Raw genomic sequence first — 206461 nt, 5'->3', positions numbered from 1 at the left:
ACTTATACTCTTACTCCTCAATTTACATTATTGCAAAACACTCTAGAATCATCTACAACAGGCCTGGGCAAACTTTTTGGCTGAAGGGCCACATTAGGAATTCAAAAAGAAGGCGGGCCGCACGTAAAATACTATTTTTAGATGTATATTATTTGTTATCATGAAGAAGAAATATCACATAAAATAAATTATTCTCTAACAACCAAGAATTTAATGAGATGAATGGAACTGTTTTACATCTTTTAACATTTTTTTTAATTTCGGGTGTTAATTTTGTAGTTGAGATTCTTAAAACTGCTTGTAAATATGCTTGATCGTAAAGAATTTTTATTTAGATTCATGATGGAAAATGTTTGTTCACATATGTAAGTTGATCCAAAAATAATCAACATTTTTCGGGCAAAATCTTTTAAGTTCGTCGAATTTGTCAGAATTAAGAGTATTGTAAAATTTACAGATTTCCTCACGACGGTGCAATTCCCTTAAATCGGTATTACACTGCAGATCTATAATCTGAAGTTGTAGTTCACTCGCTGAACTATCAATTTCTATTAAAAATTGGTCGCGCACTATTGCCAAACTTGTCTCAATTTTTTGGAAGTCGCCAAATCTTCGTGAAAAGTCGTCATTCAAAGCGTTGATAATTTCGCAATATTTTGCAAATTTATTTTCTGGAATCTTCAGCAACTTCAAGGTTGAAAAGTGGTCTACCTTGTTAATCAATAAATGTCGAAGGAACAACTGGAGTTTTAATTGAAATCCATTCAAACTTTTTACCATATCATGGGCGTATAAATTTTTCCCTTGTAATACGGTGTTGAAAGTATTTAAGTGTGTCACGATGTCCAGGGTAAACGCAAAATCACAAATCCAGTTATTATCAGTTAATTCGTTAAAGTCCATAATATTTTTCAGTTTTAAAAATAGAACGATGTCATCTTTAAGATCCCATACCCGCCGAAGAACTTTTCCTAAGCTAAGCTATCGAATTTGGCTATGATAAGGAATATCTGTGTACTTGGATTCAATATCTTGAAGAAAATTAACGAATTGTCTGTGTTTCAGGCCCCCTCGATCATATTAAATTTACTAGTTTAATAATACAAGATGTAACATGTTCAACTTTTAACACATTTTTACATAATACTTGTCGATGTAGAATACAATGAATTGTAATTAAATTATAATCGGGATAATTTTCACAAATTTTATCCCGAATTTTCTTTAACGCTCCAACATTTTTACCTGTCAAACTTGGTGCTCCATCAGTTGTTACGCTTACCATTTTGTTCCATTGTAAATTATACCTTGTTAAGCATTTTCCAAATATATCAACTCCCGTTGTTTGATCTTTAAGAGATTCCATTGAAAGAAGCTTTTCATTAATTTCAAAATTAGAGGTACATCCACGTATGAAAATTAATAACTGTGCAGTATTCTTTTGGTCGAGAGCTATCGAGTACCATGTTATGGATTCTAATACTGATAATAATTGCTCATTCAAATTTGTATCGATACATTCGGTTCGCCGATATAAACTTATATTTCAAATTTGTGTTTAATGTCAGGACATATAATTCCACAAGCTTCAGTCATACATTCTTTAATATAGTCTCCATCAGAAAAAGGCTCGTTGCTTTTTGCAATTATATGAGAAATAACAAAACTTGCCTATACAGTAGCTTCTTGTTCCTTAGTTAGCCGCGATGCATTTCATGATGTTACAACAGATGCTCAAAGGTTCCACCATGAGACACGATGCATGCATGAGACACGATGCAGCATGGATTGGCGGACACGGTTGAACACACCTGGAGTTTCTTTGATAGTAGCAGCAGCACAGACGAGTCTTGCCACGAGATCCATTTCCATCTCCACACATTTTGTTGTCTAGATAAATTTTGAATTAATCCATCAGTTTCCTTTCTCGCTTCCGGAGTTAAATTGGCACCATTTCCGGAATATTTAGTAGTGAAATGTCTTAATATTGTACTCTTTCAGCACTGAGACACTCTCCCGGCAGATGAGACAAATAGTCTCGTTATTTATGTTAGCAAAAAAATATTTTGTGTTCCACTCTTCATTGAAAACACGATGCTCTTGTTGAATTTTTCGTTTTTTATTCATTTTTAAAAGGGCGTAACTATTATTTTTATCGCTACTGGCACCAAGATGATAACCGAAGATAACGCAAAAAAACTAACTGCGAGATGACCGTCAGAGAAAACAGATTGGAACTGCGGCCGGTCAGCAGTTCTATCCTATTACTGCGCCACCGCAGCAAAGCCGTTGTCGTCATCACTGGTTGTCTGTACCGTAGTTTCGCGCGGTTAGTTTTATAATCGCAAATTATACCGTTATAAAAGCGCCCATTGGCTCGCTCCGGTTCGCGCACAATTTCAAATTCTATCTCAATTTCAACAATACAGAGATGATAAAACAATTTACAAGTCGACAAATTCTATAATGTATTACATATACAAATTTATTTTTCAAAAAGGCGTCGCAAAAGGCATAAAATAAGTAAATTTTTTTCGAAAATACAATTAAAGCTCGCGGGCCGCAAAAAAATGTGCGGCGGACCGCATGCGGCCCGCGGGCCATAGTTTGCCCGGGCCTGATCTACAATGTTCTACCACACACAGGAGTCTTCTACACCTTTCTGGAAAGTGTGAATAAACTGGGAAAAAACATTATTTTATTAAAACCATTTTATTTATTTATTATCTAATTGTTTTTTTTTCCCCCTCTCCAGTGCAGCAAATGGTTGTGGCTTTTTTGCACTATATGGCAAATACTATCACTGTTATATTATTTATCATAAATATTATCATTATAAACATTATTATTATTTATATACTATTATTTTATTAAAGTTAACTACCATCATATAAAAATGACAAAAAAGTAGATAAGATGGTAATACTTAGCAAACTCAAACAGCTCATGAGAAAATCAATTTAAATCTATATTTTAAAAATTCATATATCTAAAGGCAATACCATAATTTTAAATTATTCTATATTTTGATTTTTTTAATGGCAGATTTTATTCATTGGGTTCAAGATTATCATTGAAATCACTTCTGCTTTTTCCTAAAATGCCAACACTGAAAAAGAAAAATTATTTTATGAAAACCATTATATTTTTTTTTTAATAAGTCTAAATATTCATAAATATATTTAAGAGATTAAGTTACATTGCTGTACAAACTATATAAATATACAGTAAAAAAAAATTTTTTCAAACAACTGTACATACTGTAAACCATTGATTTTAGAGACTAGGGAGAGGAAGGAGTGTCTGTTATTGCTGAATGTTGATTAAATCGAAAGTTTTTTCCATAACTATTTTTATCTCACATAACTAACAATTTAAGCAGTTACTGTGTGTGTGTGTGTGTGTGTGGGTGTGTGGGTGGTGCAACATATACAGGGTGTCTCAAAAATATTGGTACAAACGTTTAGGGGAGGTGGGTAACATTTAAAGGAAAGTGAATCACATAGGAACCCATAATCAGAAACGTCACGGGAAAGTAGTAGCAGAGGCACAAGAAGCAGAAATGATACAAGACAGTAATTAGTGGCAAACATTTATTTCACATAATATTAACAATGGAGTACGAGATGGATGCATTTCATGATGTTACAACAGATGCTCAAAGGTTCCACCATGAGACACGATGCATGCATGAGACACGATGCAGCATGGATTGGCGGACACGGTTGAACACACCTGGAGTTTCTTTGATAGTAGCAGCAGCACAGACGAGTCTTGCCACGAGATCCATTTCCATCTCCACAGGCGATTCATAAATGATAGATTTGAGGGGCCCCCCACAGAAAGAAATCAAGGCTCGATAAATCAGGTGAGCGTGGGGGGCCAGGCAACGGGTCCACAACGGCCAATCCATTTATGCCCAAAACGCCTGTTCAAATGGTCACGAACACACTTTCCATAATGGGCAGGTGCCCCGTCATGTTGAAACCAAACGTTGCGTCTCACATTTGCTGGAATATCATCAAGTAACCTTGGTAGAACTTTTTCAAGAAAGATCCGATATTTAGCGGAGTTTGTGCGGGATGGTAACAGGTATGGGCCGACTAAGTAGTCACCGACAATACCTGCCCACACATTTATTGCGAAGCAATGTTGTGCCACATGGGGGCCCACACAAGCATTGCGCTGATTGAATAAGCCTTCCCGAGTGAAATAAGCCTCATCTGTAACCAAAACATAGGCTGGAAAATTCAAGTAGTCTTGAACACTTTCTTGGAGAAACCACTGCGCAAAAGCCACATGTGCAGGATGATCTTGGGGGAGCGGTAACTGAACCCTTTGGAGATGAAAGGGGTGTAAGGAATCATCGTGCCAGACATGCTGTACACTGCAACGAGACACTCCTAAGGCAGAGGCAACGGCACGTGTGCTGGTAGTAGGATTATTCTGGACGGCATTCAACACACTTTCTACCATAGTCGAACGTGGTCTGCCCGCACTACTCCTGTTACCTCTAAATGACCCATAATCGCACAAATTTTGATGCAAACAAACGGTGGTCCGGTACATGTCTGTCTGGGAAGCGTTCTCCATAAATTCGTTGAGCGGCTCGTCCATTGCCCTCTGCTAATCCATACATTAGGTGCATGTCTGACAGCTCACAGTTCGTATATTGATGCATGCTCTTCATGCGGCGACTACTGCTGGAATGAGTAAACCAGAAATTTTCCCTCTCGTGAACTGATGAACAGCGCCGTGTACGGTGATGTTTCCAATTATGGGTTCCTATGCGAATCACATTCCTTTAGATGTTACCTACCTCCCCTAAATGTTTGTACCAATATTTTTGAAACACCCTGTATTGTTTGAATAAAATGAGCAAAAGTGACATGAGTGACATACATGGAGATATAGACAGAAAACGATACAAAAGTATATATTTAAGGTTGAAGTAATATACAGAGAGAAAAAGTTGAAAGTGTAAAGAACACAAGGTGCCAAAACTAGTAGGGGGAAAAAAAATTTAGAAATAAAGTTTTAAAGGTGGACGATAGGGAAAGAATGTGAAAAACCTAAATGATATGAAATTAAAAGATGAATTAATAAGCCAATTTATTAATTCATCTTTTAATTTCTTTCCTTTCCTTCTAATAAACCAATTAGAAGGAAAGAAGCTATAAGGGAAAAAATGATTAATTAATTGTGAAAGAATAGCAAGCATCAAATAGAAGGTGGGAAAATAATTTGAAGTTATAAAAGCTTAATTTAAGGGAAAGATATTTGAAATATTTGATGCATGCCATTAAAGACTGATACACATAATGCAGGTATTTCATCAGGGGACTACACCTAATCATGTATCAATAAACTGCATTTCTATGCTTACGCATAGTTAAGGAAGAAAAATATTAAAGGGAAATTCTAAATAGAGTGAATGCAAAAAAAAAAAAAAATTTTTACTAAAAAGGAGTGTGAAAGTGGTAGACTGCCCTACCTACTTTTATGGAAGATTTTACTAATTTCACCCACCTTTTTAGTAAAACAATTTTTTTTGTTTTTGCATGCACTCTAGAGTTTCCGTTTAATATTTTTGTTCCATAACCACACGGAAGCATAGAAATACAGTTTATTGATACATGATCAGCTTTAGTCCCCCAATGAAATACCTGCATTATGTATCAATCTTTTATAGCATGCATCAAATTTTTTAACCTTTATTTTTCTTTCCCTTATATTTAAGTTTTTAAAAAATCAAATTATAGCTTCTTTCCTTCTAATTGGCTTATTAATTCAGATTTTAAATTTGTATAATTGGTTGTATCATTTAGGTTTTTCACATTCTTTCCCTATCGTCCACCTTTAATACTTCTCTTTCCTACTAGTTTTGGCACTTTGTGTTCTTTATACTTCCATCTGTTAGCTCTTTTTCTCTCTCTTTATTAATTTCAACCTTAAATATATATACAGGGTGCAGAGAAACTCTACCGACAAATATGAGCAGGCGATAGATGGTACCAAAAGAAACATTTTTTGTCAAGTAAACATAGTTCATAAATGAGTCATTATGGCAGCAGAAGCTATTAAAGGGTTGTAAAAATCAGAACACATTCAGTAATTTAATATCGTTTAATGTATAAAAACATATACATTTTATACATGTATACAAACGTTTAATGTATACAAAGTCAAGTGGACCCAATTTCGGCGAAGTCTGGACAGTCTGTGACAGCCAAATCCTCTGCTTGCACCTTCATGATGGTGGGACTGTTAGTAATCCTGGGTATAAACCTCCATGCACAAGTACATGGTGGGTGACCACCCAGTTGTGAACCAATGTAAGCAGGGGTCGAGGTGCGGCGGCCACACCACATGGAGGAATGGTGCCGCTCTATGTTACCAGGCAGTACTAGGTGGTAGTGACTCTCATCAACCGGTGCAATACCACCACTACTTTGCTTACAGGAGGCTTGAAGTTGTGGTACCCATGTTTAGTCTCTAGAGCTAAGTTCCAGTCAACATTTCCCCATCTCTTCCATCATGCAGTATGATTGATGACTTTTGAGGTTATGATGAACATCGTGGCGAGATCCAATATTCCTTACATTTCGAGGGTACAGCTTTAAAACGGTGTTTGCAGGCCGGCCGCTAGTTAGTACACCGGACCAAACCTACTGGTAACTCCCTAGGAGGCTCCCGAATCAGCTAGTGTATAATCTTGCTACCTCTACTCTGCCAGATAGTGACTGGAGGGAGTCCGAGTAGTGTGTATGCGGGGAGGCCACGTTATGTCAAGGATCTGGGTATATTCTTACCATGTGTACGCCATATCAAAAAATTTCTTTACTTCATACAGCATGTCTCACACACTTTTTCTTACTATTGAATACACCATGAATTGTCAAACTAATAGAGCAAGCTTATCTGTGAAAAGATCTAAACCTCCCAAGCACTTCCTAATTCATTTCACAAATATACGTGGTCTCAATTCTTATCTCAACGATGTCCATTTCCACTTGCAGTCTGCCAAACCCCATGTACTTTTTCCTGACAGAATCTCAGTTATCGGTTGATTCAACTACTGCTCATCTCAGATGCCTCAAAGGTGGTACTCGTGCATATGTCCGTTCTGATATAAGAGACTTGGTAATTTGGAATCTCCTCTCTTTGATCTTCTCTGGCTTAAAATCTCTCTACCCCATTCTATCAAATTCAGCTGTTGTCTCTACCATTCTCCCAACTCCACTAATCACTTGGAGCTCTTTGAGTTCCTCTCTTTGCAACTTGACTTTCTCCTGTCAAACTTTCCTAACAGTGAGGTAATTTTCCTTGGTGATTTTAATGTTCACAACTCCAGCTGGCTTCCGTTTTCTAGTCACACCGACCCAGCTGGTCAAGATGCTGAGGCTTTTGCAATTACTAATGATCTTGCACAGATTCTTCATTTACCTAAAAGACTACCAGACAATCCTAATCATACAGCCAACACGCTTGATCTTTTTCTCACAAACAACCCTTCTAAGTATACGGTCGAAGTGAGAAGTCCTTTAGGCACTTCAGATCACAACTTGGTGATTGTCTCTTCTCCAATGGAACCTTTTTCATATGGCTATTCCCAACCTCGTGTTGTTAGGCATTACAAGAATGCAAAATGGGATGACCTGCGAGACTTCTTTCTTCTTTTTCTTGGTCAGATTACTGTTCCAAAACTTCTGATGTCAACATTTGCTCAGATCGTGTCAGTGAAATTATTCTTGCAGGAATGGAATCCTTTATCCCACATTCCACTTTAAAATCTCATCCTTTATCTAAACCTTGGTTTTCCAATAAATGTGCTAAGGCTGTTCAAGAGAAGAATGTTGCATATTGTAATTGGCTTGTTTCTAATTCTTCAGTTTCATTTTCTGCCTACACCAAAGCTCGCAACAATCATTAATCAGTCCAAACTAGAGTTTGAACAGGCTAAGAGTAGAAAACTTGCTTCTTGCCCTAATGGTAGCCGAGCATTCTGGTCTCTTGCCAAAGCAATTGGCCGTAACTTTTGCTCATCTCTGCTCCAAACCAGATGGTTCTGTTGTCACTTCAGCCAAGGATAAAGCTGACCTTATGTGACATCAAAAACAAAAACCTAATCTAAATGATGAATTGCAGAATAGATTAAAATTTGGAATGGTAATTACATATTTACAGTTCCTCAGATACTGATCATATTTAATGATTGGTATCTGAGGAACATGAATAATAACACAAGCAAAATAAGACAGAGAAATGGCCACAAAATATGAGAAGTAGGATTATAACAAGAAACACCAGCAACTAAATATGAAAATTGATTTTTATGTATTAAAAATCCTGAATACAATATAGTAGATCTAATATATTTATTTCTGATAAATATAAAATTCATTGCTATTCAACTTACCATTTTAATTTTTTTTCTAAAGCTGCTCCTAGTTCAAACATATTCCATTGTAAGACATTAGATGCTATTGTTACTTCTTCAAATTTACCTTCACTTTCCTCTATCAACTGTTTTGGCATTCTGAAATAACCTTTTTTTATAGTAGTTCTTTAAGAAGGATGTTATATTTGGAGTAAGAACTCATTTAGAAGATATTTTCAGTATTAAAGTGACTAACAAAATAACATTTATGCAAACTTGAAACTTTACATAATTGATCAAATTGTATAAATTTTAAATGATTGAAGAAAGCTCTGTCTACACACTAATATGTTTTATTACTGTGAATAGAAACTTTGAATAAAAAAATAAATATCCAACTTATAAAATTAATTGTCAGTACTGTTTAGCAAGCGACAAAATTCAAACTGGACTGGAATGTTTTTGGTATGTACAATAAAGAAAATAAATCCCTTTAGACTCTGTTGAATGATGAAAATGCAACTTAATAATAAAACTACCAATTAAATAGAAATAAACTAACAGTGTTATTTTGTTCAATTTTTCAATTTGTTATATTGGCTATTGAAAATTGGCACATGATTAAAATATTGAATTAAAAAAAAAAAAAAAAAAAAAAAAGCAGTCCTGAAAAAAAAAAAATAAATAAAATAATAATAATAACAGTGGCAAATTATGCAAATAAGCAAGATTAGACAGTAGAGAGCACAGCAAAAAAAAAAAAAAACCTACCCACCACATCTGTCCATCCCCACTGGTAATTTATCTAATGCTTGTTTAAATTTATTCAAGCTACCCACTTCTACAACACCAGATGGAAGTTTATTCTGACAATCAATTACTCTCTGGTTGAAAGCAAATTTTTGAACATCTCTCCTGCTGCTGTTGTTGTTGTTTGGTTTTTAGGAGCATTTGCAACTAAGGCCATATTGCTCCGATCTCTCCTGCACCCATCCATATTTGAACCAAAATTTAAATCCCCATATGTGTGTTGTCTGAGAAGAGTGAGGATGCCATCAGCATTTTGTTTATTCAATCCATTTAAAGCCTTACACACTTGAACCAGGTCTTCTTGAAGATGTCTGTTTCCAAGTGCTGCAACTTGCAGACCGAAGCCTTCCAACGTCAGGAATATGCTTTTGTGTCCTTGACTAATCTGTTGCTCTTCTTTGCACTCAATGATATTGTATGCAGTATTCATGATGTGACCTAACCATTGCTATATACAATAGGATAATCATCTCATTGTCTCTGGTGGAAAAATTCTGTATATCATTGACAGAACCCGATGAGCTGTCCTAGTAGGTTGTCTGCATTGTTCAGACAACTTAATGTTGAACTATACAATTACCTCTAAGTCTCTTTTGTTCTTGACCACCTTGAATGTGGTACCACTCAAATGGTATCTTGTTCTGGAATTACAATTGCCCATATACAGTACTTTGCATTTATCAATGTTAAACTTTAATTACCACTTCTCAACCCATCTGCCTAATTTTCTAGGTCTAATCACAACAGTATGCCTTGATTCCTGTCATTAACCACGATGCCACTATATCATCTGCAAACTTAGAAAATAAGCTTTGATATGCCATTTGCAATATCCTTAATAAATACTGAAAGCAGTAAGGGACTCAGTACTGAACATGAAGGACACCACTAATAATATTAATATAAAAACAGTTGGGGGTCCATTAATAACTACTCTTTCTTCTGCACTCAATCATCCCTTTATTCACAGCAGTAACTTGCTTCTAAGCCAACACTACTACAATTTGTACAGCAGTTGTTTATGTGGAACATGTCAAAAGCTTTACTGAAGTCTAAATATATGTCAAAATTATTTTTTGAAATATTATAATATAGCAAAAAATAATATTCATAATTATGACTAAAGGTATGCTTACCTCTTTTGCTGCTTCTTTTAAGAAGCAGCAAAAGAGGTAAGATCCATCTTTTAGATGGATCTTACCTTCTTTTAGATCCATCAGCCCCACGTACCTTATTTCCTTCAGCTCCAACAATCTCTTCCACTTTTTTTTCAGTTATCATAAAATCATTCAGATCAACATGTCATTCATATCCCATCCAGTCATGTTATTCATATAGTAGGCAATTGTTGTTTTGTTACTTTCATTTCAGTGTTAACACAAGCAAGACATTCTTTGTTACTCATGTAAAAGGACTGATATAATAATCAATTAATGATAATTACAAATATGACTGTCGCCACAACTATTTTAGAAAATAAGTACACAATTTTTATCACCAAACTAATACAGTAATTAAGGTCATGCTAGGTAAGATGCAATTTTGCTACCTGAGTACCAATATATCTTAACAATTAAAATAAACTAAAATCATAAAATTAAAATCAAACTAACTGGCAACCACCTACAGTAGTGCAAACTCAACTCTTCCACTAAAGGAGATACACCTACCAAATGGGTACTATCCACAATAAATAAAAGACTGAGACCCCACAAGGGTTACTTTCAGGGCACACAAGTTGTTATGAATTTCAAAAGGATTGTATTTCAGTTTGACTACTATTGCAAAAAAAAAAAAAAAAAAAATCAATGGAAGTATCTATATGATCCAGGCACAAGACAGAGAGTAATAAACAAAGTAAACTTAAAAATACAAATGTAACACATGTGCCATGTCCACTGCCATAACAAAATGGAAATTTTTACATCAACAGGTTTAAACTTAAATGCAAATATGCAAATTAACCTCAAAAACCAAATCACAATAGACAGGGCTAAGATAAATAATTCATTGTAATAAAATTCATTAAGGCAAATCAAAGGACAAATAAAATAATGAAGGAAAAGATGGCAATGGCTGTCGCACACATTCAAAATGAAAAAATAGAGTGAGACAAGAAGATACACAGAAATAAACTGGGGAAGGAGGGGAGGAACACAAAAAATTCAACAGACAACATTACACTCATATCAAAAGTAACCTAATTACAATAATTATCAAGACTTACAATGCATATCAAAAGAACAGACAGGATGGGGGAGAAATAATGTTCTTAGTTAAGAAGCATATAAAAACTTAGGCAGTGCATCCAGTGGACATGGCTGGTCAGTGCTATGCTCAGTTACTATGGTACATAAGTTAGTAATGACATAAGCACTGGGAAAACAAAAATGACAACTGGATTGAATTATAGGCATAATGACCTGTGATGAATATAATGAACAACTGTACAGATAGAGTAGGCCAATAAATCAGAACGTCTTTTAACGGGAAAATTTAACTCTCCTGACAATGACTGTAACCTGTGAGCTTCTCGCTCAGTACAAAGGCTTCTGTGGATTTATTGGACGACTGTTTTCTATGACAGCAAGTTAGAGAGGTAATGAGAGAAAGCAATACTATTGATTTGATTATCAGCAGCAAAACAGGTATTAAGAATCTGCAGACAAAAACCCACTAGGTGGCAGAACATAGTGTATTGATTTGAAATTTACTTAAAGATATAACTTGTAAAGGATAAGATCCATCTTTTAGATGGATCTTACCCTTTACAAGTTATATCTTTAAGGGCTTTTGTAAAGGTGACTACAGTGGTCTCAGATTTTAAATTCTGAGCAGTGGGACCAACTGATGATGATATTAACAGCAAATTCTAAATGGGAAGAGATAATCATAGAAGCTATCAGGCTTTTTATACCAAATAAGTGATACTGTTCAAGTTTTAGACTTAATGGATATCAGATGAACTGATTAGACTTGTTGCAGTGAAGAATAATCTGCATAGGATGCATATAAATTATCAAGTGGCACAGAAGCTTAAAGTAGATATAAACTAGTCTGCAATCAATTCACAAAGGAGATTAGACAAGCTAAGGGGTGGATAAAGCGATGGCTGAGTGGAAGAAGACAAAAGACTTTTTTTTTCAATCAGCACTGCTCTTCTTGTACTAATGTTATTAATGGACTACCCCACAGTTCAGTGCTGGGCCCATCCTTGTTTTCTACATTCATTAATGAAGCCATATCAGGCTTAATGTCTAAGTTTACAGCTAATATGAAGTTTGGTAAGAAGTTTGTGCCAGTAATAATGGTATGCTACTGCAATGAGACCTAGAAAAATAGACAGATGGGCTCAGAAGTGACAACTGAAGTTTAATATTGACAAATGTAAAGTACTGCACATGGGTAGCAGTAAACACAGATTAATGAACCAACTGTGTGGTACTACACCCAGGGTAATGGAGAAAGAAAAAGACCCGGAGTGAAATCAGATATGAATTCCTCTGAGCAATGCGAACAGGTTGCTGCAAAAGCTGATGGTTTTTTTTCAATGATATACAGGAATTTTTTCCAGCAGGGATAAGGAAGTGATTATCTCATTTCATAAGGCAATGGTTATCTTCAGTACTGTATAAAAGTCTGGAGGCCTCTCTTTAGGAAGAATGTGGATCTAATGGAACAAATGCAGAGAAGAGCAAGGAGATTACTGATTTAAATAAAAGCATGCTCTTACCAGGAAAGGCTTCAGTTCTGCAAACTGCATCATCTGGAGAGCAGGAACATACAATGAAATCTGATTGAGGTATTGTTGAAGGCTTTGAAGGGATTGAGTAAGCCAATGTGGATAGAATATTTCCTCTTGCTCAGACTACATACATGAAGGGCCATAAATTCAAATTAAGGAAGGAAGGAAGGAAGAATGTTGTTGTTTGGTTTTTAGGAGCATTAGCAACTAAGGCCATATTGCTCCAGGATATGCGGTGGTCATTTCCTGACCTTTCCGCATCCTCCGTATTTGGTGGTGACGGGCTTGAACCCCGGTCTAATCAAGAAGCGTGTGCTACGCACTGCTGCTCCTTCCCACCTGGCTACGAAGGCGCCAAGGAAGGAAGGATAGTTGCAGGATAGATTGTGTGGAAATTTGCCTTCAGCCAGTGGGTAGTTGATTATTGGAACAAACTTTCAGCTGGTGTTGTAGAAGTGGGTAGTTTGAATAAATTCAAGGAAAAACTTGATAAACTATTAGCCATGACATGGGAAATTTTTTTTTTTTTTTTGTTGATGGTATATTAGTTTGCTTTCTTGCATCATTGCCACTGGTAACACTAAAATTCGGAGTTGCAGCAAAAGTACAAATTGGGCCAATACTGATATATTTTTTTTTATAGGATTGTATTTGGAAAACCTAACACATACAGGTATTTTAAAAATATCAAAACTTGATTGAATCCAGCAGTAGATTATATTTTCCAAAAAACTGAAAGATAATGCTCTGAGTAATGTGGAAGAGTTGACTGTATCTGTATCATTTAACTGATACAGATAAAGCAACTAATAAATTTTCTAAATGCATATAGCATTGAGAGTTACTTGAAAGCATATTATAATTGATATTTGTCATGCCTTTTTAGGAATACATAAGAATAACAAATACATGAGTATTTTTTTTTCTTCTGTGAATAGTTTCCACATGAATATCCAACTTAATTTTATTATAATTTATCTCTGTTATGCTAAGAAACAAATAATTCCTAAACAAATTCTTACCTGTCAATAAAGGACTGATCATCAGGTGGATTCATAGAAAATGATAAAAGTGGCGAATTTTTTCTGAAAGGTAATGAAAAAAAATAGTCAACATGTATTCCCAAATATGACACAGCAAAAAGATATATATTTCATAATTTAACAAGAATATTTTTGAGATATGTACTCTATTTGTAGTAACACAATTTTTGCGTAGCATTACATATTGCTACAAAAATGTAGCAATTTGAAAGCTCGTGTACCATTACAAATTTTTAATGCTACACAAGTGTTACAAAAAAAATGTACAAACATTCTGTATGAATATCGCATGAAACCAGACTAGGGTGTCTGAAATTCAGTGTGTAATGCAACATCTAAAGTACAAGGATATTTCTGTCAGTCTCAAAATGGATTTCATTCAGAACATTTGAGCTGGTTTAAAAATAAAATCACTAAAAAGAAATTATCATTTTTAAGCCCATCTAATGCTTAGTAGAATTCTAAGTACCCTTCACTCATTATAAAATTCAATGAACAAAGGTAAAAAAAAAAAAAAAAAAAAAATGAACAAAATAGTATCCCAAAAATTATTTACTTATTACCACATGTAAATATATCCATACATAGCTTTGAGTTCTTGATATTTCTGAGTGAGAAAATTGTGAAAACATGCCATTATTTGTTTACTGTTTCTGTAAACATAATTCATTTTCTCTGTGCTAGCAGGATTTAAACCACCTACTTTTATACACTGCTCAAAGCAGAAGAAACTTTGCCTTTGCAACAAGTACGCTACTTTAAAACAAATGGCAGCATCAAATGGTTTTTTGTCTGCTTTTCCTATCATTTATTTAAAAAAAAGATTGTTGAGTTCTGTAAGAGGTTATCATAGCAGCATCCCATCTTTTAAATAAATGACAGATTAACCAGCTGTTCAAAAGAAGTGCAAAGCTTGTGTTGTTGTTGTTTTGGTTTTTAGGTTTGTTTGTTATTTGGTTTTTAGGAACATTAGCAACTAAGGCCATATTGCTCCAGGGATATGCGGTGGTCATTCCCTGACCCTTCTGCATCCTCCGTATTCAGTGGTCATGGGCTCTAACCCCAGTCTAATCAAGAAGCGTGTGCTACGCACTGCTGCTCCTGCCCACCTGGCTACAGAGGCGCCTGGTTTTTAGGTGTATCAGCAACTTAAGGTATATTTTGCCTTATGTACTATGTCTGTATAAGCAAGTGTGTGTGTTCACTGGCTAATCTAAATGTTGGTGCTGTATGGAGAACCTGAAACAACTCATGAAAAAAAAAAAAAAAAAAAAAAAACCACTCCACCTGGCTGAAATCGGTGAAAAACAGCCTCAACTGAAGAGGCCTATAGAATATATGATGTGATTTGAGCCGAGACCTCTCCAAATAAGTGACAGTAATTTTATAATAAAACCATACTGCACGTTTAACAAATATATATATAAGTATATGTAAGAATAGATAAGTATGATAAAAAGTTTGCATAGATGGAGGTGAAAAGTACACAAAGTAAGGAAAGTAGAAAAAATAAGTATTGTAGGTTTGTAAACGGCAAAAGAATGTTAATATCCTAAAAGTTATGATGAACTAAGACAATTATGGGCTGAATTGCAAAGCCAATTAGAGGTGGGGGAATTGTAAAGTAAAATGATTAATTCCAAATGATTAAACAAAATAAAGTAAAATCAAATAAAATAAAAAGTGGTGGAGCTGTCATCAGACGTGGGTGGGCAAATTTAGCTATAGGTTGAAAAAAGGATAGCAAAAATGCAAAATCTGATGTTAGCTGAAGTAAACCCCAGGGGCTCACATCTGGTGAGTATGAGCTTGGCACACCCAGGGTTCTGAGTTGGATATCATCATTCTTCTTCTCTCTCTCTCTCTCTCTCTCTCTCTCATGGTACTCAAATTTTTTTTTGGCTGGTGCAGCATAAGCCTCAGGCTTCCTTGCACCATATGGCTGATAATAATAAAAACTATTTATGTTTATATAAATAAATTCTTTATTATTGCTGATAAGTACAGAACATGTACCAGAGACAATACTCATCACGGCGACATGGCCAGGAGTTTACTTTGTGTTCTTTTCACCTCCACCTATGCAAACTTTATCAGACACCTATTTTTACATACTTATGTATACTTTTGCATCCTTTACTGCTGCTTTGCATGTTTTGGCACATCTGTCAAATTTTATATATATATATATATATATACAGTAAACCCCCGCTATTTGCGGGGGTTACGTTCCTGAGAAATGTTGCGAATACTGAAAATGCGAATACTGAGTTATGGCTTCCATAGTAATAAAGGGGTTCCGTTCCAAAGTATGAAATATATAAGAAAAACTAGTCTAAAATTTTGTCTATGTCTGTATTAGATGTACCTTCATAATATGACTATGTACATAGACAGTACATAGTGAAATGCAAGCATATGGCATCGAAATGAAAATAAGAAACAATTTAATATTAAATGTAATATTTATTAGAAATTTCAAACCAGCGCCTTTGCTAGCAAAAAAACTTATCCTGCCCGTGCTATCACCAGTTTCGCTAAAGTGTTGATAAAGGAGTTTTGTCTTTTCATGAATGATGAGTGAACTTAACAGAATTTTATTTTGAGTTCGGTCTTCTATCCACAGATTTAAAGCCCTTTCCATTTTTTTCTAATTTAACATCACGAGTTACAGAACAAAATTTTTAAGGAATTAGCGCGTTTTCACGGACACTACGGCGAATTTTTTTCTTCTGATTTTTTGATTGATCGTACCATTGACTCATTGATTTTATAATGTTTTGCCAGTGAGGAGACATTTTCACCATTAGAAATTTTATCTAATAACTCAATTTTATTCACTAATGTCATCACCTTCTTTGATCTTTTCACATTTCCCTTGTTATTCGTAGCCATATTTTTTGTACAGGTTAGAAAGAACTTGTCCACAATAAAGTCAATTTCTCCCATTAACACTCGAAAAAGTCTGTTTTACACTGCAAAACGGTAGATTTATCACTTTTGTACGCATATCAATTTATAAATTTATTCAATTTATAAGCATATAAATTAAAAGCAAACGAAGAAACCTTCCATGACAAGCGCATAACACATACTGAACAAGGATTAGCGAGAAACATCCACGCTCGCGATTTTGTCACCCCCCCCCACCCACTGAGCGTTGTTTTGACTGGGAAAGATAATTTTAGCCACGTCCATGTTTTTTTATGGCGGAAAATGTTCACAGCGCTTTAAAATTCACATTTTTTTAGGTTTCATTTTATATTAAATCAGCGATCGCGAATACGCGAAACCGCGAATAGTGGGGGTTTACTGTATATATAATCAGCACTTTCAGTTTGGGATCTGGCTACTGTGATAAAATATTTCATTAAATTAGATATTTTAAATCCTGTTGGCTGCAAAAACTCATGAAGGAGCAAAGCAGTCCTCCCAATCATACATAATTTCAATAAGATCAAATAACATTAGCTATTTTATAATTTTGAAGCTCTAACTACATAGTCAATTTAGAAAATAGTGAATCTATACAGTTTCACATATTTTTATTTTATTGCATAAAATATTTAGATGAAATATAAAATAGGGTACAGAAAAGCAAATATCAAAAATTTTAGGTTACTAAATACATTTTTCAATATCAAATGTTATAACTAGTTGATACAGCAATATTCTATTAATCAATTGAGAAATGTGTTGCCCACTCGTCTAGTCTCAAAAATGTATCAGCATGTGTGGACAGAATGTCATATGCAAAATTCTACCTGTCCATGCTGAAATTAATGTAAAGATGAGCTTCAATGCTCATCTAGACTGTTGTATAGAGACATGCTGGTTACACCCCAGCATATAAAACACCATGTGTTATAAGTGGCATTTTGAATACTTGTGTAGCATGGGCCACAAAGTTCACTTATAAAGGTTGAAATAACATATTATAACATATTGTCATTACAGTCAAATTAAAAGTTAAAAAGTGCCCAAGTGTTTAATAAAGCATAAAGAATTAAGAAAATTTAATGTTTATTGACTTTTCACCCCATCCAATATTAATTACTTCAATATTATATCATGCATTAAATTTAATCCTCATATGCAAGACACCACTGTCTTGGCATGAATATTACACAAAACCAGTTTCAATTAATAATTTAAGACAACTGTTTTCTAGAGTATTCTTAAATGAACTACCCTTTATTTTGAACCACCCTTTATTTAAGAACACCCAAGAAAAATCATTGTTCTTTAAAGAAATAATATAAATTGTAAACACAGTTGAATAATCATGATTCCATGATATAGCCAAGTTATTTTGCAAAGCAATTTAAAAAAACTTAAGGTGACTATTCCTGTGGCCTTTAGCTTGGCTAAAAAAACCCCAGCACTTGATAACATTGTCTATGTTACTGTACCTTATCTTTTATAGCTGGAAGAACTCCATTCTAACAGCTATGAAAGATAAGCCATTACTTGGAAGTATAAAATGCTCATGGAACTGAAACCGATATTCAGGTTCCATTTGTGAGTCAAATGGACTGAATTTCGGAAAATTCTGACCATTCTGTGAAAACCAAATTATCTGCTTTCACCTTCATGATGGTAGGCCTGTTTGAAACTCCTGGTATACCCCCCATGTGCAAGGTTAGAAACATTCCCATAATATACTGGAGATGACCACTCAGGCATGAACCAATGTAAACAGAGACTGAGGTGTGGCATCCACATCACACAAAGGAATGGCTAACCCTCTATGTCACCAGGCAAAACCACTAATTTGCTTATTGGAGACCTGAAGTGGTGAAATATATGTTTAGTCTCCAGAGCAAAGTTCAGCAATCTTTCATCTCTTCCCTTCATGCACTATGAGTGATATTCTTTTGAGGTTATGACAAGCATCAGAGCAAGATACAATAATCCTTAGATCTGGAGGGTACAGCTCTAAAACAGTTTTTGCAAATCAGCTGCTAGGTAGTCCACTGGACTGAGCCTATTGGTAACTCTCTAGGAGGCATCCAGGTCAAGTAGAAGCTAGTGTAGTACTAAGTACTACACTGTATAGTGTAGTAAACTGAGTGGACAGAAATCATGGGATACCTACCTAGTAAAGCGTAGGCCCACCTTTTGTTTGGATAAGGGCCGTCACAAGGCGAGGCATTGAGTCCACTAGTTCATGAAAGCATTTCACAGGTATTTCCATCCATGCTTGCTGCACTGCTGTCGATAATTCCATTGCATTCCTGGGTGGAGGATCAAAAGCTCAAACGGACCTTTCCACAGAATCCCAAAGATGCTCCACAGGGTTCATGTCTGGTGAATGGGAAGGCCATTCCATGGTGGTAAAATCTGCGGAATGCTCTTCGAACCATGTTCTAGTTACCACGGCTCTGTGGGGAGGTGCATTGTCCTGCTGGAAGAGTCCATTACCCTGTGGGTGCATGATGACCATGAAGGGATGCAGATGGTCTGCAAGGAAGGACACGTAACCTGGACCATTCAGAGATGCATCTAGACCAGGGGTGGCAAAGATATGGCACGGATGCCCAAAGAGGCACGCAGAATTTGGAGCATCGAAAAAAAGTTCAAACCTCGAAATGGTTTGAAATTTTTTTTCTCTTTCAATCCAGAAACCTTGAGTCGTGACCTGTGCACCTTCTCTCTTCCAGGCATGTAATGACGTTACATCATTTAGTAAATAGCTGTATTCATGCAGTGATTTGTTTCTGAACCAGCCTATACTCTGATGTTCTTTACAGATTTTGGCTCGCATTTAAATGACTTGAATGCCAAATTACAGGGCTCTGGTAAGACCCTTGATGTTATGTTTGATAACATAAAGGCATTTTTTAAACAAGTTTTTAAACACAATGTGCAATGGCAATTTTAAATATTTCCCAAACCTAAAAAGATACATCACTGATCTTGAAACAGACCATCAGCCCCTTCAAATGCTGTCTGAACATTGAGTCAACTATTGAACAGTTTTCTTCAAGATTTGCCAGGTTCAGAGAATTGGAAGAAACTGCAAAATTCATTAAGTTTGCAGACAGTGTAAAACTAGCTGAACTGAACCTGAAAATGTTTTAGTGGATCAACCTGGATGATTCTGAGATATGCAATTTATTGATTTTCAGAGCAGCTCAATTAGGAGGCAAAAATTTATCGATCTCAGAGCTGTTTTAGAAAATATTGAAAGGGAACAATTAGTAACAGGATTAGCAAAAAAAACTGCAGAAAATGAGGTATTAAAAAGTTTGGAATTCCATTCCTGAAACATTTGTCTGTTTAAAAAATCTAGCAACAGCATTACTAACAATTTTCTCACAACATATTCTTGTGAGTTGTTGTTCTCAGCAGTAAACTTTAAGTCTAGTCATAGGAGTAGACTCATGGATGAAACTAGTGCTGCATGCATAGCTCTAAAAGTTACAAAGTATAAGCCTGATGTAAAGTATCTGTCATCAATGGTGCAGCAACAAGAGAAGGCTCATTGATGTTTTATAGTTATAATTAGGTGCCTCCATAGCCAGGTGGGAAGGAGCAACAGTGCGTAGCACATGCTTCTTGATTAGACCGGGGTTCGAGCCCGTCACCACCAAATACGGAGGATGCGGAAAGGTTAGGGAATGACCACCACATATTCCTGGAGCAATATGGCCTTAGTTGCTAATGCTCCTAAAAAAAACCAAAACAAAAAAACAAACAAACAAACAAACATAGTTATAATTTAAGAGAGGTTTATCATTTTATATTAAATTATTTGTTCTGTAAGCTAAAAGTTACAGTTTTGTTATGAAGGATTTTATTTTAATACCTTTATTAAAGCATCTTTGAAATAATGTCTTTCATTTCTTTAATTAAGTTAACTTATTACTTTTTCTTTAATTAAGTTAACGCAAAGAGAAACATGCAGATAGTAAGATGATGTAAGAGAAACTACTACTTATGGGCCGAATTTGCAAAGCCAATTTGGAGGTGAAGGAACTGTAAAGTAGAATTATTAATACAAATGATTAAACAAAATAAAATAAAATCAAATAAAATAAAAAGTGGTGGAGCTGTCATCAGATATGGGTGGGTAAATTTAGTTATAGGTCAAATAGAGGGAAGACAAAAATGCAAAGTCTGATGTCAGCAGAAGTAAATATTGATACATGGTTAGGTAATTCATCAGGGGACTACACCCAACCATGTATCAGGAACTGCATTTCTATACTTGTCCATAACAGTAGAAGAAATGTGAAATAAAGCCAAAAAGCAAAAAGAAAAAGGTTAGCACATTCTTTTACAATATGGACAAGGCAGTGTCAATGATATGAAAATTAAGGTAAAAATAGGGATAAGGCTAAAAAATATATACATATAATTAAGTGTTTTCAGAGTGGGAAAGAGGTATTTTGAAATATGTAGAATTTTGAGTAAATTCGAGAAAAAAATAATTTATTGTCGGAATTTTGTGAAGATAAGAATTAAAATAATTTATGGTTGGAATTTAAAATAAATAGTAACAAGCACATGGTATAGAGAGATGTATTAAATTGAGGATGTGATAGGGATAAAGGCATAATTAAATAAAGACAAAAACAGCAATAGAATGAGGATATTTGGAACGTTTGTATCACCTTCATATTGCACTAATAGCTCTATGAACAGGAAGAAAGCTAGAATAAGAAAGTGGAAAGGTAAAAAGTATAGAAAAGATAATTAAAACTTACTGAGCTTGCTGGGGTTGTAAAGCCCAACCTTTTAGTTAGTGCTCTGGCTTTGCAAGAGTTAGTATAAATAGGAGATGAATACCAAATGCTTGTACTGCAAGGGAAAAAAACAGGCAAAAAATATGTATGTCAAATCAGGCCTAGAAACGAAACCAAAAGTATAATGAGAAAGGGAACGATACTTGGAGTTTTCAAGTAGTACGTAGCAAAAGGAAGATGGCAGGAAAATAAAGCACACATATTTCATAGAGAGGCTGGATGTATCTAAAGCAAAGCTACATAAGTGACTTAGCTACTAGATAAAGCAATTTATAGCAGCATGATGGACTTATTATTATTATTAGCCCTATGGTGCAAGGAAGCCCGAGGCTTATGCTGCACCATCCAAAAAAAAAAAAAAAAATTCCCCGAGTTACCCTGAGAGAGAGAGAGAAGTAGAAAGGAATCACCAAGAAAGAGAAGAATGATGATACCCAGCTGAGGACCCTGGGTTTGCCAAGCCCCTGGGGTCAAACTTGATAGAGAGCTGTGAATAAGTGGAAATAGATATGAAAATAGTGACCTCTATAGTCTAATTTTGAAAAAAGTAAGAGCGTAGAGATACATAAGAGTAGCGTTAGAAAGGAGAGATTATATCTATAATGCAGAAATGTGTTTTGAATAAAAGGCCAAGTAAAAAGTATTGAATATAGCCATAATAAAATGAATAGAAAGTAGATCAAGTGACGTGGCTACTATATACTTAGCAAAAAAGGATGTTGTATATAAATCGAAATTATACCAATTAGGGAGGTATAGCTTACATATAAAAAATTATAATATCCAGGAAATGAGTAATTATATATGTAAGCATAAAAAGCTGAGATGGAGAGGTCAGATTAAGACTTGAGTTATATCCTGTAGTGAAACAAAACTGAAGTAATATCAGTAATCACTCTGTAAAAATAAATAAGTCTATTGTTGATAGAGTAGCATAAATCGAAAGATAGTTTCAGATGTGCTTCCAAAGGTGAAAGGGTGTAATAAGAATCCATGGGAGGTTTTTGATAAGTAAATATAGTTTAAATCCAGTAATGAAAGAATAGGAAATAACTCCGTATACTACATATAATTAGATTACTGTAGAACCAATGGTGGGGTAATTAAGCATCAAATCCTAAAGAGACTGTAGAAAATAAAATATTCTGTAACATAAATAAAGAGTTAGAGAGATTCATGGAATTGAAGAATCCAAAAATTAACAAGTACTGCATAAAATTTCAGTAGTAATGAATATGCACAATAGTAAATGAAAATAGTATAAATCTAAAGCAGATAAATCAAAAGGTGGGTATTTAAAAGCAGAACTGAATGGTATCAAAACATTTTTGATACCTTAAAGCAGCTTTAATACTTGAAAGATCCAAGATACAAATAAATCAAATTTACTTATATATATTATCTGTGTCTGAAAACAAAAGGAATATCAACAAAGTCTCAACAAGGGAAGTGAATTATCAGTAATTTCATAAAGGATTGTTAAAATATACATCAAATGAATACATGAAAGAAGTAGATACTTAAAAAGTAGAAACTTAATGAGTAAAGAAACAAAGGCTTCTGTCAACTAGGGAAAATGGCCATGGAGGACAAATACATTAGAATTATGGAATACCTTTTCAGTAATGGGCATATTAAGAAAATATAGCAAGAGCAGGATGCCAAAATGAATGATCAGTTTACCCGTTAACAGAGCAGATTTATTTACATTTACATGCTTATATACTCAGATGCAGCTATGTGTCTATATGCATTATACACTAGCCAGTGCAGCTAGTATATATAGTGTATATGTATAATTATTACCAGTGAGTGGAAGGAGTGCAAGTAGTGGGTATGAGAGAAGCAGTCTAGGCCATGTTATGTCAAGGAGATTATCATATTCTTATTGCAAGCAATTTCCAAAATTTTCATTAAATCATACATTCCTTCCCCACCCCTCTATTTTATCCAGTCAATGAATCATGACTATTTCAAACTAATATAACAAACATCAACAAAAATATCTAATCCTCCCAAAATTCAAAGTGAATTTGAACTCCTGGTTAGGACAACTAATGCTGACATGATAGAGCTAATGGAAATGTGGTGTCATCCAAAAGCATACTGGGCCACATTACACTAAAAGATAAATTAACTATATAGTATCGGTGTAAATACACCATAGTTAACCCATAAACTTGAGCTACGTATGTAGCGTAGTGGGCATCATTTTAATTGTATCTCATATTGCGGTTGCCTTCACAACAAGATAGCTGCTATTGCATTACTTCAAATAAATAACGCTTCTCTAGTGGAGAAGACTACTGTTATTTATTTTCAGCGGTACCACCACCCAGACGATCGTCTCAAAGCTACTGGGCTTCATCGTCAGGGGGCGGGCAGGTACCCTGGTAATACAACAAGCCATCACAGTTGCGAAGTTATATCCACAATATGAGAGATGCCAAAAGGGTGTGGTAGTAATGTATTTTGAAAACGAAATGCACATGGCATAATCCTTATGGGTTTTGATAATTAACTATATAGTATCAGTGTAAATACACCATAGTTAACCCATAAACATTTATTTGAAATAATGAAATAGCAGCTATCTCATTGTGAAGGCAACCACAATATGAGATACAATTAAAACGATGCCCACTATGCTACATACGTAGCTCAAGTTTATGGGTTAACTATGGTGTATTTGCACCGATACTATATAGTTAATTATCAAAACCCACAAGGATTATGCCTTATGCATTTCATTTTCAAAATTAAAAGATAAAAGATATCAAAACTCTTGCAGAAACCGTTATGGTTCCAATGTGTTAAAGACTCCCAAATCTGATTAATCATTTCATTAATCAGGTTTGAAGTCTTTTCATCCAGTTTCTTTGGACCTCATGTCTTTTGTCAATTTGTTTTCTCAGTTCCTTTTTTTTGGAGAAGCATGGTTTCTATCATGTCAAACTTCTTCCACAAAGATTTCAAGTATGAACTCTGACTGATTCCATTCTTCCATGTCCATGTGGTCTGTTCTATGGTGATTTCTGCCAAACACTTATTACTAATTGTATTTTTCTCATTGAATTCAAGAGTAGATTAATTGCTGCTATTGAATTTCTTAATTTCTGGTCTGTATTCATTAAATTGTTGTAGCCACCAACTGCCTTTCACCAAGATGTTGTAGCCAACAACTGCCCTTCACCAAGTTGTCATAACCAACAACTGTCCTTCACCAAGTTGTCATAGCCAACAACTGTCCTTCACCAAGTTGTCATAGCCAACAACTGTCCTTCACCAAGTTGTCATAGACAACAACTGCCCTTCAAGTTGTCATATACCAAATTATCACACACACAGTGACAATTTGGTGCATGGCATTCCATGCCTCAAAAATTTAAAACATTCCATTCCATACACCACAAGACAGTTTCGTGCGTGAAATGCCATGCACGAAATTGTCTCAGAATGAACAGCTGTCATGTCATAGCCCAAACTGTCTTGTACACTAAATTGTAGTACACACTGAAATGTTGCACACTAATTGTAGCATATACTGAACTGTTGTACAATAAATTGTCTTACATCCGATTGATGTGATCTCCATAGCTATGGGCATGGAAGAATCCACTTCCATTCATGGTCATTTCCCACTTAACCCATAACTAATCCTAATATGGGCTACATGGTTTTTGTCTATTCAATATACAGGCTGATTTGCATGTTGTACAAGTGGAAAACCTACAATAACTTAAGGGGGGGGGGGAAGAGAACTCTATACCCACTACTTGAGATCAGCTAACTACAGCCTCAACTGGCCTAAAGAACTCCTCCAGTCACAGATGGGAATAAAACATATACCTCTAAATGAATAGCAGGAGGTGATGCAGTAGCAGAAGTAGAGTAGGGCAATATCTTGGTGTCATATTTTACAGGTGGAGGAGGAGAACAAAGAGGAGCAAAAGTGTGGAAGTGATGAAATTATTATTTTTATTACCACATTATTTTACTCTGAAATTAGCAACTATAATAGGTAGCAATTATAATTTGTGGAAGTGTATTTCATCACACTTCTCAAGTGATTATGTTTGTTATTTGGTTTTTAGGAGCATTAGCAACTAAGGCCATATTGCTCCCGGAATATGCGGTAGTCATTCCCTGACCTTTCCGCATCCTCTGTTTTTGGTGGTCACGGGATCGAACCCCGGTCTAATCAAGAAGCTAGTTAGTTAGTTAGTTACTTGGTTTTTAGGAGCATTAGCAACTAAGGCCATATTGCTCGTGGGATATGCGGTGGTCATTCCTTGACCTTTCCGCATCCTCCATATTTGGTGGTCATGGGCTCGAACCCCGGTCTAATCAAGAAGCGTGTGCTACACACTGCTGCTCCTGCCCACCTGGCTACGGAGGCGCCTAATCAAGAAGCGTGTGCTACGCACTACTGCTCCTGCCCACCTGGCTATGGAGGCACCAAGTGATTATGTCATTATTAGGAGTCATACAATGCCAAATCATCTTTTTTTCTGTTGTTCCTGTGCTTACTTCAGTTTCCTCTTCCTTTCAAAGAAATTTACATGAAATCTACTAAGAAATTTCATTTTCTAGAGCAGGGGTTGGCAACCAGCAGCTAGCAAGCCACATGTAGCTCTTTGAGCATGTAACCGTGGCTCTCTAACTTTTAGCCCACCCACATGAAGCACAATTCATGTGGGTGGGCCTTAAAACTGAAATTAAGGATTTTGAGAGGTAAAAAGCTGCCCTTGCAATTCTACACAAATGGACAGCGATAGATAAATTGAAAAGCAAGACCAAATTGTGTTCGATGCATGGAGTAGCTTCCCAGACACATATATAAATTTGACAATACTTGCATTTGGACTTCTCTCAGTTTTTGGTTCAACGAATTTCTGCGGGCAAATATTTTCAAACATGAACTATATTAAAAATAAATCAAGAAACTGTCTGAACAATGCGAGTCTCTCAGCATGTTTACAGATGAAAATTACGGCACTCGCCTGATGTTGAGAGACTTGCTAAAGAAGTTGAGCAGCAAAAGTCACATTAATTCGTACCTAATTGGATGTTTTTTACATTTTTTCAGTATTAATAAATAATATTTCAAAATAAATATTTTTTTAATAAAACACATTCCCACTCTTTTCCATTTCTTAAAAAACTCCCCCACCACTCCCCCTCCTCTCAGCTTGAGCTGAGGCTCTATGGATTCTCTCTTTTTTTAAAATTAGATCAAAAATGGTTAAGAAAGAAAGGTTACCGACTCCTGTTCTAGAGTATCCAGTGAACTACCATAAAATTACAGGGTTCTAGAGGGAAGGGATACAGCATGAGCAAAGCATCTAGGCCTCCTGGCCTGAAAAAGGTCAGAAATTCCACCGGGGGTGGGGAATGCTCCCTCAATCAAAGAGACTTCCTCTCTACTGCTTTTCCACAACATTAATTCTCACACCTGGATCACTGAAGTTTAGGACCTGTTTTGCTTTTTTCTGAATTTTTCAGAAATTTTATTCTAGCTTGAATATCACATTTTATTACATTTGACATAGTATAAATTATGAATGGGGGTCTGTCTCAACAACTCATTCATTAAGTTGACTGTTCTGAATGAATTTTCTCATATAATCAACATTTATAAATAGTGATTAGTATCTCAGTAACTCTTAAAAGCCTATTTAATCTATACTGTAGCTAAAATGAAAAATAATAGAAATCAACACCACTGCAATTAACATAACAAAACGCCATTAAGACAAATAAAAAAATATGTAAATGTATGTAAAATATAGTCATATAAACAATTTTTTAATTTTCTTGCTATGTGGCCACCTTTCTTATTCCAGAGCTCATTTATTATTGTATTGTTTCTGCAGTGATGTATATCAGGCCAACTTAGCTGTAGTAGATGTTCTAACCATAATATGATATAAAGTGTACTATGATTTAATGCATATCAAATAAGAATATTATTTTAACTCTAAAAAGAAAGAAAAGCTCCTATTATTGCTACTTACTGGAATTTTGTGCCTGTCATAAATTTCTCATTTGGATTAGCAACTGAAAAAAACATATATATAAAATAAAAGTATTATCATGCAATTTAACATTATCAATAACATTATCAGCCAACTTTCGATTTTTTTTTTTAAAAGCTGGAAATCAGCTTTTGGAAATCAGCTAATTGTAGAGAGGAGGAAGAATGGGAGATTTTTTTCAAAAAAGCAGGAGCTTTTTTTTGAAGTCCACCTGCAAGTAAAATTTCACTGAAAACATACATTTTATATTAAAATACAGCCCTAGGACTGTTTACCAGTACAGTACAGTACACTTCCAAACATTACTTTACTTAGGATTTTTCTGTCTGTGGATTTCTGTTTGCATTGTTTGTTAGACATCGAATGATATGGATTGTTTCAAGGAAAAATGTTGACTTGATGTGAAGAGAATTTCTAGAGCTTCACCACAAAGATCCGAATTCAGGTTTTTTTTGTTTTTTTTTTTAACCTGGACTGAATGTTCTCTGACACTCAGTATTACTATGAGAAATTATTAAAATGCCCAGAATGACTTGGAATAATTTGTTACTCCATGCTTTTGTGTTCAATTTTTTTTAGTTCCTCAACTAAGAACCACTTAATCAATCAATTAAATCAATTTTATCAAGTATCAAAATAATCAAGTAAATCAAATTTTCTTCTTTCATAATAGTGACTGGTATATTCTTACATTGAAATTACAGAGATTATACTGCAAAATGTCCTTTTTCTTTATCTTCAATGATATTGAGAAGTACTGGAAACTTTTCTTGTTTTTTTTTCCAAAATTGAGTTATTTCAATTTGGTTCTCCAGATATGATTATATTTAAGTTAAAGTCAAATAATATTTAATGCTTCTGAAAACCGAGTTGAGCAACTTGATGTCTATGAATTCTGTCTGGAGCTGGTTAGCAGGCTTTTTACTGCCAAAATAAAACACACTTTATTAATCTTAGGAATTCATGATAATAAGTCAGTTGGCCACCAAACTCAGTCTGAAATTTACCAAATTTATTCAAAGTCATACAGCTTCTGCTATGAGTGTATTAAATATTTGAAACAGTAACTCCATTGGATCATATTAGCATACAAATAGCTCAATGGAATAACACTGATAGAACTGCACTAATGCTTTTTCTTACCTCAGGTATAAACATTAGCCTAAGTAAAATTTGCCACGTGTTTACCAAATGTTTCATAATGTATTGTCTCTGTACTAATCGCTCATTGGTCTTTTATAATTGTGATTGATTAGCAAGGATTGACTAGTACTGATTTACGTGTACTAATTTATTGATGGGGAGAGTAGTGTTTTGGCTAGTATATCTAGACATTACTGGCAACAAGAGAACAAGAATTAGAGTCAAAAACCTGTAATTTTTAAAGTATTTGAAGATAAATATTTACTGATATTAGTTTTTAATAAACTAAGCTCCTTTATTAATCCTTATTGTTTTACAAATTGGGATAAAGTATCATCCCTGGACATAATGTATGCATTGTGTTGGAAATGAAAATCCTGCAGAATGAAGTTTGCTCTTTCCTTTCTTTTTTTTTTTTTTTTTATGGCTAATTAAACAGTTATGCCACAGGGGAGAGCTATTTTCAGGTGTTTATCACAACTAAACTCATTAACAAATATAAGAAATTCACATAATTTTTAAAAATTCCAATTTTAAAATAGTTTTACTATTTTTTGCAAAATGAAAAAGATAGGGAAAAAGCAATGTTTTTTTCAAAAAGACAGAAACACTATAGTATCAGCTATATTGCAATGGTGTAATGGAGAAAGGGGCAAATTAAGTAAAAAAGATGGAGACATTGCCACACAACTAGAGTTGTGTGGCAATGTCTCATATTTCTTTCCCAAGTGATTTGAAATACTGAAAGTTGCATTTTTTATTATTTTTTAATGCCAATTATAAGTACGTGTTCTACAAGATCATGCGAGAAGAAAGCTTTATACACAAGTGAAATATGCATATAAACTATGGTAAAGAGAAGTAAATTTTATTATTCAGTTAGTACTTGAGTGAGAGGTTCATTTTGACCATCCATTCTCTCTTTTTTGCTTGAGTACTCAAACTACTCTGTTACTCATCTAACTATAGCTAGTGCCTTATTTTTAATGGTATCTGTCCTTTCAATCCTCAAATGCCCACTCTGGTACCAGAAACAATAATGAATGGTGGAATTTTTTTTTCTCCTTACCAGAGGTTATCCATAATTGTGTGCAATACAACTTACCTTTTACATATGTGGCAACCAGTGTTGTAAAGCGGGCAGCTTTGTGCTCAATTGCGCCATTGCTACAGCTACATCAATCAGTTTTGATGAAGCCAACTATTTTTTTTTTTTTTTTGTGTGGGTCCTCCTTGGGAAGCTCAGGTGACCCCAGGGACGGCCTAGCCAGATTAATGATTCCAGACTTCTCTGGCCTGACTCCACGTGCCATGGATAGAAACTAGAGGTCTGTGCAGAAACGGCACAAGCCATTTCTGCACGGCACCTATTTTAGATGGCACCTGTGGCAAGTGTCTCACTTGCACAACTAGTGCCAGGCCTGGGTCTGTGGTGCTCTGCAGGCCTCTAGACAAAGAGGCAGGAAGAACAACAGACCTCTACATTACATTACATGACATTAACAACACATCACTCACACTTTACAGCATTTACAGAAAATCAACATAAGAGAACTGAAAGCAGAGTTGTGGGCAATCACTGGTGCCAATTGACCCTCAACACCATGTCCACTATATCCAGGGGCACCGGCAGGATATTTTGCAAAGTGGTGCATGTGGGAATAAATTTTTTGTTCATCAAATTTTCAAATACATGCAATATTTTAATTAAGTCAAGTATGACTGATTTATGTGTACAGCTGAGCCAAAGTCTCGTGATCGGTGGGAGAAAGTACTTGTATTTTGAAAGTAAGAATTTGTATTGTTTTAATGCTTTAATAAATTAGGGATTTTGCCCATTACTAATAATGTAAACCTCCAAATAAAAAATAGTAATTAAATTTAAATATGATGTGAAGGGATATCTATCCCTTCACATCATGACTTCACTTCACTTCATGACTATATCCCTTACAGTGTCCATGACTATATCCCTTCACATCATATTTAAATTTAATTACTATTTTTTATTTGGAGGTTTACATTATTAGTAATGGGCAAAATGAGTTATTTGGCAGGTCAACTCAGTTGAGTCATTACAGAAGGTGACTCAAGTCATCACTGAGTCAATTTGAAATAAATCATCATCAGCATAGTAGCAGTGGCCAGCTACCGTGCTGATGAAAGTGAGGAATTTAAAGATTTTAAGGGCAAAGACCTCAACTTAAAGAAAATTCTTGAACATAACAGATCAGTGCATTAGCTTCATTTTTTATTATTTTTTTATTGTGGACACCACCACATGTCTGGTGGTGGTATCCACAATGAGATATGATAAAACAATGCCTTTTTTTACCATTTCAGTGATTCACTTACATACAAAAATTATGCTAAAGCACTAACATGTTATGTTGAGTGACTTTTCCATAAATTGAGGCCTTTGCCCTTAAAATCTTTCAATCTATACTGTAGCACATCTCTTATATTGTGAGGTTATACTTCATAACTGGGTTGTCACTTATTGCAACACCTGAGTACCTACTCACCCACCAATGAGATGCCAAAAATAATTATTGTAAGTGGTGACCAACAGCTGTTTTTCTTACAAAGCATTGAGCAAACTAAATCCGCTACTGATCTCATATTGGGGAGGCCTCTGCCACAAGTTGCCATGATATTGTACTAAGATATTTTATTTTTTAGCATTAGTAGAGGCATATGATGCGTGAAAGCAATCTTTTAAAGCATTTTATTTAGGCTATCAACTTCCACAAACTTCCACTTATTGTGGAAGTTTGTTTCAGCAATCAACAACCCCCCCTAGCTAAAGGCAAATTTCCACACATCTATTCTACAATTGTCTTTCCTCAATTTGAATTTATGCCTCCTCAAGTGCATAATCTCAGCAAGAGGAAGAATTCCATCAGGATTGAGCAACCATTCAAAGCTTTGTACACCTCAATCAGTTCATCTTGCAGGTGCCTAGTCTCCAGATGCTGCAATTTGCAGAACGTAAGCTGAATTTTTCAGAACCTGGTAAAAGCACCCCTTTGTTCCCCTCACCACTCTCACTGCCCTTCTCTGTACTCATTCCAGCAGCTCTACATCCTTCCTAAAATGAGGCCTCCAGACCTGTAAGCAGTACTCAAGGTTTAGCTTGACCATTGCCTTATACAAAGAGATAATGACCTCCTTATCCCTGCTAGCAAAGTTCCTGTATATCATTGACAAGACCCCATGAGATGCTCTGGAAGCCTGTCTGCACTGCTCAGAAAACTTAATATCTGTCTGCACAATTTCCCCAGGTCTTTTTCATTCTCCACTACCCTGAGTGTATCTGCAGAGTTGGTATGTTATGCTGGGGTTACTGCTACCCATATGTACTTTGCATTTGTCAATGTTAAACTTCAGTTGCCACCTCTCAGCCCACTTGACCAATATTTCTAGATCCTGTTGGGGTTGCATACTATCATTAACAATCCTACCAACCTTCGTATCATCTGCAAACTTAGACAGTAATCTTGATATGCCTTCATCAATATCATTGATAAATATACAAACCAACTTGAAGAGTAGTGTCCATTGATTATCACTCTGTCTTCAACCACTCAACCACCTTTTTATCCATTGTAGCAACTTACCCTTAATACCATACTGCTCCAATTTGTATAGTAGTCTTCCATTTAAAAATTACAAAAGAGTTACCCCAATCTTTTCATAGAGTGACTTCTATATACAACTCTCCTAAAGTGATTTATTTAAACATGATTTGAAAATGATTTAAAATACATAAAACTTTGTTAAAATTCAATTAAATATGTTCAATTCTCTTAGTCCATGAATGATCAGACACCCCAGGTAACATAGTTGAAAGCCCCAACCTGACCTCAGACCTATATAATTCACCATGAAACCTTGAGTGACTGAAAACATTGTCAGAAATTAAAAATAAATGCCGCTAAAAATATCATGGAATATACTAAAACTTTTATGATGATAATATATAAATTACGATAAAAACAATTTTCAAAAAACTTCTGCATGTCCTAGATTTATAATAATCTCATTCGATTGGATATTATGATGCCTATTCATTCGCCTTTCCCTCTCTTAGTTGTTTAAACTTACAATATTTTGCATTAAACTAGATTCAAAATGGGAGATTTTTTAAAGAATTTAGTTCATGCTTACAATACGGAAATTTTACAGTATGAGGCACAGAAAAATCATATAATTTTTTTGAAACATTGTCTTAAGGGAATAATTCCAAAATTTGCTAAAGTTAACTTGAAGCAGATAATTCCCGGTATAAACAGGCTAGCATCGGCCACTTCATATAAAATTATAAAATTAGCATTACAATCTCAGATATATAGTAAGAAGAAATATTTTAGACAAGTACAATGACTTTACAAGAAAGTTAAAAGAAATTTCACATTAATGACTGGATAGTACTGAAATCTATTAGCATTAGTTGAGGCATATGATGCAAGAAAGCAAGCTTATAGAGCATCAGGCAAAATCAAATTCCACAACAACAGATGGAAGTCTGTTCCAGCAATCAACTACCCGCTGGCTAAAGTCAAACTTCCGCACATCTATTCTACAACTGTCTTTCCTCAATTTGAATCTATGCCCCCTCAGGATCTTAATCTGAGCAGGCAGAAGTATCCTGTCAGCATTGAGCCTGCTCAAACCATTAAAAGCTTTATACACCTCGATCAGGTCACCTCACAGGTGCCTAGTCTCCAGATGCTGCAACTTTCAGAACACGTTTCTTCGTAAGTGCACCCATTTATTCCTCTCACCAATCTTGTTGACCTTCTCTGTACTTGTTCTAGAAACTCTACATCCTTCCTAAAATGAGGCCTCCAGACCTGTATACAGTACTCAAGGTGTGGCCTGACCATTGCCTTATACAAAGGGATAATTGCTTTGTCTCTGCTAGCAAAATTCCTATATATCATTGACAAAACTCCATGACCTACTCTGGCAGAACTTCATACCTGACTGCACAATTAACCCCAGGTCTTTTTCATTCTCCACCTCCCTGAGTGTAGTACCACAAAGTTGGTACGTTTCTCTTGGGTTACTGCTACCCATACGGAGTACTTTGCATTTGTCAATGTTAAACTTCAGTTGCTACTTCTCAGCCCATCTGCCTAACCTTTATAGATCCTGTTGCAGAATCATACTGTCATTACTGTCATTAACAACCCTGCCAACCTCTGTATCATCTGCAAACTTGAACATTAAGCCAGATATACCATCATCAATATCATTGATAAATACACAAAAAAAAACAATGGGCCCAGCACCAAACCCTTGGGGACTCCGCTAATAATGTTAGTCCACGTAGAGCAGTGCCCATTTATTACCACTCTCTGCTGTCTCCCACTCAACCATCCCTTTATCCATTGCAGTAACTTGTCCTTAATGCCATACTGCTCCAATTTGTACAGCAGTCTTCCATGTGCAACAGTATCGAAATCTTTCCTGAAATCCAAGTATATTATATCAAAATTAGTATTTTGCATCCAGTTCCTTTGTGACCACATCATAGTATCCAATAAAACTGGCCAGACAAGACTTCCCCTTAACAAACCCATGCTGTCTGAACTACACCTGCAGTCTTGTTTAGATGATCCTGCAATGCTTCTTTAACCAGTGACTCCATTGTTTTCCACAGAGTAGAAGTTAAACTAACAGATCTCTAATTAGTTGTGTCACCATTTTATTCCCCTTTTGTGAATTGGGGATACATTTGCAAATGTCAGTCAGTGGGGACCTCCCATGGACTAATCTAAATAAAACAAATCTACTACTCTAATCTACTTCTCTAAATAAAACACACTGTTCCAGTGGAGATGTACTTTGCTGTTTTACTTACAGTGTTTACCACTGCCCAGACTTGAGTTTTGACTCTGATGTAGTCAGTAATCCAAACACTTAACTTGCTAATTTCAGTCAGTGAAGTTCCAGTAGATTCACTATCCAACCTGCTTGAGGGAGAAAAAAGTAACTTTATGTACTGTTTTGGCAACTTGTATAGGAAGCATACATATTGGTTGTTTCACCCTTGGGAATCCAGTTTGGTATTCCCAAAGGTAGGGCCTTCCTTTCATGTTTTTTTTTAGGGATGGGGATAAAGAATACGAAAAAAATAAACATCCAAAAAAACCTTCAGAAGTACTTTAAATATTATTAAAACTTAATATTTTATTATTACAAATGGGAATAATGCATAATTTTCCATTTATCTCCAGTCCCAAAGATTAGTCCTTATGTATTCTATGTATTAATTCTACACTGGTATGTGTGTGTGTGTGTGTTTTTTTTTTTTTTTTTAAGCTTCAAATCAAAAAACATAACTTGTCAGCCTAAACATTTGGTTGCAAATTTATTTTATTATACATACAATACAGGAAAACCCCAAAAATTTCAATGTTTTTTATTTTTTTATGTGCTATAATTAATATATGGAGAAATGAAAAACAAAACATTGTAATAAAATTGCACATTAAATTAGGAAGATATCAAAAATACAATGTACAGCCATAAATACAACACAATATAAGACCAAAGAATGCATGCAAAAAAAAGTACTATAAAAAGTTTTAAAGATTTTTTTCAGTGATCATCTGTATCTCTTTCAAGAAAATTCTCTTACTTGGAACTAAGTTACAATTATTGTTGCTACAAACTATTTGAAAATATTGGGATAAATTTTTTTTTTCTTTTCCACCAATTTTAGTAGATTTTTGGGACATGCCAAAAGGGGCTAACAATTAAATACGGTTCCATTTCAGCAATGCTGGATGCTCTTCAATTTTCTATTTGAACAAGAGATGCCACAATATAACACAGAATAAGTTGGATTTGTCCACAGATTTTTAAAGCCTGAGAAAATGTATGTAGTTTTAACTGAAACACTAGAATATCAGCTGTCAACATCAGCCAAAAGACAGTTATGTTGTTTAATGACTCACTTTACTGAATTGAGTCACTCACTCACTAACACAGTGTGTGTGTGTGAGTGAGCGTGCGCATATGTGTGTGAGCATGTGTGTGTGTGCACACACATGAGTACAGGGTGCAAACAACGCTTTACAAAACTAAAATGCTATTGTGTGAACAGGGCATGATACAAACCTGAAACCACTTCCAGGTGATAGAGGATATCTTTAAAATTTCCTTCACCAAATGGAAAATGTGCATGCTGTGATAGATGGAAGAATGATTGCATGCAAAACTGTAATAATGACTGAAATTTCCAACCCTGAGGAGTAATGGGTACTCTGGTTCAGTAAGCTGAAATCTGCTGTCGTCATTGTTATGGATAATTTTTAACATGGTTTAAAAGAAGCCACTGAATAGACCTATAGTTCTGTAATGGTATATGGAAAATTCACAAAGGCCATCCGTTTGTGCAATCAAGGTTTAGAGTATATAAACAAACTTGTTTTTTACTGTAGTATATTTTGGAATTATTTTCACACACACAATAGCAGATCCAGGAAAAAAAAGACAGGAGGGCACCATTTTGTGCCCTGTTTGTGTGCAAACAAAGCACATAATGGTGCCTTTTTTGTGCACAAAAACAAGAACAAAACAAATATGACACCCAAACATAATGTGATTGGCAGACACAGGCACACAGCTAGTCTGAATTACTTTTAAGTAAACATTACGCATGACCAAACTGTATGATGCCTCGAACTATAATGGCAATAACATCAGCATTAGCGTTGCTAACTATAGTCAATTGAAAATAGCTGAGCCAAAATGCAAAAATGGATAAAATCCTATGTTAACAATGAAAGAAAAAATTTTTTTTGTAGCTAAAGAGAATTTAAATGATTGGTATATATGCTCCGAAAAACGATGGGGGGGCACATGACTATACCCTGAATCTGCCTATATGCACCCACCCACATACACACACAAAGATCATTCAAATGAAAACCACAAAAGTTAAGCATTAGTTGTATTTTGCAAAGAAGGAATCTATGCACGAGTTGTTACGTTGTTATTTTGGTTTTTAGGAGCATTAGCAACTAAGGCCATATTGCTCCGGGAATATGCGGTGGTCATTCCCTGACCTTTCCGCATCCTCTGTATTTGGCGGTCACGGGTTCAAACCCCGGTCTAATCAAGAAGCGTGTGCTATGCACTGCTGCACGTGAACTTCAATGTAGTCCCCATCGTGTCCAACACGTTTCTTATAATGCTGTGCTAATGCCTGGATTTCTTGAGAAAAGAAGCTTTGTGGCTGGTTTTGAAGCCATTAAGGCACCACCATCCTGACCCCTTCATCTGATGAGAAGTAACATCCTTTTAGTGAATCGATATGCCCGTAGTATGGCAAAACTGTAGAGCAAAAATTTAACATAAACCTAACAATTAATCGTAATAGGTTTATGTTTAATTAGATTAATTGTTAGGTTTATGTTAAATTTTCGCTCTACAGTTCTGCCATACTACAGGCATTTGTATTCATTTTTCAATACGTAATTTCAGTAATATATTGGGTATCATGTGGAGGATTTGTATTTTACTGCCTCTAATGACTACTTCATGTTTATTTATTCATCTATTTTTTAATGTCATTATTTTGGTTTTTAGGAGCATATGTAAATCAGATGATAGTAGTGGGTTTGACGTGCTTAAGCTGCACCTATACCGTCATCTATAAATATATTTTCTATATCTATACAAGCTGGTTATAGCTGGTTAAGCTTTCAGTATGTTGGTGATGTGGCTTTGCTCTGGAGTGCTAGTCTGTTCTATTGTTTATTTTTTGCTGCATAAGGACCACTGCTATGCAAATTCTCAGCATTTGTGGCTCGATCGGAGGGAGGAGGGGTGGGCAGGTCCTTCGGTCGGTTCACCTATGCGAAGATGTCTAGCAATTGAAATGCAGTGATTCCATGACCATTATTGGCCTCATGGTCTCTGTTGATATGGGGCATAATGGTCAGTCTATTTTTATTTTATTTTGTTTTAGTAGTTTGATTAGTCTCTTTTGGTGATATTTCATGTTTCTCAGGATTGGTAAATTGTTATACAATAAAAAAATGCTGCTAAATTGTTATACAATTGGTTCTATATTTTAAATTTTAAAATGGATTTATTTGAATTGGATTTAAATTATTTGAAGGCTTTTGGCTACAGTTTCTGTCATGTTACCCCTTCTATGCCCTCCCTATTACGATTAATTGTTAAGTTTATGCTAAATTTTCGCTCTACAGTTTTGCCATACTATGGGCATTTGTATTAATTTTTAAATACGTAATTTCAGTAATATATATACACGTGTGTATGTTTTATGTGTGAACTTGCTTTTTTTTTTATTAATTTTTTCTTCTTCACATCTCATCTATTAAAATAAAACCCACATCCATACTTACCCAGTGGAGAAGTTATGTATCCTCTGAATGGATTAAACACATCAGATCTCAGCAGTCTGAAATTAAAAAAAATAATAAATATATAATAATAATAATCTTCAACATCAAGCTAATTTCAATTGTTTCATAATAAAAAAAGAAATCTTTCATTTATAAATCATATACAGATTTATACTTAAATTCTATCGTGTTCCCTTCCATCATGCAGTATGGCTGATGTCTTTTGAGGTTATGAACACCATGGCGAGATCCAAACTTCCTTAAATTTCGAAGATACAGCTCTAAAACGGTGTTCGCAGGCTGGCCGCTAGTTAGTACACCGGACCAAACCTATTGGTAACTCTCTAGGAGGCTTCTGGATCACTTAGTGTATAATCTTGCTACCTCTACTCTGCCAGATAATGACTGAAGATAGTTCTAGTAGTGTGGTGGTGGTAGTAGTAGTGGCATGTGATGCAAGAAAGCAAGTAAATGAGCTTATGCAGCATCAGTCAAAAAAAAAAAAAAAAAAAATCACACCATTCCCTCCAAATGCCTGTCCAGTTCCTCCTTAAATTTATTTAATCTATCAACTTCCACAACGACAGATGGAAGTTTGTTCCAGCAATTAACCACCCACCGGCTAAAGGCAAATTTCCGCACATCTATTCTACACATCTGTCTTTTCTTAATTTGAATTTATGCCCCCTTAGGTTCGTAATCTGAACAAGTGTAAGAATCCCATCAGAAATCAGCGTGCTCAAACCATTCAAGGGTTGAGCACGCTTGTATGTGTGGAGCATTGTCGAGGCCACGTTATGTCAAGGATCTGGGTATATTCTTACCACGTGTAAGCCACATACAAAAATTTCATTACTTCATACAGCATGACCCACCCACTTTTTCTTACTATTGAATACATCATGAATTGTCAAACTAATAGAGCATACATCTGCGAAAAGATCTAAATCTCCCAAACACTTCCTAGTTCATTTCACAAATATACGTGGTCTCAGTTCTAATCTCAACGATGTCCATTTCCACTTACAGTCTGCCAAACCCCATGTACTTTTTCTGACAGAATATCAGTTATCGGTTGATTCAACCACTGCTCATCTCAGTTGCCCAAATTATTTGCTGTATGATTCCATTCGCCTCACAGGTGGTGCTTGTGCAAATGTCTGTTCTGATATTCCATGTCAGAAACTTGTTAATTTGGAATCTCCCCTTTTCGATCTTCTCTGGCTTAAAATGTCTCTAGCTCATTCTGTCAGATTCATCTGTTGTCTCTACCATTCTCCCAACTCCACTAATCACTTGGAACTCTGACTTTCTCTCTTTGCAACTTAACTTTCTCCAGTCCAACTTTTCTAATAGTGATGAAATTTTCCTTGATTTTAATGTTCACAACTCCAGCTGGCTTCTGTTTTCTAGTCACACCAACCCAGCTGGTCGATGTGACTAGAAAAGACCAAGTCAGACCAATTCCTGGATGTATACTGCATGGGAAACCTGAGTTTTCTCTGTCAAATGAGAAATATGTTAAGTTTTTATTAATGCTGAACTCAGGCTGTTCATCCACTAGGATGACAATCCGGATTCTGAAAAGTGTCACACAAGCAACTGACATCCTTTGAAAGGAGAATGCTGTTTTAACTTCAAGGTGCATGGAAATCAGATGGCATCTACTCCCTCCCTTAACTTTTTTTTGGACATTTTTGTGTTTTATAGGTTTTGTCATACACTTGTGTAATATGTACTTTTATTTGTAAACCCCTTTGTTTAGATCAGGGGTGGCCAACTTAATTTGTGATGTGATCTACTTTTTTTCCTTCAAAATGTGCTGTGATCTACCATCTCAAAAATTTCAATGCACAAGGTTAAAAAAGTTAATTAACACATATTGAAAAATGTTGTTTATAAATTTTAAAATTCAATACAATTCGGAATTCTTATTTTAAATTGGTGCGTATTTAAATTTTAATTTATGCAAAGTTTGTATCTTCATGTCATCTGCCAAGCTTTCAAAATCAGGGATATACTGTGATAAGGCCAACAGTAAAGAATCTTCTGTATGTAAGTCTGTAAGAGAAGAGCAATTCTTCGTCTTTGTTTGTTTCAAATACGAAAAGGCCGATTCACACAGATAAGTGGAACCAAAACAAGAATTTAAGAGTTCACTGCATTTTTTTAACATCTGGGTACTTTCCTCGGCAAACATATTTGCAAAAGTCTTCTTCTGATGATCTGGCTTTTAGGAAGATATCGTTTTGCAATGTAATAATTTCCTTTTCAAGTAATATTTTCTCCATGTGAAAAATCACAGCGATTTTTTCTGCAATTTTTTTCGTATATATCATCATCATCATCATCATCAGCCATTTTCAATCCACTGCAGGATGAAGGCCTCTCCAGCAACTTTCCAGTTCCTTCTGTTTTGAGCACTGGCCATCCATTTACTACTCAAAAACTCATGAATTTCATCTATCCATCTCCGCCTTTGTCTTCCAGGTTTTCTTCTAGCTCCTCTTGGGTACCATTCTGTTATTTTCTTAGTCCATCTGTCATCATGTCTTCGAGCTATGTGTCCTGCCCAAGACCATTTTAGTTCTTTAGTTTTGATAAGAATGTCCTTTACTTGAGTTTGCTGCCTAATCCATGTGTTTCTCTTCTTATCTAACAGTCTGAATCCCAATATAATTCGTTCCATTCTTCGCTGTGTAGTTCTTAGCTTCTCTTCCATTCTTTTGGTGAGTGCTCAAGTTTCACTTCCATAAGTCATGGTGGGGAGTATACATTGGTTCATTATTTTACGTTTCAGACAAACTGGGATATTGCTCTTCAGTATGTGACTATATTTCCTGAATGCTATCCATCCAAAATTTATTCTTCTCTTGACTTCCAGCCATTTATCATTATTACAGCTAATAACTTGTCCCAGATAAGTATATGACTCCACCTTTTCAATTACTGCTCCTTCAATCATTATTTCCCTTTCCGTGGCATACTTGTTCATCATTATTTTTGTTTTAGCCATATTCATCTTTAGTCCAAAATCCTTACTAACTGTGCATAACTGATTAAGATTTTCCTCTAATTCTTTGGGATCGTGGCTTATGACCACAATGTCATCTGCAAATCGTAAATGGTTTAGGTACTCTCCGTTCACATTGACTCCTTTCTGCGACCAGTCTAATCTTCTGAAAGCTTCCTCAAGGGCAGCAGTAAACAGCTTCGGAGATATTGTGCCTCCTTGTCGAACTCCTTTCTCGATTTTAAATTTGCTACTGTCTTCGTCTAGTCTAATAAAGGATGTAGCACTCTCATATATTTTCTTCAAAATCATAATATATGGAGTATCTATGCCTTGTCTTTCCAGTGCCCGAAACATTGCCTTATGCTGTATGGAGTCAAATGCCTTTTCATAATCCACAAATGCCAGGCATAATGGTGTTTTATATTCATTTGCTTTCTCCATTAGCTGTGATATTACGTGAAGGTGATCCATAGTTGAGAATCCTGTCCTAAAGCCAGCTTGCTCTTTCGGTTGATTCTCATCAAGTATTCTTTCTAATCTGTTAGTAATGACCCTTGTGAACAACTTGTAGATATGGGATAACAAGCTAATTGGTCTATAATTTCCAATTTCTGATTTATCTCCTTTCTTATGCAGCAAAACTATGATTGCATTATTCCACTGCTTAGGCATCACACCTTTTCTAATGCACTTTGTGAAGAGCCTTGCCAGTTTTTGTGTTATGTCTCTTCCTCCCAATTTTAACAACTCTACAGTAACTTCATCTTCCCCCGGGGCTTTCCGATTCTTCATTTTCTTCAATGCATGTTCTACCTCATCAGGAAGAATATCGGGTATGTCGTATGTGTTGCTACTTTGCAATCCATCTTCCCCACTGCTGGTATCATTCCCTCGCTCCTTGTATAATTCTCTATAGTAGTCTTCTGCTATTTGAATTATGCCTTCTCTGCTGTTTATAAGTACACCATCGCTATTCTTCAGTTTCAGTATCATTTGTCTTTCTGTATTACTGCTCATGGCTGCTGATTTAAATCCTTTGTTTTCCCTTAATGCTTGTTCTACTTTTCTTGTGTTAAATCTTCTTATGTCCTCTCTGAGTCTCTTTCTAATGGCTTTGCATAACTCAGTATACTCAATTTTCTCCCTGTCAGTGTTTTTCTTGCTCTTCATTTGTCGTCTTTGGTTCATCATGACAAGTGTTTCTTGACTAATTTTTTCTTCTTTGGATTTCTGTTTCCCTATAGGTTTCTTGGGCTTTATCACTTTCAGAAAGTTGTAATATTCCTTGTCGATATCTTGGTCCTGAGCAGTCTGCAGAAGCTCAAACTTGTTCTTAAGTTCCAGTACATACTGCTTTTTCTCCTCCTCTGTTATCTCAAAGACCTTTGTATTATTTACTCGAGTCAGTTTTTTCCTTTCCTTTCCTACATCTATATCAAGTGTACATCTTACCATTCTGTGATCACTTCCAACATTTACCTTATTCAGGACGGTATTCGTATATAAGTGGACATTAAATGGACAAGAAATATACTGAATGTCTTCAATTGTTTTAAAATCACTGATTCTGGTTTCAAAATCGTCCACAACATTCTCAATTTCAGAAACATATTTCTCACTATTAAATTCAAAAACAGGATATTTTTGCAAATGATCGAATTTTTTTTATTTGAGATCCTTAGCCATTGCCAAAAATTTATATTTATATGCAAAAATACTACTAATAATGTCACCCACATTTCTATTTTTCACTTGTAATTCCAAATTCAGATCACTTAATTTACTGGTAAAATCTGCCAAAAAAGCCAGATCACACAACCACTCCATATCTTGTAGATAAAATATTTGTTGATCAAAGGGGAAATAATCATCTCCCCTTGAATCAACAAATTTTTTTAATTTCATTCAGCAAATTTTGAAATCTCTGTAAAATCTTACTCTGACTCAGCCACCTCACATCTGTGTGTAATATCAGATCTGGTTCTTTTTCATCGAGTTGCATTTTGAAAAGTCTCCTTTGAAGAGATTGTCCTCTGATGGAATTCATGATTTCAAAAGCAATGTCCATAACACTTTTAGTATTTAATCTTTTGCTGGCTAACACTTGTTGGTGGATGATACAGTGGTAACACAAAAAAAATCTGGGAATTCATCATCCTTTTGGCACAATGAAATGAATCCGTTAAGATGCCCCGTCATGGCTTTAGCTCTGTCTGTTGTTACTAATACAAGCTTAAATAGTGGTAATTTAATTTAATTTTTTCATAAAATGTTTGAATGAGTTAAAGATAAAGACCTCTAGTTCTTTCTTTTAATAAAACCATACCAACAAAAACGAGCAATTAAGCTGTATCACTGACATCTGTAGAGTCATCCAGTTTTAAAGAAAAGGACACACAATTAGCAATATCAGCACACAATTGTTCGCTCACAATTTTACTCATTTTTTCGATGCATCGCATCGCAGTATTTCGAGATAATTGCAAATCTTGAAGGGCACTTTTAATTTCATTTTTATTCTTAAAATTTTCAAAAAGAGAATCTGTTATTTCTAAAAATGCGTCTTTGATGAATTGACCATCAGAAAATGATTTGCATTTTTTTGCAAGATGATGACACTTTAAATGATGCTACAGTTACTGCTTTAGATTTTAAAATAAGTGTCATGAAGAAAATTTGTTGCACGAATAATCTAGATTTAAGTTCTAATTTATTTTTTCTAAGTTCACTATTCGGCAGAAAATCCGATTGGTATTTACAATAGAGTGTGTTGAAGTGCCTTTCTAAATTTCCTTTTTTGGATATAGCCACGGAAGCACTGCAAATCAAATAGCAACATTTTTCTTTCACCATTACAAAAAAAGTATTCTACCCACTCTTGATGAAAATGATACGTTTTACTCTTCTTCGTAGTATTCATTTTAAATCAAGAAGCATTAAATTAACATATAAGTACTGTCCAGTTATTAAATCAGCAAAAGCAATGCTTACTGATTAAAACACTAAGTTGCACGAACCGGAAAAATATTCTGTCTGAACAGCTAACGTAGGATAATTGATGAAGAGGATTCCCGAATGAGGAAGTTGTTTCCAAAATAACCGGACAACAAACACACCACTGTTTATTGCTCTGTTTGGTTATATCCTTATAAGAATCAGTTTTGAGAAATGTGATATTTCTCTAAAGCTATTTCTGGAGGTCACGACCATAAAACAATAAAAACAATTTGCACTTTTATGTTAGTGCAATATAATTATAAACGGGTAGTAAACTCAATGTTATTGTATTTGCAATAATACCGACAGCTGGAATTCTGTGCCATTTTACGTTATTATGGTGAAATGTGTTTCTCCTTCAATGAAATCTTAAATCATGCAAAAAAAAAAAAAAATTTCAAAATCTGCTCTTCATTCCTATTTTTGAAGCTTCGTTAAAAATAAAAAAAATTTTAAAATAACGCGCAGGTAGCGAAACCCTCTGCGCAATATAAAATTTTGGTAGTGTACCTGATCACGCAAATCAAGGGATTACTGTATATTTAAAATTCGTTGTGATCAACCAAAATTAAAGCCGCGATCGACTCGTTGGCCACCCCTGGCCTATACGATTCAATTGCATTCTTAGAACATGGAAAGATGCCCTGATATATTCACAGTGTCTTCCCGAAATGTTAAAATCCACCTATCTAGCATCTCACATTTCCAATGTAGATCTTCCTGAGGTACTGGCATAGTGGTTAATGACAGCAATGACTGTATGCTACTGAAACAAGAGCTAGAGATTTCTAAATCTGTCTTGTGGTATCTGATACCAACAGATGACCAGCAGATCCTTTAACTCCTGCAAAGTTTTGTAAGGTACTACGGTGTCTCAACCTCATGGCTGAGATGCCACAGATCGGAGTTGCTGTTCCAACACAAACCACAGATGCTTGATGGGATTGATGTCTGGGGAATTTGGAGCCAGGGCAATACCTTGAAGTCTTCGGTATGTCCCATCTGTGTATCTCACAGTTAGTAAGATGCTGAGAGAGTCAGAATATAAAATGAACCACTGGTATTGGCATTTACTAATGTGATCCAAGCCTAATTCTATATCTCTGCTGTAAATATACTGCATTCAGGGAGAAGCTGCTCTGATGTCGTGGTGTCTGTAAAGACAGTAGCAGATCCTACATGCTTCCTTCCTACATAGACTTCGACCTGTCTGTGTAAACGGGCATGAAGTCAGAATGCTTAGATCGGTGTGCTGAATAAAGCTGCAGGTAGACGATGGAGTAGCTGACTTTCCACAGGTTTTTAAGGGAGAGGTTGCATGCTGGAACGTGAGCATGCCAGGGTTGAAGGGGCCTCTTGGTGTGTAGGCAACCTTGTCTAACTTGATCTTAAGTTCTCTGAGTAGCTATTAGACATGAATACCAAAAGGATGATTGGCACTCTTATGGGCTTTGTACAAACTTGTGGCTGAAAAACGGATGGCCATGTGTGAAATCCCTGCCAGACCATGTAGGATGGTCTGGCAGGATTTTAGTTTTAAAGCATATTTTAGAGACAACTGCTTGCATCAAAGCTAATAAATCTCCTGTCTCGAGATGTTCAATTCAAACCACGCGCAGACACCATAGTTTATGTTGCAGATGAGATGTGTGGTACATATAGATCATCCTGCAACCACTACAGTTTATGAAGGCGGCAGCTGCTGCCGAAAGCTCCTGTATTAGTGATTCTAGTGATTTTAAACAACTTTTATTGCTTTTAATTTTATATATTTTATTGAATTTTATTCTTGTTACATTCGTAAATCAGCAAGCATGTCTTTTATTTTATTTTATATTATCATAATAAAGACGTTTTACAGATTCGAGTCAGCATTATTTAATAGCATTACAGATGAATTGCAGAGTTACTGATTCCAGAGGCCTTTTCAATGTATTACTGGGACCCGTAATCCAATCTGGATCATAAAAGTGCATGCAATCACGAATGGTCCACATCCCTGAATATTCTCCGCTCTCTCTACTGTGATATGAGAGCGCGAATAATATTCAGGCCTCTCGTGAACTTTGTATGGAGTTGACGGATGTGATCCAGAAAGGTCAGCAAGAATTTTGTGCCTGGAATAGCATTTTTTCCAAGCCGTTCAACAAAAGTGTTGCAGTTGTAAGCGTAATCTTCATCCATTTTGCAGTTGTCTTTCAACATTGTAAAGATGATGACAATTTAATGTGCAGGTGGAAGTGTCAGATATTAGATGACGCTGTACTGCACAGATGACACATATTAGATGATGATTAACACACAGATGGAGGCGTCACTTATTAGATGACGATTTACCGTGCAGGTGACACACATTAGATGATGATTAACATGCAGATGGAGGTGTCACTTGTTAGATGATGATGTACTGTGCAGATGACACAGTACATCATATGACGATTACATATAGGTTACATATAGATGGAGGCATCACTTATTAGATGACGATATACTGTGCAGGTAACACATATTAGGTGATGATTAATATGCAAGAGGTGTCACCCATTAAATGATGATGTACTATACAGATGACACATATTAGATGATGATTTACTTGCACTTGATGATGCAGATGATGTCTTAGATGACAATCTAACATGCAGACTAGGAACGAACTGAAATCTCGGTTTCAATGAAACAACCCTAGCTGAAATCAGATCAGTGAATTCTACAATGAAACAATCCTAACAAATCAGTTCAGTGAATTCCACTCCTACTCTGTGTCCAGAGGAGAAATACAAAAAGATTTCTTGCCATCATGTTAGAGAGCAGTTTTGAATCATTGGTTTATATGGAAATGGGAAAGATTGTTTCCGGAGGCTGTTGATTTTGCATTTTTTTTTTTTTTTTTTTTTTTTTTTATGAGAACCCCAAACACGAGAGGTATTATAACCTATAGTACTTAGTACCGTGCTTGGGTTGGAGATTGAGAAGACGAAAGAAGATATTTGTTGACATTGGACTTGAACTTCTGTAGATTGTAATTTTCAGGAAATACGTATGAAGGAAGGTTGTTCCAGAAAACGGCAGTTGAATGAATAAATGAAGAAGATGAAAAGTTGGTTCTGTGGGTTTGAAGTTGGACAGTAAATGGATGTTGGCTGGTGGCGGCACGTGTTCGGACTGTTTTGAAAGAGAGAGCGGGAATTATAGAAGCCAATTCAGAAGAACAGTGCCCATGGAAGTATCTCCCACCTCTGTCCAAACCATCTGGTTTGGACAGAGGTGGGAGCAGAGATGGGCAAAAGTTGCGGCCAATAGCTTTGGCAAGAGACCAGAATGCTCGGCTACCATTAGGGCAAGAAGCAAGTTTTCTACTCTTAGCCTGTTCAAACTCTAGTTTGGACTGATTAATAACTGCTTTACAATTGTTGCGAGCTTTGGTGTAGGCAGAAAATGAAACTGAAGAATTAGGAACAAGTCAATTACGATATGCAACGTTCTTCTCTTGGACAGCCTTAGCACATTTATTGGAAAACCAAGGTTTAGATAAAGGACGAGATTTTAAAGTGGAGTGTGGGATAAAGGATTCCATTCCTGCAAGAATAATTTCACTGACACGATCTGAGCAAACGTTGACATCAGAAGTTTTGAAACAGTAATCAGACCAAGGAAAAGAAGTAAAGAAGTCTCGCAGGTCATCCCATTTTGCATTCTTGTAATGCCAAACAATACGAGGTTGGGAATAGCCATGAGATAAAGGTTCCATTGGAGAAGAGGCAATCACCAAGTTGTGATCTGAAGTGCCTAAAGGACCTCTCACTTCAACCTTGTACTTAGAAGGGTTGTTTGTGAGAAAAAGATCAAGCGTATTGGCTGTATGATTAGGATTGTCCGGTATTCTTGTAGGTAAATGAACAATCTGTGCTAGGTCATTAGTAATTGCAAAAGCCTCAGCATCTCGACCTGCTGGGTCGGTGTGACTAGAAAACGGAAGCCAGCTGGAGTTGTGAACGTTAAAATCACCAAGGAAAATTACCTCACTGTTAGGAAAGTTGGACTGGAGAAAGTCAAGTTGCAAAGAGAGGAAGTCAAAGAGCTCCAAGTGATTAGTGGAGTTGGGAGAACGGTAGAGACAACAGATGAATTTTACACAATGAGGTAGAGAGATTTTAAGCCAGAGAAGATCAAAGAGAGGAGATTCCAAATTGCCAAGTCTCTGACAGGGAATATCAGAACGGACATATGCACAAGTACCACCTTTGAGGCAAAAGGAATCATACAGCAAATAATTTGGACATCTGAGATGAGCAGTAGTTGAATCAACTGATAACTGAGATTCAGTCAGAAAAAGTACATGGGGTTTGGAAGACTGCAAGTGGAAATGGACATCATTGAGATTAGAATTGAGACCACGTATATTTGTGAAATGAATTAGGAAGTCCTTGGGAGGTTTAGATCTTTTCGCAGATAAGCTTGCTCTATTATTTTGACAATTCATGGTGTATTCAATAGTAAGAAAAAGTGGGTGGGACATGCTGTATGAAATAATGAAATTTTTGGATATGGCGTACATGTGGTAAGAATATACCCAGATCCTTGACATAACGTGGCCTCGACAATGCTCCCCGCATACACACTACTCTGACTCCCTCCAGTCACTATCTGGCAGAGTAGAGGTAGCAAGATTATACACTAGCTGATCCGGAAGCTTCCTAGAGAGTTACCAATAGGTTCGGTCCGGTGTACTAACTAGCGGCCGGCCTGCGAACACCGTTTTAGAGCTGTACCCTTGAAATGTAAGGAATATTGGATCTCGCCACGACATTCATCATAATCTCAAAAATCATCAATCATACTGCATGATGGAAGAGATAGGGAAGGGTTGGCCGGAACTTAGCTCTAGAGACTAAGCATGGGTTCCACCACTTCAAGCCTCCAATAAGCAAAGTGGTGGTATTTCACCGGTTGATGAGAGTCATCTACCACCTAATAGAGGGGCGGCGTTCCTCCATGTGGTGTGGGCGCCACACCTCGACCCCTGCTTACGTTGGTTCACACCTGGGTGGTCACCCACCATGTACTTGTGCATGAAGGTTATACCCAGGATTACTAACAGTCCCACCATCGTGAAGGTGCAAGCAGAGGATTTGGCTGTCATAGACCGTCCGGACTTCACCGAAATTGGGTCCACTTTGACTTGAGTGTCACCTGAATATCAGTTCCATCAGCGTTTTAGACTCCCAGGTTGCAAGAACAGCTTGTCTGGCATATCTGAGAGAATGTCTGTGACAACCTCATGGACCATATATTGTTTATATATTGTTTATGTTGTTATATTGTTTATACAAGTTATATATTGTTTATGGTTTGTATGGCTTGTATTACACTTAATGAATCACAGTATATTATTGTTCTCAAATGATATGTGTTTTTTAAGTGCTCCAGTACTATTTGAACTTTACTAATAATTCAGTATAGACTCTGCATTCTTTTGGAAGTTGGGTTGACAGTGTAATGTTTGGGAAAACTGCTGATGCTCCTACATGGTTCTCTGATTTTGATCAGACTGTGGAATATTGAGTTCTATTAAAGCTGATGTCTGACAAAGTATTTTTATTCCAGATTTGTGTGGAAAGTTCAAAAGCTGTTTCCCTATGATGGTATTACGTGCTCTTCTATAGTTGAAACATTATAAAAAGAAATCTTTATTGTACAGTAAATTCCAGGTAGTGCAATGCCATGGCATCTCGTTGTGAAGGAAGAGCACAATATGAGACAGAGCAAATGATGCCTGCTACAACAACTACTATCGTAGTTTCTTAAGAGTTATCTATGGTGTATTCCGATTAAGTGTTTAATATCTATATTATATAGATATTAAACACTTAACTCTTAACGTATTATGTCTTGTGCATTTAGTTATTTTCAAATATTACCATATAAACCTTTTGGCATCTCATATTGTGTGAATATCTTCGCAACTGGGTTGTCATAGGCCAGTAGCTTTGAAACGCCTCCTGTTCACGGAGTTTCCTCAACAATCTTCTCTAATGAGAAGCGTTGCCTATTCGAGGAATTTATGAGCTTTTGAGTAGTGTGAGTTGAAGGAGTAACTGCCCCTTTCTTCCTTCTACGGCATTCCTTCCTCTACCTCTCCTACTATCACCTTCCTACATTTTTTTTGCTTTCCTAAGTCCAATAGGGATAGTATGAGGATAACCGAGATCTTTATCCCATAGCATATTTCAAACAAAAAGATTAAATTAGGTGTCATGAAGAAATTTTGTTGCGCGAATAATCTGAATTTATTTTTTCTAAGGTCACTATTCGGCGGAAAATCCAATTACCATGGAGTGCATTTTTTTTTTTTTTTTTTTTTTGGTTAGTTGGTGCATCGGCTTCTGTGGCCATAATGCACCTGCCAAATCAAAGCCCGAGGCGGGATTCAAACCCGCAATCTTTGGGTTGCCAGACAGGCACTTTACCCGCCCAGCTAGCCCAGTTGCCATGGAGTACGTTGAAGCACCTTTCTAAATTTCGTTTTTTGGATATAGCTACAGAAGCATTGCAAATCAAACAGCAACATTTTTCTTTCACCGTTACAAAAAAAAGTATTCTAGTTCCCACTATTGATGAAAATGATACATTTTCATCAATAGTGGGAACTATTGATGACTCTTTTTCATAGTATTCATTTTAAATCAAAAGGTATTAAATTAGCATATAAGTACTGTCCAGTTATTAAATCAGCAAAAGCAATGCTTACCAATTAAAACACTTTAAGTTGCGCGAACCGGAAAAATATTCTGTCTGAACAGCTAATATGTAGGATAATTGATGAAGAGGATTCTCGAATGAGGAAGTTGTTTCCAAAATAACTGGACAAACCCACCACCATTTATTGCTCTGTTTGGTTATATCCTTATAAGAATTATTTTTCAATCATGCAAAAAAAAAATAAATAATAAATTTTCAAAATCTGCTCTTAATTCCTATTTTTGAAGCTTCGTTAAAAAAAAAAATAACGTGCAGGTAGAGAAACCCTCTGCATAATATAAAATTTTGGTAGTATACCTGACCACACAAATCGACGGATGACTGTATATTTAAAATTTGTTGTGATCGACCAAAATTAAAGCCGCGATCGACTCATTGGCCACCCCTGGTCTATAGATGTACTGGGGTTGTCTGTAGTTTAATTCTATTTTTGGACAATAAACTTTTATATAAATTTATACAAATATACATACAGTGAAACCTCCCTTAATAGATATCTCTCTAAAAGGGACATCTTTTAACATGGACATTCAGATTTAGGGTGCCAAAAGTATTAGAAATTACATTAGATGACCTCACCAAAACGGAGAGGTCATCTAACTCTCTAATACAGATGCAGACACTTTAATAAGAGTCCTTTTGGTATTTTCAACCTCTCTATATGGGACAATTTCAAGAGTAACTGGCATATATATGCATTTCAATTGCTCAAAGGGCATTCGCAAGGTTATTACAGTAATACTTGGTTTGGTTTGGTTTTGTTTTTATTGGCGCATTAGCTACTGAGGCTATAATGCGCCAAGACACAGTAATACTGATTAGACTTATATGACCATAGATTACTCATGAAGAAGATGGCACAATATGTTATTAATATGCTCATCACCGCTGAGAAACGTTTAAACACTTGTTTGGACTGTCCAATGTTAAACTACTGTTAAACATTACTTAGCAAAGCAATAAAATTGCCAAACTGAAAATCGGAATTACAGGAAAAATAAATAAAATAATAAATAAATACTGTAACAAGTCTGTACAGAGGATTCAGTTTGTGATATGTACAAAAAAAAACAAAAAAACCCAACAAACCTCTACAAATAGACTGCATAGATAATTTTTCACATCCACAGATAGTGTCCATAAAACTTCTTTACAAAACTAAAATATTGTGTGAATAGGGTGCATGATACAAATCTGAAGCCCCCTTCCAGAATAGGGCACATTATATAAATTTGAAGCCACTTCCACTAGAGAGGATATCTGCAAGTTTTTATTCACCAACAGGAAAACTACATTCTGCAGTGGATGGTAGCACAATGACCACTCTAATGGTGAGAAAATTTATCAACCCTGAGAAGGTGCAGTGCACACTTTGGTTCAATAAGCTGTAGTCAGCCACCATTCTTATGTGTAAATTACAAACATGGTTTAAAAATAAGCCACTGAGTAGATCTTCAGTTATGCACTGGTACAGAAAATTCATAAAGGATGCCTTTTTGTGCAATCATCCTCTTGGCTGACTTGGTGGCTAAACAAAAGTCAGTGGGGGTACAGTGAAAGACAGTACAGGAACATGTTCGAGGGACTTTTACACAAAGCCATGGGAAGTCCATACAACATGCCAGTTGTGAGCTTAACATGTCAAAGTCAATCTGTAATGTATTGCTGTCTAAGTGTGAACTATACAAATTACAGCTAATACAGAAGTCGTTGAATAATAACAAAACAAAATTTCTCCATGATTACAGTTTTGCGATTATATTGCCATCTACTGCAGTAGCATATTTTCTGAAGGTGAATAAAAGCTTGAAGATATCCTCTACCACTTGCAAGTGGTTTCAGATTTGTATCATCTACATTATTCAAGAAATAACATTTTAGTTTTGTAAAGGTTTGTGGACACCCTGTACATTCAATAAAAACATTATATAATGCTTGACATTACTTTCATAACTACTTTAGTGACAGTGGTGTCCAGCTTTATAACAGAGGGACAATGACAATTTTCCCATGCCATCACTTACTACTGTCACTCAGCTGTGAGAAATGGTGGTTATTATAGCTACATACAAAGTTTGTTCGTGTATGCAGATTTTACCTTGGAATACTCGTCAAGCTTTTCCTAGGCCTTACATTAATTACATGCTAATTTTTTCAAAAATTAAATTTCTTGCTGTTTGTGGCAGGGTTGTATGCAGAAGCTTAAAAAGTAAAAGGTTTTGATCCATTAAAGTGGGGAGGGGGATTGTAGTCTATTACATTAAAAAATTCTATATGAGCAAAAACAAAGAATTTGGACAAAAACTAGTAAGTGACGTAATTATCCATAATGAAAATGAAACTGAATATCTGCAATGAAATGAAATCTTTATTTATGTGTTTATTAAAAGTTGTATTATTAATTAAGTGATAACTGATGTGTAAGTTAGTGCAAGTGCACTATTTCTACACGCAGCAAGCTACTAAGTAACTAGGAATTGGCATCATTAAGTACATCTTATATTGTGAATACCTTCACAAGTTACCATGATATTGCACTACCTTGAATAAGTATTCATTTGGATTGAATTGAAATTCTCAAGGATACTCAGCATGGTTTTGTAAAGGGAAAATCATGTTTAACAAATCTGGTTCGCTATTTTGAAAGGGTCACTCATAAGCTGGATTTAGGGAATAATTTTGACATTGTTTATTTAGATTTCAGCAAAGCTTTTGACTCAGTCCCACATGAGCAGTTGCTTTATAGGCTGGAACAGGTTGGAATCACTGGGAAAATCCTTAGATGGATAGCAGGATGGCTTCAGGGCAGGAGGCAGAGAGTTGTGATAAATGGCTATTCCTCAGATTGGGTTGATGTAAGAAGTGGGGTTCCCCAAGGATCAGTATTAGGACCACTGTTGTTTTTAATTTTCATAAACGACATCGATGAAGGGATAGAGGGCGTGATGTCTAAATTTGCAGGTGATGTTAAAATTGGTGGAGTAGTTAATGATCACGGTCAAGCTGAGCTTCTTCAGAGAGACCTAGATAGACTTCAGGAATGGTCAGAAAATGGCAGCTATGCTTTAATCCAACAAAGTGTAAGGTATTACACCTGGGAAACAGTAATCCCAAAATAACTTATTCACTTGGTGGAGTTCAACTAAACCCAATACTGGAGGAAAGGGACTTGGGTGTTACGATACGGTCAGACATGAAATCCTCTGAGCATTGTAAACAGGTTGCAAGGAAGGCCCATGGTGTCCTATCGATGATCTATTGAACTTTTGCAAGTAGAGATAGGGACGTTATAATCCCATTATATAAGGCTTTTGTTAGACCACACTTAGAATACTGTGTTCAAGTATGGAGACCACACCTAAAGAAAGACATCGAGCTTCTTGAAAGGGTGCAAAGACGGGTAACTTGCCTGGTGAGATCGGCAAAAGGGCGTCCTTATGAAGAAAGACTTCGAATATGTGGGTTGCAGAGTTTGGAAACTAGACACCTTAGAGGAGATTTTACTGAGGTGTTTAGGGCTTGAGAGGCATCAGTAAAATGAATGAGGACGAAATTTTTAAGATTATAAATGATGCTAGAACTAGGGGACATAAATTCAAGTTACAGGGGGAAATGTTTAGACTGGACTACAGGAAGTTTTATTTTAGCCAGTGAGTTATAAATTATTGGAATAAGTTGCCTACATGGGTGGTAGAGGCTGACTGTTTGGAGAAATTCAATCTGAATAGTACCTTCGGGTCAGGGAAGCGCATAAGAAGATAGGTTTAATTTCCTTTTCTTTTATTAATTATTATTATTTATTTATTATTTTTAATTTTTTATCATTGTTTTATTCGGGGTTTTTTTTTTTTTTTGGCTGGTACAGCATAAGCCATAGGCTTCCTTGCCCCATGCGACCATTACTAATACTAATAAGTAATGCTTCATCAATAGAGAAGACTACTGTTGCTTATTCTCAGCAGATACCATACCACCACCCACATGACACCGTTTCAGAGCTTGTTGGCTCCTCATCAGTGGGTGGGCAGGTACCCTGGTGATGCAATGATGACAGCCCAGTTGCGAAGTATAACTCCACAATATGAGAGATGCCTAGTGGCGTGCAAGTAAATAAGATCATAGATGACTTTATGACAATATGCCTCAGGTTGCAAAATAGTTAATTGACGTGTAAGTCAGTGCAAGTGCATCATTTCTACTCGCAGCCAGCTACTATGTAACTAGGAATTGGCATTATTAAGTACATCTCATCACTGCATCACCAGGGTACTTGCCCACCCACCCACCGATGAGGAGCCAACAAGTTCCAAAATGGTGCTGTCTGGGTGGTTGCATCCACCAAGAATAAGTAACAGTAGTATTCTCCATTGGTGAAGCATTACTTATTCGAGATAGTGCAATATCGTGGTAACTTGTTGTGGTATTCACAATATGAGATGTACTTAATTATGCAAATTCCTAGTTACTTAGTAGCTGGCTGCATGTAGAAATGATGCATTTGCACTAACTTACACATCAATTAACTATTTTTCGACCTGAAGCGTATAGCCCTAAAGTGCTCTATGATCTTAATTAAGAGATAATTAATAAAAAAAAAAATAACCACTGAGTATTCAGCCAGTTAATGTGAATTTCATTTTTCCAAATTATTGAACTCACTACTGACCTCTGCAAAGCAGACACCTCCCTATAGTGGGCACTTTCTTCTGACCCAATGGTGGCTACCATTTGGTGTTGGGACTACTCTTTACACTAATGAAGATACAAAATTATATCTCTCATTTTACTAGCCATGTTATGGAGCTATGTTGGTATATATATTTTTGGCCATTCTAAACATTAGTCTCGAGATATTAAATACTATGTCAGGAAAGGTAATCTTGACTGCAGTCCTGAGGAAGCTTAGTCATGATAATCTATCAAACCAATTATTTTGGTATTATATCAACATTTCTAATTTACGTTCTGCGCATCGATTTTGCTTCTAACTTTTTATTATATACAGTTCATTGTTATCTTGCTTTTATTTTATGTATTTTTTTTTAATCTAAAATAAAAATTTTAAATTTTTACTTTCTCTAAACCTCTCTCTGCTTCTTTATTTTTCTTTTCTTCATATTCCTAGGTGCTAAGTCGGGAATCATATACACTCACCTACAAACTGCTCTTATTTGTGTGTGTGTGTGTGTGTGTGTGTGTGTGTGTGTGTGTGTGTGTGTGTGTGTGTGTGTGTGAGAGAGAGAGAGAGAGAGAGAGAGAGAGAGAGAGAGAGAGAGAGAAACTAATGTAATAGAAGAAAAAGAATGTTATCTGGGTACAGTTGGCAGTACGGGTAGAAGAAAGGTAAATGATAGCACAGGTCATGAAATTACATCTTTAGCACAAAGGAGTTATAAAAATAAGGCATTATAAGGATATGTATCTAAATGACTGAAATATGAATAGAAAATGAGGTGTAATAGCCAATATACATATTGCCAGTATTGTGAAAAATAAAAGATAGAAAGAAATAAGAGAAGAGTAATAAAAGTTAACAGAAGATGAAAACCTAAATATGATATACCCATCAAAAAAAAAAATTAAAATAACAAGTGAGTAACAGCAGATTGGAAAAATTCAATTCATGGACAGATGAAGGATTTGATGTTTACCGCATGAACTTTCCATAACTGCCACTAGAAGCACTCTCCCTGATCGCTACTGAGCAGACTGTGCATGCCTGTACTTGTCAAGCTAGTGTTGCATGGCGAGAGTTTTTTTAGTCACTGATGATCGTTTTGAAGCAAGTATCATGTCAGACATACAGACTGGACAGTGATATGTGATTCATTATTGTGTAGGATGGGGCTTAAATGTATAGGAAACAGTTAAAGAGATGAATGAAGCATATGATAATCAGTGTCTTGATAGGGCGGCCATATTCCAGTGTGAAGTGGTTTCTCCATTAAGACAATGCCAGGCAACACAAGCCATCCAGTGATCACTATCATAGGTGCCAAGGTTCCGTCACATTCCACTTATTCACTGGACTTAGCCCTGTGTGATTTCTTCCTGTTTCCATGTCTGAAAAAAGCTCTGAAAAGCAAGCATTTCACGTCCAACACAACAATGCTCGCAGAGCCACAATGGAAGCACTTCGCAGTCTTTCAAAAAATGGCTTGCAAGAAGCATTTAATGCATGGGTATGACAGTGGCGAAAGTGTGTAAAGTTCAGGGGAGAGTATTTCGAGAAGGAGAAATCCGCAGAAGATTCAGATGATGAAAATTAAAATAAGATCTTGCACCAGTATGCGAATTAAATGACCATCCCTCATATATATATATAAAAATAATGACATTATCATAAGTAGAGAAAGGATATAAGGATTTTAAAATGTTTCAATGCCAAGACAATGGTTAAGAAAGAACAAAAAACAGTATAAAACAAGCATCAAGTTTATCATTAGTAGTGGAAAATGACACAAGAAAACAAGCTTATAAGTATCAGCTAAAAAAAAAAAAAAACCAACACTACCTATACCATCTATTCTGTCCACTACCTCTAACAGTTTGTTTAGTTCTTAACTGAATTTGTTCCAACTACCCACCTCTAACAATACCAGATGGGAGTTTTTTTTTTCAACAGTCAACCACCTATTGGCTAAAGATAAATTTCCAGACATCTATCCTTGGCAGCCTTCCTCAATTTGAATTTATGTCCTCTCTTGTGCGTAATCTGAGCAAGATGAAGGATTCCATCAGTATTTATTGAGCTTTACTCAATCCACTCAAAGCATTAAACATCTCATTCTTGCAGGTGTGTAGTCTAGTATACAGAGATGGAAATTTGCTGAAGCCTTCCCTGGTAAGAGAACCCATTTGCTTCTATCACTAATCTCACTACTTTTCTCTACATCCATTTCAACAGATCCAAATCCTTCCTAAAATGAGTCTTCCAGTCTTGTATGCAGTACTCAACATTTGGCTTAACCATTGGCTTATGGTTAAGCCAATGGGATAATGGTAAACAATGGGATAATTACCTTCTCCTTCCTGCTGACAAAATTCTTGTACATCATTGAGAAAACCCCATGAACTGTCCTGGTTATCCATCTGCTGCTCAGAGAATTTCATATCTGACTACAATTACTGCCAGATCTTTTTCATTCTCCAATAAACTGAGTGTGGATACCATATGTGTATATTAATCTGAAATTACTGATAGCATTATGAAGTACCTCACATTTGTCAATATGAAACTTCATTGTAATTTCTCAGCCCATTTGCCTAATTTGTATAGATCTTTTTTGTTGCAGTAGCATAATCTGATTATTGTGTTTAACCACCCTTCCAATCTTTTTGTGTCATTGTAAACTTAGACATTAAGCCTGATATGCCTTTATCAATATCATTAATAAATATAAAAAAAAAAAAAAAAACAGTAAGCACAGTACAAAACTCTGGGGGACTCTACTAATAACATTAGTTAGAGAAGAGCACTGTTCATTGATAACCGCTCTGTCTTATATCACCTGACCATCCCTTTAACCACAGCAGCAACTTTCCCTTAATGCCACACTGCTCTAATTTGTATAGCAGGCTTTTATTCAACAATATCAAAAGCTTTCCTGAAAAGTAAGTATATATGTGTGTGTACGTGATGCCAAATTACTTTTTTGCATCCAGTTCCTGCATTACTGTGTCACAGTATCCTATTAGATTGGTCAGACAAGATTGCCCCTTAACAAATCCATGCTGTGGCTGCAGTAATAACTGCATTCCAATACCAGATGGTCTTGCATTACTTCTTTAACCAGTAATTTCTTTATATTCCTTGGAACAGAAGTCAGGCCAATGGGACTGTAATTAATCATGTCACCCTTTGATCGTCCTTTGTGAATTGTGAATACATTTGCACATCTCCATCCCACAGAGACCTTCCCTGAATCCAAGAATGTGATCAAAATGATGGCTTCTTTTGTATAATTGGATAGATCCCATCCACCCCAGTTGCTTTTTTACATTTCACTTCAACAATTTCTCTTCCACTTTTTTTCCAGTTATCACAAAATAATCTAGTTCTCTGTTAGAATTTGATACACATCTGGCATCCCCTTCCCTAAAAAATTCCTTACATGTGCACATTGATGCAAAATACCTATTCAGTTTGTCAGCAACCTGATCAGGTCAATAGCAGTTAAACCAATCATATCTAGTGGACCAATGTGATTCAGCCCCTTCCTTCTGTTTGTTTACATAAGTAAAGAAATCTTTGCTGTTTGTCTTAGCATTCTTTGCCAGAGACTTCTTATAATCTACCTTATCTTGCCTAACTTTCTTTGTGACTTGATTACAAACTACTTTATATCTACTGTAGGATTTGTATCACCTAATATTTTATATTATGCACCTCATGCACCCTTCTTTTCTGCTATGAGTCTCATCAGTATATCTGACATCTATTTAGCCATAAAAAGACAAAGCCGTGAATAGTATCTCTTAGTGGCCTATGATTACATATCCAAATGCTTTCCATTTAGAATTTGCCGTTGGTAACATCATCAGTTGGTTCCTTCATTCTTGATACCACTGTAAACTAATAAAAATATTGGTTTCCAATTAATGTGCTAAAGCTGTTTGGTATAAAAATGAAGCATACTATAACTTCCTTGTATCAAAATCTCTAACTTTGTGCCAAGGAAATGTGCTTTGTCTAAATGGCATCAAATCAGAGCCGAAATGGAAAATTTTGTAAAACAGAATGCTCATCAGGATAATATATGCGGAGAGTAGATAACACTTTACCAATATGTCTGATGAAACAGAATGCTGTTCATACATTTCAGCATCCATTACAGATCTTCCAGTCTCTTGCTAAAAATCTTTTGCTGTAATGAATTTCACACGCACGCGCACACGCACGCGCGCACACGCACGCGCGCACACGCACACACGCACACGCACACACGCGCACGCGTGCGTGCATGCTCACTCACAAAACCGGTGTAAATTCTACATAACAGAGAGAATAAGACATGTTGCATAAAATATGAACAGTTTACCTAATTTATTCAACTTGTCAGCTTAAACTACCTGTGAGGGCAACTTGTTCCAGATATCAACGACTCGCTGGCTAAAAGAAAACTTCCTACAATCTAAACCTCAAGCCCTGTAATTGGAATTTATGACACTTAGTTCTGGAATTCTTTAAAACAGTGAAAATTCCACCTTCATTCATTTTACTAATCCCTCTCAGAGCCTTATAAACCTCAAATAAGGTTATCTCTGAAGTGCCTAGTTGTCAAGCTCTGTAGCCTACATAATTGGAGTCTTTCATATGGTTGCCCTTCTGCCAATCTCACCATTCAAGTTGCAGTTTTTTGGACCCTCTCAAGAAGCTCAGTGTCTTTTTTCAGATGTGATCTCCATACTTGAACACAGTATTCCAAAATGTGGTCTTACAATTGCTTTAAACAGTGGGATTACGACTTCCCTATTTCTACTGGATAGCATTTGATAAATCATCGATAGGACACTATGGGCATTCCTGGCTGTCATTTTACGCTGTTCAGAAAACTTCATATTTGTCTGTATTGTAACTCTCAGATCCCTTTCCTCCTCCACTGTTTTTAATTCAACCCCACCAAATGTATAATTTATTTGTGGGTTGCTATTCTCCAAGTGTAAGACCCTCATTTAGCAGCATTAAAACATAGCTGCCACTTCTCTGACCATCTTTGAAGTCTGTTCAAGTCATCCTGAAGGAGCACTGCTTGGCACTGGTCATTAACATCTCTGTCAATCTTTATGTCATCCGCAAAATTTGACATCACGCCTTCTATCCCTTTGTTGACGTCATTTATGAAAATGAGAAACAACAGTGATCCTTGAGGGGCCCCACTCCTGTTGTTACACCAATCTGAAGAGTATCCATTAATTACAACTTTTTGCCTTCTGCCACCCAGCAATCCAGGTTAGAATCTTACCAGTGATCCCAACCTGTTCAAGCTTATACAGTAACCTCTCATTACCCCAGGGGCTGGTATGGGCTTGGAACACCCAGGGTCCTGAGCTGGATATCATCATTCTTCTCTTTCTTGGTGATTCCCTTTTGACTCTCTCTCTTTCTCTCTCTGACAGGGTAACTTGGGATTTTTTTTTTTTTTTTTTTTTTTTGGCTGGTGCAGCATCAGCCTCAGGCTTCCTTGCACCATATAGCTAATAATAATAACTCGACATGGCATTTCAAAACCTTAGACTCAACTCATACCTAACCCTATCCCAATAATGATGAAACACATGAAAATAAATCGCTCTTAACTATCACTCATGTAATGGATTTTTACCAACAAAACTGTAATTATAAAGAAATTTTTCTTGTTTTTTGTTCAGCAACATACAAAATTTTATCAAAATTTAAATTTTTTACTTCATTGTATTCTATTGATAATATCGCAAGACTATTCAGTCTATCCTGGAACATGTTTGACCTCAGATATGATTTTAATTTGGAAAAACTGCTTTCCCCTGAAGCTACTGATTGGAATTGTCAAAAATATGTGCAGAGCAATAAAACAATATGAAAATCCAGTAGCTCTCTCATTCAAGCAAGGAATTTCAGGATTTTTAAAGTTCTTACGAAGTATGAAGGAAGAATTGGCATCAGTATTCATTTTTTCAACAAGAATATGACCATTTTAATATGCTGTTTGTCTGCAGTGCAGTTGAATGCTCAATGGGACAATTCAATTCCACTAAACCTGCATTACACTAGAGCTTTACAATTCTTTAAAATTCCCTTTTTCCTCTTTTTGTAGATATACTATAAAAAGAAAAACTAATTGCATCATGCCACCTAAATCCCCCCCCCCGCATTGGGTGGAAAAGACCTGAGTTTGAGTCCCATCGATGACAGAAAGAATTTTTATGGGTCATTTTCACAACATAGCTGAGTTATTCTGTTTCAGGGAAGAGTAGCATAGTTTTTTCGCCCAGAAACTTGGGTTTTTTTGTCCAGCAAACAGAAAATTGACCAAAGAACACACAAAATATATGGACAGTACATATACGGAGTAATATGGCCTTAGTTGCTGATGCTCCTAAAACCCTATTGCAACAACCTATGTGAGCCCAATGTTCTCCTGTAGGGTGTTCCTTATTTTTGAAAGCCAGAGATGGAAACCCTAGTGTGGGACCAGATTGTGTCAAATAGGTCCAATTGGCCTAAGGCAATCCTTGGATACAAAGATTGGAAGGGTGGTTAACGACAGTCAAGGCAAACTACTGCAACAAGATCTAGGAAAATTGGGTCGATGGGCTGAAAAAAGTGGCAGCTGAAGTTTAACATTGATTGCACATGGGTTTGAATGCATATGGGCAGCAGTAACCTCAGAGTAACTTATCAACAGTGTGGTACTACACTCAGGGTAGTGGAGAATGAAAAAGATCTGGAGGCAATTGTTAAGTTAGACATGAAATTCTCTGAGCAGTGTAGACAAGACAACTAATGGGGTTTTGTGAATAATATATATAGAAGCTTTGTTAGCAGGGATAAGGAGATGATTATCCCTTTGTATAAGGCCATGGTTAGGCCACATCTTGAGTACTGTATACAAGCCTGGAGGAATCTACATCTTTCTTCACTTCAGGAAAGATGTAGGTCTGCTGTAAAGGGTGCAGAGAAGGGCAACCAGACTGGTGAAGGGAACAAAAGGGTGCTCTTATCTAGAAAGGCTTCAGTTCTGCAAACTTCAGCATCTGAAGACCTGGCACCTGCAGGGAGATCTGAGCAAGGTGTTTAAGGCCTTGAATGGATTGATTAAGCTGAATGTTAATGGCATTCTTCCACTTGATGAGACTACACACGTGAGGGAGCATAATTTCAAGTTGAGGAAGGATGGTTGCAGGAGAAATGTGCAGTAGTTTGCCTTCAGCCAGTGGGTGGTTCACTGTTGAAACAGGCATCCATCTGTTGTTGTGCAAGTGGGTTGAATAAATTCAAGGGAGAATTAGACAAATTCTTGGAGGGGTAGAGATGGGTGAACTGTTTTTTATTTATTTTTTGGCTGATGCTATATAAGCTTGCTTTCTTGCATCATTTGTCGTTGCTGCTGCTACACTTTCTACTTTAAGGCTATCATGTACACATCTTATTAATCATGTACTCTTCAACATCAGAACCAGAAAAATATTGATTAACTGTAACATTTTCTTTTCTGTTAAATTCTATTTCATAATAAATAAATAAAAAAATAGTACATGAATATTTATTATCATTTAATATAGATGAATAGCAACTTGCCTTCCAATTTCTCCATTTATTAAGTCTTGGTCTTTCTTGCCAAATGTGATATATACAACCTCAGTAATTACTAAATACAAAGACTAAAAAATAAAAAATAAAACTGCACTTTAGAAATCTAAATATAAACAGCACAACCAAATTTGATAAATTAAATTTCTTTTTGTAAAACTAATAAATGATTTTAAAATAAAAAATGTGTTACCTTTAAAAAATTAAAAATATAGTAACAGAGTAGCTAACAGCACCAATATGCTGCAACCCAAACCAAAATGGATTTAAAATGCCACAGTAAAAAAACACTGCCATTAAGATGCTGTGGAGCAGAGTTCCACAGCATCTCGTGAGATGCATGATGATTCTTCCTATGATTAAAGCTGGCCCCTTTCAAAATCGGCCATGTGGTAGGCAATAGCATACCACCACATTATCTGATGCCACAGAAACCACAACAAAAACAACTCCAAAAACTGCTGTTAACCAGATCCCGGATGCCACTGTGTGTCCTACAAAATTAAATTTAAGAAAGAAGAGGGTAAACGTGGCTACATGGAATGTAAAAAGTTTAAAAGAAGGCAATGGATATGGTCATCAATGAAATGGATAGGTATAAAATTGACATTTTAGGAGCAACCGAAGTCATGTGGACAGGACAAGGTCATTTCAAAACTGGAAATGGGCTTTTGGTTGTTTTTTCTGGAAGTGGCCAAGTAAAAGAACATGGTGTCGCTGTCATTTTGAATAAGGAATGTTAAAGGTCTCTTCTTGGATACAATCCTATTAATAGAAGAATGATGACAGTTAGACTTCAGAGCCAGCCAGCCAGCCAGTAAATCTCTCAGTCTTAGTTGCATATGCACCATCTCAACATCCACAGATGAATATATGGACGTTTATTATGAAAATCTCCAGTCAGTTCTTGATCTGGTCCCAGAAAAGGATGTTTTGATACTCATGGGTGATTTCAATACAAAAGTAAGCAAGACCGTTTCTTCTAGTCCGGAATGTGGTAGGTTTGGTCTCGGCTCTAGAAATGAGCGGGGTGAAAGTTTAATGGAATTTTGTCATCTGAACAGTCTTGTCATATGCAACACCTGCTTTCAGCAGCATTCAAGAAGGCTCTACACATGGAAATCTCCTCATCATAAAACAAGGAATCAGACTGATTATATCCTTATGCAGCAAACATGGTGTTCCGGTGTAATCGCAGCAAAAACACTTGCTATGATGTAAGGATTCATTCAAGCCAGTCAAGAACACTGGATCTTGCTGAGTTGTAGATTGTAACTGCAATATAATTGGTACAGGATGATACAATCTACTCCAAACATGGTTGTAGAAAGAACTCTTATGTTTAGTATTTGCTGACAGCTGGTTCTCAATTGTTTTGGATGCTCCGGGAAATGCTCTAAGCATGATTCCCAAAAATTAGATTCCAGCTTGTACTGGTATTGGTAAATGTTGGTAGAGATGGATACATTTTGCTTTTCTGGGAAATAACCAAAACCAAGGCTTTGTGGCCACAAGCTAACTTTGGATATTGCTCCCTACAGATGTCTCTCAATGGTTCTTATATTATTGGGGTAGAAAGAGATGGTAAGGTCATCTGCAAATAGTGCAGCATTCGCATTTGGGAGACATTCTATAATTTTGTTGATTGTAATTACGAACAGAGTGGCACTAAGGATAGAATGTTGGGAAAAATCCTCTTCTTGAAAAAAGGCTTTGGACATACTGGCTCTTAAACAAATTTTAAAAGTGTGTTGTTGTGGGACATTTTGTATAATGATGGAAACTCCCCAGCATTCATTCAGTGCAACAGGAACTGATGATACAATTAATGTATATTAATTGTTCATGTCAAATTTCAGTTCGTGTCAAATTTCTTATTTCCAGGTATAGTCATAGACTTTCTTAAAATCATAACATACTATTATATGATACTCAGATAGGAGGAAAACATTTGTTATGGAATTTTTCCACTGCAACTAAAATGTCTGGCTTTGTTTAATTTCAATAACCACCACAATGAATAGCATGCAAGAGATGTTTTTAAAGATGCCATATCAGTCTTTGGTTCATTTTTAACATCTTGCAGAAGCAGCTAGTTAAAGCAATAGATCTATAATGAGTTGAGCTAGTTGGGTCTCTACCTGGTTTTAGGAAGGAAAATACAAAGGCATGGTGCAACTGTTTTGGGAAATGCATTTTTATATTAAAATTTGGCAATGACTGTAAGGAGTCTGCTTAGTTGTTTAATCACAAAAATACATTATCTGCTCCTAGGGATCATGTCACGTCATTGCAAGACAATTTGCCCTGTGCGACAATTTGCAGCAAGTGTAATGTTCAGTGTACAAGATAATTTGGTGCACGACAGTTTGCTGTATGAGACAATTTGGGGAATAATATTTTGCCACATGTAACAATTTGGTGTAAGACAATTAATGGCTACAACAATTCAGCGAGTATGACAATTTTTTGAATTCTTTGTGAAAATTCAGTGTACTGCAAAAGCAAGACATAAAATGCAAACGTTTATCATACCATGCTGTAAATGGTGAATTTAAAGATCACAATACTGTTCTTGATATTTTATATTTTTGATGGAGCATATTATAAACTTTGGTTTTTTTTTAATGCATATTCTACTTTTTTTTAGGAGGTCACATAAAAAAGTGCCACAAACAGGTTAAGAGAACCTTGTTTGAACTTTGCTTTCACTTCTGTAAGCTGCATTTTTTTTAGGAAATACACCAAAGTTGTCAGGAGAGAAGAGACTTTCTGCTGAAAAGAAGAACTCACTACTATGACAAGTACCTTTTAAAGTCCTCAGGTGATCATTTGAAAAAGGAAAAAAAAAAATAAGTATCATCTATGGGGCTCACATCTGGTGAGTATGGGCTTGGCACACCCAGGGTCCTGAGCTGGATATCATCATTCTTCTCTTTCTTGGTGATTCCTTTCTACTTCTCTCTCTCTCTCTCTCTCTCAGGGTAATAGGGAAATTTTTTTTTGGCCGGTGCAGCATAAGCCTCAGACTTCCTTGCACCGTGTGGCTATTAATAATAATAATATTAAACACTTTGTTAGGCTGTGATGAAACTAGCATACCTCCAGGTATGGTAGTTTCATCTGAGTTCAACCACTGAGAGGTTGAATTCTGAGGGCCTGACAGCTGATTGTTAAAGAACACAAATGACCTTTGTCTTTATTCTCTTGCTCTCTCTCTCTCTCTCTCTCTCTCTCTCTTGCTCACTCACTGAAAAATTTTATGGGTAGGTTCCAGAAGTCATAATTTCATCACTGTCATTGGGGATGTAATCTTGTAGAATTTCAGGTAAATTTCTGCATCATTCATTATGGAGCCATCAATAACATTTGAACGTTGTCCACAAATGTTTCTACTAATGATATCATGTCTGCCTTGGAAACTTACTAGTCATCTTTTACTCTTAAATCCTTCATGATTTCACTTTCCCACTTAAAGGAAGGTTCATATCTTGGTACTAACACTTTATGAGAACTATCAATTTAACACACATTGATCTGCATCTAAATAACCTGCACTTCTCATTCACTTTTTACTGATAAGGGATTGGATATATTTTGTCTACTTCCAAATCACATCCTTATTTCATAGATAAGTTAAAAATATTTACAAGAAATCGCAAATTCATCGGTAATTACAGAATTCTTCTCAGTCTTTTCCACAGCTTGAACAACTAATTTTATCTGAAAATGACAGTCTTTAGTTTTCTCTTTGGTGCCATTCTGAACAGTACTTAAAACTTTACTATTTATAAAATGAAATTGAAACCAAAATAGGCTAAGCAGAAAATGCACTGCCAGTACTCACTGCAATTCATGACTTTTGTCACGTATTCTTCTCATATACATATGTATTTATGTACAGTACTTTAATATCTTTGATAGCATATAACACCTGGATATCACAAAAACAGTTCATTCTAAACAAGCAGAATTACCACAGCTGTATATACATTTCATGCCAAAGTTCTTGGTTGACAGCTAAAGTAACTTTTTGTCAAAGTGAGTCAAAGAGAGATAAAAATCATGCGAATATCTAATGTAATGGTGTGCTCTCAAGCCCACTTCTGCTTGAATTCATCCCAGAAGCATTTTGTGATAACTTGATTTTACAGGGTCCAGGCAAAAAATGTCAAGTTATTGAGAGTACATAAAATGCAATTGGAGTTAAATTTTAAAGCATTACTTCTATGGATGTTTTCACACGGAGGTATTCAAGATAAATGAATATGACTTATCAATGTTTGAATTACCAAGAATCTACTGTATATCAAATTTACAGAGTTCATCATCCAAAAAAAATGGAGTTGCCTATGGGGATGAGAATTTAAAACTTAACATTCCATGATACCCTGGTCCTCCAGGTTGGGGGTTGATGCAATGGGACAACTCCCCATTCATCATAAAACATTCTTTCAATGCTAAAAGACCTAACAGAGAAAAAAATCGGATGAACAAATAGGAATCGAACTGGCAAATGGAAAAGGATTATGAATTTTGGCTGCTGGAATGTACACGGAGTTAGCACAAAACAACATGAAGTTTTATTGGAATTGGGAAAATATAAATTGGATGTGGCAGTCTTAACTGAAACAAAGAAAGGGAGAGGTGAATAAATGACTGTAGAATATATTTTCCTTTGGTCTAGTGTCGACCGACACGTAAGAGCTAAGGTAGGGATGGCTGTACTTATTCACAAGAATCTTAGAAAGTTTATTGAAAAATGGAGTTTTGTTGATGAACAAATCATGACCCTTGAAATTAAAATATATGGAAGAGAAATTTTTTTTTTTTTTTTTTTTAATGTAAACCCCAAACACGAGAGGTTTTAGAACCTATAGTACTTAGTACCGTGCTTGGGTTGGAGGTTGAGAAGACGAAAGAAGATATTTGTTGACATTGGCCTTGAACTTCTGTACAGTGTAATTTTCAGGAAATACATATGAAGGAAGGTTGTTCCAGAAAACGGCAGTTGAATGAATAAATGAGGAAGATGAAAAGTTGGTTCTGTGAGTTTGAAGTTGGACAGTAAATGGATGTTGACTGGTGGCGGTACATGTTCGGACTGTTTTGAAAGAGAGAGCGGGAATTATAGAAGCCAATGCAGAAGAACAGTGCCCATGGAAGTATCTGTAGAAGAGGCATGCAGCAGAAACAATACGTCTATGAGACAGAGTGGAGAGAGACTCTGTTAGAGATGAATCATTAATTAACCTAACTGCCACTTCTCAATGGAATCAAGAAGCCTGAGAGAGGTTTTGGGGGCACCACCCGAGATGTGGGAACAATATTCCATGGCAGGGCGGATTTGCGATTTATACAGAGTGAGCAGCTGTTTGGAAGAAAAGTAACGCCGAGAGTGAAAAAGAGAAAACCAAGTTTTTTAGATGCAGAGGAAGCAATATTTGTAATGTTTTTGTGCCAAAAGAGATTAGAAGTCAGGGTCAGAGTGGCACTAAGGATAGAATGTTGGTAAAAATCCTCTTCTTGAAAAAAGGCTTTGGACATACTGGCTCTTAAACAAATTTTAAAAGGACAGAGGAAACAATATTTGTAATGTGCTTGTGCCAAGAGAGATTAGAAATCAGGGTAAAGAAGAGAAATTAGAAGAGATATATACCCCAAAAGAGATATATCATTTTGCCTAGAAATCGGAGTGTCCCTAAAGATAAGCATAGGAGCAGAAGAATCCTTTTTGCGAGATATAAGACAAGACTGAGTTTAGAAGGATTGAAATCAACTAAGTTGTCTTTGCCTCACTGGAAAATTACCTGAAGATTGGCATTTAAGGAATTGGTAGCAGATTTTCAAGAAGTTGAAGCTGATTGAACAGGGCAAGGTTTCTTAAAATGGAAAGTGGAATGCAATGTGCTATCATCGGCAAAACTATGGATAGGATTTCCAGTCAATGGAAGAAGGTCATTAATATACAAGAGGAAAAGAGTGGGGGAAAGAACTGAACCTTGGGGGACACCAGCATTAGTGGAGAAGTTAGAAGACAGAGAGCCATCTACCATCACTCTCAGTGAGCGATCAGAGAGAAAACTGGATAACCAATTACTAAAAACAGTTGACAAACCATAAGATGGAAGCTTGTTTAGAAGACCTTTATGCCAAACACGATCGATGTTGTTTGTTTGTTTGTTATTTGAAAGCTATTGGCGCAAGAGCAGCTTAGGCTATAATGCGCCTAGCCTAGGTAGGAGAGTTTTGTATATCAGCATTTTTTCACTTTACTTGTGGTTTATGTCAGAACCAAGACTTTGCTATATATATTGTGTAGTTTCTCTATAAAAGGTGTACTATTAATTTTATATGTTTTGAAAGTATCCAGTTAACTTAAGGAAGGAGAAAACTTCGGTTATATTTGGCCGGTCATCTAAAATTGTTTTAAGCATGAGATTGTTTTGGTTATTCATTATTGATTGAAAGGCTCTTTGACGTTCTCTATGAAATTTTGAACAGTTCACCATGAAGTGATTTATAGTCAGTGGAACTTGACAGTTTTGGCATTGAGGGGGGTCTTCACCTCTGAGTAGGTAACAGTGAGTCATATGTGTATGCCGATTCGCAGTCGAGCGAGGATCACTTCTTCCTGTCTATTCGATCGGAAGCTAGTAGACCATGGTCGAAGTGTTTCTTTTATTAGGCGAAGTTTGTTGTTAGTCTGATCTAGCCAGTGTTTTTGCCATTGTTTTATACTGCTTTGGTGGATCAAGGATTTGTAATCTGTATATGGCATTGTATGAAAGGCATAATCAGATGTGGAAGCTTCTTTTGCTGCTTTGTCTGCTCTTTCGTTTCCAGTTATTCCTGTGTGGCCTGGGATCCAGCAGAATCTGATATTGTGATTTCTTTGTAATACCTTTGATACTGAAAATTGGATATGTTGTAGGATTGGATGTCCTTTGGTATTTGCGTTCTGCAAGGCAGTAACAGAGCTAAGCGAGTCCGTGAAAATAATGCTGTTTGCTATCTGTTTATGTTTGATGTGGTTTATAGCCATTGAAATGGCTTGTAATTCAGCAGTAAAAATACTGCATTCTTTTGGGAGTTGTTGGATGAAGGTACGATCCTCAAAATGAATTGCAGCTCCTACACAAGTCTCTGATTTAGACCCATCTGTATATATGAAAGTGTGATGTGGATATTGTTCTTTGTATGCTGCATATAACTGCTGGTAGTTTTTTCTGGGTAGAGTGTTTTTCCCCCAGGTTTGAAAATACATATCATATATGGGTTGAACTATGCACCATGGTGGAATGGTCTGTGCAATTGCAGTAGCCACGTTGTCATAATCAAGCTCTCGGCTTAGCAGTAAATCTTTCAGACGGATGTTGGCAGGTCGATTCATCCGTGGATGGGCTTGGTATATGTTTTCCCAGTTATATGAAAACAGAAAGTCTCTATTTGGATGATCACTGATAGATTTTATCTTGACGGCATAGTGCAATAACAAGTTCTGTCGTCTAAGCTGTAATGAAGGTTCATGGGCTTCTGCATAAAGGCTTTGTATAGGTGAAGTTCGAAAAGCGCCGAGTGTTATACGGAGTGCACTGTGGTGTATGGGGTCTAACCATCTCAAAGCACTTGGTTTAGCTGAGTCGTAAACAGCTGCTCCATAATCTAGTTTGGCACGAACTATACATCGATAAAGTTTGAGAAGTGTATATCGATCTGCTCCCCAAGTTGTTGCGGAAAGAACTTTGAGAATGTTTAATTTCTTTAAGCAAGAAAGCCTGAGTTGTTTAATGTGATCAAGGAATGTTAGTTTCTTATCCAAAAGAAGTCCTAAGAATCTTATGCTTGGTACTACTGGGATAATATGTCCGTCAAGTTTCAATTCGGGATCAGGGTGTAGGTTTCGTTTTCTACAGAAGTGTATACACGCAGTTTTTTGTGTGGAAATCCGGAAGCCGTTTGTTTGAGCCCATTTGCTTATTTTGTTTATTGTTCCTTGTAGCTGCTGTTCTATACTTCGCATATTCTGAGAGTGACAGGAAATGCTGAAATCGGCAACGTATAAAGCTGCGTCAACGATTCTTGGAATGTGCTCGGTTATTGTATTTATTTTAATAGCGAACAGGGTAGTGCTAAGCACAGACCCCTGAGGCACTCCTTCTTCTTGGATGAAAACCTTTGAAAGGATTGTCTGCAGCCTAACTTGGAATGTCCTGTGTTGCAAGAAATTTTGGATATATTTAGGAAGATGTCCACGTAAACCAAGGAGGTATAGGTTTTGAAGGATTCCATAACGCCATGCCGTATCGTAAGCTTTTTCTATATCAAAGCAGATCATGACGTGATGTTCCTTTCGGATGAAGGCATTCCGTATACTGTTTTCTAATTTTATAAGTAGGTCTAGTGTTGAGCAATTTTTCCTGAAACCATGCTGTGCCGGGTCGAGAAGATTATTACTGTTCAAATACCACATTAAACGAGCGTTGATGATTTTTTCCATAACTTTGCCTACGCAACTTGTTAAAGCAATTGGACGGTAGTTGCGTGGATTGGAAAGATCCTTTCCCGGTTTTGGGAAGGCCAGAATTATTGCATGATGCCAACTATGTGGAAACTGGTTTTCTAGAAAGATTTTGTTGAACAGTTCAAGTAATGCCATTTGGGATTGGTGGTCAAGTTCCTTTATCATCATGTAGTGGATTTGGTCTGGTCCTACAGCGCTTTGCTTTGTCTGCAACAGAGCTGTTTTTAATTCATGGAAAGTTAACGGAAGGTTGTACTGTTCGTCATTTCTTGTGGAAAAATTCAGTTTGTGTTTTTCTATTCTTGCCTTGTATATTTGAAAATTAGGAGTATATGATGTGGTTGCTGATGTTTTGGCAAAGGTTTCACCCAGTGCATTGGCTATTTCTGAAGGCTGTGCGGTGATTTGTCCATTCCAGTTTAGGATTGGAGGTGGATTAATCTGGTATCTGCCATTCATTTTTCTGATTTTATTCCAGACAGTTTGAGATGGTGTGGAACTTGTTAAAGTGGATGCAAATTTTATCCAGGATGCTTTGCTACTGGCTCTTCTAACATACCTGGCTCGCGCTCATGCCTTTTTGAATAATACTAGGTTCTCTGTAGTGGGACATCTTCGGAAATTATTCCAGGTTTTATTTCTCTCTCTTTTAGCGTGTGAACATTCTTCATTCCACCATGGTTCTGGATGTCTTGGAAGGTGTGGTGATGTTTTTGGAATAGTCTGCTCAGCAGCTTGGATTAGTTTATTTGTTACATATTGTACTGCTGCATCTAACAGCTTTTGTTTGATAATATCTGCATCTAATTTTACAATGGATTTATATTTTTCCCAATCCGCTTCATTTACTTTCCATTTGGGATTTCTACATGACTGACATGTGGTTCCTGATATCATGGAAATGATTATTGGATAGTGATCGCTGCTGAGAGGATCTCTGTGTACAGACCAATCAAGTATTGGAAATAATGTTGGAGAGCATAATGATAGGTCAATAGCTGTGCTGTTTCCCGATGGAAGATGCATGTATGTATGTGTGCCATCATTCAAAAGGGTTAAGTCATTCTGTTCTATCCATTTTTCGATCTGTTTTCCTCTCCGGTCTACGGCTGTGTTTCCCCACATAGGACTGTGTCCATTGAGGTCTCCCAGTATACAGAAGGGTGGAGGTAACTGAGTTAATATATCTTCCAAGTCTTGTTGTTGTAATTCTTGGTTTGGGGGAACGTAAATTGTTATAATGGTTATGAGAGATTTAATGGCTATGCGTACTGCAACCGCCTCAAGGGTTGTGTTTAGTGGAAGAACTTGGGAAGGAATGTGTGAATTTACCAATATTGCCACACCACCATGGGTCGTGCCGCCTGTTACTCTGTCTTTACGGTATGTGATATAGTTCTTTACTGTGGGAGAGTCTTGAGGTCTGAGATATGTTTCTTGCAGGCAAAGACACAGCGGGGTATGCTGTGCAATCAGATCATATATATCATGTATATTAGTGCGGAAACCTCTGCAGTTCCATTGGATTATAATCCCCATTATTTGGTTTTCGAGAAAGTGTCAGACTGTTTCTTAGCTGTTGCTTTAAGCTTCTCAAGTTTGTTTTTCCTTTGGAAAATATGGTTTGCCGGTATCCATCTCTTCTTCCGCAAAAATTTCTTGTACTGATTCCTCTGCTTGATTGGTCAGTTCTGTATCCATTTGTTCTGTTGGCTTCTGGCTTATGACATTACGTTTTTCTGTGGCTTTTGTTTCTGAGTGTTTTGCATTTGGAGGTACAGATAGTGGTGTGTTTGTGACCCTCTCTTTTTGTTTTGGCTGGGATGTGATAAGTAGACCTCGTGCCCAGTCCGAAATAGACTTTTTTGGGGGAATCGTGAAATCTGTTTGCGTCTCTATTGTACGCCGATTCTTTATGACTTGTGCATAGGAAGGTCTGTTTAAAATAGTCGGGAGTACAGTTCTCTTAGCTTCTTGGTATGTGATGGAGTGTTCTACTTTATATCGTTGAATCTGCTTTTCTCTTTTCCAGAATTCGCAGTTCTTAGAATAGGCGGAATGATCCCCCTTACAATTTGGACACTTTGGTTGCTCGGCTGGACAGTTCTGATTGGTATGATCTTGAGATCCACAGTTGGAACAGATAGGAACTCCACTGCATGCCATTTGTGAATGACCATACTTTTGGCATTTAAAGCAGCGGAGAGGATTCGGAATGTATGGTCTGATGTTACAATTTAGATATCCAGCCTTTACCGATGTAGGTGGTTTGGGAGTGTTAAAGGTCAGTATCAAATTTCTAGTTGGAGTAAGTATACCATCTCTAGTAACATTAATCCTTCTCACAGCAATGACACCTTGATCTTTTAGCTCATTTTTAATTTCTTCTTCTGAGACACTAATAAGGTCCCATTCAGAAATTACTCCTTTTGATGTATTTAGGCTGTTATGGGGAGAGACTGCTACCGGGATCCCTCCAAAAGTTCTCATCTGAAGCAGTCTTTCTGCATGTTTGGCATTGGCTGTCTCGACTAAAATGTCGCCTGATTTCAGTCTCTTGACATTTTTTGGTGTTCCAGCTACACTTTCTGGACATTTTTGGATTACAAATGGCGACAGCTTTCCTAATGGCTGTTCTGATGTTGAATGAAGGACTAGAAAGGTAGGTGCATGAAGCGATGTTATGTCCTTTTTTTGTCTTTTGGTAACATTTGTCTCATTATCCTCATTTTTCCGACTCAAAGGAGTCGGATCTTTGGGATCTGTGGTTGTAGTATTTGGATCATTCATGTTTGCTCCTTTTAGCCCTGGGAGTGAGAGCTTTTCCTCCCAGGTTTCCGGCCCCGCCACGGGGAGGCAGGAGCGGTGCCACCTAGTGACCAAGCGGAAGTTGATTAGTAGTTAGTAGAACTAGTAAATAAATAAAAGAAAGGTGTCTTTCCTTTCTTAGGATTCTTTGTGCTGATACTTTTCAGCAACTATATATATATATATATATATGTACAATAGAGAATTTTCTTTAAACTCTATAAATGTGTATCACTATCACTTTAGAAATTGCTTTATAATCGCAGAGATATCGCCTGATCACTAGAAACGCTTGGCACTCGGGGCCAAACACGATCGAAAGCCTTTGAGATGTCAAGAGCAACTACTTGTGTTTCACCGAACCTTTCCATTGAATTAGTCCATAAATGGGTAACATAAGCCAGAACATCACCAGTAGATCGACATTGATGGAATCCATACTGGTGATCGTTGATCAGACGGAAGGTTTCTAGGTAGTTTAAGAGTTGGCGGTTAATTGATTTCTCCATTACTTTAGAAAGAGTAGAAGTAATTGCAATGGGACGATAATTGGATAGGAGGAATTTGACACCCTTTTTGGGAACTGGCTGGATGTGGGCAAATTTCCAAGCAGAAGGAAAAACACCTTTGGAATAAGAAAGTGAAAAAAGGCGGCAAAGAATAGGAGTAAGTTCAGGAGCACAGGTCTTGAGAACAAGTGGAGAAATACCATCGGGACCTGGAGCTTTCTTACCATCAAGATTCGTTAAAATCCTTTTGACGGAAGACCACAGGAGGCATTGAATGGAGCGTGTTGGGAATGGTGGAAGGTGTTTTACCAAGATCATTAATATATGAGTAGGAAGAAAAATGGGATGCTAGCAGGTCAGCTTTATCCTTGGCTGAAGTGACAACAGAACCATCTGGTTTGGACAGAGGTGGGAGCAGAGATGGGCCAAAGTTGTGGCCAATAATTTTGGCAAGGGACCGGAATGCTCGGCTACCATTAAGGCAAGAAGCTAGTTTTATAATCTTAGCCTGTTCAAAATTAGAGTGGACTGATTAATAACTGCTTTAAAATTGTTGTGAGCTTCGGTGTAGGCAGAAAATGAAACTGAAGAATTAGAAACAAGCCAATTACGATATGCAACATTCTTCTCTTGAACAGCCTTAGCACATTTATTGGAAAACCAAGGTTTAGATAAAGGACAAGATTTGAAAGTGGAGTGTGGAATAAGGGATTCCATTCCTGCAAGAATAATTTCACTGACACGATCTGCGCAAACGTTGACATCAGAAGTATTGAAACAGTAATCCGACCAAGGAAAAGAAGAAAAGAAATCTCGCAGGTCAATCCATTTTGCATTCTTGTAATGCCAAACAACATGAGGTTGGGAATAACCATGAGATAAGGGCTCCATTGGAGAAGAGACAATCACCAAGTTGTGATCTGAAGTGCCTAAAGGACCTATCACTTCGACCGTATACTTAGAAGGGTTGTTTGTGAGAAAAAGATCAAGCATGTTGGCTGTATGATTAGGATTGTCCGGTATTCTTGTAGGTAAATGAACAATCTGTGCAAGGTCATTAGTAATTACAAAAGCCTCAGCATCTCGACCAGCTGGGTCGGTGTGACTAGAAAATGGAAGCCAGCTGGAGTTGTGAACATTAAAATCACCAAGGAAAATTACTTCTCTGTTAAGAAAGTTGGACTGGAGAAAGTCAAGTTGCAAAGAGAGGAAGTCAAAAAGCTCCAAGTGATTAGTGGAGATGATTGAACAGTAGAGACAACAGATGAATTTTACACAATGAGGTAGAGAGATTTTAAGCCAGAGAAGATCAAAGAGTTTTTTTTTTTTTTTTTGGTAGTTGTTGGCGCGTAGGCTTCTGTGGCCATAATGCACCTCCCAAGGTTTTTGTAGTACTTTGATCCAAGCCCAAGGCGGGAATCGAACCCACGACCTTTGGGTTGCCAGGCAGGCACTTTAACAACCCGGCTAGCTCGGTCGGCCTGATCAAAAAGAGTAGATTCCAAATTGCCAAGTCTCTGACAGGGAATATCAGAACGGACATATGCACAAGTACCACCTTTGAGGTGAAAGGAATCATACAGCGAATGATTTGGGCATCTGAGATGATCAGTAGTTGAATCAACAGATAACTGAGATATTGTCAGAAAAAGTACATGGGGTTTGGCAGACTGCAAGTGGAAATGGACATTGTTGAGATTAGAATTGAGACCACGTATATTTGTGAAATGAGTTAGGAAGTGCTTGGGAGGTTTAGATCTTTTCGCAGATAAGCTTGCTCTATTAGTTTGACAATTCATGGTGTATTCAATAGTAAGAAAAAGTGGGTGGAACATGCTGTATGAGGTAATGAAATTTTTGGATATGGCTTACACATGGTAAGAATATACCCAGATCCTTGACATAACGTGGCCTCGACAATGCTCCCCACATACACACTATTCGGACTCCCTCCAGTCACTACCTGGCAGAGTAGAGGTAGCAAGATTATACACTAGCTGATCCGGAAGCCTCCTAGGGGGTTACCAATAGGTTTGGTCCGGTGTACTAACTAGCGGCTGGCCTGCGAACACCGTCTTAGAGCTGTACCCTCGAAATGTAAGGAATATTGGATTTCACCACGATGTTCATCCTAACCTCAAAAGTCATCAATCATACTGCATGATGGAAGAGATAGCGAAGGGTTGACCGGATATTACTATTATTGGGGCATAAGCTCCTAATAATGAGTCTCCAACAGATATTAAAGAAGATTTCTGGGAAAACCTGAGAGAAGTAATAGAAGCAATTGCACATTGCAGAGATAGTCATAATGGGGAATTTGAACCAGAGTGGGACAAGCGGTGGACAATTAAGTGGTGGGAAGACACGGAGAAAATATAAAGAATGATAACGGAGACAGACTGATAGAACTTTGCTCCCAATATAAGCTGAGGATTAGTAACACATTCTTCCAACATAGAGACATTCATAAGTTCACATTGTTCCAAGAAACAAAAGGACTAAAATCAATAATCATGTGATTACTAAACAGCAAAGCACAATTTTTGTCTGTGATGTTAGGGCCCAGAGAGGAGCATATTGTGGCTCTGATCACTTTTTGGTGAGGGCTATGTTGTCATTCCCATGGATGTGCCAAAAAAAGAAGGAGAAAAGACCTTGAGAGGAGCGAACAACTTGACACTGAAAGATTCAACATGGACTCACTAAAAGACGAGAGCATTAGGGACTTGTATCAACGAAGATTAGACCAAGAATTAGATGAAACCTATGAGGAGAGTGCAAAAGATATATATGAATACCTAAAGGAAACAGCAAAGAAAATTGCTGGAGACGCAATAGGAAAATCTCAAAAGATGAAACAATGATTGGCTGAACATGGAAATTAAGCAATTAACAAAGAAGAAAAAGGAAGCATACCAAAGATGGCTAAGCTCAAAAAGTGAAGTTCACAGAAAAATATATAAAGAAAAAAATAAGGAAGTGAAAGCAGAAGTCATCAAGGCAAAGAACAAGTCCTGGGATAGAGTATGTGCCGAGGTGAACAGCAAACTAGGATGTACAAGATCTGCAGAGGCATGGAGGGTATTGAAGAGTTTAAGGAAACCTCATAAGAAAAATGCTAGAATGGAAATGATAGATCTGGAGGAATGGGCCAATTATTATGAACAGCTATTGAATGAAGGAAGAGAGGAATTTAGAGAAACTGAAACAGTTCTCATGGAAAAAGGATTGAACATCCAAATTAAGGAAGTGGAAGTGAAAATAAAAATGGCAAAAAATGAAAAAGCACCAGGCCCAGGGGGAATTAACATGGAGCTGCGTATGGAGGTCGAAAAGTTATAAATCTACTAACTCGATTGTTCAATAAATTGTGCAATGGAAAAGAAATACCAGATGAGATGACAATCGGATACATTACATTAATTTTCAAGAAAGGTGACAGAAGAAGATGCTCCAACTATAGAGGAATCTGTGTTATGAGCTCTATTGCTAAACTATTTGGAAAAGTGATAAAATCAAAACTGGAACAAGAGATTGATATTTCTGAGGAACAGTGTGGCTTTTCGACTGGATGCTCATGTATAGACCATTTATTCACTGTTAAGCAAATTCAGGAAAAATGTCAGGCTACAAACTAAGATGTAGATATGCTGTTCATAGACTTAGAGAAAGCGTATGATAATGTGCCAAGAAATCTTCTGTGGAAGGCTATAAAAAAAGTGTCAAAAAAGCCAGCCATTAATTGAAATCATTAGAAGAATCTGCAAGAACAATACATGCTGTTCTGTGGAAGGCTATAAAAAAAGTGTCAAAAAAGCCAGCCATTAATTGAAATCATTAGAAGAATCTGCAAGAACAATACATGCTGTTCTGTGGAAGGCTATAAAAAAAGTGTCAAAAAAGCCAGCCATTAATTGAAATCATTAGAATAATCTGCAAGAACAATACATGCTGTAAAAAAATTGGTCCAAAAATATTAAGACTTCCAAAGAACTACTTCAAGGATGCTGTTTGTCACCTACTTTGTTTAAGCTGTACCTGGAAGTTGTTCTAAGACCATGGTCACAGAAGTGCAGTTCAATGGGCGTTTCCCTTGGTCAAAATAAGTACCTTTACAATCTACTGTTTGCAGACGACCAAATTGTGGTAGCATAGAATGATGATGATCTAAACTACATGGGCAGAAAGTTACTAGAGGAATATAAAACATGGGGACTGACAGTTAATTTTAATAAGACAGAGTACATGAATCGAAGTGGGGAGATTCTGGATTTAGATGGAAAACGGGTGAAACTGTACAGCAATTTAAATACCTGGGCGCAATTATCCAGGCTGATGGATTATTGCAAGTCTGATGGATAATGGCTGAAGCATCTGCACAGGAAATTGACAGCAGACTTGGTGAAGGTAGAAAGGTCATAGGAATGCTTAATTCTGTGCTATGGAATAAAAATATTATTAACAAAACTAAACATCAAATATATAATGCAATATTATATATATATATATTTTTTTATATGGATGTGAGATTTGGATCTTAACTGAAAGACAAAAAAAAACAAACTACTGGCCATTGAGATGGATTTTTGGTGAAGATAGGCAAGGAAGTCTAGGACTGAAAAAGTTAGAAATGACGTGATAAGGAATATAATGAATGTCCAAAAAAAGATCATTAATAAAATAGAGGAGAAAAGATTGGAGTGGTTTGGCCATGTGAAGAGAATGGAGGACGACAGATTGCCCAGAGAAGCCATGGAGAAGGAAAAAGAGAGGAAGGCCAAGAAGGATATGGATAAAAGGTGTGAGAGCAGCCATGAATAGATGAGGACTGGTGGATGGAGATTGGGAAGATAGAAGAAAATGGGGGGGAAAAATAATAAATAAAGGAATGACTTTTAGGTTGAGGAGAACCATTGTAATAATGGAATAAATCCTAAGAAGAAGAGACATTTCATGAGCAACAATCCACAAAATACTAAGGATAAAGTTACACGAACAAGCCTGGAAGATCCAACTCCATCATCCCTTGTTAAAAAATGATCATATGTAGTTGAAATTTTGCCAAAATTATGGAATCAAATATTGAAGAATGTGAACAATTCCTTGCCAACTAATGTTTCTGATGAGGCCATTTTACACATCAGTGAGAAAGTTAATGAGCACAACTGATGCATTTTAGGAACACAAGATTTTTGTTTAAGATGAAACATGAATGTTATTATCCCAATGACTATGGCTAGCATGCTTCATAGGATTATTTTAAGAGGTCAGGGATCACCACGCCTTTCTGATTTTTTTGTTTTTTTTTTCAATTTCACAGTTAATGGAGAATAGTACCTGAAAATTCTAAAACCACTATTTAGGCCCCATGTTCGCCTGATTTGTACCCACTGGAAAACTTTCTGTAGAGTCATAAGAAGAGCTTAGTGTATGGCTTTATATCTATATCTATATCATCAGATGACCTGAAAGAAATCAAATTCAGTTAATGGCATCACCAGAGATGTTGCAGAGGGTTTTTGTTTTGTATGAAAATGCCAAGATGGTAGCCAAGTTGAACAGTTTTCACCTGCAACCATATGGAAACTAAAAATTGAATGTGTAAGCTTTACTTAATAAAGCTTACATACACGTAAGTTAGTGCAAGTGCATCAATTCTATATGCAGCCAGCTACTAAGTAACTATGAATTGGCATCATTAAGTACATCTCATATTGTGAATACCTTCATGAACTACCATGATATTGCACTACTTTGAATAAATAAAGCTTCACACCAATGAAGAAGATTACTGTTATTTATTCTCGGTGGATACCCCCCCCCCCACCCAGATGGCACCATTTTGGAGCTTGTTGGCTCCTCCTTGGTGGGTGGGCAGGTACCCTTGTGATGCAATGATGACAACCCAGTTGCAAAGTATGAGAGAAAAATGGAAAATTTTATTGTTAATTCTAAAATATTGTGTGTAATAAGATCAAAATCATCATTAGAAATAATAGTCATGTTATAAAAAAATAAAATAAATTTCTAAACTACTTTACAGATAAATCTCAGGATAGTGAAGCAAGCAAAAAATAAAGAAAAACAAAATTCTATGAAGAGCTACTATAGTAATAAGCATTTTTTGATAAACATGGTACTGTAATGAATGTTTTTTATTACCATACTTTTCAATTAAAAATAATTAAATATGAAAACTGAAAGTAAATACAAAGTTTGTACTATATAGAGAAATACCAAATTCAGACTGATTCTAATAAATAATAGAATTCTAACAGATATTTAGATTTATAAGTTTTAAAAAAATTACCCATTAGATGATAAAAAGTGCAAGGACTTACAGACTCCCTGTATATCAAATGAATTTTCTATCTTCATAAGAATTAAATCCAATATTATGTTATAGCTAATGATATATATCAATTTATCCTAATTCAATTTGTATATATTTTTAACTTCAAGCTCTGAGATATTAATGTTCTTGTTCGTAGACTGGCATGACCACAAGGGCAAAAGAGTTTGTAATTAATTATTTTGTTAATGAGTACAACTGTTAACCGTAATTTTCAGTCAGTTGGTTTTAACTACATTCCATACAACTGTTAACCATATTTAGCAGTCAGCTGGTTTGAACTACAGTCCATTGAAATATGTACATTACTGCACTTTTTCAATTTGACCACTCTGCTACATCAGGCCTTAAAAAGGTCTTGTTTATACTTTGGCACAAATACTAAGCCAGAGGAATTTGCAATTATTTTGACAATGAATACAATTATTAACCATATTTAACAGTCATGAAGGACTGAACCACAGCCTAACATTAGTAGTGGCATATGATGCAAGAAAGCAAGCTTATATAGCATTAGCCAAAAAAAAAAAAAAAATTCCCATTCACCTGAATAGGAACAGTAAGTTGAGGGGCCCGGAGATGCAGTGTAAGGAGAATGAAATTGAATAAGTGAAAAGTATGCTTGAAAGAATGAATGGAAGCATGGGTGTGAGTGAGACAAGACACAAATTTTAATTCTTATTAAGTTGTATTACTACTAACCCTTATTTTAGCTGTTGTTAAATTTAAATTATTTTATTTTATTTAAGTTAATCCAAAAGTATTTTATCTTAAATTTGCTACACACCATTATATCCCCCCCATGTGAGGAGGAGGATGGATGCATGGAAAAAAAAAGTAATATAGCATAAAATGTTAGAAAAAAAAGCATAAAATAGAAATAAATGTAGTGTGTGAATGAGTAGTTGTGAATGTCACAAATTGTCTCTCTCTCTCTCTCTCCTTCCTTCCCCCCCTTAATTGACAGGTGGGCAGGAGGACCATTTAAGGCCCCATGCCCAACCAAGCAGACACCATGTCGTGGTATGGGATACAGATACTGGTCAGTAGTGCTTGAGCTCTGGTCAGTGTGGGATAGCCTCCAAAAAGGAACTCCAACATACGGACCCTCTCCTTATGATCCTTGATTCCTACTACCTGGGGAGGTTGTTCTCTCACTCCCCCCCCACCTGGGTGGAACCCTGCCCTTTTTGCTTGTTGGGTTACCCCACTGCCAACTATCAACTCCCACCCCCAGGGCAGGATCCTGACCTGGGGCATCCCTTCTGTCTCCCTTTCAACCAGGTGAGCACCTTCACTACTGACCTCCCCTCTTTCTCTCTACAGTTTTAATCCCCTCTCACTTGCTATACCCCCACTATTCCTTTCTAAGTTTCACTTTCTTTTTTTTACTGGGCTCTCCTTGTCTGTAGTCTTGGCTAAGATTACAGACAAGGAGAGCCCAGCTTTCAACTTTCTTACATTAACTTCAACTATTTCCCCTCCACAGGGTAGTACGGAGTATAAAGCAATGGCTATACTGCCAGTGCTTTATATTCCCTACTGCCCGGCCCGCCTACTCATGGCACTGGATGGCAAACTAGAAATTTTTGTGTGAAAACACAAGCCCCTAGGCTAAGAGGCTGGATGAACAACACAACCAACATAACCCACACTAATACTACAGAACACTCACTATCCTACATAAATTGGGCCTTTACAGAGGTCTTCATCACATTGTCTGACTTGGAGATGGGGGGACACCCCCCAGAGCATCATTAGAATAAGCAATTTCCACTATACATTATTCCCATTCGCCTCTCCATCCACTCCAAAAGTTTGTCCTGTTCTTCCTTGAATTTATTTAAGCTATCAACTTCCACAACAGATGGAAGTTTCTTCCAGCAATCAACCATTCACTGGATAAAGGCAAATTTCTGCACGTCTGTTCTACAATTGACTTTCCTCAATTTGAATTTATGCCCTCTCAAGTGTGTAATCTGAGCAAGAGGAAGAATCCCATCAGCATTGAGCTTGCTCGAACCATTTAAACCCTTAAACACCTCAATCACATCACCACGCAAATGCCTAGTCTCCAGACGCTGCAATTTACAGAACTTAAGCCTTTCTTGGTAAGAGCACCCCTTTCTTCCCCCTCACCAATCTCAATGCCCTTCTCTGTACCTGTTCCAGCAGTTCTACATGCTTCCTAAAATGAAGCCTCCTGATCTGAATGCAGTATTCGAGGTGTGGCCTGACCATTGCCTTATACAAAGAGATAACTACCTCCTTATCCTGCTAGCAAAGTTCCTGTATATCATTCACAAGACCTCATGAGCTGCTCTCACAGCCTATCTGCACTGCTCTGTAAACTTCATATCTGATGGCACAATTATCCCCAGGTCTTTTTTCATTGTCCACTATCCTGAGTGTAGTTCGACATAGTTGGAATGTATGTTACTCTGGGGGTTACTGCTACCCATATGCAGTACTTTGCATTTGTCAATGTTAAACTTCAGTTGCCACCTCCCAGCCCAACTTTTCTAGATCCTGTTGAAGCCACATACTGTCGTCACTGTCATTAACAACCCTGCCAACCTTTGTATCATCTGTAAACTTGGACATTAAGCCTGTTATACCTTCACCAATATCACTGAAAAATATAGAAAACAACAAAGGTCCCAACACCGAACCCTGGTGGCCTCCACTAATAACTTTAGTCCATGACGAGCAGTTTCCACTGATTATCGCTCCTATCTTCTCCTGCTCAACCATCCTTTTATCCTTAGCAGGAATTTTCCCTTAATGCTATACTGCTCCAATTTGTACAGTAGCCTTCTATGTGCAACAGTATCAAAAACTTTCCTGAAATCAAGTATATGATATTAGATTTTTTTTTTCATCCAGTTCCTTTGTGATCACATTATATTATCCAATCAAACTGGACAGACAAGCTTTACCCTTAACAAACCTCTGCTGTTCTGAACTATAGCTACAGTCTTGTCTATACATGATCCTATATTGCTTCTTTAACCATGGACTCCATTATTTTCCCCGGAACAGAAGTTAAAGTAACAGGTCTGTAATTGCTTCTGTCACGCTTTGATCGTCCTTTGTGATTTGAGGATACATTTGTACCTCTCCAGTCCGTGGGAACCTACCTTAAATCCAAGGATGTACTCATAATTATGGGTAAGAGTTTGTTTATTTCCTTTGCTGCCTCCCCTAATATAACTGGATAGATCTCCATACAGCCTAGGTGCCTTTCTTATATTTAACTTCAACTATTTCCCTTTCACTTTCCTCTCAAAGTTATTACAAAGTCATTTAGCTCCCTATTAGAGTTGGATAAACTTCTGGCCTCCACTTTTCTACAGAATTCCCCATGTGTGAATGTAGACGTAAAATACTCATTCAATCAGCTACCTGAGCAGGATCATCAACAGTCAAACAATTGATATCAAGTAGGCCAATCCAATTGATTCCCTTTCTTCTAGAGCTTACATAAGTAAAGAGGTCTTTGCTGTTTTTCTTTGCATCCTTTGCCAAGGATTTCTCATAATCTGCCTTTGCTTGCCTAACCTCCTTTGTGACTTGATTACAGACTAGTTTATACCTACCATAGGCTTCTGTGCCGCCTGATAATTTACATACATCCCATGCTTTTTTCTTCTCTGCCACGAGTTTCATTAGTTCATCTGACATCCATTTAGGCCTAAATCTTGAACAGTATTTCTTAGTTGGTATGAAAAGCCTAGTAGCTTCCAAGATTACTTGCTTAAATGCCTCCCATTTAGAATTTGCTGTTTGTAACATCATCAGTTGTTTCCACAGTATAGAATTAAAAACTGTCTGAAACCACCATAGTCACCTTTACAAAAGCAAAAACTTTCTTTTACCCCTGATGATAGTTACATCTTTAAGTAAATCCCAAATCAGTACACTGTGATCACTGCCACCTAGTGGTTCTTTTATCTGCAGATTCTTAATGCATGATTAATCACTGCTAATAATTAGATCAAGACTGTTACTCCCTCTAGCTGCCTCTCGAACATGCTGCTGCAGTAGGAAATAGTCATCCAGTAAATCCACAAAAGTTTCGCTAGTGTGTAAGTGACCAATCAATATCTGGAAAGTTAAAATCCCCCATTATAAGACATTCTGATTTACTGGCCCACATTATTTCTCTGTACGGTTGTTTGTTGTACTCATTACAGTCATTAGGCCTATAAACACACTCCTACTCTCATTTTTGCTTTTCCAGTGCTTATGTCACACCAAACTGACTCAACATTTCAGTGACAAAGTTGTCACTGAAATGTTGAGTCAGTTTGGTGACTCAACATTTCAGTTGAGTCACCAAACTGACTCAACACCCATGTCAATGGGATGCACTACATCAGATTTTATGTGTTTTCTAATTAACAACATAACTCCTCCTCCTCCCCCCTTTCTATCCTGTCTGTCCTTTCTATACGCAATGTACTCCCCAAATTCAAATTCTGTATTCCTTATACCTGTGTGACACCACGTGTCTAATATACCAACAATATCCACCTTTGATATCTTGACCAACACTTCAAATTCATCAAATTTATTTACTATATTCCTAGCATTGGTGTCTGTATGCAAATGTTCTTACTCTTATTTATCCAAACACAGCCCATGTATTTACTTGTTCCATGATGACTCCCAGAAGTCTCTGAAATCCCCTGCACCTTGTTTTCCAGGCTGCTGCTCATTCCGATAGAAGCAGGGCAAGGATCACTTTCACCTCTGCTAGCGGCTACTGTTAATCTATTAGTCTGTGTGTCCCCTCAAGCTAGCAGTTTTCCAACCCATCTAACACTGCCTCGATAGCATCAGTAAATATCCTTGCACCCTTTCTATTTAAGCGTATCTCATCCCTGTAGAAGTGGTCTCTCCTGTTAGCAAGCACAGACCGTGCTGAGAAAAATTCTACCCCATGAGCCTTGCACAATCTTTCCAGGGCCGAATTGATTGACAAGGCTCTCATCATATACTCCCGCCTATCATGTCTGGGAAGAAATGCAGCCCACTCAAAGGCATGTACATTATTGCATTCTTGTGGTTCATCAATTAGCTATGTCGGACCTAAACTAATCCTATTACAGCTAATACTTCATATACTTTCTAAAATTTGTAATTCATAGAAAATTAAGAGAAATTTACCTCACTATTTTGTGTAGAACACTTCCCGTCCACTTCAGGAAGGAAAATTGTTTCTAAATTGCTTTAAATTATTTTAAATTTAATTCATAAAAAATTAAGAGAAATTTACCTCAATATTTTGCGTAGAACACTTCAGGGTAACACTCTCCAAAATTTAACGGAATATAAAACTACTTGTAATGACTTCTCACACCCAAAGACATATCAGTGATACGACAAGTTCGGAATTGATGTCTAAGGTTCCCTAACCCAACCCCAAAACACATCACACCAACAATACCCAACCACGAGTGAAAGAAGACATGGAATATGTTGTAATCATTCTTCACTTAATTTTATTATTGGACATAATGTCTTATTTCACTCATGGTTGCATATTGATGGTGTGATGTGCTTTGGGGTTGGGTTAGGGAACCTTAGACATCAATTCCGGACTGTCGTATCACTGATATGTCTTTGGGTGTGAGAAGTCATTACAAGTAGTTTTATATTTGGTTAAATTTTGGAGAGCATTGCCCTGAAGTGTTCTACACAAAATATTGAGGTAAATTTCTCTTAATTTTCTAAGAATTAAAATACAACATAGAACACATTATGCATCACAGCTCTGTTTTATTAATCAAAACTTGGAATTAGAAATGGGTATTAGAAATATAGTATATGAAGCATTGACTGCAATGCAGTTCTAATTCTTGTTAAACTGTATTTAAATGTAGTCCTGCTTTGGCTTGAAAGTAGGTTTGCACAATGAATCTGAAACAAAGACTAAAAAAAAATAAATAACTGAGTATGCTGGTAGGGACCTTTAACTTTTTTTAAGAAATTCAATACACTAAATTTACCTATTACAAGATAGTAGTAGTAGTAGTAGTAGTAGTGGCACTTGATGCAAGAAAGCAGTGTAGGAGCTTATGCAGCATCAGCCAAAAAAAAAAAAAAAAAAAAATCACACCATACCCTCCAATTGCCTGTCCAGTTCCTCCTTAAATTTATTTAACCTATCAACTTCCACAACGACAGATGGAAGTTTGTTCCAGCAATTAACAACCCGCTGGCTAAAGGCAAATTTCCGCACATCTATTCTACATCTATCCTTTCTTAATTTGAACTTATGTCCCCGTAGGTTCGTATTCTGAACAAGTGGGAGGATCCCATCAGAATTCAGCGTGCTCAACCCATTCAAGGCCTTATAGACCTCAATCAGATCACCGTGCAGGTGCCTAGTCTCCAGCCACTGCAATTTGCAGAACTTAAGCCTCTCTTGGTAAGAGGATCCCTTCATTCCCCTCACCAATCGTGTTGCTCTTCTCTGTACACGCTCAAGCAAATCTACATCCTTCCTAAAATGAGGCCTCCAGACCTGTACGCAGTACTCAAGACGTGGCCTGACCATTGCCTTATACAGAGGGACAATCACCTCCTTTTCCCTGCTAGCAAAATTCCTATATATCATTGACAAAACCCCATGACCTGCCCTAGCAGCCTGTCTACATTGCTCAGAAAACTTCATATCTGACTGCACAATTACTCCCAGGTCTTTTTCATTTTCTACCACCTTAAGTGTAGTACCACACAGTTGGTACGTTTCTCTGGGGTTACTTCTACCCATATGCAGTACTTTGCATTTGTCAAGGTTAAACTTCAGTTGCCACTTCTTAGCCCATCTGCCCAAATTATCTAGATCCTGTTGCAGTAGCACACTGCCATTACTGTCATTAACAACCCTGCCAACCTTCGTGTCATCTGCAAACTTCGACATTAAGCCTGATATACCTTCATCAATATCAGCATTTGTCCTTAACTTCATAAATGGCTTTAATTGGCTTTTAACTTATCCTTACTTTTGGTTTATACTGTATAAAAAAAATTAACGGGAACTAATAAAGTGAATGAAATGCTTTTATCCAAAAATTACAAGGAATTTAAAAAATTTAGACAGTACCTCATATAATATTCTATCTTGATGGGTTGATGACAACTTAGCTCTGCAAGAGAGGGAGAAAGACAGAGAGCAAAGAGCATAAATAAGGGTGAGATAAATATAAAAGATTAGAAATCTAAAATTTTAAGCAATTGCTATTCTATTATTAGGGTGAGATAAATTTAAAAAAAAAAATACAAATGAAATTATAACATTTCATATTTAAAATTAGTAGCAGCAAGCTTCTTTCTTGTATTAGTTAATTATTTAACCCAAAGGCAGTAAGAGAGGAGGTCAAACCAACAACTAGAGGCACAAATCTTACTTGACCTTCAATGACATTTCCCACCAGCTAAAACACACAGTAACCCATCACACAAACTGAGTTTTCACTAACAAAATTGACAATTTTCTGATCAATTTTATTTGCAACTATAAAGGAAATTAGAGTTTCAAAGCTTTGATTCATACCATCATTACAATTTCAGAAGGGATAATGAAGCACGCTGTAATCAAGGGCTAAAAACTAATTTTTAAACGTTTACTTTCAGTTAACTCAGTGAATTCAATCATGATTATACTCAAGAGCCATGCCTGAACATACAGGTTTTTCCATGGATATTTTTTGTCACGAAAATAGTACCTCTTCCAGGATTTCAAAAATTTTAATGCACATGCAGTATCTGAAACTGAAAATAAAATGATGAATGCATTCAATCAGTATCCCAAATAATGATCTACCATAGACCACTTAATTTCCATATTCCTTCAAGGACTTTCAATCTTTATAAATACATCAAGTATTAAGAATTGAAGAAGTGAAAGGTTTTGGTAGGGCAACAGATGGGCTGTGACAAAGGAAAAATTAAAACACATTCCATGCAACAAAAAGGAAAAGAAAATTTCTAATATATCGAACATTTCTACACCTGTGCATAGTATTGTCACCAGCATTAAAAATGAGAGATTAATAATAAAAAAATAATAATAATAACTTTCATTGTATTGAAGACTAATTTTTTTAAATGAAAATTCCAAACAAAAAAAGTATTGCAACTTACAGTATTTAGTGTCATGCATGAGTTGCAGATTGGGAAAGCAGAAGACACTTGCTGACATTACACCAGAATTTCTGCAGACAGCAATTTTTGGGAAATACATGTAAAGTAAGATCATTCTAGAGATAAAAGTAGAAGAGATGAAAAAAGGAAGAGGAAAAGTTGGTTCTGTGAGTTCAGAGTTGGAGAGTGAGTAGATGCTGATGTGTGGTGGCACATGTTCAAAGTAGTTTGAAGGGGGGAGGAGAGGGATGGAATTATAGATGCCAATTAAAAAGAACAGTGCCCATATAAATATCTATAGAAAAGGCACACAGCAGAAACTGAAAACATCTATGAGACACAGAGAGTGAACAGAATTTGTAAAGAGATAGATTATTAATTAACCTGATTATCCTCTTCTGAACAAAGTCTAAGTGCTTCAGAGAAGTTTTGGGGGGGACACCACCTCTGATGCAGAAAGAATATTAGAAGGTAGGTGGATTTGAGATTTGTACAAAGCTGTTTAGAAAAAAAGTAATAGTAGGAGTGAAAAATAAAACTCCAATTTTTTTTTTTTTTTTTTTTTTTTTTTGATGCAGAAGAACAACAAGAAATATTTCTGATATGTTCATGCCGAGAATGTATCACAATAACTGAGTTTTAGAAAGATTGGGAAGTTAAAGAAGTTTTCTTCGTGCCACTGGAAATCAGAATTAAAGGAAAGAAAGAAGGCAGATAGAGGATAGAAGCTGTATTTATGATGTATGTGCATAATAGTAAAATTATGGACAGGATTTCCAATTAGTGAAAGGAGGTCACTAACATACAAGATGAAAAGACTAGGGAAAAGAACTGAACCTCAAGGAACACAGGCATTAGTGGAGAAATTAGAAACAGAGAGCTATCTACTATCACCTGCAGTGAGTGGTCTGAGAGAAAACTGGATACCCAATTGCAAAAGATTGTCAGAAATCCACAAGATGGGAATTTGATTAACTGAGGTTCAGTTCTTTCCCCTAGTCTTTTCATCTTGTATGTTAGTGACCTCCTTTCACTAATTGGACATCCTCCATAATTTTGCTGATGATAGTATGTTTGAGTTTCACCTATTTTATCACTAAATTTTTCCAAAGATGAGTAACATAAGTCAATACATCAGCAGTGGATCAACACTGACACTTCCATCCTGGCAATCCAACCCAAGCACAGTACTAAGTACTATAGGTTCTAATACCTCTCGTGTTTGGGGTTCACATAAAAAAAAAAAAAAAAATATTGGCAATCACTGAGCAGATGGAAAATTAAGATACTTTAAAAGTTGATGGAAGCGTAAAGCTAAGTGCAATGGGTTGATAATTTTAAGCACAGATTCGTCACCCTTTTTTGGGAACTAGTTGGATATGACCACATTTCCATGCTGAAAGAAAAACACCAGTACAATAAGAAAGTGTAAAAAATTGACAAAACATGAGCAAGCTCAGGAGCAGAGGCATCAAAACTGTTCAGAATTCTCCTGACGTCCTTCTGTCACAGACCACTGGAGACAATGAGTGGAATGTATTTGGTATGGTAGAAAATGGCTTACAATGATTGTCAATACAAGTTAGCAGAAAACTAGGATGCTAAATGGTCAGCTTTACATTTAGCTGAGGATGCAACAGAACTATCTAGATGTAAGAGAAATAGGAGTACAGAGAGATAGAAGTTGCAGGCAAATAACTTTGGCAAGAGATCACAATGCTGGATAGAGGGCAACAGACAAGTTCTCTTAGCCTGTTCAAAATCAAGTTTTGATTGATCAATAACTATTTTACAATTGTTATGAGCTTTAGTGTAATCAGAAAATGAAGCTAGAATCTAGATAGAAGTTGACTGCAATATCAATATGCTACATTCTTATTTCAAACAGCTTTAACACAATTATTGTAAAACCAAGGACTAGATAAATGACAACAATTTTGGCTGAAACAAAGAATAAAGAATTTCATTTTCATTCATGCAACTTAAGTAAACATTAGAATAATAAGATTTGAAATGACAATACAACCAAGGAAAAGAGGAATATAAAGCATGCAGATCATCCTATTTAGCATTATTCTAATGCCAGAGGACATAAGACTGACAACAGTCACAAAAGATAAGAGACTATTGGAGAAGAGACTATCAGCAAGTTGTGATCTGAGTTTTTCCTATAGGATCACAAACACTGACTGTATACTTTGAAGGGCTGTTGGTGAGAAAAAGATCAAGAGTGTTGAAGTGTTTCATTAGAATTGTCTGTTCTATTATGTAAATGAATAAGTTGTGAAAGGTCAATAGTAATCACAAAAGGCTCAGCATATCTACCAGATGACTCCATTCAACTATAAATTTGAAATCGGCTGGAGTTGTGAACATTTCATACCTGCCAACTTTTGGCTTTCAAAAATTTAATGATCAAAGCATTTGTAAGCAGGGGAAAAACAGGAGATTTTTGGGCCAAAACAGGAGGCTTTTCAAAAAGCAACAGTGCTTCTTTAAAAAAAAAGAGAGGAAAGGTGAAGATTTTTATAAAAACAAAGAAGGAAATTTTTTTTTGTAGTCTACATGGCACTAGAAATTAAATTTCACTGGCAAAATACATATTTTAATTCAAAATTTAGCCATAGGATTGTTTACCAGTACAACATAAACACTGACTTTTAAACATTAGCTTACCTAGTTTTTCTGTTAATGAAATTCTGTTTGGATTGTCCATTAGACATCAACTGATTTTGAGTATTTCAAGAAAGATGCTATTGCAGACTTTGCCCTCTTCAGAAATGTTGAGTCAAAGTTTTCTTAATAATAATGGCCCTGCTTGGCTGGCAGGACCATTTCTAAATCTTCACCAAAAGAAGATCTGAATTTAGTTTTGGTTTTCCAACATAGCACCAAACATCAAGATAGAGAAGTCCTTTGTTTCTCTCCCACTCAGCACTGCTATGAGGAATTGTTAAAATGCCAAACATGGTCTGGGATAATCTGTTATATTTCAAGCATCTTGTGCACTTGTCAATTCTCCAACTAAGGACCACTGCAAATGGGGTTTTTATTTTTTCATAATAGTATCTAGTAGATTTTCACACTGAAACTGACAGAACTGATGCTGGAAAATATCTAATGCTTCATCTATTACTTTATTTTAGCATTAGTAGAGGCATATGATGCAAGAAAGCAAGCTTATGCAGCATCAACAAGAAAAAAAAAAAAAACCAAAACACTTCCACTTCACCCCTCCATTCATTTGAAATACCTGTCCAGCTGAGCCTTAAATTTATTTAGGCTATCAACTTCCACAACAAGGGATGGAAGTCTATTCCACCAACCAACTACCCGCTGGCTAAAGGCAAATTTCCGCACATCTATCCTACATCTGTCTTTCTCAATTTGAATTTATGCCCTCTAAGGTGATTATTCTGAGCAAGAGGAAGAATCCCATCAGCACTGAGCATGCTCAAACCATTCAAGGCTTTATACACCTCTATCAGATCACCTCACCGGTGCCTAGTCTCCAGATACTGTAATTCGCAAAACTTAAGCCTTTCTTCGTAAGAGCAATCCTTTGTTCCATTCACTAATCTTGCTGCCCTTCTCTGTACTCGTTCCAGCAGCTCTACATCCTTCTTGAAATGAGGCCTCCAGACCTGTATACAGTACTCAAGGTGTGGCCTGACCATTGCCTTATACAAGGGAATAATCACCTCCTTATCCCTGCTAGAAAAATTCCTGTATGTCATTGACAACACACCATGAGATACTCTTGCAGCCTGTCTGCACTGCTCAAAAAACTTCATATCTGACTGCACAATTCCCCCAGGTCTTTTTCATTCTCCAGTACTCTGAGTGTATACTGCACAGTTGGTTTGTTATGCTGGGGTTACTGCTGCCCATATGCAGTCCTTTGCATTTGTCAATGCTAAACTTCAGTTGCCATATCTCAGCCCATCTGCCCAACTTTTCTAGATCCTGATGCAGTAGCATACTGTCATTAACAACCCTGCCAACCTTTGTATCATCTACAAATGTGGACATTAAGCCTGATATACCTTCATCAATATCATTGATAAATATAGAAACCACAATGGGCCCAACACAGAGTCCTGGGGAACTCCACTAATAACATTAGTCCACAAAGAGCAGTCCATTGATTACCACTCTTTCTTCTCCCACTCAACCATCCCTTTAACCATAGCAGCAACTTGCTTAATGCCATAATGCCCCAATTTGTACAGCAGTCTTCCACATACAACAGTATCAAAAGCGTTCCTGAAATCCAAGTATTTGATATCAAAATTATTTTTTGCATCCACTTCCTTTGTGACAAATCATAGTATACAATCAAATTGAACAGGCAAGATTTCCCCTTAACAAAGCCATGCTGTGACTGAACTATAGCTGCAGTCTTGTCTGGATGATCCTGCATTGCCTTTTTAACCAGAGACTCCATTACTTTCCCCAGAATAGAAGGTAAACAAACAGATCTGTAATTGCTCGTGTCACCCTTTGTGAATTGGGGATATGCAGTATTTGCACATCTCCAGCCCGTGGGGGCCTCCCCTGAATCCATGGATTCTCTCATAATTATGATTTCCTTACTTCCTCTGTTGCCTCCTTTAACATAACTCAATAGATCCTATCCACCCCAGGCACCTTTCTTATGTTTAACTTCAACAATGCTTTGCTCTCAGCTATTACAAAATCATTTAGCCCTCTGAGTTTGATAAACCTCTAGCCTTCACTTCCCTTCAGTATTCCTTACGCATGAATACAGATGCAAAATACTCGTTCAGTTTGTCAGCTACCTAAGCAGGATCATCAACATCGAACCATTGATATCAAGTGGACCAATCTGATTCACCCCTTCCTTCTAGAGTTTATATATGTAAAGAAGTCTTTGCTATTTTTCTTTGCATCCTTTGTCAAAGATTTCTCATAATCTACCTTCACTTGCCTAACCTCCTTCGTGACTTGATTACAGACTAGCCTATATCTACAACAGGCTTCTGCATTGCCTGATAATTTATATGCATCCCATGCATTTTTCTTCTCTGCCAAGAGTCTTAGTTCATCTGTCAGCCATCATCCATTTAGGTCTAAATCTTGAACAGTATTTCTTAGTTGGTATGAAAAGCCTAGTAACTTCCAAGACTAATTCCTTGAATTCTTCTGATTTACAATTTGCTGTTGCTAACATCATCAGTTGGTACCACTCTATAGAATTTAAAAACTGTCTGAGACCACTGTAGTCACCTTTGCAAAAGCAAAACCATTCTCCTGATGTTAGTTACATTTTTAAGTAAATCCCACATCAGTTCCATGTGATCACTGCCATCTAGTGGTTCTTTTATCTGCAGATTTTTAATGCATGAATAATCACTACTGATAATCATATTAAGACTGTTACTCCCTCTTGCTGCCTCTAGAACATGCTGCTGTAGAAAATAATCGTTCAACAAATCCACAAAAGTGTTGCTAGTGTGTGAGTGACCAACCCAGAGATCCAGTCAATATCTGGGAAGCTAAAATCCCCCATTACAAGACATTCTAATTTACTGTCCCACTTTATTTCTCTGTACAGTCATTTTTTGTACTCCTCAGAGTTATTATGCCTATAACACACTCCTTTCATTTTTGCTTAAGTCACACCAAACTGACTCAACATTGCACTGGCCACCCATGTCAACTGCTTTAGATTTTGTGTTTCTTAGCTAACAGCATAACCCCTTCTCCCTTCCTGTCCTGTCTATCATGTCTGTACACATTGTACTCCCCAAATTCAAATTCTAGATTCCTTATATGTGTGACACCATGTTTCTGATATCCCGACCAGCACTTCAAATTCAAAATTTATTTACTATACTCCTAGCTAGGATTTCCATAAACTCATATTTCTATGGCTGGATTAAAGGACACTCAAAAATAATTAATGACACCACACTCTAACTCTCACTCCACCCCCCTCCCACACCAAAAAACAAAAATTGAATGATTTTTTAGTTAATAATTAAACATATTGTTTATATTTTTTAGATTTTGGTTTAAAAATTATAGTTTTCATATAGACTATAAATATTTGCAAATTTTAGTTTAATTTAGAATTTAAAATATTTAATGGTAAAACAATGGCTTTCTATGGGAAATCATATGGATTGATATTTAAGGATAATGAACAATATCGATGATATAAAAAACATGAATTGATCCAAATATTTTAACGTAAGTTTAGTGCATTAAGTGACATCAAGCTAAAGTAATTTTAGGTAGGTGAAAAAAAGTGAAACCAAAACAAACCATACTGGTTTAATAGCTAGAAATCATTCACATTGAATGTATTTTGTACTACTTCAAGCAGCCTTAAGAACTTTGGCATCATTTTTAATTTTCTCTGAAAAATCTAAACAATTATCTTTAAAATTGAAGTAGATCATTAGTTCACTTTTTATGAGTGAAACTGAACATATATTTCGCCCATCCATCCACTTCGAGTTCATTACACTAAAAATCTTTTCTGAATTTGCCAAAATCTCTGGCACTGAAAAAACATATGAAATGACTTTGAAAATATTTGAAAGCTTAAAATCAACACTTTCAAAATTAAATGCCATTGTCTCGAAGTACCTGAACAAATTTTACATTTTTCAGAGGTTGACACAGTTTCATAATTTGTTTTCAGTAATGAAACCTCATCAAATAAATCATTCATATCAACTTTAGTTTTTCTATTAATTTAAAATATTCTGCTACTTCAACAAATGTCACACAGAAATAAGAAATGCAGAACTGGAATTTGGGGAGTACAATGTCTACAGAAAGGATAGACAGGATAGGAAGGGAGGAGGGGTTATGCTATTAGTTAAAAAACACATAAAATCCAAGGAAGTGAAGCCAGTCGACATCGCTGGACAGTGCAGTGTCGAGTCAGTTTGGTGTGACATAAGCATTGGGAGATCAAAATTGAGAGTAGGAGTGTGCTATAGGCCTAATGACTCTGATGAGTATAACAAGAAACTGTTCGGAGAAATAGAGTGGGCCAGTAAATCAGAGAGTCTTATAATGGGGGATTTTAATTTCCCAGATATTGACTGGAATTTGGGGGCTGGTCACTCAAACAGTAGCAAGGCTTTTGTGGATTTATTGGATGATTGTTTTCTACATCAGCATGTTCGGGAGGCAACTAGAGGGAGTAATACTCTTGATTTGATTATCAGTAGTGATTCTTCATGCATTAAGAATCTGCAGATAAATGAACCACTTGGTGGCAGTGATCACAGTGTGCTGAAGTGGGAGTTACTCAAAGAGGTAACTACCATTAGGGGTAAAGGGAAGGGGTATTGCTTTCGTAAAGGCGACTACAATGGACTGAGACAGTATTTAAATTCTATACAGTGGGATCAACTGATGATATTGCCAACAGCAAATTCAAAATGGGAAGCATTCAAAGAACTTATCGTGGAAGCTACTAGGCTTTACATACCAACTAAGAAATATTGTTCAAGGTTTAGGCCTAAATGGTTGTCAGATGAACTAATGAGGCATATGGCAGAGAAGAAAAATGCATGGGATACATACAAATTAACACGTGACACGGACGCCTATGATAGATACAAGTTGATCTGTAACCAAGTTACAAAGGAGGTTAGGCAGGCGAAGGCAGATTACGAGAGATCCTTGGCAAGGGATGCGAAGAAAAACAGCAAAGAGTTCTTTACTTATGTAAACTCTAGAAGGAAGGGGATGAATCAGATTGGTCCACTTGAGATCGATGGGTCAACTGTTGATGACCCTGCTCGGGTAGCTAACAAACTAAATGAATATTTTGCATCGACATTCACACATGAGGAGTTATTCAGCGAGGGGAATGCCAGAGGTGTATTCAACTCTAGCAGTAAGCTAGAGAATCTTGTAATAACTGAGAGCAAAGTGGAGGAGAAATTGTTGAAGATAAACACAAGAAAGGCACCTGGGGTGGATGGGATCTATCCAGTTATATTAAAGGAGGCAGCAAAGGAGGTAAGCAAACCCTTAGCCATAATTATGAGAGCTTCCTTGGACTCAGGGGAGGTACCCATTGACTGGAGATGTGCAAATGTGACCCCAATTCACAAAGGGGGATCAAAGGCTGACACAAGTAATTATAGACCTGTGAGTTTAACTTCTGTTCCCGGAAAATTAATGGAGGCACTGGTGAAAGAAGCACTGCAGGATCATCTAGACAAGACTTCAGTTATAGCTAGGACACAGCATGGTTTTGTTAAGCTTGCCTGACCAATTTGATTGGATACTATGATGCAGTCACAAAAGAACTGGATGCAGGGAATAACTTTGATATTATATACTTGGATCTTAGAAAGGCTTTTGATACTGTTGCACATGGAAGACTGCTGCACAAATTGGAGCAGTGTGGCATTGGAGGCAAGTTGCTGCTATGAATAAAGGGGTGGTTGAGGGGGAGAAGACAGAGAGTGGTAATCAATGGACACTGCTCATCGTGGACTAATGTTATTAGTGGAGTCCCTCAGGGTTCAGTATTGGGGCCTTTATTGTTTTCTGTATTTATAAATGATATTGATGATGGTATATCAGGCTTAATGTCCAAGTTTGCAGACGATACGAAGGTTGGCAGGGTTGTCAAGGACACTACTGACACTATGCTGCTGCAACAGGATTTGGAAAGGTTGAGCAGATGGGCTTCGAGGTGGCAAATGAAGTTTAACATTGACAAATGTAAAGTACTACATATGGGAAACAGCAACCCCAGAGCAACGTATCAACTCTGTGGTACTACACTGACAGTGGTAGAGAATGAAAGGGACCTGGGGGTGGTGGTGCAGGCAGATATGAAGTTCTCTGAGCAGTGCAGACGAGCTGCAAGAGTAGCTCATGGTGTATTGTCAATGATATATAGGAATTTTTCTAGCAGGGATAAGGAGGTGATTATTCCCTTGTATAAGGCAATGGTCAGGCCACACCTAGAGTACTGTATACAGGCCTGGAGGCCTCATTTCAGGAAGGATGTAGAGCTGCTGGAACGAGTACAGAGAAGGGCAACTAGATTGGTGAATGGGACAAAGGGGTTCTCTTACGAAGAAAGGCTTAAGTTTTGCAAATTACAGTGTCTGGAAACTAGGCACCAGCGGGGTGATCTGATAGAGGTGTACAAAGCCTTGAATGGTTTGAGCATGCTCAATGCTGATGGGATTCTTCCTCTAGCTCAGAAAAATCACCTGAGAGGGCATAAATTCAAATTGAGGAAAGACAGATGTAGGATAGATGTGCGGAAATTTGCCTTTAGCCAGCGGGTGGTTGGTGGGTGGAACAGACTTCCATCCCTTGTCGTGGAAGTTGATAGCCTAAATAAGTTTAAGGCTCAGCTGGACAGGTATTTCGAACGAACAGAGGGGTGAAGTGGAAGTGGTTATTTTTATTTATTTATGTTACTTTTTTTTTTTTTTTTTTGGCTGATGCTGCATAAGCTTGCTTTCTTGCATCAAATGCCTCTACTAATGCTAATGCTAATGCTAATGCTAAATTAGTCAGTTAGGACAACCATTTTTAAAACTTAATTTGCCAAGTTTCAAAAAACGGGGTATTTTCATTAAAATTAAATTTCCTTCCTAAATATTTCAATGCATCATTATAAAATGCTTTGAAATCATTTATTACTGTACTACAGGATCTAATTTCTGAAAATTTCTAATTTAACTACAGGGTCTAATTTCTGAAAATGCTGATGAACTCTATACCCAAAAAATTCTTGATCACGACAATCTTCAGTGAATTTTTTAGATCATTCATTATATAAAAATATCACTGGCACACGTTTCATTCTTTTCAAGCTCTTTTATTACTTTGAAAATTATTTCGATCACATACATTGAGAAAATAAAATATAATTCTATAATTATAGGGACCACTGTTGAATTTTCATTAATCTGACGGATTTTAAAAAGCTGTTTGGAATAGTCTTTAGGTTTGCTTATGAAATAAAAGCCTTCCATGAAAGCAAAATTCGTTCTATGCATGGTTGTAAAGAAAGCCATCTAGTTGGTACATTCTATAAAATTTCCTTAAACTCTATACTCATGAAATTCTTTAAGGTTATCCCTTTTAGCTTAAACAGAAAAGTTACCATATATTTTCGAGACAATATTTTCTATATCAATATCTAAATTACCAAAAGCATATTTAGCTAAATTACGAATAATGTGATCATGGCAATCTGCTTTAATTACATCTTCATTTAATTTCTTAATATTTTGGAATAAGGATTTATTACTCCCAAAATTACAATTTGCATTTTCTGCACTGAAACTAGATACCCTTTGCCAATCCAATCCTAAATTACTCATTGAATTTTTTAGACACTCAAACATTGCATTGCAGGATCATCTAGATAAGACTGCAGCAATAATTCAGACACAGCATAGGTTTGTTAAGGGAAAGTCTTGTCTGACAAATTTGATAGGATATTATGATGTGGTTACAAAGGAACTGGATGCAAAAAATAATTTTGATATCATATATTTGGATTTCAGGAAAGCTTTTGACACCGCTGCGCATGAAAGACTATTGTACAAATTGGAGCAGAATGGTATTAAGGGTAAGTTGCTACAATGGATAAAAGGATGGTTAAGTGGGAGAAGACAGAGGGTGGTAATCAATGGGTGCTGCTCTTCGCGGACTAATGTTATTAGTGGAGTCCAACAGGGTTTGGTGTTAGGTCCACTGTTGTTTTGTATATTTATCAATGATATTGATGAAGGTATATCAGGCTTAATGTCGAAGTTTGCAGATGATACAAAGTTTGGCAGGGTTGTTAATGACAGTAATGGCAGTGTGCTACTGCAACAGGATCTAGATAATTTGGGCAGATGGGCTAAGAAGTGGCACCTGAATTTAAACCTTGACAAATGCAAAGTACTGCATATGGGTAGAAGTAACCCCAGAGAAACGTACCAACTGTGTGGTACCTACACTTAAGGTGATAGAAAATGAAAAAGACCTGAGAGTAATTGTGCAGTCAGATATGAAGTTTTCTGAGCAATGCAGACAGGCTGCCAGGGCAGGTCATGGGGTTTTGTCAATGATACATAGGAATTTTGCTAGCAGGGAGAAGGAGGTGATTGTTCCTCTGTATAAGGCAATGGTCAGGCCACGCCTTGAGTACTGCGTACAGGTCTGGAGCCTTATTTTAGGAAGGATGTAGATTTACTTGAGCGTGTACAGAGAAGGGCAACAAGATTTGTGAGGGGAATGAAGGGATCCTCTTACCAAGAGAGGCTTAAGTTCTGCAAATTGCAGTGGCTGGAGACTAGGCACCTGCACGGTGATCTGATTGAGGTATATAAGGCCTTGAATGGGTTGAGCATGCTGAATTCTGATGGGATCCTTCCACTTGTTCAGATTACGAACCTAAGGGGGCATAAATTCAAATTAAGAAAAGACAGATGTAGAATAGATGTGTGGAAATTTGCCTTTAGCCAGTGGGTGGTTAATTGCTGGAACAAACTTCCATCTGTCGTGGAAGTTGATAGGTTGAATAAATTTAAGGAGGAACTGGACAGGCATTTGGAGGCAATGGTGTGATTTTTTTTTTTGGCTGATGCTGCATAAGCTCATACATTTGCTTTCTTGCATCACATGCCACTACTGCTACATTCTATCTGCACTTTCATCAGCATTTTCAAAAAAAATCAACTAAATAGTTTGTAGGACCATATTCTTTGTTGAAGTACTGAATTGACAAAGGAAAGAAACATTTTCATATTCTTTCTATTAGAAGCATCAATCTGTAAACAATAAAATAATGGTGGATCATGATGTTTTAAATCATCCAAAACAATTTGCAATGCTTTTTTACCTAAAACATTACAAACAATGGCAGCAGATTTAGTACTTCCACATATTTTTGGTGCAATTTTTGAATAATTGTAAAGTTAGAGTTTAATTTCGTGCTACAATCGAATGAGTTATAAGAATGGTGATGCTTAATTGAATGATAAATATGAGTTATTTCAACTGCAGTAGCTAAATCCTCTTCTTTCGTAATCTTTTTCACAAGAAACCTATCAAGAAGATTTGAAGAATTTGCTGATTTTTGAGCTTGTGAGTCTTTATGCTGCTGTTGTTGTTGTTGTTATTTGGTTTTTAGGAGCATTAGCAACTAAGGCCATATTGCTCCGGAGTCTTTATGCTGAGTAACTGCTAAGTGCCCATATAACCAACTTTAAATACATTTCTGCATAGGAGACATTTCACCTCATGAGGATCATTTGTTGAAGCTTGCCATTCGTATGCTTGCTCCCAGTTTTTGTTATAAAAACAAAGCCTCCTCTTCTTTTTTGGGAGAAATTCCATTTTTGATGGTTAAAAAATAAAATATGTTTGTATATAAATAAATAATAATAATTTTCTGTTTATACTCCAGCACAACAACCAAGTCAGTAGAGTTTACAATAAATCGTCAATACAAATATTTATCGTATTTATTAGTCACGGGCTCGAACCCCGGTCCACTCAAGGAATGTGTGTTATTCACTCTCGCTCCTTGGCTACGTCAAGCCTAATAATATGAAATATGTAGGTACCTATAACCGTATAAATGAAATAGATAAATGTTTCTTTGTAAAGTTATAGGAAAAACAGTTTAAACAAAGCCATTGAATTCCATATTATAAAAAGTGATTTTTCCAATAACTATGATTTTATTAATTATCTACCAGTTGCAAGATTTTCATGAAAATTAGATCATGGCCACACATGTGCAAGTTTTTATGCTTTGTCAAAAAAATATAATTTCATCGAGAAGTATGAAGTTAAGTGCATGATGTTCGTGAAACTACATATATGATAGAATAGGTTAAGATTATCTCTTTATTATTCATTTCTCAGTGGTGGATTTTGCATTTGAGGAGGTTTTTAACATATCTCCTGTTAAAGCTTTGAGCTAAAACTATGAAATGAAATCGTAATTTTTTGTTGGTTTGGGGGATCCTGCACATGTGGGATCCGAAGTGTATACCTGTGCGGAAATCTTCCACTGGCATTACGAGGCACACGCATCGAAAAACGAAAATAAAAGACAAATCCGTCCTTTCTTGTTTCAATAAATGACGACAGTTTGACTAAAATAAAAGATTGTCCTCTGAAATAAAGGGCGTCTGGCAACCCTACTCCTAGCACTGATGTACATGCAAGTATACATGCACCATCTACTCATACTCTTAGTTACTTGAACACAGCCCATATATTTACTTGTTCCACGATGACTCTCAACAGTTCTTGAAATCCCCAACACTCTGCTTTCCAGGTTGCTGCTCATTCCATCAGAAGTGGTGCAAGAATCACTTTCTCCTCTGCCTGCAGTTATTGTTAATCTAGTAGTTTGCATTCCCCTTCCCCCAAGTTTGCAGTTTTGATCTACTGCACCAGGAAGTGTAACCTAAGCTTATTCATCAATAGTTTGTGAATGTTGCAGGAGGTGTAAACTATCCTGTTGAATTTAAAATTTATTGTTACTGACTAATCATCAAGAATTTCTTTGAAATATACTAAACAGTGCAGTAGAATCACCAAAAAAAAATTTATATGAAATATATATATTTTTTCTCTGAAATATAAATTTGCCAATGATAATAATGATTACTTTTATTCATTGTGAATGTAATACTTAAAAGAATATGATAACAGCATTTTCTAAGGTTTTATATTTACAAGTCTGAATTTTGTATTCCACATCATACATGAAAAGAGAAAATTAATGCCCAAATTTTAAATTTAGCTAATTTTCAAAGAGGCCAAATATTAAGTTAATTTTGCCTTCCATTTATAACAATATTACAAACAACCTTAAATATTTCATAACTCCACTTACTTCCCACATTTTAAGTGATGAAACCTGGAACAATGAACACCAAGAAGTAATTTGCAATACTGTTCTCCTGCCATCTGCTGACTAACTGCTAAGCACTTCTGCAATTCTGCCAATGTATATTCCTCAGAGGAAACTGAAGTACTATATGTTAATCAATGCAATAAAAATCTGGATATTAAATTTAAATTATAAATTAACTATTTCTAAAGTAAAAGATTGTTAAGTTTTCATAAGAAATTCATGCTAAAGAACAGTGTTAATGTGAGCTTTGGGATGAAAACTAGTGTACTTTTATCTGGTTAATTTTATTACATCAAGGGACTGATTATATATGCAAGAGAGAATAGCAGAGATATCTAAAGCTCAGGACAGAGTAGACTCTCTTCTCATGAATTATTCTGAGTTTTTCAGCACCAAAAACATGCAAATTGGGATATGGAAGATATACTATATATCTTCCATATGGTATAAGCAATAATAAATACAGTACAAGCATAATTGGTATTATGCTTGTAAAAAGTCATGAAAAATGTTGAAAAAAAGTCGCGAGTTAGGGTTGAATGTGAAAGTGTCTGCAATTCTGCCAAGAAACGATAGGAGGGAGTATATGATGAGAGCCTTGTTGATCAATTCAGCCCTGGAGAGATTGTGCAAGGCTCAAGGGGTAGAATTTTTTTTTAGCCTGGTCTGTGCTTGTTGACAGGAGAGACTGCTTCTACAGGGATGGGGTACACTTAAATAGAAAGGGTGCAAGAATATTTGTTTTTTTTTTTTTTTTTTTTATGTGAACCCCAAACACGAGAGGTATTAGAACCTATAGTACTTAGTACCGTGCTTGGGTTTGAGGTTAAGAAGACGAAAGGAGATATTTGTTGACATTGGACTTGAACTTCTGTAGATTGTAATTTTCAGGAAATACGTATGAAGGAAGGTTGTTCCAGAAAACGGCAGTTGAATGAATAAATGAGGAAGATGAAAAGTTGGTTCTGTGGGTTTGAGGTTGGACAGTAAATGGATGTTGGCTAGTGGCAGCACGTGTTCGGACTGTTTTGAAAGAGAGAGCAGGAATTATAGAAGCCAATTCAGAAGAACAGTGCCCATGGAAGTATCTGTAGAAGAGGCATGCAGCAGAAACAGTGCGTCTATGAGAAAGCGAGTGGAGAGACTCTGTTAGAGATGAATCATTAATTAACCTAACTGCCCTCTTCTGAATGGAATCAAGAAGCCTGAGAGAGGTTTTGGGGGCACCACCCCAGATGTGGGAACAATATTCCATGGCAGGGCGGATTTGCGATTTATACAGAGTGAGCAGCTGTTTGGGAGAAAAGTAACGCCGAGAGCGAAAGAGAAAACCAAGTTTTTTAGATGCAGAGGAAGCAATATTAGTAATGTGCTTGTGCCAAGAGAGATTAGAAGTCAGGGTAATCCCCAAAAGAGATATATCATTTTGCCTAGAAATCAGAGTGTCACTAAAGATAAGCATAGGAGCAGAAGAATCCTTTTTGCGAGATATAAGACAAGATTGAGTTTTAGAAGGGTTGAAATCAACTAAGTTGTCTTTGCCCCACTGGAGAATTACCTGAAGATCGGCATTTAAGGAATTGGCAGCAGATTTTCGAGAACTTGAAGCTGATTGAGCTGGACAAGGTTTCTCAAAATGGAAAGTTGAATGCAATGTGCTATCATCGGCAAAACTATGGATAGGATTTCCAGTCAATGGGAGAAGGTCATTGATATACAAGAGGAAAAGAGTGGGGGGAAAGAACTGAACCTTGGGGGACACCGGCATTAGTGGAGAAGTTAGAAGACAGAGAGCCATCTACCATCACCCTCAGTGAGCGATCAGAGAGAAAACTGGATAACCAATTACTAAAAACAGTTGGCAAACCATAAGATGGAAGCTTGTTTAGAAGACCTTTATGCCAAACACGATCAAAAGCCTTTGAGATGTCAAGAGCAACTACTTGTGTTTCACCAAACCTTTCCATTGAATTAGTCCATAAATGGGTAACATAAGCCAGAATATCACCAGTGGATCGACACTGATGGAATCCATACTGGTGATCGTTGATCAGACGGAAGGTTTCTAGGTAGTTTAAGAGTTGGCGGTTAATTGATTTCTCCATTACTTTAGAAAGAGTAGAAGTAATTGCAATGGGACGATAATTGGATGGGAGGGATTTGTCACCCTGTTTAGGAACTGGCTGGATATGAGCAAATTTCCAAGGAGAAGGAAAAACACCTTTGGAATAAGAAAGTGAAAAAAGGCAGCAAAGAATAGGAGTAAGTTCAGGAGCACAGGTTTTCAGAACAAGTGGAGAAATACCATCAGGACCTGGAGCTTTCTTAGCATCGAGATTCATCAAAATCCTTCTGATATCCTTTTGACGGAAGACCACAGGAGGCATTGAATGGAGCGTGTTAGGAATGGTGGGAGGTGTTTTACCAAGATCATTAATACATGAGCTCGAAGAAAAATGGGATGCTAGCAGGTCAGCTTTATCCTTGGCTGAAGTGACAACAGAACCATCTGGTTTGGACAGAGGTGGGAGCAGAGATGGGCAAAAGTTGCGGCCAATAGCTTTGGCAAGAGACCAGAATGCTCGGCTACCATTAGGGCAAGAAGCAAGTTTTCTACTCTTAGCCTGTTCAAACTCTAGTTTGGACTGATTAATAACTGCTTTACAATTGTTGCGAGCTTTGGTGTAGGCAGAAAATGAAACTGAAGAATTAGAAATAAGCCAATTACGATATGCAACGTTCTTCTCTTGGACAGCCTTAGCACATTTATTGGAAAACCAAGGTTTAGATAAAGGACGAGATTTTAAAGTGGAGTGTGGGATAAAGGATTCCATTCCTGCAAGAATAATTTCACTGACACGATCTGAGCAAACGTTGACATCAGAAGTTTTGAAACAGTAATCAGTCCAAGGAAAAGAAGAAAAGAAGTCACGCAGGTCATCCCATTTTGCATTCTTGTAATGCCAAACAATACGAGGTTGGGAATAGCCATGAGATAAAGGTTCCATTGGAGAACAGACAATCACCAAGTTGTGATCTGAAGTGCCTAAAGGACCTCTCACTTCAACCTTGTACTTAGAAGGGTTGTTTGTGAGAAAAAGATCAAGCGTATTGGCTGTATGATTAGGATTGTCCGGTATTCTTGTAGGTAAATGAACAATCAGTGCTAGGTCATTAGTAATTGCAAAAGCCTCAGCATCTCGACCTGCTGGGTTGGTGTGACTAGAAAACGGAAGCCAGCTGGAGTTGTGAACGTTAAAATCACCAAGGAAAATTATCTCACTGTTAGGAAAGTTGGACTAGAGAAAGTCAAGTTGCAAATAGAGGAAGTCAAAGAGCTCCAAGTGATTAGTGGAGTTGGGAGAACGGTAGAGACAACAGATGAATTTTACACAATGAGGTAGAGAGATTTTAAGCCAGAGAATATCAAAGAGAGGAGATTCCAAATTGCCAAGTCTCTGACAGGGAATATCAGAACGGACATATGCACAAGTACCACCTTTGAGGCGAAAGGAATCATACAGCAAATAATTTGGACATCTGAGATGAGCAGTAGTTGAATCAACTGATAACTGAGATTCAGTCAGAAAAAGTACATGGGGTTTGGAAGACTGAAAGTGGAAATGGACATCGTTGAGATTAGAATTGAGACCACGTATATTTGTGAAATGAATTAGGAAGTCCTTGGGAGGTTTAGATCTTTTCGCAGATAAGCTTGCTCTATTATTTTGACAATTCATGGTGTATTCAATAGTAAGAAAAAGTGGGTGGGACATGCTGTATGAAGTAATGAAATTTTTTGGATATGGCGTACATGTGGTAAGAATATACCCAGATCCTTGACATAACGTGGCCTCGACAATGCTCCCCGCATACACACTACTCGGACTCCCTCCAGTCACTATCTGGCAGAGTAGAGGTAGCAAGATTATACACTAGCTGATCCGGAAGCTTCCTAGAGAGTTACCAATAGGTTCAGTGTGGTGTACTAACTAGCGGCCGGCCTGCGAACACCGTTTTAGAGCTGTACCCTCGAAATGTAAGGAATATTGGATCTCGCCACGACATTCATCATAACCTCAAAAATAATCAATCATACTGCATGATGGAAGAGATAGGGAAGGGTTGGCCGGAACTTAGCTCTAGAGACTAAGCATGGGTTCCACCACTTCAAGCCTTCAATAAGCAAAGTGGTGGTATTTCACCGGTTGATGAGAGTCATCTACCACCTAGTACTGCCTGGTAACATAGAGGGGCGGCATTCCTCCATGTGGTGTGGGCGCCACACCTCGACCCCTGCTTACGTTGGTTCACACCTGGGTGGTCACCCACCATGTACTTGTGCATGAAGGTTATACCCAGGATTACTAACAGTCCCACCATCGTGAAGGTGCAAGCAGAGGATTTGGCTGTCATAGACCATCCGGACTTCGCCAAAATTGAGTCCACTTAGACTTGAGTGTCACCCGAATATCAGTTCCATCAGCGTTTTAGACTCCCAGGTAGCAAGAACAGCTTGTCTGGCATATCTGAGAGAATGTCTGTGACAACCTCAAGGACCCCGTGTTGATGATATCGAGGCAGTGTTAGGTGGGTTGGTAAACTTTTAGCTTGGGGGGATATACACAGACTAAAAGGTTAACAGTGGCCACAGGCAGAGGAGGCAAAACTGATTCTTGCACTGCTTCTATTAGAATGAGCAGCAGCCTGGAAAGCAAGGAAATGGTGATTTGGTGATTTCCAGCACTACTGGGAGTCAAAGTGGAACAAATAAATACATGGGCTATGTTAGGGTAACTAAGAGTAGAAACAGCACATGTATACTTGCATGTACACCAATGCTAGGAGTATAGTTAATAAATTTGATGAGCTTGAAGTGCTAGTCAAAACATAAGGCAGATATTGTTGGGATATCAGAGACGGGTTGTCACACGGACATAAGCAGAGCAGAATTGTAATTTGGGGAGTACAATGTGTACAGAAGGGATAGACAGAACAGGAAGGGAGGAGGGGTTATGCTGTTAGTTAAGAAACACATATTAGGTTGGTCCACTTAACATAGATGGTTTGACTATTGATGATCCTGCTCAAGTAGCTGATAAACTAAATGAGTATTTTGCATCTACATTCACACATGAGGAGTTATTCAATGAGGGGAGTGCCAGAAGTTTATCAAACTCTAATAGGGAGCTAAGTGATTTTGTAATAACTGAGAGCAAAGTGGAGGAGAAATTGTTGAAGTTAAACATAAAAAAGGCAGGGCAACAAGATTGGTGAGGGGAACAAAGGGGCGCTCTTACCAAGAAAGGCTTAAGTTCTGCAAATTGCAGCACCTGGAGAGTCAACACCTGCGGGGTGATCTTGATTGATGTGTATAAGGCCTTGGGTTGAGCAAGCTGAATGCCGATGGGATTCTTCCTCTTGCTCAGATTAAGAACCTGAGGGTGCAAAGATTCAAATTGAGGAAAGACAGTTGTAGAATAGATGTGCAGAAATTTGCCTTTAGCCAGCGGGTAGTTGATTGGTGGAACAGACTTCCATCTTTTGTTGTGGAGGTTGATAGCCTAAATAGATTTAAGGCTGAGATGGACAGGCATTTGGAATGAATGGAGGAGTGAAATGAGAGGGGTTTTTTTTGGCTGATGCTGCATAAGCTTGCTTTCTTGCATCGTATGCCTCTACTAATGCTAATTAGTAGTGGTATATGATACAAGAATGCAACCTTATAAAGCATCTATCAAAAAAAAATTCTTCTCACATAACCTGCCCATCCCCTTCAATAATTTGTCTAATATCCTTTGAATTTATTCAAACTACTAACTTCCACAACAACAGATGGAAGTTTGTTCCAACAATCAAACACCTACTGGCTGAAGGCAAACCTCTCCACATCTATCCTACAATCATACTTTCTCAATTTGAATTTATGCCCCTCATAATGGTAGTCTGAGCAACAGGAAGAATACCATCAACATTGACCTTGGTCAATCCATTTAAAGCCTTAAACATCTCAATCAGATCAACCTGCAGGCACCTAATGTCCAGCGGCTGCAATTGACAGAACTGAAGCATTTTGTGGTAAGACAAAAGTCTTGTTTCCTTGACCAATCTCATTGTCCTTCTCTAAACCCTTTCCAGGAAATCTACACCCCTCTTAAAATAAGGATTCCAGATCTCTATACAGTACTGAAGGTGCAGCCTAACCATTGCCTTGTACAATGGGATAATCATCACCTTATCCCTGTTAGAAAGTTTCTGTATATCATTGACAAAACTCTACAAGCCATCCTGGCAGCCTGAGCACTGATCAGAGAACTTCGTATCTGACTGCACAATCACACCAGGTCTTTTTCATTTCCCACTAACCCGAATGTACCTTGCATTTATCAATGTTAAACTTGATATATTTTCATCAATATCGTTAATAAATTAAACTAAACTTAATATTATTATTGTTATCATTATTAGCTGTATGGTGCAAGGAAACCTGAGGCTTATGCTGCACCAGCCAAAAAAAAAATTCCTGAGTAAACCTGAGAGAGAGAGAGAGAGAAAAGTAGAAGGGAATCACCAAGAAAGAGAAGAATGACGATATCCATCTTGGGTGTGCCAAGCCCATACTCACCAGATCTGAGCCCCTGGGATAGTCTTATTTACTCTGTGGAAAGACCATTGTGATTGATATTTCATCAGTCGAGTACTGTATTGTGATACTACGAACCAGGGGCGTATTCAGGGGTGGGCTGAGAGGGCATATGCCGCCCAACCAAAAATTTGAAATTAAAGAAAAAGAAGGAAGGAGGCTTTCTAAAAAAAAAAAAAAACTTGAAAGCCTGGTCGCCATGCCCTCCCCTTACGAAGATACCTGGATATGCCACTGCAGTACGTAGCTTTCAGGGAAGTTTGCTGAAGAGAAAGCCTAATGCTGAAAAAGGGGAGAGCCAGCCTAGTTTTCCAAAAGCTTTGTGTTCAGTGTATTTAATTCTCTTTGTGATTCAAGGGGTGTTGCCATTCATAAATAATGAAAAGATGTTTGTTGTTATAAATAATACTCAATGTTAATAATGATTATAATGCTTGCCTCCCAAACCTGTTGTGAGATTCTCAGAAAATTGCTTCTGAGTGAATCTCAAAATTGTAAATGAGAAAATTTAACAGATTCTTTTAACCGTAATCACCTAATGTTTGACTACGGTTGTATGTATGTATGTTTGATTGACTGTCTTTGGTGGCCCCTAGACTGTTGTCCAAATCCACCTAGCATCACTGTTGTTTATAATACATATTGTGTAAAATGAGCCAAAAAAAAAACAAAAAAACAAGTATACGTGGAAGGTCTACTAATTTGACTGTGCTGACTGCACAAAATCCCGCACCTTCTAGTAGAAGTGCTAGACCAGAGGATGTCAGCAATCTCGCTCCCAGGTTGCCCAGGCCTGGAAGCCAGCAAAAAAATAAAATAAAATAAAATAATAAATAAATAAATAATAAAATAAAATAATAAATAAATAAATAATAAAATAAAAATAAATAAATAAATAATAAAATAAAAAAAATAATAAAATAAAAAAATAATAAATAAATAAAAAATAATAAATAACAAAAAATAAATAATAAAAAATTTTTATATATAACAAAAAAAATCCATCGAACCCACAGGAGTGAAAAATCCCGCACAAGCAACCTGCTGATGCCAAAAAAAAACAAAAAAAACACTGATGTGAGTTCAGTTCAAGGAGAGAGAAAAAAGTACAGAGTGTAGTTCATTTATAATTCACCAAGGTATATAGAGAACCTCCCCAAATTACGTAAGGGTTACGTTCCATGGAATGCTGCATAAGTCGGGGAATTTCACCCATGTTTGTGCAGCACTCGCAACTGTGCTCGCTGAATTGATTGAATCAAAAAAGAAATGTTTGATGAACATGTAAATAGAATTATTTATTGTATTTATTCAATTTTTTTTTATCTCATGCTGTTGTTGTTATTGGGTTTAAAGACACAAGGGCATCTGAGGCCAAATTGTGTCTATTCATCGTTTAATTGCATGACTCTATCTTTATAGTTGTTAAATTATATACTGTTGTATAGGCCAATACATTTTAGGTATATTAAAAGTTCTTCAATATTTGCATTGTTTCCTAGGATATGAGATAAATCAGGTGATACGTTAAGCCTGGAAATTGATTGAAAAGTGTTTGACCAGATGGTTGAATGCAAGGGACAATCAAGCAGAAAATGGCGGACTGTGAGCCGACTGTTACAGGATGAACACTGAGGTGGGATTTCTCCCAATAGCAAGTGGAGATGGGTATGATGTGTATGTCCAATTCTTAGCCTTGCCAACACCACTTCCTCACGTCTGTTTGGTCTGAAGCAAGAGAGCCACAGCTTTGGTTCTTGTTTTATTTGGTAAAGTTTGCTGTTAGTATTCCTTTTCCATATCTGTGACCAGTTGTGGTAACATGCTTTACGAATAACAGGTTTGTAATCAGTGTATGGAACCTGAGGATGTTGTGAGAGAGTGGGTTGAGGATGTTTAGCAGCATAGTCCGCACTTTCATTTCCCGGAATGCCAGAATGGCCAGGGATCCAGCAAAAGCAGATTGACAGATTGGACATACTACAGGAAAATAGTTGGGAATGAATTTCTTTCAATGTAGGATGAGAAGAGGAGAAATTCTTCCTTATGGCATTGATAGCACTGAGGGAATCCGTGTAAATTATTGCGGGTGAGATGCAAAGTTCAATAATCTTACTAAGTGCTAACTTGATGGCATAAAGCTCAGTAGTGAAGACACTGCATGATAAAGGTAGTGTGGCTGAAATTGTACATGTAGGAAAGACAGCTGCAGCACCTACCATACTATCAGTTTTGGACCCATCAGTATATATTTTACAGAAATCGGAGTTAAGATTAGCATGAGCTGAGTGCAACTGTCTCATGTTATTGGGAGATATGACATTCTTCCCCCACTGGAGAAAATGTGCGTCATGTGAGGCACAAACATACATCCAAGGTGGAATGGGTGCAGTTGTGTTCTGATAAATATCAGCTAAATCAATGTTCCAACTCAGAATAAGATCTTTGATCCTGAGAGAAGCAGGTCGATTTTCATGTGGCTTATTCTCATAAAAGGAATCCCACCGAGTGTGATAAAGATACTCCCAACTGGGGTGCGATGGAAGACTCTGGATCTTCGAAGCATAGAAAAGCAATAATGTTTTCCTACGGAGATGTAATGGAGGCTCGTGGGCTTCGATATAAAGACTTTGCATGGGAGAAGTCCTGAATGCGCCCAGAGCAGTCCTCAGGGCACTGTGCTGGATGACATTCAGCCGATCTAATGTGCTTTTCCTAGCTGAGTCATATACGGGAGAACCATAATCTAAGCGTGAACGGATCAGAGATTTGTACAGGTGAAGTAAGGAGTACCGATCAGCTCCCCACGACATGGATGAGACTGATCGAAGCATGTTCAACTGTTTTAGACAAGTAGTTCGTAGATATGTGATATGTGCTTGGAAGTTAAGCTTACTATCTAAAATCAGACCGAGAAATCTGATGCTGTTTACTACAGGTATTGGAGAATTGTTTAGCCGTAATTCAGGATGGTGGTGGACAGCACGTTTCTTACAAAAGTGAGTGGTGGTAGACTTTTGTACAGCTAGACGATATCCGTTGCGTGACATCCAGGATTCAATTCTGTTAATGGCAAGTTGGAGTTGACGCTCAATGGTGTTCATGTTTTGCGATTGGCAAGAGATGGCGAGGTCATCCGCGTACATATATGCCTCCACAGTTTTGGGGATGTCTCTAGTTATGCTGTTGACTCGAATTGCAAATAACGTTGCGCTGAGTATAGATCCCTGCGGTACTCCTTCTTCCTGAATATGGGGTGTAGACAGTACGTTCTGATAACGGACCTGAAAAGAGCGGTGGCGCAAGAAATTCTGAATTATCTGAGGGAGATGACCCCTTAGTCCTAGATGATAAAGGTCCATAATAATACCATGTCGCCAGGTAGTATCAAATGCCTTTTCAATATCTAAATTGACCATGACTAGATGTTGCTTCATGACAAAGGCGTTGCGAATATTCGATTCAGCTTTGATAAGTACATCAAGAGTGGATCTGTTCTTACGAAAGCCGCTCTGATGATCTGTTAAAAGGTTCTCTGCTTCTAAGATCCAGGTAAGCCTCGTATGTATCATTCTTTCAAAAATTTTCCCCATGCAGCTTGTGAGAGATATTGGCCTATAATTGTTAACCAAAGAAGGGTCTTTGCCTGGTTTTGGTATGGCAAGTATATGAGAATGACGCCACGAAAGTGGATAATCATTTTCTGAGAAGATTCGATTATAGAAGATCAATAGGGTACGTAAGTCCTCTTCAAGTAATTGTTTTAGCATGATGTAATGTACGTCGTCTGGGCCGGCAGCACTATTTGAAGATTTATTTAAGGATTCTTTGAGTTCTGTTATATTAAATGGTTGATTGTATGGAAGTGAGAGCCGTGTGGAAAAGTTAATTTTGCGGCGTTCTGCATCTGCCTTGATGCGCTGAAAGGAGATGGAGTAGGAAGCAGAAGCAGATATTGAAGAAAATGATTCTGCTAGCGCATTCGCGATTTCTTTAGGTGCCGAGAGATCTTTTCCATTCCAACAGAGTATTGGAGAGGGTGGTCGAATGAATTTTCCATTTAGCGCTTTAATTCTTCTCCAAATGAATCGTGGGTCAGTGTCTTTGGTGATAGTTGAGGCAAATGAGATCCAGGAGTCACGTTTGGCTTTTCTCCTAATCTGCCTTGCTTTGGCTTTAAGTCTTTTGTATTCTATTAGATTACTGGTTGTAGGAAACTTACGGAATTTGTTCCAAGCACGGTTTTTCTCACGCTTGGCATTAGAACAATCTGTGTTCCACCAGTTGTTATGGTGGGAGCACTTGTGAGGTCGTGACTTCGGAATTGAATTTTTTGCTGCATTTAATATCTGATTGGTAATGTAGTTAGTTACGTCTTCAATTGGATGTTGCTGAACATAACTCCTGTCTAACTGGACCTGGGTACAGTAGCTCTCCCAGTTTGCCTTCTTGAACTTCCAGGTGAATCGGTGCTCGAGATTTGCAGTTACCCTTGTTTGTAATGAGCAAAGGATTGGGAAGTGATCACTGTTTAGAGGATAGTTTAGCACTGACCATGTCATACTTGGGAAAATTGCTGGTGAGCAGATTGACAAGTCTATTGCAGAAGTAGATCCTGTAGATAGGTGAATATAAGTGGGAGATCCAGAATTTAGTATAGTTAGGTTGTTATTATTCATGAATGATTCTATTAATTTGCCTCTTGTGTCAATCGCAGGCGACCCCCATAATGGATGGTGGCCATTGAAGTCGCCAAAAAGGCAGATTGGAGATGGTAGTTGCATAACCAAATTATCAAGTTCTGTATTTGATAATGGTTGAGAAGGGGATATATATATAGAAGTTAGGGTGATTGATATACCGATTGAAATACGTGCTGCCACAGCTTCTAGACTAGTTTGTAATTGAATTTGCCTGGACGGTATGTTTGATTTTATAAGCACAGCTACTCCTCCACGAGCAGGAGACTCCGAAATCCTGTCTTTTCTATATATTGTATAGTTTGTAAATTTTGGTGAAGCTTGAGATGATAAGAAAGTTTCTTGTAGACATACTCCTATCGGATTATATTTAATCAGTAAATCTTTTATGTCATCAGAATTGCTTCTTAGTCCTCTACAATTCCACTGTATAATATTAGACATTATTTGAGTTTAGTTGTGCTCGATTGGTCTGACTGTTTTTTAGAAGTGGAGCATTTCGGTCTGTCTTGTTTTATTTTATCTTTTTTTGGAAAATAGGGGCGTACGGAATCCATGGTGTCATTTGCATGGAGTTCCAAAATGGTTTCCCCATTATCTAAACGCTCATCTACTTCCATACTGTTGGTAGGAGTTTCCATTTGTTTTGAACCTGTGTCAGATTTCGTTTGCTCTGTGTCATATGGGACCGATGGAGTATCACTAGGGATACTGACTGGGGTATTTGTAGCTTTGCTAGTTTTATTTTGAGGATTTTCTTTTTTTGAATTTGAAAGAGTAGATTTAAGCCAGTTAGCCATTGACGTATTAGGCGGAATTGATACATCTGTTTGTGCTCCAGTAGATACATAGTTTCTAGTGCGAACAGCGTAGGATCGACTGCTAGGCATGCTCAACATAACTTGCCTACGTGCCTCAGGAAACGTAACTTTATTTTCTACTTTATATTTTTGAATTTTTTTCCCTGTAATCCATAACTCGCAAGATTTGGAAAAGGCAGGGTGATTTCCCTTGCAGTTTGAACACGCAGGGGTTGCCGCTGAGCAATCAGCTTGAGTATGGTCTTTAGATCCACATATGGGACAGATGGAGTCACCTCTACATGCCTGCTGTGAATGACCATATTTCTGGCATTTGAAGCAACGAACGGGATTCGGAATATATGGTCTAATACGGCAATTCAAATAGCCAGCTTTGATTGAGGATGGTAAGTCTGGAGTATTGAATGTTAATATGATGGTTCTAGTTGGAGTTAGATTCCCATCTTTTTTACTCATAATTCTTTTTACATTTGTTACTTTTTGACTACTAAGTTCTTGGAGTAGTTCTTCTTCGGAGACTGAAATTAGGTCCCACTCACTGATCACACCTCTTGATGAATTTAAGGTTCTGTGGGGAGTAACTGATACTGTTAGCCCCCCAAAAGATGTTGTATTTAACAGCCGCTCAGAATGTTTCGAGGTGGCTGTTTCGATCAGGAGGTCTCCGGATTGGAGTCGCTTCACCATTTTTGGTGACCCTGCAATAGACTCTAGACACTTTTGTATCAAGAATGGTGATAACTTGCCTACAGGTTGGGCAGATAACGAATGTACCACCAAGAAGTTCGGGATATCATTTTGACATTTTGCTTCCCTTCGAAGCCTTTTTGGGTGAACACAGTCACGGTCAATTTCAGAAGTTTCTTGTCTTGAGCTCAATGGCTCTAAAGGTGGATAACTATTACCACCCAGGTTACCGGCCCCGCCACGGGGAGGCAGGAGCAGTGCCGCTTGTGGCCAAGCGTAGAGGTTAGTTTAGTTAGTATAAGTACTAAATTAAAGAAAAAGGTACTTTCCTTCTTCTGGGCTCACTTCTTAAGTGTTTTTAAGAAAATGAAGCTACTTAACAAAAAGGTTTAATAAGTAAGGGAGAAAACAAAAGAGAACCTAGTCGCTTACCAAAAAACGCTCTTTAATCGCACAAGAATCGCTTGGCCACGGAAACGCTTGGCACCCGGGGCCTTTATCTCATGCACCCACAAGACTGAATTGTATTTATTCAATTTTTTATCTCATGCGCAGAAAAATTACAAAAGCATGCAATTTAAAAAAAAATTCAAAATTATAAAATTACAAAAAAAAAGAGAGGGACAGGCATAACATCAGTAAGTTTTACCTCTTGAGCATCGTTGCCAGAATCGACGTCTTCAGCTGATAAGTAAGCCGCTGCGGAGGTTGAGTGCTGTGGAGATTTAGAAGGGTTCGGCCGCTCAGCCTTACGAAAGAACATATTAATGGATGACTGGACAGTGCCTTTTTTATTTTCATCATAGATTTCTTGGTAGCAAGCAAGTATATCATTCACCCCTCTGTTAACTTTTCAGAATTGTTTGCTGTCAGGATCCATCTTCTCACACCTCACCATTGCCGATGCAATTTCACGAAATGCCATTGCAATCTCTCTCTGGCGATGAAGTGTCTCAGCTGCTCATTTGCTTCATCTTGAGCCTCGTCAGCATTTTCTTCTTTCACTATTGCTGCCTGCAAGCCAATATGTTATTTGTTAGATAATTCCTTCTCTTCTTCCTCTATTAACTCCTCCACGTCTTTGGCATCAACCTCCAACTGAAGTAGCTCTGCAACCTTTACAATCTTATCTGTAACCTCTTCATATGATTTGTAGCCTTTTACGTGCCATAGGCATATTTTCTTCCATGCATCATTTAAACAACTTTTAGTAATTTCCGCACAGGCCTTATTAATGTTTAAGATGGTGTGGCAAATATTGTAAGATTTCCAAAAGTCTCTGAACGTAAAATTTTTCTCATCGTCTACTGCAGACAATGCCTGAGCAAATGTTGTCCATAAATAGTATGCTTTTAAATTTGAAATAACACCCTGATCCATAAGTTGGATGAGTGAAGTCATGTTTGGTGGTAGAAATATGACTCAAGTTCGAATTGAAATCTAGATGTGTAGGATGTCCAGGAACATTACCTAATAGAAGCAAAATCGTGAAAAGAACGTCATTGTCTTTACAATATTTTTCAACCTCGGGAATGAAGCAGCATTTAAATCAATCATCAAAGAGAGATATTGTTATCCATGCTCTCTAGTTCGATCGGAAATGCATGGGTAGAGTGTCTTTATTGATGCTCTTAAATGCACGAGGATTTCCAGAATGGTACACAAGCAGTTGCATTAATCTGTAATCTCCAGCTGCATTAGCCCCAAGCAAGAGCGTGGCTCTATCTTTTGACCCCTTGAAACCTGGCATTGTATTTTCCTCTTTGGCAATGTATGTTCGATCGATCCAGCATTTTTTTCCAATACAGAGCAGTCTCGTCAACGTTAAAAATTTGCTGCACTGAATAGCTGCCTTCATCAATAATTTTTTCCAACACATCACAAAATTTCCCTGCAGCTGGAGAATCGGCACTGGTGACTTCACTGCATACTTTTACATTGTGGAAACCAGCGTGATGATTGAACCTATTTAAACCACCGGTTGTTTGCCACGAACTTGGGTTGGAGTTCACCATACTTATCCTTAATATCTTTATAAATACTTGTTGCTTTTGCTTGAATGGTCATTAAACTCAGGGGCACTCGCTTCTGAATCTGATTTTCCACCCATATTATTAACAGCTATTCCATCTTCAATATAGCACCTGAACGCTGTTTTGTGATCACTATATTTTAAGTGTGTTGATCCTTTGGCATGTTCTTTTAGATACGCACTGTCCCTTAAAACAGTATTCACTGTTGAAGCAGCGAGATCTAATTCCCTTGTAATAGATGACAAACTTCGTACTTAATCATTTTCATCTTCATTTCTAAATGAATTTTGTATCATTTTCTGGCACTACCACCACTTGCAGTTTTCGTTGGTCGCTTTCTCTTCATCATTGTAATACGTAAATAGGAATGAAGTGAAGTTTCTGAAAATTTGTTTTTTATATGATTGAAGATTTCAGTGAAGGGGAACACATTTCACCATAACAGCGTAAAAACCCACGCAATTGCAGGTATCGGTACTAGATGCACTAACAAAAAAACCCAGTAAATCAGAAATTGCAAATTGTTTTTGTTTTTGGTCGTGACCTCCAGAAACATGCTTTAGAAAAATATCACAAAGGCATTTAAAATTGATTCTTATAATGAGAACATATGGTAATGATGAAAGGATAGTAATTTCCATTAGAAATATGACCTTTCAACGAGATAAATAGCTTAGTAATATAGCGAAATTTTAAACTTCCAAGGACTTTGAATAAATTCCAAATAAAAAAAAATAAAAAAACAATATGTTATTGGGTTCACATTACAATATTTTCACAATACCTCCATTTATTCTTACGGGATGCAGAATATGTTTTATTATTATTATTATTAGCTATATGGTGGAAGGAAGCTGAAGCTTTTGCTGCACAAGCAAAGAAAAAAAAAAAAAAAAAACCCAATTTACCCAGAGAGAGAGAGAGAGAGAGAGAGAAGTAGAAGAGAAGTAGAAGTAGAATCACCAAGAAAGAAAAGAATGATGATATCCAGCTTAGGACCCTGGGTGTACCAAGCCCATACTCACTAGATGTGAGCTCCTGGAGTTGTTTCCACAAATTGTTTAAGTTTGCACCAGCCGGAAAAAACTTACGTAAAGTCGAATCTCCGTAAGTCAGGGAGTTCCTGTAAATGATGCTTTCATTTACTAAAAACCTTGCAACTAAATTCCTGCAAGTAGGGGAATAGCTACCATATAGCAAAAGTAGGTAAAGCCTAGGGGCACTACTTCACCAGGGCCCATAAACAGATGCAAGTAGGGGCAGCCCCTGCTACGCTAGAGCCTATAGACAGATGCAACATGTAATGAAAATATTTTTCTCAATGAGCTCCTCAACAATGTTATACATCTAGAATAAGGAAGGAATTCTTCTTATATCTTATCACCAAAACAACAAATCCAGGCGGAGGCAGTCTTTATTTTTCTTTTACAAATTCAACTTTGTATAGTGATCAGACACCCATTCAGTTAGTGTATGTGTCATATCATATGGTGTTCAGATTTCCCAACTTGATAGGGGGGAATTATTCTTACGGGATGGCACTACCACCACTTGCAGTTTTCGTTGGTCGCTTTCCCTTCATCATTGTAATACGTAAATAGGAATGAAGTGAAGTTTCTGAAAATTTGTTTTTTATATGATTGAAGATTTCAAGTGATACACTACTTTTTGTATTTAAAATATAAAGTTTAAAATTAAATTAATAAAAATTTTAGTTAAAAATGGATGAAAAGAAAAAGGGAATGTTTGCAGCCCAAAAAAGAACAAGCAATCAATGAATTACCTAAATTAGATAATATCTTTACAAAGCACAGTAATGAATTATGTCCAGAAGAAGGTATAGAAAAGACCAGTATTGAATCGGAAAATGTGGAAAAGACTGCTGCTGGTGTAAATATATCTACAGATCATTGAAAAAAGAAATGTTATATCTACAATAATAGATATGCCTTCGTTGGAAATTAGTGTTGAACACACTGCACCGTTTATTCCTTCAAGTGATCTTGGAGAATACATGGACATCAACATTTCTGATGAAACAAAAAGGAACATTATGAGTTTGTCACCTCAGAGACCTAAAGGACCATTTCCAAGGGATCCTGAACAACAAAATAGAAGTTTTAGTGACACGTACTACTATTATACTTCAACGTATGGTCCAGTTCCTCGTTTGTGGCTGTGCTACTCCGGACTACGAGATTGGAAAAATCTATCTTTTCAGATAAAAACTCAGTGTTTCTCAACATCTAGAATGCTATTGAGGCAAGTTGTTATACATGAAATGTGGCAAAGAACACAACAATTGATAAAGATCTTGAGGAACAAGTAAGATACAGATCCTCATTTTGGAAAATGGTACTAAAACAGTTATTTCGGATAACGCTTATGTTGGCTAAAAATTGTTTAGCATTTCGCAGTCATCGGGAAGGATTTTCGAAGATTACAATGGCAATTTATCGCAAGTCTGTTTACTTTCCTACTATGATGACATAATGAAACAAATTATTAATAATCCATCTGGTTCAGTAACGTATTTAAGCCCCACTATCCAAAATGGGGCTTAGAGGACACACAGAATAGAGGACACACTCTGATAACACACAGAACAGGCATTCTGTGTGTTATCAGACAGTCTAAAACACTGATGGATCCAATATCTTTCTATTTCAGAAGATTTAGGAGAAGTCCGGTTGGCCTGCCTCCCTAAAATCCACTCATGCACGCCTTCTCGATGGTAAGCCCTGTTACGTCACTTAGGTGAACGAACATGTAGAGTGGTTCTCTTCAAGATGCCTGGTCAGCGTGAAGAGGAAAAGACCAAAGCACATGACAGCACGGCGAAACAAATGGCCCTCAGTCCCCAGCGGCTTTCATTTCCCCTCTTACAGCAGAGAGAGAGGATCAGAGTGGAAGCAGAGGGTGCTAAGAATCTCTGGGTATGACCAGGCTGCTTTATTAATGATATCTTCATCAATATCATTAATAAATACAGGAAACAACACTGGGCCCAGTACTGAACCCTGGGGGACTCCACTAATAACACTAGCCCATGAAGAGTAGTGTCTATTAATAACCACTCTCAGTCTTCCACTCAACCATCCCTTTACCTATAGCAGTAAAATAATTACCCTTAATGTCACACTGCTCCAGTTTATACACACAGTCTTTTTTGTGCAACAGTATAAAAAGCTTCCTTGAAATCCAAGTATATGATATCAAAATAATTTTTTGCATTCAGTTACTTTGTTACTGCATCACAGTATCTGACCAGATTGGTCAGTCAAAAATGCCCCATAACAAATCCATGCTGCAACTGCAGTATAATTGCTTCTTTTAAATACAACTACATAGATCCCATCAGCCCCAAATTTATTTACTTTTTTGCTTTAATAATTTCTCTTCCACCTTCTTCTCAGTTATCATAAAATCACTTAGCTGCTCCCAATTATAACTCAACGTTCTTCTGGTATTCCCATCCAAAAAAAAAAAAAAAAAAACTTCTTCCGATGTGAATTTAGATTTATTCAGTTTGTCAGCAACCTTAACAGGATCATCAATAATTTTGTTATTCATAATATCTAGTGGACCAATGTGATTAATCTCTTTCCTTCTGGAATTTGACATACCTAATAACTCTGTTACTTTTCTTTCCATTCTCCACAAGAGACTTCACGTAATTTGTCTTAGCTGGACTTGACTGAACACTGGTTTGTACTTACCAGAGGTTTCTGTGTTAACTGCTAATTTATAATCATCCCCATGAATTTTTATTCTCTGCCACTAATCCCATTGGTACATCTATTATCCAATTAAGTCTAAGTCTTGAACAGTATCTCTTAGTACTATTCTTTTCTTTGATATAAAAAGCCTAGTGGCTTCTAAAATTAGTTATCTGAATGCTTCTCATTTTGAATTTGCAGTTGGAACATTATCAGCTGAATAAAATTTAAAAACTTCTAAGGCTATTGTAGTCACCTTTACAAAATTCCTTCTCTTTGCCCTTGACAATAGTTACATCTTTAAGTAAATCCTACATCAATATGCTTTGATCACAGCAGCCTAGCGGTTCTTTCATCTGCAGATTACACTAGCCAACAAAAAATATTTTGTTGGCTAGTGTAATGAAATGAAAATATGTGATTCTGGAGGAAATAAATGCGCTGATTCCAAAAATCATCATAAAAAGTCTCTATCATGTCTACATCAAAATACGAACCAACATTTAATGTTAAAATGATGGGATATATATGATAATTCAAGTTTGTAATAAAAGTGTAAAAAAAAATTATACGTTCCCTATAACTCATTTAACTTTGAAAAAAATATAAAACATTGCAAAATAGTTATATTTCAATAATATATAATCAGCATACCTGTAATTGACCTTAAAAACTTTTGCTACTAAGGGATCTTATCTTGTATTCCTGCTTACTCTCTCTCACAAGGAACCAGCAGTAATCCCCCCCCCCCACATCATTACAGGATCGCAGCAACCTTGGTACCGCTTCCCCATCATGGAAATATCTTGAACAAACCACTCCCCTTATTCATCACTCACATCTCCCAGATTTTCGGGGAAAAATTCAAGATGAGAATGAAGAAAATGAATTTTTAGAATGAAAATGAATCAGTAAATTAGACACCAACATTTCACAGTTTTTTTTTTTTTTTTTTTTATCACCCAAAAAATCACATATTACTGCCTTAAATGATTGCCAAGCTGCCAATTCAACCTCCTTTAACTGGGTTTCAAACACATTGTCTTTCAGGAGTTTCTTAATTTGGGGTCCTATGACAGTTTAAGATAATAATAAGAGAAGTTTACCTCAATATAGTAGTACATAGAACACTTCCATACGTATTATATTGAGGTAAACTTCTCTTATTATTTTACAAATATTGATATCAACACAGAACGACTTGAGTATTACAGCTCTGGTTCATACTATATATGTTAAATCAGGAACCACTTCTTAAGTATGCAAATCCGTTACCTTCTTTATCTAGTCCCTTCACGAAATTTTTCATCAATCCACGTTTGATATGCAGGAGTGGAAGAAGAACCTTGTTTGATGGCACAAGGAATATATTTAACACTACATTTTCCTGGTATGTACTTGTCCCAATGCCGTTGCACAGCATAATGCTCTTCTCACACGGCTGTCCCACAAACACAAAAAACAACAATATTTTGTAAAAACCCCCTGCAAACCTTATGATCACTGCATATGTTCCAACCATAATCCTGGTAATTTATAGCATGTAGAACCATAGACATGCTTTCATGACTTTAAGTCCAACTGAATGAAACACAGAAACTGATAGAAATTCATTGCCATTATAAAGCAAAACTGCTTTTAAACTTAATTTTGAGGCATCTGTGAATAAATGCCATTCATCTGACTTATGCACAACACCTAGTTCTTTCAGAAGTCCAATAATGTCTTTGCAACAACACATACTGTCCTCAATAGCAAAATATTTTGAAAACCTTTCATGTCTTTTTTTAAACACTGAAATCTTTGTTCTTGCTGTGAGTATATTCCACTGCTGCAACCTAGAAACCAACAGTTCAGCTTGTTCTTTTGGCAAATTTAAGTCTGGAACCAAACCAAACCATTCAATTCATTTTGTTTGATAAAATGTACCTTGCTACCTGAACTTACTGGTGATAGTCAACATCTTGTGAAGTGGAGGTTTTCGGGGAATCTTCAACTTGAATTTGATCACAATTATCTTCCCCACTACCATTATCCCAAGTTTTGGGATCAGTCAATACTTAGAAAACCTTGGCACAGCCTACAAAACCTCAACAAAAACACCAAGTGTGCTCTCTTCAAATTGTAAATTGTTGCATTGGAATTGAACCTAAAAATCATAGGTAGAAGTCTGATTATGTTTATCACAAGAAAACAAAAGCCAGAATCAATTGCTAAAATTAAGAGAATTAGCTTATATCTGTTAAAATAAATCAGTATGTCATACATTAATGGCTAGATTATGCGAAATTAGCATATTTCGGTAAAATGTAACTCCCTCTATATGTAATAACTGTGACGCGATGCGAAATTATCATGGTGATTTTCTAAATCTATGCATAAAAATTGGTTAAAAACAGCATTTAAGTTCTTGGAAGTATAAACTGTGTTGCTAGTGTTATTAATGTGTGAAGAGTTGATAATCAGATCAGGAGTATTGCTTTTTCTCGTCTTTTTAACATGCTGGTGCAGAAAACACCTATCCAATAATCCAGAAAAACTTGTTTCTGTGGTTAGTGACCCAAACATAGTCCATGTATGTGCTTACCTCGTGAGGACCCCTAGAAGGTGTTGTAATTCTCAACATTTTGCTTTCTAAGCTGCTGTAGGTCCCAAGAGAAGCAGTGCAAGAATTGCTTACACCTCTACCTGGAGCTGCTTTTGAACTATTAGTCTTGTATACCCCAGGAGCCTTGTATACAGTCTCTCAAGGATCAAACTGAATGACAAGGCTCTCATTATATACTATCTCCTATCATGTCTGGGCAGAATTGCAGACACTTTCAATTTTAACTCTAACACGACATTTTCTAAACAATGCTCTGTACTTGTTCAGCAAGTCCTCAGTTCTGCTACTTTTGATATCATTAGTGCCAATGTGAAAAAATATCACCTTTTTGTAATATTAAAAGATGATATCTGCTCTATCTCATCAACTTTGCCCCATGCAGACATACTCTGGTCCTATTCTGTACTGCTGTTTGGATTTAAAGTTTGATGTATAACTTTGAAAGTAAAAACTACAGGTTAACATTTCAACACAGCTATTGAAACAGCTTGATAAAAAAAAAAAAAAAAAAAAATTCTCCACTGTATCAAATTTTTATTCCATATGCTGTTTGCTTTTCATTTAGACTCAATACATACATTGACTGTTTCAACACAAATTTGCTAATGACACCATCATCTGAGTCCAGCAAGATTCAACACAATTGTAACAGTAGTATCTTGAGTTTTTAATGAATAATGGATTTGCCTCCTTGGTCCTTATTCAATTAAAATGATATTTATAATTTTACATCAACTTGTGGATAATGTTGTCATTAAGTGAGCAATAAGTCCAAGCTTGTTATTGTCAATGGAGGGAACAACTTAGCTTCATTTAGGCAGCAAAAAATCTGAATAATATATTTAGTAGCAGAAATCCTGGAATAATATATTTAGTAGCAGAAATCCTGGAATAATATATTTAGTAGCAGAAATCCTGGAATAATATACTATTTGGGTAGTGGTAATGTTGGAATAACCTAAACATACCATTTGGGTAGCACCAAACTGAAGGAAGATAGTTGATAAAGAAAAGGCCTATGGCTAAATGTAGTCTTCGTATCATTAGTCCAACTTTAAGTTATGCAAATGTAGGCTGTTCGTACAGCTCATGGGATGCTGTCAATGATATATATATATATATATATAAATGGATATTTAATGTAACTCTTTAAAAGAAAAGTTTAAAGAGTAACATAGAAAGGAGGTAAACAGTAGATTAGAAGAAATGGTTTCGGTAAAAGCAAGATTAATAAATTAGGTAGTAGTAGTGGCATGTGATGCAAGAAAGCAAGTGTATGAGCTTATGCAGCATCAGCAAAAAAAAAAAAAAAAAAAATCACACCATTGCCTCCAAATGCCTGTCCAGTTCCTCCTTAAATTTATTCAACCTATCAACTTCCACAACGACAGATGGAAGTTTGTTCCAGCAATTAACCACCCGCTGGCTAAAGGCAAATTTCCGCACATCTATTCTACATGTCTTTTCCTAATTTGAATTTATGCCCCCTTAGGTTCGTAATCTGAACAAGTGGAAGGATCCCATCAGAATTCAGCGTGCTCAACCCATTCAAGGCCTTATACACCTCAATCAGATCACCGCGCAGGTGCCTAGTCTCCAGCCACTGCAATTTGCAGAACTTAAGCCTCTCTTGGTAAGAGGATCCCTTCATTCCCCTCACAAATCTTGTTGCCCTTCTCTGTACACGCTCAAGTAAATCTACATCCTTCCTAAAATGAGGCCTCCAGACCTCATTACGCAGTACTCAAGGCGTGGCCTGACCATTGCCTTATCCAGAGGAATAATCACCTCCTTCTCCCTGCTAGCAAAATTCCTATATATCATTGACAAAACCCCATGACCTGCCCTGGCAGCCTGTCTGCATTGCTCAGAAAACTTCATATCTGATTGCACAATTACTCTCAGGTCTTTTTCATTTTCTACCACCTTAAGTGTAGTACCACACAGTTGGTACGTTTCTCTGGGGTTACTTCTACCCATATGCAGTACTTTGCATTTGTCAAGGTTAAACTTCAGTTGCCACTTCTTAGCCCATCTGCCAAAATTATCTAGTTCCTGTTGCAGTAGCACACTGCCATTACTGTCATTAACAACCCTGCCAAACTTTGTATCATCTGCAAACTTCGACATTAAGCCTAACATACATTCATCAATATCATTGATAAATATACAAAACAACAGTGGACCTAACACTGAACCCTGTGGGACACCACTAATTACATTAGTCCACGAAGAGCAGCACCCATTAATTACCACCCTCTGTCTCCTCCCACTTAACCATCCTTTTATCCATTATAGCAACTTACCCTTAATACCATTCTGCTCCAATTTGTACAATAGTCTTTCATGCGCAACAGTGTCAAAAGCTTTCCTGAAATCCAAATATATGATATCAAAATTATTTTTTGCATCTAGTTCCTTTGTAACCACATCATAATATCCTATCAAATTTGTCAGACAAGACTTTCCCTTAACAAACCCATGCTGTGTCTGAATTACTGCTGAAGTCTTGTCTAGATGATCCTGCAATGCATCTTTAACCAGTGACTCCATTATTTTACCCGGAACAGAAGTTAAACTAACTGGTCTGTAATTACTCGTGTCACCCTTCGATCCCCCTTTGTGAATTGGGAATACATTTGCACATCTCCAGTCCGTGGGAACCTCCCCTGAGTCCAAGGATGCTCTCATAATTATGGCTAAGGGTTTGCTTAGTTGCTTTGCTGCCTCTTTTAATATAACTGGATAGATCCCATCCACCCCAGGTGCTTTTCTTATGTTTAACTTCAACAATTTCTCTTCCACTTTGCTTTCAGTTATTATAAAATCATTAAGTATCCTGCTACAATTTGATAACCTTCTGCCATTTTCAAACCTTAATAATTCCTCATGTGTGAATGTAGATGCAAAATACTTATTCAGTTTGTTTGCTATCTGAGCAGGATCAACAGTCGAACCATCAATGTCAAGTGGACCAATCAGATTCATCCCCTTCCTTTTAGAGTTTATATAAGTAAAGAAATCCTTGCTGTTTTTCTTAGCATCTTTTGCCAAGGATTTCTCATAATCTGCCTTCGCCTGCCTAACCTCCTTTGTGACCTGATTACAGACTAGCTTATATCTGCCATAGGCTTCTGAGTCGCTTGATAATTTATATGCATCCCATCATTTTCCTTCTCTGTTATGAGTCTCATTAGTTCATTAGATAACCATTTAGGCCTAAACCTTGAACAATATTTCTTAATAGGTATGACAGATGCACCTAAAAGTGCAAAGAAGCATAAAAGGATGCAAGAGTATATGTAATTTGTATTAATATTAAATTAAATTGAGTAAGTATAAATGGATGTGAAAGTTACATAAGGTGCCAGTAACTATAAGGGTGAGGAAAGTAGAAAAAGAAGAGTAGCAGATTAGTAAAAGATGAAAGAATGTTAATATCCTAGAGGATACGATGAATTAAGTAAATTATGGGCTGAATTGTCGAGCCAATATAAAGTGGGGGAACTGCAAAGTAAAATTAGTACAACAAAATATTGTTTTTGAACCATGACTCTGTTGCAGAAATGAGTGTCTCGTCGTCAGGGAAGTGGGTCCCCCGAAGAAATGATTTGAGGGAAGGAAACAAGAAGAAGTCCAATGGTGCAAGATTGGGTGAGTAGGTTGGATGGGGCAGTATTTCGTATCCACAAGTAGCCGCTTGTGTTGTTGCAATTTCAGAAGTGTGAACTGGGGCATTGTTTTAAAGCATTCTCACACCTTTGGACAGCATGCCACATCTACATGTTTTGATTTTCTCCCATAATTGTGAGTAAGTTGGCATAATAGGCACCTGTAATTGTTCTACCTTTCAGCAGGTAATCGGTCATTATTACGCCCTTCTCATCCCAAAACACTGTCAGCAAGACATTTCCTGCTGACGCTTGGACCCTTGCCTTCTTGGTGGGGTGGGGAACTATGATGTTGCCATTCCATGGACTGCTTTTTACTTTCAGGGTTGAAATGGTGTATCCAACTTTCATCCTGAGTGATTAGACGAGAGAAAAAGGTCTTCCTCATTTTTTGCACAGGGCTAACAACTCTTGTGATTTCTGTTGTCGATCAGCCTTCTGGAAACTAGTAAATAATCTTGGGAATCCATCTTGCACTTAATTTCTGCAAATGGAGTTGGTCCTGAAGGACTGTTTCAACAGAGCTCACACTAATCTTCACCTCCTGGGACAATTCACACACAGATATCCAGTGATCTTCCATGATTAACAACTCCACTTTTCTGATTGTGCTCATCGATGGCTGAATGGGGACGACCTTGAATGGGCTCAGATTCTACCGATGTCCGACCACACCTAAACTGTCTATGCCAGTGCTTCACAATGCCATAGAATGGAGCTTCATCCTTATATACAGCAGTCATCTCCTCATGGATTTCTTTAGGAAATCTCTCCTTCAAGAACAGATACCGGATTACAGCTCTGGCTTCAACTTTGTCCACGATGCTACTTCGTCACATGTTCAGCTCTGTAAGAGAAAAACAAATTAAGACACAGGGCTGAAATTTTACACCTTTAGTACAGAGATATGTATAATGATATACACGAAATATCATAACTCTGCGATATGTGGAAGTAGGTGAGGGCAATTCTTTATTGAACCACCCTCATATGTACCAGAATACAGCTTCCTTGCATCATGTTACTAACACAGTACCAGACCCTTTATCCAGAAAACTTGGGACCAGAGACTGTCTGGATTTTCTGTTTGGTCCTTAGCAAAAAAAAATTAGAACACATGCTAAAAATAATGAAAACCTTATATTAAGGCTTACTTATCTAAAAAAGTGTTAATTAATACAAATTTTAATATCACTATAATGAAATCAATCAACTAAACAGCAGAATATAAAAATAAAAACAGTCGAACAAGTTAGTGCAAAACTACATTTTGGTACATAGTCAAAGTAGGTAAAATGGCATCCTTTTTGCTACATTTCATATTATGAACAATTTCACAAGTTTTCTGTTACTGCACTACCTCGAATAAGCAATGCTTCACCAGTAAAGAAGACTAATGTTATTTATTCTGGCAAATACCACCACCCAGATGGCACCATTTCAAAGCTTGTTGGCCTCTCACTGGTGGTCGATTAAGTGCTCTAGTGATACCACGAGTGACAACCCAGTTATGAAGTTTAATTTAACTTCACAACATGAGAGATTCCAGACAGTGTGCAATAGTAAAGTACTAAAAAAGGGTTTGGGGCTGAAAGCCTCAGAGACTATTGGAAGTTTAATATATGAACAAGTTAATGCAAAGTATCAATTTAATTCATAGAAAATCACTGAAAAAGGTGAAATGGCATCATTTTTGTTACATCTCATATTATGAATGCCCTCACAATGAGTTGCCTATTTACTGCACTACCTCAAATAAATAGTGCTTCACCAGTAGAGAAGACTAATGTTATTTATTCTTGGATGATGCCACCACCCAGACAGCACCGTTTCAAAGCTTGCTGGCCTCTCTTCGGTGGGCAGAAAGGTACCCCAGTGATACAATGAGTGACAATCCACTTATGAAGTTAAACCACAATATGAGAGATGCTAGATAGTGTATGATAGTAAAGTACTAAAAAATGGTTTAGGGCTGAAATCCTCAGACTTTCAACCCTAAAAAACGGTTTTTTTAGTAAATTAAAACAGTTTATTTACAAAACAAAAATAAATACCATACATAAAAAATCCTAAAAATTAAGTGTAGATAAGTGTTAAAAAGTATATGATAAAAGATACTAGAACCGTTAAGAAAAGTATATGTGTAATGAACATATGCAAGGGGTCCAATAAGAGAGTTTTGCAATTTTTCCCGCTCAAATATTAGTACTTATTACAAAAAATATTAAGTATTTCATTATGTATGTACTTGCAATGGAACCTTGATATAATGTGGATGGGGTATTTTTTAATGATCCCACTTTATAGTCTTAAATAAAATTTTCCTTATTTTTTTTTTTTTTTTAATATGCAGTGACCTAAACAAGCATTTTTATTGTAAGTAATTTAATTTTATTGCATGTGGGTTAATTTTCATATTTCATGATACTCTCCCATCCTGCAGGATTGCTAAGTGGGAGCAATTTAACCCAAGCACGGTACTAAGCACTATAGGTTCTAATACCTCTTGTGTTTGGGGTTTTCATATATATATATAAAAAAAAAAAAAAAAAAAGTGCATATTGTTTTATTGCAACAAATGTGTTATTTTGCATTATTATATGTGTATGTGTTATTTTGCAAATGTATTATTGTTTTATTGCAACGAATGTTTTCATAACAGAGGTGTTTAAACGTACACTAAAATTTGTTATGGGATGTATAAAGCATATTTAATTTTAATACATTTACTGACCTATGCTCTTATTAATAAATAAAATTTTAAGTTGAGGTGCAAGTGGGCAATGACTTTATTTTTTATGCAAAATCATGTAAATGTAAGAAGTAAAATCAAAAATGGTTGAATAACAGCGATATAAATGAACAAAATAAATTAAAATACTAAAATTATTTCTGAACAAATTTAAACTCATCACAGGAAACAAATAAATATGGCAGAAGTTATGAAAATGTATTACTTGTGTAAGAAAACAACATAAACCTTTCTCAATTTCTTATCCCACTCCTTAATACACAATGTTCAAAGTGATAAAACCTATGGAACAACATCTTTTTAATAGTAATAATGTGGGCAACAGATAAACACGTGGGAAGAACCACATGTAAGACTATAATAACTACTGGAAGAATGCTTTTAAACCATATAAACTTTACTCAGTTAAAGCAAAATTCATAATGAAACTGTGTAATATTTTATATTAAACCCCGGGGGCTCACATCTGGTGAGTATGGGCTTGGCACATCCAGGGTCCTGAGCTGGATATCATCATTCTTCTCTTTCTTGGTGATTCCCTTCTACTTTTGACTCTCTCTCTCTCTCTCTCTCTCTCAGGGTAACTCGGGAACTTTTTTTTTTCCCCTGGTGCAGCATAAGCCTCAGGCTTCCTTGCACCATATGGCTATTAATAATAATTAATAATTTCAAACAACTTTTCATCCAATGAATGCCATCACCAGCCCAAAATATAGCGAGTAACGATAAACTTATAGTTGACCTAACCAGTTAAAAGAAGGATGAGATTTTTATAATATTTCTTGGTTTGGTGATTTTTCATTATAAAAAATACATAAGACAATTTAGAATAAATATTTTTAATATGCCACATATACTGTATAAGACATTTTAATTAACTTACCTTACAAGGGTAAATGGCTGATCCCATGTAATAATTTTAAAATAAAAATAAAAGTATCTTAACATCCACATAAAAAGTGCATCAATTAGGGGTGACCTAACAAAAAATAAAATAAATAAATAAATAAATTTATTCAAAAACTCCAAAAAATTTTATATAAACACTCCTTAGACCCCCCAACCCAAATAGTTATATATCAATCATTCAAATATGATACTCACCTAACTAATAACATGATAGACTTCACTCAAATAATGTGTTTAAACCACATTATCGTAAACATCAAAGGATTAGATAACAAAAATAATTCTTACATCATATAATACTTTGATTTCAGAAAAGCTTTTGATATTGTTGCACATAAAAGACTGCTGTACAAATTGGAGCAGTATGCCATTATGGACAAGTTACTGCTATGGATAAAGGGTTCACTGAGTGTGAGAAGATAGAGTTATCATAAATGGTACTACTCTTTTTGGACTAATGTTATTAGTGCCCCCCCCCCAAAGTATAGTGCTAAATCTATTGTTGTTTTTTTATTTATTAATGATATTGATGAAAGCATATCAGGTTTAAAGTCTAAGTTTGCCAATTAGCATTAGTAGAGGCATATGATGCAAGAAAGAAAACTTATACAGCAACTGTCAAAAAAAAAAAAAAAAGTTAAACTAACATGTCTGTAATTACTCATGTCACCCTTTGATCTTCTCTGTGAATTGGGGATATATTTGCACTTCACCAGTCCATGGGGACCTCCCCCGAGTCCAAAGATGCTCTCATAATTATGGCTAAGGGTTTACTTACTTTGCTGCCTCCTTAAATATAACTGGATAGATTCCATCTACCCAAGGTGCCTTTCTTATGTTAACTTCAACAATTTCTCCTCCACTTTGCTCTCAGTTATTACAAAATCATTCAGCTCCCTGTTGGAGATTGATAATCTTTTGGCCTCCACTTCCCTAAAGAATTTCCTCATGTGTGCATGTAGATGCAAAATACTCATTCAGTTTGTCTGCTACCTGAGCAGGATCATCAATGGTCAAACCATTGATATCAAATGGACTAATCTGATTCATCCCCTTCCTTCTAGAGTTTACACAGGCCTGACATAGCTGAGAGAAGACTAGGACCATTCTATTGAATGACACTCAAGAATTGAACAAGCACATGCAGCCTTCTTTAAAATGAAGAATCTTCTATGCCACAGTGATCTTACGCTTCCTATAAGGACAAGAATACTGAGATGTTTTGTCTTTTCTGTCCTCTTTTATGGAGCCGAGGCCTAGACACTGACAAAGAAGACAGAGAATAAGTTAAATGCTTTTGAGATGTGGTGTTACAGACTGTGAAGAGGGTCGTGGACTGATAAGATAAAGAATGATGAGAACATGAGATGAATGAAGAAAAAAACAGAAATAATTAACACCATTAAGGAGAAAAAACTAAAATATTTAGGACATTTGATGAGGAATGACAAATATAAGTTGTTGCAATTGATAATTCAGGGCAAGATCAATGGAAAAATAAGTGGAGGGAAAAGAAGGAAACCTTGGTTAGCAACCTCAGAGAGTGGTATGATTACAGTAACAAGGGTTTGTTTAGGGCTTCTACCTCACATTCATCCATTGCAAAGATGACAGCCAACCTCTGCAAAGAGACAGCACACTGAAGAAGAAATTTAATTGATTAATTGAAATTACTACACTAAGCTAATAGATTCTTAAATGCAGTGATATGTATTGCGCTATCTAGTTTTACATTATACTTTATGCCATCAAGTTCCAGATATATGAATTACGCTGTAACGTTAAGTTTGTAAATTCTAAGTAGCTATAATAGATAATAAAAATACTTATCGCCAACCTATGTGGCGACAGTGGTTAAATCGAACTCGTGATTCAAGCTCTTGAGCAACCTATTTGTAATACCATATCTACACCAAATCACTGATACTAAAAGCTCTACAGATATTAATGTTTTATGTTAAAGGGCTACATTTGTTTGTTATTTGGTTTTTAGAAGCATTAGCAACTAAGGCCCATTGCTCTGGGAATATGCGGTGGTCATTCCCTGACCTTTCCGCATCCTCTGTATTTGGTGGCTCATGGGCTCGAAGCCCGGTCTAATCAAGAAGAACGTGCTACGCCTACCGCTCCTGCCCACCTGGCTAAGGAAGCGCCACTGCGCCAAAGGACTATGTGATAAGTTATTAAAACACATATGTAGTGATATAAATTTTAGTTTATAATCCTCTTCTAGTACTGATTACACTGTTACAATCTACATAGGAACCTCCAGTATCTATTATATCACTACTAACACAATGGCAGCAGAATTTGAACATTCCTATCGAACATTCCAACACAACGCCGGCAGAATCAACTTTTTTTTTTTTTTTTTTTTATGTGAACCCCAAACACAAGAGGTATTAGAACCTATAGTACTTAGTACCATGCTTGGGTTGGAGGTTGAGAAAACGAAAGAAGATATTTGTTGACATTGGACTTGAACTTCTGTAGATTGTGATTTTCAGGAAATACGTATGAAGGAAGGTTGTTCCAGAAAACGGCAGTTGAATGAATAAATGAGGAAGATGAAAAGTTGGTTCTGTGGGTTTGAAGTTGGACAGTAAATGGATGTTGGCTGGTGGTGGCACGTGTTCGGACTGTTTTGAAAGAGAGAGCGGGAATTATAGAAGCTAATTCAGAAGAACAGTGCCCATGAAAGTATCTGTAGAAGAGGCATGCAGCAGAAACGGTACGTCTATGAGAAAGTGAGTGGAGAGACTGTGGTTTTTTAAGCAATTACATGGGCCAATGAAAGAATAAATAGACCAAATTAATCAGAAATCACAAACAATACAACACTACTAAATTTAAATCAAAAGTTAGAGAAAAACAATAATTTCAAATTAATAAATAAAATTCCACTTAGCGGTTTCTAGAAACACGTAGTTCTCTTAACCTCGTTCTTGATACAATAGATGACACAAAGATTGGCAGGGTGGTTAATGTCAGCAATCAGGGTATGCTACTGCAACAAGATCTAGAAAAATTAGGCAGATGGACTGAGAAGTGGCAATTGAAATTTAACACTGACACATGTAAGGTACTGCACGTAGGGAGCAGTAATTCCAGAACAACATACCAACTGTGTAGTACCACACTCAAGGTAACGGAGAATAAAAAAGATCTAATTATGCAGTCAACCATGATTGTTTGTTTGTTGTTTATTTAGTTTTTAGGAGCATTAGTAACTAAGGCCATATTGTTCCATAGTCAACCATGAAGTTCTCTAAGCAGTTCAGACAAGATGCTAGGAGAGCCCATGGGATTTTGTCAATAATATACAGTAATTTTGTCACCAGGAATAAGGAGATGATTTTCCATTGTATAAGGCAATGGTTAAGACACATCTTGAGTACTACATACAAGTCCAGAAGCCTCATTTTAGGAAGGATTTGGATCTGTTGGAACGGGTGCAGAAAATAAGATAAGTGAGAGGAACAAAAGGGGGTGCCCATAACAGGAAAGACTTCAGTCCTACGCATCAGGCAACACAGTAGAGTCTTAAAGGCAGAAGGCACTTTCTCACAGGTGGTAGTTATTGCTGGTATTTCCATTTTGTGAGGGAAATAGAAAATATATTATTACAAAAATAATGGTTGGAAGAGTAACAGGCTGCAGCTGCTAGGAGCAAGCATTAGCATTAGTAGAGGCATATGATGCAAGAAAGCAAGCTTATTCAGCATCAGCCAAAAAAAAAAAAAAAAAAAAGCACAACCACTACTCCCATTTCACCCCTCCATTCGTTCGAAATACCTGTCCAGCTGAGCCTTAAATTTGTTTAGGCTATCAACTTCAACAACAAGTGATGGAAGTCTATTCCACAAACCAACTGCCCGCTGGCTAAAGGCAAATTTCCGCACATCTATCCGACATCCGTCCTTCCTCAATTTGAATTTATGCCCTCTCAGGTGATTATTCTGAGCAAGAGGAAGAATCCCATCGGCATTGAGCATGCTCAAGCCATTCAAAGCCTTATACACCTCTATCAGATCACCTCACCGATGCCTAGTCTCCAGACTCTGTAATTTGCAAAACTTAAGCCTTTCTTCGTAAGAGCAACCCTTTGTTCCATTCACTAATCTTGTTGCCCTTCTCTGTACTCGTTCCAGCAGCTCTACATCCTTCTTGAAATCAGGTCTCCAGACCTGTATACAGTACTCAAGGTGTGGCCTGACCAATGCCTTATACAAGGGAATAATCACATCCCTATCTCTGCTAGAAAAATTCCTGTATATCATTGACAAGACACCATGAGCTACTCTTGCAGCTCGTCTGCACTGCTCAGAGAACTTCATATCTGCCTGCACAATTACCCCCAGGTCCTTTTCATTCTCTACCACTGTCAGCGTAGTACCACAGAGTTGATATGTTAATCTGGGATTCCTGTTTCCCATATGTAGTACTTTACATTTGTCAATGTTAAACTTCATTTGCCACCTCTCAGCCCATCTGCTCAACCTTTCCAGATCCTGTTGCAGCAGCATAGCATCAGTAACCCTGCCAACCTTTGTATCGTCTGCAAACTTGGACATTAAGCTTGATATACCATCATCTATATCATTTATAAATACAGAAAACAACAATGGACCCAACACTGAACCCTGAGGAACTCCACTAACAACATTAGTCCACGTTGAGCAGTGTCCATTGATTACCACTCTCTGTCTTCTGCCACTCAACCATCCCTTTATCCATAGCAGCAATTTGCCTCCAATGCCACACTGCTCCAATTTGTGCAGCAGTCTTCCAAGCGCAACAGTACCAAAAGCCTTTCTAAGATCCAAATATATAATATCAAAGTTATTCCCTGCATCCAGTTCTTTTGTGACTACGTTTTCCCGGAAGTTTGGGAAACTGTAAGCCCCTGGCTTTATGGCCGTGAAGGGTAATAAAGATTATCTCTCTCTCTCTCTCTCTCTCTCTCTCTATCATAGTATCCAATCAAATTGGTCAGACAAAACCTGCCCTTAACAAAACCATGCTATAACTGAATTCTTGTCCAGATGATCCTGCAGTGCTTCTTTAACTAGTGCCTCCATTAATTTTCCTGGAACCGAAGTTAAACTAATAGGTCTATAATTACTTGTGTCAGCCTTTATCCTCCTTTGTGAATTGGGGTTACATTTGCACATCTCCAGTCTATGGGTACCTCCCCTGAGTCCAAAGAAGCTCTCATAATTATGGCTAGGGGTTTGCTTACTTCCTTTGCTGCCTCCTTTAATATAACTGGATAGATCCCATGCACCCCGGGTGGCTTTTTTATGTTTATCCTCAACAATTTCTCCTCCACTTTCCTCTCAGTTATTAGAAAATCATCTAGCTCACTGCCAATGTTTACTTCACCTACGACATTCCCCTTCCTGAATAACTCCTCATGTGTGAATGTAGATGCAAAATACTTGTTTAGATTGTTAGCCACCTGAGCAGGATCCTCAACTGTTGAACCATCAACATCTAGTGGACCAATCTGATTCATCCCTTTCCTTCTTGAGTTTAAATAGGTAAAGAACTCTTTTCTGTTTTTCTTTGCATCCTTTGCCAAGGATTTCTCATAATCTGCCTTTGCCTGCCTAATCTCCTTTGTGACTTGGTTACAGACCAACTTATATCTATCATAGGCTTCCATGTCACCCATTAATTTGTATGTATCCCATGCATTTTTCTTCTCTGCCATATGTTTCATTAGTTCATCTGACAACCATTTAGGCCTGAACCTTGAACAATATTTCTTGGTTGGTATGTAAAGCCTGGTAGCTTCCAAGATTAGTTCCTTGAATGCTTCCCATTTTGAATTTGCTGTTGGTAACATCATCAGTTGGTCCCACTGTACAGAATTTAAATACTGTCTCAGCCCATCATAGTCGCCTTTACGAAAGCAAAAACCCTTCCCTTTACCTCTGATGGTAGTTACCTCCTTGAGTAAATCCCACTTCAGCACACTGTGATCACTGCCACCTAGTGGTTCCTTTATCTGCAGATTCTTAATGCATGAAGAATCACTACTGATAATCAGATCAAGAGTATTACTCCCTCTAGTTGCCTCCCGAACATGCTGGTGTAGAAAACAATCATCCAATAAATCCACAAAAGCCTTGCTAGTGTGTGAGTGACCAACCCAGAAATTCCAGTCAATATCTGGGAAATTAAAATCCCCCATTATAAGACTCTCTGATTTACTGGCCCATTCTATTTCCCTGTACAGTATCTTATTATACTCATCAGAGTCATTAGGCCTGTAGCACACTCCTACCCTCAGTTTTGATTTACCCATGCTTATGTCACACCAAACTGACTTGACACTGCCCTGTCCATCGATGTCGACTGGCTTCACTTCCTTCGATTTTATGTGTTTTTTAACTAATAGCATAACCCCTCCTCCCTTCCTAACCTGTCTATCCTTTCTGTAGACGTTGTACTCCCCAAATTCCAGTTCTGCATTCCTTATATCTGTGTGACACCATGTCTCTGATATCCCAACAATAACTGCCTTTGATGTTTTGAGCAAAACCTCAAATTCATCAAATTTATTTACTAAACTCCTAGCATTGGTCTACACGCAAGTATACATGCACCTGTTTCTATTCTTAGCTACCCTAACACAACCCATGTGTTTACTTGTACCGCAATGACTTCCAGCAGTCTCTGAAATATCCTGCATATTGTTTTTCAGGTTTCTGCTCATTCCAATAGAAGCAGTGCAAGAATCTCTTTCACCTCTGCCAGTGGCTACTGTTAATCTATTTGTCTTTGTCTCCCCACAAGCTAGCAGTTTTCCGACCCACCTAACACTGCCTCGATAGCATCAGCAAATATTCTTGCACCCTTTCTATTTAAGTGTATCCCATCCCTGTAGAAGCAATCTCTCCTGTTAACAAGTACAGTCCAGGCTGAAAAAAATTCTTCCCCTTGAGCCTTGCACAATCTTTCCAGGGCCGAATTGATCGACAAGGCTCTCATCATATACTCCCTCCTATCGTGTCTGGGCAGAATTGCAGACACTTTCAAATTCAACCCTACTTCACGGCTTTTTTTCAACAGTGACCTGTACTTGTTAAGTAATTCCGCTGGTCTCCTACTCTTAATGATGTTAATGATGTAGAACAGTTTTCATCTATGAAGAGCACAAAAGTTGGTATTGTTGTACATATTGGTACTAATTATATTAAGAATAAGATGTGATGATTTACTTCACAGGGATGAGGCAATATCGAGAAAAAGCTGTTGGTTAGGATTGAATTTGAAAGTGTCTTGAATTTGGCATATGCCTGTTAATAAGGAGTACATAATAAGAGTGTTGTTAATTAATTTGACCCCAGAGAGACTGTGCAAGGTGCAAAATTTTTCTCAGAATGATCCTCACTTGTTAACAAGAGGAACTGTTTTTACAGGGATGAAATACACTTAAACACATATACACTTAGATGACTCTCATCAGCTGGTGCAATACCACCACTTTGCTTACTGGAGGCTTGAAGTGGTGGTTGTTGTTGCTGTTATTTGGTTTTTAGGAGCAAGGCTATATTGCTCCGGGGATATGCAGTGGTCATTCCCTGACCTTTCCACATCCTCCGTATTTGGTGGTCACGGGTTCGAACCCCAGTCTAATCAAGAAGCATGTGCTATGCACTGCTGTTCCTATCCACCTGGCTATGGAGGCGCCTTTGAAGTGGTGGGTTGTTTGTTTGTTATTTGATTTTTAGGAGCATTAGCAACTAAGGCCATATTGCTCCGATGATATGCGGTGGTCATTCCCTGACCTTTCCGCATCCTCCGTATTTGGTGGTCATGGGCTCGAACCCTGGTCTAATCAAGGAGCAGGTGCTTCTCTCTGCTGCTCCTGCCCACCTGGCTATGGAGGCGCCGAAGTGGTGGAACCCATGTTTAGTCTCTAGAGCTAAGTTCCAGTCAACCCTCCCCCATCTCTTCCATCATTCAGTATGATTGATGTCTTTTGAGGTTATGATGAACACCATGGCGAGATCCAAACTTCCTTATATTTCGAAGATACACCTCTAAAATGGTGTTCACAGGCTGGCTGCTAGTTAGTACACCAGACCGAACCTACTGGTAACTCTCTCTAGGAGGCTTCCGGATCAGCTAGTGTATAATCCTGCCGCCTCTACTCTTCCAGTTAGTGACCAGAGGGAGTCCAAGTAGTGTGTATGTGGTGGAGGCATTGCCGAGGCCAAGTTATGTCAAGGATCTGGGTACATTCTTACCATGTGTATGCCATATCCAAAAATTTCATTACTTCATACAGCATGTCCTCACACTTTTTCTTCTATTAAATATATCATGAATTGTCAAATTAATAAAGCACACACTTATCTGCAAAAAAAGATCTAAACCTCCCAAACACTTCCTAGTTCATTTCACAAATATATGTGGTCTCAGTTCCAATCTCAATGATGTCCATTTCCACTTACAGTCTGCCAAACCCCAGGTACTTTTTCTGCCAGAATCTCCATTATCAGTTGATTCAACCACTGCTCATCCCAGTTGCCCAATTATTCACTGTATGATTCCTTTCACCTCAAAGGTGGTACTTGTGCATATGTACGTTCCGATATTCCCTGTCAGAGACCTGATATGGAATCTCCTCTTTTCAATCTTCACTGGCTTAAAATCTCTCTAACTCGTTGTCAAATTCATTATTGTCTCTACCGTTCTCCCAACTACACTTGGATCACTTGGAAATTTTAGACTTCGTCTCTTTGGAACTTGAATTTTTCCAGTCCATCTTTCCTCACAGTGAGGTAATTTTCCTTGGTGATTTTAATGTTCACAACTCCAGCTGGCTTCCATTTTTCTAGTCACACTGACCCAGCTGGTCGAGTTGCTGAAGCTTTTGCAATTACTAATGACCTTGCACAGATTGTTCATTTACCTACAAGAATATCGGACAATCCTAACCATACAGCCAACACGCTTGACCTTTTTCTCACAAAAAACCCTTCTAAGTATACGGTCGAAGAGAGTGGCCCTTTAGGCACCTCAGATCACAATTTGGTGATTGTCTCTTCTCCAATGGAGCCTGTATCGCATTGCTATTATCAACCTCTTGTTGTTTGGCATTATAAGAATGCAACAAGGAATGACCTGCGAGATTTCTTTTCTTCTTTTCCTTGGTCAGATCACTTTTTCAATACTTCTGATGTCAACGTTTGCTCAGATCGTGTCAGTGAAATTATTCTTGTAGGAATGGAATCCTTTATTCCACATTCCACCTTAAAATCTCATCCTTTATCTAAACCTTGGTTTTCCAATTAATGTGCTAAGGCTGTTCAGGAGAAGAATGTTGCATATATTGTAATTGGCTTGTTTCCAATTCTTCAGTTTCATTTTCTGTCTACACCACAGCTCACAACAATTGTAAAGCAGTTATTAATCAGTCCACACTAGACTTTAAACAGACTAAGAGTAGAAAGCTTGTTACTTGTCCAAATGGTAGCCGAGCATTCTGGTCCCTTGTCAAAATTATTGGCCGCAACTTTTGCCCATCTCTGGTTCCCACCTCTGTCGAAACCAGATGGTTCTGTTGTTACTTCAGCCAAGGATTAAGCTGACGTGCTAGCATCCCATTTCTCTTCCAAGTCATGTATTAATGATCTTGGTAAAACACCTCCCACCATTCCCAACACACTCCATTCAATGCCTCCTGTGGTCTTCCATCAAAAGGATGTCAGAAGGATTTTAACAAATCTTGATGTTAAGAAAGCTCCAGGTCCTGATGGTATTTCTCCACTTGTTCTCAAAACATGTGCTCCTGAACTTACTCCTGTTCTTTGCCACTTTTTTTTTCACTTTCTTATTCCAAAGGTGTTTTTTCTTCTGCTTGGAAATTTGCTCATATCCAGCCAGTTCCTAAAAACGGTGACAAATCCCTCCCATCCAATTATCGTACCATTGCAATTACTTCTACTCTTCCTAAAGTAATGGGGAAATCAATTAACCGCCAACTCTTAAACTACCTAGAAACCTTCCGTCTGATCAACGATCGCCAGTATGGATTCCGTCAATGTCGATCCACTGGTGATGTTCTGGCTTATGTTACCCATTTATGGACTAATTCAATGGAAAGGTTCGGTGAAACACAAGTAGTTGCTCTTGACATCTCAAAGGCTTTTGATCGTGTTTGGCATAAAGGTCTTCTAAACAAGCTTCCATCTTATGGTTTGCCAACTGTTTTTTGTAATTGGTTATCCAGTTCTCACTCTAATCGCTCACTGAGGGTGATGGTAGATGGCTCTCTGTCTTCTAATTTCTCCACTAATGCTGGTGTCCCCCAAGGTTCAGTTATTTCCCCCACTCTTTTCATCTTATATATTAATGACTTTCTCCCATTGACCAGAAATCCTATCCATAGTTTTTCTCATGATAGCACATTGCATTCCACTTTCCAGTTTGAGAAACCTTGCCCTACTCAATCAGCTTTAACTTCCCAAATATCTGCTACCAATTCCTTAAATTCCGATCTCAAGGTAATTCTCCAGTGGGGAAAAGACAACTTAGTTGATTTCAATCCTTCTAAAACTCAGTCCTGTCTTATATCTCGCAAAAAAGGATTCTTCTGCTCCTATGCTTTTCTTTGGTGACACTCCGATTTCTATGCAAGATGATATCTATTTTGGTGATTACCCTGACTTTTAATTACTCTTGGCACAAGCACATTACAAATATTGCTTCCTCTGCATCTAAAAAAACTTGGTTTTCTCTTTTACTCTCGGCATTACTTTTCTTCCAAAAGGCTGTTCACTCTGTACAAATTGCAAATCCACCCTACCATGGAATATTGTTCCCACATCTGGGGCGGTGCTCCCAAAACCTTCTTCAGGCTTCTAGATTCCATTCAGAAGAGGGCAATTAGGTTAATTTTTCTAACAGTCTCTCTCTCTCCACTCTCTCTGTCTCACAGATGTACTATTTCTACTGCATGTCTTTTCTGCAAATACTTCCATTGGCACTGTTCTTCTGAACTGGCTTCTATAATTCCCGCTCTCTCTTTGAAAATAGTCCGAACATGTGCCGCAACCAGCTAACATCCATTTACTGTCCAACTTCAAACTCACAGAACCAACTTTTCATTTTCCTCGTTTATTCATTAAACTGCCATTTTCTGGAACAACCTTCCTTCATACATATTTCCTGAAAATTACAGTCTACAGAAGTTCAAGTCTAATATCAACAAATATCTTCTTTCATCTTCTCAACCTCCAACCCATGCACGGTACAAAGTACTTTAGGTTCTAATACCTCTTGTCTTAGGGGTTTTCATAAAAAAAAAAAAGTGGTGTATAAAAATATTTGCTAATGCTACCGAGGGGGGTTAGAATTGTCTGAAAACTGCTAGTCTAGTGAATACCCAGGCTAACACTTTAATGGCAGCCATAAATACACAGAAAAAAAGTCAATTGTTGCAGTAGAAGTGGAAAGTTAGATGAGGAAAATTAAAGGTTATTTTCATGGGATAAGCATGTTTTCATAGATATTTTCATGGAATATGAGCTTTGTTAGGGTTACTAAGAGAACAAACAGGCACACATATACTTGCTTATACACCAATTCTAGGGGCATAATAAATAAGTTTGATGAATTTGAAGTATTGGTTAAGTCATAAAATGAAGACATCATATGAATATCTTATATGGTGCCATAGTCGAAATATGCTGCCACTCAGGCATAAGATGTGCCTAACATGTCACCTGTCAACTTCTCAACATATCAGAACCCACATGTAGAATTTATTAGATACCTTGGCCCATTATCTAAGAAATGGCTCAGGGTGTTTCTGGTTCACAGCAGGCAATATACAGCACGTAGCCAGATACTGAGAGATTGTGTGTGCATGTAAACATGCGCACGCACGCACACACGCACGTGCACACACACACACAACTCAGAAAACTGGGCAAACAGCATAATGACTTTGAGCACAGTATGGCGACCAATACCACACATGCTGGTGCAAGTATCATGAACACTCTGTCTTGCTGTGTGATCATGTATAAAGTGTCTAGAGTGCAGAGAATAGTCAATCCTGTGCAGCAGCATAATCAGCATATTGCACTGCCATCTGACACTCGTTTGGAAAGGTCTGCATTCAATTTCCCATTTTAAATTTTATTTCTATGTTGATAAATGGAGGAATTTCTAACGTCCTCTTCAACTGCATTTAACTGATTGAGGCAGAAGGAGTAGTAACCTCCATCCATGAATTATTTTACACTTTCTATACTACAAAACATTCAAACTGGCCTGTGAATGCACTGCTTTCACAGGCCTCACTTGGCCTCAGACCAGGCCAAGGTTTTCATTCTAACAGATAGACTATAATAGATAAAATGAGAGTAAAGTACAACAGTGGTGTGCACAGGAGTGTAGTGAAATGCATAATGCATTCAACCCAGTCACAAATGGAGCACAGTTGCAGATTTCACCAGGTTCCAACTCTGGTCAGCTAAAACTAAAATGCTATGGGATATAATGAGCATAAGAACACTGATCATTTGAGAAGAAAATGTTGCCTGGTCTGACTAATCCCAAATCCACTTAACATTAGCATTAGTAGAGGCATATGATGCAAGAAAGCAAGCTTATGCAGCATCAGCCAAAAAAAAAAACTTCTGCTTCACCCCTCCCTGTTCGTTCGAAATACCTGTCCAGCTGAGCCTTAAATTAATTTAGGCTATCAACTTCCACAACAAGGGATGGAAGTCTGTTCCACCAACCAACTACCTGCTGGCTAAAGGCAGTTGTTCCATGCTGATAGGGCAAAGCAACAACAGCAAGAATCAATGGACACCATTGTGACAGGTGTAAATGCTTGGGGCTGGAAGTGGTAGTGTGATGGTGTAGAAGTGTTTTTGTGGCACACATTAGGTCCTCTGATGCTGATGGATCAAAATCTGAATGTCACAGCCTACTTGAATACTGTCACTGATCATATGCATCCCTCAATGCTCAGTTCATCCATCTGGTAACAGTTATACCATGCATATGACCGAGATCATTTAGGAGTATTTGGGCAAAAATAATGTTTCATTGGCCAGATGAGTAACTGGGTCACAACTCAATTAAATATCTGTGGAATGACATGGAAGAAGGCATCACAGCTTTTCTAATGCATTTTGTGAAGAATCTTGCCAGGTTTTGCATCATGTCTCTTCCTCCCAATTTTAACAACTCTACAATAACTTCATCTTCCCCCGGGGCTTTCTGATTCTTCATTTTCATCAACGCATGTTCTACCTCATCAGGAAGGATATCAGGTATGTCATACGTGTTACTAATTTGCGATCCATCTTCCCCACTGCTGACATCATTCCCTTGCTCCTTGTATAATTCTCTATAGTAGTCTTCTGCTATTTGAATTATGCCTTCTCTGCTATTTATAAGTATACCATCGGTATTCTTTAGTTTCAGTATCATTTGTCTTTCTGTATTACTGCTCATGGCTGCTGATTTAAGTCCTTTGTTTTCCCTTAATGCTTGTTCTACTTTTCTTGTGTTAAATCTTCTTATGTCCTCTCTGAGTCTCTTTCTAATGGCTTTGCATAACTCGGTATACTCAATTTTCTCCTTGTCAGTGTTTATCTTGCTCTTCATTTGTCGTCTTTGGTACATCATGACAAGTGTTTCTTGACTATTTTTTTCTTCCTTGGATTTCTTTTTACTTATAGGTTTCTTGGACTTTATCAGTTGTAATATTCCTCGTCGATATCTTGGTCCTCAGCAGTCTGCAGACGTTCAAACTTGTTCTTAAGTTCCAGTACATACTGTTTTTTCTCCTCTTCTGTTATCTCAAAAACCTTCATATTATATACTCGAGTCAGTTTTTTTCCTTTCTTTTCTTACATCTATATCAAGTGTGCACCTTACCATTCTGTGATCACTTCCAACATTTATCTTGTTCAGGACAGTAACATCATTCACGATATATCTTCTGTTTGTGAGGATGAAGTCGATTTCTTGCATCAAATGCCTCTAATAATTACTACTATGACTACTATCTGAAAACAGTGTGGTTTTGTGAAACTTAGGTATGAAGTAAATATAAGGAAATCTGTTAATGTTAATTTTTAATTTCTTGCTGAAAGCAATTAATTTCTTTGTGATTATACTGTTGTTTTTGATGATATATTTGTAGGTAGCACTAGAATTAAGTTCTGCATTTAAAGTCTGGAAATAAAAAGCTTTACAAATAATGGCATAGTTGCTAGAGGACTTGTCCACTGGAGTGATAACAAAATGTTTATGTCAATCTGCTAATTGTTGTTTAATTTTGGAAAAATGGTATTTAATTCTAGCAGGTGGGTGACCTGTGGCATTAATGATTTATAGTTATGGAATATATTAGCTAGCACTGAATTTATCCATAATTGGAAGGCTTTAATGGGGATGTTATGATTATCACTGAATTTAACTAACTACTTAATACTGTGTTGGTACACAATTCGCATGAATAACAGCTGCTATTCTCCTAGGCATTACATCCACTAGATGTACAAAGACAGCCATGCTGCCTGCAAGGCTTTCCTTTCGATGTAGTGTTGAAATAGATGACAGTTGGAGGATCCATGTGCCTCACTTCCCATTCCAAAACATCCCCCACAGGTATTCAATTGGATTGGGGTCAGGCAAATTTGGAGGCCAATCAAGAGGAGTGATATTTTCACTGTGTTCCTCGAACCACTCATGCAAGCCTGATGACACAGAACATTATCATCTTGGAAAATCCCATTTCTGTCCAAGAAAAAATGCAACGTGGCAGGGTACACATGGTCTCCTAAGTGCTGCCGGTAGATCTCACAAGTGAAACGATGGTTCATAAACACCACAGGTCCTAGTTCTTGCCAGCAAAACGTGCCCCATATTAAGCAACCACTGCCACCTTCTTGGATAGTGGGCACCATGCATGATGTATCCATGGATTTGTGTTGTTTGCGTCACACACACAAAGGCATCTGTCAGCATGTTGCAGCAGGTATTTGTACTCATCTGACCAGCCTACTTGTTTCCCTGTGATCTAGTGTCCAACCAGAGTGTTGTTTTTACCACAGCATTTCTCTTGTTTTGTCTGCTGTGGAACCCCATATATCTGCATGTGCAGCACATCTTCATTTGGGATACTGTTCTTGCATTCTGCATATGATATTATAATGTCAACTGTCACACAGTGACCTGCCATTCAGCCCGTACAACACACCACACCATTCACTCAGCCTGAGCATCCACCTTGGATAATCCTTTACAGTTCTGTTGGCAAGAGGTGGTTTGACTCACTGAACACCATTCTTTGTACACCTTAACCACAATGGGTCATGAGCAACTGACAAAACATGTTATTTCCAATATGGAAGCACTTGATGCACAAGTTTCCCAATCATTCCCTTTTGAAACTCCATGATATCTTTACTGCTTCCCATAACTGCTATTTTATCACTTTGACTTGCACAACCAGATGCAAATTATCACTGTTCTAGCTTATGAAGCTGTTCGGCTTTTTATGCTGTGAGCTATATGGAATAGTCCATTACAGATGGGATGGTCATAATTCAGTGATCACAAAGTGTATATTAAAAATAAAAAATTTTCTCTTTTAAAACAAGCATTACAGCTAGTAAAGTACAGGATTAAATAATTAAAATTGGAATTTTATATGGCTGTTTAAAAATTTCCAAAAAGTCATTACTTAAGCAACTGCACAAAGCTGGGTATCCATCCTTCTTCCATGGGAGTCTGCATAGCAAGGTCTGTAAAAAAAAAAAAAAAAAATTAAAGATATAAGAACAAATAAATACAATTCTAATCAAATGAATACTTTACCGTGGAAGTTTGCAAATCAGTATTTAATCTTTTCTGATTATAGAAAGAAAGGTGTGATAATCTCAACTGGCATTGTGGAGACATAATTTTAAACTACTTTCTTCGAGTTGTCCAATACAAAAGAAACTTAGTTATAATGTAACAGAAATGGTTTAAAATTATATCCATGAAATTATGCTCAGAAAATATTAGATCAGGTGCTGCTATGCTTATATCTCCATTAAGTAAGGCAAAGTATTGGTGATCTCTCATTTAGATCTAGGAATAATGTGGGATAAGGATCTAACTTTTGTACCCAAATTCACCCACATGAAAGCCAAATGTATTCTGATCTGTATTCAGCCACCAGGCAGAAGTTAGTAGGAATCAAAACCTGGTGCTCACAACTAAATACATCATCCCTATACCCTTATATGATTTGTAGATTTGGTTCTCTGGTACTAGTTGTCATCTTAAGTCATTTTTTGACTTAAATATTGGCTTCTCAAATGGTCTAATAAAGTGTTTAAAAATCTCTTCACCATTTCATGAGTCATGTTGAACTCAAATCTCAACGTCAAGCCTTGGCGGCTGCAAGTTATCTCAAGGAATTTGTTAAATGCTTGATCAAGTTCTCACCAAGAAGTTAGATGACAACATAATTAAACAAGAAGTAAGATCAACAACATAATTTCAAGCCCATGGCCCAATGCACGACTCACTACAGGCCCAAGCTTACCTCTCCACCACTCACTCTGAAGGTGTCACAATCTTTTTTTTTTTTTTTTTTTTTTTTTGTTAGTTGTTGGCACATTGGCTTCTGTGGCCATAATGCACCTCCCAAAGTTTTTGCATTTTAGTCTGATCCAAGCCCGAGGCGGGATTCAAACCCGCGACCTTTGGGTTGCTAGGCAGGCACTTTACCCACCTGGTCAGCGTCACAACCCTCTTGGAGTTGGAATATGCTTGTCAGTCATCAGCGATGCTTCCCAGCAGACATGCTCAAGGTATTTAGTACACAGAAGAATGATGCCAAAAGGCTTTGCGAAGATGCTACATACTAAATTTAAGTTTCAGGGCTGTTTTCTCCTCACCCAACTGTGAAGAATACCTCCAAATTCATGGTCGCTGTTCAGTATCTCTATGCATGCAAGTACAACAGGCTTTGTGTGTCTCCAGGATATTTCAAGCTATCCCCAAGCATAAACTCTAGGAATAACAGAGAGTAGATCTCACTGAAGTCTAATAGTGTCCATATCAACAGAGACTATTATATAATGTTGACTCTTGTATTTAAGTCATCAGGTAGATCCTGATAACGCTCCACCCAAGATTTGTTTCCCTTTAAACTAAAGGTCTCTCATTAGTAGTTAAAGATACCAAGAATATAAGGTATTTTTGTAGATGAGGTTGTCACAAATAACCTCATCTACAAAAATATGGTCCTTGAGGTTGTCACAGACGTTCTCCCAGATATGCCAGACAAGCTGTACTTGCTACCTGGAAGTCTAAAACACTGATGGAACTGATATTCGGGTGACATTCAAGTCATGTGGACCCAATTTCGGCAAAGTCTGGACAGTCTGTGACAGCCAAATCCTCTGCTTGCACCTTCACGATGGTGGGACTCTTGGTAATACTGGGTATAACGCCCATGCACAAGCACACTGTGGGTGAACACCCAGGTGTCAACCAAAGTAAGCAGGGGTCAAGGTGTGGGACTACACCACATGGAGGAATGCCACCCCTCTGTGTTACGAGGCAATACTTGGTAGTAGATGACTCTCATCAACTGGTGCAAAATTTGCCACTTGGCTTATTGGAGGCTTGAAGTGGTGGAACCCATGTTTAGTCTCCAGAGCTAGTTCCGGTCAACCCTCCCTAATCTCTTCCATCATCAGTATGACTGATGACTTCTGAGGTTATGACATCATGGCGAGATCCAATCTTCCTTTAAATTTCGAGGATACAGCTCTAAAAAGGTGTTTGCAGGCTGTACGCTATTTAGTACACTGGACCGAACCTATTGGTAACTCTTTAGGAGGCTTCCGGATCAGCTAGTGTATAATCTTGATACCTCTACTCTGCCAGACAGTGACTGGAGGGAGTCCGAGTAGTGAGTATACGGGGGGGGGGGGCACTGTCGAGGCCACATTATGTCAAGGATCTGGATATAAAAAATTTTTGGATGTGTACATCACATCCAAAAATTTCTATACTTCATACAGCATGGCCCCCCCGAATTTTTCTTAATATTGAATGCACCATGAATTGTCAAACTAATAGAGTAAGCTTATCTACGAAAAGATCTAAACCACCCAAACACTTCCTAGTTCATTTTACAAATATATGTGGTCTCAATTCTAATCTCAATGATGTCCATTTCCACTTGCAGTCTGCCAAAACCCATGTACTTTTCTGACAGAATCTCAGTTATCGGTTGATTCAACTACTGCTCATCTCACTTGCCCAAATTATTTGCTGTACGATTCCTTTGGCCTCAAAAGTGGTACTTGTGCATAAGTCCATTCCGATATTCCCTGTCAGAGACTTGGTAATTTGGAATCTCCTCTTTTCGATCTTCTCTGGCTTAAAATCTCTCTACCCCATTCTATCAAATTCATCTGTTGTCTCTACCATTCTGCCAAATCCACTAATCACTTGGAGCTCTTTAACTTCCTGTCTTTACAACTTGACTTTCTCCAGTCCAACTTTCCTAACAGTGAGGTAATTTTCCTTGGTGATTTTAATGTTCGCACCTCCAGCTGGCTTCCATTTTTCTAGTCACACCAACCCAGCTGGTCGAGATGCTGAGGCTTTTGCAATTACTAATGTTCTTGCACAGATTATTCATTTACCTTCAAGAATACTGAACAATCTTAACCATACAGCCAACATGCTTGATCTTTTTCTCACAAACAACCCTTCTAAGTACACGGTTGAGTCCTTTGGCACCTCAGATTACAATTCAGTGATTGTCATTTCTCCAATGGAGCCTTTATCTCATGGCTATTCCCAACTTCTTGTTGTTTGGCATTAGAAGAATGCAAAATGAGATGACTTTGAGTTTTCTTTTTTTTTTTCCTTGGTCAGATTACAGTTTCAAAACTACTGATGTCAACATTTTCTCAGATCGTGTCAGTGAAATTATTCTTGTAGGAATGGAATCCTCTATCCCACACTCCACTTTAAAACATATCCTTTATCTAAACCTTGGTTTTCCAATAAATGTGTTAAGGCTCTTCAAGAGAAGAATGTTGCATATCGTAATTGGCTTGTTTCCAATTCTTCAGTTTCATTTTCTGCCTACACCAAAGCTCGCAACAACTGTCAGGCAGTTATTAATCAGTCCACTCTAATTTTGAACAGGCTAAGATTATAAAACTGGTTTCTTGCCTTAATGGTAGCCGAGCATTCCGGTCCCTTGCCAAAATTATTGGCCACAACTTTGGCCCATCTCTGCTCCTACATCTGTCAAAACCAGATGGTTCTGTTGTCACTTCAGCCAAGGATAAAGCTGACATGTATATAAAGCATCCCATTTTTCTTCCAACTCGTGTATTAATGATCTTGGTAAAACACCTCCCACCATTCTCGACATGCTCCATTCAATGCCTCCTATTGTCTTCCATCAAAACGATTTTGACGAATCTTGATGCTAAGAAAGCTCCAGGTTCTCCACTTGTTCTCAAAACCTGTGCTCCTGAACTTATTCCTGTTTTTTGCTATCTTTTTTCACTTTCTTATTCCAAAGGTGTTTTTTCTTCTGCTTGGAAATTTGCTCATATCCAGCCAGTTCCTAAAAAGGGTGACAAATCCCTACCATCCAATTATCTTCCCTTTGCAATTACTTCTACTCTTTCTAAAGTAATGGAGAAATCAATTAACCGCCAACTCTTAAACTACCTAGAAACATTCCATCTGATCAAAGATCGCCATTATGGATTCCGTGAGTGTCGATCCACTGGTGGTATTCTGGCTTATGTTACCCATTTATGGACAAATTCAATGGAAAAGTTTGGTGAACACAAGCAGTTGCTCTTGAAATATCAAAGGATTGTGTTTGGCTTAAAGGTCTTCTAAACAAGCTTCCATCTTATGGTTTGCCAACTGTTTTTTGTAACTGGTTATCCAGTTTTCTCTCTGACCGCTCACTGAGTGTGATGGTAGATGGCTCTCTGTTTTCTAACTTCTCCACTAATGCTGGTGTCCCCCAAGATTCAATTATTTCCCCCACTCTTTTCATCTTTTATATTAATGACCTTCTCCCATTGACCGGATATCCTATCCATAGTTTTGCTCATGATAGCACTTTGCATTCCACTTTCAAGTTTGAGAAACTGCCCTGCTCAATTAGCTTCAACTTCCCAAATATCTGCTACCAATTCCTTAAATGCCAATCTCAAGGTAATGCTCCAGTGGGGCAAAGACAACTTAGTTGATTTCAATCCTTCTAAAACTCAGTCCTGTCTCATATCTCGCAAAAAGGATTCTTCTGTTCCTATGCTTTTCTTTGGTGCCACTCCTATTTCTAGGCAAGATGATATCTATTTTGGGGATTACCCTGACTTATAATTTCTCTTGGCACAAGCGCATTACAAATATTGCTTCCTCTACCTCTAAAAAAATTGGTTTTCGCTTTCACTCTTGGCATTACTTTTCTTCCAAATGGCTGTTCACTCTGTACAAATTTCAAATCTGCCCTACAATGGAATATTCTTCCCACATCTGGGGCGGTGCTCCCAAAACCTCTTTCAGGCTTCTAGATTCCATTCAGAAGAGGGCAATTAGGTTAATTAATGACTAATTTCTAACAGAGTCTCTCCATTCTCTGTCTCATAGATGTACTATTTCTGCTGCATGCCTTTTCTAGAGATACTTCCATTGGCACTGTTCTTCTGAACTGGCTTCTATAATTCCCACTCTCTCTTTGAAAACAGTCTGAAAACATGCCGCCACCAGCCAACATCCATTTACTGTCCAACTTAATACTCACAGAACCAACTTTTCATGTTCCTCATTTATTCATTAAACTGCTGTTTTCTGGAACAATCTTCCTTCATACATATTTCCTGAAAATTACAGTATACAGAAGTTCAAGTCTAATGTCAACAAATATCTTCTTTCATCTTCTCAACTCCCAAGCATGGTACTAAGTACTACAAGTTCTATTACCTCTCGTGTTTGGAGTTTTCATTAAAAAAAAAAAAAAAAAAAAAAAAGATAAGATTTTGTAAATAAGACTCATTGAGATAACACATAAATAAGGCTCGTGTAAATATTTCAGGAAGAGGGCTCGCATGTATGCAATGTAACCTCCTTTTACATGTGGTAACTCACACCTAAGTATGTAGATATCACCCTTCTAGCCTGTGGCTGTTCAGGGGTGAATCCTATAGGATGATACTGCAAGGTGCTAGAAAACTGTTACGTTTAAAATTACATAAATTATGCATTAACTAACCCTCTCACAAGTATGCACATACATATGTTTTTCATATAAGGGAATGTATATACATTTTGCATGTATATAAACATTCTTTTAAAATTCTACAGGATGAAGGTAAAGAAAGCCCACACAAGAAGCATGGCAAAAGTTCGATAAATTTATCGGTAAAAGTACTTTGCCGTAATGGCATTTGTATTGTTGTTCACTCAGTAAACATACAGTGAGTGTTATCGGTCAGGAGTAGAAATTGAATCCCATGAGAGATTGAAACCCTCCCGAAGAGGAGGGGAAAACCTGATCTTTTTTCTTTAGAATCACTGGTGGGGCTAGTGGATAAATTGTTTATTAAGAAAAAAAAAAAAGAAGCAAATGTAAAGGAAGCCCACATGAGAAGCACTGCAAACTTTGAAAAAGTTTACCGGTGAAACTACGTTACGAACATTTTTTACGACGCCAGAACTTCCGATATGACTCTGTTCGTGATTCAATTAGTGATTCTAAAGAAAAGAAAGGTCAGGTTACCGCCCTCCACTTCGGGAGGATTTCAATCTCCCGTGGAATTCAACTGGTACTCCAGACCAATAACACCCACCGTCAGTTTACCAAGCGAGCAACGATATAAATGCCGTTAAGCCAAAGTAGTTTTACCGGTAAATTTCATCGAACTTTTGCATGCTTCTCGTGTGGGCTTTCTTTACCTTAGCCCTCTACAGATATGCTACTAGTTATCTATCAACTGTATTTACAAGTAATATTAGCCATTTTTATAAAGGGTCAGGCAAAAACAACTACCCATTTAAAATCAAAATGACTACTGTGCAAATTGGAAAGGACAATTATCATTATTATAGTTTAATAATATACACCGATGAGCAAAAACATTATAACCACCTACCTAATATGATGTTGGTCCTCCAAATGCAGCCAAAACAGCTCGTACCTGGCGAGGCATGGATGCTACACGACTTCTAAATGTTTCTTGTGGTAAAGTAAGTAAAGTGCAGCCATTATCAACCCACTGCAGGATGGAAGCTTCCTCAACAATTCATGCTGAGGGAAATGGACCATAATCTGCCACGCTGGTCCAGTGCGGGTTGGCAGATCGACCATATTCAGCAGTCAGGGGCTTGAACCCCAGTCTACTCAAAGAATGTAAGCTACTGCAATCCCGCTCCTGACCACTGTCTTGTGGTATCTGGTACCAACATGTAACCAGCAGATCCTTTAACTCCTGTAAGGTCTGTGGTTGAGAGGCCGCAGATTGGTGTTGATGTTCCAACGGAAACCACAGATGCTCGATGGGATTGATGTCTGGGGAATTTCAAGGCCACGGCAATACCTGGAAGTCTTCCTCATGTTCTGTGAATCAGTCTCAAACAATCTGGGCGGTGTGGCATGGTGCATTATCCTGCTAAAGACAGCACTGCCAGAGGGGAAATCCGTTGCCACAAAAGGGTATATATATTTTTTTTTTTTGTTAGTTGTTGGTGCATTGGCTTCTGTAGCCATAATGCACCACCCAAAGTTTTTGCATTTTACTCTGATCCAAGCCCGATGCGGGATTCGAACCCGCAACCTTTGGGTTGCCAGGCAGGCACTTTATCCATCTGGCTAGCCCGGTTGGCAAGGGTGTACCTGGTCAGCTATAATGTTTAGGTAGGTGGTAGACACCAGAGTGCCCGACATATGGATGACTGGACCCAGGGTATCCCAGCAGAACATTGTCCAAAGCATGACACTGCCGCCACTGGCTTGTTTTCATCCCATGGTGCATCCAGGCATCATCACTTCCCCAGGTAAACGACGGACATGTACCCGGCCATCCACATGGTGCAACAAAAAACGAGATTCATCGGTCCAGACGACCTTCTTCCAATCACCAAAGGTCCGGTTTCGATGCTCATACCCATTGTAGGCGCTGTCACTGGCGAACCGTAGTTAGCATGGGCACTCAGAGCAGCCTGTGGCTATGCAGCCCCATTTTCAGCAGGGTTCGATGTACTGTGTTGCGACACATTACTCGCATCACCAGCATTCCAATTACCAGCTAGTTGTGCCACAGTCACACTTCTGTTGCCATGTACCATCAGGGACAGCCTTTGCTCACCTCAAGCATCGATGAGCCGTGGTTGTCCAACACCTCGCCGGTGGGTTGTAGGTTTTCTCTCCTTGGACCACTTTCCATAGGTACTAACCACGGCTGACCATGATCACCTCACAAGTCGTGCTATTTTGGATATGCTCTGACCCACTGGTCTGGCCATTACAATTTGGCCTTTGTCAAACTCGCTTAAGTCCGCTGCCTTTCTCATCTGAAGAACAAGGGTAACACTGATTAATGGTGTTCAGTATCAGGTGTTTTTAATACCATGTCCCGACCTGCGCATGCGCTGTAGTTCACCTGCTGTTGCTTCGATTTGCATAATGACTTGCTGGTCATAATGTTTCGGCTCATAGGTGTATATATCAAAGCATTTATGTTACATTTCTCAGCTTTTGACAATAATGTCCTTTAAATTACAAACCACCACTGAAAACACAATCCTCTACTCGCATTTTCACAAAGTAAACAAAAAAAAAAATGTTTTTGTTTATAGTCCGACACGACCACCAGGTCAGTGGAGTTTACAATAAATCAATCAATACAAACATTAATCGTATTTATCAGTCATGGGCTTGAACCCCAGTCCACTCAAAGAGCGTGTGCTACTGCACTCGCGCTCCTGATCACTCGGCTACATCTACTGCTCTGTGTAATGTTTCTGGTGGTATTCTTTCAATTTCTCAAGTGGCCATAGATGGTTTATATAAACTTTGGATAAAAACTACATAAAAAAGAAACCACAAACAGATCAGTCTGGTGACTGTTATGGCCAATTTATGTTATCAAAGCAAATTATGTTATCAATTTATGTTATTCATAATGAATTTGAAAACATTTCCTTTAAAGTGTCCATGGAAAGGCTTGTGGTATGTGCTATAACACCATCTTGTTGCTACAGATATTTCATAACTTGACTCCTTTTTGGTGAAGATCCTCTTATAAATATGCCGCAAGATTTGTAACATCCTCTTGCAAATTCTTGCAGGATGCAAATTCTTCAAGATGATGCAAATTCTTTCAGAGCTGAAGTTAATGTAACAGCTGGGCTATTAGCATTTTCATAAAAGTATGGCACAACGATACCAAAAGCAGACACCCTACACCAAAAGGTAACACTTTGTCTGTGAAGTGTTGCTCACGAAGGTGGCATAGAGTATGTAGTAGTAGTAGTGGCATGTGATGCAAGAAAGCAAGTGTATGAGCTTATACAGCATCAGCCAAAAAAAAAAAAAAAAAAAAAAAACACACCATTCCCTCCAAATGCCCGTCCAGTTCCTCCTTAAATTTATTCAACCTATCAACTTCCACGACAGATGGAAGTTTGTTCCAGCAATTAACCACCTGCTGGCTAAAGGCAAATTTCCACACATCTATTCTACATCTGTCCTTTCTTAATTTGAATTTATGCCCCCTTAGGTTCGTAATCTGAACAAGTGGAAGGATCCCATCCGAATTCAGCGTGCTCAATCCATTCAAGGCCTTATACACCTCAATCAGATCACTGCATGACAGGTGCCTAGTCTCCAGCCACTGCAATTTGCAGAACTTAAGCCTCTCTTGGTAAGAGGATCCCTTCATTCCCCTCACCAATCTAGTTGCCCTTCTCTGTAGACGCTCAAGCAAATCTACATCCTTCCTAAAATGAGGCCTCCAGACCTGTACGCAGTACTCAAGGCGTGGCCTGACCATTGCCTTATACAGAGGGACAATCACCTCCTTTTCCCTGCTAGCAAAATTCCTATATATCATTGACAAAACCCCATGACCTGCCCTGGCAGCCTGTCTGCATTGCTCAGAAAACTTCATATCTGACTGCACAATTACTCCCAGGTCTTTTTCATTTTCTACCACCTTAAGTGTAGTACCACACAGTTGGTACATTTCTCTGGGGTTACTTCTACCCATATGCAGTACTTTGCATTTGTCAAGGTTAAACTTCAGTTGCCACTTCTTAGCCCATCTGCCCAAATTATCTAGATCCTGTTGCAGTAGCACACTGCCATTACTGTCATTAACAACCCTGCCAACCTTTGTATCATCTGCAAACTTCGACATTAAGCCTGATATACCTTCATCAATATCATTTATAAAAAAAAAACAACAGTGGACCCAACGCCGAACCCTATGGGACTCCACTAATAACATTAGTCCACGAAGAGCAGCACCCATTGATTACCACCCTCTGTCTCCTCCCACTTAACCATCCTTTTATCCATTGTAGCAACTTACCCTTAATACCATTCTGCTCCAATTTGTACAATAGTCTTTCATGCGCAACAGTGTCAAAAGCTTTCCTGAAATCCAAATATATGATATCAAAATTATTTTTTGTATTCAGTTCCTTTGTAACCACATCATAATATCCTATCAAATTTGTCAGACAAGACTTTCCCTTAACAAACCCATGCTGTGTCTGAATTATTGCTGCAGTCTTGTCTAGATGATCCTGCAATGCAACTTTAACCAGTGACTCCATTATTTCACCCAGAACAGAAGTTAAACTAACTGGTCTGTAATTACTTGTGTTACCCTTCGATCCCCCTTTGTGAATTGGGGATACATTTGCACATCTCCAGTCCGTGAGAACCTCCCCTGAGTCCAAGGATGCTCTCATAATTATGGCTAAGGGTTTGCTTAATTGCTTTGCCGCCTCCTTTAATATAACTGGATAGATCCCAACCACCACAGGTGCTTTTCTTATGTTTAACTTCAACAATTTATCCTCCACTTTGCTCTCAGTTATTACAAAATCATTAAGTATCCTGCTACAATTTGATAACCTTCTGCTATTTTCAAATCCAAGATGCAATAATTCCTCATGTGTGAATGTAGATGCAAAATACTTATTCAGTTTGTTTGCTATCTGAGCAGGATCAACAGTCGAACCATCGATGTCAAGTGGACCAATCAGATTCATCCCCTTCCTTTTAGAGTTTATATAAGTAAAGAAATCCTTGCTGTTTTTCTTAGCATCTTTTGCCAAGGATTTCTCGTAATCTACCTTCGCCTCCCTAACCTCCTTTGTGACCTGATTACAGACTAGCTTATATCTGCCATAGGCTTCTGAGTCGCTTGATAATTTATATGCATCCCCATGCATTTTTCTTCCCTGTTACAAGTCTCATTAGTTCATTAGATAACCATTTAGGCCTAAACCTTGAACACTATTTCTTAATAGGTATGAAACTTTTAGTAGCTTCCACGATTAATTCCTTGAATGCTTCCCACTTAGAATTTACTGTTGGTAACATCGTCAGTTGATCCCACTGTACAGAATTTAAAAACTTTCTGAGACCACTGTACTCACCTTTACGGAAGCAAAAACCCTTTCCTTTACCCCTGATGGTAATTAAATCTTTAAGTAAATCCCACATCAGTACACTGTGATCACTGCCACCTAGTGGTTCCTTTATCTGCAAATTCTTAATACACGATTGATCACTGCTGATAACCAGATCAAGAGTATTACTCTCTCTGGTTGCCTCTCGAACATGCTGCTGCAGAAAACAATCATCCAATAAATCCACACAAGTTTGACTAGTGTGTGAGTGACCAACCCACAAATTCCAGTCAATATCTGGGAAGTTATAATACCCCATTATAAGACATTCTGATTTACTGGCCCACTCTATTTCTCTGTACAATTGTTCATTGTACTCATTCGAGTCATTAGGCCTATAACACGCTCCTACTCTTATTTTTCCTTTCACAATGCTTATGTCACACCAAACTGACTCAACAGTGCACTTTTCATCTATATCAACTGGGTGCACTTCTTTTGATTTTATGTTTTTCTTAATTAACAGCATAACACCTCCTCCCTTTCTATTCTGTCTATCCTTTCTGTACACATTGTACTCCCCAAATTCCAGTTCTGCATTCCTTATATCTGTGTGACACCACATCTCTGCTATCCCAACAATATCCGCCTTTGAGGTCTTGACCAACACTTCAAATTCATCAAATTTATTTACTATACTTCTAGCAATGGTATACATGCAAGCATGTATACCATTCTCAAATGTTCCATTGGTTGATCCACAAAAGGTTTTTCTTTCTCCTTTACACATCAAGCTTGGCCTGATTAAGAAATTCACTAAGGCACTGGATAAATAAAGCAGAGGATTCGCATATTTACTGAAAACATTTCCAAATTTATCTCATGCAAAGCTGAAGGAAGGAATTTTCATACGTCCTCAAATAAGAAAGCTCCTAAAAGATGAAGAATTTCAAAGAAACCCGAGTGATGTTGAACCGGCTGCATGGAGATTTTTCAAGGCTTTATACACGGATTCCTCAGAAAGAGAAAAGAAGTGAACTATGAGCAACCGGTGACAGACATGCTGAAATGTTACAAGAACATGGGGTACCGAATGTCATTGAAAATGCATTTCCTTCATTTCCATCTGGATTTCTTTCCTGAAAACTTAGCAGATGTCAATGATGAACAAGGAGGGAGCTTCCACCAGGACATAACTGCAATGGAAAAATGATACCAAGGTTGCTGGGACTCTGCCATGATAGGAGATTACTGTTGGCTCCTTAAACGTGAAAGCAATCTGGAGTATAAAAGAAATCATTGAGTGGGAAACATGTCTAAGTAACATATATTGTGTGTAATAATTACAACCATGTATGCTGATATTATATAAAAACAAGGAATTTAAAAAATGCGTATATCTTTTGATGTGGACGTGACAGAAGTAAAAGATTGATATTTTCATAATCAGGACATTCATTTTGTTCAGGATAACCAACTTTCGTTCGAGAGATATGACAAAAAAAAATTTTGTCAGGCAGTGTAATCAGCATTTGTAGTGGCATGTGATGCAAAAAACAAGCTAATAACAGCATCAGCCAAAAAACATTTCTCACTTCACCTATCCATTCACTCCAAAAGTTTGTCCAGTTCTTCCTTGAATCTATTAACACTATCAACTTCAATGACAGAGGGAAGTTGTTTCAGCAATCAACCACTCGCTAGCTAAATGCAAATTTCTGGACCTCTATTCTGCAACTGTCTTTCCTCAAATTGAATTTATGCCCCCTCAAGTGCATAATCTGAGCAAGAAAAACAATCTCATCAACATTGAGCTTTCTCAAACCATTCAAAGCTATATACACCTCAATCAGATCAACTCATAGGTGCCTAGTCTCCAGTATGCTGCAATTTGCAGAACTTAAGCCTTTCTCAGTAAGAGCAGCCTTTGTTCCTCTCACGAATCTTGTTGTTGCCCTTCTCTGTACTCATTCCAGCAGCTCTACGTCATTTCTAAAATGAGGCCTCCAGACCTGTAGGCAGTACTCAAGATGCAGCTTAACCCATTGATCAAGTGCCTTGTAAAATGGGATAATCACCTCCTTATCCCTGCTAGCTAAGTTTCTGTATATCATTAACAAAACCCCATGAGATGTCCTAGCAGCCTGTTCTGCACTGTTCAGAAAACTTTATATCTGATTACAACACAATTACCCCAGGTAATTGTGTAGTCAGATATTATTATTATTAGCCATATGGTGCATCAGCCAAAAAAAAATTTCTGAGTTACCCTGAGAGAGAGAAAGTTAGGAACCCAAGCCCATACTCACCAGATATGAGCCCCTGGGGTTAAATATAAAGCTGATAAGTTAATCTGGAATTATTGCTACCCATATGCAATACCTTGCATTTGTCATTGTTAAACTTCAACTGCCATTTCTTAGCCCATCTGTCTAATTTTTCTAGATCTTGTTGAAGTAGCTTATTATTATTAGCCATATGGTGCAAGGAAGCCTGAGGCTTATGCTGCACCAGCCAAAAAAAAAAAAAAATCTGAATTACCCTGAGAGAGAGAGAGAGAGAGAGAGAGAGAGAGAGAGAGAGAGAGAGAGAGAGAGAGAGAGAGAGAGAGAGAGAGTAGAAAGGAATCACCAAGAAAGAGAAGTATGATCATATCCAGTTCAGGACCCTGGGTGTGCCAGGCCCATGCTCACCAGATATGAGCCCCTGGTGTTACACTGATTATTGTCTTTAACCACTCTGCCAACCTTTGTATCATCTGCAAACATAGGCATTAAGCCTGATATACCTTCATCAATAAATATAAAAAACAACAATGGGCCAGCACTGAACCAAACCCATATTACCAAAATGGTATGCCTTCATTGTACTTCAAGGTGCAATAATCCCAAAGGTAATGGATTACCTTTGGGATTATTGCACCTTCTGGTACAATAATCCTAGAATAGCACACCCACAATCCACAACAGAATACCACAGTCAACATTTCAATCAAACCTGATTAAAATGCTGACTGTGATACTGCAGGTAGACATACCTATTCATTTGATATCTTTTTACAATTCCTAGCACAAAGACATCATATCAGACTGGACAATTAACTCTGGGCCTTTTTCATTCTCAACTACCTTGAGTTTGATATTAGTATTAGTAGTGGCAAATGATGCAAGAAAGCAAATTTATAAAGCATCAGCCAAAAAAAAAAAAAAAAAAAAAACCCTCTCCACATCCAGCCTTGTTGGTTATAGGAAATACCTGGATTTTAATATAACAAATTCTACACAAAGTAAATATGTATAACTAAGCTGATGCTAAACTATACTTTTAAATTTCTCAACGCTCACCTATAATATCATTTAAGGTGATTGGGCGATCAACTTTAGAAGAATGGATTACCTTTGATTCTTTATCACTCTCTGAATAATCAACAGGGAGCATCTCATCACTGTCAATATCTTCATCTGAGGTCCTGGAACAATATAAAATTTTATGCTGACTGTAACAGAATTATTAATACTTTCATTCAGGAACAGTACAATATACATTACACTAAATACTTTTCAGTGTATTGTATAGGAAGATGTTATATTACATTAGATTGTATTGCATTAGAGCTGTATATGTTTCTAAACTTTAAACTTTTTTTTTTTTTCAAACTTTAAAACACCAGAATATGGAGCATTAAGTTCTAGCAGTTCTTTCAATTTTTTTTTTTTTTTGTTTGCTGTTCATAAATTTCTTATTGGAATCAATATTTTAAGCCCTTGGAATCACCCACAGCTGTTGTAGTCATAAGGTTTTTCTTTTAAATAACTTCTTTCTTTCATATGTTTTACTATTTCACATTTCTTTAGAAAAAATATAAATACAAATTTTTTTAGAGAGAGAGAGAGACTTGAAAAGAATTTTTTAGAGAAATTCAAAAATCATTTCATTATTGCTTCACCTCTGTATACATCATAATGACTTTGACAATTCATTACAAAATAAGAGATCTGGTATATAGTGTATCTACAAGATAAAAAAGGATCCAGGTGCATCCCTTAATGGCTGCAGTGTGTCCACCTGTGAATGGGTTCTTCCAACAGGATAATGCACCACATCACAAGACCAAAACTGTAAATAACTTGTTCCAGGGACCTGACAGTGAATTCAGCATGCTACAATGCTTCTCCAGTCATCAAAATTCAATCCAATTAGTCAACTGTCAGATGAGGTGGAATGAACTATTTGTAACAGAGATCCAAAGTCACCAATTTGCAGCAACTGTGAGAAGCAACTGAGTCATTGGATCACTATCCCTGTGACATACTTTTGCCACCTTATTGAGTCCATGCCATGATAAATCCAGATTATTCTAAAACCTAAATATAAACCTATTTACTATTTTATTAGGTAGGAGAACCTAATAAAATGGCCACTTAATGTACAATGTAAATAAATGTGAATACTTATTTAACAGTCATGTGAGAATGTTACTTGTTGATTTGTTTCTGATGACAAAGTGTATATCACAAGTGAACAGCCACAAAACTGTTTACAAATCTTAATTTATCATGAATCTGAACATGATCAACAAGTTTCAACTACCATCAAAATTCAATGATTGTTTGCTTTAAGCTCATAAAAAAGGCCATTTATTAGCATTATTTGAGGCATATGATGCAAGAAAGCAAGCTTATAGAGCATCAGACAAAAAAAACCCCTTCCTATTTCACCCATCCAGTCACTCCAACTGTTTGCCTAGTGCGGCTTTAAATTTCTTTAAGCTATCAAATTCCACAACACAAAAACATATGGAAGTCTGTTTCAGCAATCAACTACCCGCTGGCTAAAGGCAATATTTCGCACATCTATTCTACAACTGTCTTTCCTCAATTTGAATCTATGCCCCCTCAGATTCTTAATCTGAGCAAGCAGAAGTATCCCATCAGCACTAAACCTACTCAAACCATTCAAGGCCTTGTACACCTCAATCAGATCGCCGTGCAGGTGCCTAGTCTCCAGATGCTGCAACTTGCAGAACTTAAGCCTCTCTTACCAAGAGAGGCTTAAGTTCTGCAAATTCTAAATGGGACTCCTCAAGGAATTACTGTTGGAAGCTACTAGGCTTTTCACCAAGAAATACTGTTCACCATACCAACTAAGAAATACTGTTCACGATTTAGACCTAAATGGATTTCAGATCGACTAATGAGGCTCGTGGCTGAGAAGAAAAATGCGTGGGATGCATGTAAATTATCAGGTGACACCGAAGCCTATGGCAGATATAAGCTAATCTGTAATCAAATCACAAAGGAGGTTAGGCAAGCGAAGGCTGATTATAGAAAATCCTTAGCAAAGGTTGCAAAGAAAAACAACAAAGACTTCTTTACTTATGTAAAGAAGTCTTTGTTGTAGACTGCTTTACGTATGTAAAGAAGCCTTTGTAAACTCTAGAAGGAAGGGTCTGAATCAGATTGATCCAATTGATGTTGGTGATGCGAATGTTGATGACTCTGCTCAGATAGCTGACAAACTGAATGAGTATTCTGCATCTACATTCACACATGAGGAAATCTGTAAAGAAGAGGAGGACAGAAGTTTACTAAACTCTAACAGGCAGCTAAATGATTTTGTAATAACGGAGAACAAAGTGGAGGAGAAATTGTTGAAGTTAAACAGAAAAAAGGCACCTGGGGTAGATGAAATCTATTCAGTTATATTGAAGGAGGTTGCAAGGGAAGTATGCACACCCTTAGCAATAATTTTGAGAGCATCCTTAGATTCAGGGGAGATCCCCGTGGAGTGGAGATGTGCAAATGTATTCCAAATTCACAAAGGGGGTTCAAAGGGTGATGCAAATAATTATAGACCTTGTAGTTTAACTTCTGTTACGGGGAAAATATGGAGTCACTGGTTAAAGAAGTGATGCAGGATCACCTAGACAAGACTGCAGTAACAGTTCAGACACAGCTTGGATTTGTTAGGGAGAAGTTTTGTCTGACCAGTCTAAATGGATACTACGAAGAGGTCACAAAGCAACTGGATGAAAAAATAATTTTGATATCATATACTTGGTTTTCAGGAAAGCTTTTACTACTGTTGCACATGTAACACTGCTGTACAAATTGGCACTGTATGGCATTAAGGGCAAGTTGCTGCAATGGATAAAGGGATGGTTGAGTGGGAGATGGCAGTGAGTGGTAATAAATGAAAAATGCTCTAAGTGGACTAATGTTATTATTGGAGTTCCCCAGGGTTCGGTGCCTGGCGCATTGTGGCTTTGTGCATTTCTTAATGATATCAATGAACATATATCAGGCTTAATGTTGAAGTTTGCAGATGATACAAAAGTTAATGATAGCATTAGTAGAGGCATATGATGCAAGAAAGCAAGCTTATGCAGCATCAGCCAAAAAAAAAAACCTTCCGTTTCACCCCTCCGTTCGTTCGAAATACCTGTCCATCTGAGACTTAAATTTATTTAGGCTATTAACTTCCACAACAAGGGATGGAAGTCTGTTCCACCAACCAACTACCTGCTGGCTAAAGGCAAATTTCTGCACATCTATCTTACATCTATCTTTCCTCAATCTGAATTTAAGCCCTCTCAGGTGATTATTCTGAACAAGAGAAAGAATCCCATCGGCACTGAGCATGATCAAACAAAATTCAAGGCTTTATACACCTCCATCAGATCACCTCGCCGGTGCCTAGTCTCCATACACCGTAATTTGCAAAACTTAAGCCTTTCTTCTTAAGAGCAACCCTTTGTTCCATTCACTAATCTTGTTGCCCTTCTCTGTACTCATTCCAGCAGCTCTACATCCTTCTTGAAATAAGCCTCCAGACCTGTACATAGTACTGAAGGTGTGGCCTGACCATTGCCTTATACAAGGGAATAATCACCTCCTTATCCCTGCTAGAAAAATTCCTGTATATCATTGACAACACACCATGAGCTACTCTTGCAGCCCGTCTGTACTGCTCAGAGGACTTCATATCTGCCTGCACAATTACCCCCAGGTCTTTTCATTCTCTACTACTGTCAGTGTACTACCACAGAGTTGATACGTTGCTCTGGGGTTGCTGTTTCCCATATGTAGTACTTTACATTTGTCAATGTTAAACTTCATTTGACACATCTCAGCCCATCTGCTCAACCTTTCCAGATCCTGTTGCAGCAGCATAGTGTCAGTAATGGCCTTAACAACCCTGCCAACAATTGTATCATCCGCAAACTTTGATATTAAGCTTGATATACCATCATCAATATCATTTATAAATACAGAAAACAATAATGGACCCAACACTGAACCCGGAGCAACTCCACTAATAACATTAGTCCACGATGAGCAGTGTACATTGATTACCACTCTCTGTCTTCTCTCCCTCAACCACCCCTTTATCCATAGCAGCAATTTGCCTCCAATGCGACACTGCTCCAATTTGTGCAGCAGTCTTCCATGTGCAACAGTATCAAAAGCCTTTCTAAGATCCAAATATATAATATCAAAGTTATTCCCTGCATCCAATTCTTTTGTGACTGCATCATAGTATCCAATAAAATTGGCCAGGCAAGACTTTCCCTTAACAAAACCATGTTGTGTCTGAGCTATAACTGAAGTCTTGTCTAGATGATCCTGCAGCGCTTCTTTAACCAGTGCCTCCATTAATTTTCCTGGAACAGAAGTTAAACTCACAGGTCTATAATTACTTGTGTCAGCCTTTGATCCTCCTTTGTGAATTGGGGTCACATTTGCACATCTCCAGTCTATGGGTACCTCCCCTAAGTCCAAAAAAGCTCTCATAATTATGGCTAAGGGTTTGCTTACTTCCATTGCTGCACCCTTTAATATAACTGGATAGATCCCATCCATCCCAGGTGCCTTTTTTATGTTTATCCTCAACAATTTCTCCTCCACTTTCCTCTCAGTTATTACAAAATCATATAGCTCACTGCCAAAGTTAAACTCATCTCTGGCATTCCCCTCCCTGAATAACTCCTCACGGGTGAATGTAGATGCAAAATATTCGTGTAGTTTGTTAGCCACCTGAGCAGGATCCTCAACTGTTGAACCATCAATATCCAGTGGACTAATCTGATTCATCCCTTTCCTTCTAGAGTTTACACAGGTAAAGAACTCTTTTCTGTTTTTCTTTGCATCCTTTGCCAAAGATTTCTCATAATCTGCCTTTGCCTGCCTAATCTCCTTTGTAACTTGGTTACAGACCAGCTTATATCTATCATAGGCTTCCATGTCACCCATTAATTTATATGTATCCCATGCATTTTTCTTCTCTGCCGTATGTCTCATTAGTTCATCTGACATCCATTTAGGCCTAAACCTTGAACAATATTTCTTAGTTGGTATGTAAAGCCTAGTAGCTTCCAAGATAAGTTCTTTGAATGCTTCCCATTTTGAATTTGCTGTTGGTAACATCATCAGTTTGTCCCACTGATGGTGGGTCAGATGGGTATGACCTATCCTTGCTCTTGAAAGGACTACTTCTTCTCTAAAAGGCCACTGGAGCACCAAATTTTCAGATCTTGTTTAACCTGAAAGAGTTTATTATTAATCTGATAGTGCCAGAGTGCTGTCCATTCTGATATGCAGGCAGCATGAACGGTTAGTGCATAATCTGATACTGGAACAGGGATAATGGTTAAATCCAAGGTAGTTGGATTTTTTTTTTTTTTTGCAGCTTTATCCAGTTCATTGCCTAAAATACCGGAATGTACTGAAATCCAACAAAAAGTGACCATTTGATGGCATTCTTCAATTTTTAGTAATAAGCTTCTGATTTCATTTAAAACAGGGTGAACTTTATCTGAGGAATTACATAATGCCATGGTTAAGCTGAGGGGATCAGTATAATTTTTATTATTATTTTTTTTTTCCTTGTTAGTTGTTGGCGCATCAGCTTCTGTGGCCATAATGCACCTCCCAAAGTTTTTGCATTTTACTGTGATCCAAGCCCGAGGCAGGAATCGAACCCGCGACCTTTGGGTTGCCAGGCAAGCACTGTACCTACCTGGCTAGCCCGGTCGGCAATCAGTGTAAATAACAGATTTTAAGCAACAGTTAAAATAGAGATTTTCTAAAGCAAGTTTGATTGCATATAATTCCAATTAAAAGACCAATAGATTGACAGTAGCCACTGGCAGAGGTGAAAGAGATTCTTGCACTGCTTCTATTAGAATGAGCAGAAGCCTGAAAAACAAGATGCATGGTATTTCAGAGACTGCTGGGAGCCATTGCGGTACAAGTAAACACATGGGTTGTGTTAGGGTAGCTAAGAATAGAAACAGGTGCAGGTATACTTGTGTGTACACCAATGCTAGGAGTTTAGTAAATAAATTTGATGAATTTGAGGTATTGCTCAAAACATCAAAGGGAGATATTATTGGGATATCAGAGACGTGGTGTCACACAGATATAAGGGATGCAGAACTGCAATTTGGGGAGTACAACATCTACAGAAAGGATAGACAGGATAGGAAGGGGGGAGGGGTTATGCTATTAGTTAAGAAACACATAAAAACCAAGGAAGTGAAGCCAGTCGACATCGCTGGACAGTGCAGTGTTGAGTCAGTTTGGTGTGACATAAGCATTGGGAGATCAAAATTGAGAGTAGGAGTGTGCTATAGGCCTAATGACTCTGATGAGTATAATAAGGAACTGTACAGGGAAATAGAGTGGGCCAGTAAATCAGAAAGTCTTATAATGGGAGATTTTAATTTCCCAGATATTGACTGGAATTTGGGGGCTGGTTACTCACGCACTAGCAGGGCTTTTGTGGATTTATTGGATGATTGTTTTCTACATCAGCATGTTCGGGAGGCAACTAGAGGGAGTAATACTCTTGATTTGATTATCAGCAGTGATTCTTCATGCATTAAGAATCTGCAGATAAATGAACTACTAGGTGGCAGTGATCACAGTGTGCTGAAGTGGGCTTTACTCAAAGAGGTAACTACCATTAGGGGTAAAGGGAAGGGTTATTGCTTCCGTAAAGGCGACTACGATGGACTGAGACAGTATTTAAATTCTATACAGTGGGACCAACTGATGATGTTACCAACAGCAAATTCAAAATGGGAAGCATTCAAAGAACTTATCTTGGAAGCTACTAGGCTTTACATACCAACTAAGAAATATTGTTCAAGGTTTAGGCCAAAATGGATGTCAGATGAACTAATGAGGCATATGGCAGAGAAGAAAAATGCATGGGATACTTACAAATTAACACATGACACAGAAGCCTATGATAGATACAAGTTGATATGCAACCAAGTTACAAAAGGAGGTTAGGCAGGCGAAGGCAGATTACGAGAAATCCTTGGCAAGGGATGCAAAGAAAAACAGCAAAGAGTTCTCTACTTATGTAAACTCTAGAAGGAAGGGGATGAATCAGATTGGTCCACTTGATATTGATGGGTCAACTGTTGATGATCCTGCTCAGGTAGCTAACAAACTAAATGAATATTTTGCATCGACATTCACACATGAGGAGTTATTCAACAAGGGGAATGCCAGAGGTGTATTCAACTCTAGCAGTAAGCTACAGAATCTTGAAATAACTGGGAGTAAAGTGGAGGAGAAACTGTTGAAGATAAACACAAGAAAGGCACCCGGGGTGGATGGGATCTATCCAGTTATATTAAAGGAGGCAGCAAAGGAAGTAAGCAAACCCTTAGCCATAATTATGAGAGCTTCCTTGGACTCAGGGGAGGTACCCATAGACTGGAAATGTGCAAATGTGACCCCAATTCACAAAGGAGGATCAAAGGCTGATCCTCCACAAGTAATTATGATCCTCCACAAGTAATTAATACACAAGTAATTATAGACCTGTGAGCTTAACTTCTGTTCCAGGAAAATTAATGGAGGCACTGGTTAAAGAAGCACTGCAGGATCATTTAGACAAGACTTCAGTTATAGCTCAGACACAGCATGGTTTTGTTAAGGGGAAATCTTGCCTGACCAACTTGATTGGATACTATGATGCAGTCACAAAAGAACTGGATGCAGGGAATAACTTTGATATTATATACTTGGATCTTAGAAAGGCTTTTGATACTGTTGCACATGGAAGACTGCTACACAAATTGGAGCAGTGTGACATTGGAGGCAAATTGCTGCTATGGATAAAGGGGTGGTTGAGGGGGAGAAGACAGAGAGTGGTAATCAATGGACACTGCTCATCGTGGACTAATGTAATTAGTGGAGTCCCTGGTACTCTGTTACCTACCTCCGTACAAACGGGAGAATATTATGCCATCTTTATGACAAAGTTGAAAGAGGCAATTCAGGAAAAAAGACAAGGAAAGTCAGCTCATCAGGTTTTTGTTTGGTGCCTGTGCACAAAGCCTAGGTTGCACAAACAAAATTTCACAAATATAGATATGAACAATAAAACCACCCTCCAGCCAGTCCATATCTGCCCCCAAGTGACTATTACTCGTTCAGAAGCCACAAAGACACATTCACAGAACTCATTTTGAAGATGAAGAGCTAAAAGTAGCTTTGGAAATTGATTTGATGCCCAACCTGCAGAATTTTTTTTTTCAAGGATTTAAACTCTTTACAGATTAAATACAATAAGTGTATTCAACTTCAGGGTGTATACAATGAAAAATAATAATAATTAAAAAAAAAAAAACAGAAAAAACTAATTTTCTATACCTATGTCTTTTATACTCTATTCTCAGGACTTCTGGCCACTCTTTTTACAATAAATCCCATTATAGCTCATAACACCAACATATCTCACATCCACTTACTGATGTTTTTACTCCTAAATATGCCAAAAAATGTAATACTACTTTTTTTTTTAGTAGAGGCATATGGTTATTATTATTATTAGCCTTATGGTGCAAGGAAGCCTGAGGCTTATGCTGCACCAGCCAAAAAAAAGATCCCCGAGTTACCCTGTGTGTGTGTGTGTGTGTGTGAGAGAGAGAGAGAGAGAGAGAGAGAGAGAGAGAGAGACAGACAGACAGTCACAAAAGGAATCACCAAGAAGAGAAGAATGATGATATCCAGCTCAGGACCATGGGTTTGCCAAGCCTATACTCACCAGATGTGAGCCCCTAGGGTTAACGCAAGAAAACAAGTTGTACAGCATCAGAAACAAAAAAAAAAAAAATCCAATTTGCCCCATCCATTCGCTCCAAAAGTTTGTCCAGTTCTTCCTTCAATTTATTTAACCTATTAACTTCTACGACAAAAGATGGAAATTTATTCAAGAAATCAACCCACCCACTGGCTAAATGCAAATTTTGGCACATCTATTCTACAACTGTCTGTCCCCGATTTGAATTTATGCTCCTCAGGGGCACAATCTGAGCAAGAGAAAGAATCCCATCAGTGTTGAGCTTGCTCAAATCATTTAAGGCCTTACACCTCAATCAGATCACCTCGCAGGTGCCTAGTCTCCAGATGCTACGATTTGCAGAACTTAGGCCCTTCTTTGTAAGAGCAACCCATTGTTCCCCTCACCAATATCATTGCCCTTCTCTGTACTCGTTCCATCCAGCATCTCTACATCCTTTCTAAAATGAAGCCTCTAGATCTGTATACAGTACTTAAGGTGTGGCCAGACCATCCTTATCCAAAGCGATAATCACCTCCTTATCCCTGCTAGCAAAATTCCTATCATTGACAAGGACCCCCATGACCTGCTCTGGCCTCATATCTGACTGCACAATTACCCCCAGGTCTTTTTCATTCTCCTCTTCCCTGAGTGTAATACCACAGTTGGAACATTTCTCTTGGGTTACTGCTACCCATATTCAGTACTTTGTATTTGTCAATGTTAAACTTCAGTTGCCACTCAGCCCATCTCCCCAACTTTTCTAGTTCCCAGTAGCATATTGTTATTAACAACCCTGCCATCCTTCTTTTCATCTGCAAATTTGGACATTAAGCCTGATATACCTTCATCAATATCATTGATAAATATAAAAAACAACAATGGGCCCAACACTGAACCCAGGGGGACTCCACTAATAACATTAGTACACGAAGAGCAGTGTTGGAGAGCACTTCGATTTCTAGGCAAAATGATATATCGCTTTTGAGGATTACCCTGACTTCTAATTTCTTGGCACAAGCACATTACAAATATTGCTTCCTCTGCATCTAAAAAACTTGGTTTTCTCTTTCACTCTCGGCGTTACTTTTCTTCCAAACAGCTGTTCACTCTGTACAAATTGCAAATCCGCCCTACCATGGAATATTGTTCCCACATCTGGGGCGGTGCTCCCAAAACCTCTCTCAGGATTCTTGATTCCATTCAGAAGAGGGCAGTTAGGTTAACTAATGATTCATCTCTAACAGAGTTTCTCCACTTGCTGTCTCGTTGACGTACTGTTTCTGCTGCATGCCTCTTCTACAGATACTTCCATGGGCACTGTTCTTCTGAATTAGCTTCTATAATTCCCTATTTCAAAACAGTCCGAACACGTGCTGCCACCAGCCAACATCCATTTACTATCGAACTTCCAATTCACAGAACCAAGTTTTCATCTTCCTTGTTTATTCATTCAACTGCCATTTTCTGGAACAACCTTCCTTCATACATATTTCCTGAAAATTACAGTCTACAGAAGTTCAAGTTCAATGTCAACAAATATCTTCTTTCGTCTTCTCAACCTCCAACCCAAGCACAGTACTAAATACTATAGGTTCTAATACCTCTCGTGTTTTGGGTTTTCATAAAAATAAATAAATAAAATAAGACATTCTGATTTACTGATTAACACACACCTACTCTCCTTTTTCCTTTCCTAGTGCTACGTCATACCAAACAGACTCAATATTGCATTGTCCACCAACATCAATTGGATGCACTTCCTGTCCTCAAATTGTGTGTGTTTCTTATCTGACAACCTAACCCTTCCTCCCTCTCTGTCTTGTCTATCCTTTCTGTACACATTGTACTCCCCAAATTCCAATTCTGCACTGCTTATGTCTGTGTAACACCACATCTGTGATATCCCAACAATATCTGCTTTTGATGTCTTGACTAGCACTTCAAGCTGATCAAATTTATTAACTATATACCTAGCATTGGTGTACATGCAAATATACATGCACCTGTTTCTACTCTAATTTACCCTAACACAGCCTATGTATTTATTTTTTCCACTACGACTCCCAGCAGTCCTGGAAATCTCCATTTCCCTACTGATGTTGATGACAAAGGTTGATGATGTTGTAGAGCAGATATCATCTTTTAAGGGCACAAAAGGTGATATAGTTGTACACGTTGGCACTAATGATATTAAGAGTAGGAGACCAGCGGAATTACTTAACAAGTACAGGTCACTGTTGAAAAAAAGCCATGAAGTAGGGTTGAATTTGAAAGTGTCTGCAATTCTGCCCAGACACGATAGGAGGGAGTATATGATGAGAGCCTTGTCGATCAATTCGGCCCTGGAAAGATTGTGCAAGGCTGAAGGGGTAGAATTTTTTTCAGCCTGGACTGTACTTGTTAACAGGAGAGTGTATCCCATCCTTCTACAGGCCTTCTACAGGGATGGGATATACTTAAATAGAAAGGGTGCAAGAATATTTGCTGATGCTATCGAGGCAGTGTTAGGTGGGTCGGAAAACTGCTAGCTTGGGGGGAGACAAAGACTAATGGATTAACAGTAGCCACGGGCAGAGGTGAAAGAGATTCTTGCACTGCTTCTATTGGAATGAGCAGAAGCCTGAAAAACAAGATGCAGGATATTTCAGAGACTGCTGGAAGTCATTGCGGTACAAGTAAACAGATGGGTTGTGTTAGGGTAGCTAAGAATAGAAACAGGTGCATGTATACTTGCGTGTACACTAATGCTAGGAGTTTAGTAAATAAATTTGATGAATTTGAGGTATTACTCAAAACATCAAAGGCAGATATTGTCACACAGATATAAGGAATGCAGAACTGGAATTTGGGGAGTACAACGTCTACAGAAAGGATAGACAGGATAGGAAGGGAGGAGGGGTTATGCTATTAGTTAAAAAAGACATAAAATCCAAGGAAGTGAAGCCAGTTGACATCGCTGGACAGTGCAGTGTTGAGTCAGTTTGGTGTGACATAAGCATAGGTAAATCAAAATTGAGAGTAGGAGTGTGCTATAGGCCTAATGACTCTGATGAGTATAATAAGATACTGTACAGGGAAATAGAGTGGGCCAGTAAATCAGAGAGTCTTATAATGGGGGATTTTAATTTCCCAGATATTGACTGGAATTTGTGGGTTGGTCACTCACACACTAGCAAGGCTTTTGTGGATTTATTGGATGATTGTTTTCTACACCAGCATGTTCGGGAGGCAACTAAAGGGAGTAATACTCTTGATCTGATTATCAGTAGTGATTCTTCATGCATTAGGAATCTGCAGATAAATGAACCACTGGGTGGCAGTGATCACAGTGTGCTGAAGTGGGATTTACTCAAGGAGGTAACTACCATCAGAGGTAAAGGGAAGGGTTTTTGCTTTCGTAAAGGAGACTATGCTGGTCTGAGACAGTATTTAAATTCTATACAGTGGGACCAACTGATGATGTTACCAACAGCAAATTCAAAATGGGAAGCATTCAAGGAACTAATCTTGGAAGCTACCAGGCTTTACATACCAACCAAGAAATATTGTTCAAGGTTCAGGCCTAAATGGTTGTCAGATGAACTAATGAGACATATGGCAGAGAAGAAAAATGCATGGGATACATACAAATTAATGGGTGACGTGGAAGCCTATGATAGATATAAGTTGGTCTGTAACCAAGTCACAAAGGAGATTAGGCAGGCAAAGGCAGATTATGAGAAATCCTTGGCAAAGGATGCAAAGAAAAACAGAAAAGAGTTCTTTACCTATTTAAACTCAAGAAGGAAAGGGATGAATCAGATTGGTCCACTGGATGTTGATGGTTCAACAGTTGAGGATCCAGCTCAGGTGGCTAACAATCTAAACGAGTATTTTGCATCTACATTCACACATGAGGAGTTATTCAGGAAGGGGAATGTCGTAGGTGAAGTAAACATTGGCAGTGAGCTAGATGATTTTCTAATAACTGAGAGGAAAGTGGAGGAGAAATTGTTGAGGATAAACATAAAAAAGGCACCCGGGGTGGATGGGATCTATCCAGTTATATTAAAGGAGGCAGCAAAGGAAGTAAGCAAACCCCTAGCCATAATTATGAGAGCTTCTTTGGACTCAGGGGAGGTACCCATGGACTGGAGATGTGCAAATGTAACCCCAATTCACAAAGGAGGATCAAAGGCTGACACAAGTAATTATAGACCTGTTAGTTTAACTTCGGTTCCAGGAAAATTAATGGAGGCACTGGTTAAAGAAGCACTGCAGGATCATCTGGACAAGAATTCAGTTATAGCTCAGACACAGCATGGGTTTGTTAAGGGCAGGTCTTGTCTGACCAATTTGATTGGATACTATGATGTAGTCACAAAAGAACTGGATGCAGGGAATAACTTTGATATTATATATTTGGATCTTAGAAAGGCTTTTGATACTGTTGCGCATGGAAGACTGCGGCACAAATTGGAGAAGTGTGGCATTCGAGGCAAATTGCTGCTATGGATAAAGGGATGGTTGAGTGGCAGAAGACAGAGAGTGGTAATCAATGGACACTGCTCAACGTGGACTAATGTTATTAGTGGAGTTCCTCAGGGTTCAGTGTTGGGTCCATTGTTGTTTTCTGTATTTATAAATGATACTGATGATGGTGTATCAGGCTTAATGTCCAAGTTTGCAGATGATACAAAGGTTGGCAGGGTTGTTAAGGACACTACTGATACTATGCTGCTGCAACAGGATCTGGAAAGGTTGAGTAGATGGGCTGAGAGGTGGCAAATGAAGTTTAACATTGACAAATGTAAAGTACTACATATGGGAAACAGTAACCCCAGATCAACGTATCAACTCTGTGGTACTACGCTGACAGTGGTAGAGAATGAAAAGGACCTGGGGGTAATTGTGCAGGCAGATATGAAGTTCTCTGAGCAGTGCAGACGAGCTGCAAGAGTAGCTCATGGTGTCTTGTCAATGATATACAGGAATTTTTCTAGCAGGGACAGGGATGTGATTATTCCCTTGTATAAGGCATTGGTCAGGCCACACCTTGAGTACTGTATACAGGTCTGGAGGCCTCATTTCAAGAAGGATGTAGAGCTGCTGGAACGAGTACAGAGAAGGGCAACAAGATTAGTGAATGGAACAAAGGGTTGCTCTTACGAAGAAAGGCTTAAGTTTTGCAAATTACAGAGCCTGGAGACTAGGCATCGCCGAGGTGATCTGATAGAGGTGTACAAGGCTTTGAATGGCTTGAGCATGCTCAATGCCGATGGAATTCTTCCTCTTGCTCAGAATAATCACCTGAGAGGGCATAAATTCAAATTGAGGAAGGACGGATGTCGGATAGATGTGCGGAAATTCGCCTTTAGCCAGCGGGCAGTTGGTTTGTGGAATAGACTTCCATCGCTTGTTGTTGAAGTTGATAGCCTAAACAAATTTAAGGCTCAGCTGGACAGGTATTTCGAACGAATTGAGGGGTGAAATGGGAGTAGTGGTTGTTTTTTTTTTTTTTTTTCTTTTTTTTTGGCTGATGCTGAATAAGCTTGCTTTCTTGCATCATATGCCTCTACTAATGCTAATGCTAATGCTAATATCTGCTTTTGATGTCTTGACTGGCACTTCAAGCTGATCAAATTTATTAACTATATACCTAGCATTGGTGTACATGCAAATATACATGCACCTGTTTCTACTCTAATTTACCCTAACACAGCCTATGTATTTATTTTTTCCACTACGACTCCCAGCAGTCCTGGAAATCTCCATTTCCCTACTTTCCAGGCTGCTGCTCATGCTAACAGAAGCAGCGCAAGCATCACTTTTGCCTCAAACTGTTTACCTTTTAGTCTGTGTATCCCCCAAGCTGGTAGTTCACCGACATTCCCTGATCATCTTTCTGCATCCTCCGTATTTGGTGGTCACGGGCTTGAACACCGGTCTAATCAAGAAGCGTGTGCTACGCACTGCTGCTCCTGCCCACCTGGCTACGGAGGCACCAACAAGCACACACCAGGCTGAAAAAAAAAAAAATTCTATCCCTTGAGCCTTGCACAATCTCTCCAGGTCCGAATTGATCGACAAGGCTCTCATCGTATACTCCCTCCTATTGTGTCTTGGCAGAATTGCAAACACTTTCACATTCAACCCTAACTTGCGGCTTTTTTTAATTAGTCATTTCTTAATTGACATTTCTTAATGTCATTAGTTCCAACGTGTACAACAATATCACCTTTTCTGACCTTAAAAGATATCTGCTCTACAACGTCATCAACATTTGCCCCTGGCAGACATAACGTGGTCCTGTTCCACCTATCCTTCTTGCACAGTATATTCCCAGTCTCTCTGACAATAGAGTTACCAACAATAACTAGTTTCTTTGGGACCAATGCATTCTGCCTTGAGATTGCCTCTGTGTTGCTTGATGCACAGGAGTGAGCTCTGCTGTTGAGCTGGGCAGCTGAGAGCTTGATGGGCCCCTCATATTAATTTCTTCGAGGACATTTACTCTACACCTCAAACTCTCATAGACGCTCATCAGAACGGTGAGTTAGCACCTAATTTCTTGACACTCTAGACACCTAGCAAACACAAAGCCATCCTCCTTGGCTAGATCATATCCTGTTTTAGAAAGGTCGGCAAACATTTAACATTTCGAACATTTTTTGAAACTGATGCATTGGAGAATCGCCCCCTTCGTTTCTCTCCCGAGTCACAGTACTCTTGCTAGTCTGTGAACTTTGCTTCGCCGCTCAAGTTTGGGTCATGATTTCCATTTAAATGCAATTTAATTAATAATGAAATTTAATAAGATTAATAATATTTTTGATTAATTTATAATACTATAATAAGCTAACAGATTCCTAATTGAGTGCTTCATATTACGCTATCTAGTTTTACTTTATACTTTACGCTATCAGTTTGCGATATATATACATTATGCTATTTCTTATCAACTACAATATGGCGGCTAGTTCAACAATATTGGTGCCAACACTGGGAGTCGTAACTTCCAAAAATTGCTAGTTAAATTCAAAATAAGACGATAACGAACGCTACTAAACCTATTTAATATCACTGCAAAACACAATGGAGTATGTTAATTGACGAAGAATATAGTAAAAATTAAATTAACAAAAAAGTAGGTTAAGTAACTTACAGTTACCTAACCTACTTTTTTACCTAACCTGAATTTGAAAAGTGGGTTAGGTAACTTACAGTTACCTAACCCACTTTTCAAATTCAGAAAGTATGCAGGTGAGCATACATAACTGCATAAAACTTAAATTCGTTTAAGTTAATTTTCTAGGCTCTTAAGGCTGATCCATCTCAGAAAGGATTATTTCTAACCTTCAATTAATTTAAAATTAACAAGATTAATGTAAAAGTAATAAATATACATTGTGAGGTCAGTACACTGTGATCACTGTCACCCAGTGGTTCATTTATATGCAAATTCTTCTTCATGCATTAAGAATTTGCAGATAAAGGAACCACTGGGTGACAGTGATCACAATGTACTGATGTGGGAATTACTTAAAGATGTAACTACCATCAAGGCTAAAGGGAAGGGCTTTTGTTTTCATAAAGATGACTAGAGGTGTTTCAGACAGTTTTTAAATTCTGTACAGTGGGATCAACTGATGATGTTACCAATGTTGAATTCCAAATGGGAAGCCTTCAGGGACTTAATTTTGGAGGCTACTAGGCTTTCATTCCAACTAAGAAATACTGTTCAAGGTTTAGGCATAAATGGATGTCAGATGAATTAAGGCTTGTGGCAGAGAAGAAGAATGTATGGGATGCATATAAAGTGTCAGGTGACACAGAAGCCTATTGCAGGTATAAACTAGTCTGTAATCAAGTCACAGAGAAGGTTAGGCAGGTGAATGCAAATTACAAGAAATCTTTGGCAAACAAAGGATGCAAAGAAAAACAGCAAAGAGTTCTTTACTTATGAAACTCTAGAAGGAAAGGGATGAATCAGATTGGACCACTTAACAAAGATGGGTTGATTATTGATGATCATGCTCAGGTAGCTGATAAACTGAATGGGTATTTAGCATCTACATTCACATACAAGGAGTTATTTAATGAGGGAAGTGCCAGAAGTTTATCAAACGCTAACACGGAGCTAAGTGATTTTGTAATAACTGAGAGCAAAGTGGAGGAGAAATTGTTGAAGTTAAACATAAGGAAGGCACCTGGGGTGGACAGGATCTATTCAGTTATATTAAAGGAGGCAGCAAAGGAAGTAAGCAAACTCTTAGCATTAATTATGAGAGCTTCCTTGGACTCAAGGGAGGTCCCCATGGACTGGAAGTGTGCAAATGTATCACCAATTCACAAAGGGGGTTCAAAACATGACACATGTAACTACAGACCTGTTAGTTTAACTTGTGTTCCGTGGAAAATAATGGAGTCACTGGTTAAAGAAGCATCTAGCCAAGACTGCAATAATAGTAAGACGCAACATGGGTTTGTGAAAGGGAGGTCTTGTCTGACCAATCTAATTGGATACCATGATGTAGTCACAAAGGAACTGAATGCCAAAAATAATTTTAATATCATATACTTGGATTTCAGGAAAGCTTTTGATACCGTTGCACATGGAAGACTGCTGTACAAATTGGAGAGGTATGGCATTAAGGGTAAGTTGCTACAATGGATAAAGGGATGGTTGAGAGGAAGACAACAGAGAGTGGTAATCAATGGACACTGCTCTACGTGGACAAATTAGCATTAGTAGAGGCATATGATGCAAGAAAGCAAGCTTATGCAGCATCAGCCAAAAAAAAAACAAAAAAAAAAAAAAACACCACTTCCATTTCACCCCTCCGTTCGTTCGAAATACCTGTCCAGCTGAACCTTAAATTTATTTACGCTATCAACTTCTACAACAAGGAATGGAAGTCTGTTCCACCAACCAACTACCCGCTGGCTAAAGGCAAATTTCTGCACATCTATCCTACATCTGTCTTTCCTCAATTTGAATTTATGCCCCCTCAGGTGATTATTCTGAGCAAGAGGAAGAATCCCATCGGCATTGAGCATGCTCAAGCCATTCAAAGCCTTATACACCTCTATCAGATCACCTCACCGATGCCTAGTCTCCAGACTCTGTAATTTGCAAAACTTAAGCCTTTCTTCGTAAGAGCAACCCTTTGTTCCATTCACTAATCTTGTTGCCCTTCTCTGTACTCGTTCCAGCAGCTCTACATCCTTCTTGAAATCAGGTCTCCAGACCTGTATACAGTACTCAAGGTGTGGCCTGACCAATGCCTTATACAAGGGAATAATCACATCCCTATCTCTGCTAGAAAAATTCCTGTATATCATTGACAAGACACCATGAGCTACTCTTGCAGCTCGTCTGCACTGCTCAGAGAACTTCATATCTGCCTGCACAATTACCCCCAGGTCCTTTTCATTCTCTACCACTGTCAGCGTAGTACCACAGAGTTGATATGTTAATCTGGGATTCCTGTTTCCCATATGTAGTACTTTACATTTGTCAATGTTAAACTTCATTTGCCACCTCTCAGCCCATCTGATCAACCATTCTAGATCCTATTGCAGCAGCATAGCATCAGTAGTGTCCTTAACAACCCTGCCAACCTTTGTATCGTCTGCAAACTTGCATATTAAGCTTGATATACCATCATCAATATCACTTATAAATACAGAAAACAATAATGACCCAACACTGAACCCTGAGGGATTCCACTTATAACATTAGTCCACGGTGAGCAGTGTCCATTGATTACAACTCTCTCTCTTCTCCCCCTCAACCATCCCTTTATCCATAGCAGCAATTTGCCTCCAATGCGACACTGCTCCAATTTGTGCAGCAGTCTTCCATGTGCAACTGTATCAAAAGCCTTTCTAAGATCCAAATATATAATATAAAAGTTATTCCCTGCATCCAGTTCTTTTGTGACTGCATCATAGTATCCAATCAAATTGGTCAGGCAAGACTTTCCCTTAACAAAACCATGCTCTGTCAGAGCTATAACTGAAGTCTTGTCTAGATGATCCTGCAGTGCTTCTTTAACCAGTGCCTCCATTAATTTTCCTGGAACAGAAATTAAACTCACAGGTCTATAATTACTTGTGTCGACCTTTGATCCTCCTTTGTGAATTGGGGTCACATTTGCACATCTCCAGTCTATGGATACCTCCACTGAGTCCAAAGAAGCTCTCATAATTATGGCCAAGGGTTTGCTTACTTCCTTTGCTGCCTCCTTTAATATAACTGGATAGATCCCATCCACCCCAGGTGCCTTTCTTGTGTTTAACTTGAACAATTTCTCCTTTCTAGAGTTTACACAGGTAAAAAACTCTTTTCTGTTTTTCTTTGCATCCTTTGCTAAGGATTTCTCATAATCTGCCTTTGCCTGCCTAATCTCCTTTGTGACTTGGCTACAGACCAGCTTTCTATCATAGTCTTCCATGTCAACCATTAATTTATATGTATCCCATGCATATTTCTTCTCTGCCATATGTCTCATTAGTTCATCTGACATCCATTTAGGCCTAAACCTTGAACAATATTTCTTAGTTGGTATGTAAAGCCTAGTAGCTTCAATGATAAGTTCTTTGAATGCTTCCCATTTTGAATTTGCTGTTGGTAACAACATCAGTTGGTTCCACTGTATAGAATTTAAATACTGTCTCAGACCATCATAGTCGCCTTTACGAAAGCAAAAACCTTTCCCTTTACCCCTGATGGTAGTTACCTCTGAGTAAAACTCACTTCAGCACACTGTGATCACTGCCACCTAGTGTTCCTTTATCTGCAGATTCTTAATGCATGAAGAATCATAATGGATGTCAGATGAACTAATGAGACATATGGCAGAGAAGAAATTTGCCACCTCTCAGCCCATCTGATCAACCATTCTAGATCCTATTGCAGCAGCATAGCATCAGTAGTGTCCTTAACAACCCTGCCAACCTTTGTATCGTCTGCAAACTTGCATATTAAGCTTGATATACCATCATCAATATCACTTATAAATACAGAAAACAATAATGACCCAACACTGAACCCTGAGGGATTCCACTTATAACATTAGTCCACGGTGAGCAGTGTCCATTGATTACAACTCTCTCTCTTCTCCCCCTCAACCATCCCTTTATCCATAGCAGCAATTTGCCTCCAATGCGACACTGCTCCAATTTGTGCAGCAGTCTTCCATGTGCAACTGTATCAAAAGCCTTTCTAAGATCCAAATATATAATATAAAAGTTATTCCCTGCATCCAGTTCTTTTGTGACTGCATCATAGTATCCAATCAAATTGGTCAGGCAAGACTTTCCCTTAACAAAACCATGCTCTGTCAGAGCTATAACTGAAGTCTTGTCTAGATGATCCTGCAGTGCTTCTTTAACCAGTGCCTCCATTAATTTTCCTGGAACAGAAATTAAACTCACAGGTCTATAATTACTTGTGTCGACCTTTGATCCTCCTTTGTGAATTGGGGTCACATTTGCACATCTCCAGTCTATGGATACCTCCACTGAGTCCAAAGAAGCTCTCATAATTATGGCCAAGGGTTTGCTTACTTCCTTTGCTGCCTCCTTTAATATAACTGGATAGATCCCATCCACCCCAGGTGCCTTTCTTCTGTTTAACTTGAACAATTTCTCCTCCACTTTACTCTCAATTATTACAAAATCATCTAGCTCACTGCCAGAGTTTACTTCACCTCTGGCATTCCCCTTCCTGAATAACTCCTCATGTATGAATGTAGATGCAAAACACTCGTTTAGTTTGTTAGCCACTTGAGCAGGATCCTCAACTGTTGAACCATCAATATCCAGTGGACCAATCTGATTCATCCCTTTCCTTCTAGAGTTTACACAGGTAAAAAACTCTTTTCTGTTTTTCTTTGCATCCTTTGCTAAGGATTTCTCATAATCTGCCTTTGCCTGCCTAATCTCCTTTGTGACTTGGCTACAGACCAGCTTTCTATCATAGTCTTCCATGTCAACCATTAATTTATATGTATCCCATGCATATTTCTTCTCTGCCATATGTCTCATTAGTTCATCTGACATCCATTTAGGCCTAAACCTTGAACAATATTTCTTAGTTGGTATGTAAAGCCTAGTAGCTTCAATGATAAGTTCTTTGAATGCTTCCCATTTTGAATTTGCTGTTGGTAACAACATCAGTTGGTTCCACTGTATAGAATTTAAATACTGTCTCAGACCATCATAGTCGCCTTTACGAAAGCAAAAACCTTTCCCTTTACCCCTGATGGTAGTTACCTCTGAGTAAAACTCACTTCAGCACACTGTGATCACTGCCACCTAGTGTTCCTTTATCTGCAGATTCTTAATGCATGAAGAATCATTACTGATAATCAGAACAAGAGTATTACTCCCTCTAGTTGCCTCCCAAACATGCTGATGTAGAAAACAATCATCCAATAAATCCACAAAAGCCTTGCTAGTGTGTGAGTGACCAACCTACAAATTCCAGTAGTCAATATCTGGGAAATTAAAATCCCCCATTATAAGACTCTCTGATTTACTGGCCCACTCTATTTCCCTGTACAGTTTCTTATTATACTCATCAGAGTCATTAGCCCTATAGCACACTCCTACTCTCAATTTTGAGCTCCCAATTCTTGTGTCACACCAAACTGACTTGACACTGCACTGTCCAGCGATGTCGACTGGCTTCACTTCCTTGGATTTTATGTGTTTCTTAACTAACAGCATAATCCCTCCTCCCTTCCTATCCTGTCTATCCTTTCTGTACACTTTGTACTCCCTCAAATTCCAGTTCTGAATTCCTTATATCTGTGTGAAACCACGTCTCTGATATCCCTACAATATCTGCCTTTGATGTTTTGAGCAATACCTCAAATTCATCAAATTTATTTACTAAACTCCTAGCATTGGTGTACACGCAAGTATAGATGCACCTGTTCCTATTCTTAGCTACCCTAACGCAACCCATGTGTTAGGGTAGGTTACTTGTACTGCAATGGCTCCCATCAGTCTCTGATGGGAGCCATTATTACAATATCCTGCATCTTGTTTTCCAGGCTGCTGCTTATTCCAATAGGTTTGGTTGTTTGGTTTTTAGGAGCATTAGCAACTAAGGCCATATTGCTCTGGGAATATGTGGTGGTCCTTCCCTGATCTTTCCGCATCCTCCATATTTGGTGGTGACGGGCTCGAACCACGGTCTAATCAAGAAGCGTATGCTACGCACTGTTGCTCCTTCCCACCTGGCTACGGAAGCACCTTATTCCAATAGATTATGTTATTAGGGGAATTCCACAAACGTTATTAGGGGAGTTCCACAGGGGTTCGGTGTTGGGCCTATTGGTGTTTTGTATATTTATCAATGATATCAAGAAAGGTATATCAGGTTTAATGTCCAAGTTTGCAGATGATACAAAGGTTGGCATGGTTGGTAACTACAGTAAGGACAGTATGCTACTCCAACTGGATCTAGATAAGTTGGAAAAATAGGCTGAGAAGTGGCAACTAAAGTTTAAAACACTGACAAATGCAAAGTACTGCATAAAGGTTGGAATAACCCAAGAGAAATGTACCAACTGTGTGGTACTACACTCAGGGAAGTGGAAAGTGGAAAAGACCTGGGGGTAATTGTGCAATTAAATATGAGGTTCGCTGACAGTGTGGACAGGCTGCCAGGGCAGATCATGGAGTCCCATCAATGATATATAGGAATTTTGCTAGCAGGGAAAGGGAGGTAATTATCCCGTTATACAAAACAATGGGATAATCACCTCCCTGTCCCTGCTAGCAAAATTCCTATATATCATTGATGGGATGCCAACAAACCTATTCAAGGTCATGGAAAACTATTTATCACATAGAAGAGTGGAGATCAATGTAGAATACCAGAAGGTCGCAAGAGAAGTGCACAGAGGCTGTCCGCAGCGGTCGGTGCTGGGACCACTCCTGCGGAATATGGTGTTAGATGAGTTCTTGGTGATGGATCTGGGACCCATCAGGACACAAGCATTCACTGATGACCTGATATTGACCATGCGAGTGGATTCCGGGCCCAGTTGGAAACCCAAGCAAACCAGGCGCTGCAGCAACTCCAGCAATGGGCCGTAAAACACCAGCTCACAATTTCACCCATAAAGACGTCTTCAATCCTGCTTAAAGGAACCCTGCAATTGCAACGACCGCCGAAAATTAAAATTGACAATGTCACCATTAAGTTTGTAAACCAACTTAAGTACCTAGGCGTGGTACTGGACAACAACCTCTCGTTCCAGCTGCACCTAAAGTACATAAGAAAAAAAATCAGGAGCTATTCTGCACTGGTAGCCAGAGTTACTAGGAAAGATTGGGGACTCAAAAAAAGAACTCTGATGCTATATTACAAGACAACGTTTCTCCCAGCAATTAGTTACACCTCAGCAATTTGGTTCCCAAAAACTGCATTGGCAGTGAATAGAAGAATTCTGGACATGATCCAAAGGACCATACTCTTAACTACGACACGTGCGTGTAGTACAGTGAGTACTCCAGCACTACAGGTTCTCGCTGGAGCGCTTCCTTTGGACCTGGAGGTCGTTCGCACAGATCTGCTATACTTGCTATCCAGGGGAGTGGCAGCCACACATCTGGACTACACAACTGACCCAGCAAACAACCTAAAAACGGAAAAAACTAGATTACAGAACCACCTGCTAAAATTATGGCAGAGAAGATGGACGGAGACTACCAAGGACGAGATAACCAGAAGATATCTACCAGACTTCCAGAAAATCTACCCAAAACAGCCGACCTAGTACTTCCCAGGGTACCATTTGACATTAGTATTAGTATTAGTATTAGTAACGGCCGCATGGTGCAAGAAAGCCTATGGCTTATGCTGCACCAGCCAAAAAAAAAAAAAATAAAAATAAAAATAAAAAATAATAAAAAAAAATATAAATCCGAACAAAACAATGATAAAAACAAAAAAAAAAAAAAAAAAAAATAAATAATAATAATTAATAAAATAAAAAATGAATAAAAAGGAAATTAAACCTATGTGCTTCCCTTACCCGAAAGTACTATCCAGATGACCTTTGAATTTCCCCAAACTGTCGGCCTCTACCACCCATGACGGCAACTTATTCCAGTAATTTATAACTCGCTGGCTAAAATAGAACTTCCTGCAATCCAATCTAAACATTTCCCCCCGTAACTTGAATTTATGTCCCCTAGTTCTAGCATCATTTGTAATCTTGAAAATTTTGTCCTCATTCATTTTACTGATGCCTCTCAGAGCCTTAAACACCTCAATCAAATCTCCTCTAAGGTGTCTAGTTTCCAAACTCTGCAACCCACATATTCGAAGTCTTTCTTCATAAGGACGCCCTTTTGCCGATCTCACCAGGCGAGTTACCCTTCTTTGCACCCTTTCAAGAAGCTCGATGTCTTTCTTCAGGTGCGGTCTCCATACTTGAACACAGTATTCCAAGTGTGGTCTAACATAAGCCTTATATAATGGGATTATCACGTCCCTATCTCTACTTGCAAAAGTTCGATAGATCATTGATAGGACACCATGGGCCTTCCTTGCAACCTGTTTACAATGCTCAGAGAATTTCATGTCTGACCGTATCGTAACACCCAAGTCCCTTTCCTCCAGTACTGGCTTTAGTTGAACTCCACCAAGTGAATAAGTTATTTTGGGATTACTGTTTCCCAGGTGTAATACCTTACACTTTGTTGGATTAAAGCACAGCTGCCATTTTTCTGACCATTCCTGAAGTCTATCTAGGTCTCTCTGAAGAAGCTCAGCTTGACAGTGATCATTAACTACTCTACCAATTTTAACATCATCTGCAAATTTAGACATCACGCCCTCTATCCCTTCATCAATGTCGTTTATGAAAATTAAAAACAACAGTGGTCCTAATACTGATCCTTGGGGAACCCCACTTCTTACATCAACCCAATCTGAGGAATAGCCATTTATCACAACCCTCTGCCTCCTGCCCTGAAGCCATCCTTCTATCCATCTAAGGATTTTCCCAGTGATTCCAACCTGTTCCAGCTTATAAAGCAACCGCTCATGTGGGACTGAGTCAAAAGCTTTGCTGAAATCTAAATAAACAATGTCGAAATTATTCCCTAAATCCAGCTCGTGAGTGACCCTTTCGAAATAGCGAACCAGATTTGTTAAACATGATTTTCCCTTTACGAAACCATGCTGAGTATCCTTGAGAATTTCAATTCGATCCAAATGATCCTGAATTCCACCCTTGATCATTGCCTCCATGATTTTCCCTACTACTGAAGTCAGACTGACAGGTCGATAATTTCCAACTTCACTTTTAGAGCCACCCTTATGTATGGGAGATACATTTGCACTTTTCCAATCCAAGGGAATCTCCCCAGAGTCTAATGATGCTCGCATAATTAGCCTCAATGGTTCAATGCACTCGCTTGCCGCCTCTCTTAAGATTATAGGGTATATTCCATCAACTCCAGGAGCCTTACTGGTCTGTAGGCTCGAAAGTTTTTTCATTAAATAATCTTGCGAAATTTCAATATCATTAATTACATATTTTTTAACTTCGCACCCACAATTTCCCTTTGCCACAAAAGGCTTTTCATTTGTAAATATCGATGCAAAATAACTGTTGAGTTCATCTGCAACGGCAGCTGGTGTATTTATTACTATCCCCTTTCCCTTACATAAAGGTCCGATCTGGTTTGTCCTGCTCTTCTTGGCATTTATATATGTGAAGAATTCTTTATCCCCCCTCTTTGCTCTGTTTGCTAGTGATTTCTCATAAACTGCCTTTGCCTGTCGAACCTTTTCTGTGGCTCTATTACACATCACCTTGTAGCTGTTATAGGCTTCAGTACTTTTTATTGCTCTGTAACTTTTCCATGCCACCTTTTTCTGCTCAAGTAATGTGGCAACTTCACTATTCATCCAACTTGGAACCCTTCTCGTGGAGTATTTTTTTAATGGTATATACGCATTCAAGGCATCTGTGATTAATGTTTTAAAAGCGTACCACAGTTCAATTGTATTCATTCTCTGCGCGATATCTACCCAGTTAATAGAGGCCATGTAGTACCTTAAGGCATCGTAATTTCCTTTTCTGAAATTAAAACCCATTCCTTTGCCTTTTACTTCTGCTTCCTCTCTCGTCATCATCCACCGTAGAACTCCGTGATCACTTCCTGCTACTGGTTCCTTTACTGTCAGCCCTGTTATGTCATCTGATTCATGGGTGATGATGAGGTCTAGGATATTCTTTTCTCTAGTACTTTCCCTGACATGTTGATACAAATAACAGTCATCTAGTTGATTTAAAAATTTTGTTCCCCATGTCGAGTTTCCTTCCCATTTACTCCAATCAATTAGAGGCAGATTGAAATCACCCATAATAAGGCATTGACGCTTACTTGCCCATTCCATTTGCATGTAGAGGCTTTTGTCATAATCTTCACAATCACCTGGTCTGTAGATTACTCCTACTCGCATTATACCTTTGTTTCCAACTATCTCACACCATACAGACTCTGTACTAGCATGTGAAACGTCTGAATCCGGGAAAGCTATCGTCGCACTCAGGCTGCTTCTGATAAGAAGCATTACCCCACCACCCCTTCTATCTAACCTATCCTTCCTAAATACATTATACAAGCCGTACTGAAACTCATCATCGCCAATTTCCGGGTGGCACCACGTCTCTGTAAGCCCTATTATGTCCGCGTTACTTGTTTTAACCAGCAGTTCGAATTCGCTCATTTTATTGACGACACTTCTAACGTTACTGTATAAACAATTAAGATTTACTGTTCTTGTATATTTAACAACCCTAACACAACCCTTGAAGTTTTTTAGGCTCTCTTCCCTGGCATTAGCTACCCGCCCACGTGAAACGTTTGTGCCCCCAGAACATCTAGATAATACGTCCAGTTGGGGTAACAGATAAGAACTCTTGAGGTATGTGCAAGAGTTACTTTGACCAATATTATCAGATAAACGCGTGTCAGTATTACCCACATCCCCCCTAACTAGCAGTTTCCCTGAACCTTTAAGGTATCCTCAATAATACTGGCAAAAACTTTTGCACCACCTTTGTTTAAGTGTATCCCGTCTCTACAAAACAAATTCCTTCTACCTACAAGTGTGGGCCATGCTGATAGAAATTTACCCCCTAAAGCCTTGCAGATTCCTTCAAGTCTTGAGTTAATCCACAAGGCTCTTAACATATAATCCCTCCTATCGTGTCTGGGCAGAATTGCAGACACATAGACATTATGGCCTAGCTCGCGACATTTCCTCAGCATGGTCCTGTATTTTTCCAACAAATCGTCAGATCGTGTACGTTTAATATCGTTTGTCCCCACATGAATAATAATATTTTCTTTACCCCCTTTAAAATCTGACAGTCTGTTGGTGACATCATCAATAGTTGCTCCCGGCAGACATACCCTGGTTCTCCTCCACCTATCTTTATTACAAAAAATATTCCCCGTTTCCCTGACAATGGAGTCTCCTAATAATACAATGTCCTTTTTAACCAGAGTAGTTTGCACTTGGTTTTTCTGTTTTGAGGCTCGAATCGGGTGTGCATCACTTGGTAGATTGCTGGAGTTTTGAGTCCCTGACGAGCTCCCAGATGCATTATTTTCGAGGGCAAGCACTCGTTTTTTCAGGGACTCAAATTGTTCCCTCAGTGCACCAAATTGTAATTTAAGATCGGTGCACTCCTTACATCGATCACAAAGAAAAGAATCCCCAGGTGAGGTAGGATTAGTCACCAGGTCGACCTTGGAAAACATTCCACAGGTTCCACAACGGATTAAATCATGACTCACCCGTAAATCGCCATCTGCTATTTCCGTGTGAGTCACGATACCCTGTGACGTGTTTAAGGCAGATCTCGTAACTACCATTATAATATTAAATAAATATCAATGAAAGTAACTTTAAAAAATTATATCTATAATATTATTAAAATCAAACAGTTACAGGAAAACCTATAACAAAATAATCCAACAATATCTAAATAAATCAAATATTTAAAAGCACTATCCAAAAGTAAACCACTTAACTGAGGAGCCCTGTCTAAGCGCGTCCGCTCACCTCGAATGCCAACCTCGAATGTGATACATCTCTAATAACATCTCTAATAACAGGACACAGACCCTAAAATGATAAGCTGCACGGATTCGGACTCACTGAGGACCCCAACTATACGTGCGGGGAGACAGAAAGCTGGAATCACATAGTGTACGAGTGCCCACAATATGAAGACCTCAGAGGAGTACTTATAACAAAAATAAGATACCTACCAAAAGGATTGGAATCCCATTTCATAGATACTGAGGACGAATATAGAGCATTATCCCAGTTCGCACAAGACCTCTTCGTCAGGAGAAGGACATTAATCACCATCTACAATAACTGATATCAAGTACCACTATTGAGACACCAGCCAGCACAATGTAAAGTCTGAAACTGAAGAGGAGGGACACAAGCACAAGGATGGAGCTTGCCCCATGAGTAAAGAAACTTGAAAACAGAAATGCAGCAATAGCCATATGGCGATCTGAAGAGGGCACTCTAGCCCCCTTCACCTTTATACCTACTTCCTTGGGGGGAGGGGGGACATTTTCGTCCTCCTCTCCTCTCCACCCTATATCTTCTACTCTGGTGGGACATGGGCATGTCCCACTGAAAACTGGGGCTACCTACTCTATTGGCCCCACATTTCTGTCTTTCTCCCCCAGTCTTCTGCCTCCCCCCTCTCTATCTATACGCTAGCAAAATCCCTACTACCAAAAACTTAACATGTCTAAATTACCTTACGCCCATAACTTGGCCTAGCAAAACTAAGCGATTCTACCCCTACATCGATGCGTTTCTTTCATTTTTTTTTTTTTTTTTTTTTAGGTCCTAGCCGCCGAAATCTCAGGAAATTAAGTGGCAGGACCTGACAGAGTGAAACAGACTACTGGGTTCCTGGTCTGCCTCCACAGGGCGTAAGTTGTTGTTGTTGTTGTAGGGTTTTTTGGCGCAAAAGCAACTTTGGCCATATTGCGCCTATCTATTAATGTTTATGTGACAAGGAAGTTTATATTTCTTAAATGTGATTTATATCTGGTCAAAATATCCTATTAATTTTAAATAAGTGAATATATTTTCAATGTTGGAGTTATCGCCTAGGATTTGTGATAAGGTCAGAGGATCTTGGAAATTTATAGGGAGATGGAAGGCTGACTGTCGCGCCATGTGGTATGGGGCGTAAGTGGGGCAACGTTGGGCCTCAGTAGGGGCCCAGCGGCTAAATGACCAGATGAACAACGGTACAAGGCATCACACATATACAAAGTCCATACACTTTTAAATCTCTGGCTTTTCCAGTAAACTGGTTCACCCACAATGTAAACTACACGGAGATGGGGGGAACCCCTTGTGCCGTTTGACCCTAAACACACTTTACTTTACACTTTATACAAAACAATGGTCAGGCCACACCTAGAGTATCATGCACAGGTCTGTAGGCCTCATTTTAGGAAGGATGTAGAATTGCTAGAACGAGTACAAAGAAGGACAACAAGATTGGTGAGGGGGAACAAAGGGGGTGCTCTTACCAAGAAAGGCTTAAGCTCTGCAAATTGGAGCACCTGGAGAGTAGGCACCTATGAGGTGATCTGATTGAGGTGTATAAGGTCTTGAATGGGTTAAGCATGCTGAATGCTGATGGGAGTCTTTCTCTTGCTCAGACTAAGAGCCTGAGGGGCCACAGTTTTAAATCGATGAAAGATAGTTGTAGAATACATGTGTGAAAATTTGCCTTTAGCCAGCGGGTAGTTGATTGGTGAAACAGGCTCCCATCTTTTGTTGTGGAAGCTAATAGTCTAAATAAATTTAAGGCTGAGATGGACAGGTATTTGTAACAAATGGAGGGATGAAATGGGAGGGATTTTTTTTTTTTTTTTTTTTTTGCTGATGCTGCATAAGCTTGCTTTCTTGAATCATATGCCTCTACTAATGCTAAAGTATAGCATTCTGCTTCACTTTAGAGAATTACAGGCAGTACTACATCAGGGTATCTCGTAACAATAATATCAACTTGAGAAATAAATGCCTCCTACAAAGACCAAGTGTCATTTTTTTAGCTTGACAAAACCATTCAACATCAGAGATGGTGAAAAGTAATTTAATTAAATGATTATTAAATGTATAATAAATAATAATTAAATCTGAAGTAATGATAATAATATATTCGAAATTATTCAACTTCCTTACCCTGTAAAGCACAATTTTTTGTTTTCGAAATCCCATAACCAGACCTTTGGCATTACTGTTCAGTTATTTGTACACTACTATATGAGAAAAGATCATTAAAATTTATTATAATTATGTAATAAAAATTATCATTAGTTATAGTACAATTTTTGGAGAGTCTATTATAATTTTATATTGTGGTTAACAAATATAAAATATACATACATTGGTCAATATATTAACAAAATTTGTTCTGGGGTCAGGTTTGTAAAAAACAAAAAAAAAACACCTGATATCTGGTTGTGCATTTATAGAGTAATGTCTTTGAACATGGTAATTTTCATATTCAAAAACATTACAAAAATCCTTTTTCAGGATTCAATGGCTATGAAGGCCAAAAAAATGGCTGAACTTTACCACTACATTCTTCAAATCATTTGTAAACATATCTACTATGGCAGACAGTATATCTGTCTGCCACAGTACACAGCAAACAACGCTGTTCAAATTCATCCACTATTGGACAAAGTCAGGTAAAAAAGGGCATATGTTAAGAGTTGGATTATCACAGGCAACTCAGTCCATGAGACATCAATGTTTCACATCTGTAAACTGCTTGTGTTCCACTTGCAAAATTAAGTATAAGAAAAGATGCAAATGTTTTGAATTTCATATTTTTTGAAGTATTGGGATAGCACTGGCAAGTCTGGAATCATTTATCAGTAAAAAAAACTCCTGCATAGGACATGGGAGTTTTTTTTTTTTTTACTGATAAATCATGTATCCTAGCAGAAAAGTTCTGTAAGCAAGATGGAGTATGCTACTCTGCATAGTTTTTTGTGAAAAATTTTATCAAACTAGCAGTTTTGTTACAATGCAGTGCAAATTTAAAGTGAAATCTGGTTGCAGGAAATGTGCATAACAATCAAAAATTTTGAAGTTAGTAAAGTTATTAAAGTCTAGTTCTGTGATAGACAATAAAACGCACATTGCTCGTGGAAAGAAGTTTATGAGGATGATTAAAAATATTGCATGTGTTGTACAAAAAAGCAATTATTTGTAAACCAAGGAAATCTGTAAAATGAATGTTACAACAATTGGGTTTAAAACAAACATCCAGTTTAAGCACTGCTCAAAAAAACCAAAAACTGTTTCCTTACAAAGTGAAAATGGACCCAATATTATTTTCTGTATTTATTAATGATACTGATGAAGGTATATCACACTTAATGTCTAAGTATGCAGACGATACAAAGGTTGGCAGGGTTGTTAATGACAGTACGCTACTGCAACAGGATCTAGAAAAGTTCAGCAGATGGGCTGAGAAGTGGCAACTGAAGTTTAACCTTGACAAATGTAAAGTACTGCATATGGGTAGCAGTAACCCCAGAGTAACATATCAACTGTGAGGTACTAAACTCAGGGTCATAGAGAATGAAAAGGACCTGAGGATAATTGTGCAGTCAAATATAAGTTTTCTAAGCAAGCAGTTCAGACTGTCTGCAAGAGTAGCTCATGATGTCTTGTCAATGATATACAGGAATTTTTCTAGCAGGGCTATGGAGGTGATTATCCCCTTGCATAAGGCAATGGTCAGGCCACATCTTGAGTACTGCATACAGGTCTGGAGGTCTCGTTTTAGGAAGGATGTAGAGCCGCTGGAATGAGTACAGAGAAGGGCAACAAGGCTAGTGAAAGGAACAAAGGGTTGCTCTTATGAAGAAAGGCTTAAGTTTTTCAAACTACAGTGTCTGGAGACTAAGCACCTGTGAGGTGATGTGATTGAGGTGTATAAGGCCTTGAATGGTTTGAACAAGCTCAGTGCTGATGTGATTCTTCCTCTTGCCCAGATTAATCACCTAAGGAGACATAATTCAAATTGAGGAAAGACAGTTGTAGAATAGATGTGCAGAAATTTGCCTCTAGCCAGCGGGTGGTTGATTGCTGGAACAAATGCCCATCTGTCGTTGTAGAAGTTGACAACTTAAATAAATTCAAGGCAGAACTAGACAAACATTTGGAGCAAATGGATGGATGGGTGAAATGGGAAGGGGTTTTTTTTTTTTTTTTTTTTTTGGCTAATGCTGTATAAGCTTGCATTCTTGCATTATATGCCTCTACTAATGTTAAATGCAACAAACCCTGACTGATGTTGACAAAGAAAGGTGATTCATCTTTTTTAATTCATTATATAGATAAATGGAAAACAAGGCAACAGTTATTTACCACATGTGGTTAACTAACAAAGTGCACTTCTGTCTTAGCAGCTTCCAGAAGAAAAGAATTTGTGTATGTGTGTGAGTGTAGGGCAGTGAGAATCCCTATGCACTCATAAAGATATACATCTGCATCCTGAATACATGGTGTGGTGTGTAATTTCAACACCTGGAATCATCAGTACAGTCTTCCTAAACAATACTGTTAATGCAGAATATTACCTGAAACTCTATAAGATGAATTTTTCCAACTCTTCGAGTCATGGGAGTACACACGAAAAAAAATTTACTAAACAAAATGAGACAATGTCGTACACGGTGAACGCAGTTCATTTGTTTCCAAATGAAAATTTTAGTGATAGCATCATCTCTCTAATCAGTATTTGGGACATACAGGATTTTCTCCTAAGATAATATAGGACATATTGTCGTAAGAGAAAATATGCCCTAGTTCCAGTTGACTTAAATGGACTTGGTTGTACATGGTTCGCTTTCCACTAGTAATCATTCACCACCATCACACATCAGTCACAAACACTTAATGATGAGTTATCTATACCTGTGAGATTTACTAACAGGCAACCATCAAGTCAAAATGCTACAAAACACACCTTTTACATTTCCAGGGTTTGCATTGTCAGGAACCTGTAACACAACATTGATATTTTTAATCACATTCACTCTTGTAGCGGAAGTTGACTTGCTCTGCATCACACGTTGCAACATACAGGAATTTCTCACAGTGGCTGCTCCCAAAGATTCGGCACTATATTCACCTCTTGGACAACTGCAAAGGCAGAGGCATGGCTATTTTCTTCAAACTTTCGCATATTACACTCTGTAATCTGAGTGATACCAAATATGTACAGTGGTGTAATCATTTGTTCTTTCTTTCTCTCTCTCTCTCTCTCTCTCTCTCTCTCTCTCTGATGTAACTACTTAGTTGATATCAGTGCAACTAGCATCCCTCTGACTCTGACCAAGACAACAGCTACATCCATGGCATTGCATCCTTCTTTTGCAATTTCAATCTGCCCACCCACATGGCCAACTCCAAGAGAACTATTCTATCACAACATGCATTCACTGGTCTTTGTCTAATCAGTAGCCACACCAACAGAGGTGAATACTAAATCGAAGTTATTCACTGCCCTCAGGTCTCGCAAGGGCTCACATCTGGTGAGTATGGGCTTGGCACACCCAGGGTCCTGAGCTGGATATCATTGTTCTATTCTTTCTTGGTGATTCCCTTCTACTTTTGACTCTCTCTCTCAGGATAACTCAAATTTTTTTTTTTTTTTTCTGACCAGGCTGAAGTCATCAATCGAAGTGACCTCAGTGACTAACGTAACTGACTTAATTTATTACCTTTAATATTAATTATTAACCTAATTAATTGATAGGTGACTAACATTTTGGAATAAATTTTTTGGAAGTTTAACAACCACTAGGGTATTGAACAATCTCTTAACAAAATTCTAGTAAAATCTTTCCGAAAAACACTTCCAAAAATGTAGTCGAAAAAAAAAAAAAAAAAGATCCTCCAAAAATGTAGTCACAGTCGATAACAACGTTCAAGCAAATTCGTAATGTTTGAATAGCAAATCCAGTATTTGCACGTGTTGCATAAACTTTTTACAAAATCTTAATTTTCTTGCAAAATATTAGAAATATTATTATATTATTCCAATTTTTAATATTTTTGCAATTTCTCATTGGATTTTTAATCATATTTTTTAAAATTTTTTTTTTTTACAATATTGTAAAAGCAATAGTAACGATCTCCAAATTACAACCCAATTACCAAGGTAGTAGCAGACGATTTCAACCAGCTGGATTATCTCACAGTGAACTAAAACACTCCCTGGCGGTGGATGGTGCCAGTTACCGATTCCTTCTGCATGTGAGTGTGAGTGTTCTTCAATTAATTTTCAAAATAATTGTCTGGAACTTTCCTTCAGAAAACAGAACTGGAAATTAAGAATGATAACTTTTAAAAAACTTTTAACACTTATATTACTTAACGAGATACCGTACTCCAGTTCCTGGAGTATCTCGTCAAGTAATATAAGTTATCATTTAATTGTGCAGTTTAAGTTTTTTTCTTTTAGTTATTATTTATTATTCATTTTAGAGGTGTTTCATTTACTTTTTTAGTTATTATTTAATTAAACATTTTTTATGAAAAAAAATGTTAAGAACATTTATGCACACTCGCCCGCCTCACCTATAATATTTACTTATACAATGCCCTACCCGTTCTTCACCTCCTTATTGTATTTTTTCTGGGGGTTAAAAAAAAAAGCATGTACGTAACTTAGTTGCAACCCACATTTTAAAATTCAAAAAAAAAAAAAAAAAAAAGTGTATCTATCATTAAGCTTGATACATTTGGCACCTAATATACTGCTCGACAAAATTAACAAAAAATGTTTTTCATAAATATTTTTGAACAGTATCGCCAACGGCGAATATTTAATATAATAGGCATCCTGGTATGAAAATTCCGAGCATTAACATTAGTAGAGGCACATGATGCAAGAAAGCAAGCTTATACAGCAACAGTATCCAACAGAAATCTATCTTCCACCTTACAGGGCCGCACATTATCATTCATGCATATAAAAACAAAGGTAGCAAACACATTACTTCATTCCCAGTTTTTTTTTTTTTTTTTTTGCTTGATCAGTACGATAGCGACATCTTCAGGACTCAGGATATCAAGTCATTGTCGCTTATGAGTCTTTGAGACGGCGGGCCGTTGCACGATTTGAAGCCAGGAAGTCAAATCGGAGGTGGCATATCGGCGAAATGTATCACGCAGTGTCGTTTCGGCATTATGAAAGCAGTTTTGGGAGAGGGAGGAATCGTTACAAGAAAAGCTGGCCAAGGTCGATGGAGGGCGACGTCACCCAGAACAGATCGCTATCTGGCTCTAACAGCAACGCGGAACCCTACGATCTCCTGTCAACTGCCTCTTCAAGTTGCTGTGGCAACTTTCCTTCACAGCTAAAAACATTTACAAACTCTCTTAAGGAAAGCACAATTTAAGTGGTTTGTATCAGATTACCCAGTGCCGGACCAAGGTATTTCCGCGCCCCAGGCAGAATGATTTTTCGGGGCCTTTTACTAAAGATATATTTTTTTTTGACTCATTATTCTTCTGTTTTTGGAGCCGCGAGCGGGGGCCCTTATAGCCCGTGCTAGCTTAAATAAATTCAAGGCAGAATTAGCAAACATTTGGAACGAATGGATCGGTGAAATAGGAAGGGTTTTTTTTTTTTTTTGCTGATGCTGTATAAGCTGGCTTTCTTGCATCATATGCCTCTACTAATGCTAATGCTCATTGCGAATATTATACAGGGTGTTTCAAAAGTGATGGTAATTATTTTAAAGATGAACTGTACAGACTACAATATGTGCAAAAAAAAAAGCATAGTAAACAACTAGTAAGCCTTGTCTAGTAAAAAAGCCTAATCGTTTTCGAGATATTGCACATTTCTAGTTAGGAATTTTGCTAGCAGGGAAAAGGAGGTGACTGTCCCTCTGTATAAGGCAATGGTCAGGCCACGCCTTGAGTACTGCGTACAGGTCTGGATGCCTCATTTTAGGAAGGATATAGATTTGCTTGAGCGTGTACAGAGAAGGGCAACAAGATTGGTGAGGAGAATGACGAATCCTCTTACCAAGAGAGGCTTAAGTTCTGCAAATTGCAGTGGCTGGAGACTAGGCACCTGCGAGGTGATCTGATTAGGATGTACAAATTTTGTATAAGGCCTTGAATTGGTTGAGCAAGCTGAATTATGATGGGATCCTTCCGTAACCAGCGTCTCAACCATTTCTAAATTTCCTGAGCCCTACACCCAAAAACTTAATAACAACATCAGTTGCATAATCAGTAATCCTTTTGGCTAACCCCTGTCTGTAGCGGGTTTTTTTTTTTTTTTTTTAGGTCCTAGCCACTGAAATCTCAGGAAATTAGGTGGCAGGACCTGCCAGTGTAAATAACTATAATACTGGTGTACCTGGTCTGCCTCCACGGGGCAGAGTGTGGACAACGTTGGAACCAATTAGGGGCCCAGCGGCTAAATGACCAGAGAAACAACGGTACACGACACTACACATATACAAAACCCATACACTTTTAAACCTCTGGCAGTGGCAGTGTTCTGGTCCACACCCACAATGTATACTAAGCGGAGATGGGGGAAAACCCTGGTGCCGTTTGACACTAAACACTCTACTTGTTCAGATTACGAACCTAAGGGGGCATAAATTCAAATTAAGAAAAGGCAGATGTAGAATAGATGTGCGGAAATTTGCCTTTAGCTAGCGGGTGATTAATTGCTGATACAAACTTCCATCTGTCATTGTGGAAGTTGATAGGTTAAATAAATTTAAGGAGGAACTGGACAACTATTAGATGGTAGATGACTTTCATCAACCGGTGAAATACCACCACTTTGCTTAATGGAGGCTTGAAGTGGTGAAACCCATGTTTAGTCTCTAGAGCAAAGTTTCCGGCATCCCCCTCCCCCCATACTTCTCCTTCAACCCCCATGCACGGTACTAAGTACTATAGGTTTTGATACCTTTCGTGTTTGGGATTTTCATAAAAAAAAAAAAAAAAAAAAGTATTTAGAGGGGATTGTTTTGTAATTTTTTTTGTTGGCTGATGCTGCATAAGCTCATATACTTCCTTTCTTGCATCACATGCCACTACTACTATTACTACATCCTGTAACATGCAGCATCTGTAAAATCATGAGGTGTTGAAACCAAAAATTAAAAATGTATTATCTTATGTTTAATAAAACCACCCTTAGCAGAAAATTCACAGCTTTTTGCTACACTAGTGCTCCCATAGTCAGTGGCAGATATTTACAGAAAATGTGCCTTGTCTCGAAAACGGTTTATTTGTGTTCACTGGGTATTTTTTGCTTATTTTAGTTTATATTTTTCACCTTTAAATTATTGACCACCATTTTTCAAACACCCGGTATAGTGAAGATGGGCTGCGCGTATAGCACAGTGGTATCGTCACCGTCCTCCCCACACCGGGTGGAAAAGGCCCGGGTTCGAATCCTGTCGACGACGCGAGGAACTTTAATGGGCTTTTTTCACTGCGTGGCTAAGTTAGTCGGTCTCAGGTGTAGATAGCAAGGTTTTTTCCCATAAACTAGTGTTTTTCGTCCAGCAAAACAGACAAATCAACCATAAAACACGCGCAATTAACAGACATAAGACACACATCACGGCAGATGAATTTCATTATTCTGGTGGCCTAAAAATAATAGTTTGGTTTTTTTTTTGTATAGTGAAGATGTGAGTTTTTAGTTTTTGGGCTACAGTTGGGTTTGCTTGCTTTATGTTAGGTCTAAGCACTGTTAGATCGAAACAGTGAAGGGAAATCTTATTGTGTAACCATGGATTAAGAATTATATTATATAATTTTTTTGTGGCGTCCCTTGGTATTATGGAATGAACTTATGGGAACTACAATTACGTGAATTTTCTGACTCGTATTCAGCTAGTCACATCTCTGGGAATTGGGCCACGGTTGGCATTTGTGTTATGTAAAATTGCTGCTAAGTGAGATCTTTTCGTTAAATGAGTAATTATTAACATGCTAAACGTCTTATGAGAGACTGTACAATCTTTGCAAGATCTTTTGAATTTTTAACTGTAGTTAGAACTTTGATTCAAGTTTGGTAACAAGATTTGGCTTACTAATGGTTTGGCAAAAGGGAAGTAATCTGTTTGCAGGGCCTAAATCTCTATTCTTGGTAAAATTATGTGATCGAGTGTGGGGATTTTGTTAATCACTGGACATGTTTGATGATTTTCAGCTTTAGTACCTTTGCATATTAATCTGTTGATTTTGCCTGAATGTTTCTAAGGATAGATGCTGTATTTTGAATAGCCGTGTTACATGGCTGTGCAACTTAATACAGATTTTGCACTCTAATTCTTTGTATTGATAATGACTAATTAACTCTTGCAATTAAGCATTGGACGTGAGTTTGTAGTGCTCTCTTGTTGTGTTGTTGCTTGGTTTTTAGGAGCATTAGCAACTAAGGCCATATTGCTCCGAGGATATGTGGTGGTCAATCCCTGACCTTCCCGCATCCTCCGTGTTTGGTGGTGACGGGCTCGAACCCCGGTCTAATCAAGAAGCGTGTGCTACGCACTTTTGCTCCTTCCCACCTGGCTACGGAGGCGCCTTTGTGGTGTTGCAAAGGCGAATAGTGTTTTTTGAACTGTAATTATGTGCCTGTTTTGTGCACTTTAGTACACTATATGTATATATATATATATATTTTTTTTTTCTACTGGTACTTAGGTCTCTGTCTGCGCGTAGCACAGTGTTATCGTCACCATCCTCCCCACATCGGGTGGAAAAGGCGCGAGTTCGAATCCCGTCGATGACGCAAGGAAATGTAATTGTTTTTTTTCACTCGGTGGAGGAGTTAATCGGTCTCAGGCATAGACCGATTTTAGGAAGGTTTTAGCCCGCAAAAACTGAGTTTTTCGTCCAGCAAAACAGACAAATCGACCACAGAACATACGCAATCAACAGACATAAGATACACAGCACGGCAGATGAATTTAATTATTCAGGTGGCCTAAAAATAATAATAGTTGGTTTTTTTTTTTTTTTTTTGGGGTACTTTGGTCTGGGGTGATGGGTACGGGGTTTTTCTAGCATTCACAGGCATAACACTACCTCCTGTGGATGCAGAATTTTGTGTATTGCGCAGAGAGAAGAAACGAAAACACACAGATAGGTGCTCCTTTTTTATTTTAAATAATACTCTGGATTGAATAACCTGAGTACAGGGTTGTACCGAGTGAGTCCAGTGGATAAGATTTAGAGACTAGAAATAGGTCCAGCTCGGTGATAGGCACTGGGCAGCAGTTGTCCAGGTAATGGCTGTTCACTGGTGGCAAAGAGGCCTGACACTGACAACCACATCACAGAACAATCATAACGCAGCCAGAGGCGAACTGGCCATAAGCCTTACCGGGGAAACTCAGGTGGGCCGGAGGCCGGTGTGATTTTGGACATAAACAATATGGTTAGAAACTAGTATGAGACTGCTACAAGTTTTGCTCGGTAAGAATTTTTGATCCAGTCCACCTCTGAACACAGCCCCGTTTTACAGTTCCTGAATTTCATCACAGTGACACTAGGTGGAGATGATAGACATTAGTGTGAAAACCACCATAGACAGGGTACACTGTCCTTACTTCACAGTAGTATGTCTGATTTGGTAAGACGTATTTTGCCAAACTAATTCCTTTAATATCAAAGACATTCTTCTTTGTTTGGTCTGGGGGATTGTTTTCTAAAGTAACTGCAATAAGTACTCAGGAAATCATGATCTTCTTCAGTCTTTGTCAAAACAGCTTCACAAACTTGAAGTCTTCTCATCTTTTGATTTTCATAAAAATGTTTGGCAAAATCTTGGCATACACTTTTCTCATGCCTAAATTTTCAATTTAAAATTGACTATCTCTTTGTTCATATTGATTTCTGATGCAACTATTCTAATGCTTAAACGACGATCACTTCTAATCAATGTTCTTATGCAGTCCAGTTTTCATCAGCTATCATGGATACAGGAAGGCTTGGTCGTTAATCATCTTCCACATTCTTTGTTCCTTCTAAGAATCTTTTATACCATTCAAAACGACAGCTATTAGCAGAGCACAGTGGTTTTCAACCAGGGTGCCCCGGCACCTTAGGATGCCGCAACAACATTCCAGGGGTGCCATGTAATTTGGGTTTCAGTTACTTAAACTTATTTTTTAATTTATATGTTTATGTCATTATAAAAAGGTGTACAGTATCTTTTTTAATTTTGTGGGGATCTATAATTGATGTTTACTGAGTACCTCTATATATAGAATAAAATTATATACTGTATATATATATAATTTGTATTATGAAATGTAATTTTTATAATTATATTATTGTAATAACTATCATATAACATATATATACAGAGAGAGAATCGGATCTAACAGGCAAAAAAATTGAGTAGGGGTGCCACAAAACAAAATAAATTACTTATTGGTGCAGTTATTAAAAAAAAAGGTTGAAAACCACTGGCATAGCATCTTCGCCATAAAATTGATGTAACAATTCATAACTCTAGTTATTTATTTCTTTTTTGTTGATTCTTTGTTGTTTTCTTTTATCTCTCCCACTGCAAAAACACAAGTTAATAAAAACCTGTCTCACTGCAGAGCGATTGAGAGTGTTGGAACATGACTTTGCAGCCAATTAAGAAAAGCTTCAAAGTCAACTGCTGTGCATTTGTGGTGCTTAGTGTGTAGTGGCTAAGAGCACTCGTTATTTAATAGCCACAGCTTGTATGAAATTATTATTATTATTGCAATTAGCCATATGGTGCAAGGAAGCCAGAGGCTTTGGCTGCACCAGCCAAAAAAAAATTAAGCATAAAACACTACACCCACCAGATGTACTGCAATACTGGTGGGTGCCAACTCCCTCCTACTCCCAAGCTGCCCACACCTTAGAGACAAAAATGAAATATAAAAATAATAATAAATATAAATAAATAAATATAAAAAATAAATAAAAATATATATATACATATAATATTTGTAAAATAATAAGAGGAGTTTCCCTCAATATAGTACGTAGAACATTTCCGTATGATACTCTCCAGAAATTAAAACGAAAAACTTATATTAGAGTAAAAAATAATTAAAAACCAATTTAACACAATTAAAAATAAATCTAACGCAATTGAAAATATTAAAAAAGAATCTAACGAAAATATTCAAAACGATTTTCCTTCCTGAAGCTGACAACGCTTTTCGACCGTATGTCGTGATCACAGGAATGAAAATTACCGAATAGGGTTGAACTTCTTCTTCTTTAATGCTGCCGAATGGCGTTTGCGACTTCGTTTTGATATTGTTCTCTGTCTAGCGCTGCGTGTAGAATTTGTGCTGTTGTCATGTGAAGCCAGGTGTTGATGTTATCTAGCCATGCCATTTTCGGTCTGCCTGGGCGTTTCTTGCCTTCGATCTTTCCTTCCAGGATGAGTGGTAGTAGGTGATATTTTTTAGAGGGTTGAACATGAAACTTAAATATCGATACACACAATTATGGGGGATTTTTTGAACGGCTTGGTGCAAAATTACATTAAATCAACACTAAGATACTCGGCCCAAAGTTATCATATTTCTTTTCTAAAATATTGCCTTCAAAACAACATCGTTCCGAAGTTTGCCAGGGTTAATTTAAATCGGGCATAAAGCAACTAACACTGACCACATCACGTAATATCGTTAAGCTTGCCTTAAAATCTCGATATTTCAATAAACAAAAATACCTTTCCCAGGTTAGGAAGCTTCGTGATAAATTAAAAAATTATCTACATCCAAACGATTATTCTGTATTGAAGACCTCCATAGATTTGCGACGGGAAGCACAGGCCTCATAAATAAAAAAACAGACATGTAAATAAATTGCAAACATTATCGGAAAAGTCAATACACGTTCATGCGAAATCTAACACATTATCGCGGGCTTACGACCAAGTACATACGAGTTGGGTGACAACCCCCACACACACACACACACACAACGTACTACCACAGAATACGTCAGCTAGTTCACGAACACCCCCTCAACCAGTATTCAACGAACCGACATATCAACAGGTTACAAATCTTTCCTCGTGTACGCTATCGCAGGACCAGATTTCACTTTTATCCAAAGGATTAAATTATAATTTACCACCTCGAAAACTACCTAAAAAACAATGCGTAATTGATACTGAATTTGGACTTCGTAATGTTCCACAAAACGATTTATTTATTCAACATGTTAACCAAGTAGTGAATATTATTTATTTAACATGTTAACCAAGTAGTGAATAACATAAAAGAAACGCGACTTCCTAAATTGAATACACATGACAGTTCAGCTTTACGAGAACTTCGGAAAAATAAAGACATTATTATACAGAGGGCAGGTAAAGGAGTTACAGTGGTAATACTAGATAAACCTGATTATATTAATAAATCAGATTCAGTTGTTTCAGATACCTCCACTTATCTTGAAGTAGACCCGGCACTGTTTACCAATTTGGTCAATCAATACAATAAAACGTTAACCACGTATCGAAAAAACGACTACATTACTATGGCTCAGGAATTGAAGGCCAGAACATACAATATTCCTGCACTTTTCGGTCAGGTAAAATTACACAAGATTGGATTTCCTATTCGACCTATTGTTTCCTACAGAAACTCGGCATTTTCATCCTAAGCCACACATGTATATAGCATTATAAAACCCTTTAGACAGGTAATACAATTCGGGATTAGGAACTACGATACATTATTTAATAATCTTAAAGACTGTAGACTTGGCGACAATGACAATTTATTCTCACTAGATCTTACCTCGTTATATACGAATGTAAACGTTGAATACACATTAGATATTATTTGGGATATGTTAAATAATAACTCGATACCGATTAATTATACGAAGCTACCTATTAAGGAAAGTTTTCACTTACACTGTTAGTTGAGGCAAACTATATCACCTTTCGAGACAAGGTGTACAAACAAATTTTTGGATTACCAATGGGTCTGAGCCCGAGCGGCTTAATATCAGAGATTTACCCCGGGGGCTCACATCTGGTGAGTATGGGCTTGGCACACCCAGGGTGCTGAGTTGGTTATCATCATTCTTCTCTTTCTTGGTGATTCCCTTCTACTTTTGACTCTCTCTCTCTCTCTCTCTCTCTCTCTCAGGGTTACTCGGGAACTTCTTTTTTCTCCTGGTACAGCATAAGCCTCAGGCTTCCTTGCATCATATGAATATTAATAATAATAATAATAATAATAATAATAATAATAATCTATCTCTCAACGATTGAGCATATACATTTGACACCTTTTCGACCCCGTAGACGATGTTCTAGTTATTACTGATAATAGTACTATCCAAGGCATTTTACATTCGTTTAATAATATTCATTCTAGACTCAAATTTACATTGGAAAGGGAGGATACGGATACAAAGTCATTAAACTTTCTAAATTTCACGCTTACTCGGGACTCGAATAAAATCCGATTTAGCATCTATCGAAAACCTACAAACACCGGTATACTTCTACATTATAATAGCCTTCGCCTACAAAGGATCGATTATCTTTAATCAATTTCTAAATGCCTATAAATATTCAACGACGGAATCTGCTTTGGGCTCAGAAATATAAATATTAACTAGCAGGTTCTTAAACAGGGGTTATCACAATAAACCGAATTAGGGTACAGGCTAAGGATAGGATACAAAATACTACACCAACCAACAGTAATATAAAAAAAATACTTTATTTCTGTCCCATATGTTGAACAGTGGCACAAACAGCTTAATAACTTAACTCTTTAAGATACCGAATTTAAAATTGTGACCAGGCCAATATGGAAAATACCGAATTTAAAATTGTGGCCAGGCCAATACGGAAATTACACACTATACTGAACAATCGCTCGGTTCTTTCCGCGTTCGCAACACAAATTAATAACCTGGTATATATTTCTTGCGGCGATTGTGACTCGTCTTACCAAGGTTCGACGCAATTTCTCTGAATATTCGTGTAAATCAACATGAAGTAAATCAACATCAGTTTGTGCTTCTCGCTCAGCTGCGTCAGAATTAGCCTTTCATGCCATTAACGAAAAACATACTTTTTTATGTAACGAGGCCAAAATACTTAATGCCCAACGTAATTATACGCGACTATTAATTGCAGAAACCGTAGAAATTAAATTACACGAGAATTCTGTTAACGTTCGTCGGCCATATTTCATCTCCGATGCGTGGACCTTTACGCACATGCGCGAAGACAAATAATCACTATTTAAGTTTCATGTTCAACCCTATTCGGTTATTTTCATTCCTGTAATCACGAGGTTGAAAAACGTTGTCAGCTTCAGGAAGGAAAATCGTTTTGAATATTTTCGTTAGATTCTTTTTAATATTTTCAATTGTGTTTAATTGGTTTTTAATTATTTTTTACTCTAATGGAAATTT

The 206461-nt window shown here is 37.6% G+C and overlaps 1 protein-coding gene across 1 annotated transcript; it reads right to left on the bottom strand.

Annotated features, from left to right (window-relative positions):
- Window positions 1-3040: 3040 nt before the first annotated feature.
- LOC150088402 (protein phosphatase 1 regulatory subunit 36-like) lies at window positions 3041-192248 on the bottom strand. The gene is made up of 12 exons (XM_090370147.1): window positions 192176-192248; window positions 162174-162298; window positions 147884-147944; window positions 132125-132220; window positions 103587-103727; window positions 88674-88716; window positions 63352-63434; window positions 38300-38355; window positions 27747-27789; window positions 13958-14020; window positions 8420-8539; window positions 3041-3109 (listed from the first exon to the last, which is right to left on the bottom strand). Exons 1-12 carry the CDS (start codon window positions 192226-192228, stop codon window positions 3049-3051), a joined length of 945 nt encoding a protein of 314 aa, XP_090226273.1. The 5' UTR covers window positions 192229-192248; the 3' UTR covers window positions 3041-3048.
- Window positions 192249-206461: the final 14213 nt, after the last annotated feature.

The sequence above is a fragment of the Mastigoproctus giganteus genome, chromosome 3 (genome assembly GCF_048544385.1).
Source record: "Mastigoproctus giganteus isolate SK-2022 chromosome 3, ASM4854438v1, whole genome shotgun sequence".
In the NCBI taxonomy this organism is placed as follows: domain Eukaryota; kingdom Metazoa; phylum Arthropoda; class Arachnida; order Uropygi; family Thelyphonidae; genus Mastigoproctus; species Mastigoproctus giganteus.
This window is presented reverse-complemented; position numbering and strand designations above follow the sequence as displayed.

Bases quoted from the DNA above. Each gene is read 5' to 3' on its own strand.
- LOC150088402 (XM_090370147.1), bottom strand. From the start codon at position 192,228: ATGCCAAAGGTCTGGTTATGGGATTTCGAAAACAAAAAATTGTGCTTT. The intron at 63,435-88,673 runs GTACTGTCTAAA...TTTATTTTTTAG, and splicing joins AAGATAGAATATTATATGAG to TCTTTGTATTTAGTAATTAC. The intron at 8,540-13,957 runs GTAAGAATTTGT...AGGTTATTTCAG, and splicing joins GATCAGTCCTTTATTGACAG to AATGCCAAAACAGTTGATAG.